General features: G+C 44.5%; 6 protein-coding genes across 8 annotated transcripts; 1 reads left to right on the top strand and 5 right to left on the bottom strand.

Moving 5' to 3' along the window:
• Positions 1–46,591: 46,591 nt before the first annotated feature.
• Positions 46,592–67,019, bottom strand: LOC306935780 (uncharacterized protein). 2 transcript variants are annotated; one of them, XM_079518980.1, is made up of 3 exons: positions 66,925–67,019; positions 65,091–65,296; positions 46,592–47,770 (listed from the first exon to the last, which is right to left on the bottom strand). In XM_079518980.1, exons 2-3 carry the CDS (start codon positions 65,230–65,232, stop codon positions 46,809–46,811), a joined length of 1,104 nt encoding a protein of 367 aa, XP_079375106.1. In that variant the 5' UTR covers positions 65,233–65,296; positions 66,925–67,019; the 3' UTR covers positions 46,592–46,808. The 2 variants fall into 2 exon arrangements, with proteins under 2 accessions (XP_079375106.1, XP_079375105.1); XM_079518979.1 differs by having other exon boundaries at positions 65,091–65,292; positions 66,925–67,000.
• Positions 67,020–68,153: 1,134 nt separating this feature from the next.
• LOC306935781 (uncharacterized protein) lies at positions 68,154–72,969 on the bottom strand. The gene is made up of 2 exons (XM_079518981.1): positions 72,571–72,969; positions 68,154–70,603 (listed from the first exon to the last, which is right to left on the bottom strand). Exons 1-2 carry the CDS (start codon positions 72,962–72,964, stop codon positions 69,831–69,833), a joined length of 1,167 nt encoding a protein of 388 aa, XP_079375107.1. The 5' UTR covers positions 72,965–72,969; the 3' UTR covers positions 68,154–69,830.
• A 5,316-nt stretch (positions 72,970–78,285) lies between these two features.
• On the bottom strand, positions 78,286–138,078 carry pex6 (peroxisomal biogenesis factor 6). The gene is made up of 24 exons (XM_079518661.1): positions 137,873–138,078; positions 132,572–132,906; positions 129,698–129,786; positions 128,670–128,790; positions 128,124–128,179; positions 127,753–127,996; positions 127,141–127,391; positions 117,750–117,908; positions 116,949–117,154; positions 111,464–111,547; positions 110,625–110,898; positions 102,626–102,759; positions 102,115–102,217; positions 101,606–101,814; positions 98,475–98,661; positions 98,194–98,261; positions 90,920–91,052; positions 89,884–90,116; positions 89,696–89,757; positions 89,322–89,430; positions 81,059–81,175; positions 80,690–80,767; positions 79,171–79,310; positions 78,286–78,573 (listed from the first exon to the last, which is right to left on the bottom strand). The coding sequence occupies exons 1-24, from the start codon at positions 138,070–138,072 to the stop codon at positions 78,437–78,439; spliced, it is 3,729 nt and encodes a 1,242-aa protein (XP_079374787.1). The 5' UTR covers positions 138,073–138,078; the 3' UTR covers positions 78,286–78,436.
• Positions 138,079–140,215: 2,137 nt separating this feature from the next.
• Positions 140,216–158,217, bottom strand: med27 (mediator complex subunit 27). 2 transcript variants are annotated; one of them, XM_079518987.1, is made up of 9 exons: positions 158,134–158,217; positions 153,709–153,920; positions 152,294–152,438; positions 151,696–151,826; positions 150,113–150,206; positions 147,236–147,343; positions 147,062–147,103; positions 143,068–143,145; positions 140,216–140,517 (listed from the first exon to the last, which is right to left on the bottom strand). In XM_079518987.1, exons 2-9 carry the CDS (start codon positions 153,909–153,911, stop codon positions 140,383–140,385), a joined length of 936 nt encoding a protein of 311 aa, XP_079375113.1. In that variant the 5' UTR covers positions 153,912–153,920; positions 158,134–158,217; the 3' UTR covers positions 140,216–140,382. The 2 variants fall into 2 exon arrangements, with proteins under 2 accessions (XP_079375113.1, XP_079375114.1); XM_079518988.1 differs by lacking the exon at positions 143,068–143,145.
• Positions 158,218–160,745: 2,528 nt separating this feature from the next.
• On the bottom strand, positions 160,746–175,164 carry wdr54 (WD repeat domain 54). The gene is made up of 10 exons (XM_079518984.1): positions 175,090–175,164; positions 170,306–170,537; positions 167,951–168,013; positions 167,535–167,601; positions 166,903–166,959; positions 166,474–166,601; positions 165,911–166,011; positions 164,495–164,657; positions 162,329–162,403; positions 160,746–161,818 (listed from the first exon to the last, which is right to left on the bottom strand). Exons 2-10 carry the CDS (start codon positions 170,528–170,530, stop codon positions 161,690–161,692), a joined length of 1,008 nt encoding a protein of 335 aa, XP_079375110.1. The 5' UTR covers positions 170,531–170,537; positions 175,090–175,164; the 3' UTR covers positions 160,746–161,689.
• A 29,851-nt stretch (positions 175,165–205,015) lies between these two features.
• Positions 205,016–244,586, top strand: LOC306935039 (uncharacterized protein). Its single transcript, XM_079517860.1, has 13 exons — positions 205,016–205,124; positions 210,984–211,319; positions 213,490–213,624; positions 214,369–214,557; positions 220,877–221,194; positions 223,137–223,226; positions 223,916–223,966; positions 224,095–225,907; positions 227,338–227,511; positions 228,126–228,299; positions 229,194–229,352; positions 239,956–240,017; positions 241,514–244,586. The coding sequence occupies exons 1-13, from the start codon at positions 205,058–205,060 to the stop codon at positions 242,101–242,103; spliced, it is 4,158 nt and encodes a 1,385-aa protein (XP_079373986.1). The 5' UTR covers positions 205,016–205,057; the 3' UTR covers positions 242,104–244,586.
• The last annotated feature ends 42,502 nt before the right edge of the window (positions 244,587–287,088 follow it).

Here is a 287,088-nt window from a genome sequence, read left to right as displayed (position 1 = left end):
TCTCTCCCGCATGCATTCTTTGGTGCTTTCTGAGTTCACCCCCCGTGCTGAACCGTTTCCAACACTGGCCACAGGCGTAGGGTTTCTCTCCCGTATGAATTATCTGATGACGTCTTAGAGTATATTGCATGCTGAACCGTTTCCCACACTGGTCACAGGCGTAGGGCTTCTCTCCTGTATGAATTATTTGATGACGTTTGAGCTCACCCCTCGTGCTGAACCGTTTCCCACACTGGTTACAGGCGTAGGGCTTCTCTCCTGTATGAATTATCTGGTGTTGTTTCAGATGACCTCTCTGGCTGAACCTAGTCCCACACTGGTCACAGGCGTAGGGCTTCTCTCCTGTGTGAATTCTCTGATGGCGTGTTAGAGTACCTTTCATGCTGAACCTAGTCCCACACTGGTCACAGTGGTAGGGCTTCTCTCCTGTGTGAATTATCTGGTGTTGGTTGAGATGTCTATTTCTGCTGTAGACGTGTTCGAGTTGGGCAGGAAAGCCATCTGGGATGAAGAATGAGGAGAGAGGAAAAAAACAAATAAAATGTTTTAAAATGACATGGAAGCTTTGTTGTATTATTACCAACTGATAATGGTCTAAATTTAGGACGGCAGCAGGAACTGCCAGACACAGATTGACCGTTGGAACAGTCTCTCACATGACTGATTGATTGATTGATTGATTGATTGATTGATTGATTGATTGATTGATTGATTGATTGATTGATTGATTGATTACTTTATTAGTCAGAAATGTAAACCGTACAGTCAAACACTTAATCTAAAAGAATATCACAGAAAAAAGTCATTGCTGTCTTTGTTTCCATTCAGGTTCTGGGTATTTAATTCATAATCGTGACATGAGAAAATTCTCATCATCACAAAAAAAGGACATGTACAGGTTGGGGGAAAGGGGAGGATGTTATAAAGAGGTGTGTGTTTGTGTGTGTGTGTGTGTGTGTGTGTGTGTGTGGGGGTGATCATTTCCTCTCCCTGGCCTGCTGAAAGGTGGACTGTCAGGCCTGTTTTAAAGGACGCCAGTGATTTGCAGAGGGCAAGGTTGCATTTACAATTTTAAACGTTAGACATCCTCAAAATGGGTTGCAAAAAGATGGGTCATCATGGACCCCAGGCAGAGAAGTAGAGAAGTAGTCGAATTAGGCCTGCCCGTTGTACCTACATGTTTGTTAGGCCTGCTCGTTGTACCTACATGTTTATTAGGCCTGCTCGTTGTACCTACATGTTTATTAGGCCTGCTCGTTGTACCTACATGTTTATTAGGCCTGCTCGTTGTACCTACATGTTTATTAGGCCTGCTCGTTGTACCTACATGTTTATTAGGCCTGCTCGTTGTACCTACATGTTTTGGGGGACAAGCGTTCGGTGTGGCCACCCTGTGTGTTCCCCACCCTGTGTGTTCCCCACCCTGTAGAACTCTCTAGAGATGTGCCTCCAACATAGCCTGGCTAATAAGCCAGACCGAATCAGCCGTTGGCAAAAAAAAAATTGCCTGCCGGCGGATTACGGTCTGGAGAGGCTCAATTGTACGCCCATTTCATACACCAGAAAACTGGTGTGGCCAATCGGGACACGGTATGCAATATGGGCGCGCTTTGGTACAGTGACGTTCAATGCTTGAGACTTTTGACTGACAGTAGCTCTGACCAATTGCGTCAAAGAGAAAATGTTTGAACCCGCCCCCCGGGAAACATGATCCATACACAGCATCTCCAGACTCAAATACCACACGACAGTGTGATTTGAGTCTGGCTTATTAGCCAGGCTACACAGCACAGCAGCACAGCAGCACAGCAGCACAGCAGCACAGCAGCTCAGCAGCTCAGCAGCTCAGCAGCTCAGCAGCACAGCAGCTCAGCAGCTCAGCAGCACAGCAGCTCAGCAGCACAGCAGCTCAGGAGCACAGCAGCTCAGCAGCTCAGCAGCACTCAACAACCACAAACAGACAGAAAGGAAAGAACAATTCAATATAACCAGTATGTTCATGATTTCAACTGCTCACTTTTCTGTTCAATAAATAACACTCAAACTGGATCAAAGACTTTACGGTTTTCTGTGTGTGTACTGCGTAGGATCACTCCCACCTGTGAAGGAATAACTGCACAGGAGACAATAGGTCCTGGCTGGAAGGTGAAAAATGGCAGTTACAGTACCAATACTGTAATTTAGAACTACTTTGCCCGATTATCAAGGCCACCTTAAGTCAGTGAGGGCTCAGCCCCGCCCCTTTATGTGTCCTTTGCCAAAGTCAGCATCGATGCTGACTTTGGCAAAGAAATGACCCACAGTTCATTATATACGTCACCACCAGGGGAATGAGAGGAGTCCTCCGAACGTCAATCATTTAAGTATGCAAATTAGTTATGAATCGTGGTTAAAATGTCAACAAACATCTGTAGTATCTGGAAACCACAATACACACATATAACACATATTATTTATATATATATATATATATATATATTATCATGTAGCCTATATTAACAGGGGTTCTCAACCCGTGGATCGCGACCCCTCAGGGGGGTCGCCAAATTGTTTTGGGGGTCCCCAAATTATAATTTTTTTAAAATGTTTTTGTTTTTGTTTTTTGGGGGTTTTTTTGCAACTGAATGGCCGGTCCCGGCCAGAAACGTTGAGAACCCCTCATGGCCTATAACATGTGACATGAGTACGATGGTAACTCCAGACAGCCTGAGCAAGGCTATATAGAGCGTCGCAGTCCCGTCCCCTTTCATGACGACGGCCCAGGAAATGATTCCCAATGCATTTTCCTCATAGACATTTCAAAAAGAGGGGCACGGTGGCACAGTTGGTAGTGCTGTCGCCTCACAGCTAGAAGGTCCTGGGTTCGATTCCCGCTCGGGACGCTGTGGGTGCTGGCGGCGTGTCTCCTCCTCCGCGTCATCAGTGCCCATACCCGAGGCGGAGTTTGCATGTTCTCCCCGGGTTACCGTCACGTCAATTTCACCGATAACCCACACCTTCAATCACTTTATATCATTCGCACCTGATTCCGCATCTCTGTAGCTGTACTGGGGAAGGTGAGCGCTTGATTACCATACAAACCCATGCCGTGCGGGCGTCTAACCACCGCCCGACTCATATGACTGTGAATGTGTGGCTCCAGACAGCCCCGTAAAGACATCAAGCGCTATTCTCCCGTCACATAGCCTACTTGCCAAGCAAAACAAGGAAGTGATGTGGCTCGCTCTGGTGGCGCAAAGCGTAGATTGATTGATTGATTGAAAATTGTATTAACAGTTTGCAGAATTACAGTACATTTCAAGCAAAACTCAATACAAAGGCTGTTAACTGTGAGTGGACGACCCAATTAAGCATTACACTTGTTTACAACAGGGTCCACCATGTTCAATTCATCAAAACATTTAGAGACGTACAAATAGACACTTCTATATAGACAAAGAACAGTACAGGAATTCATCATAATGGAGGTAAAAAGGGAAAAGAAACATATACAGTGAGGGGAAAAGGGGGGTAGCTATAGTTGTATTAGGTTAATATTGCTATATGTTTGTAACCGTTTTAGAAAAGCAATAAGCCACTCGAGGCCCCAGTTTACCGGGTATTTTACAATGGCTGGGGGGTAGAAGACCCTCCGCTGTGCGTCGGGTCTGCCTACTCCCCCAGCCATTGTAAAATACCTGGTAACCTGAGACCTCTCGTGGCTTATTGCTTAAGTAATCCTGGTCTCTAAACAAACTGCCTCCCCCTGGCCAGCCGGGGCGCCTGATGGACACACACACACACACGCATGCGCAAACACACACACACACACACACACACACGCACGCACGCACACACACACACACATACATACACACACACACACACACACACACACACACACCACACCCACACCCACACCCACACACACACACACACACACACACACACACACACACACACACCGCAGAGAGAGCCAGGGAGAATGTCTAACCGCCACCAAAGAGCACACACACCGCAACACAAGCACGGCAAAACAAGAGATACAGGTTAGCACTCGTCACTCACAATAAACTGGGAATAAGCAGATTATACTGAATCCCAAACACAGCCTACCACCCTAGCCACCTATACCACCCTAGCCGCCATTTACAACTCTAGATTTGTTTTATAATGGGGTGAATCTAGAGTTGCAATTCCCTCCATTGACATCCCATTCACCCAATTTGCGTTTGCGATCTGCTTGTATTAAACAACGTTAAACTCACCAACATTGCAGCTCTAGGCCAAACTTGAATTATCCTCTTTCAATCTGCCAAGCTTTTGGTTCATAAATCCCCCGTAGACATGTTGTTATGAGCTACTTTCTGTCAAGACATTTTGTGCAGGTGATTAGTTTTCTAAGTGTTGGAGTTTGGAAGCACTCGTTTTTATTAACGGGTCATACTGCTGCCTCCTGCATTATGTGCAAATTCGAAACATTTAATTGATACGCAGGGCCCTTCAGTGACTTCGACCGAGTGCTTCGTACCCACCTGTCAGACGACTATTTGAACCAACTGCTGTACTGGCACGGCCGGGGCCAAATGTACACGGTTCTGAAGAACTATTAATTTAAATCACTAAAACAGCTGGTTTGCACAAACAAAACAAAACATCAAATAACCAAAATAATAGTAACAAAAACAGCAGAGGCAAAACATTATTAATAAACAATACTTATTACAATTTATTACATGGCTTGGTTGAATGCTTGATTCTGATTGGTCAATCGCTTAATTCAGCGGTGAGTTATCTCATGATAATGACCGCTCCGCTGTATAATGACCGCTGCCTAATCAAACCCTCTGAGCACCACCAGCTGCGCCCCGCTTGATTTACTGCCGTTTCCAACATAACAGCCATGTAAACACACACACTAGTGACACACAATGTAATTTACAGCTAAACATTGCTCTTAAAAATGTTTTTGAAAACATTTGAGCGAGAAATAGACGAAGCAGGACCCCAAAATGGATTCTATTTGATCAACTCACTTCCTTGTTTTCTGACAGTGCTGCAGCCCTGCAGCTGGCCAGACGCAGCCAGCGCGAATTTATGGAATACTTTTTGTGTTGTGTTTTGGGTCAATGTATTCATTTATGTTAGTTAGCCATGTAATAAGCGGGATAATATCTGGCTAGGTGGTCATTGTCGGGATATAATTCACCTTCAGGGAGTGTAACCACCTCGGCTTCGCCTCGGTGGTTAAACTCCCTGTCGGTGAATTATCTCCCGACAATGACCACCTAGCCAGATATTATCCCTTACTTAAAACATACAGATACGATATAGGCAGCCCTGGCCACACTAGGCCAGGGGTTCTCAACCTTTTTGGCTGGGGACCCCCGGAAATGCTTTGGCCGTGTCTCGCGACCCTCGCCCAGGACCCCCCCCCCCCCCCCCCCCCCCCCCACATCATAAACTGACTGCAAAAATAACCTTGCAATAGAGAAAATATATCATAAATAAATACTGAAACCAGATATCATTAAGGAAAGTTTATGCATGTACTATGTGTACTATGTAAAAAAAAAAAAGCAAAAAATGTACAACCTCACAATGTGTCAATGTATGTATCTGACCACCTCTGTGGTTTTATGTGCAATGAATAAATATCCATTACATCTTTGTATGATATGAATACCTACAGTGTAGTTGCTGTAATAGGTGTGTGTGTGTGTGTGTGTGTGTGTGTGTGTGTGTGTGTGTGTGTGTGTGTGTGTGTGTGTGTGTGTGTGTGTGTGTGTGTGTGTGTGTGTGTGCGTGTGTGTGTGTGTATGATTGAGCACATCTGATTGGCTGAACACAGAATGTGCTGTATGATGATGTGTGACGTTAAGAGCGCCCCTCACTTCACACAGGTGTGATTTTAGAGTGGCGCCTAACCATTGCTATTGCGGATGAATGTGTATGTATAGCTGCACGCACGCACGCACGCACGCACGCACGCACGCACGCACGCACGCACGCACGCCAGGGAGGAGTACAGTACAGTACAGTGCAGTGCAGTGCAGTGCAGTGCAGTGCAGTACAGTACATGTTGCTTTGGGGTGACAGTATGCTCAGCTCAGCAGAACAACCCTGTACTGCATGTATCTGAACAACAACAGCAGCTGATTACAGAGACATGATTACACAGACATGATTACACAGACATGATTACACAGACATGATTACACAGACATGATTACACAGACATTTTCTCAGAGGCTGTTTTCAGCGCCGGTACGGTTGCGACATGCCGGCGTGCGGTTGTACATTAACTTTCCACTGGGCACGACCGCGCGGCCGACACTGGTTCGTCGAGTTTGTGTATTTTTGGGGCATGAAAGGAGGCTGTGAGACGCTGACACGCTCACTCTGTTCCAGAATGAAGCTCTGCTGTGTGGCTGTTCTGCTGCTGCTCTGTTGTCTGTCTGAGGCTCAGACTGGACCAGCTGGTTCCCTGGTACAACAACCTGACCTTCTGTGGGAGCTAAGAGATCTCAGGGACATGGTGGTGGGGCAGACAGTCCAGCTGAAAAACACCGAGGCCAGGCTGTCAGCCAGCGAGGAAGACTCCAAGGACCTCAGAGCCACCGTGGTGGAACAACGGGTTCATCTGACCTACATGGAGAAAGAAGTCCAGGAGCAGAGGAGCTTAGTGAGAGGTAAGGATGGTCTAAAGTTACTTAGTTTAGACTAGTCATTGGTTAGACCAGTCATTAGTCCTACAACCTATAAATCCCTCACCCTAACCCTAACCTCTCACGGGGCAGCACACCTAAACCTAACCTTAACCCTCTCCCAACCCTTAACGCACCCCTCACCAACCTTAATCCGGTCGTCTTAATGCATCCCTCACCAACCTTAATCCGGTCGTCTTAATGCATCCCTCACCAACCTTAATCCGGTCGTTTTAACGCACCCCTCACCAACCTTAATCCGGTCGTTTTAACGCACCCCTCACCAACCTTAATCCGGTCGTTTTAAAGCACCCCTCACCAACCTTAATCCGGTCGTTTTAACGCACCCCTCACCAACCTTAATCCGGTCGTTTTAAAGCACCCCTCACCAACCTTAATCCGGTCGTTTTAAAGCACCCCTCACCAACCTTAATCCGGTCGTTTTAACGCACCCCACACCAATGTCGTTTCCGGTCTGAAGATTCAGCACAATTGAGCACGCATTCAAGGACAAAACGCAGACGCCTGGCTGGAAGTAGCTTCAAAATCAACTCCGTATTTATTTTCGTCAAGTACAGAGTCAAAGAGTCGTTGCAAACAGCACAAGAAAATCCTCATGCCTTTGGTCTGGTATTATCAACACACAGCGTTCCGTTTCCAATATGATGGCCGGATCCAGCACCCTATTGTGAGCTGGGCACCTACTTAAATATGCCTAACCAGAGCTTAGACTATGGAGCTATTATTGCGCCAAAAGGTTTGATCGTTTAACAGAAACTGTTCCATCGAAAAAAATAAAATTGAAGTTGAAAAGTAAAAATGTAACCTGAAAGTCTCTTATTTTTTTTCTTGAACTTGAAAAAAACCTGAAAGTCTCTTATTTTTTTTCTTGAACTTGAAAAATACCAAGATTTATTCAAAAGTTTTTTTTTGTATTCAAAAGTTTTTTTCAGTTTAATTTTTTACTTTAATATACATTTAGATTTTTGAGTATATATATTTTTTTTCAGTTTCAGATTTTATTTTTTTCATTCAGATCTTTTTTTTTCATTCAGATCTTATTTTTACAGATTCAAATCATATTTTTTTGTTTTCAGGTGTGTTTTTTTTCGCTTCTCACTTTGCTCACTTTCAGGTGCCAAAAAGTTTCAAATTACTTTTGGCACAGATCTTGCATGGGGGTGCGGCCTCAACCCTCCTGCCCCGTGATGTCATCAACCTGCATACAGGAAATGTAGTTTAGAACAACTCTATGGTTTAGAAGCATACTGGTACCTACAGTTCAGGCAATACTAATAGTACTACTACTACTACTACTACTAGGCATAATAATAATAATAATAATAATAATAATAATAATAATTTATAATAATAAACACACCCCGTTCCACTGCGCGCGCACGCACGCATGCACGCACGCACGCACACGCACGTGCACACACACACAGGGCGCAGCAGTACAGTATGGTACAGTGCGGCACAGTATAGTACAGTGCGGTACAGTATTGTACAGCACAGTACAGTACAATCTGCTACAGCACGGTACAGTACAGTATCGTACAGTACAGTACAGCACAGCCCAGTACAGTACGGCACGGCACAGCATGGCACAGTACAGTACAGTACAGTACAGTACAGTACAGTACAGTGTTGTTTTTGGCAGCAAATTTTGATTTTAGTTTTAGTCATAGTCTCTTGAATAGTTTTAATTTTGTTTTAGTCACATTTTAGTCACCTGGAATGGTTTAGTGTTAGTCTAGTTTTAGTCGACTAAATATCATTAGATTTTAGTCGACTAAATCTACAGTTGATTTAGTCGAACAAAATGTATTTTGGCGGGCCTTGATGCCGCCGTAATGGTGAAAATAGCCGATCTACAAGCTCACAACGAGTCGCAGCGCGACACGTTGTGGGCTTGTAGATCGGCTATTTTCAGCATGCAACATGCTAACATTTTAGTTAGCACTGGGGGGGACACTGAGCACTGGGGAGACACTGGGGAGGCACTGGGGGGACACTGGGGAGACACTGGGGAGGTACTGGGGAGGCCCTGGGCAGACATTGGGGAGGTACTGTGGAGGCATTGGGGGGACACTGGGGAGGCACTGTGGGGACACTGGGGAGGCACTGGGGTGACACTGGGCACTGGGGAGACACTGGGGAGGTACTGGGGAGGAACTGGGGGACACTGGGGAGGCACTGGGGGGACACTGGGGGGACACTGGGAACTGGGGAGACACTGGGGAGGCACTGGGGAGGCTCTGTGGAGGCACTGGGGGGGGCACTGTGGAGGCACTGGGTGACACTGGGCACTGGGGAGACACTGGGGAGGCACTGGGGGGACACTGGGGAGGCACTGGGGAGTCACTAGGGAGGCCCTGGGCAGACATTGGGGGGACACTGGGGAGGCACTGGGGGGACACTGGGGAGGCACTGGGGGGACACTGGGGAGGCACTAGGGAGGCCCTGGGAAGACATTGGGGAGGTACTGGGGAGGCACTGGGGGGACACTGGGGAGGCACTGGGGGAACACTGGGCATACAGAGTTGGCCATGGGGGGGCACTGGGGTGTCACTAGGGAGGCCCTGGGCAGACATTGGGGGGACACTGGGGAGGCACTGGGGGGACACTGGGGAGGCACTGGGGGGACACTGGGGAGGCACTATAGGGAGGCCCTGGGCACAGTGGGCAGACATTGGGGAGGTACTGGGGAGGCACTGGGGGGACACTGGGGAGGCAGTACTGTATGGAACAGTACACTGGCCACCTGGATGGCATGGCGTAGCGCTAGAGTGACACAGGCTTATATGTATGCATGTGCATGTGAGTGACTGTGTGTGCGTATACGTGCATGCATGTAGGCCTACTCAACTGTACTCAATTATATGTCTTGCTGGAAATAGGGCTATGACCAGTGGTTCCTAGAGTGGGGTCTGGGGACCCCCAGGGGTCCTTGAGGGAGTTCCAGGGGGTCCCCAGCTAGTTTGGAACCAAATGGACCCTTATGGGTCTGTAATTATGAGAGTGTACAAATGGATCCATTTACTGTACTGTACTGCAGGGGTTCTCAACCCGTGGGTCGCGACCCCTCGGGGGGTCACCAAATTATTTTGGGGGGTCCCCAAATGATTTAAAAAAGAATTCTAGTTCTACTACAATATGTTCCAACTGAATGGCTGGAAAGTGGAAATGAAGAGTTTACATATAGTACACATAGTACATGCATACACCTTCCCTAATGATTATATCTGGTTTCAGTATTTATTTATTATTAAGGTTATTGTAGCAGTCAATTTATATTGGGGGTCGGGAGGGGGCGGGGGGTCCCGAGACATTGCCAAAGCATTTCCGGGGGTCCCCGGCCAAAAACGTTGAGAACCGCTGCTGTACTGTATTGTGCCATACTGTACTGTACCATACCGTACCACACTACTGTACTGTACTGTACTGTACTGTACTGTACTGTACTGTACTGTACTGTACTGTACTATACTGTACTGTACTGTACCGTGCTGTACTGTACAATATACTGTACCGTACTGTACTGTACCGTGCTGTACTGTAGCAGACTGTACTGTACTGTGCTGTACTGTGCAATACTGTACCGTACTGTACTATACTATACTGTGCCGCACTGTACCATACTGTGCTGTACTGTACTGTACTGTATTACTGCGCCCTGTGTGCATGCGTGCGTGCGTGCGTGCGTGCGTGCGTGCGTGCGTGCGTGCGTGTGTGCGCACGCGCAGTGGAACGGGTTGTGTTTATTATTATAAATTATTATTATTATTATTATTATTATTATTATTATTATTATTATTATTATTATTATTATTATTATTAGTATTATTATGCCTAGTAGTAGTAGTAGTAGTAGTACTATTAGTATTGCCTGAACTGTAGGTACCAGTATGCTTCTAAACCATAGAGTTGTTCTAAACTACATTTCCTGGATGCAGGTTGATGACATCACGGGGCAGGAGGGTTGAGGCCGCACCCCCATGCAAGATCTGTGCCAAAATTAATCTGAAACTTTTTGGCACCTGAAAGTGAGCAAAGTGAGAAGCGAAAAAAAAACACACCTGAAAACAAAAAAATATGATTTGAATCTGTAAAAATAAGATCTGAATGAAAAAAAAAGATCTGAATGAAAAAAATAAAATCTGAAACTGAAAAAATATATACTCAAAAATCTAAATGTATATTAAAGTAAAAAATTAAACTGAAAAAAACTTTTGAATACAAAAAAAAACTTTTGAATAAATCTTGGTATTTTTCAAGTTCAAGAAAAAAAATAAGAGACTTTCAGGTTACATTTTTACTTTTCAACTTCTGTTAAACGATCAAACCTTTTGGCGCAATAATAGCTCCATATTAGACCCGCCCTCTCTCAAGGCGTAGGCCTACTGCCGGTCGCTTCTACCAATCGCGGCCCACCAGCACATCCTGTCTTGAGAGGAGGAACCTAATTCTAAACGCGTCTATGAACGGCTCCGTCTTTTTGGCAAATCTAGAGTTTCCTGTTTGAGAGCTAGAAAATTTAAGACATCCGGTTGCTTTCAGAATAAAAGTGTATTTAATTAAATAATTATTACATTACATTATTAATATTATTATTACATTACAGTTATTGTGAAGACACACATTATGTTTCTGTGTAAAAATAAGTAATGAAATAACGTAAAAAAGTTATTTAAATGGATAAATGCCAAAGTGGATGCTGGACAAAAATCCCTTCTATGTATCGACTAGTGTGACATATGCACATGTCCGGGGAGACCTCCTCTACAACACTACACCGTCTGCTAAGCAGCAGAGGTGTAAAAACAAAATTGCACGCCATACAGCGAGGTCAGAGGTAAAAAAAATCCCATTTCCAGACTAAAGTGAACTAAAGTGTACACTGGACAAAAATCCCTGCTATGTATCGACTAGTGTAACATATGCACATGTCCGGGGAGACCTCCTCTACAACACTACACCATCCGCTAAGCAGCAGAGGTGTAAAAAAATAATTGGCACACCATACAGCGAGGTGAAAGGTAAAAAAATCCCATTTCCAGACTAAAGTGAACTAAAGTGTACACAGAACAAAAATCCCTGCTATGTATCGACTAGTGTAACATATGCACATGTCCGGGGAGACCTCCTCTACAACACTACACCGTCCGCTAAGCAGCAGAGGTGTAAAAAAATAATTGGCACACCATACAGCGAGGTGAAAGGTAAAACAAATCCGATTTCCAGACTAAAGTGGACACTGGACAAAAATCCCTGCTATGTATCGACTAGTGTGACATATGCACATGTCCGGGGAGACCTTCTCTACAACACTACACTGTCCGCTAAGCAGCAGAGTTGTAAAAAAAGAATTGGCACACCATACAGCGAGGTGAAAAGTAAAAATAAATCCCATTTCCAGACTAAAGTGAAATAAAGTGGACACTGGACAAAAATCCCTGCTATGTATCGACTAGTGTAACATATGCACATGTCCGGGGAGACCTCCTCTACAACACTACACCGTCTGCTAAGCAGCAGAGGTGTAAAAACAAAATTGCACGCCATACAGCGAGGTCAGAGGTAAAAAAATCCCATTTCCAGACTAAAGTGAACTAAAGTGTACACTGGACAAAAATCCCTGCTATGTATCGACTAGTGTGACATATGCACATGTCCGGGGAGACCTCCTCTACAACACTACACTGTCTGCTAAGCAGCAGAGGTGTAAAAATAAAATTGGCACACCATACAGCGAGGTGAAAGGTAAACAATATCCCATTTCCAGACTAAAGTGAACTAAAGTGGACACTGGACAAAAATCCCTGCTATGTATCGACTAGTGTGACATATGCACATGTCCGGGGAGACCTCCTCTACAACACCACACTGTCCGCTAAGCAGCAGAGGTGTCACACTAGTCGATACATAGCAGGGATTTTTGTCCAGCGTCCACTTTATAAAGACCATGCACTCCAGTGAATAGCATTTATCCATTTAGATATTGATTGATTGATTGATTGAAAAATGTATTAACAGTTTGCAGAATTACAGTACATTTCAAGCACAAACTCAATACAAAGGCTGTTAACTGTGAGTGGACGACCCAATTAAGCATTACACTTGTTTCCAATAGGGTCCACAATGTTCAATTCATCAAAATAAAAAGATAACTTTTGAATTACTTATCTTTACACAGAAACATTACTTATTACTTATTTTTACATTTTTACATAATGTGTGTCTTATAGCATCGTTTAAATGCTTAATTTATAGTTTTAAGGTGCAAATTAATCTTTTTTTCAATACTCTAGAGGGTACTCTTATTTTGAAGAGATCGTCCACTGGAAGTCTTATATTTGCTAGCTTAGATTTGCAAAAAAAACAGTGCCTCTATGGGCTAATGCATACATTTTAACTTGATGGCACAAAACAGTAATAATGTTTTTAAAGATACAATTAAGATATAGTTAAACATAACGGAAATATATGAAACTAAACAGACTCTATATTAAGAAATGAATGAACTGTTTAACCCACTGAAGAAAACTATAATCATGAAAAATACAATTTAAATCAGTACAGAATGCACTCACTCTAGTAACGTTTCTCATTAATCTATAATGACAAATAGATATTAGGACCCATTTTATTTAAGAATGTTCAATTTAGGATATTTAAATTAACCAGAATATAAACTAACCTATACTTCAGTCGAATTTGATCTTAAGTTTATCTTTGCCATCTGGTCAAAGCTGTAAAAAGAGAATAACATTTACAATACAATACTTAGCAGTTCCTGCCAGGACAATAAGAATCACCTCACAAGAGCTTCAAAGGGACGAGACAAAAGGAATTTGCAACAGACAAGAATCTGTGCTTGTGAGGTGTCGGCTAGGAACGGAATGCTGTTGACCAAAAGGTCCTAATCTTAAAACCAGCCTGGGGGAGAACAATTTAAACTCTGACTAGCTTTTAACTTTGTAGGCCTACTGACTTATATTAGTGAAAATAGCAAATCTTGGTTCATTTATAGAAATTACATGACACCAACCTTAATCCAGTCGTTTTAACGCACCCCTCACCAACCTTAATCCGGTCGTTTTAACGCACCCCTCACCAACCTTAATCCGGTCGTTTTAACGCACCCCTCACCAACCTTAATCCGGTCGTTTTAACGCACCCCTCACCAACCTTAATCTGGTCGTTTTAACGCACCCCTCACCAACCTTAATCCGGTCGTTTTAACGCACCAGATTAACACATCATGTACAGCTCATGAAAATCTAAAAATCCTATTTCAATGAATTAGAATATTTTACGAGACCACTAAAAAAATGTTTTTTTTAAACGAAAAATGTCGACCATCTGAAAAGTACATTAATGTATGCAGTCAATACTTGCTCTGGGCTACTTTTGAACAAATCATTTAATCAATGGGGCGTGGCATGGAGGTGAAGCATTTTGTAAGTGTGAAACATCAACGCTTTCGTTCTGGGCCCAGGGACGTCGTTGATTTGGTTGCCCTACACATACTGTTTGTGCTGCCACCCTCAGTGTGTTGCCCTACACATAATGTTTGTGCTGCCACCCTCAGTGTGTTGCCCTACACATAATGTTTGTGCTGCCACCCTCGGTGTGTTGCCATATGCATAATGTTTGTGCTGCCACCCTCAGTGTGTTGCCCTACACATAATGTTTGTGCTGCAACCCTCAGTGTGTTGCCCTATGCATAATGTTTGTGCTGCCACCCTCAGTGTGTTGCCCTATGCATAATGTTTGTGCTGCCACCCTCAGTGTGTTGCCATATGCATAATGTTTGTGCTGCCACCCTCAGTGTGTTGCCCTATGCATACTGTTTGTGCTGCCACCCTCAGTGTGTTGCCCTATGCATAATGTTTGTGCTGCCACCCTCAGTGTGTTGCCCTATGCATAATGTTTGTGCTGCCACCCTCAGTGTGTTGCCCTAAGCATAATGTTTGTGCTGCCACCCTCAGTGTGTTGCCCTATGCATAATGTTTGTGCTGCCACCCTCAGTGTGTTGCCCTACACATAATGTTTGTGCTGCCACCCTCAGTGTGTTGCCCTATGCATAATGTTTGTGCTGCCACCCTCAGTGTGTTGCCCTATGCATAATGTTTGTGCTGCCACCCTCAGTGTGTTGCCCTACACATAATGTTTGTGCTGCCACCCTCAGTGTGTTGCCCTATGCATAATGTTTGTGCTGCCACCCTCAGTGTGTTGCCCTATGCATAATGTTTGTGCTGCCACCCTCAGTGTGTTGCCCTATGCATAATGTTTGTGCTGCCACCCTCGGTGTGTTTCCATATGCATAATGTTTGTGCTGCCACCCTCAGTGTGTTGCCCTATGCATACTGTTTGTGCTGCCACCCTCAGTGTGTTGCCCTATGCATAATGTTTGTGCTGCCACCCTCAGTGTGTTGCCATATGCATAATGTTTGTGCTGCCACCCTCAGTGTGTTGCCCTATGCATAATGTTTGTGCTGCCACCCTCAGTGTGTTGCCCTAAGCATAATGTTTGTGCTGCCACCCTCAGTGTGTTTCCATATGCATAATGTTTGTGCTGCCACCCTCAGTGTGTTGCCATATGCATAATGTTTGTGCTGCCACCCTCAGTGTGTTGCCCTACACATACTGTTTGTGCTGCCACCCTCGGTGTGTTGCCATATGCATAATGTTTGTGCTGCCTCCCTCGGTGTGTTGCCCTATGCATAATGTTTGTGTTGCCACCCTCGGTGTGCTGCCACCCTCGGTGTGCTGCCACCCTCGGTGTGTTTCCATATGCATAATGTTTGTGCTGCCACCCTCAGTGTGTTGCCCTATGCATAATGTTTGTGCTGCCACCCTCAGTGTGTTGCCCTATGCATAATGTTTGTGCTGCCACCCTCAGTGTGTTGCCATATGCATAATGTTTGTGCTGCCACCCTCAGTGTGTTGCCATATGCATAATGTTTGTGCTGCCACCCTCAGTGTGTTGCCCTACACATAATGTTTGTGCTGCCACCCTCAGCGTGTTGCCCTATGCATAATGTTTGTGCTGCCACCCTCAGCGTGTTGCCCTATGCATAATGTTTGTGCTGCCACCCTCAGCGTGTTGCCATATGCATAATGTTTGTGCTGCCACCCTCAGTGTGTTGCCCTACACATAATGTTTGTGCTGCCTCCCTCGGTGTGTTGCCCTATGCATAATGTTTGTGTTGCCACCCTCGGTGTGCTGCCACCCTCGGTGTGTTTCCATATGCATAATGTTTGTGCTGCCACCCTCGGTGTGTTTCCATATGCATAATGTTTGTGCTGCCACCCTCAGTGTGTTGCCATATGCATAATGTTTGTGCTGCCACCCTCAGTGTGTTGCCCTATGCATAATGTTTGTGCTGCCACCCTCAGTGTGTTGCCATATGCATAATGTTTGTGCTGCCACCCTCAGTGTGTTGCCATATGCATAATGTTTGTGCTGCCACCCTCAGTGTGTTGCCATATGCATAATGTTTGTGCTGCCACCCTCAGTGTGTTGCCCTATGCATAATGTTTGTGCTGCCACCCTCAGTGTGTTGCCCTATGCATAATGTTTGTGCTGCCACCCTCAGTGTGTTGCCCTATGCATAATGTTTGTGCTGCCACCCTCAGTGTGTTGCCCTATGCATAATGTTTGTGCTGCCACCCTCAGTGTGTTGCCCTATGCATACTGTTTGTGCTGCCACCCTCAGTGTGTTGCCCTATGCATAATGTTTGTGCTGCCACCCTCGGTGTGTTTCCATATGCATACTGTTTGTGCTGCCACCCTCAGTGTGTTGCCCTATGCATACTGTTTGTGCTGCCACCCTCAGTGTGTTGCCATATGCATAATGTTTGTGCTGCCACCCTCAGTGTGTTGCCCTATGCATAATGTTTGTGCTGCCACCCTCAGTGTGTTGCCCTATGCATAATGTTTGTGCTGCAACCCTCAGTGTGTTGCCCTATGCATAATGTTTGTGCTGCCACCCTCAGTGTGTTGCCCTATGCATAATGTTTGTGCTGCCACCCTCAGTGTGTTGCCCTATGCATAATGTTTGTGCTGCCACCCTCAGTGTGTTGCCCTATGCATAATGTTTGTGCTGCCACCCTCAGTGTGTTGCCCTAAGCATAATGTTTGTGCTGCCACCCTCAGTGTGTTTCCATATGCATAATGTTTGTGCTGCCACCCTCAGTGTGTTGCCATATGCATAATGTTTGTGCTGCCACCCTCAGTGTGCTGCCACCCTCAGTGTGTTGCCCTATGCATAATGTTTGTGCTGCCACCCTCAGTGTGTTGCCCTAAGCATAATGTTTGTGCTGCCACCCTCGGTGTGTTGCCATATGCATAATGTTTGTGCTGCCTCCCTCGGTGTGTTGCCCTATGCATAATGTTTGTGTTGCCACCCTCGGTGTGCTGCCACCCTCGGTGTGCTGCCACCCTCGGTGTGTTTCCATATGCATAATGTTTGTGCTGCCACCCTCAGTGTGTTGCCCTATGCATAATGTTTGTGCTGCCACCCTCAGTGTGTTGCCCTATGCATAATGTTTGTGCTGCCACCCTCAGTGTGTTGCCATATGCATAATGTTTGTGCTGCCACCCTCAGTGTGTTGCCATATGCATAATGTTTGTGCTGCCACCCTCAGTGTGTTGCCATATGCATAATGTTTGTGCTGCCACCCTCAGTGTGTTGCCCTACACATAATGTTTGTGCTGCCACCCTCAGCGTGTTGCCCTATGCATAATGTTTGTGCTGCCACCCTCAGCGTGTTGCCCTATGCATAATGTTTGTGCTGCCACCCTCAGCGTGTTGCCATATGCATAATGTTTGTGCTGCCACCCTCAGTGTGCTGCCACCCTCAGTGTGTTGCCCTACACATACTGTTTGTGCTGCCTCCCTCGGTGTGTTGCCCTATGCATAATGTTTGTGTTGCCACCCTCGGTGTGCTGCCACCCTCGGTGTGCTGCCACCCTCGGTGTGTTTCCATATGCATAATGTTTGTGCTGCCACCCTCGGTGTGTTTCCATATGCATAATGTTTGTGCTGCCACCCTCAGTGTGTTGCCCTATGCATAATGTTTGTGCTGCCACCCTCAGTGTGTTGCCCTATGCATAATGTTTGTGCTGCCACCCTCAGTGTGTTGCCATATGCATAATGTTTGTGCTGCCACCCTCAGTGTGTTGCCATATGCATAATGTTTGTGCTGCCACCCTCAGTGTGTTGCCATATGCATAATGTTTGTGCTGCCACCCTCAGTGTGTTGCCCTATGCATAATGTTTGTGCTGCCACCCTCAGTGTGTTGCCCTATGCATAATGTTTGTGCTGCCACCCTCAGTGTGTTGCCCTATGCATAATGTTTGTGCTGCCACCCTCAGCGTGTTGCCCTATGCATAATGTTTGTGCTGCCACCCTCAGCGTGTTGCCCTATGCATAATGTTTGTGCTGCCACCCTCAGTGTGTTGCCCTATGCATAATGTTTGTGCTGCCACCCTCAGCGTGTTGCCCTATGCATAATGTTTGTGCTGCCACCCTCAGTGTGTTGCCCTATGCATACTGTTTGTGCTGCCACCCTCGCTGTGTTGCCCGACACATAATGTTTGTGCTGCCACCCTCAGCGTGTTGCCCTATGCATAATGTTTGTGCTGCCACCCTCGGTGTGTTTCCATATGCATAATGTTTGTGCTGCCACCCTCAGTGTGTTGCCCTATGCATAATGTTTGTGCTGCCACCCTCGGTGTGCTGCCACCCTTGGCGTGTTGCCCTACACTACATCTTGTGCATAGGCCTATGCGTAGCGACGGCGCTGTATGGGCCATGAATAAAGCTTGTTTTGATCAAAAAGGCATTTAGCTGCTGGAGGAATTAATGCAGACGACAAGATGACTTTAACTTTAATCTGTTGGAGGAATTAATTAATTTAACTATAACATTTAGCTGTTGGAGGAATGAATTAATTTAGCTGTTGGAGGAATGAATGCAGACGACAAGATTAATTTAACTTCCGCTTATTTCCTGCATGTTTCCTCGGTCGCCTAGCAACCGAGGGTCATTGAGACGGTGGCAACGAGCTCCATCTATCTTAATCAACAGAAATAAACAAATTACGTATTTATTGGTCAGAGGCACAGAATGAGTTTTAACATACATTTATTTCTCTGTGATATTGTTTCCAGTAATGGCTGCCAAACTGAGTGAGAGTGAGTCCCAGGTTGCATTGTTCCAGACCAGGATGAACGCCATAGAGACCAGACTGAACACTACAGAGACCATACTGGAGGCCACCGAGGTCTATGTTGAAGACCACCTGAGCAGGCTAGAAGCTACAGAGCTTCAGGTTGCAGACTTGGCGAAAGAAAGTGAAGGTAATTTATTTGGGGGTGGCAGTGGATCAGCGGCAGAGTGGCCGGTACAACAGCTGGATGGGAACCGAGAAGTTACCGGTTCGATCCCTGTGGGCTCCCCCAGAGTTAGGGCCTTGAGCAAGAATTTGCTCCCGATGTGCAGGTTGGTGCCTTGCATGGTTTCCTCCTCCATCGATCGAGTGTGTGTGTGTGTGTGTGTGTGTGTGTGTGTGTGTGTGTGTGTGTGTGTGTGTGTGTGTGTGTGTGTGTGTGTGTGTGTGTGTGTGTGTGTGTGTGTGTGTGTGTGTGTGTGTGTGTGAATGAAGCGACGATGGACGGCTTGTCTGAGTGTTCATTAATTCAGATGAGCTCAGAGAATAGATAATGTAATTTACTGTATTCATCATACAATCCACACATGAGAAAGCACATTAAACTACATTATGATTGTGATTAATTATGTAACTATTGATTGATTAATTGATTAATGGTAATCTTGTGTTGATTTCAGCTCATACTGCTCAGCTGTCCAGCCTAGAAACACACCTGAATGCTACTGACAACCAAGTACAGGATCTGAGGAGTGAGTTTATGTATTATACATTATGTTATAATGATCTGAGGAGTGAGTTTATTTATTATACATTATGTTATAATGAACTGAGGAGTGAGTTTATTTATTATACATTATGTTATAATGATCTGAGGAGTGAGTTTATTTATTATACATTATGTTATAATGATCTGAGGAGTGAGTTTATGTATTATACATTATGTTATAATGATCTGAGGAGTGAGTTTATTTATTATACATTATGTTATAATGATCTGAGGAGTGAGTTTATTTATTATACATTATGTTATAATGAACTGAGGAGTGAGTTTATTTATGATATATTATGTTATAATGATCTGAGGAGGGAGTTTATTTATTATACATTATGTTATAATGATCTGAGGAGTGAGTTTATTTATTATACATTATGTTATAATGATCTGAGGAGGGAGTTTATTTATTATACATCATGTTATAATGAACTGAGGAGTGAGTTTATTTATTATACATTATGTTATAATGATCTGAGGAGTGAGTTTATTTATTATACATTATGTTATAATGATCTGAGGAGTGAGTTTATTTATTATACATCATGTTATAATGAACTGAGGAGTGAGTTTATTTATTATACATTATGTTATAATGATCTGGGGAGGGAGTTTATTTATTATACATCATGTTATAATGATCTGAGGAGTGAGTTTATTTATTATACATTATGTTATAATGATCTGAGGAGTGAGTTTATTTATTATACATTATGTTATAATGATCTGAGGAGTGAGTTTATTTATTATACATTATGTTATAATGATCTGGGGAGGGAGTTTATTTATTATACATCATGTTATAATGAACTGAGTTCTAGGTGGTTACAATTTACAATGTAGGTGCTCTTACAACACCACGTGGTAATACATCAAATACTTAGGTTCTTAGCTTACTTATGATCCTAGATGACTAATTCTAACAGTGGAATATCTATGTAATGAAACTATGAGTATACTCTATAGAGTGCTATGTCTATATAACGCTATCTAAGTTACATAAGTTGAGACTTTGTCGTCGAGGTTACGGCAAGTTCTACAGTAAGTGCTACGGGTTAGGATGGAGTCTGAAGAGGAGAGTTTTCAGACTCCATTTTCTGTAGTACTATAGATACTATAATGTACTCTGAAGTATTGTAGAATACTACATAGATACTATAATGTACTCTGAAGTATTGTAGAATACTACATAGATACTATAATGTACTCTGAAGTATTGTAGAATACTACATAGATACTATAATGTACTCTGAAGTATTGTAGAATACTACATAGATACTATAATGTACTCTGAAGTATTGTAGAATACTACATAGATACTATAATGTACTCTGAAGTATTGTAGAATACTACATAGATACTATAATGTACTCTGAAGTATTGTAGAATACTATATACTGTAGATACTATAATGTACTCTACTGTACTGTAGTACTGTTTCATCTGAGCTGATAGTTGGATGTAAAGCTGCTGCACTGCAAGACAATACATTTAATACATTTGATTGGTGAATTATTGAAATAACAGTATGTCTATAATATGCTTTTATTTATATTAATGTCATTAACACTGTGATAATGTCTCTGTGTTGACAGACTCACCGAAGGTGGCGTTCTCTGTTGGGTTGAGTAACGATGGACAAGTTGGAACTTGGAAGTCTGACACCACTCTGATCTACCAGAGAGTCATCACCAACGTGGGCAACCGCTACGATCCATCTACAGGTTGGTTATGATTCATTACAATCCATCTACAGGTTGGTTATGATTCATTACAATCCATCTACAGGTTGGTTATGATTCATTACAATCCATCTACAGGTTGGTTATGATTCATTACAATCCATCTACAGGTTGGTTAGGATTCATTACAATCCATCTACAGGTTGGTTAGGACTCATTACGATCCATCTACAGGTTGGTTAAGATTCATTACGATCCATCTACAGGTTGGTTAGGATTCATTACAATCCATCTACAGGTTGGTTAGGATTCATTACGATCCATCTACAGGTTGGTTAGGATTCATTACATCTACAGGTTGGTTAGGATTCATTACAATCCATCTACAGGTTGGTTAGGATTCATTACAATCCATCTACAGGTTGGTTAGGATTCATTACGATCCATCTACAGGTTGGTTAGGATTCATTACAATCCATCTACAGGTTGGTTAGGATTCATTACGATCCATCTACAGGTTGGTTAGGATTAATTACGATCCATCTACAGGTTGGTTAGGATTCATTACAATCCATCTACAGGTTGGTTAGGATTCATTACATCTACAGGTTGGTTAGGATTCATTACAATCCATCTACAGGTTGGTTAGGATTCATTACAATCCATCTACAGGTTGGCTAGGATTCATTACGATCCATCTACAGGTTGGTTAGGATTCATTACAATCCATCTACATGTAACCCCTAGAGGGTAGTAGAGTCCTAAGTGAGACGTATATTTAAGAGTGTTCTGAACAGGCAGCTGACAGGACATCAGTTGTGGGTCCTCACAAACGCCGTAACGTTCATGCGTTGTGAGAGAGGTATACTCGGCTGCAGACTTGTCATTTGGTAAGCCTATATGCTCGTTTTATATGTAACTATTGATTTTGGGGTTTTTGGTATGATCTAAAATGAGAGTATTTTCATGTTGTCAGGTCTACACCACACTTGTTGCAGTGCGCTGTAGTGTAGCCTTGGATGTTCCAATGTTTGGGGTGTGGCTTCCCCAGTACTGTGTAGGCAATTAACGTGGAGGAATGTGAGTACTACCATATATATATACGATTATGCAGAGCGGAACAATGAAATGGCATGTTGGATGTTTCTTACGTTGAGGGAATCATATGCAACGTTCTGTCACATGGTCTCTAACCTGCATGTACTATGTAATTGTAACAGCTACAGGTGGAGATGCTTGCTTGTATGACACCATTGAGAGACAGTTCAGGTGTTTAGACATAAGAGCTATACCTGGTAAGGTGATACTTGTGTTGGCTTGCCTAGTATTATTATATTACTGATGTTTGTGCTTTGTATTGTGTTCATATATTATGCTACATTAAATGGTGACTGTTGGGCATTACATGGTATATAGATGTTGCCTAATTGCTATTTTAATCTGTATATTTCAACTGGCCATTGCATATGGATGTAGGCTATTATTCTCTGTGCACATCACTGACTCTGTTTGTCCTTCATAGGTTCAAGTTGAGAACAAACGGCCCTGTAAAGGACTGTTGTCCCTTTTCCCTTGATTTTAGTTTTGATGTTTTTGTGAACCACTTCTCCCCATTTTTACTCTCTCAAACACTGCTTCTTACAATTTTTGATATACAAACAATTAAAGTCTTTTGTACCTTGTTATAAATAAAACTATTGTTATGCTTGTACCATACTCCAGTATCCTGTCCAATCAATTTATTTAGCGGGGTCACATTTTGGCGTAGGTCGGCAGGACGGTACAATTAGTGTTTTGAGACCAATTAATGTGGGAGAGGGTTTATTTTTTTTAGTAAACCATTTGTAAAAGGGAAAGGGACAGCAGTCGAAGAAGACCACGCCCCGTCGCCCACAAGTTTGTCTGCTGACCATCTGGACCAGTCATGGCGGAAGAGGAACTGGCGACGCTCAGGGAGGAGCTTGAACAAATGAGATTGGAAAATGAGAGACTCAAAGAACCACCTGGCCGAGGTAATGGGGCTCAGGGTGAGAGCAGCCAACGGCGGGAGGTCATGTATATCCCCCGTGAAAGAAAATGCCCACAGTTTTCTGGTGGACCTGGGTCCTTGTCCATAGAAGACTGGATAGAAGAGGTTGAGTGTTCCACAAGGGGTCGGCATATGTCAGAAACCGATAAAGCTCTCTTTATGTATGATCACTTGGAGGGGGAGGCGAGGTCTGAGATAAAGTTTAGGCCACGTGTGGAAAGGGAAGATCCTAAAATAATTTCTGATGTGCTGACGGAACTGTATTCCTGCTCAAACTCCTATGTTTCATTACAACGTCAATTCTTTGATTGTAGACAAAAAGAAAGTGAGTCCTTACAAGAATTTTCATTATCACTGTTGTCTATCATGGACAAAATAGAAAAATCTAACTCTGATGCTATGCCCAACTTTGCTCAGGTTTTACGAGACCAGTTTGCTGAAGGGGTACGGGACCATATGCTTCGCAGAGAGTTGAAAAGGCTTGTGCGCCAGACCCCTGGGGTGTCACTCCTAGACCTGAGGAAGGAGGCCATTCGTTGGGTTGAGGAGGGGCAGCCTCAGGGGGTAAAGTACACTCGCCCAACGTCTCACTCTCATGAAACCCAGGCTATAGTAACGTGTGTGGCAGTCAATGCTAAGCAATCTGAGTATTCAGAACTGAAGGAAATTGTAATGAAACAGCAGGAGCAACTAGATATGTTGATTAAAACTCTGGGGGCACAGGGTGGGTACAACAGGGGCATGCAGAGGCCTAGACAGGCCACCCGGTATCAATGGTCTCCAGAGGGACAGCCCATCTGTTTTCGCTGCAATAACGCAGGACATATAGCTCGCTTTTGTAGAAAAAATAACCAGAATAGTCAGGCTACAGTCACTTCTGACAACGGGCAGCATGGAGAAGAGACAGAACAGCAAAAAAACTAGAACCTCCCAGCGTGCAGAGCCACATGTTGGAGGTGGGGGCATTGGGCTCAAATGTTAAACACTCAGACCGTGCTAAGGTATTTAAGAAGTTGGTTGGTACTTGTCCTGTGGTATCAATGAAACTGTGTGATGTTGACGTTCCTTCCTTGCTTGATACAGGGTCAATGGTTTCCACTGTCACAGAGAGTTTCTTTAACGAGCACTTTTCAGCGTTAGGTGAGCAGAATATTGAGGAATGCCGTTGGCTAGGCCTTAAGGCGGCAAATGGTCTCGATATTCCATATATTGGTTATGTAACAATAACTATAAATGTCTATGGAACACAGGTTCCTAACTGTGGAGTCCTAGTTGTAAAAGATCCCCCCACTCCCAGTGGCCAAGAGCAGAAAAGATGTGTTCCGGGAGTTCTGGGTATGAATATTGTAAGGGATTTTTACTATACTTTGTTTCGCCAACATGGTTCATCACTGTTTCAGACTCCTCAGGTTGAGTCAGCCCACCCAGCATGGAAACTGGCCCTACGCTATTGTGAGAAAATGGAAGCAGTTTTAAATTCTACAGAGGCTTACAAAGTGAGGGTTCAGGGCAAGACACCAGTGTATGTAGCTGCAGGCACATTAACTATGATCCCTGTCACCTGCCCACAGCTCCCATCTTCTAGTACTGTTGAGTTTTTATTGGAGCCCCTTGGCCCAGATGAAGGTACCCTCCCTGAAGGTCTGTTGATTTCACCAGCTTTAGTTAAGGCGGAGAGAGGTCTCCTTTATGCTCCAGTTACAAATGTGGGTACTAGAGATGTGTGGATTACACCACGTAGAGTAATTGGGTCTGTGCAGATAGCAAAAGCAGCTCTGAGACATTCAAGTCCTACTGTGGAACTGTCATTTGATGAATTTTCACATGAGTATATAGCCCAGATTTCCTCACAGGAGGTTCAGGATGTGATTGACCAGGGTGTTGATTTTCCCATGCCTAGTTTTACAAACCTGTCAGAAGGGGATGCAAACCAAGCTAAACAGCTACTATGTAGATATCAGTCTATCTTTTCTAAGGGGGAGGGTGATGTGGGGTGTACTAAACTCATTACTCATGAAATCCCATTATTAGATTCGGCTCCAGTCCGCCAGCCATATCGTAGGATCCCCCCAGCACAGTATGAAACTGTGCGAGCCCACATTCAGCAGTTGGTGGATAGTCAAGTTGCTAGGGAAAGTAGCAGCCCCTACTCATCACCAATTGTGGTGGTACAGAAGAAGGATGGGGGTATCCGATTGTGTGTCGACTATCGCCAACTCAATGCCAAAACCCATAAAGATGCATACCCACTACCCAGAATCGACGAGTCCCTGGATGCCCTCACGGGAGCCCGCTGGTTCTCCACCTTGGACCTAGCCAGTGGATACAATCAGGTAGAGATGGCAGAACATGACCGGAAAAAAACTGCATTCTGTACTCCTTTTGGCCTGTTTGAATTTAATAGGATGCCCTTTGGGCTATGCAATGCACCAGCAACCTTTCAAAGGCTGATGGAGCGACTGTTTGGCGACCAGCGGCACAAGTCTGTCCTATTATATTTGGATGACGTGATTGTTTTTTCCTCAACAGTTCAGCAGCACATGGAAAGACTGGAGGTGGTCTTTAAACGCCTCCAGGAGCAAAACTTAAAAGTCAAACTGTCTAAATGCCATTTCTTTCAGAAGCAGGTGTTATACTTGGGGCACGTTGTGTCCGAACAGGGGGTGGCCACTGATCCAGAGAAGGTTGCTGCTGTACGCAACTGGAGGCGGCCTACACACCTGAGAGACTTGCGTTCATTCCTGGGCTTCACATCATACTACAGAAAGTTTGTGGAGGGCTACTCCAAACTGGCTGCCCCGCTCCACTACCTGGTTGGCCAACTGAGTCCTCGAAAGGGTAAGACCCCAAATATCCCATTACTGCCTCGGTGGGATGAGAAGTGTGAACAAGCATTCCAGGCACTACGTGAGAAGCTCTGTACAACACCAGTATTGGCATTTGCAGACTTTACAAAACCTTTTATCCTTGAAGTCGATGCCAGCCACCAAGGACTGGGAGCTGTCTTATCACAGGAGCATGATGGGAAGCCCAGACCTGTTGCCTATGCAAGTCGCAGCTTGAAGAGAACGGAACGGAACATGGAAAATTACAGTTCAATGAAACTAGAGTTTTTGGCTCTCAAGTGGGCAGTCTGTGAGAAGTTCAGGGAGTACCTATTAGGAAATGCTTTTATAGTGTACACAGATAATAATCCCCTCTGTCATTTGCAGACTGCTAAACTGGGAGCAATCGAGCAACGTTGGGCATCGGAGCTGGCTTCTTTCAACTTCACGCTCAAATACCGTCCAGGACGCTCCAACTCAAATGCTGATGCCTTGTCTCGACTACCCCTGGAGGAGGCGTCCCCTGGTATGGCGGTCCCCAGGCAGCTAGCGGCAAGTATTGGTGGACCGAAGGAGTGGATGAAGGCCACGTGCAGTGAGATAACCACCCTTCCCTGCTGTATCCGACCAGACCTTGCCTCGCTACAAGCCGCAGACCCGGTTGTGGGCCCTGTCTTGACACTCTGGCGGAGAGGGCGCCCGCCTGATGGGAGGGAGAAAGAGGGGCTAAGGAAGGACAGTAAAGAGTTGATCCGGAAGTGGGATCGTTTGTTGGAGAAGGAGGGATGCCTGTACCGCCTCACCTATTCTTCAGATGGGAATAAGGAAGTCCACCAACTGCTGCTGCCACAGATGCTGCAGAAAGAAGTTTTCACCAGCCTCCATGATGCCCATGGCCACCAGGGGGTCGACCGTACTACTGACCTGGTGAGGAGCCGCTGCTTCTGGCCAGGTATGCTGAGAGATGTGGATAGATGGTGCAGAGAATGTGAGCGGTGCATTCTAGCCAAGGCCGTGAGGCCAAAAGTGAGAACCTACATGGGCACACTCCAGGCCTCCAGCCCCAATGAGATCTTGGCCATCGACTTCACCATGCTGGAGCCTGCAAGTGATGGGAGGGAGAATGTCCTGGTCCTGACTGACGTCTTCACAAAGTACACATTGGCCATCCCGACAAGAGATCAGCGTGCTAGCACGGTGGCTGATGTGTTGGTCCGAAGTTGGTTCCATCTTCTCGGCGTGCCAGGTCGTCTCCATTCAGACCAGGGAAGAAATTTTGAAAGTAACATCATTCAACAGTTATGCAAGCTCTATAACATCAAGAAAAGTCGCACCACTGCATATCATCCACAGGGCAATGGTCAATGTGAACGTTTCAATAGGACATTGCATGATCTGCTGCGCACACTGCCCCCAGATAAGAAGAAACGTTGGCCCCAATACCTCTCTCAGTTGACGTATGCCTATAACACCACAGCACACCAGACTACAGGGGTGAGTCCATACTTTTTGATGTTTGGTCGTCAACCACAGTTACCTGTTGATTTCTTGCTTGGCAGCAGCGGCGAAGAACCCAGTGGTGGATCCGTGGAGGACTGGATACAGGAGCATCAACACAACTTGAGTGAGGCCTACAGCCAAGTGAGAGAACGTCTACAGGAGCGACTGGAGCGTAGAAACCTCAAACATGATGTCGGCACACAGGACATGGGGTTCCAAGAGGGTGAGCTGGTGTACTTGAAAAACCATCAGGTTAGAGGGAGAAACAAAATTCAGGATGTTTGGAGCCCGGGTATGTACAGGGTCGTGAGATGTCCGGGGGCCCTGGGGACCGTTTACTCTGTGGTGCCTATTGACCAGGACGGCCCAGTTAAGCAGGTACATCGGTCGGAGATGAGGGCTGTCGGTGCAGGAGCAGTACCAGAGACCCTGGCCAGGATGTCTGACTCGGAAGAAGCAGATGATTCAGATTCAGAAAATGGAGAATCAATATGTGTCATTCTGGAGGACAATGATCAGGTCATTCTGGAGGACAATGATCAGGTCATTCTGGAGGACAATGATGAGGTCATTCTGGAGGACAATGATAGTATTTATGACTCTGATAATGATTATTCTATGACTGACTCTCCCACCTCAAGCAGGCCATCTTCGCCGGGTCTAGAAGAGCCAAGTTACACCATTATAGAGGTGGGCGACTCGCACTATAGGCCTCGGCGGACCACCCGAGAGACAGCAGGACAGCACTCAAACCCCAATCATCTCCCCCAGTCGGCATGGTCGGAGCAGGAAACCCAGACTGCATGGTAGAGTATGGTGGCTGCGGCTTCCCTAGCAACTTGTACTATCCCTATGTTTATGGTGAATCGTCGGGGCGACGATTCAATTATGGGGGGGTAGAATGTAACCCCTAGAGGGTAGTAGAGTCCTAAGTGAGACGTATATTTAAGAGTGTTCTGAACAGGCAGCTGACAGGACATCAGTTGTGGGTCCTCACAAACGCCGTAACGTTCATGCGTTGTGAGAGAGGTATACTCGGCTGCAGACTTGTCATTTGGTAAGCCTATATGCTCGTTTTATATGTAACTATTGATTTTGGGGTTTTTGGTATGATCTAAAATGAGAGTATTTTCATGTTGTCAGGTCTACACCACACTTGTTGCAGTGCGCTGTAGTGTAGCCTTGGATGTTCCAATGTTTGGGGTGTGGCTTCCCCAGTACTGTGTAGGCAATTAACGTGGAGGAATGTGAGTACTACCATATATATATACGATTATGCAGAGCGGAACAATGAAATGGCATGTTGGATGTTTCTTACGTTGAGGGAATCATATGCAACGTTCTGTCACATGGTCTCTAACCTGCATGTACTATGTAATTGTAACAGCTACAGGTGGAGATGCTTGCTTGTATGACACCATTGAGAGACAGTTCAGGTGTTTAGACATAAGAGCTATACCTGGTAAGGTGATACTTGTGTTGGCTTGCCTAGTATTATTATATTACTGATGTTTGTGCTTTGTATTGTGTTCATATATTATGCTACATTAAATGGTGACTGTTGGGCATTACATGGTATATAGATGTTGCCTAATTGCTATTTTAATCTGTATATTTCAACTGGCCATTGCATATGGATGTAGGCTATTATTCTCTGTGCACATCACTGACTCTGTTTGTCCTTCATAGGTTCAAGTTGAACAAACGGCCCTGTAAAGGACTGTTGTCCCTTTTCCCTTGATTTTAGTTTTGATGTTTTTGTGAACCACTTCTCCCCATTTTTACTCTCTCAAACACTGCTTCTTACAATTTTTGATATACAAACAATTAAAGTCTTTTGTACCTTGTTATAAATAAAACTATTGTTATGCTTGTACCATACTCCAGTATCCTGTCCAATCAATTTATTTAGCGGGGTCACATACAGGTTGGTTAGGATTCATTACATCTACAGGTTGGTTAGGATTCATTACAATCCATCTACAGGTTGGTTAGGATTCATTACAATCCATCTACAGGTTGGCTAGGATTCATTACAATCCATCTACAGGTTGGTTAGGATTCATTACATCTACAGGTTGGTTAGGATTCATTACAATCCATCTACAGGTTGGTTAGGATTCATTACAATCCATCTACAGGTTGGTTAGGATTCATTACAATCCATCTACAGGTTGGTTAGGATTAATTAATGTTAATTCACTTCATAGAATACATTACTTTACTATTTAAACCAATAGACAGGAAGGATGAGAGGAGAGAAGTTTAATGTCATTGGTTGTGAGCTTGTAGATCTGATATTTCTAACAGTCTACAACAGGGGTGCTCAACCCGTGGGATTATTATTTTAATTTTTTAAATGAATGAATGGCTGGAAAATAGAAATGAAGAGTTTACATAGTACACATGCATAAACCTTCCTTAATTATATCTGGTTTCAGTATTAATTTATGATATATTTTCTCTATTATTAATGTTATTTTTGCAGTCAGTTTGTATTGGGGGTTTCACAGTGGGGCGGGGCGGGGCGGGGCGGGGGTCACGAGACATGGCCACACCATTTACGGGGGTCCCGTTGAGAACCCCTGGTCTACAATATGGGATGGTTCAGTCATGTGTTTTGTGTGTGTGTGTGTGTGTGTGTGTGTGTGTGTGTGTGTGTGTGTGTGTGTGTGTGTGTGTGTGTGTGTGTGTGTGGTGTTCTCTCTCTCTCTCTCAGGTATCTTCACATCAGACGTGAAAGGGGTTTATCAGTTCAGGTTCAGTGCACATCACCACTGGTCATCAGAGTCTGTGAGCATCTACATGTATAAAAATGATCAGCGACTCATTTATAACCATGCATATGTTACTCCTACTGGTCGTCAGACATATGTGTCTAATGGAATGATCCTAGAGCTGGAGAAGGGAGACACTGTTTACATGCGTTTACCTGGTGGGTACAGGCTCTATGATACCTCAGACAACCACAATGTGTTCAGTGGTTTTCTGCTCTATGCTATGTAGCTCTGTTACTACATTACATTAACACTGTTACTGTACCATTAACACTGTTACTGTACCATTAACACTGTTACTGTACCATTACATTAACACTGTTACTGTACCATTAACACTGTTACTGTACCATTACATTAACACTGTTACTGTACCATTACATTAACACTGTTACTGTACCATTAACACTGTTACTGTACCATTAACACTGTTACTGTACCATTAACACTGTTACTGTACCATTACATTAACACTGTTACTGTACCATTAACACTGTTACTGTACCATTAACACTGTTACTGTACCATTAACACTGTTACTGTACCATTACATTAACACTGTTACTGTACCATTAACACTGTTACTGTACCATTAACACTGTTACGGTACCATTAACACTGCTACTGTACCATTAACACTGTTACTGCACCATTAACACTGTTACTGTACCATTAACACTGTTACTGTACCATTAACACTGTTACGGTACCATTAACACTGTTACTGTACCATTAACACTGTTACTGTACCATTAACACTGTTACTGTACCATTAACACTGTTACTGTACCATTAACACTGTTACTGTACCATTACATGAACACTGTTACTGTACCATTAACACTGTTACTGTACCATTAACACTGTTACTGTACCATTAACACTGTTACTGTACCATTAACACTGTTACTGTACCATTACATGAACACTGTTACTGTACCATTAACACTGTTACTGTACCATTAACACTGTTACTGTACCATTAACACTGTTACTGTACCATTAACACTGTTACGGTACCATTAACACTGTTACTGTACCATTAACACTGTTACTGTACCATTAACACTGTTACTGTACCATTACATGAACACTGTTACTGTACCATTAACACTGCTACTGTACCATTACATGAACACTGTTACTGTACCATTAACACTGCTACTGTACCATTAACACTGTTACTGCACCATTAACACTGTTACTGTACCATTAACACTGTTACTGTACCATTAACACTGTTACGGTACCATTAACACTGTTACTGTACCATTACATGAACACTGTTACTGTACCATTACATTAACACTGTTACTGTACCATTAACACTGTTACGGTACCATTAACACTGTTACTGTACCATTACATGAACACTGTTACTGTACCATTACATTAACACTGTTACTGTACCATTAACACTGTTACTGTACCATTAACACTGTACCATTAACACTGTTACTGTACCATTACATTAACACTGTTACTGTACCATTAACACTGTTACTGTACCATTAACACTGTACCATTAACACTGTTACTGTACCATGAACACTGTTACTGTACCATTACATGAACACTGTTACTGTACCATTACATTAACACTGTTACTGTACCATTAACACTGTTACTGTACCATTAACACTGTTACTGTACCATTACATGAACACTGTTACTGTACCATTACATTAACACTGTTACTGTACCATTACCACTGTTACTGTACCATTAACACTGTTACTGTACCATTAACACTGTTACTGTACCATTACATTAACACTGTTACTGTACCATTAACACTGTTACTGTACCATTAACACTGTTACTGTACCATTACATTAACACTGTTACTGTACCATTACATTAACACTGTTACTGTACCATTAACACTGTTACTGTACCATTAACACTGTTACTGTACCATTAACACTGTTACTGTACCATTACATTAACACTGTTATTGCACCATTAACACTGTTACTGTACCATTAACACTGTTACTGTACCATTAACACTGTTACTGTACCATTAACACTGTTACTGTACCATTAACACTGTTACGGTACCATTAACACTGTTACTGTACCATTACATTAACACTGTTACTGTACCATTACATTAACACTGTTACTGTACCATTAACACTGTTACTGTACCATTACATTAACACTGTTACTGTACCATTACATTAACACTGTTACTGTACCATTAACACTGTTACTGTACCATTAACACTGTTACGGTACCATTAACACTGTTACTGTACCATTAACACTGTTACTGTACCATTAACACTGTTACTGTAACATTAACACTGTTACTGTACCATTAACACTGTTACTGTACCATTACATTAACACTGTTACTGTACCATTAACACTGTTACTGTACCATTAACACTGTTACTGTACCATTAACACTGTTACTGTAACATTAACACTGTTACTGTACCATTAACACTGTTACTGTACCATTACATTAACACTGTTACTGTACCATTAACACTGTTACTGTAACATTAACACTGTTACTGTACCATTAACACTGTTACTGTACCATTACATTAACACTGTTACTGTACCATTAACACTGTTACTGTACCATTAACACTGTTACTGTAACATTAACACTGTTACTGTACCATTAACACTGTTACTGTACCATTACATTAACACTGTTACTGTAACATTAACACTGTTACTGTACCATTAACACTGTTACTGTACCATTACATTAACACTGTTACTGTACCATTACATTAACACTGTTATTGCACCATTAACACTGTTACTGTACCATTAACACTGTTACTGTACCATTAACACTGTTACTGTACCATTACATTAACACTGTTACTGTACCATTAACACTGTTACTGTACCATTAACACTGTTACTGTACCATTAACACTGTTACTGTACCATTACATTAACACTGTTACTGTACCATTAACACTGTTACTGTACCATTAACACTGTTACTGTACCATTAACACTGTTACTGTACCATTACATTAACACTGTTACTGTACCATTACATTAACACTGTTACTGTAACATTAACACTGTTACTGTACCATTAACACTGTTACTGTACCATTACATTAACACTGTTACTGTACCATTACATTAACACTGTTATTGCACCATTAACACTGTTACTGTACCATTAACACTGTTACTGTACCATTAACACTGTTACTGTACCATTAACACTGTTACTGTACCATTAACACTGTTACTGTACCATTACATTAACACTGTTACTGTACCATTAACACTGTTACTGTACCATTAACACTGTTACTGTACCATTAACACTGTTACTGTACCATTACATTAACACTGTTACTGTACCATTAACACTGTTATTGCACCATTAACACTGTTACTGTACCATTACATTAACACTGTTACTGTACCATTAACACTGTTACTGTACCATTACATTAACACTGTTACTGTACCATTAACACTGTTACTGTACCATTAACACTGTTACTGTACCATTACATTAACACTGTTACTGTACCATTACATTAACACTGTTATTGCACCATTAACACTGTTACTGTACCATTACATTAACACTGTTACTGTACCATTACATTAACACTGTTACTGTACCATTACATTAACACTGTTACTGTACCATTAACACTGTTACTGTACCATTACATTAACACTGTTACTGTACCATTAACACTGTTACTGTACCATTACATTAACACTGTTACTGTACCATTAACACTGTTACTGTACCATTAACACTGTTACTGTACCATTACATTAACACTGTTACTGTACCATTACATTAACACTGTTATTGCACCATTAACACTGTTACTGTACCATTAACACTGTTACTGTACCATTAACACTGTTACTGTACCATTACATTAACACTGTTACTGTACCATTAACACTGTTACTGTACCATTAACACTGTTACTGTACCATTAACACTGTTACTGTACCATTACATTAACACTGTTACTGTACCATTAACACTGTTACTGTACCATTAACACTGTTACTGTACCATTACCACTGTTACTGTACCATTACATTAACACTGTTACTGTACCATTACATTAACACTGTTACTGTACCATTAACACTGTTACTGTACCATTACATTAACACTGTTACTGTACCATTAACACTGTTACTGTACCATTAACACTGTTACTGTACCATTACCACTGTTACTGTACCATTACATTAACACTGTTACTGTACCATTACATTAACACTGTTACTGTACCATTAACACTGTTACTGTACCATTACATTAACACTGTTACTGTACCATTAACACTGTTACTGTACCATTAACACTGTTACTGTACCATTACCACTGTTACTGTACCATTACATTAACACTGTTACTGTACCATTAACACTGTTACTGTACCATTACCACTGTTACTGTACCATTACATTAACACTGTTACTGTACCATTAACACTGTTACTTTACCATTAACACTGTTACTGTACCATTAACACTGTTACTGTACCATTAACACTGTTACTGTACCATTACATTAACACTGTTATTGCACCATTAACACTGTTACTGTACCATTAACACTGTTACTGTACCATTAACACTGTTACTGTACCATTAACACTGTTACTGTACCATTACATGAACACTGTTACTGTACCATTAACACTGTTACTGTACCATTAACACTGTTACTGTACCATTACATTAACACTGTTACTGTACCATTAACACTGTTACTGTACCATTAACACTGTTACTGTACCATTACATTAACACTGTTACTGTACCATTAACACTGTTACTGTACCATTAACACTGTTACTGTACCATTACATTAACACTGTTATTGCACCATTAACACTGTTACTGTACCATTAACACTGTTACTGTACCATTAACACTGTTACTGTACCATTACATTAACACTGTTACTGTACCATTAACACTGTTACTGTACCATTACATTAACACTGTTACTGTACCATTAACACTGTTACTGTACCATTAACACTGTTACTGTACCATTAACACTGTTACTGTACCATTACATTCTATGTAACACTGTTTGTGGTAACGTTACATTAAAGAGACGAGTGTTTGTTGACCCAATAAATGTATTTATACATTCTGTCAATAATAAACACTTAACAAATCAGTACTGTTGTTTATAGTGTGTTTTACTGATTGTTTTAACACTATACTACATCTAGAAGACAGTGATGAAGTGTTTTTGTTCATAATTACAGTAGGGAGGAAACCACCTAACTCCATTTTAGAGGTTTTTGATTTTGTTGGCATAAATCAGTGCTATTAAACACCCTTTACGTCTGTGTGTTGTTTAGAAAATATTGAACCAATGGAAAGTAGTAAAAAGTGCTTCGAAGAAAACCTCTTAACTCCATTGGACCATCAAACTGTCTGCTAAAGCAGCTAACTCCACCACCTCTCCCCCTCTCAAACTGTCTGCTATAAAGCAGCTAACTCTATCACCTCTCCCCCTCTCAAACTGTCTGCTATAAAGCAGCTAACTCCACCACCTCTCCCTCTCTCAAACTGCCTGCTATAAAGCAGCTAACTCCACCACCTCTCGTAGAAGTAATTGACAATATATAAAGTCACAACACCAACTTTGATGAGGCAGTATTGCTTTGTTTTCAAAATACAAGGTTTTCTTCATTTCCTAAAAAATGTATATTTTTGAGGGGCGCTATCCCCTCTTATGTCCAGCTTTGAGGGTCTGTGTGAACACAAACACTGAAGACAAAAGAGAGGACGCAAATTGTGATTGGCCAGAATGAGATGATGTGCGATGATAAGAGCGCCCCTCACTTCACATTCACACGGGTGTGATTTTTCATTTTCTGATAAATGAACATCTTAGAGTTCAAAGCTTCAGAAATGTCCCACCAAACTTTACTTCTTCCACACCTAAAGTTCTTCGGTCAAACTGCGTATTGGTTTGAGTTCAGTTCTGATTTAGCTTTAATTCTCCCTAAACCTTTTTTTACAAAAGTAAGTTGATAATAATGTATATTGACCAAAAATAGCTGGAGCTGGGGCTGCTGCTGGGGGGGTCTAACACCAGCTCACGTAGACCAAGGACTGTCTAAAGAGGACGAGACGCGAAGACCGTACGGGCGACGCCATGTTGCTCCATGGTGCTCCATGGAAGGAAAGAAACATGCGCAGTTGAGACCAAGGAAGCTGAACGCGGAAGTGTTGGCTGCATATAGAAAATTGCGCATGTTTCTTTCCTTCCATGGAGCACCATGGAGCAACATGGCGTCGCCCGTACGGTCTTCGCGTCTCGTCCTCTTTAGACAGTCCTTGACGTAGACCAGGAAGAGTGCAGTGTCAACAATGCATGGAGTGTTGCTGTCACATCATCTAGAACAGATGTGAACAAAAAACAAAAACTAATTGCGAGATTGAATAGGAGTTCTAGCGTTAGACCCCTCCAGCCCCAGCTTCATCTCCAGCTGCAGCCCCAGCTCCCCTATATCTTTATTTATTTTTTAATATATATTTTTTGTCAATATACATAATTATCAACTTACTTTTGTAAAAAAAAGGTTTAGGGAGAAATTCCCCTTTAAGTGCTGGCTTGAAAAGAGTGTTTGACAAATGAGTAACAACCACAACAAACACTCTTCTAACTGCCCAAAATGGAACCCAGGCTCTTGTTCTCTTGTTATAACCCCAGTATGTTTCATTTTCTTTCAATACACATACAAGAACAGGAAATACATTATTTCACACATTGTATGTGGCAGTGTCACTAGTCTAAACCCCCAAATCCAATCCGTCTTGGGTGACAAACACTAAAACAAGCCCCTCCCCTAACCCCTCCCCCATTATCATACGACAGCAGCTGTGGGCAGCGGCTTCAGTTCAGGTGGGTGGTGCTAAGGTGAAAACCAGGCATACTTAATGAACTGGTGGGTGTGACCAAATTTTGAGGATGAAAATAGTCCTACATTTGGGGTGTGTCCTTCAGATGATCTCTTGATGGAACGTGGCAAGTGGGATGGGCTTACGGCTTAGTGGGAGGGGCTTACGGCTTAAAAAAAGAAAGAAAGAAAAAAGGAACAGGATCTTAGAATCCTGAGGTCTGAGGCGGAGACATCGGTTCTAGACTTCTGATTGGTCTATCACTCCTTGAGAGATGGACAGGTCTTCTCTGATAGGTCTATCACTCCTTGAGAGATAGACAGGTCTTCTCTGATAGGTCTATCACTCCTTGAGAGACAGACAGGTCTTCTTGAGATGTTGGTACTGTATCACACCCTGTTTTTATTGGTCCCATTTCATTTATATTTATTCACTATTTATTGTTTTATTTTATTATGTGTTGGTTTATTCAGCTGCTGTTGGTAGTCATCATGGCTGACACTTTATTTTTTCGGCCTCAGTGTTTGATATTTTTGTTAATGTATGCTAGTCATGGCTGCCAGTTCGTATTGGCTGTTGCTAGTCATGGCTGCCAGTTCGTATTGGCTGTTGCTAGTCATGGCTGCCAGTTCCCACCTGATGTTGTGTGGGAGTTCAGACTTATCCAGAACGTACTGAATAACTGCTAGCTTACATAATGTCTTGAGGCTCGGACTGAAGTCTAAGATAAACAGGTCATCACTGGATCCTCCAAAGAGGATGACACGATCTCCCACCATGCAACAGCCCTTATTAAACCTCCCTGAGCCTTCCCCTTTGGGCTCAACCTTCTTCCAGGAGAAGGTTTCTGGACTGAATTTCCACAGATCAGGTAAATACTGGTTATTGTAACCACCAAATATGTACAGCTCTCCATTGTAGGAAAAGGCTGAATGACGCCAGCGTCCTTCTGGTAAAAGCTGTGCAGAAGGTGTGTTCAGACAGTGCTTGGTCTCTGTGTCAAACACTCTGATGGTGTTGTGGTACTGACCCCTCCTCCTGCCCCCAAATACAAACATCTTTGCCCCGATGATGGTGGCAGAGTGATAATGTGAAGCAGTAGGTGGAGTTCCTCTGGTGTTAATTAAAGACCAGACCATTGTGGTGGTGTCCAACTTGTAGATGTCATTAGTGCATCTAGTCTGGGTTTCTCCTCCATGGATAAACATGACCTTACCCGAGACACAGGCTGAGTGGTATCTCCTCCCCTCTGGAACAGTCCCAGAAACCTGTGGTTTGAACCATGTGTGGGCGTCAACATCAAAGGCAGAAAGCACGTTGCAGTAACCTTGGTTAGTCCACCCTCCCCAGAGGTAGACAGTATATTCAATCAGCACAGCTGTGTGGCTCTCACGCCTGGAGTGAACCTCAAGGTGGCGTTCTCCTCTTACAGGGGTCAACTTCCTCCAAATCAAAGACACTGTGTTGAAGACGTGCACATCAATGTGGTCCTTGTCACCTATAAAGGAGTACACACAGTGTCTCACTGTCACAGCTCTCTGATTGGCTGTTCCTGGTCGTCTCGGACGCACCACCCAGCGTAACATTACTCACAGCAGTACCACAGTGGATAAATCCTATTGGTCAATGGAATCCTATTGGTCAATGGTATCCTATTGGTCAATGGAATCCTATTGGTCAATGGTATCCTATTGGTCAATGGAATCCTCTTGGTCAATGGTATCCTATTGGTCAACGGTATCCTCTTGGTCAATGGTATCCTATTGGTCAATGGTATCCTATTGGTCAATGGTATCCTATTGGTCAATGGTATCCTATTTGTCAACGGTACCCTCTTGGTCAACGGTATCCTATTGGTCAATGGTATCCTATTGGTCAATGGTATCCTATTGGTCAATGGTATCCTATTGGTCAACGGTATCCTATTGGTCAATGGTATTCTATTGGTCAACGGTATCCTATTTGTCAATGGTATTCTATTGGTCAAGTCCTGATGTGTAAATGCATGGAATATTCTGCGTCTTCACTTATATTCGTTCAGAGGCACAAACACCACGCAAAGTTTGTCCAATCCGTGAAGCCGATGGTTTGGGTTGACCAATCAAGGAAGACGAATCTCCCTATTGATCTCCCTATAATAATTGTCAAGTATTAAGCCCCGCCCAGAGAGACTCCTAGAGTAAAAACAGTGTTTTCACACTTTCTGTACACTTTAAAAAAAATCACACTCATGTGAAGTGAGGGGCGCTCTTATCATCATCAAATCATTCCCGTGGTACACACAGAGCCCAGGATCACATTCTAAAATTGACACGGGTGAAAAATGGGTTACAAAATTGTGGGATACATTTTTTTGAAAGGGTGTTCAATAGCACTGATTTATAAACCCACACAGACGTTTAAAGGGTGTTCAATAACACTGACTTATTAAAGAAAATAATAAACAGATAAATGGAGATCGCTGGTTTCTATAATCCTACATGGAATCCTTTCCTCTCACATGTCAGATGTATATAATTATAGGCTACAATCTCTGTGAGAACTCAGTGGCTAAGTTACAGAACATAAACACATAATTATGCAAGACAAGTAGTTATTTTTCTAGACACTATATGATTTATTTAGTCATTGTGGAGCATAGTCTAGCCAACCAGCATGTGGAGCATAGTCTAGCCAACCAGCATGTGGAGCATAGTCTAGCCAACCAGCATGTGGAGCATAGTCTAGCCAACCAGCATGTGAGTCAATCATGTAATGTTGCAAAACGGTTCATTACAAAGCGTGAATGAAATGAAAAATATAAATTAGTATAAAGTTACAATAACAAAAATATATATATTTTACTGCCTATGCCTAAACCTAACTTAAGCTCAATAAACTGAGCTTAAACCTAACCTTAACTTCACTAAACTGAGCTTAAACCTAACCTTAAGCTCACTAAACTGAGTTTAAACCTAATTTAAGCTCACTAAACTGAGCTTAAACCTAACCTTAACCTCACTAAACTGGGCCTAAACCTAACCTTAACCTCACTAAACTGAGCCTAAACCTAACCTTAACTTTGACTTTTAACTCTGAGTTGAAATTAAATCTACAGTTGATTCAGTCGACTGAAATGTATTTCGGCGGGCCGTGACGGCGTCTTAATGCCCGATTTATACTTAGCTGTGTGCCGAAAATATCAGATCTACAAGCTCACAGCGGCTATTTTCAGAGTGACATCTGCACACAACCAAATGTAGTGATTGGTGCAGAGCTGCGATCGAACCCCAGTCTCCCACTCGCCAGAGCAACGCACAAACTGTTGTGCGAATAGGGCTTGATTGATTGATTGATGAATTAAAAATGTCATCAGACAGTTTGTAGAATGGGTACAGACTAAGGCTGAGCTCACACCTTTAATGCAATTCTCGTGCTCGTTGGATGCATGTTGTGTAGTGTCATGGCCGCCCAATGTATTTCCAATGGAGGTCACATGGTTTGACACAACATTGTGTTGTGTGAGGGGGAGGGGCGCAGCTGAAAGCCATACAACAGACCCCTCCCCCTATGTTGTGTCAAACCATGTGACCTCCATTGGAAATACATTGGGCGGCCATGACACAACACAACATTGATCCAACGAGCACGAGAATTGCATGAAAGGTGTGAGCTCAGCCTTACAGTCCAATGAAAGTACAGGTCAATACTAAATCTGCTATGAGCATAAACCCAGAAAAGGGACTACATTTTTTTACATAAGGGTCCTCCATTTTCAATTAATTTAAATACATGCAGATATACCCTTCCAGGTGCATCCATGCGATGTATTTATAGTTATTCTATTTATAGTGACTCATAGGAATAGACTATGTGACCACCGGAGAGACGGGTGACAGCCGGAATTTAGACGGCACCCGGGTGAGCAGTATGGGTTAGCGCCCCCTTGAGGAGGTGAGCAGTATGGGTTAGCGCCCCAGCCTGTGTCCTCCGTGAGGAGGTGAGCAGTATGGGTTAGCGCCCCAGCCTGTGTCCTCCAGGGTGAGCAGTATGGGTTAGCGCCCCCTTGAGGAGGTGAGCAGTATGGGTTAGCGCCCCCTTGAGGAGGTGAGCAGTATGGGTTAGCGCCCCCTTGAGGAGGTGAGCAGTATGGGTTAGCGCCCCCTTGAGGAGGTGAGCAGTATGGGTTAGCGCCCCCTTGAGGAGGTGAGCAGTATGGGTTAGCGCCCCCTTGAGGAGGTGAGCAGTATGGGTTAGCGCCCCCTTGAGGAGGTGAGCAGTATGGGTTAGCGCCCCCTTGAGGAGGTGAGCAGTATGGGTTAGCGCCCCCTTGAGGAGGTGAGCAGTATGGGTTAGCGCCCCCTTGAGGAGGTGAGCAGTATGGGTTAGCGCCCCCTTGAGGAGGTGAGCAGTATGGGTTAGCGCCCCCTTGAGGAGGTGAGCAGTATGGGTTAGCGCCCCAGCCTGTGTCCTCCGTGAGGTGAGCAGTATGGGTTAGCGCCCCCTTGAGGAGGTGAGCAGTATGGGTTAGCGCCCCCTTGAGGAGGTGAGCAGTATGGGTTAGCGCCCCAGCCTGTGTCCTCCGTGAGGAGGTGAGCAGTATGGGTTAGCGCCCCAGCCTGTGTCCTCCGTGAGGAGGTGAGCAGTATGGGTTAGCGCCCCAGCCTGTGTCCTCCGTGAGGAGGTGAGCAGTATGGGTTAGCGCCCCAGCCTGTGTCCTCCGTGAGGAGGTGAGCAGTATGGGTTAGCGCCCCCTTGAGGAGGTGAGCAGTATGGGTTAGCGCCCCAGCCTGTGTCCTCCGTGAGGAGGTGAGCAGTATGGGTTAGCGCCCCAGCCTGTGTCCTCCGTGAGGAGGTGAGCAGTATGGGTTAGCGCCCCAGCCTGTGTCCTCCGTGAGGAGGGGAGCAGTATGGGTTAGCGCCCCAGCCTGTGTCCTCCGTGAGGAGGTGAGCAGTATGGTTTAGCGCCCCAGCCTGTGTCCTCCGTGAGGAGGTGAGCAGTATGGGTTAGCGCCCCAGCCTGTGTCCTCCGTGAGGAGGTGAGCAGTATGGGTTAGCGCCCCAGCCTGTGTCCTCCGTGAGGAGGTGAGCAGTATGGGTTAGCGCCCCAGCCTGTGTCCTCCGTGAGGAGGTGAGCAGTATGGTTTAGCGCCCCAGCCTGTGTCCTCCGTGAGGAGGTGAGCAGTATGGGTTAGCGCCCCAGCCTGTGTCCTCTGTGAGGAGGTGAGCAGTATGGGTTAGCGCCCCAGCCTGTGTCCTCCGTGAGGAGGGGAGCAGTATGGGTTAGCGCCCCAGCCTGTGTCCTCCGTGAGGAGGTGAGCAGTATGGGTTAGCGCCCCAGCCTGTGTCCTCCGTGAGGAGGTGAGCAGTATGGGTTAGCGCCCCAGCCTGTGTCCTCCGTGAGGAGGTGAGCAGTATGGGTTAGCGCCCCAGCCTGTGTCCTCCGTGAGGAGGTGAGCAGTATGGGTTAGCGCCCCAGCCTGTGTCCTCCGTGAGGAGGTGAGCAGTGTGGGTTAGCGCCCCAGCCTGTGTCCTCCGTGAGGAGGTGAGCAGTATGGGTTAGCGCCCCAGCCTGTGTCCTCCGTGAGGAGGTGAGCAGTATGGGTTAGCGCCCCAGCCTGTGTCCTCCGTGAGGAGGTGAGCAGTATGGGTTAGCGCCCCAGCCTGTGTCCTCCGTGAGGAGGTGAGCAGTATGGGTTAGCGCCCCAGCCTGTGTCCTCCGTGAGGAGGTGAGCAGTATGGGTTAGCGCCCCAGCCTGTGTCCTCCATGAGGAGGTGAGCAGTATGGGTTAGCGCCCCAGCCTGTGTCCTCCGTGAGGAGGTGAGCAGTATGGGTTAGCGCCCCAGCCTGTGTCCTCCATGAGGAGGTGAGCAGTATGGGTTAGCGCCCCAGCCTGTGTCCTCCGTGAGGAGGAAGCCCAACAAATCTCGGGCCATTATAATCCACCACTCCTGAATTAAGTGCCTGGTGCTGGGACTCTGGTGCAACGCACAGGTCCTGGGCCTGGTGGGAGCAGGAGTGGACCTGGTGAGACGTCGGAGTGGCCCGGACAGGAGTCAACCCACAGAGCCTAGTCCTTCCACGCGCCAGAATTTGGTTCTCCCAGTCCTGGCAGAGTAGTTCCGGAGCAATGGATTGTGTGGCCTTGCTCATTCCCTGATGGACTGATCGAGGGTATAGCTAAATCGGGATTTGATCAACCCCGGCTGGGTCGCCTGAGTGAGGGGTATGATGTTGGTAGACCCGAAAACCCGTTGATCACAGGAAACATCACTGAGGAAGTGAGGATACGTCCCAGGTGCATCCATGCCATGTATTTTTAGTTATGCAAAAAACAAAACAAAACAACACACTTGGGTGAAGTGAGGGGCTCTTATCATCGTACATCATCATGCCGAACACACTATGGGCTCTATTTTCGTCACCACTAAACCCCTTATCCCTAATAATGAATTGCATTTTTATAGCGCTTTTCCAAGTGCTCAAAGCGCTTTACAATGGTTCATTCATTCATACATTGGGAGGTGAAGGTTCATTCATTGATACATTGGGAGGTGAAGGTTCATTCATTGATACATTGGGAGGTGAAGCGGCGAACAGTCAACGCCAGCGTCCTCACTTCCCACATTCACACACCGACGGTGGCGAGCTCACACCGACCGACTCATTGGAGACAATGTAGGGTTCAGTGTCTTGCCCACGGACACTTTGACAAGTGGACAGGAGGAGCCGGGATTCGAACCGCCGACCCAGGGATCATTGGACGACCTGCTCTACCTCCTGAGCCACAGCCGCCCTAAACTAATTTGCCTTTATTTTACTATTTTGCAAAACATTTGCATAGTTAAAATGGCCAGTCTACAAGCTCACAGCGTGTCAATGTAGATTGGCTAGTTGAACTATTCAAAAATGTTTTTCAAAATCGTAAAAAAAAGGCAAAGAAGTTTAGGTATAAGGGGTTTAGCGGTGACGAAAATGGAGCCCTTGTCTATTAGCTCAGACACTATGATGATAAAAAAAGGAAATCATCATATATACGGTTAGGAAATGTTGTATATTTTTGTTGTATTTTTTTTTTAACCCAATCTGGACGGGAACCCCTTTTGGTGTTTTAACTAAGCATTATGTTATACTTTAGCTATTGAAAAATAGCAGATCTACAAGCTCATAGCGCGCCACCGAGTGGCGCGCTATGAACTTGTAGGTCTGCTATTTTCGTAAAAATCGTAAAAATGCGGCACAAATCTTTGAATATATATTCTTTCAGAGCGAACGTTTTTTTAATTTCGACGTCAGGCCTAAATGGGTTAATGTTGTTATGTATAGGCCTATTCACATTAGTATCTTGGAATACATTGTGATAAGGATAGGCACTAATACATTGTGATAAGGATAGGCACTAATAAGCTTCTGCCTATATCTTTAATACATTGTGATAAGGATAGGCACTAATAAGGATAGGCACTAATACATTGTGATAAGGATAGGCACTAATAAGGATAGGCACTAATAAGGATAGGCACTAATAAGCTTCTGCCTATATCTTTAATACATTGTGATAAGGATAGGCACTAATAAGCTTCTGCCTATATCTTTAATACATTGTGATAAGGATAGGCACTAATAAGCTTCTGCCTATATCTTTAATACATTGTGATAAGGATAGGCACTAATAAGCTTCTGCCTATATCTTTTCGATCACCTTTTAATTTAGTTTCATTTGTAATGTCTCTCTGAAAAAGGAGAAAGATCGAAATAAACTATTTATTCAATTCAACATGTACAGTATAGAAAAATCACACAGGGGCCAGTTTGTAATTGCAGCCGTCCGTGTGAGTGCTGTTTGAGAGTCTAGGGATTCACATTTCTTAATGGCTGTTGGTAGGGCGTTCCACATTGCAGTGGTATAGGATCGAAATGAGTTTAACCCCTTGTTTGAGCCGAATCTGGGTTGAACGTGGTTTTTGGAGCTCCCTCTGGTGTTGTGATTGTGGACGGCGTTGACATTCAGGAAGTAGTTAGTAGGTATCTTAGTGGTGTAGTGGATCTTGTAGACCAGAACCATTGGCCGGGTCATGGCTGGGAGCTACACCAACATAAAACCACTTGTCTTTTAGTTCTACTGCAGGGGTTCTCAACGTTTTTGGCCGGGGACCCCCGGAAATGCTTTGGCAATGTCTCGGGACCCCCGCCCCGCCCCCTCCCGACCCCCAATATAAATTGACTGCTACAATAACCTTAAACCATTTTGGGCGGGAACCCCTTTTGGTGTTTTAAGCATTGTTATAATTTAGCTATTGAAAAATAGCAGATCTACAAGCTCATAGCGCGCCACCGAGTGGCGCGCTACGAGCTTGTAGGTCTGCTATTTTTTTTAAATCGTGAAAAAAAAATAGAAAAAAAAAAATATATATATATTTTTTAAATAATTTGGGGACCCCCTAAAATAATTTGGCGACCCCCCGAGGGGTCGCGACCCACGGGTTGAGAACCCCTGTTCTACTGGATCTCTTCTCCACTCCTAACATTTAGTTCTACTGGATCTCTTCTCCACTAGTCCCTCCCTGACATTTAGTTCTACTGGATCTCTTCTCCACTAGTCCCTCCCTGACATTTAGTTCTACTGGATCTCTTCTCCACTAGTCCCTCCCTGACATTTAGTTCTTCTGGATCTCTTCTCCACTAGTCCCTCCCTGACATTTAGTTCTACTGGATCTCTTCTCCACTAGTCCCTCCCTGACATTTAGTTATACTGGATCTCTTCTCCACTAGTCCCTCCCTGACATTTAGTTCTACTGGATCTCGTCTCCACTAGTCCCTCCCTGACATTTAGTTCTACTGGATCTCGTCTCCACTAGTCCCTGCCTAACATTGTCCAGTCTAGTTTTTATTAGTTGACGGAATTGTTAATATATTTAGACTTTTTTCGTCAGTGAAAAAGGAGAGTCAAAGAACATTTTTCGTCATAGTCCAAAAGGTCATAGTCGACGAAATTAGCACTACTTCGGAAGCCGAGCTACAAGCTCACACAGCCGAGCTACAAGCTCACACAGCCGAGCTACAAGCTCACACAGCCGAGCTACAAGCTCACACAGCCGAGCTACAAGCTCACACATCAGCTGTTTCTTTGTAATTGATGCATATAATAAGTGTTGTCACCATCATTTTACTTAACGATTCGTTGTCACATCAATAATTGTGATAAACAAATAATAATAATTATTATTTTTATTTTTTTGCATTGAACATTGGGACATTGAAATGTAATCTAAATTTCATTCTGGTTTTCTTTTAGGCTGAAGAAGGTCAGTAGACCGAAAGCTTGCAAAATTAATACTTTGATTGTGCAGGCTAAATTTAACCAAAATCCCAATACAATTTTTAAATAATGTATCATGGCTAAAATAGACCATATTTAATAATTTACTGTATACTCAAATAGCTGATCTACAAGCTCACAACGTGTCACGAGGGAGCTTGTAGATCAGCTAAACCAGTGTTGGCTGCTCTCTGACTACATGTTCTCTGGTGTTGTTTGAGAGCACTGCTCTGGTTGAACCGTTTCCCACACTGGTCACATTGGTAGGGCTTCTCTCCTGTATGAATTCGCTGGTGGCGTTTCAGATTACTTTTGATGTTGAACCTAGCCCCACACTGGTCACATTGGTAGGGCTTCTCTCCAGTATGCATTTTCTGGTGATATCTGAGAGCACCGCTTGATCTGAACCTAGTTCCACACTGGTCACAGGCGTAGGGCTTCTCTCCTGTATGAACTCTCTGGTGTTGTTTGAGATCACTGTTCTGGCCGAACCGTTTCCCACACTGGTCGCAGTGGTGGAGGTTCTCTCCTGTGTGCATATTCTGGTGATATTTGAGAGCACTACTTGTGCTGAAGCTAGTTCCACACTCGTCACAGATGTAGGGCTTCTCTCCTGTATGAATTCTTTGGTGTTGTTTGAGATCACTGTCCCGACTGAACCGTTTCCCACACTGGTCACAGTGGTAGAAGTTCTCTCCTGTGTGCAAATTCTGGTGACGTTTGAGACCACTGCTGTGGCTGAACCTAGTCCCACACTGGTCACAGTGGTAGGGCTTTTCTCCTGTATGAGTTATCTGGTGACGTTTGAGATGACTGCTCATGCTGAACCTAGTCCCACACTGGTCACAGGCGTAGGGCTTCTCTCCTGTGTGAATTATCTGGTGACGTTTGAGATGACTGCTGCGGCTGAAGCTTGTCCCACACTGGTCACAGTGGTAGGGCTTCTCTCCTGTATGAATTCTCTGGTGCAGTTTCAGATGATGTTTCAGGCTGAACCTAGTCCCACACTGGTCACAGGCGTAGGGCTTCTCTCCTGTGTGAATTATCTGGTGTTGGTTGAGATGTCTATTTCTGCTGTAGACGTGTTCGAGTTGGGCATGAAAGCCATCTGGGATGAAGAATGAGGAGAGAGGAAAAAAACACAAATAAAATGTTTTAAAATAACAATCAAAGCGGCTGTGTTTTCATGTGTAAGTAATGTTTGCTAGCTGCCTCATATTGTGGATTCACTCCCCGAGAAGGAGCTTCAGTGAATCCACGCTATGAGGCTGACCAAGCCAGGCTAGGCTATACTGTCATACGGTGCTGCATAATAACTCTGCGTTGCTGCTGCTTCAGCATAGCTGTAGCTTCTTTGCTAGCTAAACCAGCATTCTGGTGGCGCAGCACGCGTCCTGAATGGTCTGAGTGCATCGGTTTGATAAGATAATCTAACCACAGAATCACAGAATCAAATGGGAATATCCGTGATAGTTATGTAACGCGAGCATGCGTGTATGGATTATATATTATATATTCATTCAACAAACTTTACCTACATGGAACTGGAAGCTAATTAGCTAAATAGCCTACAAGTATCGTTCGTTTACATGAATGAAATGAATATTTAGTGGAATATTCCAACAATAGTCTACGGTACTAATCAAGTCTTTTGTCAATTAGGGACATCTTTCGTCCTCTACCGGCCAGATCCAGAGGATTTCCATCTGCAACGGGACAGTACTGTGGACACTGGGCATCGGTGAAGCTTTACGACAGCAGCTGCCTGCCATTTGTTTGTTTGTTCACATTTTGATTGCATTATTAATTTGAAGCTATGCCTATAATCATTCATGATGAGCAAATTAATGTACATTTCTCTACTTGAACAGGTTTGCCTATATACATATAAATGCATATAGGAGGGGCCCGGACAGGAGTCAAGCCACAGAGCCTAGTCCTTCCACGCGCCAGAATAGTACCTCCCAGTCCCGGCAGAGGAGTTCAGGAGGAACGGATTGCGTGGTCCTGGTTTTTCCCTAATGGGACTGATCGAGGGTAGCTACTGGGACGTAAGTCGTGACTTGATCACCCCGGCTGGGTCACCTGAGTGAGGGGTATGATGTATGCAACATGGAGATGCATTGTAAGTAATAAATTAAGAATTATTTAACACGTCAATGTCAAATTAAGTAGATTTCATATGTAAAGCTTTATAACTAATATTGGAAACCTGCGTTTGATTGGATGTTTGCATCCGTGGCCCACATGGGGTGAAACTTGTGTTGAGAAATGTGTGCCAGGTCAAACATTCAGACATCGTATCGATTCATTCTAGTTTCTGCCTGGTGTTTTTTTTAACGTTGGTATGGAAAAGCTACAGTAAAACCTTTGTGTTAATTTATAATTCAGTTTCATTCACCCTAAACATGATCATCAGGTATTATTATAATATAAGGAGGAAGAACTTTTTCCAAAAAGTGTACAGTATTAAGTTTTGTAAGGACTATGCCAAAGACACAACATGTCCTAAGCCACCACCCAGCCCACCATCACGCCCAACAAAGTCAAAGACACCAGCCAGATTGTAGATTGTAGAATTTGAATAGGATGTTAACACAGCCGACGCGAATCGCGTATCAATACGTTATCAATTAATCAAACGTCGGGTGCGAATCACGTATCAATACGTTTCAATCACTTTTTTATAGCATACTTTCATTCATCTTTTTACCCACCCGGACAATGAAGAACCATCGCCCTATCATTGCTGCTTAGTCCCGCTCACGTGATCAGAAAAAACCCTCCCCTCCTGAAAACAGGAGGGCGGGCCGCTTTACGTGTAGAAGCCAGTGTAATGGATGCGCCCATGCCGATTTAGTCGGTGTGTGAAAAGAATCAAATTTCACCTAACCTCGCCTCACCAGGCTTTCCACCTCGGACATTTGATTCCCCCCTCCCCTCCTGTTTCTCCAGGAGGAGGATCTTGCGAGGGGGTACATGCTCTCCTCTGTCTCTCGGAAAAAAACATGATGAACGCTGAACGGAACGCTGCCTAGACACATATGCACCACATATGCGGTGCAACTGTTCTCTACAGTTGCACCGCGCAACTATAAAGAACAGTTGCACCGCTCACTTCACAGGGGTGTGATTTTTATTATTACAGTAGAAGTTTACAGACCAAACTGTAAATAAAAGGTTTACATGACTTTCTGCCTCAGTCCGTATATAGCGAGCTGTATTGAATAAGCAGAGAACAGAATATGGGACAGAGTTGCACCACTCACTTCACATGGGTGTGATTTTTATTATTACTACAGTAGAAGTTTTTTTCTTATGAAAGCAGAGAGTCTTCTGTTTCATACGGTATATAGTATTTATATGTCGCTATAGGCCTTATTTTGTGAATATTGAGGAGTTCACGTCCATGTCTTCTCTGAAGTTATCTGGTGGGCACAAGCTGCATTCAATAACCAATTACTGTCTAACTGTAGATGGGATCAATGTTTACTGTTTTCCTCGTAAAAGTACACATTCAGGGCTTTCATTCGGTGTATAGGATGTATAGGATATTTATTGGGTTCAATTTTATATCTGCCTGTCAATGTCTCTGACTTTAAACCATCCATAACTCTGCTCGCTGTTCAAGATAACCACTTCCAGGCAAATGCAGGTGTTGCAAAAAGGTTAATATCTCCAGAATGGAACATGGTAAAATCAAAATGTATTTTTTTAATTGAAGTGGACAAGTTCAGCTTTCTTTTGATGTATGCGTGTGATTCTCGCTATAAGAGAACATTTTGCTGTGGGCCCCCGAACAAGGCCTTTGTGCAATGTTAAACGGTAGCAACATCCAAATAGGCCTGTCGAGATCTTGTAGCAATCAAAGTGTTAATAGGATGTTATACCAGAAATTGTTTGCTGTGTTGTTTGCTGTGTGGATTGTAATGTTTGCTGTGATTTGATTTTTTATTAATTATTCCTGGTGTACTTATTGTATATATTGTGTGTATATATATATATATATATAAGGTAAATGGCCTGAGTCACGTTATGTATTTCTACCTTAAATACTAGTCTAAGTACATTACAAAAATGTTTATTTAATAAACATTAAGGCCTCTTCTTCCTTGCTTGTTTTGTTGGAACAATAGGGGTCGCTGTTTTACCGAATATTTGCCGTTGGGATTTCTCAGATTTGTTTGAGAAACGGATATTATTATTATGCTATTATGATTAACGTGAATGAAGCTTTACTTCATCAGAGTTACGCAAACTCTGTTTACTTCATGGGGCCAGACTGTCTGTTAGTCTGTCAGTCAATGGCGGCTCTTCTACATAACCTTCTTTGTCCCTATTTGAAGGCCTCAAATAGGGACAACCGGAAGTTTACGGAATGCATTGCAGTCTATGGGCTCGTGCAAGTACATGAACCACGTGACCGGGCTGTTTTCTGCCCCCTCAATATCGCAACTCTTCTATAAGATGGCTCTCCGCATCAAGTGCATAATACTTGTTTATTTGGAGTGAACATGACATTGACGAGTAAATAATATTAACACGACTCCCGTCGATAAGTTATTTAGCCTGGACATTTCCGCATTTAGCTGAAAACGGGCTTAGTACTATTCGGCTAGCGGCAGGAGATAACGGCTAACAGTCCAGGCCAGGCAGATGCAAAGATGCTGTCTACCATTCTGTCAATGTAAGCGTTTGTATAGCTGTTGCAAAAGACACAAAGCTACAGAGCTACAAAGATTAACTGGTTTCAACTTCACCTACACAGATTGTATCTTTGTTTTTGTTCCCCTCTATTGAGAACAAAGGGACGTTTAATAAAAACTGTGGTAACTGCATTATGTATTCAACTTTGACTACTATTTGAATCTACCCCAATAACATAATATAGGTGCTAAAACATTGACATTTTCCAGTTACTATAGTTACTTTGTTTTGATAATTATTATAAAACATACATTAACAACTTCAACCTTAAATTCATTAGTATGAATAGGGTAGTAGCCTAGTACTTTAACTTAAGTAAATCAATTGGGTAATTTATAGTATAGGCCTACTACTTTTTTGAATTTGACAATTTTATAAAGGCTCATTTCCTTACTATACCCTGACCCAGAATTAATAACTATAGCTTCACTCTTGTTTTCGACTCAATACTGCCCCCGCCTGGGGGGGTAGAGTACCTCATTTTAGCAATGAAGAGGAAACAGCGCCCCCAAATGCCACTGACCGTGGAACTGCATCTTTGAAGACCAAATTCTCAGATTGCTGTATCTCTGCAAGACATTACTCTATAAGCCATATCTCAAAAACTAGTGGGTCAAACTGCACAACCAATATGTCAATTTGAAGCTATGATTCCCTGCTTTCATATGACATGATAAAAACAAAAATGAAAAAAATCCAATGGCAGTCCTTCGATCAAATCTGGTCACATTTGTTAAAATCATGCTTTTATGTGGACCAGCCCACCAGTTCATTAAGTATGCCTGGTTTGCCTGTTGGGCGGTGATGGGTGGTGATCCACCTGAACTGAAGCCGCACCCACAGCTGTAGTTGAATGATAAAGGGGGAGGGGTTAGGGGAGGGGCTGATAGTGTGGTGTCACTATATTACTGTTTATTTCATTGGCCCGTTTGACTGTCGAGGTTTCAGCCTCCAGGAAGAAACCCTAAATACAAAGTTAATACACCATTGCACATAAAAACGACTCCAGGGTGTCTAATGAAGTACTGTCAGTCTGTCACCTCATAGACAGATAAAAAACTGGAAAAATCCAAAAATTGTGGCACTCCATCTTTAACTTAAAAAATGCAGAGTCAGTCGATACTTTTAAAAAGCTGCTAAAAACACACTTGTATCGTAAATATTTTGGTCTACTATAGTGATTATCTCTATTTTTTGTTGAGTCTTGTTCTGCCTGTATATATATGTCCATGTATTGTTTTATGTTGCTTTGTTTCTTATTGTTATTGCTGTTTTGCTGTCGACTGTGTTTTCTTGTTTGATTTTATTATTTTACTTTGTACAGCACCTTGTAACGATTGCTTTGAAAGGCGCTTTATAAATACAATTACCTTACCTACCATTCATGTCTACACACACACACACACACACACACACACACACACACACACACACACATCAGTCTAATCCTGGCACTGTACAGTTATCCATCCATGCTGTAGCAGCACATCAGTCTAATCCTGTCACTGTACGGTTATCCATTCATGCTGTAGCAGCACATCAGTCTAATCCTGTCACTGTACAGTTATCCATCCATGCTGTAGCAGCACATCAGTCTAATCCTGTCACTGTACAGTTATCCATCCATGCTGTAGCAGCACATCAGTCTAATCCTGTCACTGTACGGTTATCCATCCATGCTGTAGCAGCACATCAGTCTAATCCTGTCACTGTACGGTTATCCATCCATGCTGTAGCAGCACATCAGTCTAATCCTGTCACTGCAGTTATCCATCCATGCTGTAGCAGCACATCAGTCTAATCCTGTCACTGTACAGTTATCCATCCATGCTGTAGCAGCACATCAGTCTAATCCTGTCACTGTACAGTTATCCATCCATGCTGTAGCAGCACATCAGTCTAATCCTGTCACTGCACAGTTATCCAGTGCTTGGGCAAAACAACAAGAGGATGCAAGGCATTGCTTAAACAAGATTATTATTACCTCAGTACAGTACCGCGCTAGGCAGGGCCAAGCCTTTAGAGACCACACTACAGAAGCTGGAAATCTCTATCAGCTGTTAAAGCTTAGATCAGAGGATGATCCTGTTACAAAAGTGGCTGACACGTACGGTACTGTTAATTACACAAGTTGGGCTATACAGAATGAAATTCAGAAAATAAATGGGAAATTCTATCATTCAAGAGATGATTGACACAATCAAGGGCCTTCCTATTCTCCAGTTTCCTCTGATAGTAGATGGTACCCGAGAGTCTATCTGCCTGCGTTGTCGACAAACACTTGGTTCCTCATGAAGAATTCATTGGGCTTCACAGTGTCTGACACAACTAACATGATTACTGATCTAAATCTACCCATGACTGGTTGACGTGGCCAAAGTTACGATGGGGCTGCTAACATGTCTGGGAAATACAACGGCACACAGCAGGCCATATTGAAGAGGCAACAGTGCTTTATGTTCATTGTGGTGCACATTGGTAAAATGGTAAATGGTGCATTTATATAGCGCCTTTATCCAAGGCGCTTTACATAGATTGTGCATTACATTCATCCATTCACACACACATTCATACACCGATGGCAGCGGAAACCATGCAAGGCACCAACCTGCACATCGGGAGCAATTAGGGGTTCAGTGTCTTGCTCAAGGACACTTCGAGACTAACTCTGGGGGAGCCCACAGGGATCGAACTGGTAACCTTTCGGTTACCATCCAGCCACTCTACCCCTGAGCCACCACCGCCCCACATTGTGTCAACTTGATCACACAGGCTGCCTGCTCTGCCTCCCCACTGATCACACAGGATGCCTGCTCTGCCTCCCCACTGATCACACAGGATGCCTGCTCTGCCTCCCCACTGATCACACAGGATGCCTGCTCTGCCTCCCCACTGATCACACAGGCTGCCTGCTCTGCCTCCCCACTGATCAAACAGGATGCCTGCTCTGCCTCCCCACTGATCACACAGGCTGCCTGCTCTGCCTCCCCACTGATTCGGGACGCCCTTTCTTGGGTCCACCAGTTAGGCTTTCTCTTTGGCCAGTCAGGGAAGTTCAAGGCTATTTTTGAAAAAATTGCCACTTCAGAAAATAAGACCATGACACCCTCTTTGCCCAACTAGATTTACTGTACGGCATAGAGCAGGGTTCTGTACGGCATAGAGCAATCTGTACTGTACGGCATAGAGCAATCTGTTTACTGTACGGCATAGAGCAATCTGTTTACTGTACGGCATAGAGCAATCTGTTTACTGTACGGCATAGAGCAATCTGTACTGTACGGCATAGAGCAATCTGTTTACTGTACGGCATAGAGCAATCTGTTTACTGTACAGCATAGAGCAATCTGTTTACTGTACGGCATAGAGCAATCTGTACTGTACAGCATAGAGCAATCTGTTTACTGTACAGCATAGAGCAATCTGTTTACTGTACGGCATAGAGCAATCTGTTTACTGTACAGCATAGAGCAATCTGTACTGTACGGCATAGAGCAATCTGTACTGTACGGCATAGAGCAATCTGTTTACTGTACAGCATAGAGCAATCTGTTTACTGTACGGCATAGAGCAATCTGTTTACTGTACAGCATAGAGCAATCTGTTTACTGTACGGCATAGAGCAATCTGTTTACTGTACGGCATAGAGCAATCTGTTTACTGTACGGCATAGAGCAATCTGTTTACTGTACGGCATAGAGCAATCTGTTTACTGTACAGCATAGAGCAATCTGTACTGTACGGCATAGAGCAATCTGTTTACTGTACAGCATAGAGCAATCTGTTTACTGTACAGCATAGAGCAATCTGTTTACTGTACAGCATAGAGCAATCTGTTTACTGTACGGCATAGAGCAATCTGTTTACTGTACAGCATAGAGCAATCTGTTTACTGTACAGCATAGAGCAATCTGTTTACTGTACAGCATAGAGCAATCTGTTTACTGTACGGCATAGAGCAATCTGTTTACTGTACAGCATAGAGCAATCTGTTTACTGTACAGCATAGAGCAATCTGTTTACTGTACAGCATAGAGCAATCTGTTTACTGTACAGCATAGAGCAATCTGTTTACTGTACGGCATAGAGCAATCTGTACTGTACGGCATAGAGCAATCTGTTTACTGTACGGCATAGAGCAATCTGTACTGTACGGCATAGAGCAATCTGTTTACTGTACGGCATAGAGCAATCTGTTTACTGTACAGCATAGAGCAATCTGTTTACTGTACGGCATAGAGCAATCTGTACTGTACAGCATAGAGCAATCTGTTTACTGTACAGCATAGAGCAATCTGTTTACTGTACAGCATAGAGCAATCTGTTTACTGTACGGCATAGAGCAATCTGTTTACTGTACGGCATAGAGCAATCTGTACTGTACAGCATAGAGCAATCTGTTTACTGTACAGCATAGAGCAATCTGTTTACTGTACAGCATAGAGCAATCTGTACTGTACGGCATAGAGCAATCTGTTTACTGTACAGCATAGAGCAATCTGTTTACTGTACAGCATAGAGCAATCTGTTTACTGTACGGCATAGAGCAGGGTTCTGTACGGCATAGAGCAATCTGTTTACTGTACAGCATAGAGCAATCTGTTTACTGTACGGCATAGAGCAATCTGTTTACTGTACAGCATAGAGCAATCTGTTTACTGTACGGCATAGAGCAATCTGTTTACTGTACGGCATAGAGCAATCTGTTTACTGTACAGCATAGAGCAATCTGTTTACTGTACAGCATAGAGCAATCTGTTTACTGTACAGCATAGAGCAATCTGTTTACTGTACGGCATAGAGCAATCTGTTTACTGTACGGCATAGAGCAATCTGTTTACTGTACAGCATAGAGCAATCTGTTTACTGTACGGCATAGAGCAATCTGTTTACTGTACGGCATAGAGCAATCTGTTTACTGTACAGCATAGAGCAATCTGTTTACTGTACGGCATAGAGCAATCTGTTTACTGTACAGCATAGAGCAATCTGTTTACTGTACAGCATAGAGCAATCTGTTTACTGTACAGCATAGAGCAATCTGTTTACTGTACGGCATAGAGCAATCTGTTTACTGTACAGCATAGAGCAATCTGTTTACTGTACGGCATAGAGCAATCTGTTTACTGTACGGCATAGAGCAATCTGTTTACTGTACGGCATAGAGCAATCTGTTTACTGTACAGCATAGAGCAATCTGTTTACTGTACGGCATAGAGCAATCTGTTTACTGTACAGCATAGAGCAATCTGTTTACTGTACGGCATAGAGCAATCTGTTTACTGTACAGCATAGAGCAATCTGTTTACTGTACGGCATAGAGCAATCTGTTTACTGTACAGCATAGAGCAATCTGTTTACTGTACAGCATAGAGCAATCTGTTTACTGTACGGCATAGAGCAATCTGTTTACTGTACAGCATAGAGCAATCTGTTTACTGTACAGCATAGAGCAATCTGTTTACTGTACAGCATAGAGCAATCTGTTTACTGTACAGCATAGAGCAATCTGTTTACTGTACGGCATAGAGCAATCTGTTTACTGTACAGCATAGAGCAATCTGTTTACTGTACAGCATAGAGCAATCTGTTTACTGTACGGCATAGAGCAATCTGTTTACTGTACAGCATAGAGCAATCTGTTTACTGTACGGCATAGAGCAATCTGTTTACTGTACAGCATAGAGCAATCTGTTTACTGTACGGCATAGAGCAATCTGTTTACTGTACAGCATAGAGCAATCTGTTTACTGTACGGCATAGAGCAATCTGTTTACTGTACAGCATAGAGCAATCTGTTTACTGTACGGCATAGAGCAATCTGTTTACTGTACGGCATAGAGCAATCTGTTTACTGTACAGCATAGAGCAATCTGTTTACTGTACGGCATAGAGCAATCTGTTTACTGTACAGCATAGAGCAATCTGTTTACTGTACGGCATAGAGCAATCTGTTTACTGTACAGCATAGAGCAATCTGTTTACTGTACAGCATAGAGCAATCTGTTTACTGTACAGCATAGAGCAATCTGTTTACTGTACAGCATAGAGCAATCTGTTTACTGTACAGCATAGAGCAATCTGTTTACTGTACGGCATAGAGCAATCTGTTTACTGTACGGCATAGAGCAATCTGTTTACTGTACAGCATAGAGCAATCTGTTTACTGTACAGCATAGAGCAATCTGTTTACTGTACGGCATAGAGCAATCTGTTTACTGTACAGCATAGAGCAATCTGTTTACTGTACAGCATAGAGCAATCTGTTTACTGTACAGCATAGAGCAATCTGTTTACTGTACAGCATAGAGCAATCTGTTTACTGTACAGCATAGAGCAATCTGTTTACTGTACAGCATAGAGCAATCTGTTTACTGTACGGCATAGAGCAATCTGTTTACTGTACGGCATAGAGCAATCTGTTTACTGTACGGCATAGAGCAATCTGTACTGTACGGCATAGAGCAATCTGTTTACTGTACGGCATAGAGCAATCTGTTTACTGTACAGCATAGAGCAATCTGTTTACTGTACGGCATAGAGCAATCTGTACTGTACGGCATAGAGCAATCTGTTTACTGTACGGCATAGAGCAATCTGTACTGTACGGCATAGAGCAATCTGTTTACTGTACAGCATAGAGCAATCTGTTTACTGTACGGCATAGAGCAATCTGTTTACTGTACAGCATAGAGCAATCTGTTTACTGTACAGCATAGAGCAATCTGTTTACTGTACAGCATAGAGCAATCTGTTTACTGTACGGCATAGAGCAATCTGTTTACTGTACAGCATAGAGCAATCTGTTTACTGTACAGCATAGAGCAATCTGTTTACTGTACGGCATAGAGCAATCTGTTTACTGTACGGCATAGAGCAATCTGTTTACTGTACGGCATAGAGCAATCTGTTTACTGTACGGCATAGAGCAATCTGTTTACTGTACAGCATAGAGCAATCTGTTTACTGTACGGCATAGAGCAATCTGTTTACTGTACGGCATAGAGCAATCTGTTTACTGTACGGCATAGAGCAATCTGTTTACTGTACAGCATAGAGCAATCTGTTTACTGTACAGCATAGAGCAATCTGTTTACTGTACAGCATAGAGCAATCTGTTTACTGTACGGCATAGAGCAATCTGTTTACTGTACGGCATAGAGCAATCTGTTTACTGTACAGCATAGAGCAATCTGTTTACTGTACGGCATAGAGCAATCTGTTTACTGTACGGCATAGAGCAATCTGTACTGTACGGCATAGAGCAATCTGTTTACTGTACGGCATAGAGCAATCTGTTTACTGTACAGCATAGAGCAATCTGTTTACTGTACAGCATAGAGCAATCTGTACTGTACGGCATAGAGCAATCTGTTTACTGTACGGCATAGAGCAATCTGTTTACTGTACGGCATAGAGCAATCTGTTTACTGTACGGCATAGAGCAATCTGTTTACTGTACGGCATAGAGCAATCTGTTTACTGTACAGCATAGAGCAATCTGTACTGTACAGCATAGAGCAATCTGTACTGTACGGCATAGAGCAATCTGTTTACTGTACGGCATAGAGCAATCTACTGTACGGCATAGAGCAATCTACTGTACGGCATAGAGCAATCTGTTTACTGTACAGCATAGAGCAATCTGTTTACTGTACGGCATAGAGCAATCTGTTTACTGTACAGCATAGAGCAATCTGTTTACTGTACAGCATAGAGCAATCTGTTTACTGTACGGCATAGAGCAATCTGTTTACTGTACAGCATAGAGCAATCTGTTTACTGTACGGCATAGAGCAATCTGTTTACTGTACGGCATAGAGCAATCTGTTTACTGTACAGCATAGAGCAATCTGTTTACTGTACAGCATAGAGCAATCTGTTTACTGTACAGCATAGAGCAATCTGTTTACTGTACAGCATAGAGCAATCTGTTTACTGTACAGCATAGAGCAATCTGTTTACTGTACAGCATAGAGCAATCTGTTTACTGTACAGCATAGAGCAATCTGTTTACTGTACAGCATAGAGCAATCTGTTTACTGTACGGCATAGAGCAATCTGTTTACTGTACAGCATAGAGCAATCTGTTTACTGTACAGCATAGAGCAATCTGTTTACTGTACGGCATAGAGCAATCTGTTTACTGTACAGCATAGAGCAATCTGTTTACTGTACAGCATAGAGCAATCTGTTTACTGTACAGCATAGAGCAATCTGTTTACTGTACGGCATAGAGCAATCTGTTTACTGTACAGCATAGAGCAATCTGTTTACTGTACAGCATAGAGCAATCTGTTTACTGTACAGCATAGAGCAATCTGTTTACTGTACGGCATAGAGCAATCTGTTTACTGTACGGCATAGAGCAATCTGTTTACTGTACGGCATAGAGCAATCTGTTTACTGTACAGCATAGAGCAATCTGTTTACTGTACAGCATAGAGCAATCTGTTTACTGTACGGCATAGAGCAATCTGTTTACTGTACGGCATAGAGCAATCTGTTTACTGTACGGCATAGAGCAATCTGTTTACTGTACGGCATAGAGCAATCTGTTTACTGTACGGCATAGAGCAATCTGTTTACTGTACGGCATAGAGCAATCTGTTTACTGTACAGCATAGAGCAATCTGTTTACTGTACGGCATAGAGCAATCTGTTTACTGTACGGCATAGAGCAATCTGTTTACTGTACAGCATAGAGCAATCTGTTTACTGTACAGCATAGAGCAATCTGTTTACTGTACGGCATAGAGCAATCTGTTTACTGTACAGCATAGAGCAATCTGTTTACTGTACAGCATAGAGCAATCTGTTTACTGTACAGCATAGAGCAATCGAGGCTGTGCTTCATCAATATGGCAGTGTCCCCAGTAGCTTAGAGCAGGGGTTCTCAACCTGTGGGTTGCGACCCCTCGGGGGGTTGCCACATTATTTTGGGGGGTCCCCAAAGAAATAAAAAAACAAAACAAAAACTGAACGGCTGGAAAATGGAAATGAAGAGTTTACATATAGTACACATAGTAGTACATGCATACACCTTCCCTAATGATTATATCTGGTTTCAGTATTTATGTATGGTGTATTGTCTCTATTATTAAGGTTATTGTAGCAGTCAATTTATATTGGGGGTCGGGCGGGGCGGGGGTCCCGAGACGTTGCCAAAGCATTTTCGGGGGTCCCCGGCCAAAAACGTTGAGAACCCCTGGCTTAGAGGAAATGGGTACTGGTACCTCAAAGACTGCTTCAACTGCTAGTGGCTTATTTCAACACTTTAATCGGGGGGGAAACTGTGTTGGCTCTTACACTTGCTTCTGCTGTAGTAGGTGAACTGGAAGGGCTCAACACATCTCTGCTGTAGTAGGTGAACTGGAAGGGCTCAACACATCTCTGCTGTAGTAGGTGAACTGGAAGGGCTCAACACATCTCTGCTGTAGTAGGTGAACTGGAAGGGCTCAACACATCTCTGCTGTAGTAGGTGAACTGGAAGGGCTCAACACATCTCTGCTGTAGTAGGTGAACTGGAAGGGCTCAACACATCTCTGCTGTAGTAGGTGAACTGGAAGGGCTCAACACATCTCTGCTGTAGTAGGTGAACTGGAAGGGCTCAACACATCTCTGCTGTAGTAGGTGAACTGGAAGGGCTCAACACATCTCTGCTGTAGTAGGTGAACTGGAAGGGCTCAACACATCTCTGCTGTAGTAGGTGAACTGGAAGGGCTCAACACATCTCTGCTGTAGTAGGTGAACTGGAAGGGCTCAACACATCTCCGCAGAGCAGAACTGCAACTGTTTCTGGCATGCAAGATGCTGTTCGCATAGTGCGTTCTGCTTTCCAGGGCAAACGAAATGACGAACATTATAATTCCCTGTTTGAAAAGGCAACTGCAATGGTTAACTCTCTAAATGTCCAATCAATTGAGGTGCCAAACACAAGACACTTTGCTGGGGAAGCAATTGATTACTACCGTGTAGAGTTCTTCCAGGTCTTAGATAAAGTGGATGTTCAAATTGCTGACCGATTTGAACAGGACCTTGCAGCAACTGGAGACTATGCTCCTCCCTGTGGAGGTGGTAGATCAATACCCTTAGCTTGATAGGGAGGCTCTTTCTTATCAGTTGCCTTTATTTTGCAATGAATGTGAGTTCAGTTGCAGTGGGGAGGCGGCTACCGTGCTCGAGGGGCTGAAGCCGGAGTCGAGGCTCTGGTTAGGCTGTTGGTGCCAGCGTCCACATGTGAATGTGAGTTCAGTTGCAGTGGGGAGGCGGCTACCGTGCTCGAGGGGCTGAAGCCGAGGGCACGGGAACTATTTAAATGGTAAATGGTGCATTTATATAGCGCTTTTATCCAAGGCGCTTTACATAGATTGTGCATTACATTCATGCATTACATTCACCCATTCACACACACATTCATACACCGATTGCGGCGGAAGCCATGCAAGGCACCAACCAGCACATCGGGAGCAATTTGGGGTTCAGTGTCTTGCCCAAGGACACTTCGACATGTAGACAGGAGGAGCCGGGATTCGAACCCCCGACCCATGGATCATTGGACGACCTGTTCTACCTCTTGAGCCACAGTCGAGGCTTAAACAAGTCAAGTCTCTGGTTAGGCTGCTGTTGGTGGTGGTGCCACATGTGAGGCGGAGAGGACCTTCTCTGCCTTCAGAAGGCTCAACACATGGCTCAGATCCATCATGAATCAGGAAAGACTGAACAGTGTGGTTGTATGTCATGTGCATAAAGACAAACTTGACATGGTGAAAACAAGACATATTGTCCAACAATTTATTTCACACAACGAAACCCGCCTACACACATTTGGCTCATTTTGTCTACCGTCCAGACTTTCCTGGCTATACGCCATTTACTGCTATTGTCTCGGTTAGAGCATCTGAAATGCAGAATACCTGAAAGGACCTGCGGGGATCCGAGCTTTTTATATATAAATATATATTAAAACCCTTCAACTTTAAAAATTAGGTTTTGAAAATAGACATATGCGTGCGTTGTAATTATTACATTCTAAAATCTCACGCCACGGCGATTTGGAATGGAATCTTGAGGTGGTGGTGGTTGCGCACGCACGCGCGCACGCACGCACGCACACACACACACATATAATGCAATCATGGCAGCCCTCTTCTTGAGCAAAGTTAAAACGCAGTCCCAAGAAGAAAGTCAGATGTGTGGGACAGTTTGGTTGTGATCGTCGACGGCTCGGGTAAGAAAGCCGGTGCTGCTAAATGCACAAAGTGTGAAACTACTGTGCTATTGTAAGTCGCTTTGGATAAAAGCGTCTGCTAAATGACTGTAATGTAATGTAATGTAATGTAATGTAATGCTTAGTATACATTGACACGATCGTAGACAGGAACACGCAAAAACGTCACATCCGGTTTTAGCCCGGGGTAAACAAAATGGTCTTCCCCATAGAGTTAGAGTTATTTGGATCACTTTCAGAGTGATTTGTTGGATGATAGAAATATTGACAGCCAAGAAAAATCCACCAGAAGGACATCTGGAACACTCGCCCTCGGAAAGTTGACTTATTATTACGTATACGAGACGATTTAGCTTTGGTGCACATGGCGCTCGTCTGTCATGGCGGAACTTCAACCTGTTTTATGCACTTTTCCCATTTAGAATGTTAACGTCTACATACAAATATAAAGTGCTCACCCCAGAGCCACGGATGTTACAATCCTCCTCGGGTGGGTAAAAGTACCCGTGTCTTCCGCATTGTTCAATAAAAAGCGTTTTAAACCGATCGGTGGCCATTTTATCAGAGTTATAATGCACCAACCGATAGGAAGATACCGGTACTTATTCCCGCCCTAGCAGAATTGTAACATCCATGACCCTGGGGTGAGCACTTTATATTTGTAATCTGAACATTTGTGTAGGCGTAAGCCGCCGTAAGGACTGTAAATGGCCAGGGCTACCATGAGCTCACAGCGCGTTGCGACACGTTGTGAGTTTGTAGATTTTTGGTTTATGCTGGGGAACTGGGGTTCAAGTGGTTTATAGTCAGAGTATCCTTATCTCTTTATACTTTATTGCATGCGTCAAGTTGCACAAGCATAACCACCACTGAAATCGGACATCAATCTCCCTCTCCCTCCATGTTACAAAAACGAATGGTGTCGGTAGCCTACTTGGAATTCACTAAAACACTTCGTTCCTACTCTCACCTATGGTCATGAAGTGTGGGTCATCACCGAAAGAATAAGGTCGCGAATACAAGCGGCCGAAATGAGTTTTCTTCGACGGGTGGCTGGCATCTCCCTTAGAGATAGGGTGAGAAGTTCAGTCACACGAGAGAGACTCGGAGTAGAACCGCTGCTCTTTCGCCTGGAAAGGAGTCAGCTGAGGTGGTTCGGGCATCTGGTTAGGATGCCTCTCGGGCGCCTCCCTAGGGAGGTCCTCGACGCACGTCCCACTGGGAGGAGACTCCGGGGCAGACCAACGCGCAGTTGGGGCCGATTCATACTCTTATTTTAGAGCCGAATAAAAGTCGGTTCGGCTCTGTAGAGCCTACAATGTGACGTCATTTGAGGTTCGGGGGGGGGGGGGGGGGGGTACCGTCCTAAAGTCGGCTCTTCGGTGCTACTGAAAATTTCTGACGAGCCGAAATCATTTCGGCACTACAGCGCCGAAACAGCGGTAAAATAGGAGTATGAATCGGCCCTTGGAGGAAACACATCGACTCACTGGCCTTGGAACGTCTCGGAATCCCCCAGGAGGAAGTCACTAATGTTGCTCTGGAGAGGGAAGTCTGGAGCACTCTGGTGGAGCTGTTGCCCCCGTGACCCGACTACGGATAAGCGGTTGAAGATGGATGGATGGATGGATGTTCTATAAACATCATTGATGAATTAATGGCTTTTTAAAATGTATATTATGATAAGATTCAGTGATCATATCTATAGAAAAGTGTCTCTTACCAATGCGAATATATCAGGCAAGGATCTGTGCCTGTGATCTGGCAAGCCATGACTCATGACGCCTACTTTTAAATTAGTAGTATTTAAAGCATCTGCGTTTGAAAACCCAACACTCCACTGTTTATTCCAGTTGGGAGAACTCTGAACTTTCCCCCGGCTCCACCCCCCAGCTATATTGACGCCCCTGATGACAAAAGTCGGTGTGAATGTATGACCAGCCCGTCTTCACTGAAGAAACACTTCATGCAACCCCTTGTGTGTTTTGACGATATATTACAAGCAGTCTCATGTCATGGTGAAAATAAGAATACTCATCGGGCACACTACGGATCTTTCGGACCGGGTACCTATTATACCTGGGTTTATTTAGAATCGAATCCCGTTTTAATTAAATAAATGTACCGTTTCGAGGCGGGCACGGTAAATTATATTATTTATTATTATCGGGGCCGTTTGGTCTCATCTTTCTTACGCCATTCTCCCCATTACAGCATTTGTAAATAAACAATTGCAATATTTCTAAATGGTGAACATTTATTGTAAATAAAGTGGAACACCCCTGGCACATACAGCATATTTGTAAATCTGCAAAAGATAGTGTGCGGAAAATTATGGAGAGAGGTTTTCCTGGCTCCGGTCTGGAGGGGTGGGGGAGAGAGCCGTTTCTACACAGAGTAGCGACAACATTTGTGCTTTGCTTTCTGTTGAACATGAGATCAAAGTGTACAGTGACATGAAAACTATACTATATGCACTATACTACAGTACCTATTCGGTGTAGCTTTATCACAGGCTGCGTCAGCATGGCTGCCTCGTAGATCTTTCGGTCCACTCTGTCTCTGATTCTCCACATGTGAGGCCCGCTTTTACCGTCTTGTACCGTCTGGGATGTGACGTCACTCGCTGACATATTGAGGTCTTTTACCGTCTGGGATGTGACTTCACTCACATCAGTGAGCTGGATGCAATCCTACCTGGAGGGGAGAGAACAGATGGTGGAGGTGAATGGAACACTGTCCCCCCCACTCCCAGTGAGCTGTGGCGTTCCACAAGGGAGCATACTAGGGCCTTTACTGTTCCTAATATATGTTAACGACATGACTTCAGCTTGTGACTGCAACTTGTTCCTGTTCGCAGATGACTCGGCACTGCTAGTCTCGGACAGGAACAAACCGCAGGTTGAAAATGCCCTCAGCTCTGAACTCGGTAGAATCTGCACCTGGCTCGCTGATAACAAACTATCTTTACACCTGGGAAAAACTGAATCCATTCTCTTTGGCTCTAATAGTAATCTCAGAAAGGCAAATGGCTTCTTGGTTAGAGTGGGTGACAATGTTATCACACGTAAAGATGAAATGACCTACCTAGGTTCCATCCTGGAGGCTAATCTTTCCGGTGATAAAATGGCCACCAACGTAATCAAAAAGGTCAACCATAGAACAAGATTCCTTTACAGGATCTCCTCACTGGTCGACAAAAACACCTTGAAGACCTTAACAGGAGCCCTTGTACAGGGTTTCTTTGACTATGCATGCACCTCCTGGTACCACAGCACCTCAAAGGCCCTTAAAACCAGGCTCCAGACTTCCCAAAACAAACTGGTCAGGCTCCTACTTGACCTCGCCCCCCGAACCCACCTCACCCCTGCCCACTTCGACAGGCTGGAATGGCTTAGGGTCGACGACAGAGTACAGCATCTTGCAATGGGTCTGGTCCACAAGATTCGATACACCACCAAGATACCCATGTACCTGTCTAGATACTTCCTTAATGTTAACGAAGTCCACACCCACAACACCAGAGGGAGTGCAACGAACCATGTACAACCCAGATTCGGCACAAACAAGGGACTAAATTCTTTTCGCTCCTATGCCACCAAAATGTGGAACGCCCTACCAACAGTCATTAAGACATGCGAATCCCTTGACTCCTTCAAAACCGCTCTCAAAGGGCACCTACGGACGGCTGCAATTCGAAACTGGCCCCTGTAAAATCGGAATCCCTCAAACACGGACGCAAGGACAACACAAGAGACGGTCGCGGCCACACAGCCAACTCAAAGTATGGCCACTGAGCCGACTTGGGGACCCAACGCAAGGACAACACAAGAGACGGTCACGGCCACACAGCCAACTCAAGGTACGGCCACTGAGCCGACTTGGGGACCCAACACAAGGACAACACAAGAGATGGTCACGGCCACACAGCCAACTCAAGGTACGGCCACGGAGCCGACTTGGGGACCCAACGCAGCTCCTCCAAGGAAAACAAACAAATGAACGGAGCTGAACGTGAATCCCCCCCACCGCCCACCCCTTTTTTCCCTCACTGTATATGTTTCTTTTCCCTTTTTACCTCCTTTATGATGAATTCCTGTTCTGTCCTTTGTCTATATAGAAGTGTCTATTTGTATGTCTCTAAATGTTTTTGATGAATTGAACATTGTGGACCCTATTGGAAACAAGTGTAATGCTTAATTGGGTCGTCCACTCACAGTTAACAGCCTTTGTATTGAGTTTGTGCTTGAAATGTACTGTAATTCTGCAAACTGTTAATACATTTTTCAATCAATCAATCAATCAAACATGTTGAGGTCTTTTACCGTCTGGGATGTGACTTTACTCGCTGACATGTTGTGGTCTTGACTCCGTCCTCTGCTCCGCTTCCTGACTAAACTCTCCCGCATCAACACTGGACACAACCATGCAGTGTTGCCAGATTGTGAGACAGAAATAAGCGACAAGGTCTATGAAAAAAAGGCCAAAAGAGGCCAAAATAATCCATAATCAGCTATTTGGGAAATAGCATTTCTAAAAGCTACATGTCCAAATGTTCATTTTTTCAGGAAATGAAAAATATACATTCATCAGGAAATGAAGAAAACCGTATATTTTGAAAACAAAGCAATACTGCCTCAGTTGGTGTTGTGACTTTATCCCTTCATTTTCTTTCTCCACCCGTTGTATATTTGTATCTCTATAATGTGTTTTTGAGTGGTGCAAACCACTCCAACAACTGGCTTTGTACCTGTGTGCCCGTGTTTGTTCGTACCCAAAAAAATCACACCCGTGTGAACTGAGTGGTGTAAGGTTGATTCAGCTGGAGTTTTTGTCCGATGTGAGGTATTATATAAGTTAAGGTATTATATAGCCTGATCAGCTCTGATCTGACTTAATGAAATCACACCCGGATGTGATTTCACAACTGGCTTTTTTTGTGCAGAAAAAATGACCACGGTTGCTACGGTCATCCAGTTCACCCGGGTGTGATTTAATTACGTCAGAAATTATTTTGAACATAGCAACCATGCTCATTTTTTTCTGCACACAAAAGCCAGTTGTAGGAGTGGTTTACACCACTCAAAAATGAGCATGGTTACTATGGTCACTGACATTACATCAGACCACAGCTGATCAGGCTATATAAGACCTTGCACCACTCAGTTCACACGGGTGTGATTTTTTTGAGTGGTGCAAACCACTCCAACAACTGGCTTTGTACCCGTGTACCCGTGTTTGTTCGTACTCAAAAAATGAGCATTGGTTACTATGGTCACTGACATTACGTCAGACCACAGCTGATCAGGCTATATAAGACCTTGCACCACTCAGTTCACACGGGTGTGATTTTTTCTTTTTATATCTTTGACGATATTGTGCACTTTTATTTGTGTTTTTTGTTGTAAAGCACTTTGGTTGGATTTATATATTTATATATTGTCAATTACTTCCATGAACAAATTGAGGGACCAATAAAGAGGTTTTGTCCATAGCGCTTTTTAATACTTTTGAATTTGTTCAATATTTTCGAAACACAGACATAAAGGGTGTTAAATAGCACAACAGAAAACAACCAGATGGGTTCGACAAATGTCTACCGAGCAATCTTCATTCCTACTCAAACCTATGGTCAAGTGTGGGTCATGACCGAAAGAATAAGGTTGCGAACACAATCGATCGAAATGAGTTTTCTTTGACGGGTGGCTGGCATCTCCCTTAGAGATTAGGGTGAGAAGTTCAGTCACACGAGAGAGACTCGGAGTAGAGTCGCTGCTTCTTCGCCTGGAAAGGAGCCAGCTGAGGTGGTTCGGGGCATCTGGTTAGGATGCCTCTCGGGCGTCTCCCTAGGGAGGTCCTCGAGGCACGTCCCACTGGGAGGAGACCCCGGGGCAGACCAAGGCGCAGTTGAAGGAAACACATCGACTCACTGGCCTTGGAACGTCTCGGGATCCCCAACTAGTGTTGCTCTTGAGAGGGAAGTCTGGGACACTTTTGTGGAGCTGTTGCCCCCGCGACCCGATTACTGATAAGTGGTTGAAGAAGGATGGATGGATGGGTTCGACAAATACACATGGTTCTAGGACCCTGTCCCCTGGTCACATGGCCACATGTATTTGAAAATGTTTGAGAACCACTGGTTGAAACAAGCCTTAATAAGCAAATAACTACACTTTAGAAACAAGACTCAAAAAACGCACAGCCCGCAACTATCAATATTTACAAGCAACTTCACAGAAAAAACAAGCACAAAGTCGCTTATAATAAGCAGACATGGCAACGCTGCTTTGGAGCCACTGCGCATGCGCCGTGCGTGGAGGGCGAGTCACTTTCCCTTTTTTTCCCTCTCTTCTCTTTGACCAACTTTATTTGGACAATTTAGATTACACACAAATGGACATTAATACACACTGAAGACCATCAGTTATTTAAATACATCATACATTATTAGAGTGACAGGACGAAAACACACATTTAACTTTTATAGAGGCAACACGTGTTAAAAAACAAAACAAAAACAATAACGAGGTGTGAGCTTGTAGATCAGCTATTTTCACAATATCATTCTGTGGAACAGAGTCAAACTAAATGTAATGCCTCCATGTGCTTGTCAGGGTGGGGGGGGGGCGGTTCAAATATGATTATTTGGGGGGGGGGGATATGTGAATATGTAATGTGTAGTGTGTCTGTACTTAAAATACATAGGATAGGTCTCTACAAGCATGGATATAAATGACATTAACATGTAGTCCCTTAAATACATAGGTTTCTACAAGCAGGTCAGATATAAATGCAGTGGTGTGACACAGGCACAAAGGAGACGTTTGACCTCAATGCTTTCTGGCTGAGCCTAAACCTAACCTTAACCTCAGAAAACTTAACTTTAACTTTTAACTTTGAGTTGAGACTAAATTATTCAGTAGACTAAAATGTATTTAGGTGGGCCGTGATGGCGTCTTAATGCTCGATTTATACTTGGCTGTGCTGAAAATAGCTGATCTACAAGCTCACAACGTGTCACGAGGGAGCTTGTAGATCAGCTAAACCAGTGATACCTGCTCTCTGACTACATGACATCTTTAGAGAGTCCTGTATGAGTTATCTGGTGTTGTTTGAGACCACTGTCCTGGCTGAACCGTTTCACACAGTGGTCACATTGGTAGGGTTTCACTCCTGCATGCATATTCTGGTGTTGTTTTAGAGCACTGCTCGTGCTGAACCCAGTCCCACATTAGTCACAGGTGTAGGGCTTCTCTCCTGTATGAATTCTCTGGTGACGTTTGAGAGCACTGTTGTGGCTGAACCTAGTCCCACACTGGTCACAGTGGTAAGGCTTCTCTCCTGTATGAATTCTCTGGTGATCTTTGAGAGTACTGCTCCTGCTGAAGCTTATCCCACACTGGTCACAGGTGTAGGGCTTCTCTCCTGTATGAATTCTCTCATGATGTTTGAGATTAATGCTCTGGCTGAACCGTTTCCCACACTGGTCACAGTGGTAGAAGTTCTCTCCTGTGTGCATTTTCTGGTGATATTTGAGATGACTGCTCGTGCTGAACCTAGTGTCACACTGGTCACAGTGGTAGGGCTTCTCTCCTGTATGCATTTCCTGGTGACGTTTGAGATGACTTCTCGTGCTGAACCTAGACCCACACTGGTCACAGGCGTAGGGCTTCTCTCCTGTATGAATTATCTGGTGCTTTTTCAGATTACTTTTCATGCTGAACGTAGTCCCACACTGGTCACAGTGATAGGGCTTCTCTCCTGTATGAATGCTCTGGTGTTGTTTCAGAGTACTTCTCCTGTTGAACCTAGTCCCACACTGGTCACAGTGGTATGGCTTCTCTCCTGTGTGAATTCTCTGGTGAACTTTGAGAGTACTGCTCATGCTGAAGCTAGTTCCACACTGGTCACAGTGGTAGGGCTTTTCTCCTGTATGAGTTATCCGGTGATGTTTGAGGTGTCTATTTCTGCTGTTGATATGTTTGAGTTGGGCAGGGAAAGTATCTGGGATGGAGAAAAAACATGAATAAACGGTTTTAACATAACATGCAAGCTGTGTTGTATTATTACCAACTGATGATGTTCTACATTCAGGACGGCAGCTGTACACAATTTCCTGTCTGTACTTTCTGACATGGAGGGGTGAGCTGTCTGTACTTTCTGACATGGAGGGGTGAGCTGTCTGTACTTTCTGACATGGAGGGGTGAGCTGTCTGTACTTTCTGACATGGAGGGGTGAGCTGTCTGTACTTTCTGACATGGAGGGGTGAGCTGTCAGTACTTTCTGCAGGGGGGAAAACAAGGGGGGGGGGGGGGGGGAAAGGCTTGGTAAAAGTAGAAATATTCAGTAAACTTGAGCTTGTAGATCTGCCATTTTCATTTGATTTCATAGACCTGGCCACTTGTTTCTCTTGCAAAACTGGCAACACAGCAAGAGGAATTGATTGATTGATGTATTTATTAACAGTTTGCAGAATGGCTACATTTCACATGAAAGCACAACTCAATAAAGAGAATGTTACTGAGGACGACACACTGATACAGCATTACACTGGTTTACAACACAGACTGTTACTGAGGACGACACACTGATACAGCATTACACTGGTTTACAACACAGACTGTTACTGAGGACGACACACTGATACAGCATTACACTGGTTTACAACACAGACTGTTACTGAGGACGACACACTGATACAGCATTACACTGGTTTACAACACAGACTGTTACTGAGGACGACACACTGATACAGCATTACACTGGTTTACAACACAGACTGTTACTGAGGACGACACCGATACAGCATTACACTGGTTTACAACACAGACTGTTACTGAGGACGACACACTGATACAGCATTACACTGGTTTACAACACAGACTGTTACTGAGGACGACACACTGATACAGCATTACACTGGTTTACAACACAGACTGTTACTGAGGACGACACACTGATACAGCATTACACTGGTTTACAACACAGACTGTTACTGAGGACGACACACTGATACAGCATTACACTGGTTTACAACACAGACTGTTACTGAGGACGACACACTGATACAGCATTACACTGGTTTACAACACAGACTGTTACTGAGGACGACACACTGATACAGCATTACACTGGTTTACAACACAGACTGTTACTGAGGACGACATGTTCAATTCATCACAACATTTAGAGACGTAAAAATATACACTTCTATAAAAAATAATCACACCCGTGTGAAGTGAGGGGCGCTAATATATTAAAGTCTAACTCATGTTGATTAGGTGATGTAATGGTGATGTAAAACAAACGGTGAAACACAAACATTAAACACCATTAACAATAAATTGACAGCATGACGTAATGAGGGACAATATGACGTAACTTTTCCCTTCGTTGTCAATAGGAAAAGAAACATATACAGTAAGGGGGAAAGGGGACGGGGGATTCAGATTTTACGGAGGCCAGTTTCGAATAGAGCGGCGCAGTCCCGCCCCCTTTCATGACGACGCCAGGCCCAGGAAATGATTCCCAATGCATTTTTCCCATAGACATTTCAAAACGTATTTATTTAAAGACCTTATAAGCGTCGTACAAACCCAACTCGAGTCGTGACAAATCATGACAAACACAATATTTTGGACCAAACAAATAATTACAATTATAATAATTGCCATTTTCTTCTTTTTTCTAATTATTTGTTAGGCCCGGAAAAAAAATGTTTGTTGTCATGATTTGTCACGTCAAGAGTTGGCTTTGTACGAGGCTTAAAAGGTCTTTAAATAAATGTTTTTTTAAATGTCTATGAGGAAAATGAACGGAGAATCATTTCCCTGGGCCCTGGTAGGGTGCGGGACTGCGACGCTGTATTGCAGTGAGTAGTCCGGACTTTCGGGGTGAGATATCCGCACTTTTTACTCAGAGGTGGAAAAGGGGTGACTCCGTTGTCTTGTTACTGAAAACATGCACATACCTATTCTGTGTAGCTTTATCACAGGCTGCTTCAGCATGGCTGCCTGGTAGATCTGTTCCTTCTCTGACACAGACGCTGAAAAGATGTCGGACGACATCTCTCTTTCAAAAAGCCCAAGCAGTTCATCTCCTTCTTCGTTCCACTCTGACGGTCCACGTTTGAGACTCGCTTTTACCATCTGGGATGTGACTTTACTCGCCGCCATGTTGAGGTCTTTTACCGTCTGGGATGTGACTTTACTCGCCGCCATGTTGAGGTCTTTTACCGTCTGGGATGTGACTTTACTCGCCGCCATGTTGAGGTCTTTTACCGTCTGGGATGTGACTTTACTGACTGACATGTTGTGGTCTTCACTCCGTCCTCTGCTCCGCTTCCTGACTAAACTCTCCCACATCAACAATGGAGTGGACACGAACATGCAGTGTTGCCACATTGTGAGTCAGAAATAAGCGACCAGGTCTATGAAAACAAGCCAAAAAGAAGCCATTAGTCCACAATCAGATTTGGGAAATAGCAGATCTACAAACTCTACACGTACAAATGTTCATTTTTCAGGTAATTAAAAATAGGTCTAAACCTCATAGGCCTATTTAGAAAACAAAGCAATTCTGCCTCATCAAAGTTGGTGTTGTGACTTTATATAGAGGTGGTGGAGTTAGTTGCTTTAGCAGACAGTTTGAGAGGGGGGGAGGAGGTGGAGTTAGCTACTTCACAGAAAAACAACTCCGACGTCGCTTATAATAAGCAGACATGGCAACGCTGCTTTGGAGGCACTGCGCATGCGCGGTGCGTGGAGGGTGCTTCACTTTTCCTTTTTTCCCCTTTCTTCTCTTTGACCAACTTTATTTGGACACAGATTACACACAAATGGACATTAATACACACTGAAGACCATCAGTTATTTAAATACATATATGATTAGATTTAGATTGACAGGACGAAAACACACATGTTGGACAGAGCTGCATTACAGCGATAGGAAGAGTCTGTATACTGTGGACACAAGTCGGATGTATGGAGGAAATAAATAACGAGACGAGTAGGCAGCAGCGTCAGTTCACATCCACTCTCTCAGCTGTACACAACAGAACTGATGAGAGGCATTTATTCACCCAATATATAGTACACAAGCAGGGACGAATAGTTTTCATAATCCTCATGGGGCCCGTGCCGTCAGGAATAATTAAATATTGTTTCAGGCCAAGGACCAATCAGCTGAGAGAAATAACGAATCATTAATTAGTGAACTCATGCAAACCGGAAATGAAAGAACATAAATTGTGATGATAATAATAATAATAATAATAATAAAGGTGATAACAGAGTAAAATCAAATACAAGAGGGGCTGATTGTTAAGATTGATTGATAACTTTATTAACAGTTTGTATAAAACAGCACAATAAAGAACAGCTCAATACAAGGTCTGCTAAGATCACTCATCAGAACCATGAACCTCTAGTTTAAATGAATAGATTTACTGCAAACCTCTTGACTTGAGAGCTACTTTCAAAATGACCAGCTCAACAACATCTACCCACCAAAACACATTATTATCCCAATCATCCCATTGCTGACAATGGTTTAAAAATGTACCCGAGAGGGCGCTGGTGCTGGCGTTTCATATAAAACAAACGCACATGGAATGGGAAATAGAGGAAAGTGGAATTGTATAGTATTTTTATTTATTTATTGTATACATGGTAACTTTGTAATCACTGCGCAAAACGGTTATATATATTACAGGAAACTCTGGTAAACTCCCGTAATGTACCATCACACCTGTATATTACTGTAGATGCTGCTAAACTTGAGGTTTACAGGCATATCCAGTGCCCATAACTGCTCGTTAACTCCTCTTTTCACACAGTGAATGCTACTGATGTTTGTGTGCAACACTCTTTAAACCAAGTATTGCATTGTGTGGGTTTGAGTGACAGGCCCTATTTTTATGTCAATCAATCAAGTCACTTTAAACCTTGAACTACCGTTGACGGTGTTGACATAGTGAATTAATTAATCCAGACCTCCCGTTGACGGATTGACGTAATTGTTTTATTCCCTATAATCCCCCTTTGTTTTAAATTATTTAGCAACTTTTAGCATCTTTTGCTAACGGCCGATGTCGTCCACCTAAACCCGGCCTGTATGATGTACAGGTAGATAACATGTCATGTGGTCTTCCTGCACAGCCTTTATGATCTACAGGTAGAATTGTGATCTACCTTTTGGGCACAGCTGATTTACTGTATACGTGTCAAGAGGGAGCTTGTAGATCAGCTACACCAGCCTGCTCTCTGACTACATGACATCTTTAGAGAGTCCTGTATGAGTTCTCTGGTGACATTTGAGAGCACTGCTCTGCCTGAACCAAGTCCCAGACTGGCAACATTGGTAGGGCTTCTCTCCTGTATGAATTCTCTGGTGAACTTTGAGATCACCCCACGTGCTGAACCTAGACCGACACTGGTCACAGTGGTATGGCTTCTCTCCTGTATGAATTATCTGGTGAACTTTGAGATGACTGCTTGTGCTGAACCTAGTCCCACACTGGTCACAGTGGTAGGGCTTCTCTCCTGTATGAATGATCTGGTGATCTTTGTGATGACTGCTGCATCTGAACCTAGTCCCACACTGGTCACAGGCGTAGGGCTTCTCTCCAGTATGAATCCTCTGGTGATTTTTGAGACCACTGCTCGTGCTGAACCTAGACCCACACTGGTCACAGTGGTATGGCTTCTCCTTCTCTCCAGTATGAATTCTCTGGTGACTTTTTAGATGACTGCTTGTGCTGAACCTAGTCCCACGCTGGTCACAGTGGTAAGGCTTCTCTCCTGTATGAATTCTCTGGTGACTTTTGAGACCACTGCTCGTGCTGAATCTTGTCCCACACTGGTCACAGGCGTAGGGCTTCTCTCCTGTATGAATTCTCTGGTGAACTTTGAGATGACTGCTCTGGCTGAACCTAGTCCCACACTGGTCACAGGCGTAGGGCTTCTCTCCTGTATGAATTATCTGGTGAACATTGAGATCACCCCTCGTGCTGAACCTAGTCCCACACTGGTCACAGTGGTAGGGCTTCTCTCCTGTATGAATTATCTGGTGACGTTTGAGAGTACTACTCGTGCTGAACCTAGACGCACACTGGTCACAGTGGTATGGCTTCTCTCCTGTATGAATTCTCTGGTGACGTTTGAGAGTACTACTCTGGCTGAAGCTAGTTCCACACTGGTCACAGTGGTAGGGCTTTTCTTCTGTATGAGTTCTCCGGTGATTTTTGAGATGTCTATTTCTGCTGTTGATATGTTTGAGTTGAGCAGTGAAAATATCTGGGAAGGAGAAGAAAACATGAAAACATGAATAAAAGGTGTTAACATAACATGCAAGCTGTACTAATTCCCCATAGCTTCATGTATTTGCCTTATTTGTGCAGGCCTATTTTCAGACACCCTCTAGTCATTTCGTTAGGACCCACATTTCTTCCTTAGTTCAGGCTTCTGTTTGGGCACTCTCAGTGCAAGGGGACCCCAGTTGAGCTCTGTGCAACATGCAGCTGCACAGACAAACATTTACATTCTGAATGCGTTCTTGAGGAAATAGTATTCAATCACCATCCATTCATTGACTCAACATTCACCCATAATAATATCAACTTCATATAAAGACCATGAAATGCCAACACTGTCATCATTTCACCTCATGCTCTCTGCGCAGAGCCCAGTGGTGGGCATCGCATCAACCCCCTAAGTATTATAAGTCTGAGCAGAGCCCAGTGGTGGGCATCGCATCAACCCCCTAAGCGTACAGCAAGCCTGTTGCCTCCTTTATGCCAATAGGCCTGTCTCACAGCCTTTCCCCGCCCCCTTTTCTGAGCTAATGGTGTTGACGTGACGTCACTCCATAGACATTACATGTTAAAATACCTACATTCAGAAGCCATAAACAACACTTTTTCTGAAGGTAAACTTTATTCCATTTGTGTTAGCTGTCTTACCATCTTGTTTTCTTCATAATAATATTGGTCTTTTACATTTTAACAAATGGTGCAGAGAAAGCAGGTAGGGATGTAGCTCTGGTCCATGAGTAAGGCTATGGACCAGAGCTACATCCCTACCTAATAGAATAAAATAGAATAGAATAAAGTTTAGCTTCAGAAAAAGCGTTGTTTATGGCTTCTGGAATGTAGGTCTTTTAACATGTAATGAGAGGTGGGGGAGAGAGCCTGTTGTGGAGACAATGGGATCACTGTCGCACGCACGCACGCACACCACAATTTGGTGGTCAAATGCGGAAGTAGACGTTCTGAGACGGTACTTCCGGCAGTCTTCCGGGTGCTTCAAAACGCCACTGAGCAACTTCCACTGACATGAATAGCGGGGGGGGGGGGGGGGGGGGGGGGGGGGGGGGCGGAGCTTCGCGCCAGTTCAGTCTCTATCCATTTATATACTCTATGGTACCTATGGACATGGGGAGACCATGTGAGGGTACCTACCCTAGGGGACACGGGGAGGGTGGGAGGGTACCCTCACGTTTTGTCAAAAACAAGGTTGTGACCAGGCTTTTCTCTCTGTCTTAGGTTGTGACCAGGCTTTTCTCTCTGTCTTAGGTTGTGACCAGGCTTTACTCTGTCTTAGGTTGTGACCAGGCTTTTCTCTCTGTCTTAGGTTGTGACCAGGCTTTACTCTCTGTCTTAGGTTGTGACCAGGCTTTACTCTGTCTTAGGTTGTGACCAGGCTTTACTCTGTCTTAGGTTGTGACCAGGCCTTTCTCTCTGTCTTAGGTTGTGACCAGGCTTTACTCTGTCTTAGGTTGTGACCAGGCTTTACTCTCTGTCTTAGGTTGTGACCAGGCTTTTCTCTCTGTCTTAGGTTGTGACCAGGCTATACTCTGTCTTAGGTTGTGACCAGGCCTTTCTCTCTGTCTTAGGTTGTGACCAGGCTCTTCTCTCTGTCTTAGGTTGTGACCAGGCTTTTCTCTGTCTTAGGTTGTGACCACGCTTTACTCTCTGTCTTAGGTTGTGACCAGGCTTTTCTCTCTGTCTTAGGTTGTGAACAGGCCTTTCTCTCTGTCTTAGGTTGTGACCAGGCTTTTCTCTGTCTTAGGTTGTGACCAGGCCTTTCTCTCTGTCTTAGGTTGTGACCAGGCCTTTTCTCTCTGTCTTAGGTTGTGACCAGGATTTCTCTCTGCCTTAGGTTGTGACCAGGCCTTTCTCTTGGCAGATGAGTAAGGCTGGGACAGAGGCTACCGGAGAGCAGATGAGACATAAAGAAAGCCTGGGGCCGCGTCATAGAAGGACGACACATACCTGTCCACCATCCGGCTGATCAAGCAGCACCTGTGGAGCCGTGGCTAGGGTGTGACAAACAATAAAGTAAAGCACAGCTCTCTCTTTGTCTCATTAGTTCTGAATTTATTAAATTACATTTGAGGAGGACACTGTGTGCAATAAACATTATAAACATTAGGACAGATTTACACTTCATCATTTTAAGTTTTCAGTGACTTTTCAGAAGCCTCAGTGTCTTTTGTGATATAAGGCTGAACTCCTCGGACCTGGGCCCACATTATGGACAGGACTCTAGTGATTGGCCAGACTGCGGTGCAGGGCGGGGTATCTGGTCAGTGATTGGCCAGACTGCGGTGCAGGGCGTGGTATCTGGTCAGTGATTGGCCAGACTGCGGTCCAGGGCGTGGTATCTGGTCAGTGATTGGCCAGACTGCGCTGCAGGTGTTGGTTTCTCCTGGTCAGTGATTGGCCAGACTGCGGTGCAGGGCGTGGTATCTGGTCAGTGATTGGCCAGACTGTGGTCCAGGGCGTGGTATCTGGTCAGTGATTGGCCAGACTGTGGTCCAGGGCGTGGTATCTGGTCAGTGATTGGCCAGACTGCGCTGCAGGGCGTGGTATCGTAGCAGCTCGTGCTGCGTGACAGACGGTCGACACTGACGCACGGCAGCGTCAAAGTCCTCCGACGTCAACACCACGGGAGACTGCTCTGTGTCCACACCTGAGAGACAGACAGGCAGGCAGGCAGGCAGGCAGGCAGGCAGGCAGGCAGACAGGCAGGCAGACAGACAGACAGACAGACAGACAGACAGACAGACAGACAGACAGACAGACAGGCAGGCAGGCAGGCAGGCAGGCAGGCAGGCAGGCAGGCAGACAGACAGACAGACAGACAGACAGGCAGGCAGACAGACAGACAGACAGGCAGGGCTGTCACGATTACAGATTTAAAGACGAAGGTCCTCATTTATGAATGGAGTGTACATTCTTGTTTTAGTGTCTAGTTTTAGTCGACTAAATGTCATGCGATTTTAGTCGACTAAATCTACAGTCGATTTAGTCGACTAAAATGTATGTTGGCGGGCCTTGATGCCGTCGTAATGACTGTTTTTACACTTGCTGAAAATAGCCGATCTACAAGCTCGTAGATCGGCTATTTTCAGCATGCAACCAAGTGTAAAATGACTTCTACTGGATCTCGTGTCCACTAGTCCCTTCCTAACATTTTAGTCTAGTTTTTCTCTGTGGACGAAATGTGTCAATACATTTAGTCTTAGTTTTAGTCGTCAACACTGTGTGGTTGTGATGGCAACGTTACCGTGGACGATGGCGGTAATCTTCCTGTTGACGGCGGTTGCCATGGCATCAGAGCAGAGCGCGTAGAGGTCTGCCCCCGTCAGGTGGGCGGGGCAACGGCTAAGCACCTCCCCCAGGTCCACACTGGACTCACACTGGAACCTGACACACACGCAAGCACGCGCACGCACGCATGTATGCGCACGCACACACACGCACACACACACACACGCATGTACGCGCATGCACACACGTACGCACGCAGCCACGCACACACACGTACGCTCGCACACACACACACACGCACACACACACACACAAACAAACACATTAGGCATTTATATCAGCCTCTCTTAATCCAGAGTGACTCACAGTAAGCAAGAACAACACATGGTGATAAAATACATACATAGAAATAGAACAATAGAACAACACATGGTGATAAAATACATACATAGAAATAGAACAATATAACAACACATGGTGATAAAATACATACATAGAAATAGAACAATAGAACAACACATGGTGATAAAATACATACATAGAAATAGAACAACACATGGTGATAAAATACATACATAGAAATAGAACAATAGAACAACACATGGTGATAAAATACATACATAGAAATAGAACAATAGAACAACACATGGTGATAAAATACATACATAGAAATAGAACAATAGAACAACACATGGTGATAAAATACATACATAGAAATAGAACAATAGAACAACACATGGTGATAAAATACATACATAGAAATAGAACAATAGAACAACACATGGTGATAAAATACATACATAGAAATAGAACAATAGAACAACACATGGTGATAAAATACATACATAGAAATAGAACAATAGAACAACACATGGTGATAAAATACATACATAGAAATAGAACAATAGAACAACACATGGTGATAAAATACATACATAGAAATAGAACAATAGAACAACACATGGTGATAAAATACATACATATAAATAGAACAATAGAACAACACATGGTGATAAAATACATACATATAAATAGAACAATAGAACAACACATGGTGATAAAATACATACATAGAAATAGAACAATAGAACAACACATGGTGATAAAATACATACATAGAAATAGAACAATAGAACAACACATGGTGATAAAATACATACATATAAATAGAACAATAGAACAACACATGGTGATAAAATACATACATAGAAATAGAACAATAGAACAACACATGGTGATAAAATACATACATAGAAATAGAACAATAGAACAACACATGGTGATAAAATACATACATAGAAATAGAACAATAGAACAACACATGGTGATAAAATACATACATAGAAATAGAACAATAGAACAACACATGGTGATAAAATACATACATAGAAATAGAACAATAGAACAACACATGGTGAGTACATTGAAACTACTGGTATACACTATAGAACTAGTAGTATACACTGTACAATGCTGTGTGTGTGTGTGTGTGTGTGTGTGTGTGTGTGTGTGTGTGTGTGTGTGTGGATCCATACTTTCTGGCGATGGCCTTCAGGACTTGAAGCTGGGACTGCTTGTCTTCATTGATTCCAACATAGACCAGCTTATCAAACCTGATCAATACATATATTGATTATTAATAAAACATAGACCAGCTTATCAAACCTGATCAGAAACAAAATATATATACATTATTAACTCATTCAACGCCGACACCGCCATCTGGTGGCTGAATATGGTAGAACACCAGCCATTCATCTCCATGGAGAACAGTCTTAATTTGAAAGCCGTTTCTCTTGGAAACTGAGAAACAGGAAGTGAACACTCGCTACGTAAACATGAGTGATGTCTATGCGCTCCTGATCACATCTCTAATATCAGCGACGGCGGCGGTGACCTCTGACCTGCCAGGTCTGAGCAGTGATTGGTCCAGGAGGTCGGGTCGGTTGGTGGCTCCGATCACGAAAAGTCCTTCACGAGAACCGAGAGAATCCAACTCGGCCAAGAGCTGAGAAACCACCCTGGAAACACCAGAGCACAGCACACAGCAGAACATTAACCCATTTTGGTATTAGCATTATGTTATGCTTTAGCTATTGAAAAATAGCAGATCTACAAGCTCATAGCGCGCCACTCGGTGGCGCGCTATGAGCTTGTAGGTCTGCTATTTTTTTTAAATCGAAGAACGACTGACATATAAACATAGCTTTTTCAGAAAACTGTCAGGATGTAAAAGGCATTTTTAGAATCTGATCTCAGGTCAAAATGGGTTAAGATACCACCCTGGAACATCACATATCACAGCAGAACATTAGGATACCACCCTGGAACATCACATATCACAGCAGAACATTAGGATACCACCCTGGGGACATCACATATCATAGCAGAACATTAGGATACCACCCTGGGGACATCACATATCATAGCAGAACAGTTTTCTTTTTCTTTTTTTAAGTTTTCTTTTTTTTAAAGTTTTTTCTCTCTATTTTTTTTAGTTTTCTTTTTAAATTTTTTGTGTCTCTTTAAAAAAAAAGTTTTCTACTGTGTGTGTGTGCGCGCATGCGTGCGTGTTTTTTATGTGTGATACAGCTGCACCCTCTGGTGGCAAGCGGGTGGTGTCACAGACAGACAGACAGACAGACAGTTCTGCCGGACTGGAACATCACAGCCGAGCCGCTAACATTGTCGCGTTGATCAATCCAGCTCACCGCCAACAGGATTTGTCGGTCTGTCTGTCTGCTGTGTAGCTGAACACACTGTCTGTCTGTCTGTCTGCTGTGTAGCTGAACACACTGTCTGATATCACTGGTGATCAATTTATCTTTATTAGGCCATATTCTTTTGCCATATTAGGAGAACAACAGTCATCAGCTTCCTGGATTGGCTGGCCTGGCTCATGGGCCTTGCCTGATTGGTCAAAGCTTTGCGTGACATTTGCACCACTGAACCAATAAGTGACGGCGAGTGCAGCAGAAGGACTGCATTGTGTTACAGAGAGACGTGATCAATCCAACCTGATCTACGCTGTGAGAAATGTTCTGCTGGACGCTACATCTGGATGGAGCTCCAGAGCTTTACTCGAACAAGGCTGTTGCATTCGGACGCCATGTTTACTCATTCAGTGGAAACGCTAACGACAAGCAGATTCATGTGAACGTCTTCAACACAGTGTCTTTGTGCTGGAGGAAGTTCACCCCTGTGACCCCTGGAATAGGACAACCTAACCTTGAGGTTCCATCTAGGCGCTGGGACCACACAGCTGTGCTGATAGAATATACTGTCTACCTCTGGGGAGGGATGACTAGCCAAGGTTACTGCAATGTCCTTTATGCATTTGATGTCGACACCCACAAATGGTTCAAACCACAGGTTTCTGGGACCGTTCCAGAGGGGAGGAGCTACCACTCAGCCTGTGGCTGCGTTCGAATTGCTAGGGTTGTTCCCTACTCCCTACTCCCCATACGGGGACCCAGACTCAGTGGACTCAAATAGTGATTAATTCGGACAATACTCCCTGTATGGGGAGCACCGACTCTGACGTCAATATCGGTAGAGGGCACTATAGGTCCGCGGGTTCATGTACTTTTTATTTGCATTGTAATCCCCATAGGGTTTTTTCAGATCGCCTCATAAAGAACTGTATGAAAAATAAACAAATCATCCCGGCCGTTTCACTCATTTGGATATGAAAAATCAACTGACTACAAGAAACCAGTCAAAACGCTGCTGCTGAATTTTCGCTAGGAACAGACTGTATCAAATTAGTGACTGCAGGCTGTCACCTCCCTGCAAGGACAGTTTGTTAAATTATTTTTAAATTCATGGATGAATAAAGAAAAGATAGGTTAATGAAAATATGTTTGCAGCAGGCATTTAGGCCTATATGTCTATGATAAAAAGGTTATTATCAATAAATTAATATTATATCCATTATCCAGCAATATGAAAACAGTGCACCACCTTGACAATATGAAAATATCGGCAGCATGATTATGCCGTACCCGGGTACGGCAAAAATAGCCGATCTATAAGCAACGCGACGTCCGTGTTGTGAGCTTGTAGATCGGGTACTTTTGGTAAATAATTACCAAAAGTAGCCGATCTACAAGCTCTGCTCACAATACGGACGTTAACAGAAACAGCAGTCCAATAAATTACTGCCTACATAATGAAGTTTTAATGCATTTATCGCAATTCAATGAAATAATGTTAGATAACATATATTTTTTAATGGCAGGAATTAATTCATATTAATAAAACATATGTTCGGAGACACAATGAATGTGTCTCACATGCATGTACAAAATATATATTGGACTTTAGCACATAGCTTTACAACCTCACCAACCTTAATCCAAAAACTATTAAAATATATTCTACAGCAAGCAACTGATTCCTCTCCTAACGTCATGCGCTGGGCCTGGGTTATACAATAAATCAATTAGTAATACTATTGCAAATTAATTGTTTTATTATAAATAAAATAAAACAATTGCAAATAAATGCACAGATCATTTGTCTCGAGATCTGTAGCTTCGAGATCCGCCAGGGAAGAAAAGAGAGGGGAAAACGAACGTTTAAAAAGTACATTTGTGTTGATTTCTTTCGCTGGTTCAACTTCTGCCTTTTCTGAGTTGGAGCGCAATGAGCGCATGCATGCAGAAGCAGCGCACGTGCGCGCAAACGCGTGCATGTGCGCTCAAGAGCGAGCTTGCACAATGCATTATGGGACAGATTTGCTTCGCTGTGTTTTTGTAGTGACCATCGGATGGTCCCTACAATTCCCGGTGCATTGTGGGATACTTCAGTCCACTACATTAGGGTGCAAAAATGCTCACTACATATTCGGACACTATAAAAAAATGGCGGAACCCCAAAGTAGTGCACTATATGGGGCATAGGGAATTAATTCGAACGCAGCCTGTGTCTTGGGGAAGGTCATATCCATGGAGGATTAACCCAGACTGGATCCACTAATGACATCTACAAGTTGGACACCACCACAATGGTCTGGTCTTTAATTAACACCAGAGGAACTCCACCTCCTGCTTCATCATATCACTGCTACCATCATCGGGTCAAAGACGTTTGTATTTGGGGGCTGTAGGGGGTGGGGTCAGCACTACAACACCATCACCATGTCAGTGTTTGACACAGAGACCAACCAGTGGATGAACACACCTTCTACACAGCTTCTACCAGAAGGACGCTACGGTCATTCAGCCTTTACCTACAATGGAGAGCTGTACATATTTGGTGGCAGGAACTATAACCATACCTTCAATGATCTGTGGAAATTCAGTCCAGGAACCTTCTCCTGGAAGAAGGTTGAGCCCAAGGGGAAAGGACCATGTCAGATGTATACGATGTGCTGTGGCATGGTGGGAGATTGTGTCATCCTCTTTGGAGGTGACAACACCCCTGGTGACCTGTATGTCTTAGACTTCAGTCCTAGCCTCAAGACATTATGCAAGCTAGCAGTTATTCAGTACGATCTGGATCAGTCTGAACTCCCACACAACATCGGGTGGGAACTGGCAGCCATGACTGGCAACAGCAAATTAATAGAACACTCACTTCCTAAACAGTCTCTGCCTGAACTCCAATCTCTCCCGTCAAATCAAACTCAGCTTCTTCTTTGCAACAGTGGAGTCTGTTCTCCTGTACGGCAGTGAATGCTGGACCCTGAAGCCAACCCTGCAGAAGTCTCTAGACGGGTGCTACACCAGAATGCTGCGTGCAGTACTTAACATCAGCAAGAGTGTACATGTTACTAACAAGACTCTGTATGAGGGATTACCAAGGGTGAGACAGAAAATAGCAGCCAGGAGAATGAGACTAGCAGGACACTGCCAAAGACACCAGGAGAATGAGACTAGCAGGACACTGCCAGAGACACCAGGAGAATGAGACTAGCAGGACACTGCCAAAGACACCAGGAGAATGAGACTAGCAGGACACTGCCAGAGACACCAGGAGAATGAGACTAGCAGGACACTGCCAAAGTCACCAGGAGAATGAGACTAACAGGACACTGCCAGAGACACCAGGAGAATGAGACTATAGCAGGACACTGCCAAAGACACCAGGAGAATGAGACTATAGCAGGACACTGCCAAAGACACCAGGATAATGAGACTATAGCAGGACACTGCCAGAGACACCAGGAGGATGAGACTATAGCAGGACACTGCCAAAGACACCAGGAGAATGAGACTAGCAGGACACTGCCAAAGACACCAGGAGGATGAGACTAGCAGGACACTGCCAGAGACACCAGGAGAATGAGACTAGCAGGACACTGCCAGAGACACCAGGAGAATGAGACTAGCAGGACACTGCCAGAGACACCAGGAGAATGAGACTAGCAGGACACTGCCAGAGACACCAGGAGAATGAGACTAGCAGGACACTGCCAGAGACACCAGGAGAATGAGACTAGCAGGACACTGCCAGAGACACCAGGAGAATGAGACTAGCAGGACACTGCCAAAGACACCAGGAGAATGAGACTAGCAGGACACTGCCAGAGACACCAGGATAATGAGACTAGCAGGACACTGCCAGAGACACCAGGATAATGAGACTAGCAGGACACTGCCAGAGACACCAGGAGAATGAGAATAGCAGGACACTGCCAAAGACACCAGGAGAATGAGACTAGCAGGACACTGCCAGAGACACCAGGAGAATGAGACTAGCAGGACACTGCCAGAGACACCAGGAGGATGAGACTAGCAGGGCACTGCCAAAGACACCAGGAGAATGAGACTATAGCAGGACACTGCCAGAGACACCAGTAGAATGAGACTAGCAGGACACTGCCAAAGACACCAGGAGAATGAGACTAGCAGGACACTGCCAGAGACACCAGGAGAATGAGACTAGCAGGACACTGCCAGAGACACCAGGAGAATGAGACTAGCAGGACACTGCCAAAGACACCAGGAGAATGAGACTAGCAGGACACTGCCAGAGACACCAGGAGAATGAGACTATAGCAGGACACTGCCAGAGACACCAGGAGAATGAGACTATAGCAGGACACTGCCAGAGACACCAGGAGAATGAGACTAGCAGGACACTGCCAAAGACACCAGGAGAATGAGACTAGCAGGACACTGCCAGAGACACCAGGAGAATGAGACTAGCAGGACACTGCCAGAGACACCAGGAGAATGAGACTAGCAGGACACTGCCAGAGACACCAGGAGAATGAGACTAGCAGGACACTGCCAGAGACACCAGGAGAATGAGACTAGCAGGACACTGCCAGAGACACCAGGAGAATGAGACTAGCAGGACACTGCCAGAGACACCAGGAGGATGAGACTAGCAGGACACTGCCAGAGACACCAGGAGGATGAGACTAGCAGGACACTGCCAGAGACACCAGGAGGATGAGACTAGCAGGACACTGCCAGAGACACCAGGAGAATGAGACTAGCAGGACACTGCCAGAGACACCAGGAGGATGAGACTAGCAGGACACTGCCAGAGACACCAGGAGAATGAGACTAGCAGGACACTGCCAGAGACACCAGGATAATGAGACTAGCAGGACACTGCCACAGACACCAGGAGAATGAGACTAGCAGGACACTGCCAAAGACACCAGGAGAATGAGACTATAGCAGGACACTGCCAGAGACACCAGGAGAATGAGACTAGCAGGACACTGCCAGAGACACCAGGATAATGAGACTACCAGGACACTGCCAAAGACACCAGGAGAATGAGACTATAGCAGGACACTGCCAGAGACACCAGGAGAATGAGACTAGCAGGACACTGCCAACGACACCAGGAGAATGAGACTATAGCAGGACACTGCCAGAGACACCAGGAGGATGAGACTAGCAGGACACTGCCAGAGACACCAGGAGAATGAGACTAGCAGGACACTGCCAGAGACACCAGGAGAATGAGACTAGCAGGACACTGCCAGAGACACCAGGAGAATGAGACTAGCAGGACACTGCCAGAGACACCAGGAGAATGAGACTATAGCAGGACACTGCCAAAGACACCAGGAGAATGAGACTATAGCAGGACACTGCCAGAGACACCAGGAGAATGAGACTATAGCAGGACACTGCCAGAGACACCAGGAGAATGAGACTAGCAGGACACTGCCAAAGACACCAGGAGAATGAGACTAGCAGGACACTGCCAAAGACACCAGGAGAATGAGACTAGCAGGACACTGCCAACGACACCAGGAGAATGAGACTTTAGCAGGACACTGCCAAAGACACCAGGAGAATGAGACTAGCAGGACACTGCCAGAGACACCAGGATAATGAGACTAGCAGGACACTGCCAGAGACACCAGGAGAATGAGACTAGCAGGACACTGCCAGAGACACCAGGAGAATGAGACTAGCAGGACACTGCCAGAGACACCAGGGGAATGAGACTATAGCAGGACACTGCCAGAGACACCAGGAGAATGAGACTATAGCAGGACACTGCCAGAGACACCAGGAGAATGAGACTAGCAGGACACTGCCAGAGACACCAGGAGAATGAGACTAGCAGGACACTGCCAGAGACACCAGGAGAATGAGACTAGCAGGACACTGCCAGAGACACCAGGAGAATGAGACTATAGCAGGACACTGCCAGAGACACCAGGAGAATATGACTATAGCAGGACACTGCCAGAGACACCAGGAGAATGAGACTAGCAGGACACTGCCAGAGACACCAGGAGAATGAGACTAGCAGGACACTGCCAGAGACACCAGGAGAATGAGACTATAGCAGGACACTGCCAGAGACACCAGGAGAATGAGACTAGCAGGACACTGCCAGAGACACCAGGAGAATGAGACTAGCAGGACACTGCCAGAGACACCAGGAGAATGAGACTATAGCAGGACACTGCCAGAGACACCAGGAGAATGAGACTAGCAGGACACTGCCAGAGACACCAGGAGAATGAGACTATAGCAGGACACTGCCAGAGACACCAGGAGAATGAGACTAGCAGGACACTGCCAGAGACACCAGGAGAATGAGACTAGCAGGACACTGCCAGAGACACCAGGAGAATGAGACTAACAGGACACTGCCAAAGACACCAGGAGAATGAGACTAGCAGGACACTGCCAAAGGCACCAGGAGAATGAGACTAGCAGGACACTGCCAAAGACACCAGGAGAATGAGACTAACAGGACACTGCCAAAGACACCAGGAGAATGAGACTAGCAGGACACTGCCAAAGGCACCAGGAGAATGAGACTAGCAGGACACTGCCAAAGGCATCAAGAACTGCCAGCCAGCAAACTGGTGCTCTGGGAACCAACACACAGGAAGCACAGCTGCTTTTTGTCTTGCTTCTCTTTTGGTTCCTGCACCAAATCATCACCTTTTGATTGATGTTTGTGACCAATAAGGAGAGCCAGTTAGAGTGATTGATGTTTGTGACCAATAAGGAGAGCCAGTTAGAGTGATTGATGTTTGTGACCAATAAGGAGAGCCAGTTAGAGTGATTGATGTTTGTGACCAATAAGGAGAGCCAGTTAGAGTGATTGATGTTTGTGACCAATAAGGAGAGCCAGTTAGAGTGATTGATGTTTCTGACCAATCAGGAGAGCCAGTTAGAGTGATTGATGTTTGTGACCAATAAGGAGAGCCAGTTATGTTCCAATATAATAACTGTATAGAGCTCTGAAGTCTGACGTCATTTACACATCCTCCAGACATGCCCCCCCCCCTCCCCACTGGGGACCCCCAGACATGCCCCCCTCCCCACTGGGGACCCCCAGACATGCCCCCCTCCCCACTGGGGACCCCCAGACACCCCACGGGGAGCCCCAGACATGCCTCCCCCTCCCCACCACCAATACAAACTGAAGAGAAAATATATCATCAATGAATACTGAAACCAGATATAATCATTAAGGAAAGTTTATGCATGCACTACTGTGTAGGCTACTATGTAAACTCTTTTCCATTCCCAGCCATTCTGTTGCAAATGTTTATTTTTTATTTTTTTCCGTCCGTCCGTCCGTCCGCCCGCCCGTACGCCCGTCCGTCCGTACGCCCGTCCGTCCGTCCGTCCGTCCGCCCGCCCGTCCGTCCGTCCGTACGCCCGTCCGTCCGTCCGTCCGCCCGCCCGTACGCCCGTACGCCCGCCCGCCCGTCCATCAACTCACCTGTCCATCACACCTCCAGAGTCTCCAGAGCGCCCCCTGCTGGGCGCCAGAGAGTCCAACTCATCAAAGAAGACGATGCAGGGAGCGGCAGCTCTGGCCTTAGAGAACACTGTTAACATTAAAATAACATAATGACCTGTTAATGGAAATAATATAATATAATAAACGGTTGCCTACTTGGAACGATGCAAGTTGGAAATGCTTGCCCCACCCAGATACTATGCGTTAATAATAAATAATAAATAATAAACTATTTATGGTAATTTATGGTAATGTGTAATTAGTTTATGGTAATGTAATACTTTGTTTATGGTAATGCAATAATGAGTTTATGGTAATGCAATAATGAGTTTATGGTAATTTATGGTAATCACCTTCTCGGACGTTCTCCTCACTCTGACCAACATACATGTTGAGAAGTTCAGGTCCTTTTACACTGTAAAAAATAACACATGTTACACTGTAAAAAAGAAAACATTTTAAACTGTAAAATGTTTTACCCTGGAATCAAATAAAAACATTTAACACAGTGTCTGCCATTGACGAGTACAGTCTCTCTAACCTGAGGAAGGTCATGTTGGTTTCAGTGGCGACGGCCTTGGCCAGCAGGGTCTTCCCGGTGCCGGGGGGTCCGTAGAGGAGCAGGCCGGTCCTCCTGAGCCCCGGACCCCCACCGGGACCCCCCAGGCAGGAGGAGAACAGGTCCGGGCGCTCCATGGGGAGACCCACCGTGTCCAGAATCTGCTGCTTCACATCCTGGAGACCCCCGATGTCCTCCCAATGCACACTGGGAACCTGCGCGCGCGCACGCACACACACACACACACACACACACACACACACACACACACACACACACACACACACACACACACACACACACACACACACACACACACACACACACACACACACACACACACACACACACACACACACACACGACTGTGAAAAGTGTACTGGTTAAGTAATCAATTGGCAGGTGTGGGGGTTGGCATGGCAATCAATTGGCTGAGGCAGAGACTGCAAATTGCACAGGTGAGAGGGATTGGGCTCATTAGGCCCACTGGCAGAGCCTGACCAGAGCCTTTTGTGGTGTTTCTGGACAACCGTGGGTCCGACCGACTCGATGCCGGGCACTGCACTCCCTGTGGGGTTGTGGAACGCGTGTGTCGAATTTGATTCTCGAGTTACGTGCATTACAACCGTACACACACACGTGCACGCACAGAGATGTGGTGCATTTATAGTAGGATCATAAGACCCACTTGCTGCATTTCAGTCTCCAGGTTTTCTTCACAATATGTATGGCAATTATTTATTATGACACTAACGGCACATTGTAGGAGTCCAGCTAGTACTAGTGGTTCTTCATTTGAAGAGACCCCCTTAACTCTGAGACCTGTAAGGGTCCATTTGGTTCCATTTGAACCCTCTCAGAGTTACAGACCTGTTGTGGTCATTCAAGCCTATCTATTCATGTGTTTCTGGTACTATTATTGTCCACTCATGTTGTTTTGTCCGTAGCAAAAATGGAATGTTGACCAAAATGTGCACCACAAGTCAACGTGGCGACGAGCGCTGATCATCATGTTTACCTTTGGTGCTCCTACAGCGGAGGACAGCGCCCTCTGCAGGACGTCCAGAGCACTGCTGAAGTCCTCGCTGTGAACGACCACACCGCTGGACGAGAGGAGCTGTTCCTGCTCCATGCTGCCCCCTAGTGACGCACTGCACACGCACGCATGCCCGCACGCACGCCCACACGCACGCCACACACACACACACACACACACACACACACACACACACACACACACACACACACACACACACACACACACACACACACACACACACACACACACACACACACACACACACACACACACACACACACACACACACGTTATTATATTATCAGACGATGACTAACTTAAACTGTATTTTGTGTTTACAAAACTAAATTAAACTAAATTAAACAAACTGAAATTAGAGACAAAATGCATATAATATGTTTTTGTTTGTATCGATACCTTTAAGAATTCTGCACCTGACTAATAACCCAAATAAATAATTAAATCAATAAATAAATAACACTAAAACGAATGAAAACTAAGCGTTTTAAACTAATTGAAACTAAACTAAAGCTAAACTATAATTAAATAGCCAAAAATGTTCTATACTTGACACGCACACAAGTAGGTGTGTGTGTGTGTGTGTGTGTGTGTGTGTGTGTGTGTGTGTGTGTGTGTGTGTGTGTTCTATTTCATACCTACTGACCGCCAGAGGGGCGGTGTTTTCAACACCTGGATATGCATCACGCGCTCGCGCATTGGTCGAATATTAATACCAACACTGTCACTCGTGACCCCCCTGTGGGCGTGAGCCACCGATATAGGTGCCCAGTTCACAGGGTTCATCCTCTTTCATCTTTTCGCCTCGAAAAGCGCAGGTCGTTGAAACTAAACAGCTACGCTACTGTGTCTCGAAACCAACGCGGTTGGAGCCATATATATATGGTTGGAGCTACCTTGTGTCCTCCAGAGACACGCGTGGTTTGTTTTCACGACTGGGGTTCCCCCCCGTGCGTTCGATACGGACGTTCGACAATATTGTCATTGTGAGGTAAGTTTGAAGTGACAGACAGTCACAGACTGCAGCATTTAGGGTGATTTTCGCCCCGCCGCTGCTGCTGGCGTGCGTTCTGTAGCAACGGAGTGTTTCTGTGAGCCAGCTCGCACGTGAGTATACTTATTACTTTCTACTGTTGTTTGACAACGCGTGTGTTTAGAACCAGCGCCGCACGTCTGCGCGCTGTGTTTGTGCTAACGTTAGCAACGAGAGTGTTCTTCGCTTCACCGCTATCGTTGTAGCTGGATACTACTGGGTTTACTGGTGGTGATATGACAAACTGTCCCGTTTACTAAAAAGTTACGATCCTGATACGTACAGAGTGACTTGCGCTCTGTCGTTTACCACCGTATTGCAGTGTGAGGACTGCTACGGTGTGAGTATTGTATATCTGTTTGGCTAATTGCTCTCGTAGTTTGCATTAGCATAGGCATTGGCAGTGCTTTTGTTCTGCTGCCTGCCACTACCACCGTATTTCGCAGTAAGGCTGCTACAGTGTGGTTATTTTTTGGTTAATTCATTCAACGCCAAGGGCTGATTTGATTTATTCCTTATTAATTGCCCCATTGTATTGGGTGTCAATATAGACACAGAGTGCTTTACACTCTGCTGCCTCCCACCGTATTCCACCGTGAAGGCTGCTAAGGTGTGAATACTTTGTGGTACTCGGGTAAACTCATTCAATGCCAAGTGCTGAGTTAACTTATTTTTTTTGTATTAATTGCCCGTTCTATTGGGTATTAATATAGGCTTTAAGAGTGCGTTACGCTCTGCTGCCTGCCACCGTATTTCAGCGAGGGCTGCTACGGTGTGGAGATTTTTGTCTTGTGTATTCGATTACCTCATCCAACGCCAAGTGTTGATCTAACTTATTCCTTATTAATTGGCATTAATATAGGCTCTGAGAGTGCGTTACGCTCTGCTGCCTGCCACCGTATTTCAGCGACTGCTGCTACGGTGTGAATACTTTTGTGGTACTCATTCAATGCCAAGGGCTGATTTGATTTATAGACAAAGAGTGCTTTACGCTCTGCTGCCTCCCACCGTATTCCACCGTGAAGGCTGCTACGGTGTGAATACTTTGTGGTATTCGGTTAACTCACTCAAGGCCAAGTGCTGAGTTAACTTATCTCTTATTAATTGCCCTGTTCTATTGGGTATTAATATAGGCTTTGAGGGTGCTTTACGCTCTGCTGCTTGCCACCGTATTTCAGCGAGGACTGCTACGGTGTGAATATATATATATATATTTTTGTTATAAGCACTGGGAGTGTGTGTTGCTCCACTGCTTTATCTCTTGCCATCATGAACAGCATCTGTAAATGCTCGGCCTCGCTGAGTCCGAACGATGGCCATGATATGTGCCCGAGCTGTCTCGGCATCGCCCATCTGAAACAAGCGCTGACGGAGGAGGCTTGTACCAACTGTGGCAGCATGCCCTATGCGGCGAGGGTTGCAAGGTTGGCTGCAATGGAGAGTCCGCTTATCGACCTACCTTGCTCAGGAATGCCCACCCTGTTGCCTGAATGCCCGGTGAGGGATCGCCGTAAACGCAAGGTTACGGGGGCAACGGCTGCGGGCTCAAAGAAGCCCAAAGTAGCCACTGTGGTCAAAGAAGCCACTGTCACCATGGTTGACCCCATGGCTCACAAGGTGGATACGTTGGCCTCTGAGTTTGCCCAGATTAAGGCCCTCCTGCTCAACCTGCAGCCTTGTGCTCCTACCGCCGATACTCTGGCTCCAGTGCCTCGGCACCAGGGCGGAGATGACCACAATGGTCATGCCAGTGAGAACGGAGAGCGGGAGGAGGATGCCATGTCCATTGCAGCCTCGAACTCCCTCTTCACTGGCACTGATGCAGATCATGATGACCCGGAAGAGGACGAGGACGAGGCACACTCGCCCAACCGCTCAGAGACGAGCTCTCTGGGGCCGGAGGTGGATGCTCCTCAGATGCCTGGGCACGACCTCTCTGTGACCAAGCAGGCCATCCTGGTGGCCTTGTCACGACAGGGGCTTGACACCCCTGTTAATACGGCCCCAACTCAAAATGCCTTCTTTAAAGGCACTGAACGGCCTACGTCCTTCAATGTGCCGCCCTCTGCGGATTTCATAAAGGAGCTCCAGTCTTGTTGGGGGGACCCAAAGTCTAATCTCCACTTCTCACAGGACTGCAGGGCCTTGTCGGCCATGGAGGATGCGGCCACATTGGGTTTGAACCGCATGCCTCCAATTGGTGAGACCGTTGCGTCCCTGGTAGTGTCCCCGGACGAGGCCCTCAGGCCGGATGCTCGTTGTCCACGAGCGCAGTGTAGAGTTACGGACGACTACCTGACTAAGAGCTACGACACAGCAGCTCGCATGGCGCGTCTCGGCAACTCTCTTTCCCATCTTGTCCTGGCCCTATCCCAGTCCCTCCAGATGGCGGGGGCTGATGCCCAGACACAGAGCCTGAGCGACTGTTCCCTCAGGGCCTTTGCTTATATGTCCAGGGAACTTGGCAGACTGATGTCTACTCTGACCATGGCCCGTCGCCAGATATGGCTCGCCCAGGCCCCATTGTCGAGCAGATGCAGAGAGTCACTCCTCAAGCTGCCCGTTGTTCCAGGGGCGGTGTTTGGGCCCGCAGCTCAAGAGGCTCTGGAACGTGGTGTTCAGGCAAGGAAGTCCAGGAAGCAGTATTCAGACCTGCGCCAGGGGTCTGGCAGGTCTGCGTCCCGGGCTGGCAGATACTCGGGTCCTTCCTACCCAGCAGCTGGTGGTCGAGGTTCCTCGGGAGGCAGGCGTTCCTTCCCTCGGCAGGTCCAACCCCAACAGAATCCCCCGCAGCCTTTCTTTCGGGCACCCACAGGCAGGGCGCCTAGGCGTGGGGCCTCTAACAGGCGTTCCTCCGGACCATCTACGGCCCGGGGGAGTCAGGCTTGACCCCCCGGACCCAGGCCCCAGCAGGTTCACCCCACAACATCTCAGCCGCTGGGAAGCCTTAACCCCAGACCCTTGGGTGCTAGCAACGCTATCCGAGGGTTACAGGGTTCAATTCAGACGTCGGCCCCCGCCATTCAACGGGGTAAGAATGACCGTGGTCGACGACCCACTGAGGTCTCGGGCCCTCAGTCACGAAATCGCAGAGCTCCTACAGAAGGGAGCCATAGAGAGTGTACCTGGTGCAGCTCAGCTAAGAGGGTACTACTCCTTTTACTTTCTCGTTCCAAAGAAGGATGGCGGGCTTCGGCCGATCCTCGACCTCAGGCAGTTGAACCACTACCTGAAGGTGTTTCGTTTTCGGATGCTGCGCACGGTGGACGTTCTCCAGTCCGTGTCAGCCAACGATTGGTTCACCAGCATCGATCTGAAGGATGCTTATTTCCATGTGCCAGTGGCACCACATCACAGAGAGTTCCTCCGCTTTGCCTTCATGGGGCAGGCATATCAATTCCGGGTGCTCCCGTTCGGTCTCTCTCTCTCCCCCGGGTCTTCACCAGATGCGTGGCAGCGGCACTTGCCCCGCTACAAGCCAGGGGTATGCGGATCCTCCCATATCTGGACGATTGGCTTCTGTGCGCCTCGAGTCGAGAGAGGGTGCTCTGCGACACGTCTGCCCTTCTGGACCATGTTGCACAGCTGGGACTCACGGTGAATTTCACCAAGAGTTCTCTGACTCCCCGTCAGGACGTGGTGTTCATCGGCATTGCCATCAACTCAGTCTCAATGAGAGCTTGCCCCTCCCCGCGGCGGGTGGACGACATTCTGGAGCTTGTCTCCCGTGTCCAAGGGGGTACAAGGTTGACGTATGGCCTGCTCCTCCGGTTGCTAGGCATGCTGATTGCTGCATCCACACTCGTGCCCCTGGGACTCCTTTCTTTGCGCCCCCTGCAGAGGTGGACCAACGCCTTGGGCCTCGACCCCAAGAGGCACCAGAAGAGGCTTGTGAGGACATCCAGCCAGTGCCGGCGGTTGCTGGAACCTTGGAAGAAACGGCAAGACCTTTGCCGGGGTGTCGTCTTGGGCTCAATACCCTCCCGCCGGGAGGTTGTTGTGACGGATGCGTCCCTCTCAGGCTGGGGGGCCGTGTGGAATCACAGAACTGTCAGAGGGGCCTGGGGCCCTCGGCAGAGACATCAGCACATAAATGTACTGGAGCTCCATACAGTGTTTCTTGCCCTCAGGCATTTCCTTCCTGCCCTGGAAGGGAAACATGTCCTTGTCCGGACAGACAATACATCAACGGTCTACCACGTAAACCATCAGGGAGGCGTCAGATCCAAGCAATCCCTGCAGGAGGCCCAGAGACTCCTTCGGTGGGCGTTCCCTCGCTTTGCGAGTCTCAGAGCGGTGCATCTCCCAGGGCTGGACAACCAGGCTGCAGACCTGCTTTCACGTGGAGGCCCTCCTCCGGGGGAATGGAGGCTGAATCCCTCAGTAATTCGGGAGGTATGGGAGAGGTTCGGGAGAGCTGGAGTGGACCTGTTCGCTTCGAGTGCGTCGACGCACTGTCCTCAGTGGTTCTCCCAGTACGAAGCGTCCAGCCCGTTGGGGCAGGACGCACTGGCTCACCCCTGGCCTCGGGACTGTCTGCTGTATGCATTCCCTCCACTCCCACTACTCAAGCTCATACTGCACAGGATAGCCACAGACGGGCACAAGGTGCTGCTGGTGGCGCCGTACTGGCCTGGGAGGGTTTGGTTCCCCATGGTCCAGCAACTTCTCGACGGGACGCCTTGGTCTCTGCCATCGAGGCAGGATCTCCTCTCTCAGGTAGGGGGCCGCATCTGGCACCCCCGCCCGGACCAACTTCGGCTCCATGTTTGGCCCCTGAAGGGCCGGACCTCCTACTGAACTCCTGTGACCAGGCAGTTGTCCGCACCATGCTCAACGCTAGGGCGCCCTCCACTAGGGCGCTGTATGCGAACAGATGGAGGCTGTTCTGTGGCTGGTGTGAAGAACAATGTGTGGACCCAGCCACGTGCTCTGTGCCGGTGCTGCTCCGCTACCTGCAGATGCTGCTGGACAAGAGTCTTCAGCCCAATACAGTGAAGGTGTATCTGGCCGCCATTTCAGCCCGGCATGTGCCAGTCGACGGGCGTACCCTGTGGTCTCACCCATGGGTGGGTAGCTTCCTGAAAGGGGCCGTTAGGTTGCACCCCCCACACGTCACCCGAGTGCCTTCATGGGATTTACCTATGGTGCTGGAAGCCCTGTGCTCAGCACCTTTCGAGCCGCTGGAGCGGGCTGACCTCAAGTGGTTATCAGTCAAGACTGCCTTCCTCCTTGCCATCACATCCGCCAAGCGGGTGGGGGAGCTCCATGCCCTGTCTGTAGCTAACGAGTGTGTTAGGTGGGCTGCGGACGGGTCTGGGGTCACACTGTGGCCCAACCCCTCTTTTCTCCCCAAGAGGATCTCAACCTTTCACGTCAACCAGCCAGTCAGGTTGGCGGCTTTCACCCCGCAGCCGGGAGCGGAGGGGCTACTCCCTGCCCCTGGGTTGTGTCCCATCCGGGCCCTGAGGCAGTACATCGCCATGACGACAGACATTCGGAAGTCAGACGCCCTCTTCCTGTGCTATGGAGGGCACAGAAAGGGGTATGCCGTCTCCAAACAACGGCTTTCTCACTGGGTGGTGGACGCCGTTTTACAGACCTACGAGCGCCGGGGGTTGCCGGCTCCCCCTGTGAGGTGTCACTCAACTCGGAGTGTCTCCACCTCCTGGGCCGCACTGAGGGGTGTCCCGCTGGCCGATATCTGTGCTGCAGCGACGTGGGCCTCTTCGTGCACATTTGCCCGCTTCTACAGGGTGAATGTGGCCGCCCCCCATCCTGTGGCGACGGCAGTGCTGTCCGCTTCTTTGTCCTGCAACTGAGGTTCGGTGAGTGCAGGTTCCTCGTGACCATGTTGGTATGAGTCATCCAGGTGTTGAAAACACCGCCCCTCTGGCGGTCAGTAGGTATGAAATAGAACGCAAGTTATGCATATAACTATGGTTCTATGAATACCGGATGACCGCCAGAGTTCATTGTCACTCGGAATCCCGACGAAAAGATTTCATGAGGATGAACCCTGTGAACTGGGCACCTATATCGGTGGCTCACGCCCACAGGGGGGTCACGAGTGACAGTGTTGGTATTAATATTCGACCAATGCGCGAGCGCGTGATGCATATCCAGGTGTTGAAAACACCGCCCCTCTGGCGGTCATCCGGTATTCATAGAACCATAGTTATATGCATAACTTGCGTCTCACCACAGCCTCCTGTGTGCAGCTCTCCCTGCTTCAGTCAACAGAGCACAGAGATCTCCTAAAACAAGACCCTGACACACACACACACACACACACACACACACACACACACACACACACACACACACACACACACACACACACACACACACACACACACACACACACACACACACACACACACACACACACACAGATCTCCTAAAACCAGACCCTGAGATGGATGACATCATGATCATGACATAATAATAATAATAATAATAATAATAATAATAATGACTCACGGCTGTCTGCTTGGCCAGGCGTGATAGGCTCACGTCCCTGCCCAGGGGGAGGGGCTTGCTGAGGCTCTCCAACATGCCCCGCCTCTCCTCCTCGTTGGGGGCAAACAGAGACACCTGGTGGACAAACACCTGCATGACATCTGGACACACGTCCCGGGGACTGGACACCGTCGCTATGACAACCACACTGTGGGGGGAGGAGTTAATGAGGAGAGGTTTAATTACAGACCGTTTAGAAATAGATGTTATTTTGTAGAACGACAACATTCAGGGCGGGAACCCCTTTTGGTGTTTTAAACATTATGTTATAATTTAGCTATTGAAAAATAGCAGATCTACAAAGCTCATAGCGCGCCACCGAGTGGCGCGCTACGAGCTTGTAGGTCTGCTATTTTTGACAAAACGTGAAAATATTTATTTCAGAAAACTGGAGGATTTAGAAGATTTTTTTTAAATTTTGAGGTCAGGCCTGAATGGGTTAACAATTTGACACTTACTGAAAAACCCTCAATATCACCATTATAAAGAAAACCCTCAATATCACCATTATAAACCCTCAATATCACCATTATAAAACCCTCAATATCACCATTATAAAACCCTCAATATCACCATTAAAAAACCCTCAATATCACCATTATAAAACCCTCAATATCACCATTATAAAACCCTCAATATCACCATTATAAAGCCCTCAATATCACCATTATAAAACCCTCAATATCATAAAACCCTCAATATCACCATTATAAAACCCTCAATATCACCATTATAAAGAAAACCCTCAATATCACCATTATAAAACCCTCAATATCACCATTATAAAACCCTCAATATCACCATTATAAAACCCTCAATATCACCATTATAAAACCCTCAATATCACCATTATAAAGCCCTCAATATCACCATTATAAAACCCTAAATATCACCATTATAAAACCCTCAATATCACCATTATAAAGAAAACCCTCAATATCACCATTATAAAACCCTCAATATCACCATTATAAAACCCTCAATATCACCATTATAAACCCCTCAATATCACCATTATAAAGCCCTCAATATCACCATTATAAAACCCTCAATATCACCATTGTAAAACCCTCAATATCACCATTATAAAGAAAACCCTCAATATCACCATTATAAAACCCTCAATATCACCATTATAAAACCCTCAATATCACCATTATAAACCCTCAATATCACCATTATAAAACCCTCAATATCACCATTATAAAGAAAACCCTCAATATCACCATTATAAAACCCTCAATATCACCATTATAAAACCCTCAATATCACCATTATAAAACCCTCAATATCACCATTATAAAACCCTCAATATCACCATTATAAAACCCTCAATATCACCATTATAAAACCCTCAATATCACCATTATAAAACCCTCAATATCACCATTATAAAGGTTTATAAAAACCCTCAATATCACCATTATAAAACCCTCAATATCACCATTATAAAACCCTCAATATCACCATTATAAAGCCCTCAATATCACCATTATAAAGCCCTCAATATCACCATTATAAAACCCTCAATATCACCATTATAAAACCCTCAATATCACCATTATAAAACCCTCAATATCACCATTATAAAGCCCTCAATATCACCATTATAAAGCCCTCAATATCACCATTATAAAACCCTCAATATCACCATTATAAAACCCTCAATATCACCATTATAAAACCCTCAATATCACCATTATAAAACCCTCAATATCACCATTATAAAACCCTCAATATCACCATTATAAAGAACCCTAACCCTAACCCTAAAACCCTCAATATCACCATTATAAAACCCTCAATATCACCATTATAAAGGAAACCCTCAATATCACCATTATAAAACCCTCAATATCACCATTATAAAGAAAACCCTCAATATCACCATTATAAAACCCTCAATATCACCATTATAAAACCCTCAATATCACCATTATAAAACCCTCAATATCACCATTATAAAACCCTCAATATCACCATTATAAAACCCTCAATATCACCATTATAAAACCCTCAATATCACCATTATAAAACCGTCAATATCACCATTATAAAACCCTCAATATCACCATTATAAAACCCTCAATATCACCATTATAAACCCTCAATATCACCATTATAAAACCCTCAATATCACCATTATAAAACCCTCAATATCACCATTATAAAGCGTTGCCTTTATTTTGCAACCAGATCTTATTTTAATGATGTTTGGGAGACAAGAGGGACACTTCCCTGGGGGTTTTTAACGTGGGTAATTTGTGTTTTTAGATATTTCAGTATTTCAAAGTGTCCATGGGCTCCATGATGTCATGGACACTGGGCTCACTTCCTTCCTGGACTACAATTCCCATAATGCTTTGGTGCACTGCTCCTCCTTGTGGATAGGGGGAGGGCTGTCTTACTGAGACAACATGTAGTCCAGGAAGTAAGTGAACCCAGTGACCATGACATCATGGAGCCCATGGACACTTTGAAATACTAAAATATCTAAAAACACATTTTATTACCCACATAAAAACCCAGGAAAGTGTTTATTGTCTACCAAACATCATTAAAATAAGATCTGGTTGCAAAAGGGGTGAACTGGGCCTTTAACGAGCTAATAGTCTACCTGTGTGGGACGGTGCTAACGAGCTCTTAACGAGCTAATAGTTCACCTGTGTGGGACGTTGCTAATGACCTCTTAACGAGCTAATAGTTCACCTGTGTGGGACGTTGCTAACGAGCTAATAGTTCACCTGTGTGGGACGGTGCTAACGAGCTCTTAACGAGCTAATAGTTCACCTGTGTGGGACGGTGCTAACGAGCTCTTAACGAGCTAATAGTTCACCTGTGTGGGACGGTGCTAACGAGCTCTTAACGAGCTAATAGTTCACCTGTGTGGGACGGTGCTAACGAGCTAATAGTTCACCTGTGTGGGACGGTGCTAACGAGCTAATAGTTCACCTGTGTGGGACGGTGCTAACGAGCTAATAGTTCACCTGTGTGGGACGGTGCTAACGAGCTAATAGTTCACCTGTGTGGGACGGTGCTAACGAGCTAATAGTTCACCTGTGTGGGACGGTGCTAACGAGCTAATAGTTCACCTGTGTGGGACGGTGCTAACGAGCTCACAGAGCGTGCTCCAGACGCGGCTGTCCCCCGGCGGGGCGTCCTGCGGCCCCGGCGGGGCCAGGAGACGCAGGTTTCTCAGCAGCAGGACGCAGGGTTGATGGTTCGACGCCCGCTGGAACAACGCCCGCAGGCGCGCCTCGCACGACCCCGCCGTCTCCCCACACACACCAACACAGTCCGCCTGCACGCACACGCACGCACGCACGCACGCACGCACGCACGCACGCACACACACACACACGCATGCACGCACACACACACAAAATGTACAATGTAGCAGAGCAGACGCTCTTAATCCAGAGCGATTTACAGTAAGCCAGAACAAGACATGGTGATACATCACATACTGTACATACTGTACATACTGTAGTCACTAGTGGTGAAGAGATTATCTTAGATTAGTTTGGTTGCACGCACGCACGCACGCACGCACGCACGCACGCACGCGCACGCACACAGGCAGGTTTGTTTGGTTGTTTACCGTCAGCAGGTGCAGGTGGAGTCTCCTGCAGACCGCTCTGACCGCCGTGGATTTACCCCCCCCTCTGGGACCCTGGAGCAGCACCGTGCACGCACACACACACCTGTGGCGCACACACACACGCACGCATGCACACACACAGACACACACACACACAATTACACAATTACATAAATATTATTTTTTAAGAAAATACGATATTCAAAACATTTTAACTCGTGCCTCTGCCAATCAGGTTGGTTTGATGTGTTTTGTGTGTTTAGTTTTTTTTTAACACACTATTCAAAACACTAGATGGCGCTCTTACCACTAACCTACAACAGGGGTCCCTGAGGGCGTTCCAGGGGGTCCCCAGCTAAATGATAGGAACAAAATGGACACCTTATGGGTCTGTAACTCTGAGAGTGTACAAAATATGGTTTGTACACTCTCAGAGTTAATCACTGTTCTCAAAGGGAGACGTGCGTGTGTGTGTGTGTGTGTGTGTGTGCGTGTGTGTCTGTGTGTGTACCTGTGTGTGAGGTGTGGGCTGATGACATCACACAGAGAGGTCACCGTAGAGGTCAGACCAGCTGGACAGAGGTCGTTGAACAGAGACTCATCGTCCACACGTAACCATGGAGACGGGCTGTTGGTACACGCTCCCTACACACACACACGCACGCACGCACGCACGCACGCAGGCACACACGCATGCAGGCACACACGCACGCACGCACGCACGCGCACGCACGCACGCACGCACACGCATGCATGCAGGCACGCACGCACGCAAGCACACACACACACACACACACACACACACATACACACACAGTGTTGATTTCCATCTCCATAAAGCTTATCAACTAGGGGTGTAACGATATAGTAACTGCATCGAAGAATCGATTTTAATTTCAAGAATCGAAGTATATCGAAATGAAAACAGCAACGTTGACTATGTATCGTATCGTATCGTTTTGCAATGGATATAATCGATTGTATCAATACTACATTTTGGTGTGTGGTATTTAGCAATTTTTAAAAACCTGGTAGAGAGATGGCCGTGTTGACTCAGGGCTAGATAAAACCTGGTAGAGAGATGGTCGTGTTGACTCAGGACTAGATAAAACCTCCTGGTAGAGAGATGGTTGTGTTGACTCAGGACTAGATAAAACCTGGTAGAGAGATGGCCGTGTTGACTCAGGACTAGATAAAACCTGGTAGAGAGATGGCCGTGTTGACTCAGGACTAGATAAAACCTCCTGGTAGAGAGATGGCCGTGTTGACTCAGGACTAGATAAAACCTGGTAGAGAGATGGCCGTGTTGACTCAGGACTAGATAAAACCTCCTGGTAGAGAGATGGCCGTGTTGACTCAGGACTAGATAAAACCTGGTAGAGAGATGGCCGTGTTGACTCAGGACTAGATAAAACCTCCTGGTAGAGAGATGGTTGTGTTGACTCAGGACTAGATAAAACCTGGTAGAGAGATGGCCGTGTTGACTCAGGACTAGATAAAACCTGGTAGAGAGATGGCCGTGTTGACTCAGGACTAGATAAAACCTCCTGGTAGAGAGATGGCCGTGTTGACTCAGGACTAGATAAAACCTGGTAGAGAGATGGCCGTGTTGACTCAGGACTAGATAAAACCTCCTGGTAGAGAGATGGCCGTGTTGACTCAGGACTAGATAAAACCTCCTGGTAGAGAGATGGCCGTGTTGACTCAGGACTAGATAAAACCTCCTGGTAGAGAGATGGTTGTGTTGACTCAGGACTAGATAAAACCTCCTGGTAGAGAGATGGCCGTGTTGACTCAGGACTAGATAAAACCTGGTAGAGAGATGGTTGTGTTGACTCAGGACTAGATAAAACCTGGTAGAGAGATGGTTGTGTTGACTCAGGACTAGATAAAACCTGGTAGAGAGATGGCCGTGTTGACTCAGGACTAGATAAAACCTCCTGGTAGAGAGATGGCCGTGTTGACTCAGGACTAGATAAAACCTGGTAGAGAGATGGCCGTGTTGACTCAGGACTAGATAAAACCTCCTGGTAGAGAGATGGCCGTGTTGACTCAGGACTAGATAAAACCTCCTGGTAGAGAGATGGCCGTGTTGACTCAGGACTAGATAAAACCTCCTGGTAGAGAGATGGTCGTGTTGACTCAGGACTAGATAAAACCTCCTGGTAGAGAGATGGCCGTGTTGACTCAGGACTAGATAAAACCTCCTGGTAGAGAGATGGTTGTGTTGACTCAGGACTAGATAAAACCTCCTGGTAGAGAGATGGCCGTGTTGACTCAGGACTAGATAAAACCTCCTGGTAGAGAGATGGCCGTGTTGACTCAGGACTAGATAAAACCTCCTGGTAGAGAGATGGTTGTGTTGACTCAGGACTAGATAAAACCTGGTAGAGATGGTTGTGTTGACTCAGGACTAGATAAAACCTCCTGGTAGAGAGATGGTTGTGTTGACTCAGGACTAGATAAAACCTCCTGGTAGAGAGATGGCCGTGTTGACTCAGGACTAGATAAAACCTCCTGGTAGAGAGATGGTTGTGTTGACTCAGGACTAGATAAAACCTGGTAGAGAGATGGTTGTGTTGACTCAGGACTAGATAAAACCTGGTAGAGAGATGGTTGTGTTGACTCAGGACTAGATAAAACCTGGTAGAGAGATGGTTGTGTTGACTCAGGACTAGATAAAACCTGGTAGAGAGATGGCCGTGTTGACTCAGGACTAGATAAAACCTGGTAGAGAGATGGTTGTGTTGACTCAGGACTAGATAAAACCTGGTAGAGAGATGGTTGTGTTGACTCAGGACTAGATAAAACCTGGTAGAGAGATGGTTGTGTTGACTCAGGACTAGATAAAACCTCCTGGTAGAGAGATGGTTGTGTTGACTCAGGACTAGATAAAACCTGGTAGAGAGATGGCCGTGTTGACTCAGGACTAGATAAAACCTCCTGGTAGAGAGATGGCCGTGTTGACTCAGGACTAGATAAAACCTCCTGGTAGAGAGATGGTTGTGTTGACTCAGGACTAGATAAAACCTGGTAGAGAGATGGTTGTGTTGACTCAGGACTAGATAAAACCTGGTAGAGAGATGGTTGTGTTGACTCAGGACTAGATAAAACCTGGTAGAGAGATGGTTGTGTTGACTCAGGACTAGATAAAACCTGGTAGAGAGATGGCCGTGTTGACTCAGGACTAGATAAAACCTGGTAGAGAGATGGTTGTGTTGACTCAGGACTAGATAAAACCTGGTAGAGAGATGGTTGTGTTGACTCAGGACTAGATAAAACCTGGTAGAGAGATGGTTGTGTTGACTCAGGACTAGATAAAACCTGGTAGAGAGATGGCCGTGTTGACTCAGGACTAGATAAAACCTGGTAGAGAGATGGTTGTGTTGACTCAGGACTAGATAAAACCTGGTAGAGAGATGGTTGTGTTGACTCAGGACTAGATAAAACCTCCTGGTAGAGAGATGGTTGTGTTGACTCAGGACTAGATAAAACCTGGTAGAGAGATGGCCGTGTTGACTCAGGACTAGATAAAACCTGGTAGAGAGATGGTTGTGTTGACTCAGGACTAGATAAAACCTGGTAGAGAGATGGTTGTGTTGACTCAGGACTAGATAAAACCTGGTAGAGAGATGGTTGTGTTGACTCAGGACTAGATAAAACCTGGTAGAGAGATGGTTGTGTTGACTCAGGACTAGATAAAACCTCCTGGTAGAGAGATGGCCGTGTTGACTCAGGACTAGATAAAACCTGGTAGAGAGATGGTTGTGTTGACTCAGGACTAGATAAAACCTCCTGGTAGAGAGATGGTTGTGTTGACTCAGGACTAGATAAAACCTCCTGGTAGAGAGATGGCCGTGTTGACTCAGGACTAGATAAAACCTCCTGGTAGAGAGATGGTTGTGTTGACTCAGGACTAGATAAAACCTGGTAGAGTGATGGTCGTGTTGACTCAGGACTAGATAAAACCTCCTGGTAGAGAGATGGTTGTGTTGACTCAGGACTAGATAAAACCTGGTAGAGAGATGGTTGTGTTGACTCAGGACTAGATAAAACCTGGTAGAGAGATGGCCGTGTTGACTCAGGACTAGATAAAACCTCCTGGTAGAGAGATGGTTGTGTTGACTCAGGGCTAGATAAAACCTGGTAGAGAGATGGTTGTGTTGACTCAGGACTAGATAAAACCTGGTAGAGAGATGGTTGTGTTGACTCAGGACTAGATAAAACCTGGTAGAGAGATGGTTGTGTTGACTCAGGACTAGATAAAACCTCCTGGTAGAGAGATGGTCGTGTTGACTCAGGACTAGATAAAACCTGGTAGAGATGGTTGTGTTGACTCAGGACTAGATAAAACCTCCTGGTAGAGAGATGGCCGTGTTGACTCAGGACTAGATAAAACCTCCTGGTAGAGAGATGGCCGTGTTGACTCAGGACTAGATAAAACCTGGTAGAGAGATGGTTGTGTTGACTCAGGACTAGATAAAACCTGGTAGAGAGATGGTTGTGTTGACTCAGGACTAGATAAAACCTGGTAGAGAGATGGTTGTGTTGACTCAGGACTAGATAAAACCTCCTGGTAGAGAGATGGTCGTGTTGACTCAGGACTAGATAAAACCTCCTGGTAGAGAGATGGCCGTGTTGACTCAGGACTAGATAAAACCTGGTAGAGAGATGGTTGTGTTGACTCAGGACTAGATAAAACCTCCTGGTAGAGAGATGGTTGTGTTGACTCAGGACTAGATAAAACCTCCTGGTAGAGAGATGGCCGTGTTGACTCAGGACTAGATAAAACCTCCTGGTAGAGAGATGGTTGTGTTGACTCAGGACTAGATAAAACCTGGTAGAGTGATGGTCGTGTTGACTCAGGACTAGATAAAACCTCCTGGTAGAGAGATGGTTGTGTTGACTCAGGACTAGATAAAACCTGGTAGAGAGATGGTTGTGTTGACTCAGGACTAGATAAAACCTGGTAGAGAGATGGTTGTGTTGACTCAGGACTAGATAAAACCTCCTGGTAGAGAGATGGTTGTGTTGACTCAGGACTAGATAAAACCTCCTGGTAGAGAGATGGCCGTGTTGACTCAGGACTAGATAAAACCTCCTGGTAGAGAGATGGTTGTGTTGACTCAGGACTAGATAAAACCTGGTAGAGAGATGGTCGTGTTGACTCAGGACTAGATAAAACCTCCTGGTAGAGAGATGGTTGTGTTGACTCAGGACTAGATAAAACCTGGTAGAGAGATGGTCGTGTTGACTCAGGACTAGATAAAACCTCCTGGTAGAGAGATGGCCGTGTTGACTCAGGACTAGATAAAACCTCCTGGTAGAGAGATGGTTGTGTTGACTCAGGACTAGATAAAACCTCCTGGTAGAGAGATGGTCGTGTTGACTCAGGACTAGATAAAACCTGGTAGAGAGATGGTTGTGTTGACTCAGGACTAGATAAAACCTCCTGGTAGAGAGATGGTCGTGTTGACTCAGGACTAGATAAAACCTCCTGGTAGAGAGATGGCCGTGTTGACTCAGGACTAGATAAAACCTCCTGGTAGAGAGATGGCCGTGTTGACTCAGGACTAGATAAAACCTGGTAGAGAGATGGTCGTGTTGACTCAGGACTAGATAAAACCTCCTGGTAGAGAGATGGCCGTGTTGACTCAGGACTAGATAAAACCTCCTGGTAGAGAGATGGCCGTGTTGACTCAGGACTAGATAAAACCTGGTAGAGAGATGGTCGTGTTGACTCAGGACTAGATAAAACCTGGTAGAGAGATGGCCGTGTTGACTCAGGACTAGATAAAACCTGGTAGAGAGATGGTCGTGTTGACTCAGGACTAGATAAAACCTCCTGGTAGAGAGATGGCCGTGTTGACTCAGGACTAGATAAAACCTGGTAGAGAGATGGCCGTGTTGACTCAGGACTAGATAAAACCTCCTGGTAGAGAGATGGTCGTGTTGACTCAGGACTAGATAAAACCTCCTGGTAGAGAGATGGCCGTGTTGACTCAGGACTAGATAAAACCTCCTGGTAGAGAGATGGCCGTGTTGACTCAGGACTAGATAAAACCTGGTAGAGAGATGGTCGTGTTGACTCAGGACTAGATAAAACCTGGTAGAGAGATGGCCGTGTTGACTCAGGACTAGATAAAACCTCCTGGTAGAGAGATGGCCGTGTTGACTCAGGACTAGATAAAACCTGGTAGAGAGATGGCCGTGTTGACTCAGGACTAGATAAAACCTGGTAGAGAGATGGCCGTGTTGACTCAGGACTAGATAAAACCTGGTAGAGAGATGGTCGTGTTGACTCAGGACTAGATAAAACCTGGTAGAGAGATGGCCGTGTTGACTCAGGACTAGATAAAACCTGGTAGAGAGATGGCCGTGTTGACTCAGGACTAGATAAAACCTGGTAGAGAGATGCCCGTGTTGACTCAGGACTAGATAAAACCTCCTGGTAGAGAGATGGTCGTGTTGACTCAGGACTAGATAAAACCTGGTAGAGAGATGGTCGTGTTGACTCAGGACTAGATAAAACCTGGTAGAGAGATGGTCGTGTTGACTCAGGACTAGATAAAACCTGGTAGAGAGATGGTCGTGTTGACTCAGGACTAGATAAAACCTGGTAGAGAGATGGTTGTGTTGACTCAGGACTAGATAAAACCTGGTAGAGAGATGGTTGTGTTGACTCAGGACTAGATAAAACCTGGTAGAGAGATGGTTGTGTTGACTCAGGACTAGATAAAACCTGGTAGAGATGGTTGTGTTGACTCAGGACTAGATAAAACCTGGTAGAGATGGTTGTGTTGACTCAGGACTAGATAAAACCTGGTAGAGATGGTTGTGTTGACTCAGGACTAGATAAAACCTCCTGGTAGAGAGATGGTCGTGTTGACTCAGGACTAGATAAAACCTGGTAGAGAGATGGCCGTGTTGACTCAGGACTAGATAAAACCTCCTGGTAGAGAGATGGCCGTGTTGACTCAGGACTAGATAAAACCTGGTAGAGAGATGGCCGTGTTGACTCAGGACTAGATAAAACCTGGTAGAGAGATGGTTGTGTTGACTCAGGACTAGATAAAACCTGGTAGAGAGATGGTCGTGTTGACTCAGGACTAGATAAAACCTGGTAGAGAGATGGTTGTGTTGACTCAGGACTAGATAAAACCTGGTAGAGAGATGGCCGTGTTGACTCAGGACTAGATAAAACCTCCTGGTAGAGAGATGGTCGTGTTGACTCAGGACTAGATAAAACCTGGTAGAGAGATGGCCGTGTTGACTCAGGACTAGATAAAACCTGGTAGAGAGATGGTCGTGTTGACTCAGGACTAGATAAAACCTCCTGGTAGAGAGATGGCCGTGTTGACTCAGGACTAGATAAAACCTGGTAGAGAGATGGCCGTGTTGACTCAGGACTAGATAAAACCTGGTAGAGAGATGGTCGTGTTGACTCAGGACTAGATAAAACCTGGTAGAGAGATGGCCGTGTTGACTCAGGACTAGATAAAACCTGGTAGAGAGATGGTTGTGTTGACTCAGGACTAGATAAAACCTCCTGGTAGAGAGATGTTGATGGTCGTGTTGTAGATAAAACCTGGTAGAGAGATGGCCGTGTTGACTCAGGACTAGATAAAACCTGGTAGAGAGATGGCCGTGTTGACTCAGGACTAGATAAAACCTGGTAGAGAGATGGCCGTGTTGACTCAGGACTAGATAAAACCTGGTAGAGAGATGGCCGTGTTGACTCAGGACTAGATAAAACCTCCTGGTAGAGAGATGGTTGTGTTGACTCAGGACTAGATAAAACCTGGTAGAGAGATGGCCGTGTTGACTCAGGACTAGATAAAACCTCCTGGTAGAGAGATGGCCGTGTTGACTCAGGACTAGATAAAACCTCCTGGTAGAGAGATGGTTGTGTTGACTCAGGACTAGATAAAACCTGGTAGAGAGATGGCCGTGTTGACTCAGGACTAGATAAAACCTCCTGGTAGAGAGATGGTCGTGTTGACTCAGGACTAGATAAAACCTCCTGGTAGAGAGATGGCCGTGTTGACTCAGGACTAGATAAAACCTCCTGGTAGAGAGATGGTCGTGTTGACTCAGGACTAGATAAAACCTGGTAGAGAGATGGTCGTGTTGACTCAGGACTAGATAAAACCTGGTAGAGAGATGGCCGTGTTGACAACAGCAGCAGATGACATCATGGAGCAGCAGATGACATCATGGAGCAGCAGATGACATCATGGAGCAGCAGATGACATCATGGAGCAGCATATGACATCATGGAGCAGCAGATGACATCATGGAGAAGCAGATGACATCATGGAGAAGCAGATGAAATCATGGCACCTCCAATCATCAATTACTGTTGAAACTTCACACTGGACTTCAAGCTACGCTGAGCCTCTCAGTGTTCCTCCAGACACACTGTTTATTATACACTAGTGGTGAGGTGTGGTGTGGTGTATTAGTGTGGTTTGGTGTATTCTAGGTACCATATACAGTATTCTAGGTACCATATAGAGGCTGGTGTTCTCTCTGTCTGCCAGGAATGCTGCTCTGATCTCATCTTCTCCAGGTCCAACAACCTTCTGTTCTTCTCCAGGTCCAACAACCTTCTGTTCTTCTCCAGGTCCAGCAGCTTCTCCAGGTCTTCCAACAACCTTCTGTTCTTCTCCAGGTCCAACAGCTTCTCCAGGTCTTCCAACAACCTTCTGTTCTTCTCCAGGTCCAGCAGCTTCTCCAGGTCGTCCAACAACCTTCTGCACTCTGAAGTGAACCACAGAACACCTGAGAGGAGAGAGGCGATGACATTAGAGGAAAGTTTCATTGGCCGACGGTCAAATGGTTCATGGGCTATGCCTGTTCGAAGTCCCGCCAATGGTTGTGCCCCTCTTCGCACCCATTGGTTACCGTTTCTCTCCATCCACTACCATTGAAATAAGGTGTTTTTCAGTTGCTTCGTATTGATATTCTGTGAATTCAGATCTTATTTTAAACGTGGTGTCAGTAAAAAGGAACATCACAGGTGCAGCATGGTGACTGCAGGGCAACATGATGCAAAGGCAATGCAAAGTCTACATAAACAAGGCGGAACAAGGCAGAAAGAGCCTGCTGGTTGGTCAGTCAGGGACCAATCAGAAGGCTGACAAATGGTGAGTGCTATAGCGCCACCCTTTGGCCAATGGTCGTGGGATTAGAGTGTTCACCGTTTGGCATGGCCGTCCACCATGTTGCCAGGTTTCGCGAAAACCGACTGCACAGTTGAGCCAGAACTGCAATAGTTGGCGGAAGAAGAAGAAGACAAAAACACATACAAATACAATATGGGACCACAGGCCCCTAATAATAATACCTGTTTATTCCATCTGTGTTGTGATGCAGCAGGTCAGGACAGTGGAGGACAGGAACGGTCAATATGTCTCCCTCACACACCAACCTGACAGACAGACAGACAGACAGACAGACAGACAGACAGACAGACAGACAGACAGACAGACAGACAGACAGACAGACAGACAGACAGACAGACAGACAGACAGACAGACAGACAGACAGACAGACAGACATAATCATCATGTGTATTTTACCTCGGGGTACAGTTGAGAGGCAGGCCCTCATTTTCAACGTAGCCGAGACACAACGCAATAATAGGCCTGAATCTCTGGCCACGCCCATTAAAACATATATGTTAATAATGAAGTGAAACCAAATGAAAGTTCATACTGAGTGTCAGGCTGTGTTCAGGAAACACAACGATACATTCAGACTGAGTGTCAGGCTGTGTTCAGGAAACACAACGATACATTCAGACTGAGTGTCAGGCTGTGTTCAGGAAACACGACGATACATTCAGACTGAGTGTCAGGCTGTGTTCAGGAAACACAACGATCAATAGAAATGACATTCTCATACAGCAACGTCAAAAAAAGAACATTCAACAAAAATCTAAATTAGGGATGCCGCCGATTAATCGATTTTCCGATTAATCGTCGTAATCTCCGAAATCGATTTTAATATTTCTATTTGGTTTTTTTAATAGCCAAAATATAGGCTAATAAGTAAGGCTGCATGATATATCGAACATGTACCTTCATCAGAGTGGAGAATATAAGTATAAATCAAGTTGAGCAAAGCCACTCTTCTCTGCCTCTCTCTCTCTAACAGACACAGTTACGATCGCTTGTTAAGTGCCTGCCAGACAGACAATCAGATGAAATGAAGGCAGTTGTAGAGTAGAGTGTAGACTAGTGAACTGAACGTTTTCTGTTTATATCAAGTACTTCATACCAGCCCCTTATGAAACTACTTCTGCCCAAATCCAATTGGATTTCATTTTCCATCCTGAATGGCAGTAACTAGCATACAATGAGAACTGAGAAGATCTACACAAAGGTTTACTCATCAAAACTGATTATAAATCTGCAACCATCAAAGCATGCACTCAACATATAATGGTTATGTGACCATGGCATGTGCATAATATAAATCGATTATTAATTGGCAGAGCTGTCGATTATTCGATTTGGCTGATGGTCACTTTGTGGCATCCCTAATCTAATTAAGAACATTATAATGGTGAGTACAAATTAACACTGGAGGAAAATGTAATATATTGTCTTAATTGTTTTGTTTTTGTTCCATTCCTATAAGCCAATAATGCTGCTGCTCTGACGAAACTCTGTCCAATCACTAATCAGCACAACTGGTGATATTTATAATGTGATTAATCCGTTCTCAGATCTTCTATTAACGGCTAGGTGTGATGTCATGCTCATTTCAGCACGGCTGGAGAGCCTGTTTCAACCAATCGCTGGTCAGAAGAACTGCCTGTAGTAATATAGATGTAGTAATATAATATAATAATAATATAATAATATAGATGTAGTAATGTACATATTTCATTCCACTTGTGTCTTTTTTCTCCTTTTTTACATGGGTTAGTAGGTGTTCTGAGTCGACCAATAGGGACAGACATGGGTTAGTAGGTGTTCTGAGTCGACCAATAGGGACAGACATGGGTTAGTAGGTGTTCTGAGTCGACCAATAGGGACAGACATGGGTTAGTAGGTGCTCTGAGTCGACCAATAGGGACAGACATGGGTTAGTAGGTGCTCTGAGTCGACCAATAGGGACAGACATGGGTTAGTAGGTGCTCTGAGTCGACCAATAGGGACAGACATGGGTTAGTAGGTGCTCTGAGTCGACCAATAGGGACAGACATGGGTTAGTAGGTGCTCTGAGTCGACCAATAGGGACAGACATGGGTTAGTAGGTGCTCTGAGTCGACCAATAGGGACAGACATGGGTTAGTAGGTGCTCTGAGTCGACCAATAGGGACAGACATGGGTTAGTAGGTGCTCTTAGTCGACCAATAGGGACAGACATGGGTTAGTAGGTGCTCTTAGACGACCAATAGGGACAGACATGGGTTAGTAGGTGCTCTGAGTCGACCAATAGGGACAGACATGGGTTAGTAGGTGCTCCGAGTCGACCAATAGGGACAGACATGGGTTAGTAGGTGCTCTTAGTCGACCAATAGGGACAGACATGGGTTAGTAGGTGCTCTGAGTCGACCAATAGGGACAGACATGGGTTAGTAGGTGCTCTTAGACGACCAATAGGGACAGACATGGGTTAGTAGGTGCTCTGAGTCGACCAATAGGGACAGACATGGGTTAGTAGGTGCTCTTAGACGACCAATAGGGACAGACATGGGTTAGTAGGTGCTCTTAGACGACCAATAGGGACAGACATGGGTTAGTAGGTGCTCTGAGTCGACCAATAGGGACAGACATGGGTTAGTAGGTGCTCCGAGTCGACCAATAGGGACAGACATGGGTTAGTAGGTGCTCTTAGTCGACCAATAGGGACAGACATGGGTTAGTAGGTGCTCTGAGTCGACCAATAGGGACAGACATGGGTTAGTAGGTGCTCTTAGACGACCAATAGGGACAGACATGGGTTAGTAGGTGCTCTGAGTCGACCAATAGGGACAGACATGGGTTAGTAGGTGCTCTTAGACGACCAATAGGGACAGACATGGGTTAGTAGGTGCTCTTAGACGACCAATAGGGACAGACATGGGTTAGTAGGTGCTCTGAGTCGACCAATAGGGACAGACATGGGTTAGTAGGTGCTCTTAGACGACCAATAGGGACAGACATGGGTTAGTAGGTGCTCTGAGTCGACCAATAGGGACAGACATGGGTTAGTAGGTGCTCTGAGTCGACCAATAGGGACAGACATGGGTTAGTAGGTGCTCTGAGTCGACCAATAGGGACAGACATGGGTTAGTAGGTGCTCTTAGTCGACCAATAGGGACAGACATGGGTTAGTAGGTGCTCTTAGTCGACCAATAGGGACAGACATGGGTTAGTAGGTGCTCTGAGTCGACCAATAGGGACAGACATGGGTTAGTAGGTGCTCTTAGTCGACCAATAGGGACAGACATGGGTTAGTAGGTGCTCTTAGACGACCAATAGGGACAGACATGGGTTAGTAGGTGCTCTTAGACGACCAACAGGGACAGACATGGGTTAGTAGGTGCACTTAGACGACCAATAGGGACAGACATGGGTTAGTAGGTGCTCTGAGTCGACCAATAGGGACAGACATGGGTTAGTAGGTGCTCTGAGTCGACCAATAGGGACAGACATGGGTTAGTCTGTGCTCTTAGATGACCAATAGGGACAGACGTTGGTTGAGCCTCAGGGCTTTGAGACGCTTCTAATTTATGCCAGTCCACTTCCTCACAAACAGTCCGGTTTCCGGGTGTTGACTCTGTGCTTATTTCGGCATATGTCCAAATATGGAGGAATGATGTCATAGTACTGACAACACATATCAAGCTAATGGATATCATTAATTTATTTTTTTGCCAATTGGCCAATCAGATTGTGTCAAATCATTAGCTATCCTACAATATGGCGTAATCATGCAATGACCTCACAACCATATAATTGTTCTTTATAAATAATTGTCTGATACACTAAACATCAGTTAGTGATTTGCAAAAAGGAAACCTGAGCTGCCTTCATCCTAACAAGTTCATCTGTAAACTAGTTGTCAACACTCATTTACGGTGGAGCTGCTGTGTGAAATGTTTCACTGGACGATACATCTGGAAGGAGAACATAGGAAGGACCAGGCTGCTGTGGTGGTCGGACACGAGATCTACAGCTTTGGAGGAGACGGAAACCAGTGGAGAAGAGATCCCATTGAAGTACACGTCTTCAACACAGTGTCTTTATGCTGGAGGAAGGTGACCCCAGTCACCCCTGGAACAGGAGAACCTCACCTTGAGGTTTCCCCCAGGCGTGAGGGCCACACAGCTGTGCTGATAGAATATACTGTCTACCTCTGGGGAGGATGGAGTAACCCAGGTTATAATTACTGCCGTGTTCTTTATGCATTTGATGTGGACACCCACACATGGTTTAAACCACAGGTTTCTGGGACCGTTCCAGAAGGGAGGAGCTACCACTCAGCCTGTGTCTTGGGGAAGGTCATGTTTATTCATGGAGGATGGACCGGGCCTAGATTCACTAATGACATCTACAAGTTGGACACCACCACAATGGTCTGGTCTTTAATTAACACCAGAGGAACTCCACCTCCTGTTTCATACGGTCACTCTTCTACCATCATCGGGACAAAGATGTTTGTGTTTGGGGGCTGGAGGGACCAGTGGGATCAGTACCACACCATCAGAGTGTTTGACACAGAGACCAACCTCTGTATGAACACACCTTCTTCTTCCAAAAGGACGCTGGCATCATTCAGCCTTTACCTACAATGGAGAGCTGTACATATTTGGTGGCAGGAACAATAACCAATATTTAACTGATATTTGGAAATTCAGTCCAGAAACCTTCTCCTGGAAGAAGGTTGAGCCCAAAAGGAAAGGCCTGTGTTCACAGATGTTTAATGCGTGCTGTTGCATTATGGGAGATCGTATCATCCTCTTTGGAGCAGACAACAGACCAGGTACCAAGTCTTAGACTTCAGTCCTAGCCTAAAGACATTATGCAAGCTAGCAGTTATTCAGTACAGTCTGGAGCAGTCAGAACTCCCACACAACATCAGGTGGGAACTGGCAGCCATGACTAGCAACAGCCAATAGGAACTGGCAGCCATGACTAGCAACAGCCAATAGGAACTGACAGCCATGACTAGCAACAGCCAACAGGAACTGGCAGCCATGACTAGCAACAGCCAATAGGAACTGGCAGCCATGACTAGCAACAGCCAATAGGAACTGGCAGCCATGACTAGCAACAGCCAATAGGAACTGGTAGCCATGACTAGCAACAGCCAATAGGAACCGGCAACCATGACTAGCAACAGCCAATAGGAACTGGTAGCCATGACTAGCAACAGCCAATAGGAACTGGCAGCCATGACTAGCAACAGCCAGTAGGAACCGGCAACCATGACTAGCAACAGCCAATAGGAACTGGTAGCCATGACTAGCAACAGAAAATGAGAAAATAAACAAAAATAAACAAAAAGTTAACAAAAACAGTAAGCCCACTTCAATAAATAAAATGGTAAATAAAAAACGTTATAATTTAACAGATGTGTCAAGTCCACATCCTGTCTTGGCTGATTTTTTTTTAACGGAAGCTCAGAGCAATCGCTGAATAAGGTGGGTCCTTTTTTTTCCCCCCCAGCCACCTGGCAGGTGATTGGCTGATCCCGCCCGTAGCTGCCGCTGATTGGTCCGGCTCAATCAATTTGACGTGGGTAAATTGACGACTGTTCAATGCAATATCAATGACCCCTGACCTCTGTATGACACATTGATGACCTCTGAATGACCCCAGCCAATGACTTACCTGGGCATGGCGAAGTGTTTCTGGAGCAGGTCGTCATAGCAACCGGTTTGTTGTTGTTGTTTGCAGCGAGGGCAGAGGACGGGCTGGATGTGGAGCTGCGATCCGATTGGAGGACGCACACGACGGCACTCGCTGTCCGACCGCCGTGGGGCGGGGCTATCACTCTGCAGGGGGGAGGGGCCAACAGCCACGCCCGGCCTCCATCTCTGCCGTGATTGGACAGTGGACAGGAAGTGTTCATTTAGAAACACAAGACCAAATAAACAATTACACTTTAGAAACAAGACCAAATAAACAATTACACTTTAGAAACAAGACCAAATAAACAACTACACTTTAGAAACAAGACCAAAAAACAACTACACTTTAGAAACAAGACCAAATAAACAACTACACTTTAGAAACAAGACCAAATAAACAACTACACTTTAGAAACAAGAACAAATAAACAACTACACTTTAGAAACAAGACCAAATAAACAACTACACTTTAGAAACAAGACCAAATAAACAACTACACTTTAGAAACAAGACCAAATAAACACTATACTTTAGAAACAAGACCAAATAAACAACTACACTTTAGAAACAAGACCAAATAAACAACTACACTTTAGAAACAAGACCAAATAAACACTACACTTTAGAAACAAGACCAAATAAACCACTACACTTTAGAAACAAGACCAAATAAACTACAATTAAGAAACAAGACCAAATAAACAACTACACTTTAGAAACAAGACCAAATAAACAACTACACTTTAGAAACAAGACCAAATAAACAACTACAATAATCACCTTCATCTTTAACCGGGTGTTGTTGACATGAAGTGGGCTCCCATTGGTCAGGTCGTCGACAGGAAGTGGGCTCCCATTGGTCAGGTTGAACCAGAGTGTGGATGTTATGAAGGCAGTGTCTTCGGGTTGCCGTGGAAACCCCAGGTCCGCCACAAGCACCTGGCACAGCACAGCATCAGTGTTGTTTTCAAGCTAAGACGTAAAATGTTCGTCGACTACGTTTTTCCACCGACGAAAACGAAATGGAAACTAAATGAAAACTAAGCCATGATGACTAAAACTGAGACTAAATATAGACAATTTTGTCAACAAATAAAAACTGGACTAAAATGTTAGGAAGTGACTAGTGGACAAGAGATCCACTATAAGTCATTTTACACTTGGTTTGCATGCTGAAAATAGCCGATCTACAAGCTCACAACGCGTCGCAGCACGACGAGTTGTGAGCTTGTAGATCGGTCATTACGACGGCATCAAGGCCCGCCAAAATAAATTTTAGTCGACTAAATCAACTGTAGATTTAGTCGACTAAAATCTTATGATATTTAGTCGACTGAAACTAGACTAACACTAAAACATTCCAGGTGACTAAAATGTGACTAAAACTAAATGAAAACTATTCAAGAGACTACGACTAAAACTAAAATCAACATTTGCTGCCAAAAACAATACTGCGCAGTACATTTACTCACAGTAACAGTACATTTACTCACAGTAAAACAATACCTTTACTCACAGTAAAACAATACCTTTACTCACAGTAAAACAATACCTTTACTCACAGTAAAACAGTACCTTTACTCACAGTAAAACAGTACCTTTACTCACAGTAAAACAGTACCTTTACTCACAGTAAAACAGTACCTTTACTCACAGTAAAACAATACCTTTACTCACAGTAAAACAATACCTTTACTCACAGTAAAACAATACCTTTACTCACAGTAAAACAATACCTTTACTCACAGTAAAACAATACCTTTACTCACAGTAAAACAATACATTTACTCACAGTAAAACAATACCTTTACTCACAGTAAAACAATACCTTTACTCACAGTAAAACAATACCTTTACTCACAGTAAAACAATACCTTTACTCACAGTAAAACAATACCTTTACTCACAGTAAAACAATACCTTTACTCACAGTAAAACAGTACCTTTACTCACAGTAAAACAGTACCTTTACTCACAGTAAAACAATACCTTTACTCACAGTAAAACAATACCTTTACTCACAGTAAAACAATACCTTTACTCACAGTAAAACAATACATTTACTCACAGTAAAACAATACATTTACTCACAGTAAAACAATACATTTACTCACAGTAAAACAATACATTTACTCACAGTAAAACAATACCTTTACTCACAGTAAAACAATACCTTTACTCACAGTAAAACAATACCTTTACTCACAGTAAAACAATACCTTTACTCACAGTAAAACAGTACCTTTACTCACAGTAAAACAATACCTTTACTCACAGTAAAACAATACCTTTACTCACAGTAAAACAATACCTTTACTCACAGTAAAACAATACCTTTACTCACAGTAAAACAATACCTTTACTCACAGTAAAACAATACCTTTACTCACAGTAAAACAATACCTTTACTCACAGTAAAACAATACCTTTACTCACAGTAAAACAGTACCTTTACTCACAGTAAAACAATACCTTTACTCACAGTAACAGTACCTTTACTCACAGTAAAACAATACCTTTACTCACAGTAAAACAATACCTTTACTCACAGTAAAACAATACCTTTACTCACAGTAAAACAATACCTTTACTCACAGTAAAACAATACCTTTACTCACAGTAAAACAATACCTTTACTCACAGTAAAACAATACCTTTACTCACAGTAAAACAATACCTTTACTCACAGTAAAACAATACCTTTACTCACAGTAAAACAATACCTTTACTCACAGTAAAACAATACCTTTACTCACAGTAAAACAATACCTTTACTCACAGTAAAACAATACCTTTACTCACAGTAACAGTACCTTTACTCACAGTAAAACAGTACCTTTACTCACAGTAAAACAGTACCTTTACTCACAGTAAAACAGTACCTTTACTCACAGTAAAACAATACCTTTACTCACAGTAAAACAATACCTTTACTCACAGTAAAACAATACCTTTACTCACAGTAACAGTACCTTTACTCACAGTAAAACAGTACCTTTACTCACAGTAAAACAATACCTTTACTCACAGTAAAACAATACCTTTACTCACAGTAAAACAATACCTTTACTCACAGTAAAACAATACCTTTACTCACAGTAAAACAGTACCTTTACTCACAGTAAAACAATACCTTTACTCACAGTAACAGTACCTTTACTCACAGTAAAACAATACCTTTACTCACAGTAAAACAATACCTTTACTCACAGTAAAACAATACCTTTACTCACAGTAAAACAATACCTTTACTCACAGTAAAACAATACCTTTACTCACAGTAAAACAATACCTTTACTCACAGTAAAACAATACCTTTACTCACAGTAAAACAATACCTTTAATCACAGTAAAACAATACCTTTACTCACAGTAAAACAATACCTTTACTCACAGTAAAACAATACCTTTACTCACAGTAAAACAATACCTTTACTCACAGTAAAACAGTACCTTTACTCACAGTAAAACAATACCTTTACTCACAGTAAAACAGTACCTTTACTCACAGTAAAACAATACCTTTACTCACAGTAAAACAATACCTTTACTCACAGTAAAACAATACCTTTACTCACAGTAACAGTACCTTTACTCACAGTAAAACAGTACCTTTACTCACAGTAAAACAGTACCTTTACTCACAGTAAAACAGTACCTTTACTCACAGTAAAACAATACCTTTACTCACAGTAAAACAATACCTTTACTCACAGTAAAACAATACCTTTACTCACAGTAAAACAATACCTTTACTCACAGTAAAACAATACCTTTACTCACAGTAAAACAATACCTTTACTCACAGTAAAACAATACCTTTACTCACAGTAAAACAATACCTTTACTCACAGTAAAACAATACCTTTACTCACAGTAAAACAGTACCTTTACTCACAGTAAAACAATACCTTTACTCACAGTAAAACAATACCTTTACTCACAGTAACAGTACCTTTACTCACAGTAACAATACCTTTACTCACAGTAAAACAGTACCTTTACTCACAGTAAAACAATACCTTTACTCACAGTAAAACAATACCTTTACTCACAGTAAAACAGTACCTTTACTCACAGTAAAACAATACCTTTACTCACAGTAAAACAATACCTTTACTCACAGTAAAACAATACCTTTACTCACAGTAACAGTACCTTTACTCACAGTAAAACAGTACCTTTACTCACAGTAAAACAGTACCTTTACTCACAGTAAAACAGTACCTTTACTCACAGTAAAACAATACCTTTACTCACAGTAAAACAATACCTTTACTCACAGTAAAACAATACCTTTACTCACAGTAAAACAATACCTTTACTCACAGTAAAACAATACCTTTACTCACAGTAAAACAATACCTTTACTCACAGTAAAACAATACCTTTACTCACAGTAAAACAATACCTTTACTCACAGTAAAACAATACCTTTACTCACAGTAAAACAGTACCTTTACTCACAGTAAAACAATACCTTTACTCACAGTAAAACAATACCTTTACTCACAGTAAAACAATACCTTTACTCACAGTAACAGTACCTTTACTCACAGTAAAACAGTACCTTTACTCACAGTAAAACAATACCTTTACTCACAGTAAAACAATACCTTTACTCACAGTAAAACAATACCTTTACTCACAGTAAAACAATACCTTTACTCACAGTAAAACAGTACCTTTACTCACAGTAAAACAATACCTTTACTCACAGTAACAGTACCTTTACTCACAGTAAAACAATACCTTTACTCACAGTAAAACAATACCTTTACTCACAGTAAAACAATACCTTTACTCACAGTAAAACAATACCTTTACTCACAGTAAAACAATACCTTTACTCACAGTAAAACAATACCTTTAATCACAGTAAAACAATACCTTTAATCACAGTAAAACAATACCTTTACTCACAGTAAAACAATACCTTTACTCACAGTAAAACAATACCTTTACTCACAGTAAAACAATACCTTTACTCACAGTAAAACAATACCTTTACTCACAGTGAAACAGTACCTTTACTCACAGTAAAACAATACCTTTACTCACAGTAAAACAATACCTTTACTCACAGTAAAACAATACCTTTACTCACAGTAAAACAGTACCTTTACTCACAGTAAAACAATACCTTTACTCACAGTAAAACAATACCTTTACTCACAGTGAAACAGTACCTTTACTCACAGTAAAACAATACCTTTACTCACAGTAAAACAGTACATGTATCCCCCACCGGTATTACATTATTATTAGTATAATTATAGTACTTATTAATCCCACATTGGGGGCGACTGTGGCTCAGGAGGTAGAGCAGGTCGTCCAATGATCCATGGTTCGTCGGTTCGAATCCCGGCTCCTCCTGGCTACATGTCGAAGTGTCCTTGGGCAAGACACTGAACCCCAAATTGCTCCCGATGTGCTGGTTGGTACCTTGCATGGCTTCCGCCGCAATCGGTGTGTGAATGTGTGTGTGAATGGGTGAATGTAATGCACAATCTATGTAAAGGTGTGTGAATGTGTGTGTGAATGGGTGAATGTAATGCACAATCTATGTAAAGGTGTGTGAATGTGTGTGTGAATGGGTGAATGTAATGCACAATCTATGTAAAGGTGTGTGAATGTGTGTGTGAATGGGTGAATGTAATGCACAATCTATGTAAAGGTGTGTGAATGTGTGTGTGAATGGGTGAATGTAATGCACAATCTATGTAAAGGTGTGTGAATGTGTGTGTGAATGGGGGAATGTAATGCACAATCTATGTAAAGGTGTGTGAATGTGTGTGTGAATGGGTGAATGTAATGCACCATCTATGTAAAGGTGTGTGAATGTGTGTGTGAATGGGTGAATGTAATGCACCATCTATGTAAAGGTGTGTGAATGTGTGTGTGAATGGGGTAATGTAATGCACAACCTATGTAAAGGTGTGTGAATGTGTGTGTGAATGGGGGAATGTAATGCACAATCTATGTAAAGGTGTGTGAATGTGTGTGTGAATGGGTGAATGTAATGCACCATATATGTAAAGGTGTGTGAATGTGTGTGTGAATGGGTGAATGTAATGCACAATCTATGTAAAGGTGTGTGAATGTGTGTGTGAATGGGTGAATGTAATGCACCATCTATGTAAAGGTGTGTGAATGTGTGTGTGAATGGGTGAATGTAATGCACAATCTATGTAAAGGTGTGTGAATGTGTGTGTGAATGGGTGAATGTAATGCACAATCTATGTAAAGGTGTGTGAATGTGTGTGTGAATGGGTGAATGTAATGCACAATCTATGTAAAGGTGTGTGAATGTGTGTGTGAATGGGTGAATGTAATGCACAATCTATGTAAAGGTGTGTGAATGTGTGTGTGAATGGGTGAATGTAATGCACAATCTATGTAAAGGTGTATGAATGTGTGTGTGAATGGGTGAATGTAATGCACAACCTATGTAAAGGTGTGTGAATGTGTGTGTGAATGGGTGAATGTAATGCACAACCTATGTGTGAATGTGTGTGTGAATGGGTGAATGTAATGCACCATCTATGTAAAGGTGTGTGAATGTGTGTGTGAATGGGTGAATGTAATGCACAATCTATGTAAAGGTGTGTGAATGTGTGTGTGAATGGGTGAATGTGATGCACAATCTATGTAAAGGTGTGTGAATGTGTGTGTGAAAGGGTGAATGTAATGCACAATCTATGTAAAGGTGTGTGAATGTGTGTGTGAATGGGTGAATGTAATGCACAGGTGTGTGAATGTGTGTGTGAATGGGTGAATGTAATGCACCATCTATGTAAAGGTGTGTGAATGTGTGTGTGAATGGGTGAATGTAATGCACAGGTGTGTGAATGTGTGTGTGAATGGGTGAATGTAATGCACAATCTATGTAAAGGTGTGTGAATGTGTGCGTGAATGGGTGAATGTAATGCACAGGTGTGTGAATGTGTGTGTGAATGGGTGAATGTAATGCACAATCTATGTAAAGGTGTGTGAATGTGTGTGTGAATGGGTGAATGTAATGCACAATCTATGTAAAGGTGTGTGAATGTGTGTGTGAATGGGTGAATGTAATGCACAATCTATGTAAAGGTGTGTGAATGTGTGTGTGAATGGGTGAATGTAATGCACAATCTATGTAAAGGTGTGTGAATGTGTGTGTGAATGGGGGAATGTAATGCACAACCTATGTAAAGGTGTGTGAATGTGTGTGTGTGAATGGGTGAATGTAATGCACCATCTATGTAAAGGTGTGTGAATGTGTGTGTGAATGGGTGAATGTAATGCACAATCTATGTAAAGGTGTGTGAATGTGTGTGTGTGTGTGTGTGTGAATGGGTGAATGTAATGCACCATCTATGTAAAGGTGTGTGAATGTGTGTGTGGATGGGTGAATGTAATGCACAATCTATGTAAAGGTGTGTGAATGTGTGTGTGAATGGGTGAATGTAATGCACAACCTATGTAAAGGTGTATGAATGTGTGTGTGAATGGGTGAATGTAATGCACAATCTATGTAAAGGTGTGTGAATGTGTGTGTGTGAATGGGTGAATGTAATGCACCATCTATGTAAAGGTGTGTGAATGGGTGAATGTAATAAACAATCTATGTAAAGGTGTATGAATGTGTGTGTGAATGGGTGAATGTAATGCACCATCTATGTAAAGGTGTGTGAATGTGTGTGTGAATGGGTGAATGTAATGCACAATCTATGTAAAGGTGTGTGAATGTGTGTGTGAATGGGTGAATGTAATGCACAGGTGTGTGAATGTGTGTGTGAATGGGTGAATGTAATGCACCATCTATGTAAAGGTGTGTGAATGTGTGTGAATGGGTGAATGTAATGCACAATCTATGTAAAGGTGTATGAATGTGTGTGAATGGGTGAATGTAATGCACCATCTATGTAAAGGTGTGTGAATGTGTGTGTGAATGGGTGAATGTAATGCACAATCTATGTAAAGGTGTGTGAATGGGTGTGTGAATGGGTGAATGTAATGCACAGGTGTGTGAATGTGTGTGTGAATGGGTGAATGTAATGCACAACCTATGTAAAGGTGTATGAATGTGTGTGTGAATGGGTGAATGTAATGCACAACCTATGTAAAGGTGTATGAATGTGTGTGTGAATGGGTGAATGTAATGCACAACCTATGTAAAGGTGTATGAATGTGTGTGTGAATGGGTGAATGTAATGCACAATCTATGTAAAGGTGTGTGAATGTGTGTGTGAATGGGTGAATGTGATGCACAATCTATGTAAAGGTGTATGAATGTGTGTGTGAATGGGTGAATGTAATGCACCATCTATGTAAAGGTGTGTGAATGTGTGTGTGAATGGGTGAATGTAATGCACAATCTATGTAAAGGTGTGTGAATGTGTGTGTGAATGGGTGAATGTAATGCACAATCTATGTAAAGGTGTGTGAATGGGTGAATGTAATGCACCATCTATGTAAAGGTGTGTGAATGGGTGAATGTAATGCACAACCTATGTAAAGGTGTGTGAATGGGTGAATGTAATGCACAACCTATGTAAAGGTGTGTGAATGGGTGAATGTAATGCACAACCTATGTAAAGGTGTGTGAATGGGTGAATGTAATGCACCATCTATGTAAAGGTGTGTGAATGGGTGAATGTAATGCACAGGTGTGTGAATGGGTGAATGTAATGCACCATCTATGTAAAGGTGTGTGAATGGGTGAATGTAATGCACAGGTGTGTGAATGGGTGAATGTAATGTACCATCTATGTAAAGCGCCTTGGATAAAGGCACCATATAAATGCACCATTTACCATTACCTCATTGCCAAGGTTTTTTCAACCCTTATTTAGATTTGGAGATGAAGGCCATAGAAAGCTGCACACAGAACACACATGGATGCACATCTTAACCTCTGACCTGAGATCAGATTAACCTCTGACCTGACACAGAACACACATGGATGCACATCTTAACCTCTGACCTGAGATCAGAAGCTGCACACAGAACACACATGGATGCACATCTTAACCTCTGACCTGAGATCAGATTCTAAAAATGTCTTCTACATCCTGACAGTTTTCTGAAAAAGCTATGTTTCTATGTCAGTCGTTCTTCGGTTTTTCAAAAATAGCAGACCTACAAGCTCGTAGCGCGCCACTCGGTGGCGCGCTACGAGCTTGTAGATCTGCTATTTTTTCAATAGCTAAAGCATAACATAATGCTAACACCAAAAGGGGTTCCCGCCCAGAATGGGTTAAACCGATACCCGGGCCGGTCGTTGCGTCCAGCCCAGCAGAGAGATAATAAAGTATAAATAATAAAGCATAAATGTAATAAAGTATAATATAGTACCGTTGCTGTCGGGAGGAAACCTCATAACTCCATTTTTAAGGTTTGTGATTTTTTTTTTTTTGCATATGTGTTGTTTCGAAAATATTGAACCAATGGAAAGTAGTAAAAAAGTGCTTTGGACAAAACCTCTTAACTCCACTGGACCCTCAAAATGTCTGCTAAAGCAACTAACTCCACCACCTCTCCCCCTCTCTCATGGAAGTAATTGACAATATATAAAGTTACATCACCAACTTTGATGAGGCTGTATTGCTTTGTTTTAAATATAAGGTTTTCCTAAAGGACCACTTCACCACTTTTCAACATCTCTTCATATAATTGGTCCTCACTAATGTTCATGATAAAACACCACAATGTTTTCCTACTCAGTCTGTGTCTCATAGGAGGGCTTTGGGCAGTTCGGACACCCGTCCACCAGTGACAGATTTTCTTTTTTTAAACAAGATTTGATTTAAAATATATTTAGATTTGTATCATCGTGAGAACGATGGCTTCAACTTTTGCATTGCAACTTTTCAGGAAAAGAAAGCCTTCCATTTCTATTAGCTTGGATTCACCATCGATGATGTCACTGGTGGACGGGTTTCTGAACTGCCCAAAGCCCTCCTATGAGACACAGACTGAGTAGGAAAAAATGGTGGTATTTTATCATGAACATTAGTTAGGACCAATTATAGGAAGAGAAGTTGAAAAGTGGTGAAGTGGTCCTTTAAATTCCTGAAAAATGCATATTTTGGAGTTATGAGGTTTCCTCCCCGACAGCAGAGTTATGAGGAGTTATGAGGTTTCCTCCCCGACAGCAGAGATATCAGTAAAGTATGTAAATGTTTACCTGGGCCGGTCGTTGGGTTGGGCCCAGCAGGAGAACCCATTCTGTGTTGAACAGACCCAGTCTGAGAAGGAGCTGCTTGTTCACAAACACACAGCTGTCCACGTCCACGTCCAGGCCCAGGCCCAGGCCCAGGGGTCCGTCCCCGACCACCCACCCACGCTCTGGGACCACGCGTCTCGTTACCACCCGGACCTCCACCTGGTGGCACTCTGAAGGCCCCCCGGGGCCCCCCAGGAGGGCCCCCAGGAACCCTGATGAGAGAGAGAGAGAGCACGCACGCAATGCGTTAACCCATTTTGACCTGAGATCAGATTCTAAAAAATGCCTTCTACATCCTGACAGTTTTCTGAAAAAGCTGTTTCTATGTCAGTCGTTTTTCAAAAAATAGCAGACCTACAAGCTTGTAGATCTGCTATTTTTCAATAGCTAAAGCACAACATAATGCTAACACCAAAAGGGGTTCCCGCCCCAAAATGGGTTAAGCTTCCCTTCATTGTCAATGGCATTTAATGTTTGTGTTGTGGACATTTTGTGGGGACAAAAGCTAGGAGGGCCTAGCGAGTCAGCGACCCTCAATAACTAAATTGGACAGTTTTGGTGACAGATCTTCACCTGTGTCTCCGAGGCCGCTGGCCAAGTGTGCAAAGTCTGACGCCAACACCGGCGATGATGTCACTGCCCCGCCCACCCGGCCCACCGATGATGTCACCACCAGCGGTCCGGAGGAGGAGGAGAAAGGGGGAGGAGCTTCACAGACGGAGCCGTCGGTCACCACGACGACCGTGTCGGTGGTCAACGCTCCGCGTCGGACCGGACGACACTCCAACACCACGAGGTCCTCGAAGTACCGCTGGAACTGACAGGGTTAAACTGGTTTAGACCTGGAACTGACAGGGTTAAACTGGTTTAGACTGGAACTGACAGGGTTAAACTGGTTTAGACCTGGAACTGACAGGGTTAAACTGGTTTAGACTGGAACTGACAGGGTTAAACTGGTTTAGACTGGAACTGACAGGGTTAAACTGGTTTAGACCTGGAACTGACAGGGTTAAACTGGTTTAGCCCTGTAACTGACAGGGTTAAACTGGTTTAGCCCTGTAACTGACAGGGTTAAACTGGTTTAGACTGGAACTGACAGGGCGACATTGGACAAAACTCAATCGAAACTCAGCGATGGGAAATTGGGGATCGAAAATTGACGATCGGTCAATTCACAGGCAGGGCTATAAGTTTAAATGCCGACCAGGTCAGTCTGGTAACGTGCGCAGATAGGACCGATCTATGGCTGTGAATTTAGAATACAGGAAATATGTAAGATCATAGACATTCTAAACTAGGGCTATTAACTAACTTGCAAACTTAGAATATTCACCTAATATTCAAACATGTATTCACCAAGTAAAACCAACTCAAAGTTAGTTGATTTAAAATGTAGGCCTGTGTGTGTGCTCATGCTCCGGACAAGTGGCTTTTGTGTCCGGACAAGTGAATGTGCCTCAAAAAGTTGTGGTATCTGGTGGTATTGTTACCTGAGTGGTGTCTTCTCCCAGGAGGTTGTGAGGAGGGGGAGGGGGGGGGAGGGGAGGTACAGGGGAGCAGCAGAGGGTCTCCTTCTCTGGCCAGAACCCAGCGGGACGCTCCAAGCAGGACCTGCACGTTACGATAGTCGTTAATATCGTTTGTCACAGAGCTTTTCAACCATTAAAGCGTTGAGGTGACCACCGAACTACAACATGACGTCACGGAGCCGCGGTGAAGAGCAAACCCCCGCTCTCCCCAGCCCTTCTCTCTGTTTTAACTCACCACCGCTCAACGTTATCACAGCTCCGGTGGTGACCTCACCACCGGAGCGGTGGTGAGGTCACCACCGGAGCGGTGGTGACCTCACCACCGGCCTCACCACCGGAGCGGTGGTCACCTCACCACCGGAGCGGTGGTCACCTCACCACCGGAGCGGTGGTCACCTCACCACCGGAGCGGTGGTCACCTCACCACCGGAGCCAGAACCCCAGTCGGTGGTCGCCTCACCACCGGAGCGGTGGTCGCCTCACCACCGGAGCGGTGGTCACCTCACCACCGGAGCCAGAACCCCAGTCGGTGGTCGCCTCACCACCGGAGCGGTGGTCACCAAAAATCCAGACTATGAATAGGCCTTTACACGTCATTTACTGGACATTTGAGCCAATATTGTTGTTGTCGTTGGATAAGATTTTGTCCAACAATTCCATGCTGTATTGATGTTGTACCATTATGAGAGATAACATGATGTATTGATGTTGGTACCATTAGGAGAGACAACAGGCACACGTTGATCAAAATAACAGTTCTACATGTTCTAATTATTGTGTAGACTTCTTGTAAATTAAATAATGCAGATGTTTAACAATAATTTAACTCTTGAGAGCGTTAAGATGAAAACAAATGGACCCGTGCCATTTTACGTTTTAAGCACATTTTAATTATCACAATATCGTTAATCACGCTATTATTATTTCCGCCGTGTCATGTTCATATCGTCCCCCGTCCATACCTGTAGCAGTGTTCTACTGCCCCCTACCTGTAGTAGTGAAGAGAAGTGGTCGCTTGTCGCCCAGCGCAGTGTCTGTCTGCTGCTCGCTGCCAAGACCACCTTACTGAGAGGGACCACTGAGAGGCAGACAGACAGACAGACAGACAGACAGACAGACAGACAGACAGACAGACAGTTAACACCCTGAGCGACATTAACGGAGGTCTCCGTCCTATCAATTAGTAACGCTCAGCGTTCAGGACGGAGATTAATCACAGGACGGACCTTTAATGATATCATAACCGAGCGCACCGCTCCACAGGCTGGGAGCGTCTGTTGGGAAACATACAATGTCATTTCTTTGAAATTTCACTAGAGGAAGAGGATACTCCCTTTTCAAGGGGGTCCTCAGAGCAAGACATACAGCAACAAAACAATACAGATATACACAAAGCCCTCTTCCCCATCACAAACCCACTACATCAGTGTACTCGTAACCCCGGTTGGGACGTCATCCAAAGTGGTCCCCCTCCATCTTAGCCGATCAGATCGAAAATCTTAAAAACGTGAATCTAAATTATGTCAAATTCTAGCCAAAGATGATGTTTTTGACGGCCCACCGCGGTCCCGTCGCTAGTCAGTAGGGCTGACCTTCGATCACGCTTTTGATGATCGACGCTTCGAAACGAATGACGATCGATCGTCGACGCTTCGTCATCCGACGGGGGGGGGGGGGGGGGGGGGGTTTGCGCGGCGAGCAGTGACGCACAATGAATTAACGCCAGGGCTCCACCGGACGCGGTGCGTCTCCGTCGCGTGCGTCAAAAAACGCACCGGTTCAATTTTAATGCACGCGTTAATGTCACGCAACGCGGGCAGTGGAGCCACCCTTCATTGATTAAAAAGGGAACATTCCCTGGCGGTGACGGAGACGCGACGCTGACGCGCCCGGTGGAGACCCGGTGTAAAATAAATAAAACAACGATATAGCAGAGAGAAACGCATGCTTGGAATGGTCTCAATTATTTTATTTAACAATAAGCAACAATTGTTGCTTTGACCCAATAAACATCCGACCGTAACAAGTCAACATTAAATAAAACTGCCTGACACAGGCATTACCTCTCAAATAAAAAATATATAATCCAAAGCAGCACAGGACGAACAGCATTTTGCATTTATAACTGAAATAAACTCGGAGGCTTCGTGGAAACAGCACACGCAAGTGTAAAGGAAAGGCATTTTCCTGATCTTGCCGTAAAATTAACTGAAATAAAGCGTCATTTAATCGAGGCTTTATGACAGCAGCGAGACAAGTGCTTGCTGCGAGGCGCACGCAAGCTTCTCACTGACCAGCTCTTCTTAAAGTTTACTTAGCCTACTTTAATAATATTATCACAATCGCGTCGCATTCCCATCAGAGAGAGAGAGAGAGAGAGAGGAGCCGTTCCATTTCAACTAATAAAAAAATGCCGTCTGCGACTCCGTGAGGCCCTGTGCGGCCGCAACTAACAAACAAACTTCGGGAGAGAACGCACTTTTCATGGCCACGGACAATAAAACTAACGAGAGCACTCAGCACAGAGCAGCAGTCTAACTGCGGAGGGAGGAAAATGACAAAACCAAATGAGAGCTGTTTCGGTTTGTGACATGACGTGCTGCGAGCTCGCAGATCTACGCTTCATGCAACAAATGCACCGTACGTTCGTTCTATTAAAGGGTAGATCGCTACCGTTTAGGGGCTGGGAGCAGCCCCCAAACGGGAGCGGGTCTACCCTTTATAGAACGAACGTACCGATATGCTGTGAGCTTAGCCTGTTGCTAACGTGACCCCCCTCCTCTCTCTCTCTCTCTCTGCCTCTCTCTCTCTAACGCAACTCTCTAACGCGACTTTCCACCCGTTCCACCCACGGCGCAAGTTACCATGAACGTGAGCCCACCGTGGCCCAGTCAGTTTAGAGTTTATTTGTCCAGTCTAACTTCGAAGAGAGGGGGAGAAAGAAAAACAAAAAAAGATAGGGATTGCATCCCTTGTGCATGCAAATTTATGTTCGTCGCAAACTACAGCAAGCCGCCTTTGTTTTAAATTGTCCCCCATTCGCACGTCGGCAAAGCCGTTCACACCTATGGCTGGAGATGCGCGTTTTCAATACCGGCGGCCCGTCTCACCGTGCTGCGCGCATCACGTGATTAAATAAAATGTGGTATCGGATTGGTGCGGGGCGTACTTGAGTGAGGGGGGAGGGGGAGAGGGGAGTAGGCGTTGCGAGGTCTGCGAGGCGCCAGCATGCAGCATGGCTCGCGGACCAAATGGGGCCGGCTCGCGGACCAAAAGCGGCCGCTTTTTTTTTTAATGACTATTCGATTTTTTATTTCAAGATCGATTCCCGTGCATATCGATCGATCGTTTTTTTGGGTCAGCCCTAATAGTCAGAGGTTCCCACTTTGGGAACAGTGTTGTTTTTGGCACCTGGAATGTGTTAGTGTTAGTTTAGTTTTAGTCGACTAAATGTCATGAGATTTTAGTCGACTAAATCTACAGGTGATTTAGTCGACTAAAATGTATTTTGGCGGGATTGATGCCAAACATAAAGTCCTATATCTTTACGTTTACACTGCTGAAAATAGCAGATCTACAAGCTCACAACGCGCCGCAGCGCGACGCGTTGTGAGCTTGTAGATCGGCTATTTTAAGCATGCAACCAAGTGTAAAATAACTTATACTGGATCTCTTGTCCACTAGTCCCTTCCTAGTGGATCTCTTGTCCACTAGTCCCTTCCTAACATTTTAATCTAGTTTGTATTTGTTGTTGAAATTGTTGAAATTGTCAGTATGTTTAGTCATAGTTTTAGTCATCATGGCTTAGTTTTTATTTAGTTTTTATGTAGTTTTTGTCGGTGGAAAAAAGGTAGTCGACGGACCTGAAGCAGGTTCAAAGAGACACTGACCGTCAGCCATGGTCAGAGACCCGGGTGAAGGAGGACCGTCAGCCATGGTCAGAGACCCGGGTGAAGGAGGAGGCAGCGGCCTAGCGGGTCGGACCAGGCGGGCGGTGCCGCGGCTCCGGTCGGAGAGCCGGTGATGTGCGAGGAACGCCAGGCTGGCGTGGAGTCTGAGCACGCCTTCATCACCACCTCCATCACCACCACCTCCATCACCACCTCCTTCATCACCGCCTCCACCACCATCTTCCTCATCCTCATCTTCCTCATCCTCAGAGCTTTGCAGGTGAACACAGATGAAGAGGCTTCCGTTACTGCAGGACAGAGAGATCAAAGTCAAAGTCATACGATTTGTCACACACGTTACCGCAGTGAAATTTGTTCTCCGCATTTGACCCATCTCTTGGAGCGGTTGAGCCGCAGCCAAGGAGCGGTGAGCTGCAGCGTGATTAGTAGATTTGACCCCCAATCCAACCCTTTGATGCTGAGTGCCAAGCAGGGAGGCAATGGGTCCCATTTTTACAGTCTTTGGTATGACCCGGCCGGGGATCGAACCCCGACCTCCCAGTTTCAGGGCGGACACTCTAACCACAAGGCCACTGGCTGGATGGATGGAATTAACTAAACCCATTTTGACCTGAGATCAGATTCTAAAAATGTCTTCTACATCCTGACAGTTTAAAATGTCTTCTACATCCTGACAGTTTAAAATGTCTTCTACATCCTGACAGTTTAAAATGTCTTCTACATCCTGACAGTTTAAAATGTCTTCTACATCCTGACAGTTTAAAATGTCTTCTACATCCTGACAGTTTTAAATGTCTTCTACATCCTGACAGTTTGAAATGTCTTCTACATCCTGACAGTTTAAAATGTCTTCTACATCCTGACAGTTTAAAATGTCTTCTACATCCTGACAGTTTAAAATGTCTTCTACATCCTGACAGTTTAAAATGTCTTCTACATCCTGACAGTTTAAAATGTCTTCTACATCCTGACAGTTTAAAATGTCTTCTACATCCTGACAGTTTAAAATGTCTTCTACATCCTGACAGTTTCAAATGTCTTCTACATCCTGACAGTTTCAAATGTCTTCTACATCCTGACAGTTTCAAATGTATTCTACATCCTGACAGTTTAAAATGTCTTCTACATCCTGACAGTTTAAAATGTCTTCTACATCCTGACAGTTTAAAATGTCTTCTACATCCTGACAGTTTAAAATGTCTTCTACATCCTGACAGTTTAAAATCTCTTCTACATCCTGACAGTTTAAAATGTCTTCTACATCCTGACAGTTTTAAATGTCTTCTACATCCTGACAGTTTGAAATGTCTTCTACATCCTGACAGTTTAAAATGTCTTCTACATCCTGACAGTTTAAAATGTCTTCTACATCCTGACAGTTTAAAATGTCTTCTACATCCTGACAGTTTAAAATGTCTTCTACATCCTGACAGTTTAAAATGTCTTCTACATCCTGACAGTTTAAAATGTCTTCTACATCCTGACAGTTTCAAATGTCTTCTACATCCTGACAGTTTAAAATGTCTTCTACATCCTGACAGTTTCAAATGTCTTCTACATCCTGACAGTTTCAAATGTCTTCTACATCCTGACAGTTTAAAATGTCTTCTACATCCTGACAGTTTAAAATGTCTTCTACATCCTGACAGTTTTCTGAAAAAGCTATGTTTCAGTCGTTCTTCGGGTTTTTCAAAAATAGCAGACCTACAAGCTCGTAGCGTGCCACTCAGTGACACGCTATGAGCTTGTAGATCTGCTATTTTTCAATAGCGAAAGCATAACATAATGCTAACACCAAAAGGGGTTCCCGCCCAGAATGGGTTAAGGCATTAAGAAATCAAATACGAGAAACATATGGGCTCTTTGAGGATGAGGAATAAAATGTAATCTCGTCAGAGACGAGACGAGACATGGGCTGTCAATAAGATAGGACTGTTCTGATTGGCTGTATGGGCTGTCAATCAGATAGGACTTTATGTGTGGATGTATGGGCTGTCAATCAGATAGGACTTTCTGTGTGGATGTATGGGCTGTCAATCAGATAGGACTTTATGTGTGGATGTATGGGCTGTCAATCAGATAGGACTGTTCTGTGTGGATGTATGGGCTGTCAATCAGATAGGACTTTCTGTGTGGATGTATGGGCTGTCAATCAGATAGGACTTTCTGTGTGGATGTATGGGCTGTCAATCAGATAGGACTTTCTGTGTGGATGTATGGGCTGTCAATCAGATAGGACTTTCTGTGTGGATGTATGGGCTGTCAATCAGATAGGACTTTTTATTTGGATGTATGGGGCTGTCAGTAGCTGGTGTTGAAAAGTTTCAACATATTAAAAATAGAATCTAGAATCTGTAGCCTAGTATAGGCCTATTAAACTGAGTGTGAGACGTATGAATCCAGCCACTAGATGGCGCCAGATGGCAGCGAGTGAGTTAAGACAATTTACAATTTACAATTTAGGCATTTAGCAGACGCTCTTAATCCAGAGCGATTTACATTAAGCAATAACAAAAGCATGGCATACATCACATATATAAAAAGTAGTTATCATGAATCATGCGTAAACTAAGAACGTAACAGTGGAGTATCTATGTAAGGGATAATATCTGGCTAGGTGGTCATTGTCGGGAGATAATTCACCGACAGGGAGTTTAACCACCGAGGCGAAGCCGAGGTGGTTACACTCCCTGAAGGTGAATTATATCCCGACAATGACCACCTAGCCAGATATTATCCCGCTTATTACATGGCTAACTAACATAAATTAATCCATTGATCCAAAACACAACAAAAAAAGTATTCCATAACTTCGCGCTGGCTGAGTCTGCCCAGCTGCAGGGCTGAAGCACTGTCGGAAAACAAGGAAGTGAGTTGATCAAATAGAATCCATTTTCGGGTCCAGCTGCTTCGTCTATTTCTCGCTCAAATGTTTTCAAAAACATTTTTAAGAGCAATGTTTAGCTGTAAATTACATTGTGTGTCAGTAGTGTGTGTGTTTACATGGCTGTTATGTTGGAAACGGCAGTAAATCAAGCGGGCGCAGCCGCGCAGCTGGTGGTGCTCAGAGGGTTTGATTAGGCAGCGGTCATTATACAGCGGAGCGGTCATTATCATGAGATAACTCACCGCTGAATTAAGCGATTGACCAATCAGAATCAAGCATTCAACCAAGCCATGTAATAAGTAAACTATACATACTATACTATGATATATTATACATGTGTACTATAAAGTGCTATGACTACATAAAGTGCAATTCTAGAGCTGTCTACGTAACAAGCTATAAGTCTGTTTAAAATACTATCTAAGTCTACATAATGTGCTATCTAAGGGGCTAGGCTAGGGCAAGTGCTACGGGCCATGGTGGAGTCTGAAGAGGTGGGTTTTCAGACTACGGCGGAAGATTGGGAGTGAGGCTGCAGTTCTGACTGTGATGGGAAGTGCATTCCATAGTTTTGGAGCCAGAAGGGAGAAGATTTTGGGACGTGTGGAGCGTTGTCCCGCGTTGTCCCGGCGTTTTTAGTGAAGGTACCTCCAGCTTCCCTGCGTTAATCTGAGTGAGAGACCTTATGGACCTGAAAATTATACCATAATTCACTGGTTCTCAACCAGTGGTCCGGGGACCACCAGTGGTCCTTGAGGGGGTTCCATGTGGTCCCCATGCAGCTAAATGATGGAGTTGGTAACCAAACACTTTAGAAAAAGAATCACCTGCACAACATTTCTTGACAGAAAGTAGCTCATAACAACATGTCTACGGTGGATGTTTATGAAACAAACGCTTTGCAGATTGAAAAGCTTTCCCCACAGCTGCAATGTTGGTGAGTTTAACGTTGTTTAATACAATATATCAATAAATATCGGACAGATCCGTCTTGAACACATGACTATAGAGATACTGTGTAACGATTTGCGGGATTTTAGGACAGAATCTGGAGGAGTAATATAAAAAAATGTGTTTTTCAAAAGTCGGCCTCCTGGTGGCGCTATAACAGGCCGTTTTTTGGGCAGAGGTTCATCGTTCATCTAGGGAGTGTGTGTGCAAAATTTGGCATCGACCGGGTTAAGGCGCGATTCATACTCCTATTTTAGAGCCGAATAAAAGTGGGTTCGGCTCTGTAGAGCCTACAATGTGACGTCATTGTGACGTCATGTGGCTCTGTAGAGCCTACAATGTGACGTCATTTGGCTCTGTAGAGCCTACAATGTGACGTCATTGGGCTCTGTAGAGCCTACAATGTGACGTCATTGGGCTCTATAGAGCCTACAATGTGACGTCATTTGGCTCTGTAGAGACTACAATGTGACGTCATTGGGCTCTGTAGAGCCTACAATGTGACGTCTGGCTCTGTAGAGCCTACAATGTGACGTCATTTGAGGTTCGGAGGGGGCGGGTACCGTCCTAATGTCGGCCCTTCGGTGCTACTGAAAATTTCTGACGAGCCGAAATGATTTCGGCACTACAACGGTAAAATAGGAGTATGAATCGGCCCTAACGGTGCCGGAGATTAGCTGGTAACAGACGGACGGACGGAGTGCAAAACATACTCCATGCCTTCGGCCTGGTGGAGACAATAAATTCAGTTTTTCTCCTCTGGTGAAAAGCTGGAGGCTGCACGATGGCAGCCCCTCAGTCAAATCTGGTCACACATTTTCTACACTTTACTTATTGAAGTTAAGGGTAACAGGCAGGTACGGCCGCCCCTTTTCCATCTCGCCCCACTACTCTACCTAACATAAATTCATGTTGGTGATTATATAAAAGGTATTATCATATTGATTTATCATTGTTAAGTTCACTCTGTATATCCACGGGCATAATAGCATGATGATGCCATTACAAAACATGGGCTACATATGGAAGAAATGTGTTTAATAAAACGAAATTAACTGCTAAAAGGTCCTAAATTAACTGAATTAAGAAGTCACCGTATCTGTGTCATGTTATTGTTTCTTAATTTGACAGAGCATAGAGATCGACTACTATACAATCAAATACATCTGTATACAAGATAATTACAGATTTCAGAGAGGGAGGGAAATACTAAATTAACTGTTAACTACATTAAAATAACTACATGGGGCGAGTTGTTAAAGGGGCGAGTTGTTTGGTATTCGAAGGTAAACATGCGAGGAGTTTTTTTTCCCCACCACTGTTTCTGCTTGTTGACATGACAGAGGAGAAGACATGTTTACCTTCACAGCAGGAGGGGTGTGCGTGTGAGTGAGAGTGTGTGTGTGTGTGTGTACCTTCTCTCCTCCTCCAAAGAGGAGGTGAACAGCAGGAGGTGCGATGAGGATGATGATGATGATGAGGAAGAGGAGGTCCTGAACATCGCATCAAAGCGCCGCCTGTCGGCCAGCGCGTGCCACGGGCTGACGCTCAGAGGGAACTTGTCCCCCAGCGACGCCAACACACACACAGCACACACCTCCATGGGCGCCGCCATCTTGGATCATCATGACAGCACAGCACGCAGCAGAAAAACCAAAACAAACGTTACGTGTTGACGTCACGAGGTATGACGATGAAGTGGGCGGGCCATAGGGGGGACGGGCCCCAGAACCATCTAATAGAAGAGTTTCGACATTGAGGGGGCAGAAACCTTAACTGAGACAAGCTGGAGTTGGAAATACATTGTTTTGAACGAGGGCGGCGCAAATAAGAGATATTTTAATCATGTGTGCAACATGACAAATGTTTTAATTCAAGTATTGTACAGTGACAAGTATTTGTGGCAGCGGTGGCCGAACGGATTGCGGAGCGGTCTTGATACCGGAAGGTCGCCAGTTCGAATCAGCGGTCCGACACGTTAAAATTACCACCGCTGAAGTGCCCTTGAGCAAGGCATTGAACCACTACCATGAAATGTTCTATGAGCAGGGCCTGGCTGGAAAGTTCTTGAGCTTAGCCCAGATACCCTGGGTAAATATAGTAACTTTGCTTTTTGCTTTGCTTTACAACTAAAGTCTCTGTAATGTTTATGTTGTACTATTACTACAAAACAATCCAAAATAAAGGGATTTAAGATCATTAAAGCTGGGCTGTTGCCTAGCCCTTCTCAGGACCCCCGGTTTACCTCTTTTCTTTCGCTACCCCGGAGGGTCCTTTACCATCGGTCAAAATATATATGGTAATTATGGAATGCAGACGGACTTGGCCTCGCATATGTCCTTGCTGCGCTGTTTGAGTGATGGTTATGTCTCTAAAGAAGCATATCGGCAATAGCAGACAACGGAGACAACGGAAACCTCAGCGAACGGCGCAGAAGCCGTTCGCTGCCAAAACGGTCTTTGTTAGACCGTTTTGGCAGCTCTGAAATTCTCTCTTCCTCACTTCCCATGTCCCGCCTCCCACGACACAACAGCATTATAAACGGCCAATCAGAGGCAGTAACTAGGATGTGCAGCTAGCCAGCCACCGCTCGGGAGAACACCCTACCAACAGTCATTAAGACATGCGAAATGTGAATCCATTGACCGACTCCTTCAAAACCGCTCTCAAAGGGCACCTACAGACGGCTGCAATTCAAAACTGGACCCCATAAAATATGAGTCCACCCCCTTTCCTCTCACAGTATGTTTTTTGTTGGGTTTTTTCCCTTTTTACCTCCATGATGATTTCCTGTTTTTGGCTATAGGCTATATGTGTCTATTTGTACGTCTCTAAATGTTATGATGAATTGAACAAGGTGGACCCCCTTGTAAACAAGTGTAATGCTTCGTCCACTCAGTTAAGTTTTTGTACCTACTTATAAAACAAACCTGGGTAAATTGTAAATTCTCCTTCCAGTGTAGAATACGCGGACCCCGTCCCTCAAAAAATGCAATCACTGGCCTCCTTTATAACAGGCCTGAGAATCCATTTCAGCAGGGCAAAGGGAGAGGAAATGATCACTTCTCCCTAAAACTATTCAGTATTTTAGCCGTGACGTGAGCGCCCCCTCCTGAGATACTTCCGGGTCCTACTTTTGTGTCGCTTTTGTGTCCCCATAGAGTTATACTGTGTCCCTCCGTCAGACTAAATCTGAGACGAAAACAACCACGAAAATCTCATTTTACCGCTTTCCTCGCAACAACAAAGCTGCTGCTCTCCCAAATCTGGCTGTGACAGGCCGTCTGCCCCACACTGGATACTATCGCCATTTTATTGAATTGTGTCAACTAAATCCTCATTATGCAAACTAGATTCAACATACTCAAGCCTGCACACATTCTAAATATGCCCCCAAAATATTGTACTGAGCAAATGGACTGTTACCACCTTCAATAATAATAATAATAGACTTTATTGTCTCCACATCATATATTTTCTTTGTCATGGACACTTGTACAGAATATTAATAATTCTACTCGAGTTGGAAGCATTAAGACCCATTTTAACCCTCAATGGCTTCCTTTCTGAAAAATAACGTCATTGTAAAAAGATTCACGCGTTTAGATATTCTATTTACAATGAGATGCGGACGGGAGCTGGTGCCACTTGGACCCGGACGTAACGTAGGACTACAAAATGACCCGGACGTAACGTAGGACTACAACATGACGTCAGACTTAAATACAGAATTCAATCAAATAACATTCTTACCTGCCTGACATTCAAAACAAACTTTATTCATATAAAAAGAAAAGAGTGAAAAAAAACAATAAACTGAGCTAAATTCAACAGAGTCATTTGGCGATTGGTTGGATGTCCACTGTGGGCGGGCCCACACGCTGCAGGTCTCGCGGGATTGGTTGTCTCTCCGCTGTGGGCGTGTCTACATGCGGCAGGTCTCGTGGAAGGCCTCCAGGGTCCTAAAGTCCCTCCATGTGGGAGGCAGTCCGTCCTGAAGGAAACGCCCACATCGTTGACACGAGCTCTGGAACAGCTTGATGTACGACCTCAGCCACGTCTAGGAGACGCACACACACACGCACGCACGCACGCACACACACACACACACACACACACAGAGAAAACATACAATTCACAGATCATGGATACATAATATTGCAGGTTCGCTACAAGCTCATCGTCATTGATAACAGTATTGATGACAAGAGATGAAACCCGATACCCCAACAAACTCCATAACAATGTATCTAGTACCCGGTATCAATACAATTTGGGCTTATCGAGTACCCGTCCCATTATCAATAAGCTTTGGGCATATCGAGTACCCGGTATCAATAAGCATTGGGCTTTTTATAGAGTACCCGGTATCAATAAGCATTGGGCTTTTTATCGAGTACCCGGTATCAATAAGCTTTGGGCTTATCGAGTACCCGGTATCAATAAGCTTTGGGCTTATCGAGCAGCGGATTTGACCGTTATCTCTGCATTGGAACGGCGAAATCATCCGTTATCAGCACTTGAATGGTGCCAAAATGTCCATACTGGCATCCTCACCACATAGCCTGGTCAAGGTTTCCCCCTGGTGGACGTGTCATTTCCAACTATTGTCGGTGCATGTAAACTAGGGGCTACTGATATATACTATTCTCTGCCGCTGAGTCGGGTCTGGTGGCCTTCGCAACGCTCGGCACGGCGCCTCGCTCGGTGGTGCCTCACGTAGCTCATGGCCACCAGACACGGCACCCCTCCTTCAGGACATCAGTGATAATGACAATCGCTACAATCGCAGATAATGACATAATGAACAGTGAGGATGCCAGTATGGACATTTTGGCACCATTAAAACGTGCTGATAACGGATGATTTTGCCGTTCCAATGCAGAGATACGGGTCGAATGGGGTGTATCGAGTACCCGGTATCAATAAGCATTGGGCTTTTTATCGAGTACCTGGTATCAATCCGCTGTGGGCTTATCGAGTACCCGTTATCAATAAGCATTGGGCTTTTTATCGAGTACCCGGTATCAATAAGCTTTGGGCTTATCGAGTAACCGGTATCAATAAGCGTTGGGCTTATCGAGTACCCATTATCAATAAGCATTAGGCTTTTTATCGAGTACCCATTATCAATAAGCTTTGGGCTTATCGAGAACCCGGTATCAATAAGCATTGGGCTTTTTATCGAGTACCTGGTATCAATAAGCTTTGGGCTTATCGAGTACCCGTTATCAATAAGCTTTGGGCTTATCGAGTACCCGGTATCAATAAGCATTGGGCTTTTTATCGAGTACCTGGTATCAATACGCTTTGGGCTTATCGAGTACCCGGTATCAATAAGCTTTGGGCTTATCGAGTACCCGGTATCAATAAGCTAAGCTTATCGATTACCCGGTATCAATAAGCTAAGCTTATTGAGTACCCGGTATCAATTTGTCAAAACCTTTGTCATCTTCATGTCATTTCTGATGGTGGTCAGACTCAGCCACAAACTCTGTCACTCACAACTGGCCAATACATAACAGATATATGGTTCTGTTCAGAAGTTGTTCTTCGCGTCTTTACAAAATAACAGAAACAGCTTAAAAGTGTCCTCGCCCTCGATAGAAGCCTGGCGATTGGTAACTGATCAACAGTATTGGTAAGTGATCAACAGTATTGGTAAGTGATCAACAGTATTGGTAACAGTTTTGATAAGTGATCAACAGTATTGGTAACAGTATTGGTAAGTGATCAACAGTATTGGTAACAGTATTGATAAGTGATCAACAGTATTGGTAAGTGATCAACAGTATTGGTAAGTGATCAACAGTATTGGTAACAGTTTTGATAAGTGATCAACAGTATTGGTAAGTGATCAACAGTATTAGTAAGTGATCAACAGTATTGGTAACAGTATTGATAAGTGATCAACAGTATTGGTAAGTGATCAACAGTATTGGTAACAGTATTGATAAGTGATCAACAGTATTGGTAAGTGATCAACAGTATTGGTAAGTGATCAACAGTATTGGTAACAGTATTGATAAGTGATCAACAGTATTGATAAGTGATCAACAATATTGATAAGTGATCAACAGTATTGGTAAGTGATCAACAGTATTGGTAAGTGATCCACAGTATTGGCAACAGTATTGGTAAGTGATCCACAGTATTGGCAACAGTATTGGTAAGTGATCCACAGTATTGGCAACATTATTGGTAAGTGATCCACAGTATTGGCAACAGTATTGGTAAGTGATCCACAGTATTGGTAACAGTATTGGTAAGTGATCCACAGTATTGGTAACAGTATTGGTAAGTGATCCACAGTATTGGCAACAGTATTGGTAAGTGATCCACAGTATTGGCAACAGTATTGGTAAGTGATCCACAGTATTGGCAACAGTATTGGTAAGTGATCCACAGTATTGGTAACAGTATTGGTAAGTGATCCACAGTATTGGTAACAGTATTGATAAGTGATCAACAGTATTGGTAAGTGATCAACAGTATTGGTAACAGTATTGGTAAGTGATCCACAGTATTGGCCACAGTATTGGTAAGTGATCCACAGTATTGGTAAGTGATCCACAGTATTGGTAAGTGATCCACAGTATTGATAACCCACCATGAAGGATCGTACCACCACATCAGGCATCTGAGGCAGCTGGTAGTGCAGGAGAGCAGTGGTGGCGTGGTCTGTTACCTAGCAACAAGATAAACACATGGTATGTTACCTAGCAACCAGAAACACATGGTATGTTACCTAGCAACCAGAAACACATGGTATGTTACCTAGCAACAAGATAAACACATGGTATGTTACCTAGCAACAAGATAAACACATGGTATGTTACCTAGCAACAAGATAAACACATGGTATGTTACCTAGCAACAAGATAAACACATGGTATGTTACCTAGCAACAAGATAAACACATGGTATGTTACCTAGCAACCAGAAACACATGGTATGTTACCTAGCAACCAGAAACACATGGTATGTTACCTAGCAACAAGATAAACACATGGTATGTTAGCTAGCAACCAGAAACACATGGTATGTTACCTAGCAACAAGATAAACACATGGTATGTTACCTAGCAACCAGAAACACATGGTATGTTACCTAGCAACCAGAAACACACATGGTATGTTACCTAGCAACAAGATAAACACATGGTATGTTACCTAGCAACCATAAACACATGGTATGTTACCTAGCAACCATAAACACATGGTATGTTACCTAGCAACCAGAAACACATGGTATGTTACCTAGCAACCAGAAACACATGGTATGTTACCTAGCAACAAGATAAACACATGGTATGTTACCTAGCAACCAGAAACACATGGTATGTTACCTAGCAACCAGACACACATAGTATGTTACCTAGCAACCAGACACACATGGTATGTTACCTAGCAACCAGAAACACATGGTATGTTACCTAGCAACCAGAAACACATGGTATGTTACCTAGCAACCAGAAACACATGGTATGTTACCTAGCAACAAGATAAACAGATGGTATGTTACCTAGCAACAAGATAAACACATGGTATGTTACCTAGCAACAAGATAAACACATGGTATGTTACCTAGCAACAAGATAAACACATGGTATGTTACCTAGCAACAAGATAAATACATGGTATGTTACCTAGCAACAAGATAAACACATGGTATGTTACCTAGCAACAAGATAAACACATGGTATGTTACCTAGCAACCAGAAACACATGGTATGTTACCTAGCAAACAGAAACACATGGTATGTTACCTAGCAACAAGATAAACACATGGTATGTTACCTAGCAACCATAAACACATGGTATGTTACCTAGCAACAAGATAAACACATGGTATGTTACCTAGCAACAAGATAAATACATGGTATGTTACCTAGCAACAAGATAAACACATGGTATGTTACCTAGCAACAAGATAAACACATGGTATGTTACCTAGCAACAAGATAAATACATGGTATGTTACCTAGCAACCATAAACACATGGTATGTTACCTAGCAACAAGATAAACACATGGTATGTTACCTAGCAACAAGATAAATACATGGTATGTTACCTAGCAACAAGATAAACACATGGTATGTTACCTAGCAACAAGATAAATACATGGTATGTTACCTAGCAACAAGATAAACACATGGTATGTTACCTAGCAACCATAAACACATGGTATGTTACCTAGCAACCATAAACACATGGTATGTTACCTAGCAACAAGATAAACACATGGTATGTTACCTAGCAACAAGATAAACACATGGTATGTTACCTAGCAACAAGATAAACACATGGTATGTTACCTAGCAACAAGATAAATACATGGTATGTTACCTAGCAACAAGATAAACACATGGTATGTTACCTAGCAACCATAAACACATGGTATGTTACCTAGCAACCAGAAACACATGGTATGTTACCTAGCAACCAGAAACACATGGTATGTTACCTAGCAACCAGAAACACATGGTATGTTACCTAGCAACAAGATAAACACATGGTATGTTACCTAGCAACAAGATAAACACATGGTATGTTACCTAGCAACCATAAACACATGGTATGTTACCTAGCAACCAGAAACACATGGTATGTTACCTAGCAACCAGAAACACATGGTATGTTACCTAGCAACAAGATAAACACATGGTATGTTACCTAGCAACCATAAACACATGGTATGTTACCTAGCAACCAGAAACACATGGTATGTTACCTAGCAACCAGAAACACATGGTATGTTACCTAGCAACAAGATAAACACATGGTATGTTACCTAGCAACAAGATAAACACATGGTATGTTACCTAGCAACCAGAAACACATGGTATGTTACCTAGCAACCAGAAACACATGGTATGTTACCTAGCAACCAGAAACACATGGTATGTTACCTAGCAACCAGAAACACATGGTATGTTACCTAGCAACAAGATAAACACATGGTATGTTACCTAGCAACAAGATAAACACATGGTATGTTACCTAGCAACAAGCTAAACACATGGTATGTTACCTAGCAACCAGAAACACATGGTATGTTACCTAGCAACCAGAAACACATGGTATGTTACCTAGCAACCAGAAACACATGGTATGTTACCTAGCAACCAGAAGTACATGGTATGTTACCTAGCAACAAGATAAACACATGGTATGTTACCTAGCAACCAGAAACACATGGTATGTTACCTAGCAACCAGAAACACATGGTATGTTACCTAGCAACCAGAAACACATGGTGTGTTACCTAGCAACCAGAAACACATGGTATGTTACCTAGCAACAAGATAAACACATGGTATGTTACCTAGCAACAAGATCAATACATGGTATGTTACCTAGCAACAAGATAAACACATGGTATGTTACCTAGCAACAAGATAAATACATGGTATGTTACCTAGCAACAAGATAAATACATGGTATGTTACCTAGCAACCATAAACACATGGTATGTTACCTAGCAACAAGATAAACACATGGTATGTTACCTAGCAACAAGATAAATACATGGTATGTTACCTAGCAACAAGATAAACACATGATATGTTACCTAGCAACAAGATAAACACATGGTATGTTACCTAGCAACAAGATAAACACATGGTATGTTACCTAGCAACAAGATAAATACATGGTATGTTACCTAGCAACCATAAATACATGGTATGTTACCTAGCAACCAGAAACACATGGTATGTTACCTAGCAACCATAAATACATGGTATGTTACCTAGCAACCATAAATACATGGTATGTTACCTAGCAACCATAAATACATGGTATGTTACCTAGCAACCAGAAACACATGGTATGTTACCTAGCAACCATAAATACATGGTATGTTACCTAGCAACCATAAATACATGGTATGTTACCTAGCAACCATAAATACATGGTATGTTACCTAGCAACAAGATAAACACATGGTATGTTACCTAGCAACAAGATAAATACATGGTATGTTACCTAGCAACCATAAATACATGGTATGTTACCTAGCAACCAGAAACACATGGTATGTTACCTAGCAACCATAAATACATGGTATGTTACCTAGCAACCATAAATACATGGTATGTTACCTAGCAACCATAAATACATGGTATGTTACCTAGCAACCATAAATACATGGTATGTTACCTAGCAACCATAAATACATGGTATGTTACCTAGCAACCATAAATACATGGTATGTTACCTAGCAACCATAAATACATGGTATGTTACCTAGCAACCATAAATACATGGTATGTTACCTAGCAACCATAAATACATGGTATGTTACCTAGCAACCATAAATACATGGTATGTTACCTAGCAACAAGATAAACACATGGTATGTTACCTAGCAACAAGATAAACACATGGTATGTTACCTAGCAACAAGATAAATACATGGTATGTTACCTAGCAACCATAAATACATGGTATGTTACCTAGCAACCATAAATACATGGTATGTTACCTAGCAACCATAAATACATGGTATGTTACCTAGCAACCATAAATACATGGTATGTTACCTAGCAGCAACATATATATATAAATAAATATAAACAGTGGTGGGCGTGGTCTGTTACCTTCTGGAACACCTGGTGTTGAGATTTGGACCAGATGTCAAGCTGAGAGAGAGAGAGAGAGAGAGACACTCGTTACCATGGAGAACAATGCTATGGAGACAGACAGACAGACAGACAGACAGACAGACAGACAGACAGACAGACAGACAGACAGACAGACAGACAGACAGGTACCTTGCCGTCATCAGAGTAAACCGTTTCGTTGTATCCTCTGACGATGGTTCTGTCGATGAACAACGACCTCATCACGACGATGGCCTTCAGCACCTTCCCCAAAGTCACCTGGAACACAGACAGCATGTTATTAAAGTCACCTGGAACACAGACAGCCTGTTATTAAAGTCACCTGGAACACAGACAGCACCTTAATAAAGTCACCTGGAACACAGACAGCCTGTTATTAAAGTCACCTGGAACACAGACAGCCTGTTATTAAAGTCACCTGGAACACAGACAGCACCTTAATAAAGTCACCTGGAACACAGACAGCCTGTTATTAAAGTCACCTGGAACACAGACAGCCTGTTATTAAAGTCACCTGGAACACAGACAGCCTTATTAAAGTCACCTGGAACACAGACAGCCTGTTATTAAAGTCACCTGGAACACAGACAGCATGTTATTAAAGTCACCTGGAACACAGACAGCACCTTATTAAAGTCACCTGGAACACAGACAGCCTGTTATTAAAGTCACCTGGAACACAGACAGCCTGTTATTAAAGTCACCTGGAACACAGACAGCCTGTTATTAAAGTCACCTGGAACACAGACAGCATGTTATTAAAGTCACCTGGAACACAGACAGCCTTATTAAAGTCACCTGGAACACAGACAGCATGTTATTAAAGTCACCTGGAACACAGACAGCATGTTATTAAAGTCACCTGGAACACAGACAGCCTTATTAAAGTCACCTGGAACACAGACAGCATGTTATTAAAGTCACCTGGAACACAGACAGCCTGTTATTAAAGTCACCTGGAACACAGACAGCATGTTATTAAAGTCACCTGGAACACAGACAGCATGTTATTAAAGTCACCTGGAACACAGACAGCATGTTATTAAAGTCACCTGGAACACAGACAGCCTTATTAAAGTCACCTGGAACACAGACAGCCTGTTATTAAAGTCACCTGGAACACAGACAGCATGTTATTAAAGTCACCTGGAACACAGACAGCACCTTAATAAAGTCACCTGGAACACAGACAGCACCTTAATAAAGTCACCTGGAACACAGACAGCCTGTTATTAAAGTCACCTGGAACACAGACAGCCTTATTAAAGTCACCTGGAACACAGACAGCCTTATTAAAGTCACCTGGAACACAGACAGCCTTATTAAAGTCACCTGGAACACAGACAGCATGTTATTAAAGTCACCTGGAACACAGACAGCCTGTTATTAAAGTCACCTGGAACACAGACAGCATGTTATTAAAGTCACCTGGAACACAGACAGCATGTTATTAAAGTCACCTGGAACACAGACAGCACCTTAATAAAGTCACCTGGAACACAGACAGCACCTTAATAAAGTCACCTGGAACACAGACAGCACCTTATTAAAGTCACCTGGAACACAGACAGCCTGTTATTAAAGTCACCTGGAACACAGACAGCCTTATTAAAGTGACCTGGAACACAGACAGCATGTTATTAAAGTCACCTGGAACACAGACAGCCTGTTATTAAAGTCACATGTTACCAACAATACCCTGTTCTCCTGTAGGGGGCGTACATGTTACCAATAATACCCTGTTCTCCTGTAGGGGGCGTACATGTTACCAACAATACCCTGTTCTCCTGTAGGGGGCGTACATGTTACCAACAATACCCTGTTCTCCTAAATGGAGCTACATGTTACCAACAATACCCTGTTCTCCTGTAGGGGGCGTACATGTTACCAACAATACCCTGTTCTCCTGTAGGGGGCGAACATGTTACCAACAATACCCTGTTCTCCTGTAGGGGGCGTACATGTTACCAACAATACCCTGTTCTCCTGTAGGGGGCGTACATGTTACCAACAATACCCTGTTCTCCTAAATGGAGCTACATGTTACCAACAATACCCTGTTCTCCTGTAGGGGGCGTACATGTTACCAACAATACCCTGTTCTCCTGTAGGGGGCGTACATGTTACCAACAATACCCTGTTCTCCTGTAGGGGGCGTACATGTTACCAACAATACCCTGTTCTCCTGTAGGGGGCGTACATGTTACCAACAATACCCTGTTCTCCTGTAGGGGGCGTACATGTTACCAACAATACCCTGTTCTCCTGTAGGGGGCGTACATGTTACCAACAATACCCTGTTCTCCTGTAGGGGGCGTACATGTTACCAACAATACCCTGTATGAGGGAATACCATAATAATAATACTACTATAATACCATAATAATCTGTGCTCAAAGTGCAATTAAAAAGCAAACGTTTCGGTCCTAAGACCTTCGTAAGACCTTCGTCAGTGATATGTGTGTCTCTAGTTTCATTGAAAGTGTCCATGTCTCGGAGCCATAGAGTAGAATCGGCTCAACGGTCGTCCTAAATATTTTTACTTTTAACATCTTACTAAGCTGGGATGACCAGATCTTATGCATGTCATTGCAGGCTGACCAGGCCAAACCCTTCCTAGTTCGAAAGTCCTTTTGGGAAGAAGATATATATGAACCCAAATAATTGTAGTCATCAACCTGTTTTAGAGGAGTCTTGCTAAGTGTTTTTATAATGTGGTTATTGTTGGATTTGCATATATTTACGTATTACGTTTTTACGTTTTCGTCTCGTTGAGATAAAGACCAACACAGTTGGAGGCCTGCTCAAGAGACTTCTCTGGAGTCCTGCCTCAAAGCAGACCAGAGGTAAAAAACTGTCGTTCCCTGATGTCATCGCTAGGGACACATGCATCAGTAAGCAGGAACTGGGGATGGCAATGGGTGCATGTGTGTGTGTGTGTGTGTGTGTGTGCGCGCGCGCGCAAGCGCGCGCGCGTGCGCGTGCGCGTGCGCGTGCGCGTGCGTGTGCGTGTGTGTGTGTGCGTACCAGCAGTACAGCAGAGGTCCCGTTGGGTCTGAACAGCTGGATGGTCATGTCTGGAAACATCCTTCCTATACGAGAGATGACGTCATCCACATACCTACACACACACGCACACACTTTAGCAGATTCCTAGACATTAAGTCAAACTTGTCAAAGTGATGATTTGAATATAGTGTTGCACAGACACTTTTCAGACACCTGTGATCTAGATTCTAGAAAATATGATATTCCAGGAACCCCTCAGAAGCAAAGATTTGAGTTAAAATCACACCTGTGTGAACTGAGTGGTGCAACTCCCCTCTCTCTCTCTCTCTCTCTCATTAGCAGGCAACAGTGCAACACTATCTCTCTCTATCTCTCTGTTTCTAGCACAACAGCGCCACCTTTGCCCCTACTGGTACTCTAGACGGACATAGTCACAGTCACATAGGTTAGGACATAGGGACATCGCTGTTCCTTGGAGTGGTTGCACCACTCAAAAATGTTCGCTCTGAACGGGTAAAAGGGCAGTTGTTTTACAGACGGGTAAAAGGGCAGTTGTTTTACAGACGGGTAAAAGGGCAGTTGTTTTACAGACGGGTAAAAGGGCAGTTGTTTTACAGACGGGTAAAAGGGCAGTTGTTTTACAGACGGGTAAAAGGGCAGTTGTTTTACAGACGGGTAAAAGGGCAGTTGTTTTACAGATGGATAAAAGGGCAGTTGTTTTACAGACGGGTAAAAGGGCAGTTGTTTTACAGACGGGTAAAAGGGCAGTTGTTTTACAGACGGGTAAAAGGGCAGTTGTTTTACAGACGGGTAAAAGGGCAGTTGTTTTACAGACGGGTAAAAGGGGAGTTGTTTTACAGACGGGTAAAAGGGCAGTTGTTTTACAGACGGGTAAAAGGGCAGTTGTTTTACAGACGGGTAAAAGGGCAGTTGTTTTACAGACGGGTAAAAGGGCAGTTGTTTTACAGACGGGTAAAAGGGCAGTTGTTTTACAGACGGGTAAAAGGGGAGTTGTTTTACAGACGGGTAAAAGGGCAGTTGTTTTACAGACGGGTAAAAGGGCAGTTGTTTTACAGACGGGTAAAAGGGCAGGGGCTCAAGCCCCCTTTGACGTCTATGTGTGCACGTCCCTGGACTGGACTCACTGAGTACTGGACTGGACTCACTGAGTACTGGAATGGACTCACTGAGTCCTGGACTGGATTTACTGAGTACTGGAATGGACTCACTGAGTACTGGAATGGACTCACTGAGTACTGGACTGGACTCACTGAGTACTGGAATGGACTCACTGAGTACTGGACTGGACTCACTGAGTACTGGAATGGACTCACTGAGTACTGGACTGGACTCACTGAGTACTGGACTGGACTCACTGAGTACTGGAATGGACTCACTGAGTACTGGACTGGACTTACTGAGTACTGGACTGGACTTACTGAGTCCTGGACTGGAGTCACTGAGTACTGGACTGGACTCACTGAGTACTGGAATGGACTCACTGAGTCCTGGACTGGAGTCACTGAGTACTGGACTGGACTCACTGAGTACTGGACTGGACTTACTGAGGCGGCAGGACCAAAGTACTGGACTGGACTTACTGAGGCGGCAGGACCAAAGTGCTGGGCTGGACTTTGGGACGTCTCTTGGCCGACGCTCCCATCTGATTGGCCGACCGCTTGAGTGACTGCTGGTTCAGCAGACTGGAGGCGAGGCCCGCGTGATACTGGAGCTGTCAATCATCATTCAATATACTGATTTAGAACAACCTGGAGCTGTCAATCATCATTAAATATACTGATTAGAACAACCTGGAGCTGTCGATCATCATTAAATATACTGATTTAGAACAACCTGGAGCTGTCAATCATCATTAAATATACTGATTAGAACAACCTGGAGCTGTCAATCATCATCAAATATACTGATTAGAACAAACTGGAGCTGTCAATCATCATTAAATATACTGATTAGAACAAACTGGAGCTGTCAATCATCATTAAATATACTGATTAGAACAAACTGGAGCTGTCAATCATCGTCACGTAATGATTAGACCTGTCACTCATCATTATGTATTCATACAAATACTATTCAACGGGAAAGAACCCGCCACAGAGCTGCCGGTGTGTGTGTGTGTGTGTGTGTGTGTGTGTGTGTGTGTGTGTATGTGTATGTGTATGCGTGTGTGTGTAGTACCTTGTTAGACCACTTGTAGGCCTGCAGCAGCTGGCTGTACAGAGGGGTCTTGTCCTGAACCGGGTCCAGGCTGAGCAGACCAGAGTTATGGAGAGGATGAGACTCTGATGGACGTCCGACCAGACCGCTGAGACGGTCCAGCTCACTGTGGAGAACACACACACACACACACACACACACACACACACACACACACACACACACACACACACACACACACACACACACACACACACACACACACACACACACACACACACACACACACACACACACACACACACACAGTTAGAGCAGGGGTTCCCAAACTATGGTGCGAGGACACCCTCTAGGGGTGTGTGTCATGAAAAGGGTAATGTTTTATGGTGTTATTTAACAGCAAAATCCGGTAAAACACTGTTGTAAGAAAATGGTAAATGGTAAATGGTAAATGGTGCATTTATATAGCGCCTTTATCCAAGGCGCTTTACATAGATTGTGCATTACATTCACCCATTCACACACACATTCATACACCGATTGTGGCGGAAGCCATGCAAGGTACCAACCAGCACATCGGGAGCAATTTGGGGTTCAGTGTCTTGCCCAAGGACACTTCGACATGTAGCCAGGAGGAGCCGGGATTCGAACCGCCGACCCATGGATCATTGGACGACCTGCTCTACCTCTTGAGCCACAGTCGCCCTAAGAGATCTATAGAGCAGCTGCATGTGTCTCAGTGCACTGACATTCTGTGATTATTTGCCATAATCATATTAAAACATGTATCAGTTCCGGCCAAATACAACGAAACTTAGCGTTGGGTCAGTTTGGGGACCGCTGAGTTAACCCATTTAGACATGAGAACTGATTCTACAAAATGTCTTCTGAATCCTAACAGTTTTCAGAAAAAACCCATGTTTCTATGCCACCTTTTTCACGTCAAGGACCCCCAGAATTATCTGTATTTTGCTGCGGACCCCCATCTGAAAATATGTTGTTCCAGGGAGGGACCACCCCAAAGATTCAAGTTAAAAACGTTCAGTCTGAAAGAATGTATATTCAAAGATTGGGTGTGCCACATTTTCATGATTTTTCAAAAATAGCAGATCTACAAGGCCGTAGCAAGATTTTCTATAGTTTATAGGTGTGTTAATAGTTTCTATACTTACTTGAGGTCTCTGTTGACAGCCTGGTGGTTGTCTACAGATTATATAACTTACTTGAGGTCTCTGTTGACAGCCTGGTGGTTGTCTACAGATTCTATAACTTACTTGAGGGCTCTGTTGACAGCCTGGAGGTTGTCTATAGATTCTATAACTTACTTGAGGTCTCTGTTGACAGCCTGGAGGTTGTCTATAGATTCTATAACTTACTTGAGGTCTCTGTTGACAGCCTGGAGGTTGTCTATAGTTTATAGGTATTCTATAACTTACTTGAGGTCTCTGTTGACAGCCTGGAGGTGCTCCTGGAACTCTGTGATGAAGAGCTTCTCTCGTCCCTCCAGCGTCTCCTGGTTCCTCATGCCGTCCTTCAGCGAGTGGAACACCCTGCTGACGGAACACCTCAGAGCCTGGATGGAGCTGATGGCCGCCGAGAAGGCGTCCAGGTTCACCCCCACGTTCACCACGTCAGACATCTTTACGTTCTGTAAACAACAACACATTCAACACGTCAGACATCTTTACGTTCTGTAAACAACACATTCACCACGTCAGACATCTTTATGTTCTGTAAACAACAACACATTCACCACGTCAGACATCTTTATGTTCTGTAAACAACACATTCACCACGTCAGACATCTTTACGTTCTGTAAACAACAACACATTCACCACGTCAGACATCTTTATGTTCTGTAAACAACACATTCACCACGTCAGACATCTTTATGTTCTGTAAACAACACATTCACCACGTCAGACATCTTTATGTTCTGTAAACAACAACACATTCACCACGTCAGACATCTTTACGTTCTGTAAACAACACATTCACCACGTCAGACATCTTTATGTTCTGTAAACAACACATTCACCACGTCAGACATCTTTATGTTCTGTAAACAACACATTCACCACGTCAGACATCTTTATGTTCTGTAAACAACACATTCACCACGTCAGACATCTTTATGTTCTGTAAACAACAACACATTCACCACGTCAGACATCTTTATGTTCTGTAAACAACAACACATTCACCACGTCAGACATCTTTATGTTCTGTAAACAACAACACATTCACCACGTCAGACATCTTTATGTTCTGTAAACAACACATTCACCACGTCAGACATCTTTATGTTCTGTAAACAACACATTCACCACGTCAGACATCTTTATGTTCTGTAAACAACACATTCACCACGTCAGACATCTTTACGTTCTGTAAACAACACATTCACCACGTCAGACATCTTTATGTTCTGTAAACAACAACACATTCACCACGTCAGACATCTTTATGTTCTGTAAACAACACATTCACCACGTCAGACATCTTTATGTTCTGTAAACAAGACATTCACCACGTCAGACATCTTTGTTCTGTAAACAACAACACATTCACCACGTCAGACATCTTTACGTTCTGTAAACAACAACACATTCACCACGTCAGACATCTTTACGTTCTGTAAACAACAACACATTCACCACGTCAGACATCTTTATGTTCTGTAAACAACAACACATTCACCACGTCAGACATCTTTATGTTCTGTAAAAAAACAACACGTTCACCACGTCAGACATCTTTATGTTCTGTAAACAACACATTCACCACGTCAGACATCTTTATGTTCTGTAAACAACAACATTCACCACGTCAGACATCTTTATGTTCTGTAAACAACAACACGTTCACCACGTCAGACATCTTTATGTTCTGTAAACAACACATTCACCACGTCAGACATCTTTATGTTCTGTAAACAACAACATTCACCACGTCAGACATCTTTATGTTCTGTAAACAACAACATTCACCACGTCAGACATCTTTATGTTCTGTAAACAACACATTCACCACGTCAGACATCTTTATGTTCTGCAAACAACAACACATTCACCACGTCAGACATCTTTACGTTCTGTAAACAACAACACATTCACCACGTCAGACATCTTTACGTTCTGTAAACAACAACACATTCACCACGTCAGACATCTTTATGTTCTGTAAACAACAACACATTCACCACGTCAGACATCTTTATGTTCTGTAAACAACAACACGTTCACCACGTCAGACATCTTTATGTTCTGTAAACAACACATTCACCACGTCAGACATCTTTATGTTCTGTAAACAACAACATTCACCACGTCAGACATCTTTATGTTCTGTAAACAACAACACGTTCACCACGTCAGACATCTTTATGTTCTGTAAACAACACATTCACCACGTCAGACATCTTTATGTTCTGTAAACAACAACACATTCACCACGTCAGACATCTTTATGTTCTGTAAACAACACATTCACCACGTCAGACATCTTTACGTTCTGTAAACAACAACACATTCACCACGTCAGACATCTTTATGTTCTGTAAACAACACATTCACCACGTCAGACATCTTTATGTTCTGTAAACAACACATTCACCACGTCAGACATCTTTATGTTCTGTAAACAACAACACATTCACCACGTCAGACATCTTTACGTTCTGTAAACAACACATTCACCACGTCAGACATCTTTATGTTCTGTAAACAACACATTCACCACGTCAGACATCTTTATGTTCTGTAAACAACACATTCACCACGTCAGACATCTTTATGTTCTGTAAACAACAACACATTCACCACGTCAGACATCTTTATGTTCTGTAAACAACACATTCACCACGTCAGACATCTTTATGTTCTGTAAACAACAACACATTCACCACGTCAAACATCTTTACGTTCTGTAAACAACAACACCAGAGATTAAAATAGGGTGCATTTTGCATCCCAAAACGCAGTTTATAGTTAAGGGACGCAATAAAACAACAATTTACAATTTAGCCATTTAGCAGACGCTCTTAATCCAGAGCGACTTACATTAAGCAAGAGCAAAAAAGCATGGGAATACATCACAGAAAAAAGCATTTATCATGAAACATGCGTAAGCTAAGAACGTAACAGTGGAATGTCTATATAATGAAACTATACATATAAACTATACATATATACTATACTATGCACTATGACGTGCTATGACTACATACAATGCAATTATAGTGCTGTCTACATAACATGCTATAAGTCTTGATTTGGGGGGCCACATTGCATATTACTGGCGTAGCAAAAAATAGCCAATCTACAAGCTCAAAACACGTTGCAGTGTGATGTGTTTTGAGCTTGTAGATCGGCTATTTTTGCTATATTTGAATTGAAATCCTGAAATATCTTTTGCTATTTTTTAAACAACACATTCACCACGTCAGACATCTTTGTTGTTCTGTAAACAACAACATTTCATAGCCTAAATTAGGAGCGCCCCTCACTTCACACAGGTGTGATTTATTTTGTTTAGGGACTACGGATGGAAATTAGCATCCTTGCTGTCCCGTTCAAATTAACTACAGCAGTGGTTCTCAAAGTGTGGTCCGGGGACCCCCAGGGGTCCTTGAGGGAGTTCCAGGGGGTTAGGAACCAAATGGACCCTTAATATGGGTCTGTAACTCTGAGTGTACAAATGGAACCAAACGGACCATAACGGATCCATTTGGTTCCATTTGTACACTGAGTTAAATTAGGTTTTTATTGGACATTATAAATTGGGGGTCCCAGAGATAGAAAAGCCATTAAATGGGGGTCCGTATGTAGACTAATGAATGTCAAACTGGGGGTCCTTGAAATTAAACAGGTTGAGAATCACTGCCGTAAAAATCTTCTCTTATGGGGGTCCCTGGCATATCTTTTCTAATGGGGGTCCGCGGGCTAATTAGTGTCAATGTGGGGGTCCTTGACATGAAAAGGTCAGATTATTCACATGGGTAGGACTGTCACCACAACAACTTAAACTGTCACACAGATATAGTCGTGATTAACCTCAGCTACTGTAGATGAATTGGGTACAAAGAAAGAAGCCCTGAATGGAAACAAGCCGTAGTGCTTTCTTGGGTTTATCAGACCGTGTTATTGAACTGTACTTTACTGTACAGTAAACTGTTAATAAAGTATCCAATCAATCAAGACAAAAAGACATATTGACAAAATACCAACAGTACAATTAGCAATAACATGACAACATGCATTTGCAATACTGCTGTGTTGTGATTGATTGATAATAGATGTTTTTGTTTGCATAAAACAGCACAGTAAAACTACAGTTCAATACATGATTGATTGTTATTAACAGATTTACAGTTCAACTATGATGAATTGAACAAGGTGGACCATGTTATAACCAAGTGTGATGCTTTATTGGGTCGTCCACTCAGTTAACAGTCTTTGTATTTAGTTGTGCTTGAAATGTACTGTAATTCTGCAACAGCACTAGTATAAACGTTTGGTACACAGAACGTGACGATAATAAGGCTTTAAAAACAGCTCTAGTATAAACGTTTGGTACACAGAACATGACGATAATTAGGCTTTAAAAACAGCACTAGTATAAACGTTTGGTACACAGAACGTGACGATAATAAGCATTGAAAAACAGCTCTAGTATAAACGTTTGGTACACAGAACGTGACGATATAAAGCATTTAAAAACAGCTCTAGTATAAACGTTTGGTACACAGAACGTGACGATAATAAGCATTTAAAAACAGCTCTAGTATAAACGTTTGGTACACAGAACGTGACGATAATAGAGGATATGAAATAAAGAGAAGCTGAAAAAACGCCGTTACCTTTTCACAACACGGTGTCGCTCACTGATGACGTCACCTCGTTGTCGTTCAATGATGACGTTCCCCTATTGTCGCACATTGATGCCGTCAGCAAGGAGCAGCGTTGCCAGGTCTAAAGAAAACAAGTCCAAAATAAATAATAATAATAATAATACAATAATAAAACAATAATAAAACACATTTCATGACCTTTCATGCAGCGCAAATTGGTTTACAATAAAGAAAAAGCAAAAAATAAAATGTCAAATAAGTGTGCAACATTAATGATGATGATGAAATGAAATGAAATGAAATCTATATTTACCCAGGGTATCTGGGCTAAGCTCAAGAACTTGTTTCCAGCCAGGCCCTGCTCATAGAACACATTTCATCGTAGTGGTTCAATGCCTTGTTCAAGGGCACTTCAGCGGTGGTAATGATGATGATGATGATGATGATGATGATGATGACGATGATGATGATGATGATGCTTCATAACAGTTTTATATATCAACACATAAGTATCAAAAATAGCCGATCTACAAGCTCAAAACGTGTCGCTCTCTTGTAGATCGGCTATTCATTCCTATTCTTTATTGGAATCCTGAATAATTTAATAGCCTAATTTGTGTCCTTTTTTAATTGGAATCCTGAAAAGTAACATTTCTATTTATTTTCAAATGCTTTTAGTTTAGCATTGTATTAACTTTAAGAACTTATAAATAAAAATACATTGGACATAAAAAAGGCAATACAAATGTAATACCAGTCATTAAACTACTAATATACGGTAGACTAAAGTATGACATTAAGCATTAAGCATGTTTGGAATTGTAACAGCAGAAATTAATCATAGGCCTATATCAATGTTGTTTCCCAAAATAAGTGAAGGTGAAATGAAATGAAATGAAATCTATATTTACCCAGGGTATCTGGGCTAAGCTCAAGAACTTGTTTCCAGCCAGGCCCTCCTCATAGAACACATTTCATCGTAGTGGTTCAATGCCTTGTTCAAGGGCACTTCAGCGGTGGTAATTTTAACGTGTCGGACGGCTGATTCGAACTAGGAACCTTCCGGTATCAAGACCGCGCCGCTATCCGTTCGGCCACCGCTGCCATTAGGGGCCGCATAGGTAGGGGCCGCATAGCCTATGTGGCACTAAGGCTATTTGAGAATAGCCAATCTACAAGCTCACAACGCATCACCATGATCTACAAGCTCACAACGCATCACCATGATCTACAAGCTCACAACGCATCACCATGCTATGCCTTCTAAGCAACCCTAAAGCTTAAAGTGATAGAAGGCCTATTTCACTTTAAATCTTTAGGTCAGGGATTTGATCACAGGCTTGTGAACGAACCCAGTGTGAAATTACCTACCTAGGTTCCATCCTGGAGGCTAATCTTTCCGGTGATAAAATGGCCACCAACGTAATCAAAAAAGTCAACCAAAGAACAAGATTCCTTTACAGGATCTCCTCACTGGTCGACAAAAACACCTTGAAGACCTTAACAGGAGCCCTTGTACAAGGCTTCTTTGACTATGCATGCACCTCCTGGTACCACAGCACCTCAAAGGCCCTTAAAACTAGGCTCCAGACCTCCCAAAACAAACTGGTCAGGCTCCTACTTGGCCTCACCCCCCGAACCCACCTCACCCCTGCCCACTTTGACAGACTGGCATGGCTTAGGGTCGGCGACAGAGTACAGCATCTTGCAATGGGTCTGGTCCACAAGATTCGATACTCCACCAAGATACCCATGTACCTGTGTAGATACTTCCTTAATGTTAACGAAGTCCACACCCACAACACCAGAGGGAGTGCAACGAATCATGTTCAACCCAGATTCGGCACAAACAAGGGACTAAATTATTTTCGCTCCTATGCCACCAAAATGTGGAACGCCCTACCAACAGTCATTAAGACATGCGAATCCCTTGACTCCTTCAAAACCGCTCTCAAAGGGCACCTACGGATGGCTGCAATTCGAAACTGGCCCCCGTAAAATCTGAATCCCCCCCCACCGCCCCCCCTTTTTTTTTCCCTCACTGTATATGTTTCTTTTCCCTTTTTACCTCCATTATGATGAATTCCTGTACTGTTCTTTGTCTATATAGAAGTGTCTATTTGTACGTCTCTAAATGTTTTGATGAATTGAACATGGTGGACCCTGTTGTAAACAAGTGTAATGCTTAATTGGGTCGTCCACTCACAGTTAACAGCCTTTGTATTGAGTTTGTGCTTGAAATGTACTGTAATTCTGCAAACTGTTAATAAAATTTTCAATCAATCAATCAATCAAGTGTACTCTCTGCTGCCCCATCTGGCAGTCAGGTTAGTGAACGCCCTGGACAGGTTTAAAGTTGCTCAATGCAGTATTTATTTATATGAATTGTATCAGACCTTCCTATAAAAACCCATTAAGGACTTATAATACTTTAATACGTTTAAAACAAAATATCTTCCTCATTTAATTCATTTTTATTTATTAATGTTAAAGTTTCATTCAAGAGAACAGATCAAGTAGAGCGTTTGAGCTTTACTTGTACGACGTCCTACAGCCCCCCCTGCTGGCTGATCTGGTGAACACAGGCTGGAAAGATCAGAGAAGAGACCCTAGTCTACAATAAATATGTTTATTATTAAACAGACACATGTTATAGTTTACTATACATTACAAAGACATATTTATAGTACATTACAAACACAAGACAACTGTATAGTACATTACAAAGGGACACAATACATTCTGAACAATAATGGAATGTTGTTTTTTCTTTGCTTTTCCCAAACTATACATTCACTGTTCACATGTGTATGATGTATTATATGTGTATGATGTATTATATGCAAGCATGTATTTAACCCATTTTGACCTGAGAACAGATTCTACAAATGTCTTCTAAATCCTGACAGTTTTCTGATAAACCCTATGTTTCTATATCAGTCGTTCATTTTCATGTCAAGGACCCCCAAAAATGTAATTGCCCGCCGACCCCCATCTGAAAATATGTTGTTCCAGGGTCAGTCAAAGCCCCCTAACTCCACCTCATTCTAATCAATGGTCAAAAACCAACCAACTCCAATTGAGCTGTATTTGGGTAAAGTGATGATAATAATATGTGACCGTTTCTGACCGAGGATAAGTCATTGTGAAAGCAGGGAATCATAGCTTCAAATTGACATAATATGAACTGAACAACCAATATTATAGAGGGTATGCGTGTGACATCATCATCAAACCCGGAAGTTATGCAGGAATGCCTACTGACTGGCAAAAAACTGCTTTCTGGCCTTGACAACCCATGCATCCAAACAGAAAGGTCCTATCTGATTGCATTAAACAACGTTAAACAATGTTAAACTCACTTTGCATGTTCCTTTGCCACTCGATTTGCCACTCGATGTGCCATTCACTTGAAGCATGCGCATACTCTCTATTGGTTGTTCAGTTTGACCCACCAGTTTTGGAGATATGGCTTATAGAGTAATGTCTGGCAGAGAAACAGTGAGAAAACAGGCTTGAAAGGTTCACTTCTGTGTGTGCGTGCGTGCGTGCGTGCGTGCGTGTGCTACTGTGCGTAGCGTACGATCTCGCTCAGGTCGTATCCCGTCACGGCGAACGCAGAGCCGTCGGCGTCGCAGAACTTAGCGCCGCAGATCTGAGTGTCTGTGATGCACTCGTTGTACATGTGACTGACCTGCAGGGGGAGACAACACACACACACACACACACACACACACACACACACACACACACACACACACACACACACACACACACACACACACACACACACACACACACACACACACACACACACACACACACACACACACACACACACACACACACACACACACACACACACACACACACACACACACAATAAATAAATAATGGGCCTTGAAAACAACTGCTTCAGTGGAACAGAATAAACCAGGTTTTGTCAAACCTGGATTTGTCTTAAATCCTGGATTATTTATTTCATCTTTGTAACAATATAGAGTAACATAGTCTCTGATTGGTTAGTGGTGGCTCCATGTAACAATGTGATTGGTTAGTGGTGGTCACATGTAACAATGTGATTGGTTAGTGGCGGTCACATGTAACAATGTGATTGGTTAGTGGCGGTCACATGTAACAATGTGATTGGTTAGTGGCGGTCACATGTAACAATGTGATTGGTTAGTGGCGGTCACATGGTTACCTCCACACTGTTGGTCTCTGGTAGGAGAGAGAGGTGCCACACCCGGACGAACGAGTCTTCAGCTGCAGACAGAAGCTGCACGCACGCACACACACGCACGCACGCACGCACACGCACACGCACACGCACACACACACTCTTAGTCATCATAGCTTAGTTTCCATTTAGTTTTCGTCAGTGAAAAAAAGGTAGTCGACGAACATTTTTCGTCTTAGTTTTAGTCGAGGAAATCGACACTGCTCACCAGTCCAGAGAAGGGTTAAATCGACACTGCTCACCAGTCCAGAGAAGGGTTAAATCGACACTGCTCACCAGTCCAGAGAAGGGTTAAATCGACACTGCTCACCAGTCCAGAGAAGGGTTAAATCGACACTGCTCACCAGTCCAGAGAAGGGTTAAATCGACACTGCTCACCAGTCCAGAGAAGGGTTAAATCGACACTGCTCACCAGTCCAGAGAAGGGTTAAATCGACACTGCTCACCAGTCCAGAGAAGGGTTAAATCGACACTGCTCACCAGTCCAGAGAAGGGTTAAATCGACACTGCTCACCAGTCCAGAGAAGGGTTAAATCGACACTGCTCACCAGTCCAGAGAAGGGTTAAATCGACACTGCTCACCAGTCCAGAGAAGGGTTAAATCGACACTGCTCACCAGTCCAGAGAAGGGTTAAATCGACACTGCTCACCAGTCCAGAGAAGGGTTAAATCGACACTGCTCACCAGTCCAGAGAAGGGTTAAATCGACACTGCTCACCAGTCCAGAGAAGGGTTAAATCGACACTGCTCACCAGTCCAGAGAAGGGTTAAATCGACACTGCTCACCAGTCCAGAGAAGGGTTAAATCGACACTGCTCACCAGTCCAGAGAAGGGTTAAATCGACACTGCTCACCAGTCCAGAGAAGGGTTAAATCGACACTGCTCACCAGTCCAGAGAAGGGTTAAATCGACACTGCTCACCAGTCCAGAGAAGGGTTAAATCGACACTGCTCACCAGTCCAGAGAAGGGTTAAATCGACACTGCTCACCAGTCCAGAGAAGGGTTAAATCGACACTGCTCACCAGTCCAGAGAAGGGTTAAATCGACACTGCTCACCAGTCCAGAGAAGGGTTAAATCGACACTGCTCACCAGTCCAGAGAAGGGTTAAATCGACACTGCTCACCAGTCCAGAGAAGGGTTAAATCGACACTGCTCACCAGTCCAGAGAAGGGTTAAATCGACACTGCTCACCAGTCCAGAGAAGGGTTAAATCGACACTGCTCACCAGTCCAGAGAAGGGTTAAATCGACACTGCTCACCAGTCCAGAGAAGGGTTAAATCGACACTGCTCACCAGTCCAGAGAAGGGTTAAATCGACACTGCTCACCAGTCCAGAGAAGGGTTAAATCGACACTGCTCACCAGTCCAGAGAAGGGTTAAATCGACACTGCTCACCAGTCCAGAGAAGGGTTAAATCGACACTGCTCACCAGTCCAGAGAAGGGTTAAATCGACACTGCTCACCAGTCCAGAGAAGGGTTAAATCGACACTGCTCACCAGTCCAGAGAAGGGTTAAATCGACACTGCTCACCAGTCCAGAGAAGGGTTAAATCGACACTGCTCACCAGTCCAGAGAAGGGTTAAATCGACACTGCTCACCAGTCCAGAGAAGGGTTAAATCGACACTGCTCACCAGTCCAGAGAAGGGTTAAATCGACACTGCTCACCAGTCCAGAGAAGGGTTAAATCGACACTGCTCACCAGCCCAGAGAAGGGTTAAATCGACACTGCTCACCAGTCCAGAGAAGGGTTAAATCGACACTGCTCACCAGTCCAGAGAAGGGTTAAATCGACACTGCTCACCAGCCCAGAGAAGGGTTAAATCGACACTGCTCACCAGTCCAGAGAAGGGTTAAATCGACACTGCTCACCAGTCCAGAGAAGGGTTAAATCGACACTGCTCACCAGTCCAGAGAAGGGTTAAATCGACACTGCTCACCAGCCCAGAGAAGGGTTAAATCGACACTGCTCACCAGTCCAGAGAAGGGTTAAATCGACACTGCTCACCAGTCCAGAGAAGGGTTAAATCGACACTGCTCACCAGCCCAGAGAAGGGTTAAATCGACACTGCTCACCAGTCCAGAGAAGGGTTAGGGTTAGGGTTAGGGTTAAATCGACACTGCTCACCAGTCCAGAGAAGGGCGCCATGTCCAGGGAGTAGATCCAGCGGGCGTGGCCGTTGACCTCAGCGTGCAGGATGCCCGTCAGCGCCTCGTAGAGACGGATCTGACCGCTGCCGTAGCCTGCGATGACCACGCCCTTATATAGACACACCGATGACACCGTCATACTGGGGGAGAGAGAGAGACATCTAGTTAACATGGAGAGAGAGAGAGAGAGAGAGAGAGAGAGAGAGAGAGAGAGAGAGAGAGAGAGAGAGAGAGAGAGAGAGAGAGAGACAGAGAGAGAGACATCTAGTTAACATGGAGAGGGAGAGAGAGAGAGAGAGAGAGAGAGAGAGAGAGAGAGAGAGAGAGAGAGAGAGAGAGAGAGAGAGAGAGAGAGAGAGAGAGAGAGAGAACTCGAGCCAGAGTTGTCGTGTTGAACGTTGGGAAGTTGAGGTTCCCAACCACTGGTACTAGGACCACTGGTGGTAAGTGAGCACCCTCTGGTGGTACACAGAGGAATCACCCAAAAAAAGGAGAAAAAAAAGGACAAAATAGAGCATCGCAGTCCCGCCCCCTACCCTGGACCAGGAAATGAAACCCAATGCATTTTTCCCATAGACATTTCTTAAAGTATTTATTTAAAGACGGTTACGCCGCGGACAAAGCCAACTCGAGTCGTGACAACTCATGACAACACAAACAATATTTTGGACCAAACAAATAATTACAAAGAAGAAAAACAACAAAAAAAGTGTTGTAACCTGACGTTTTTTTCTTCTTTCTAATTATTTGTTTGGTCCAAAATATTGTTTGTGTTGTCATGAGTTGTCACGACTCGAGTTGTCTTTGTCCGCGGCGTAACCGTCTTTAAATAAATACTTTAAGAAATGTCTATGAGGAAAATGCATTGGGTTTCATTTCCTGGTCCAGGGTAGGGGGCGGGACTGCGACGCTCTATTGGAATGAAATATTTATATTACTACAGGCAGTTCTTCTGACCAAGTGATTGGTTGAAACAGGCTCTCCAGCCGTGCTGAAATGAGCATGACATCACACCTAGCCGTTAATAGAAGATCTGAGAACGGATTAATCACATTAGAAATATCACCAGTTGTGCTGATTAGTGATTGGACAGAGTTTAGTCAGAGCAGCAGCATTATTGGCTTATAGGAATGGAACACAAAAGGGCAGGTCTACGCTGCTGTATTTTAACATCAGTTGTTATGGTGGTACTTGAGAGCTAAATATTTTCTGAGGTGGTACTTCAGTATAAAAAGGTTGGGAACCACAGCTTAGTCGACTCAGGGCCGTTGGAGTTGGAGTTGCGACCCGATAGACAGAGAATAGTAAGTCATGTTCTGGTGCAACACGCCATGAGCGTTTCCATGGCTGCGATTTAAATGTGACTAAAACTAAACGAGAGATTGCAACTCACTCCAATCCAGGGATCTTATTGAGCAGCGTGAACTCCTCCCCAGATCTCCACACACACACACAGCCTGAGTCGTCTGCACTCACCAGGTCTGCTACGCACTCCTGTGGGACACGCACGCACGCACGCACGCACATACAGGGGATACATATCACTGTCAACCTCAAGATTTAGATTAAAAAAAGTCACAATTGTGCGTGCGTGCGTGCGTGCGTGCGTGCGTGCGTGCGTGCGTGCGTGCGTGCGTGCGTGCGACATGTCACATGTGGTACATGTGTGCGTGTTAACTTGCTTTGGCTAGTCCTGATGACATCATCACCTAATGGCAATCATTTCCATGTTGAAAAATGTCCATAATTATTTTAAAAAATTGCAGAAATTGTTGATCTACAACATGTCGCTTGGTGTTGTTTTGCTATTATTGAAATTAATTGAATAACTATCGACTATAAATTAACCATTTTATTGTTGAATTGTAGGCCTACTACTGAAAAGTGATGAATTTAAATACACATGTTTTATTGTTGACGAGTGAAACTATAAAACGATGGAAGTGTCGCCCCCACCTGGCCTCCAGAGCACTCTGCGGCCATGTCAGTGATGGCCTCGCGATGCTCCTCCAGGACCTCCGAAAGAGTGATGTTACTGCCCTTAGACGGGACGTCAAACACCAGGATGACCCCCGAGCTGACCCCTAAACACACACACACACAGTGATGTTACTGCCTTTAGGCGGGACGTCAAACACCAGGATGACCCCCGAGCTGACCCCTACACGCACGCACGCACGCACGCACGCGCGCGCACACACACACACACACACACACACACACACACACACACACACACACACACACACACACACACACACACACACACACACACACACACACACACACACACACACACACACACACACACACACACACACACACACACACACACACACACACACACACAGTGATAAATGATGATATAATTAATGAATTACTCACCCACACAGATATATTTGTCCTGTACGGCTGCTATTCCTCTGGAGAACACAGCCTGGGCTGAAAAAATACAAAAAAGCAATTACAAGTTATGCATTTATCAGACGCTCTTAATGTTTCGGCTCTGGAGCGGATGTGCTCAAGGGAGGTTAAGGCTCTGGAGCGGATGTGCTCAAGGGAGGTTAAGGCTCTGGAGCGGATGTGCTCAAGGGAGGTTAAGGCTCTGGAGCGGATGTGCTCAAGGGAGGGCCAAACATTCCCGAGATTCCTTGCGAAGCCTCGCGGAAGGAAGCATGAGCGTGCGTCACAGAGCGCATGTTCAGGGTCTGATAAGTCCCGGAAAAGATGCGCTGTGATTGGCCAGTAGTCACTTGAGTGGCAGCGTGACGTAGTGTGCCGTCCACTCTTCCGGTACCAGTGTAAATTCTTCCACCCTCCCGTCAACACACACGGCTCCAACCAACTGCAGCAGCCAATGACGCATCTATTTTTTAAATGTCTATGGTTATGGGTATTGGGTTAAATTTTGCACCTGTGGGTTATTGGTGATGGGTTATGGGTAATGGGTAATGGATTGCACCTGTGGGTTATGGGTAATGGGTATTGGGTAATGGGTATTGGGTAATGGGTTGTACCTGTGGGCGTGTCGGGACAGTCCAGAGCATGCCAGTACACCATGATAGAACCGTCTGACTCATACATCTGAAACAAAAGAAAAAAACAAATGATTATTCTGGTTTGGGGTTCCATTATTTGTTTTGGTCCCGCCTGTTTGTTCTCAGTCTGGCCAGTCAGCGCTACGACTTGGAATAGAAGATATATATACCAGACAAACTACATACAATATAAATGCTTCCGTCATAGAGTCTGGAGCAACGGAAGCTCTGATCATGAGTAAAATATAAATGCTTCCATCGTACAGTCTGGAGCAACGGAAGCTCTGATCATGAGTCAAATATAAATGCTTCCGTCGTACAGTCTGGAGCAACGGAAGCTCTGATCATGAGTCAAATATAAACTAACCTGCACACACACACACACAGTCTCTCACCTGGATGCCTTTCTGTGAGGTCAACACCAGGAGGTCGCGAGACGGCAGCACGCACCAGGACGCCTGTGAAGAACACACACACTTTGTGAACAGCTGCTTAATAAATGAACAAAACGCAGTACACTGGAGAAGTGAGTTATTGGCATGCAGCGCGTCTGGCAGTACATTTCCCCGCTTTTAGCCTCTCGGTGGCTTAATAAGTTTGTCGCCATACACACTTTATGTTTAGTTACTACTAGGGCCTACGGGGGCGACTGTGGCTCAATAGGTAGAGCAGGTCGTCCAATGATCCATGGGTCGGCGGTTCGAATCCCGGCTCCTCCTGGCTACATGTCGAAGTGTCCTTGGGCAAGACACTGAACCCCAAATTGCTCCCGATGTGCTGGTTGGTAAGGCTTGCATGGCATGATGGCTTCCGCCGCAATCGGTGTATGTGTGTGAATGGGTGAATGTAAAGCGCCTTGGATAAAGGCGCTATATAAATGCACCATTTACCATTTACCATTCCAATCCAATCCAATCCACTTTATTTATAAAGCACATTTTTATACAACAAGGTTGAAACAAAGTGCTGTACACAAAGAAATACTAAAAATATCAGGGAAGAAAAAAAAAGCAAAAAAAAAAAAGCAACAACAACAACAGTACATAAACAGGGCAACATAAGGACAATGCAGTGGAAGCAGCAACTCTTAATCGGTATGTTCAAATGCCAAGGAGTACAAGTGAGTTTTCAGACGTGATTTAAACACAGACAAGGATTGCGAAGCTCTGACATGAGGTGGAAGTTCATTCCACAGTGTGGGTGCTACAACAGAAAATGACCTATCCTATCCCCCCGGGATTTCAGCCGGGGGGCCGTAACGATACGACACACATCACCATACATAACAGACAGAACTGTTAATGTGTACCGTCACTTTAAAAGCGCAATTTATACGTCATTGTACGACGGTGTCACGCATAAAAAATAGCCAATCTACAAGCTCACACTGCGTCTGGTTGCACCGCGTTGTGAGCTTGTAGATCTGCCTTGCGATAGACTGAGAAGTCGGCAAAGTCGCACATTTAATTATTATTAGAACTCTATATGGCAGGGAGGGAGATTTGAGTTTCCCAAACGTATTATGAATTGGATTATAAATGATGGCAACGGAGTCTTGCTGCAAGTTGCTCGACAGCATGTCTTGGTTGGAAAAGGACGGTCATTCCGTTGCAGCAGCTGAGGCTCCCGAGTTGTTTCGACTCTGTGCAGACATGCAAAGGTATCGCATTTGGGTACACAATGCAATGCATTATTGACAGATGCATTGTCGAAATGTTCCCTTTCGTGCATTTACTAATTAAGTTAACAACTGTGCTACATAATTGCATTTAGCGCTCCCCTCTTGTCTTTTTAATGTAACCAAAACTTTTTCACCCGTTCCACCATACTTCCACGGCGCAACCATAACGCAACCACGGCCACGTCTCGCGTCTCGCACCCCCCCCCCCCCCCTTTCCACTGTGGCTCAGTCAGTTTAGAGAGCTTGCCCAGTTTCGAAGAGAGGGGGCGAAAAATAAGAAAAACAACAAAAGATAGCCTAGTTTGGCAGCCCTTGTGCTGTGCATGCAAAGTTAGTAGCAAACTACAGCAGGTTAGCCGCCTTTGTTTTAAATTTTCCCCCATTCGCACGTCGGCAAAACCGTTCACAGTTCACACCTATTGGTCCTCCATGCGCCACCACCCCCATGTCAATCATGTAATCCACGCTATGCCCGATAACAGGCTCGACAAGCCAAAAGCTTATTGATACTCGGGTCTCGATAAATGCCGAACCGGGTTTGAAATGGACCCAATTTCCGGGCTCCATCTCTAGCTCTAACTAACTAACCTGCATGATTAGCGAGGTGCTAGCCCTAGCGTTGTGCACTAACTTGCATGATTAGCGAGGTGCTAGCCGTAGCGTTGGGATAAAACCTGCATGATTAGCGAGGTGCTAGCCGTAGCGTTGGGATAAAACCTGCATGATTAGCGAGGTGCTAGCCGTAGCGTTGGGCTCTAACCTGCATGATTAGCGAGGTGCTAGCCGTAGCATTGGTATCTAACCTGCATGATTAGCGAGGTGCTAGCCGTAGCGTTGGGATAAAACCTGCATGATTAGCGAGGTGCTAGCCGTAGCGTTGTGCTCTAACCTGCATGATTAGCGAGGTGCTAGCCGTAGCGTTGGGCTCTAACCTGCATGATTAGCGAGGTGCTAGCCGTAGCGTTGTGCTCTAACCTGCATGATTAGCGAGGTGCTAGCCGTAGCGTTGTGCTCTAACCTGCATGATTAGCGAGGTGCTAGCCGTAGCGTTGGGCTCTAACTAACCAACCTGCATGATTAGCGAGGTGCTAGCCGTAGCGTTGGGCTCCTTGCTCTGCAGCTGGCGGTGGGACACGTTCAGGCCGTCCCAGGAGGCGGAGACCATGTTGACCAGGTTGGCGTGGACGACGGTGTAGTGCGTGAGGCCGCGAGGCGCGGCGCGCAGCACGCTGAGGTTGTTGTAGAGCGCCGACGCGCTGCTCTTCATCTGGATGCTCTTCTCCCGGTGGTACATGGCGGTACTGCAGGGGAAAGAGAAACAAAGCAACGGGTCCATGAAAACAACTTAGCCCAAAAGGAAGCCTGACTACATCATAGGCTGTTTGAAAACAGCAGATCTACAAGCTCACAATGCGTCGCAACGCATGATAAAAACAAAACGACATTAGTGCAGCAGATAACTGAAACAAAGATTGGGATTGGGAAGCATGGGATTTGGCACAAATACTCTCTAAAGCCCACTCTTTTGGAAAAACACGGTATCCACCCAAAATTTCAAGAGGACGGATATTTTTCAAGATGGCCACCACATTGACATTTAAATGATGTTCAAATTAAGGAGGTCATAGTGTTGATTCTCATGTGTTAGACCATGCAGGATCCAGTCAACCAGAAATTCCAACATGGTGAACATGTGTGGTTGCCTCTGGCAGGTGAAATGTGTGTTCAGTGGAGTGCATATCTCCACCAGGCCGGGTGGAACATCATATTTGGACAAGTCTGATGTCATCCACATGACATCGTTACTCCGTACCAATATATAAGTGGTGAGTGTGAGCAATGTGACTGCATTCTGTTACAGAGAAGTTGAGATTAACCAGGGTTAGGGTTATCTTTCTGTGTAAAATGTTGAGGTGGACTGTGAATCTGAACGGACCAGAAGGATATTATGCAGCAGTGACCGTCGGACACAAGGTGTACGCGTGCAACAGTAAGGTGAACAGTGACCAGGTTGAAGTTCACGTCTTCAACACAGTGTCTTTGCGCTGGAGGAAGTTGCCTCCGATGACACCTGGAAGAGAAACTCACCTTGAGGTTCCCTGCAGGCGATTTTGCCACACAGCTGTGCTGATTGAATATACTGTCTACCTCTGGGGAGGGTGGACTAACCCAGGTTACTGCAACGTTCTTTATGCCTTTGATGTCGACACCCACACGTGGTTCAAACCACAGGTTTCTGGGACCATTCCAGAGGGGAGGAGCAACCACTCAGCCTGTGTCTTGGGGAAGGTCATGTTTATTCATGGAGGAGAAACCCAGACTGGACTCACTAATGACATCTACAAGTTGGACACCACCACAATGGTCTGGTCTTTAATTAACACCAGAGGAACTCCACCTCCTGCTTCATACTGTCACTCTGCTACCATCATCGGGACAAAGATGTTTGTATTTGGGGGCTGGGGGAACCAGTGGGTTCAGTACCACAAGTGTTTGACACAGAGTCCAACCTCTAGCTGAACACACCTTCTACACAGCTTCTTCCAGAAGGCCGCTCTGATCATTCAGCCTTTACCTACAATAGAGAGCTGTACATATTTGGTGGCAGGAACTTCATGGAACGTCATGGAACTTCATGGAAGTACTTCAATGATCTGTGGAAATTCAGTCCAGGAACCTTCTCCTGGAAGAAAGTTGAGCCCAAGGGGAAAGGACCGCCTCTGATGTCTAGGATGTGCTGTTGCACGGTGGGAGATCGTATCATCCTCTTTGAAGCAGAGAACAGACCAGGTGACCTGTATGTCTTAGATTTCAGTCCTAGCCTCAAGACATTATGTAAGCTAGCAGTTATTTAGTACGGTCTGGAGAAGTCTGAACTCACACACGACATCAGGTGGGAACTGGCAACCATGACTAGCAACAGCAACAACTGGAACCAATAATGTGAGTGTTCTCACTGGATGCTGAAGATCTTCATATACTGGCAACCCATGAGCAGCCATAGCTGAATGGGTAGAGAGGCCACTTGGGAAAACCAGGGTTCCATTCCTGACCCCCGCTATGTGTCAAGGTGTCCCTGAGCAAGACACTTAGCCCCTAAATGCACCTGGTCATAACTATCGCTTTCAGTTGAGATGTAATCATATTCATAAATTACATTACATTAATTTAATAATATTCCAAAAATAGTTTTTCTAAGTTGTATAGATCACACAATATGAGTGAACTAGTTTTATGGCAGCCATCTTGGACACCATAATGTCAATAATATGTCAAATTGTGACAAAAACAACACTTATGATAATGAAATGTGAGACCCATAAACAGTTTAGACCAAAATGTGCTTAATTTAGGATAAATAGGCTAAATGCAAATAGCCCATAGGGTATACTGGTCCAACAGATGGCGGGCGGCAGCCATCTTGGAAAATGGCCACCATGTTGGAATTTCTGGTTGACTGAATCCTGCATGGTCTAACACATGAGAAACAAAACCAAAAAACCATTAATCTAAAAACTCCATCCATTTCTATGAGAACATTGAATTTAAATGTTAATGTGGCGGACATCTTGAAAAACGGGTATCCTCTTGAAACTGTGGGTGGATACCGTGCTTTTTCAAAAGAATGGACCTTAAAGAGTATTTGTGCCAATTTTCATGATTGTACACCAATCTGAATGATTCTCGTGAAATATGCAATTATCTGCTGCACTAAATGTGACAAAAGTGTGGAATATTATTTTAAACAGTTGTGACCAGATTTGACTGAGAGACAAATTGACTGAGAGGCAAATTCCAGCTTTTCACCAGAGGAGGAAACTTTTTTTTTTTTTTTTCGAAATGGGTTAATAGCACAGGCAGACTCTTCACATACTAGAGCAGGGGTGGGCAAATGGCGGCCCGGGGACCACATGCGGCCCCCACCTTCACTTAATGTGGCCCTCAGGTTAATGTCAGAATACTGATAGTGTTGGTTTCAGCTGGTACAATTCCACAACATGCAAACATGGCCCACTGTAATTACTTCAGTCTAAATTAGTAGCTCATTGCTCAACACAAGTATAATTACAGGCATTTGAAATTACATAAAAAAGGTTAATTTTCAGGATTCCAATTCAAAAATAGCAAAACATAATTCAAGATTTCAATTCAAATATAGCAAAAATAGCCGATCTACAAGCGTTTCTACAAAACGCGTCGCAGTTGGCCCTCTCCATCGTCAAAGTTGCCCACCCCTGTACTAGAGCATGTCTGAAATAAGTGTCAGAGCTGAAATCGACATGTAAATATGAAGTAAATGCTTAAACATATATGTAGCTAGGTGTAATGTTAGAGTCCACAGAAGTGAACCTTTCAAGCCTGTTCTCGCAACTCGCTGTTTTCTGCAAGACATTGCTCTATAAGCCATATCTCCAAAACTGGTGGGTCAAACTGAACAACCAAACCAATATGTCAATTTGAAGCTATGATTCCCCGCTTTCATATGACATGAAAAATGAAAATTCTAAAAAAAATCCAATGGGAGTCCCTCAGTCAAATTTAGTCACATTTTAACAACACAAATCTTGTAGGTAGATTGTTTGATTGAAGAATTTATTAACAGTTTACAATTTAGGCCACTGGTTCCCAAACTTTTTCATGTCAAGGACCCCCACATTGACACTAATTAGCCCCACGGACCCCCATTTGAAGAGATATGCCAGGGACTCCTCCATAAAAAGATTGTTACAGCTCTAGCAGTGATTCTCAACCAGTTTCATTTCAAGGACCCCACATTTAAGGGCATTTCTATCTCTGGGACCCCCAATTGATATTGTGCTTCCAAACTGCAACACTTAGAAAAAGAATCACCTGCAGAGGATGTCTTGACAGAAAGTAGCTCATAACATGTCTACGGGGGATTTTTATGAAAAACAAGCTCGGCAGATTGAAAGAGGATAATTCAAGCTTGGACTACAGCTGCAATGTTGGTGAGTTTAACGTTGTTTAAGACAAGCAGATCACAAACCAAATTGGATGAGTGGGGAGTCAATGGAGGGTATTTCAACTCTAGATTCATCCCATTATAAAAAAATCTAGAGTTGCAAATTGCGGCTAAGAAATAGTCATCTGATCTAGGACTAGGATCATAAGTAACATCTGTCTAACAGTAATATCTGTGGAGGGTACACTATACAGTGCTGCGTCTACATAAAATGCTAAATTATAAATCTAATAAAATACTAAATTATTAGTCAGTCGTTCTCAAACATTTTCATGTCAAGGACCCCCAAGATTATATGTATTTGTCCGCCGACCCCCATCTGAAAATATGTTGTTCCAGGGACGCCCCCCCCCAGAAGCAAAGATTTTAGTTTAAAACTTTGGCTCTGAAGACCCCCTGTGGACCCCCTGAGAACCACCTGTGGAACCCTAGCTGTAGTTACTCTGTGGACCCCCTGAGGACCCCCTAGTTACTCTGTGAGGACCCCCTAGTTACTCCCCCGAGGACCCCCTAGTTACTCCCCCCTGAGGACCCCCTAGTTACTCTGTGGACCCCCTGAGGACCCCCTGGTCCAGACAGTACAACTGCACTAAAACACTAACAGGGCTAAAATGAGCTAATGCTACATGTTGCTAACTGCTAAAATGAGCTAAGCTCTATATACTCTAAGGCTAAGCTACATGTTGCTAACTGCTAAACTAATAACACAAGGTTTTGTTTGTCCCTATAGTACCACGTCATCTGTTCTACGTCATACAAAAACAGTTCCCCATGCAGTTATTGGTCAAATGGTTATAAACGCCATTCTCCGTCTTATTAAAGTCTACTGTATTCATTAATAACGTCAGAGCTGATCAGATTAAAAATACCTTATGTGGCGTCCTCTGCAGCCATAGAGACCAGGGTTGCCACATTGTGTGAGAGAAACAAGCAACCGGGTCCGTGAAAACAACTTAGCCCAAAGGAAGCCTGACTACATCATAGGCTATTTGAAAACAGCAGATCTACAAGCTCACAACGTGTCGCATTTGCGACGCGTTGTGAGCTTGTAGATCTGCTGTTTTCAAAACAATCATGATAAAAACAAACGACAATGCGACAAAAGTGTGGAATATTCTTTGAAACATTTTAACAACACAAATCTTGTAGGCCTATGTAAGATTGATTGATTGAAGTATTTATTAACAGTTTTACAGAATTACACTACATTTCAAGTACAACTCAATACAAATTATGTTTAGATGTATGTAGGGTCTTTAGTTGTGACAAATACATTTATCTGGGGGTCCTTGACATGAAAATATGTGAGAATCACTGGTTTAAACGACATAGGAAACAAGCCCAAATACACAAGTACACTTTAGAAACAAGACCAAATAAACAACTACACTTTAGAAAAGCCCAAATAAACAACTACACTTTAGAAACAAGACCAAATAAACAACTACACTTTAGAAAAGACCAAATAAACAACTACACTTTAGAAACAAGCCCAAATAAACAACTACACTTTAGAAACAAGCCCAAATAAACAACTACACTTTAGAAACAAGCCCAAATAAACAACTACACTTTAGAAACAAGACCAAATAAACAACTACACTTTAGAAACAAGACCAAATAAACAACTACACTTTAGAAACAAGACCAAATAAACAACTACACTTTAGAAACAAGACCAAATAAACAACTACACTTTAGCAACAAGACCAAATAAACAACTACACTTTAGAAACAAGACCAAATAAACAACTACACTTTAGAAACAAGACCAAATAAACACTACACTTTAGAAACAAGACCAAACAACTACACTTTAGCAACAAGACCAAATAAACAACTACACTTTAGAAACAAGACCAAATAATCAACTACACTTTAGAAACAAGACCAAATAAACACTACACTTTAGAAACAAGACCAAATAAACAACTACACTTTATAAACAAGACCAAATAAAACTACACTTTATAAACAAGACCAAATAAACACTACACTTTATAAACAAGACCAAATAAACAACTACACTTTAGAAACAAGACCAAATAAACAACTACACTTTAGAAACAAGACCAAATAAACAACTACACTTTAGAAACAAGACCAAATAAACACTACACTTTAGAACAGCCATGTCAAACATGCAGCCCACTTGTAGAGCATAAATGTATGAGTCTGTAAAAAAAAAGTAAGTCTCTAGCACATTCCTGTCAAAAGTGATTTTTTAAAGAAATATAAACCAAAATGCTCAATCCCAGTTCTGAGCTGCCCTTCCTAACTAGTCTGATTGCTGTCAGCTGTGCTCAATTGAATGGCCTTGACGCAAGACCAAATAAAAAACTACACTTTAGAAATAAGGCCAAATAAACACCTACACTTTTGAAACAAGACCAAATAAACAACTACACTTTAGAAACAAGACCAAATAAACAACTACACTTTAGAAACAAGACCAAATAAACAACTACACTTTAGAAACAAGACCAAATAAACAACTACACTTTAGAAACAAGCCCCACAAAACCGCAGATACAAATATTATTTAGAAGCAACTTCACAGAAACTTAATGCCCAAAGCCGACATGGCAACACTAGATAATAGAGACTTCCGCATCTGTGTGACGTCACTTTGACAAATCGTGAAAATGTGGTGCAAATCTTTGAATATATATTATTTTAGAGCAAACGTTTTTAACTCAAATCTTTGCTTCCTGTGGAGGTCACTGAAACACCATATTTTGAGATGGGGGTCAGCTATGGGCCTAAGAATGCCCATAGGTGTCATCACAAATGTGATGAGGTCAGCACATTTGGGCACATTTGGGCAAGTGGCTAATGGCTGAATTTAGCCCAAGGAGTGTTTTTCGTGCAAAACTAATGCTTGGAATGAATTCAGCATCATGAAAAACCCCTAGTTTGACATGTCACATGCTACTTAAAGTATAATGAAATTTGGAATTCTTTGCCTTATAATGGTTGATAATGGTACCCCAACTTTCAGCAGCTGTCACAAAGTGTCCCAAGGGAGTTGGGTTGGAACATTTTTTTCTGTGATAGTAGACACCTTTATGAACACATCTGTGAAGAAAGCTAGTGGCAAGCATTTCTTTTGCAGATTTGCCACAACTTAAGCTAACTTTACCTAACTTTTACTCATGAGACCTCTTCCGTTGCTCCAGACTGTATGATGGAGCGTTTGGAAATGGCGGAGGCATCAGTCTGGTAACGCCAGACTATCCACACAGTAACATTAAGGTGCTTTTTAGTTCCTGTTAAACTAAAACGTATGCTAGCAACAAGAAACGTGATTTACATCATTATTCCATGATGCACTTAATGTCCTTGATAGAAAATCTTTATTCAAAACATTTTACATCACACCGAAAAGAACAATAGACATAGCTTGTAATGATTAATAATGCATATTTAGTACATGCATGAAAAAAAAAGCATTTAAAATAGAAGGAAAACGTTGTAAAGACACGCACGCACGCGCACACACACACACACACACACACACACACACACACACACACACACACACACACACACACGGTTTGTTGAAGGGTGATTGATTGATTGATTGATTGAAGTATTACAATGTTCCTGCCTTCTTTACATTCTCACATCACATCTAACAATGAAAACAATGATGATATTTGACACATTGTTACATCTAACATTGTAACAATGATGATATTTGACACATTGTTACATCTAACAATGTAACAATGATGATATTTGACACATTGTTACATCTAACAATGTAACAATGATGATATTTGACACATTAGGACAAAAATGACATAAAAATAATGAATGAAAACAGTAAATGACAAAAACACGGCCCCTCACGTATTAGGAGGACAGTATCAGTCACCAGTAAAAAGGACGGTGTTTTCATGAATCTATCATCATGGTTAAAGGACGGTGTTTTCATGAATCTATCATCATGGTTAATCGACGGTGCTTTCATTGATCTATCATCATGGTTAAAGGACGGTGTTTTCATGAATCTATCATCATGGTTAAAGGACGGTGTTTTCATGAATCTATCATCATGGTTAAAGGACGGTGTTTTCATGAATCTATCATCATGGTTAAAGGACGGTGTTTTCATGAATCTATCATCATGGTTAAAGGACGGTGTTTTCATTGATCTATCATCATGGTTAAAGGACGGTGCTTTCATTGATCTATCATCATGGTTAAAGGACGGTGTTTTCATGAATCTATCATCATGGTTAAAGGACGGTGCTTTCATTGATCTATCATCATGGTTAAAGGACGGTGTTTTCATGAATCTATCATCATGGTTAAAGGACGGTGCTTTCATTGATCTATCATCATGGTTAAAGGACGGTGCTTTCATTGATCTATCATCATGGTTAAAGGACGGTGCTTTCATTGATCTATCATCATGGTTAAAGGACGGTGCTTTCATTGATCTATCATCATGGTTAAAGGACGGTGCTTTCATTGATCTATCATCATGGTTAAAGGACGGTGCTTTCATTGATCTATCATCATGGTTAAAGGACGGTGTTTTCATGAATCTATCATCATGGTTAAAGGACGGTGCTTTCATTGATCTATCATCATGGTTAAAGGACGGTGCTTTCATTGATCTATCATCATGGTTAAAGGACGGTGCTTTCATTGATCTATCATCATGGTTAAAGGACGGTGCTTTCATTGATCTATCATCATGGTTAAAGGACGGTGTTTTCATGAATCTATCATCATGGTTAAAGGACGGTGCTTTCATGAATCTATCATCATGGTTAAAGGACGGTGCTTTCATTGATCTATCATCATGGTTAAAGGACGGTGCTTTCATTGATCTATCATCATGGTTAAAGGACGGTGCTTTCATGAATCTATCATCATGGTTAAAGGACGGTGTTTTCATGAATCTATCATCATGGTTAAAGGACGGTGCTTTCATGAATCTATCATCATGGTTAAAGGACGGTGCTTTCATTGATCTATCATCATGGTTAAAGGACGGTGCTTTCATTGATCTATCATCATGGTTAAAGGACGGTGCTTTCATGAATCTATCATCATGGTTAAAGGACGGTGTTTTCATGAATCTATCATCATGGTTAAAGGACGGTGCTTTCATGAATCTATCATCATGGTTAAAGGACGGTGCTTTCATGAATCTATCATCATGGTTAAAGGACGGTGTTTTCATGAATCTATCATCATGGTTAAAGGACGGTGTTTTCATGAATCTATCATCATGGTTAAAGGACGGTGCTTTCATTGATCTATCATCATGGTTAAAGGACGGTGCTTTCATTGATCTATCATCATGGTTAAAGGACGGTGCTTTCATTGATCTATCATCATGGTTAAAGGACGGTGTTTTCATGAATCTATCATCATGGTTAAAGGACGGTGCTTTCATGAATCTATCATCATGGTTAAAGGACGGTGCTTTCATTGATCTATCATCATGGTTAAAGGACGGTGCTTTCATTGATCTATCATCATGGTTAAAGGACGGTGCTTTCATGAATCTATCATCATGGTTAAAGGACGGTGTTTTCATGAATCTATCATCATGGTTAAAGGACGGTGCTTTCATGAATCTATCATCATGGTTAAAGGACGGTGTTTTCATGAATCTATCATCATGGTTAAAGGACGGTGCTTTCATGAATCTATCATCATGGTTAAAGGACGGTGCTTTCATGAATCTATCATCATGGTTAAAGGACGGTGTTTTCATGAATCTATCATCATGGTTAAAGGACGGTGCTTTCATGAATCTATCATCATGGTTAAACGACGGTGCTTTCATGAATCTATCATCATGGTTAAAGGACGGTGCTTTCATTGATCTATCATCATGGTTAAAGGACGGTGTTTTCATTGATCTATCATCATGGTTAAAGGACGGTGCTTTCATGAATCTATCATCATGGTTAAAGGACGGTGTTTTCATGAATCTATCATCATGGTTAAAGGACGGTGCTTTCATTGATCTATCATCATGGTTAAAGGACGGTGTTTTCATGAATCTATCATCATGGTTAAAGGACGGTGTTTTCATGAATCTATCATCATGGTTAAAGGACGGTGCTTTCATGAATCTATCATCATGGTTAAAGGACGGTGTTTTCATGAATCTATCATCATGGTTAAAGGACGGTGCTTTCATCGATCTATCATCATGGTTAAAGGACGGTGTTTTCATTGATCTATCATCATGGTTAAAGGACGGTGCTTTCATTGATCTATCATCATGGTTAAAGGACGGTGCTTTCATTGATCTATCATCATGGTTAAAGGACGGTGTTTTCATGAATCTATCATCATGGTTAAAGGACGGTGCTTTCATTGATCTATCATCATGGTTAAAGGACGGTGTTTTCATGAATCTATCATCATGGTTAAAGGACGGTGTTTTCATGAATCTATCATCATGGTTAAAGGACGGTGCTTTCATTGATCTATCATCATGGTTAAAGGACGGTGTTTTCATGAATCTATCATCATGGTTAAAGGACGGTGCTTTCATTGATCTATCATCATGGTTAAAGGACGGTGCTTTCATTGATCTATCATCATGGTTAAAGGACGGTGCTTTCATTGATCTATCATCATGGTTAAAGGACGGTGTTTTCATGAATCTATCATCATGGTTAAAGGACGGTGTTTTCATGAATCTATCATCATGGTTAAAGGACGGTGCTTTCATTGATCTATCATCATGGTTAAAGTGGAGTAAGGGCCGATTCATACTCCTATTTTAGAGCCGAATTAAAGTGGGTTCGGCTCTGTAGAGCCTACAATGTGACGTCATTTGAGGTTCGGGGGGGCGGGTACCGTCCTAAAGTCGGCTCTTCGGTGATACTGAAAATTTCTGACGAGCCAAAATCATTTCGGCACTACATCGCCGAAACAGCGGTAAAATAGGAGTATGAATCGGCCCTTAGAAGTTACAATGGGTTTGTATAGGAAGGGGGCGGGGCAGATAAAATGTATATAAAATATCTAAACACTGAATGGAGCAACTTAAAAACTGTCTGGGGTCACATGACCTGAGTAGACGATCACATGACCAAACGACATTTTGTCATTTTGTGAAATATCCATTTCAGCCCAACTCCTACAACAAAACAGTTTTAAGGACATGTCACACCAATGCAACTCCTTGTAACAAAACAGTTGTATTATTTTTATTTTATATGTTTTGTATTATAATCCCCATAGGGGGATCTTAGATTGCCTCATATAAGAACTGTGTTTTTGTATTATAATCCCCATAGGGGGATCTTAGATTGCCTCATATAAGAACTGGGTTTTTGTATTATAATCCCCATAGGGGGATCTTAGATTGCCTCATATAAGAACTGGGTTTTTGTATTATAATCCCCATAGGGGGATCTTAGATTGCCTCATATAAGAACTGGGTTTTTGTATTATAATCCCCATAGGGGGATCTTAGATTGCCTTATATAAGAACTGTGTTTTTGTATTATAATCCCCATAGGGGGATCTTAGATTGCCTCATATAAGAACTGGGTTTTTGTATTATAATCCCCATAGGGGGATCTTAGATCGCCTCATATAAGAACTGTGATTGAAAAATAAACATGTCATCCCGGCCGTTTCACTCATATGGATATGAAGAATCAACTGACTGAGAGAAAACGCTAATATTACCTCAGGAGTTTAGAACCAGGATGAGCGAGTGACGTCAGGACTTTAGAACCAGGGGATGAGCGAGTGACATCAGGACTTTAGAACCAGGGGATGAGCGAGTGATGTCAGGACTTTAGAACCAGGGGATGGGCTAGTGACGTCAGGACTTTAGAACCAGGGGATGGGCGAGTGACGTCAGGACTTTAGAACCAGGGGATGGGCGAGTGACGTCAGGACTTTAGAACCAGGGGATGGGCGAGTGACGTCAGGACTTTAGAACCAGGGGATGGGCGAGTGACGTCAGGACTTTAGAACCAGGGGATGAGCGAGTGACGTCAGGACTTTAGAACCAGGGGATGGGCGAGTGACGTCAGGACTTTAGAACCAGGGGATGAGCGAGTGACGTCAGGACTTTAGAACCAGGGGATGAGCGAGTGACGTCAGGACTTCGGCGCTCTATTGATGGTTTGCATAGATTGGATCAGCTGCAGGTGTAGGTCTGGGTGATACTGTGAGTGAAAAACACGAGTTGAAAGTCAATAAGAAGCTTTGCAGGATTTGAACAACAAAACTCTGGCAACCGACTGGAAGGTGAACACAGCGATGTGTTAAATCATTTTGGACTGAGGTCGATTAAAAAAAAGGATTCTAAATCCTAAAAAAAAATCTGAAAAACCTATGTTTTTATGTCAGCATGTTGCTCAACCTTTTTCATGTGAAGGAGTCCCAGAATTATCTCTCTTGGGCCACGGACCTAACCTGACTCCGCCAGATGGGGCAGCAGAGAGTACACCCAGTGTACTCTCTGCTGCCCCATCTGGCGGAGTCAGGTTAGCTTCCTGTTGGATCCTATCAAAAATGTTCGCTCTGAAATATGTATTCAATGATTTGCGCCACATTTTAACGATTTAAAAAAAATATCAGACCTACAAGCTCGTAGTGCGCCACTCGGTGGCGCGCTATGAGCTTGTAGATCTGCTATTTTTCAATAGCTAAACTATAAGAATGCTTAAAACACCAACAGGGGTTCCCGCCCAGAATGGGTTAAATCATGTAGATATTCTGCTTACTTAGTTACTTTGGAGATTTTTATTTTGATTTGATTACATACATTAACCACTTCAACCCTATATACATTTCGGGCATTTGAAAATAGCTGATCTACAAGCTCACAATGCGTCGTGATGTGACACATTGTGAGCTTGTAGATCGGCTATTTTGTACACATTTTGAACTTGTGAAATGGGACATTCTGCAATATGAATACTTTTACTTTTAGTACTTTAAGTAGGCCTACATTTTGATGCCGATACTTTTGTACTTTTACTTGAGCACATGTGGACTTCTACTTGTAACAGAGTACATCTACATAGCAGTATTTATACTTTTACTTAAGTAAAACCTTGGAGTACTTCTTCCCCCATTGACCAGACCCATGCATTGCTGCAGAGACATTCAAGTACACATTACTATCGCTTATTGTGATGTCATGGTCAAAGTACTCAATACTGCAATGTAGAAACTCTAGCTGTTACAAGTTCTGGTAAATTAATTTGTAATAATTATCAATATCTACAAAGTAACTAGTAAAGTTACTGTGACCAACAAGGTAATATTAGTAAGTAATACATATCTGAAATTTAATTAAAATTCTCCTCAATAAAACCAAATGAGCTGTAATTAAAATCAATGGATTGTGATGTTTAAAAGGTGCATATATATATACTGTACCATTTTCATAGTCATCAGAATGCCTGATCACACCATAGACACTTGTGGTGCCTAAAAAAAGATGGAAAAAAAGACGCATTAATATGGTACTTAACTTTGTTATTTCAAACATAGTTTAACACTTAGACTGCGTTGATTAAACTGCCGTGTTTCAAAGTGACCTTTGAACAGCCACTGCACCGACCGCTGAGTTGCTTGTCATGAAAATCCACTTTAAAACGGTGTAATCGCTTGTTGTGTAGAAAAGTATTCCATAGCGGCGGTCACAACAACAGACGGTACAGCGCACGGCTTCCTGCAACGGTAGCGTCTCTATTGTAAACAATAGGGACTCAATTTCCCATAAGCCTTTGCACGCCAGCACGACAGACCTTTTTGTGATGACGTCATCAAAACGCGTCTCATATCCCATTCTGTCCGGTGGATTGCCCGTATGACTTAAAACGTGGATTAAACAATGAAAACATAACTCGGGCAACTCGTTAATCGCAGTGAAGCTGTTCTACAATTAAGTAGAACAGTCGTGTTTAGAAGTCAAAGTGTTAATTCAGTTATCAGGATTATGCAGTCCAGGTAGGGAATGAGGCATTACCCCAGTTGAAGGAGTTTAGTATCTGTAGAATGAGGCATTACCCCAGGTGAAGGAGTTTAGTATCTGTAGAATGAGGCATTACCCCAGTTGAAGGAGTTTAGTATCTGTAGAATGAGGCATTACCCCAGGTGAAGGAGTTTAGTATCTGTAGAATGAGGCATTACCCCAGGTGAAGGAGTTCAAGTATCTAGGGGTCTTGTTCACAAGTGAGGGGAGGACGGAGAAGGAGATCAGCCGGAGAATCGGAGCGGCAGTGGCGGTATTGCAGTCGCTGTACCGCTCACTGTTGTGACGAAAAGAGAGTTGAGCCAGAAGGCAAAGCTCTCTGTCTACCGAGCAATCTTCCTTCCTACTCTATACTGTATATGGTCATGAAGTGTTCCTACTCTATATATGGTCATGAAGTGTTCCTACTCTATATATGGTCATGAAGTGTTCATACTCTCACCTATGGTCATGAAGTGTGGGTCATGACCGAAAGAATAAGGTCGCGAATACAATCGGCCGAAATTAGTTTTCTTGGACGGGTGGCTGGCATCTCCCTTAGAGATATTGTGAGAAGTTCAGTCACACGAGAGAGACTCTGAGTAGAGCCGCTGCTCCTTCGCCTGGAAAGGAGCCAGCTTAGGTGGTTCGGGCATCTGGTTAGGATGCCTCGCGGGCGTCTCCCTAGGGAGGTCCTCGACGCACGTCCCACTGGGAGGAGACCCCGGGGGAGACCAAGGACCAGATGGATTATATCTCCACTGGGAGGAGACCCCGGGGCAGACCAAGGACCAGATGGAGGGGATTATATATCTCCAAACTGCCCTGGGAACGACTCAGGATCCCCCAGGAGGAAGTTGCTGAGGGAATTCCGGATAAGCGGTTGAAGATTTTGGCGAGGCAGAAAATGGATTTGGACCAGCGGACGCCTGTACTTGCCTTATTGTAGATACGCCACTGCCAAGAAGAATGCAGGCAGTAGCATATTAAGTTATGTAATAACTAAAACATTATAGTTTTAGAACCAGTTTTGATAAGTGGCCTAAACCACCACGATGGGTTCAAACCATTTAGACCTGGGACCAGATTATACAACATGTATAATAAAATGTCTGTATCAGTGTTTCTATATCAGTGTTTCTGTATCAGTGGTTCTGTATCAGTGTTTCTGTATCAGTGTTTCTGTATCAGTGTTTCTGTATCAGTGTTTCTGTATCAGTGTTTCTGTTTCTATATCAGTGTTTCTGTATCAGTGTTTCTGTATCAGTGTTTCTGTTTCTATATCAGTGTTTCTGTATCAGTGTTTCTGTATCAGTGTTTCTGTATCAGTGTTTCTGTATCAGTGTTTCTGTATCAGTGTTTCTATATCAGTGTTTCTGTATCAGTGTTTCTGTATCAGTGTTTCTGTATCAGTGTTTCTGTATCAGTGTTTCTGTATCAGTGTTTCTGTATCAGTGTTTCTGTATCAGTGTTTCTATATCAGTGTTTCTGTATCAGTGTTTCTGTATCAGTGGTTCTGTATCAGTGGTTCTATATCAGTGTTTCTGTATCAGTGTTTCTCTATCAGTGGTTCTATATCAGTGGTTCTATATCAGTGGTTCTATATCAGTGTTTCTGTATCAGTGTTTCTGTATCAGTGGTTCTGTATCAGTGGTTCTATATCAGTGTTTCTGTATCAGTGTTTCTCTATCAGTGGTTCTGTATCAGTGGTTCTATATCAGTGGTTCTATATCAGTGTTTCTGTATCAGTGTTTCTGTATCAGTGTTTCTGTATCAGTGTTTCTGTATCAGTGTTTCTGTATCAGTGTTTCTGTATCAGTGTTTCTATATCAGTGTTTCTGTATCAGTGTTTCTGTATCAGTGGTTCTATATCAGTGGTTCTATATCAGTGTTTCTGTTTCTATATCAGTGTTTCTATATCAGTGTTTCAGTGTTTCTGTATCAGTGTTTCTGTATCAGTGTTTCTATATCAGTGTTTCTGTATCAGTGTTTCTATATCAGTGTTTCTGTTTCTATATCAGTGTTTCTATATCAGTGTTTCTGTATCAGTGGTTCTGTATCAGTGTTTCTGTATCAGTGTTTCTATATCAGTGTTTCTGTTTCTATATCAGTGTTTCTATATCAGTGTTTCTGTATCAGTGTTTCTGTATCAGTGTTTCTGTATCAGTGTTTCTATATCAGTGTTTCTGTATCAGTGTTTCTATATCAGTGTTTCTGTATCAGTGTTTCTGTATCAGTGTTTCTGTATCAGTGTTTCTGTATCAGTGTTTCTCTATCAGTGTTTCTATATCAGTGTTTCTGTATCAGTGTTTCTGTATCAGTGTTTCTGTATCAGTGTTTCTCTATCAGTGTTTCTATATCAGTGGTTCTGTATCAGTGTTTCTGTATCAGTGTTTCTGTATCAGTGGTTCTGTATCAGTGTTTCTGTATCAGTGTTTCTGTATCAGTGGTTCTGTATCAGTGTTTCTCTATCAGTGGTTCTGTATCAGTGGTTCTCTATCAGTGTTTCTGTATCAGTGGTTCTATATCAGTGTTTCTGTATCAGTGTTTCTATATCAGTGTTTCTATATCAGTGTTTCTGTATCAGTGTTTCTATATCAGTGTTTCTATATCAGTGTTTCTCTATCAGTGTTTCTCTATCAGTGTTTCTATATCAGTGTTTCTGTATCAGTGTTTCTGTATCAGTGTTTCTCTATCAGTGTTTCTGTATCAGTGTTTCTGTATCAGTGTTTCTCTATCAGTGTTTCTGTATCAGTGTTTCTGTATCAGTGTTTCTGTATCAGTGGTTCTGTATCAGTGTTTCTATATCAGTGTTTCTGTATCAGTGTTTCTCTATCAGTGTTTCTATATCAGTGTTTCTGTATCAGTGTTTCTGTATCAGTGTTTCTATATCAGTGTTTCTGTATCAGTGGTTCTGTATCAGTGTTTCTGTATCAGTGTTTCTGTATCAGTGGTTCTGTATCAGTGTTTCTCTATCAGTGGTTCTATATCAGTGTTTCTGTATCAGTGGTTCTGTATCAGTGGTTCTGTATCAGTGTTTCTGTATCAGTGTTTCTGTATCAGTGTTTCTGTATCAGTGGTTCTATATCAGTGTTTCTGTATCAGTGTTTCTGTATCAGTGGTTCTATATCAGTGTTTCTGTATCAGTGTTTCTATATCAGTGTTTCTGTATCAGTGTTTCTGTATCAGTGTTTCTGTATCAGTGTTTCTGTATCAGTGGTTCTATATCAGTGGTTCTATATCAGTGGTTCTATATCAGTGTTTCTGTATCAGTGGTTCTATATCAGTGGTTCTATATCAGTGGTTCTATATCAGTGTTTCTATATCAGTGTTTCTGTATCAGTGTTTCTATATCAGTGTTTCTATATCAGTGTTTCTGTATCAGTGTTTCTGTATCAGTGGTTCTGTATCAGTGTTTCTCTATCAGTGGTTCTGTATCAGTGGTTCTATATCAGTGGTTCTATATCAGTGGTTCTGTATCAGTGGTTCTGTATCAGTGTTTCTCTATCAGTGGTTCTGTATCAGTGGTTCTATATCAGTGGTTCTGTATCAGTGGTTCTGTATCAGTGTTTCTCTATCAGTGGTTCTGTATCAGTGGTTCTATATCAGTGGTTCTGTATCAGTGGTTCTGTATCAGTGGTTCTGTATCAGTGGTTCTATATCAGTGGTTCTGTATCAGTGGTTCTGTATCAGTGTTTCTGTATCAGTGTTTCTGTATCAGTGTTTCTGTATCAGTGTTTCTGTATCAGTGTTTCTGTATCAGTGTTTCTGTATCAGTGTTTCTGTATCAGTGTTTCTGTATCAGTGGTTCTGTATCAGTGTTTCTCTATCAGTGGTTCTATATCAGTGGTTCTGTATCAGTGGTTCTGTATCAGTGTTTCTCTATCAGTGGTTCTGTATCAGTGGTTCTATATCAGTGGTTCTATATCAGTGGTTCTGTATCAGTGGTTCTGTATCAGTGTTTCTCTATCAGTGGTTCTGTATCAGTGGTTCTATATCAGTGGTTCTGTATCAGTGGTTCTGTATCAGTGTTTCTCTATCAGTGGTTCTGTATCAGTGGTTCTATATCAGTGGTTCTGTATCAGTGGTTCTGTATCAGTGGTTCTGTATCAGTGGTTCTATATCAGTGGTTCTGTATCAGTGGTTCTGTATCAGTGTTTCTGTATCAGTGTTTCTGTATCAGTGTTTCTGTATCAGTGGTTCTGTATCAGTGGTTCTATATCAGTGGTTCTGTATCAGTGGTTCTATATCAGTGGTTCTGTATCAGTGGTTCTGTATCAGTGTTTCTGTATCAGTGTTTCTGTATCAGTGGTTCTGTATCAGTGTTTCTGTATCAGTGTTTCTGTATCAGTGGTTCTGTATCAGTGTTTCTGTATCAGTGTTTCTGTATCAGTGGTTCTGTATCAGTGTTTCTGTATCAGTGTTTCTGTATCAGTGGTTCTCTATCAGTGTTTCTATATCAGTGTTTCTATAAACATTCGCTCTGAAAGAATATATATTCAAAGATTTGCAACATATTTTCACGATAAGAAAAATATCAGATCTACAAGCTATATACGCTATTTCTCAATAGCTAAAGTAATGCTTAAAACACCAAAAGGGGTTTTAAGCATGATTGGTTGAAATACTGACGGTGCTGCAGTGGGAGGTACACATCATCAGGAGCCGCACATTGATTGGTCCTCTGGTTCCTAGCTGAGCCCTGATTGGTCCTCTGGTTCCTAGCTGAGCCCTGATTGGATCTGAAATTGAAATGAATATATTTAACAGAAATGAAGTAGAAATCCAGATGTAATCTACTGCTGTGTCATGTTGGTGAATGGACTGCACTCACCTAATGCAACAACATGGATCTGTAAATTAAAAACAAAAGAATAAATCTTTAGTTCATGAGAATTAAATAGTATTTCAGTGGAATCAGAAGAATATGATCAGTTGTGGACCATCAATAGTATTTTGGAAGTGCCCCCCCCCCCCCAACACCCCACCATTGTTAACCCATGGCCCTTCGATTTTCGATTTTTCAAAAATAGCAGACCTACAAGCTCGTAGCGCGCCACTCGGTGGCGCGCTATGAGCTTGTAGGTCTAGCCCGAGCTTGTAGGTCGAGCCCGCGGCACACTGCGACTGGATTACCAGTCGGGTGCCCAGACGGTTACGCCACCGCCTGGGCCCCAAAATGGGTTTTAATGGCATTTAATGTTTGTGTTAGGGATCGACAAGATACATTTTGTATGTAAATATTTGTGTCCTTGTACTGTATCTATGGATAGGCCCTATGGAGGTAGGGCCCGCACACCATTCTTTTGGTAAATAATTACTTTATTGAATAAATAAACGACAACGTACTGTATCTCTTATGTGTGTGTGTGTGTGTGTGTGTGTGTGTGTGTGTGTGTGTGTGCGTGTGTGTGTGTGCGTGCGTGCGTGCGTGCGTGCGGTGTACCTGTGTAATTCCTCCACAGACACAGAGCCAGGACCAGCAGTAGGATGCAGACTCCAGTCCCCACCAGAGGGTAGACGAATGGAGACACAGAGGAGGGAACCAGAGGGTAGACGAATGGAGGCACAGAGGAGGGAGAATCTGAACGCACAGTGAGCACAACACATTATTAGATTTTTTTTAAATCGCATTTCAATGAATTCTCATATTGACATTTACACGTTCACATTTTGAACAGTAGGACTTCAGATTGGGTGAGACTGTTGGAATCTGAGGACAGACAATGTGGACCAGATGGTATTTTATTTGGTCGCTAGCCTAGATTTGATGTAGCGCTGCAGCTAGTGGGGCTTTTAAACTCTTAAAGGGATCTATTTTCATCCATGCTAAACCCCTTATTCCTAAACTACTTTGCCTCTTTTTTTTCTTTCTTTCTTTTTTTACTATTTTCAAAAACATTTTTGAATAGTTCAAATAGCCGATCTACAAGCTCACAACGTGTTTCAGCTAGGTGTTAGTTACAGCTAGGTGTTAGTTACAGCTAGGTGTTAGTTACAACTCTCCTACAACTTAAACAAATCACTACACATCATCTATGTAGTCATGTGATCAAGATGGATATACAAATCAGCTTTTTCCACATTCCATTTCGATTAGCTACGACAGGATTCAAACTTCAAAGTGTTGTGAACCATGGGTAGGCAACCCGACCTGGCTGGCAACCAGCCCTCCAGACCTGTGCTCTGAGGAGGACATGTTTGTAGTTCAGTTCACTTCACTAGAGCCAAATTCCAATACCGCAACTTTCACACTCGCTCACTCCCCTCGCGTCCTCCACTCGCTCCTCGGCTCCGCCCCCAGCGAGGAGGAGTGGAGGAGGAGAGGATTCGATGCGAGGACAGAGTGGTGGAGTGGATTTGCCTCTAGAATCGGAATGTACTCCGCTGTCATTTCAAAGCGACGGCACATTCCGCGATCACTTATGACGTGAATCAATTCAATTCAATTCAAAGGGCTTTATTGGCATGGGAAAACATACGTTTACATTGCCAAAGCAAAAGTGGTGGAACAATACAGTGTCACACAGCTGGATTACTGGAACTCTGAACCCAGAGCCGTACAGTCTACAGAATAGACAATTCATTTTTGTGCATGTAACCGAGGCCAATGTGTATGTATTGGTAACATGTGCAACAAGGCTATTTATTCCTGAAATAGTGAATAAGCGCCAGGATGCGCACACTTTTATATTATATGATTGTGAATGTGAAGGGAATTCCTGACCTGCCCGCAGCCCGCGTTCCTTTTTGCTCGTATAAATAACCCCACCCCCTCCTCGGACAGTCCCTCCTCCGACGGTCTTTGCAAATAACGGACACTATAACAGGAATTATAGGTAGTCTCTCTGACTTACATATTCAGTTCAGTCCACATATAAATAAATACATATTTGTCACCGTCATTCATAGCAGTCTGTGCATTCAGGCATGCACAGAGAGAAATTAACTATAGCTTTTGAGGTGCGCACAATATAGCCTACTTTTATTATGCTTATATCACACAACGCAATAAAGCCAGTGGCTTGTTGTGGTCCTTTCACTTTCACATAGGCTATAGGCTACTGTATCATTCTGAAGCTCTGCTCTATTAATTCAGCGAAAATGTGTCTCTTCAACAAACAGCAAAGCTTTTTAGTTTAATGTGTGTGCGTGCATGTGTGTGTTGGGTCAGCGACAGCGTCTCATCAGCCGCAACGGCCGGCAGCTAGTGGATGGGGGGGGGGTGCATAGTATCGGGTTTCAAGCAGTGTTTTCTGTGCCACATGTGGAGGAGGCGGACTTATGTCACTGGAGAAGGAAAAAAACATGTACACGTGATGCGGAAATCCGCAGCGAGGAGACAACATACCCCACCGAGCCTGCACCTGATGTACACTCGCTCTATGCGGTCTCGGAGAGCCCACTCGGCTCCTCCACTCGACTCCACTCTCCTCCTCGATGGAGCACTTTAACAATCGGAGCGTTAACCATTTCCGGGTCAAGCTGGAATGACCCCGAGTGATCGAGTGGGAGTGAGCGAGTGGCCGAGATTTTGGGTATTGGAATTTGGCTTATAACTCACCATCCATCTGAGGAGGACATGTTTGTAGTTCAGTTCATTACTTTCACTATATCTCACCATCCATTCTGAGGAGGACATGTTTGTAGTTCAGTTCATTACTTCACTATATATCTCACCTGTCACCTCCATCCAGCTCTCTGGTGACTCTCCGAGGCCAGCGATGGAGCACTTGTAGAGTCCTCCGTCAGACTTGTTGACGCGGAGGATGGTCATCTGTCCTGCAGACTCAGCCCTGATGAAGGATCTGTTTTGGTAGAAGTCAGCCGGACGGTCGAAGGACGCTTTCTTTGTTGTCTGGTGTTTGTAGAGGCAGCGGAACATGACATCACTTCCCTCTGGCACAGGAAGTACAGGACTCTGTAGGATCACATCTCCATCTAGAAGATTGAGTTATGAACATCTCATCAATGTTGGAATGGTGACTTTATACATTGTCTATTATCATCACTTAACCCAAATTAATACAGCTCAATGTATTCTTATATCGGACGCGTTCGGAAATACCGCACCGGAGCGCCTATTAAATACCGCACCGGAGCGCCTATTAAATACGGCACCGGAGCGCCTATTAAATACCGCACCGGAGCGCCTATTAAATACCGCACCGGAGCGCCTATTAAATACCGCACCGGAGCGCCTATTAAATACCGCACCGGAGCGCCTATTAAATACCGCACCGGAGCGCCTATTAAATACCTCACCGGAGCGCCTATTAAATACCGCACCGGAGCGCCTATTAAATACCTCACCGGAGCGCCTATTAAATACGGCACCGGAGCGCCTATTAAATACGGCACCGGAGCGCCTATTAAATACGGCACCGGAGCGCCTATTAAATACCGCACCGGAGCGCCTATTAAATACCGCACCGGAGCGCCTATTAAATACCGCACCGGAGCGCCTATTAAATACGGCACCGGAGCGCCTATTAAATACCGCACCGGAGCGCCTATTAAATACCGCACCGGAGCGCCTATTAAATACCGCACCGGCACCGGAGCGCCTATTAAATACCGCACCGGAGCGCCTATTAAATACCGCACCGGAGCGCCTATTAAATACCGCACCGGAGCGCCTATTAAATACCGCACCGGAGCGCCTATTAAATACGGCACCGGAGCGCCTATTAAATACGGCACCGGAGCGCCTATTAAATACCGCACCGGAGCGCCTATTAAATACCTCACCGGAGTGCCTATTAAATACCTCACCGGAGCGCCTATTAAATACCGCACCGGAGCGCCTATTAAATACGGCACCGGAGCGCCTATTAAATACCGCACCGGAGCGCCTATTAAATACCGCACCGGAGCGCCTATTAAATACCGCACCGGAGCGCCTATTAAATACCGCACCGGAGCGCCTATTAAATACGGCACCGGAGCGCCTATTAAATACGGCACCGGAGCGCCTATTAAATACCGCACCGGAGCGCCTATTAAATACCGCACCGGAGCGCCTATTAAATACCGCACCGGAGCGCCTATTAAATACCGCACCGGAGCGCCTATTAAATACCGCACCGGAGCGCCTATTAAATACCGCACCGGAGCGCCTATTAAATACCGCACCGGAGCGCCTATTAAATACCGCACCGGAGCGCCTATTAAATACCGCACCGGAGCGCCTATTAAATACCGCACCGGAGCGCCTATTAAATACCGCACCGGAGCGCCTATTAAATACCTCACCGGAGCGCCTATTAAATACCGCACCGGAGCGCCTATTAAATACCGCACCGGAGCGCCTATTAAATACCTCACCGGAGCGCCTATTAAATACCGCACCGGAGCGCCTATTAAATACCGCACCGGAGCGCCTATTAAATACCGCACCGGAGCGCCTATTAAATACCGCACCGGAGCGCCTATTAAATACCGCACCGGAGCGCCTATTAAATACCGCACCGGAGCGCCTATTAAATACCGCACCGGAGCGCCTATTAAATACCGCACCGGAGCGCCTATTAAATACCGCACCGGAGCGCCTATTAAATACCGCACCGGAGCGCCTATTAAATACCGCACCGGAGCGCCTATTAAATACCGCACCGGAGCGCCTATTAAATACCGCACCGGAGCGCCTATTAAATACCGCACCGGAGCGCCTATTAAATACCGCACCGGAGCGCCTATTAAATACCTCACCGGAGCGCCTATTAAATACCGCACCGGAGCGCCTATTAAATACCGCACCGGAGCGCCTATTAAATACCGCACCGGAGCGCCTATTAAATACCGCACCGGAGCGCCTATTAAATACCGCACCGGAGCGCCTATTAAATACCGCACCGGAGCGCCTATTAAATACCGCACCGGAGCGCCTATTAAATACCGCACCGGAGCGCCTATTAAATACCGCACCGGAGCGCCTATTAAATACCGCACCGGAGCGCCTATTAAATACCGCACCGGAGCGCCTATTAAATACCGCACCGGAGCGCCTATTAAATACCGCACCGGAGCGCACTCGCCTATTAGTTTGCATTGCACAGTGCGCTCAGTGTGTCCCAAATACAGCTCAATGTGTTCTTATATGAATGTCAAGTTTACCCAAATACAGCTCAATGTGTTCTTATATGAATGTCAAGTTTACCCAAATACAGCTCAATGTGTTCTTATATGAATGTCAAGTTTACCCAAATACAGCTTAAGTGGAGGTTTTTCACTTTGTGAATAAATAAGTAAATAATGATTGTCTCTCATATCATCCATCTCTGAGATTAGATAACCTGAGAGAGATAATCATGGCTGATCATTTGTTTCAAATTGAAAAACGTTTATATGTTTATCAAGTTAACCCCTATAATAAATGTAAATGAACCATCTGTGGTATGGAATGATATAATATGAACCATGTCTGTAGCCACTACAACATATTGATTGACTATATAGTAGTAATTATATATAAATAGTAATGCTAATGGTTGTACCAGAGATGGTCAGGCTGACGGAGCGGCTGTGTTCTCCTGATGTGGTCTCACAGCAGTAACGTCCGCTGTCCCAGGTGTTGGAGGTCACAGTACAGGACTCTCCTAAACAGAAACACAATGAAAGGTAAGAGGGAATTTACTTGAAAGTATCCATCGCACGCACGCACGCACGCACGCACGCACGCACGCACGCACGCACATACTGTGCATATGTGAGCCGGTAGAAATCTAGATTTTAGTTTATGTGATTTCCATGATTTGCTGTGTTTTATAATTTTGCATGTTGTAGAGTGAGATTATTGTCAAGTGATTTTACTTTATTGTTTTGCTTATTTGTGTTTGAGTGTTGCATGATTTTGTAAAACCTTATTTCTTTCCCACTGGCACAACCTAGACTGAGCTAATGACCTGCACCTGGGTTGGGTGTGGCCCACCAATCAGTAGCCCTATAGAGCGTCGCAGTCCCACCCCTTACCATGGACCAGGAAATGATTCTCCGTTCATTTTCCTCATAGACATTTCAGAAAGTATTTATTTAAAGACGTTTACGCCGCGGACAAAGACAACTCGAGTCGTGACAAAAAATAATTAGAAAGAAGAAAAAAAAGGCAGGTTACAACACTTTTTTTGTTGTTTTTCTTCTTTGTAATTATTTGTTTGGTCCAAAATATTGTTTGTGTTGTCATGAGTTGTCACGACTCGAGTTGGCTTTGTCCGTGGCGTAACCGTCTTTAAATAAATACTTTATGAAATGTCTATGGGAAAAATGCATTTCCTGGTCCATGGTAGGGGGCGGGACTGCGACGCTCTATATAGCAGAGACAGTGTGTTTGGACAGGAGGACAGTTTTCAGACGTGGAGAAGGGAGAGAAGGTTCTGTGGAGAACAAGGGGCAGCTAACCACGGCTGAGGGCCAGGAAGCAGCCGGGGGCCAGGACGCAGCCGGGGGCCAGTGGTAGCCATGTTGTCGATGCCAGAAGGGCTGTAAGCGCCACGACCCCCATGGGGGGGCCAGTGGTAGCCATGTCCTCGACGCTATAAGCGCCACGACCACGACCCGCATGGGGGGGCCAGTGGTAGCCAGGTCCTCGACGCTATAAGCGCCACGACCACGACCCCCATGGGGGGGCCAGTGGTAGCCAGGTCCTCGACGCTGTAAGCGCCACGACCACGACCCCCAGAGGTGCGCCCTTGCCGTGGGGGGGGGGGGGGGGGGGGGCTGCCCAGAGATGAGACGAAATGGAGAGAGGACAGCAGCGGTTGCAATACTACATGCCGATGATAAACGGGCCCAGGTGTTATACCTGGGTGGCCTGTAAGTATCCTGATAAGTAGTATTGCCAACGTGTAGACCGACCTGTATACTCCATCAATATTAGAGTACGACATTGAGAAACGGATGAACTGTGCCCAGGCTTTGTATGTGTTTCAGTGACCAGAAATATAGAAAGAACGGACCAACTGATTGAACCTTTGACTGTCCCCAGATTTGCACAGTATTGCAGATTTGCACATTGTGAGAACTGGTATTTTAAAGTTGTTTTGTTTATTTTGGTTAAGTGTTTTTTTTTAGAATTTAGTTTAGTTAGTTAGGATTGGATAGGGATTTTAGGCTTAGGGTGATTTTAATATAACTGTATTTTTCTATGGCCATTTTAGAGTGCCCTCTGTATTAGCCCAATAAAGTTCTTGCCCTTTTGTAACCCCCCAACATCCTGTTTCAGTATTTATTCAGTCCTTCCCTGAGTTTTAAGCTATTTTATGCTCTTTTACCTGGTTTTAATCTCAAACCTGTGTTGACCTGGAATGACAAGTGTCAGAGTTCCCTTTACTCTGTTGTTTAATCAAAGGGTGGCGTAGTTGGCTACATTTTAAATGAGTATCACAGTACAAATGCACTTTGAAACAGTGCACTTTATATATGTCTGTGTTCTTAAAGAGTTATAAGTATAATAATTTCTTGTGACTGAGTCCCACATACACACCTTTGACTTCTCCCCAGCCAGTGCCACAGGCTCCATTCTTCGTTTGGCCTCCTCGTCTGGTCACAGTCCAGCGCTCTACAGAGTCCATCTGGTCCTCACAGCTCAGTGAGATGGGTTCATACTGGAAGAACTGACATCTGTCAGGACGCACTCTGATGGACACTGGGGGGGGGGGGGGGGGGTTGTAAGATTGTAAACAGATTCAATCAGTTCATCAGATGTATGGGAGTGTGTAGGCCTATGGTCTTAATAATGTGATCCTTTGATTCAAAACGTCAGAGTGCCTGTTACAGCGCCACCACCAGGCCCATTAGGACGTTACAGCGCCACCACCAGGCCCATTAGGACAGTATAAGTGCCTGTTACAGCGCCACCACCAGGCCCATTAGGACAGTATAAGCGCCTGTTACAGCGCCACCACCAGGCCCATTAGGACAGTATAAGTGCCTGTTACAGCGCCACCACCAGGCCCATTAGGACAGTATAAGTGCCTGTTACAGCGCCACCACCAGGCCCATTAAGACGTTACAGCGCCACCACCAGGCCCATTAGGACGTTACAGCGCCACCACCAGGCCCATTAGGACGTTACAGCGCCACCACCAGGCCCATTAGGACGTTACAGCGCCACCACCAGGCCCATTAGGACAGTATAAGTGCCTGTTACAGCGCCACCACCAGGCCCATTAGGACGTTACAGCGCCACCACCAGGCCCATTAGGACAGTATAAGTGCCTGTTACAGCGCCACCACCAGGCCCATTAGGACGTTACAGCGCCACCACCAGGCCCATTAGGACGTTACAGCGCCACCACCAGGCCCATTAGGACGTTACAGCGCCACCACCAGGCCCATTAGGACAGTATAAGTGCCTGTTACAGCGCCACCACCAGGCCCATTAGGACGTTACAGCGCCACCACCAGGCCCATTAGGACGTTACAGCGCCACCACCAGGCCCATTAGGACGTTACAGCGCCACCACCAGGCCCATTAGGACAGTATAAGTGCCTGTTACAGCGCCACCACCAGGCCCATTAGGACATTACAGCGCCACCACCAGGCCCATTAGGACGTTACAGCGCCACCACCAGGCCCATTAGGACGTTACAGCGCCACCACCAGGCCCATTAGGACAGTATAAGTGCCTGTTACAGCGCCACCACCAGGCCCATTAGGACGTTACAGCGCCACCACCAGGCCCATTAGGACGTTACAGCGCCACCACCAGGCCCATTAGGACAGTATAAGTGCCTGTTACAGCGCCACCACCAGGCCCATTAGGACGTTACAGCACCACCACCAGGCCCATTAGGACAGTATAAGTGCCTGTTACAGCGCCACCACCAGGCCCATTAGGATAATATATGATTGCATCTCTTCCTTGGCCTCAGGGCCGGTTCTAGGCATAAGCGGTATAAGCGGTCGCTTAGGGCCACAACCACTGAGGGGGCCACATCACAGGGAGAAGATTTTATTTATTTTTTTAATGTATCCCATACATGGGATACTGGCGGCCTGAGGGCCACATGTGGCCCCCACCTTCACTTAATGCAGCCCGCAGGTTAATATCAACTGGCGGCCTGGGGGCCACATGTGGCCCCCAGCCTACAGTTGAGGGATGTTTATACCATCCCTCTACACTGGGGGCGCTGTTTATACCATCCCTCTACACTGGGGGCGCTGTTTATACCATCCCTCCCCACTGGGGACGCTGTTTATACCATCCCTCTACACTGGGGGCGCTGTTTATACCATCCCTCTACACTGGGGGTGCTGTTTATACCATCCCTCTACACTGGGGGCGCTGTTTATACCATCCCTCTACACTGGGGGCGCTGTTTATACCAGTCAGTCTGTCATACCATCCCTCCCCACTGGGGACGCTGTTTATACCAGTCAGTCTGTCATACCATCCCTCCCCACTGGGGACGCTGTTTATACCAGTCAGTCTGTCATACCATCCCTCTACACTGGGGGCGCTGTTTATACCAGTCAGTCTGTCAGACCATCCCTCCCCACTGGGGACGCTGTTTATACCAGTCAGTCTGTCATACCATACCTCCCCACTGGGGGCGCTGTTTATACCAGTCTGTCATACCATCCCTCTACACTGGGGGCGCTGTTTATACCAGTCAGTCTGTCATACCATCCCTCCACACTGGGCCCCCACATGTGGCCCCCACCTTCACCTAATGCGGCCCGCAGGGCGAAATCCATTTCACCCGACCGCCCGGTCAGTCGGTCGTCCGACGTGGCGGTCGGTAAGTCCGACGGTCAAATGGATTTCACCCTTACTGCCAGCACTCCCACCCCCAACAGTTTCTTTCTCTGCAATCAGAGAGATCACCTGGTCTTGTATCAACCCTACATAGCACTACCCAACTACACTACCCATAATGCAATGCAATGAAGTTGTCTCACCTTCTGGTTGAACAGGACCACAACAGATGAGGAAATACACCACTGTGGGAGAGAGACATAGAGAGAGAGAGCGAGAGAGAGAGAGGGAGAGAGACATAGAGAGAGAGACATAGAGAGAGAGAGAGAGACAGACAGAGAGACAGACAGACAGACAGACAGACAGACAGACAGACAGACAGACAGACAGACAGACAGACAGACAGACAGACAGACAGACAGACAGACAGACAGACAGACAGACAGACAGACAATGAGAGATATGTGGTGTGAGTAAACACAAACTTTGTCCTAACATAAACATTAAGTCCCATTGACAATGAATGGTCAGTTTTGAGCGTCCGTGTAAACACAAACATTGAAGACGAAGGTGAGGACGCAAATTCGGAAAGAGATGATGTACGATGGTAAGAGCACCCCTCACTTCACACTTCACACATGTTGTTCATCCTGGATTATACATTAGCCATGAATTATAGTTACATACTTGATACAGTAGTAACAGGGGTGGGCACCTTTAACGATGGAGAGGGCCAATATATTTACACCCTCACTCCAGAGGGGCCACAGTACATATTACTGTCGTAGCAAAAATAGCCGATCTACAAGCTCAAAACGCGTCGCAATGCTTCGCGTTTTGAGCTTGTAGATCAGCTATTTTTGCTATATTTGAATGGAAAACCTGAATAATTTGTTGCTATTTTTGAATTGGAATCCTGAAAAGTAACCTGTATTGAATTTCAAATGCATTTAGTTATAGTTATGTTAACTTTATGAACTGTTAACATAATTACATTGGACACAAAAAGACAATAACATTTTAATTCTAGTCATTAAGTAATTAAAGCGGGTTTGGAATTGTAAACAGCTGAAATCAATAGGCCTACTATATCAGTATTCTGATATTAACATGCGGGCCGCATCAAGTGAAGGTGGGGGCCGCATGTGGCCCCCGGGCCGCCAGATGCCCCCCCCTACAGTAGTATCTGTACATCGTCTGTCTCAGGGTTCAGTTTGTGATCAGAGGGTTGTTAAAATGTTTCACAATTATTCTACAATGTTCAAGAGTTTTCCACATATATTCTTTTGTAATGTTTGCATAAATATTTGACGTTTTTCAGAAAACTTAATTTTTAGGCCAGGATTTAAAGGTGTTTTTGGAATGGGCCTCAGTCCTAAATGGAGTGAACTGAAATGAAGTAGGCTACATACAGTACATGATATGATTCTTTATTCTTTATATATGACGATTATATGATGTAGGTTTCATGTTGTATAGTATATTTATATATTGTATAAATGAAGTACTATGATGTAGGTTTCATGTTGTATAGTATATTTATATATTGTATAAATAAAGTACTCACATGCTGTGATGTAGGTCGGTGCAGGTTTCATGTTGTCAAACTGACAGACTGACACTGACTGAGAACAGAGCTGTGTTTGGTTTCTCTCTCTGTCTCACTCACACACACACACACACACACACACACACACACACACACACACACACACACACACACACACACACACACACACACACACACAGACCCTCTGCTGCTGCTGGGTGGGTGAAGAGACCATTTCCTTGTTGGTAAGATGCTCTGACGCACGCACGCACGCACGCACGCACGCACAGTCGCACACTGTCTGACAGCAGAGCTGTGTGTGTGGTTTCACACACCATTTTCAATAGCTAAAGTATAACATAATGCTTTAAAACACCAAAAGGGGTTAACGCCCAAAATGGGTTAACTAGTCTCTAGCATTTACAAATACAATTAATTATATGTTCTCAAGTCTAAGGAAACTTCCTTCAGTTTTCATGTATATATATTTATTCCATATATTATATGTATATATATTTATCTGCCAGGTTTCCTTCATGTTTTTGAGACCAGCGCCTGCAGCTAACCCCGGACAGGACAATTGATTGATTGATTGATTGAAATATTTATTAACAGTTTGCAGAATTACAGCAACATTTCAAGCACAAACTCAAAACTTTTTCCACCACCGGAATGGTTTCATAGTAAAATGCGATTACGGATATTTGGCTCTTCAAAGTAAGTGTCATGCGCGATAAAACCTTGGCAGGACGCGGCGGAGGGATTAAATAATGGTAGCGGTCAAACGGTTAATACACTGACACCGTAGACAACTTAACCCCCCACCTTCCACTTAATGTTACTTAAGGACACAAACACCCCAGCCCCCCCCCCCCCCTGTCCCCCCCGTCCCCCCCCCCCACCCCGTCTCTTAAACTAAAGGCCGACCGCAGAACAACTCAGCTTCTTGTCGCTCTGTGCTAACAGGAAGTGGTTTCAGCCAATCGGCTCGTCGACGCTTTGTGCAAAGAGGAAGTGGTTTGAATATGGGAAAAAAAACCCTCTCTGTGTGTCTGTCACGCTCCGACCGTTTGATGTGTGGAAGTGTCACACACACAGGACAGCTTTAACCCCTTCTGGACTGAGGTCCATTAAAAAAAAAAGGCTTCTAAATCCTAAAATTTTTCTGAAAAACCCTCATGTTTCTAAGTCAGTGGTGCTCAACCTTTTTCATGTCAAAGACCCCCAGAATTATTGGGGGTCCCTATTGGGCCACGGACCCCCATCTGATAATATGTAGTTCCAGGCTACAGACTGTGGTTTCCAGGGGCTACAGACTGTGGTTTCCAGGCTACAGACTGTGGTTTCCAGGCTACAGACTGTGCTTTCCAGGCTACAGACTGTGGTTTCCAGGCTACAGACTGTGGTTTCCAGGCTACAGACTGTGCTTTCCATCGCGTTATTCTTTCTGAAATTAATCTAAATTAATCAGTTGTTAGAGTGTGTCAGAAACCTGTTTCTTAATACACTGACACCGTAGACAACTTAACCCCCCCCCCAACCCCCCACCTCTTAATACACTGACACCGTAGACAACTTAACCCCCCCCCCCAACCCCCCACCTCTTAATACACTGACACCGTAGACAACTTAACCCCCCCCCCAACCCCCCACCTCTTAATACACTGACACCGTAGACAACTTAACCCCCCCCCCCCAACCCCCCACCTCTTAATACACTGACACCGTAGACAACTTAACCCCCCCCCCCAACCCCCCACCTCTTAATACACTGACACCGTAGACAACTTAACCCCCCCCCCCCAACCCCCCACCTCTTAATACACTGACACCGTAGACAACTTAACCCCCCCCCCCCCAACCCCCCACCTCTTAATACACTGACACCGTAGACAACTTAACCCCCCCCCAACCCCCCACCTCTTAATACACTGACACCGTAGACAACTTAACCCCCCCCCCACCCCCCACCTCTTAATACACTGACACCGTAGACAACTTAACCCCCCCCCCCCCCAACCCCCCACCTCTTAATACACTGACACCGTAGACAACTTAACCCCCCCCCCCCCCAAACCCCCCCACCTCTTAATACACTGACACCGTAGACAACTTAACCCCCCCCCCCCCCCAAACCCCCCCACCTCTTAATACACTGACACCGTAGACAACTTAACCCCCCCCCCCCAACCCCCCACCTCTTAATACACTGACACCGTAGACAACTTAACCCCCCCCCCAACCCCCCACCTCTTAATACACTGACACCGTAGACAACTTAACCCCCCCCCCCAACCCCCCACCTCTTAATACACTGACACCGTAGACAACTTAACCCCCCCCCCCCCAACCCCCCACCTCTTAATACACTGACACCGTAGACAACTTAACCCCCCCCCCCCCCACCTCTTAATACACTGACACCGTAGACAACTTAACCCCCCCCCCCCAACCCCCCACCTCTTAATACACTGACACCGTAGACAACTTAACCCCCCCCCCCAACCCCCCACCTCTTAATACACTGACACCGTAGACAACTTAACCCCCCCCCCCAACCCCCCACCTCTTAATACACTGACACCGTAGACAACTTAACCCCCCCCCCCAACCCCCCACCTCTTAATACACTGACACCGTAGACAACTTAACCCCCCCCCCCAACCCCCCACCTCTTAATACACTGACACCGTAGACAACTTAACCCCCCCCCCCCAACCCCCCACCTCTTAATACACTGACACCGTAGACAACTTAACCCCCCCCCCCACCTCTTAATACACTGACACCGTAGACAACTTAACCCCCCCCCCCACCTCTTAATACACTGACACCGTAGACAACTTAACCCCCCCCCCCCAACCCCCCACCTCTTAATACACTGACACCGTAGACAACTTAACCCCCCCCCCCCCCACCTCTTAATACACTGACACCGTAGACAACTTAACCCCCCCCCCACCCCCCACCTCTTAATACACTGACACCGTAGACAACTTAACCCCCCCCCCCCAACCCCCCACCTCTTAATACACTGACACCGTAGACAACTTAACCCCCCCCCCCACCTCTTAATACACTGACACCGTAGACAACTTAACCCCCCCCCCCAGCCCCCACCTCTTAATACACTGACACCGTAGACAAGTAATGTATTATATTCACAAGTAATGAAAAGTAATGTATTATATTATTCTTCATGAAGCTCCTAATTCCCGTGAAATTGCAATATATTGGCTATATAAATAAATAGCCCATATATTGTAATATGTATTAAAACTGTAATAAATAAGATAGATTCTAATTGATATTTTATTATCTATAAACCTGGAGAATCCACTAGATAGTTGACAATATCTGGATATGTCACTCCTGGCCATTTAGTCGGGTCATTTTCCCAACTACTTTTAGGCAAATCATATGGACAAATTGATAATCCAACAAGTTTTATTTTTTCTTTGTACCGTCGGAGCTCCGCGGCAGGTAAAGAATTCATATACGCCTGCATGTTCACACCATGCACCACAAATACGGATAATGTATCTTCAAACTCGGCGGCGCTTGGAACGTCACTTATAAGCGACAGGTAATCAGTCTGTCAACTCAGCTCTGCTCCGTTAACATTATGGGTAACTCATTCAAGTGGTAAATTAAATGTGAAACAAGTCATCTATTGAGAAAACAAAAAAATATGTTGACAAAGACACTTCATACATTTGGAAACATATTTTTATTCAAATCAATATAGTCTTCAGTTCATGTTGTATTATTTTAAAAGTAGGCTAACTACAGTGGAATTTCAATTGACTTCTATGGGCTGGCATGCAGTACACTGGTCTAACGGACCAGAAGTGGGGCCGCTGTCTCATTTGGGGGCGTGAAATTTGTAGTCCCCGTGTGTCTCTATATGACGGTGTGTGACGTGTGTGTGGACATTCTTCTTCTTCTTCCTTGTTTTGGGTGGGGGTCGGGAGCATAGATATATATAAACACTAGATGGCTCAAGGCGGAGTTTCTGACGTCGTTCACCCGGCAGCCATCTTAGTTCGGGGATACAGTACAGTATGTTCAATGGCAGCTCAAACAGAAACAGTCATAACTCGCTCAAATCTTGACGGATTTACAAACGGGTTGGTTTATTACAAACGTTGTCAACGTGGCTATGATTCAGGACGCTTATCTGCTTAATTTATGTTTTTTATATGAACGTCGTATAAAAGCATATAAGTATGCGGACGTCTCTGACGTTTATAACAAACCAAACCGTTTGAAAATCGGTTGAAAATTGAGCAGGTTATGGTCATTTAAGAGTACATGCCCCATAGACACAATGTTGTGTGTCCCGAGGTAAGATGGCCGCCACGTAACGACGTCGCTCTCCATTGGCCAACAGCGCGGGTGAGCTATCTAGTGTTTATATATATCTATGGTCGGGAGTAGCCTGGCTCCAGCCCCTGAATCGCTAGCCACGCCCATTAAAAAAATATATTCAGGTGAAACGAAATGAAAATTCAGGCTGAGTGTCACTGTCAGGCTAGGTCGGGAGTGTAGTGATGGCGTCTCTCTCTCTGTCGGTCACACTAGAGACGGTTCGGTGTTGTTGTGTAAAACCATGGACGTGGATGTATTTCTACATGTTGGTGATGCTGTGGAGCAGACCCAGCGGTTACTACACATCACCTGTGAGAGGTAACGATACTTTATACAACTTTATTTACACTCGACTCACTGTGTTGAGGTCTAGGGATTTCCCCGGCATGCTACTAGGCTAACACTAGCCTGTTGATTTAGATGTGTTTACATCGATTTTGCCTTTTTTCCTCCTTTTATTATTATTATTTTACACGTTGTTATTGTTCAGTGTATTGGTCCGTACTTGTTTCCAATAAAGAAGTGTTTTAACTTTTATTTTAATCCAGTTCTGTGGTCGTTTTCTGTCGGAACTTGCCCAACGACTGCCACACTCCTCCCGACCGATAGGGGCGCGTAGTTGAAAGCCAATGGCAAAAAAACTGCTCGGATAAAAATGCTTTTTATTAAACAACGCGGGATGCAGCAATGCTAATCGCTGTACCAACAAATCTCCAACAACCGTGGGACAAATTGTGAGTACTTTATATTTGAAAACGGAATGTTTATATACACGTTTGGACTGTAAATGTAGCGATCGCGTAAAACAGGCTGCAATAAGCCTATCTCACAGAATTTCCCCGCCCCCCTTAATACGCCCCCTTTCGGGGTTAGTGGTGATAGCGTGACGTCACTCCATAGACGCTTCATGTTAACAGAGGTAATTTAAGAAGTCTACAACTTTTGTTTTCTCAAGGTAAGGTTTGTTCTATCTGTTCGAGCTGAGTTACCATATTGTTTGCTTCATAATAATATTGGTCTGTCACATTTTTACATTAGAAAATGTACTTAGATTCTCCAGAGAAAAAAACCTGTAAATGCCCATGTTAAAGTCACCACTATTTACCGGAAGTGGGCGTGAAAAACGGGCTGTGAGATAGGCCTGTTGCGTCATGACTGTCATGATGATTATCATGGCAGTCATGTTTCAGGGCTAGCCGGCTAGGAGACGCCCGACCATAGGCATGGTAACGCCCTGCCTGCCTGTGATTGGCCTCACATATTTACGATTTATTTAAGATATTCATAGTAAAATGGCTTCTTTTAGCGAGACAAATCAGGAGCAAATCTACTTTGTTAATGACATTTCTTTATCCCAGCAACAAACTCTTGCGAGATTTGAGATGAGTCCGGAAGCCTCTCTCTGTCCATCTGCAATTTCACGGACAACACATAGGGGGCTCTGACCCCATATTTAAGATGAGAATATGTGAATATGTGAATATTATAATGTGAAATGAATGGACATATTTAAAACGATTAGAAACGATCCTTATGTGCCCAAATTAGAGCTGGCATACTTGGTCTGCATATTGAGACAGGCAGATATGTAGGCACGGTTGAGGAGGATAGATTATGTAGTCTGTGTGATCTAAAGGAAATTGAAAATGAAATGCCATTCTACAACTCTATTAGGGAGAGACTTTTTAATTAGATAGATCCAAATCATGAATTTATAAATACAATACATACATATATGGTTGGAGGACTTCGAGAAACTGAAAGGCCTATTTCAAAAGTACACCTTTTCATTTGCCTCATTACTTGAAAAGGCCTGGTCAATGAGGAGGAGGGCCATTTGCATGTAAAATTGCCTTGTTTATTTGTTTTAATTTTTGTTCAAATACTGTACAAATATATCTTCTTCGGGTTTCATGGCCGTTGGCAAACCTAAATGGTGCATTGCCGCCACCTACTAGAGTGTGGAAACAGTGTTGTTGTCAGGGGGGGGTGGGTGGAGGTCGGGGAGAAGCAAACCACGCCTACTATATTTAGGAGACCATTTGTAGGCTTTGTGTACCATTTCGCGTCTAGTGGCTCCAATGAAGTTGGCCCATCTTCATACATAAACCATCTTTGGCCAGGCCCAGGAAATAATTCCCAATGCATTTTCCCCATAGACATTTAAAAAAGTATTTATTTAAAGACCTTCTAAGCGTCGTACGAAGCCAACTCGAGTCGTGACAAATCATGACAACAAACACAATATTTTGGACCAAACAAATAATTACAAAGAAGAAAAACAACATAAAAAGTGTTGTAACCTGCCGTTTTTTTCTACTTTCTAATTCTTTGTTTGGCCTGAAACATTGTGTTTGTTGTCATGATTTGTCACGACAAGAGTTGTCTTTGTCCGCGGCGTAAACGTCTTTAAATAAATACTTTCTGAAAAGTCTATGAGGAAAATTAATGGGGATTTATTTTCCGGGTCTCTCGAGGGGGCGGGGCTGCGACGCTCTATAATGCTGGATAGTCAGATGCGAGGTTACTCTGTGGTGGGAAATACGGTATGATGCAAGAGAACTGTAACTTGTAACTTTTATTTTTGTAGAAGAGGCAAACTAATATTGTTTATAGGCCTACCGTTTGCTTTGATGGAATAATTAAACTAATATTGTTTATAGGCCTACCGTTTGCTTTGATGGAATAATTAAACTAATATTGTTTATAGGCCTACCGTTTGCTTTGATGGAATAATTAAACTAATATTGTTTATAGGCCTACGGTAACACAGTGTTTTGTAACATGGAGGAGAGGGTGATGCCGAGGCATATCTCCGATTTCGGTGGTGGTTATGGTTGTGCAACTTGACTCATGCAATAAAGTATAAAGAGATAAGGATACTCTGACTATAAACCACTTGAACCCCAGGTCCCCAGACCCCAGCATAAACCACTTGAACCCCAGGTCCCCAGACCCCAGCATATTGAACCCCAGGTCCCCAGACCCCAGCATAAACCACTTGAACCCCAGGTCCCCAGACCCCAGCATATTGAACCCCAGGTCCCCAGACCCCAGCATAAACCACTTGAACCCCAGACCCCAGCATATTGAACCCCAGGTCCCAGACCCCAGCATAAACCACTTGAACCCCAGGTCTCAGACCCCAGCATAAACCACTTGAACCCCAGGTCCCAGACCCCAGCATAAACCACTTGAACCCCAGACCCCAGCATAAACCACTTGAACCCCAGGTCCCAGACCCCAGCATTAACCACTTGAACCCCAGGTCCCAGACCCCAGCATATTGAACCCCAGGTCCCAGACCCCAGCATATTGAACCCCAGGTCCCCAGACCCCAGCATATTGAACCCCAGGTCCCAGATCCCAGCATATTGAACCCCAGGTCCCAGACCCCAGCATATTGAACCCCAGGTCCCAGACCCCAGCATATTGAACCCCAGGTCCCCAGACCCCAGCATATTGAACCCCAGGTCCCCAGACCCCAGCATATTGAACCCCAGGTCCCAGACCCCAGCATATTGAACCCCAGGTCCCCAGACCCCAGCATATTGAACCCCAGGTCCCCAGACCCCAGCATATTGAACCCCAGGTCCCCAGACCCCAGCATATTGAACCCCAGGTCCCAGACCCCAGCATATTGAACCCCAGGTCCCCAGACCCCAGCATATTGAACCCCAGGTCCCAGACCCCAGCATATTGAACCCCAGGTCCCAGACCCCAGCATATTGAACCCCAGGTCCCCAGACCCCAGCATATTGAACCCCAGGTCCCCAGACCCCAGCATATTGAACCCCAGGTCCCCAGACCCCAGCATATTGAACCCCAGGTCCCCAGCATATTGAACCCCAGGACCCCAGCATATTGAACCCCAGGTCCAAGACCCCAGCATATTGAACCCCAGGTCCCAGACCCCAGCATATTGAACCCCAGGTCCCCAGACCCCAGCATATTGAACCCCAGGTCCCAGACCCCAGCATATTGAACCCCAGGTCCCAGACCCCAGCATATTGAACCCCAGGTCCCAGACCCCAGCATATTGAACCCCAGGTCCCCAGACCCCAGCATATTGAACCCCAGGTCCCAGACCCCAGCAGAAACCAAAAATCTACAAACTCACAACGCGTCGCAACGCTCTGTGAGCTCATGGTAGCCCTAGACCAGGGCTGGGCAACTTAGACGATGGAGAGGAGCCACTATATTTCCAGACTCACTCCCTAGGACCATATATTACTGTCGTAGCAAAAATAGCCGATTTACAAGCTCAAAACGCGTCGCGCTGCGACACGTTTTGAGCTTGTAGATCGGCTATTTTTGCTATATTCGAATTGAAATCTTGAATACTTTTTTGCTATTTTTTAAGTGGAATCCTGAAAATTAACATTTTTATGTAATTTCAAATGCCTTTAATCATACGTGTGTTGAGCATTGAGCTACTAATTGAGACTGCAGTAATTAAAGCGGGTCATGTTTGCATGTTGTGGAATTGTAAACAGCTGAAACCAATATTATAATCAGTATTCTGACATTAACCTGAGGGCCACATTAAGTGAAGGTGGGGGCCGGATGTGGCCCCCGGGCCACCAGTTGCAGAAGTGTTTTACGCACATTATCCATTTACAGTCCTTACGGCGGCTTACGCCTACACAAATGTTCAGATTACAAGTGCTCACCCCAGGGCCATGGATGTTACAATTCTGCTAGGGCGGGTGTAAGTACCGGTATCTTCCGTATTGTTCAATAAAAAGAAAATCCTTGGCCATGCGCTTTCAACTATGCGCCCCTATAAAGGTCCACAGAATGAGAGGTCTGCTCTGGTCATTAAGGTGAATGAGAGGCCTGCTCTGGTCATTAAGGTCCACAGAATAAGAGGTCTGCTCTGGTCATTAAGGTGAACGAGAGGTCTGCTCTGGTCATTAAGGTCCACAGAATAAGAGGTCTGCTCTGGTCATTAAGGTGAATGAGAGGTCTGCTCTGGTCATTAAGGTGAACGAGAGGTCTGCTCTGGTCATTAAGGTGAACGAGAGGTCTGCTCTGGTCATTAAGGTCCACAGAATGAGAGGTCTGCTCTGGTCATTAAGGTCCACAGAATGAGAGGTCTGCTCTGGTCATTAAGGTCACATTTAAACTGCTATAATTATGTTTAATTTAAGTTGCATATAGGCTTGCTTAGTCAAATTGATGATCTTGAATTGAATATTGTGGATAATATGAGTTAAAACAACCTGTTTATTTGAATTACTGAAGTGACTAGTGATTCAGTGCTGTAGGTTACATTAGTAACCCTGGTAATATAAGCGAAATGAGTGAATTTCAGTTATTCTGTTTGATTATGAATGACCTTACATAGTTAATGACAGCTTGTATTTTGTTTTTGTCTTTTTCTCTGTTTAAGGTTTTCAACCTACTATACCTATACCTATACCTACTGTGCCACAACTTATTTCAAATTAAACAAAAGAGGAAAGAAGTTGCCTTATTGAGTTGACCACAGTTCCCCCTGTCGGCTAAGCCGTTTTTCAAGTTTGGGCAAAAAGGTTTCTGAAAAAATCCCGAATAACTTGACAGTACTCCACCAGGTCAACGGGTCCTCTCAACCTGTGTTGTGTTTTTAAGACTCCACCAGGTCAACGGGTCCTCTCAACCTGTGTTGTGTTTTTAGGACTCCACCAGGTCAACGGGTCCTCTAAACCTGTGTTGTGTTTTAGGACTCCACCAGGTCAACGGGTCCTCTCAACCTGTGTTGTGTTTTTAGGACTCCACCAGGTCAACGGGTCCTCTCAACCTGTGTTGTGTTTTAGGACTCCACCAGGTCAACGGGTCCTCTCAACCTGTGTTGTGTTTTTAGGACTCCACCAGGTCAACGGGTCCTCTCAACCTGTGTTGTGTTTTTAGGACTCCACCAGGTCAACGGGTCCTCTCAACCTGTGTTGTGTTTTTAGGACTCCACCAGGTCAACGGGTCCTCTCAACCTGTGTTGTGTTTTTAGGACTCCACCAGGTCAACGGGTCCTCTCAACCTGTGTTGTGTTTTTAGGACTCCACCAGGTGATCGGGTCCTCTCAACCTGTGTTGTGTTTTTAGGACTCCACCAGGTCAACGGGTCCTCTCAACCTGTGTTGTGTTTTTAGGACTCCACCAGGTGATCGGGTCCTCTCAACCTGTGTTGTGTTTTTAGGACTCCACCAGGTCAACGGGTCCTCTCAACCTGTGCTGGCCAGACTGAGAGGCGAGGTGATCTTTCCGTGTGACGTCTATCCGGTCAACATGGAGAGTAGTTCAGTGTTTTGGACCAGAGCTGACCTGGTGCCACCATACGTTTGCGTTCTCCAAGACCGACATCCCTTGAGTGAACCCGTGCACCCGTCGTACAAACAGAGGACGTCCCTGTTCCAGGACAAGCTGTCTCGTGGTGACTTCCAAATGAGGCTGACCGCGGTGAGCTTCTCTGACGAAGGGACCTACCGCTGTCTTGTTCCAAACGTGGGCAGCACTACGATCCAGCTCCTTGTTGGTAAGATTGAATGTTCATAATCATGACCAGTGTTGGGCTCGTCATTAACCCATTTTGGGCGGGAACCCCTTTTGGTGTTTTAGGCATTATGTTATACTTTAGCTATTGAAAAATAGCAGATCTACAAGCTCGTAGCGCGGCACTTGGTGCCGCGCTACGAGCTTGTAGGTCTGCTATTTTAGAAAAATCGTGAAAATGTGGCCCAATTGTTTGAATAAAAAAAAGTCTAACTCATGTCGATTAGGGGATGTAATGGTGATGTAAAACAAACGTTGCAAACACAAACATTAAACGCCATTAACGATATGACGTAATGAGTTACATTATGACGTACATTGTCCCTTCATTCTCAATGGCGTTTACAAAACAAACATTGAACTAAAGACAAACATTAAACCTGTATAGGAGGGGCTGGCGCTAGTGTTGCGCGGGCCGACCTGTAACCCGCGGGTTAACCGCGGGGCGGGCTGGGCCGAGTCATGACATTTTCACTTTATTTGCGGGCCAGGTTGAGGCGGGTCAAATAATGTATACTGTGATTTTTACAAATGATTATTGTCGCCACGAGTCCTGGGATGAAATTTGCGCAGCCTACCAGATTGTTGTGTTGCTGTGCTGGTTGATATCTCCTCTCTCCAATTATTAATAACTATTAATCGCCAAACAGCGCACAGCCGCACGTGCTCCCAACGCGCGTGCATGAGCACACCCCGCAGGCACGTAGCGGTAGAGCGGCCGCCGCCACACAATTATCATTGTCAACTTTTCTCACCACAACGGACATCCTGTTAAACCTTTTATTACCTTTTCCCTGTGCGTCCTTGAACAGTGGAAAAGAGTTGTGTTTCATGTCGACTTAAGTCATCAGTTAATGGTTGGACTCCATCTTGCCTCTTGTGTTCTGACTGAGTCTTAAGTTCTGACTCACTCCAGAGCGAGTGAAATATTTTATAACCACCAGCAGTCCCTTCCTTCAGCGTGCGTGTGTGTGTGTGCGTGTGCGTGTGTGTGTGTGTGTGTGTGTGTTTGTGTTTTAGTTTGTGCGCACGTGTGTGGAGTTTATAAGTGCAAGGAGGACAAGTTAGACAACACAAACGTTTTCAAATAGTTTTTCTTAGGTCTTTAGTGGCGTTTTCTTTCAGCGTCTGTGCAGTGACAGTCCTGTTGTTATACTGTAGGCTATGTCTGCGACGCACGGGTGAGTCTTTCTTCTCTCCCTTCAACCTCTCTGTCTCCTCTCAATCTGCCATGTCGCTACGTGTGTGACAAATGAATGTCATCGATGCGTTGCGGTGGTCGGAACACCCGTGACTATGCATGCTTGCCAGTGATATTATTAGCCTTTAAGACAATCTCGGATTTAGCCAGCCCCACTCAGGTGGGCAGACAGAATTGTAAGGGGGGGGCGACTCCGCCGGCGCGGGTGGGGTGTCAAACCCACATTGGGTGGGCAGGACGCATGTTTGGGTGGGCTATGCCCACCCCTGCCCCCCCCCCCCCCCCCCCCCAGAACCGGCCCTGATTAGAAGCACCTTTTTTGACAAATAAAAGCCGCGTTCAAAGACATATTTGACGTGCATTTAATGGTTGCGGGCCAGGTCGAGTTGTGAAAATTGATGTGGTGCTGCGGGGCGGGGCGGGGCGGGCTGAGCCGAGTCAGATTATTATCACATGCGTGACCTGCTGAGCCGAGTCAGATTATTATCACATGCGTGACCTGCTGAGCCGAGTCAGATTATTATCACATGCGTGACCTGCTGAGCCGAGTCAGATTATTATCACATGCGTGACCTGCTGAGCCGAGTCAGATTATTATCACATGCGTGACCTGCTGAGCCGAGTCAGATTATTATCACATGCGTGACCTGCTGAGCCGAGTCAGATTATTATCACATGCGTGACCTGCTGAGCCGAGTCAGATTATTATCACATGCGTGACCTGCGGGTCATCGTGACCTGCGGGTCATCGTGACCTGCGGGTCATGAACCCTGACCCGCGCAACACTAGCTGGCGCCCCTTCAAAAAACAAGTGATATTTGAATGAAGTGGAACCTGAATATAACTTGAACTGTTCAACTTGACTGACCTACGTGTCTCTCCACAGACCAAGAGAACCACTGAATATAACTTGAACTGTTCAACTTGACTGACCTACGTGTCTCTCCACAGACCAAGAGGTGACCTACCTTCCACCACGAGGCAGAGGCATCCGTGTGGAACTGCAACCAGACATCCGCTCTGTTCCTGACGCTGTCACCGTCATCATGTGGACACACGCACCCGATGTAACCGCACCCTGGCTTGGTATGTGGACTGATGATGAGACAGTAGAGCTTCAAACTGATGCCTGATGGATAGAGAGAGGTAGTAGATAGATAGATAGATAGATACGTAGATAGATACGTAGGTAGATACGTAGGTAGATACGTAGGTAGATACGTAGGTAGATAGATAGATAGATAGATAGATAGATAGATAGATAGATACGTAGATAGATACGTAGGTAGATATAAGATAGATCATCATTTTTCGACCGCGGTCGAGATCATGGATTTCACAATGCCACGCCAGACTTTCCGGTCCTTCATTGCCATCCCCAGTTCCTGCTTACTGATGCATGTGTCCCTAGCGATGACATCAGGGAACGACAGTTTTCTACCTCTGGTCTGCTTCGAGGCAGGACTCCAGAGAAGAAGGGAAGATATAACCTCATTGTCAGCTCTGTACTCTGTAGCAGTGGCTGGCAGACTGTGTTCTTCTGGATCAGACTAGTGAAGAAACGCAGAGAAGGTTGGCATATATTAGATTTAGTCGATGGGTGGCTCTTCCAAGACAGATTTTGCGCTCTCATTAGAAGGCGGGTGTACAGTAAGTGCCATCCAACCGTTTCTCTAATTTTTTTGTCCATGTCTCGGAACCATAGAGTAGAATCGGCTCAACGGTCGTCCTAAGCCATGAGAATAACTTTTAACATTTTACTAAGCTGGGATGACCAGATAGAAACTGTAGGCAGGTATCAATAACCTTTGATTTGTGGTCATTTAACAGCCAACAAAGTAGCAGAACGGGAACCGGATTTTAGTCTGGATTACTACGGGACGTTTAAAAACCGCACAACACTGGACACACACACTGGACGGCTGGTCATCGACAACATGACCGTAGAAGACATGGGGGTGTATTCTGTGGAGATCAACTACAGACCTCACCACAAGGTTTACGTGCTTAAAGAGATGAGTAAGTATGACTCGTCGTTATGGATCTATTATTGTCTGTCCTTTATGATTTGTTTTGGTATTTTATTTTATTGAAACATTTATTAGAGCATGTTTGGGATCAGCCGGTCCTCCATGTGATGGATCAGTCCAGGGAAGGGGGAGGGGCATAATGGAGACACAAACTGATGGCGCTAAACTAAATCTCTACTATACTAAACACTAAACTGCTACTAATACTACCATAACCGACTACCAACTATATCTATTACTGACCTGAAATACAACTAAACTACTAGCCTACTAGTAAACGGACGGAACTACTAAAACTAAACTCTATACTATGAATACTACTATAATAAATACTACTACTATACTGCTACTATATGCACTGCTCAATCTGAACTAAATACTACTATAATAAATACTACTACTGCTACTATATGCTCTGCTCAATCTGAACTAAATACTACTATAATAAATACTACTACTGCTACTATATGCACTGCTCAATCTGAACTAAATACTACTAAAATAAATACTACTACTGCTACTATATGCACTGCTCAATCTGAACTAAATACTACTATAATAAATACTACTACTGCTACTATATGCACTGCTCAATCTGAACTAAATACTACTATAATAAATACTACTACTGCTACTATATGCACTGCTAAATCTGAACTAAATACTACTATAATAAATACTACTACTGCTACTATATGCTCTGCTCAATCTGAACTAAATACTACTATAATAAATACTACTACTGCTACTATATGCACTGCTCAATCTGAACTAAATACTACTATAATAAATGCTACTACTGCTACTATATGCACTGCTCAATCTGAACTAAATACTACTATAATAAATACTACTACTGCTACTATATGCACTGCTAAATCTGAACTAAATACTACTATAATAAATACTACTACTGCTACTATATGCACTGCTCAATCTGTACTAAATACTACTATAATAAATACTACTACTGCTACTATATGCACTGCTCAATCTGAACTAAATACTACTATAATAAATACTACTGCTGCTACTATATGCACTGCTCAATCTGAACTAAATACTACTATAATAAATACTACTGCTACTATATGCACTGCTAAATCTGAACTAAATACTACTATAATAAATACTACTACTGCTACTATATGCACTGCTCAATCTGAACTAAATACTACTATAATAAATACTAATACTGCTACTATATGTACTGCTAAATCTGAACTAAATACTACTATAATAAATACTACTACTGCTACTATATGCACTGCTCAATCTGTACTAAATACTACTATAATAAATACTACTACTGCTACTATATGCACTGCTCAATCTGAACTAAATACTACTATAATAAATACTACTGCTGCTACTATATGCACTGCTCAATCTGAACTAAATACTACTATAATAAATACTACTACTGCTACTATATGCACTGCTCAATCTGAACTAAATACTACTATAATAAATACTACTACTGCTACTATATGCACTGCTCAATCTGAACTAAATACTACTATAATAAATACTACTACTGCTACTATATGCCCTGCTCAATCTGAACTAAATACTACTATAATAAATACTACTACTGCTACTATATGCCCTGCTCAATCTGAACTAAATACTACTATAATAAATACTGCTACTATATGCACTGCTCAATCTGAACTAAATACTACTATAATAAATACTACTACTGCTACTATATGCACTGCTCAATCTGAACTAAATACTACTATAATAAATACTACTACTGCTACTATATGCACTGCTCAATCTGAACTAAATACTACTATAATAAATACTACTACTGCTACTATATGCACTGCTCAATCTGAACTAAATACTACTATAATAAATACTACTACTGCTACTATATGCACTGCTCAATCTGAACTAAATACTACTATAATAAATACTACTACTGCTACTATATGCACTGCTCAATCTGAACTAAATACTACTATAATAAATACTACATTACATTACATTACATTACATTACAGTCATTTAGCAGACGCTTTTATCCAAAGCGACTTACAATAAGTGTATTCAACATAGGTAGGGAACAAAAACTACTAATCACCAGAAGTCTTTAGTGCATTTTCTGCAAAAACAAGCAACCAAGAGTATACCTAGCGCTAAGGTAAAAGTGCAATATATCAGCTACCTATTTCCTTAACCGGATGAGACAAAATAGCTAAATCAAATGAGCATGAGCTAAAACAATTAAGTGTATCGACTAAACAAGATCCAATAAACAATACAACAATAGAAAACAAACGTTCGTACAACTAGTTAACAACAAGTAGGTCAGGCAGAGAGGAAGGGTAGTGTTTCCTGAAGAGGTGGGTTTTCAACCTGCGGCGAAATATGGGCAGTGACTCTGCTGTCCTAACATCAGTGGGGAGTTCATTCCACCACTGTGGGGCCAGGACAGAAAAGAGTCGTGACCGTGTGGATCACTACTACTACTACTACTGCTACTATATGCACTGCTCAATCTGAACTAAATACTACTATAATAAATACTACTACTGCTACTATATGCACTGCTCAATCTGAACTAAATACTACTATAATAAATACTACTACTGCTACTATATGCACTGCTCAATCTGAACGAAATACTACTATAATAAATACTACTACTGCTACTATATGCACTGCTCAATCTGAACTAAATACTACTATAATAAATACTACTACTGCTACTATATGCACTGCTCAATCTGAACTAAATACTACTATAATAAATACTACTACTGTTACTATATGCACTGCTCAATCTGAATGAAATACTACTATAATAAATACTACTACTACTGCTACTATATGCACTGCTCAATCTGAACTAAATACTACTATAATAAATACTACTGCTGCTACTATATGCACTGCTCAATCTGAACTAAATACTACTATAATAAATACTGCTGCTATATGCACTGCTCAATCTGAACTAAATACTACTATAATAAATACTACTACTGCTACTATATGCACTGCTCAATCTGAATGAAATACTACTATAATAAATACTACTACTACTGCTACAATATGCACTGCTCAATCTGAATGAAATACTACTGTAATAAATACTACTACTACTGCTACTATATGCACTGCTCAATCTGAACTAAATACTACTATAATAAATACTACTGCTGCTACTATATGCACTGCTCAATCTGAACTAAATACTACTATAATAAATACTACTGCTGCTGCTATATGCACTGCTCAATCTGAACTAAATACTACTATAATAAATACTACTACTGCTACTATATGCACTGCTCAATCTGAACTAAATACTACTATAATAAATACTACTACTGCTGCTATATGCACTGCTCAATCTGAACTAAATACTACTATAATAAATACTACTACTGCTACTATATGCACTGCTCAATCTGAACTAAATACTACTATAATAAATACTACTACTGCTACTATATGCACTGCTCAATCTGAACTAAATACTACTATAATAAATACTACTACTGCTACTATATGCACTGCTCAATCTGAACTAAATACTACTATAATAAATACTACTACTGCTGCTATATGCACTGCTCAATCTGAACTAAATACTACTATAATAAATACTACTACTGCTACTATATGCACTGCTCAATCTGAACTAAATACTACTATAATAAATACTCCTACTGCTACTATATGCACTGCTCAATCTGAACTAAATACTACTATAATAAATACTACTACTGCTACTATATGCACTGCTCAATCTGAACTAAATACTACTATAATAAATACTACTACTGCTACTACTATATGCACTGCTCAATCTGAACTAAATACTACTATAATAAATACTACTACTGCTACTATATGCACTGCTCAATCTGAACTAAATACTACTATAATAAATACTACTACTGCTACTATATGCACTGCTCAATCTGAACTAAATACTACTATAATAAATACTACTACTGCTGCTATATGCACTGCTCAATCTGAACTAAATACTACTATAATAAATACTACTACTGCTGCTATATGCACTGCTCAATCTGAACTAAATACTACTATAATAAATACTACTACTGCTACTACTATATGCACTGCTCAATCTGAACTAAATACTACTATAATAAATACTACTACTGCTACTATATGCACTGCTCAATCTGAACTAAATACTACTATAATAAATACTACTACTGCTACTATATGCACTGCTCAATCTGAACTAAATACTACTATAATAAATACTACTACTGCTACTATATGCACTGCTCAATCTGAACTAAATACTACTATAATAAATACTACTACTGCTACTATATGCACTGCTCAATCTGAACTAAATACTACTATAATAAATACTACTACTGCTACTATATGCACTGCTCAATCTGAACTAAATACTACTATAATAAATACTACTACTGCTGCTATATGCACTGCTCAATCTGAACTAAATACTACTATAATAAATACTACTACTATATGCACTGCTCAATCTGAACTAAATACTACTATAATAAATACTACTACTACTGCTACTATATGCACTGCTAAATCTGAACTAAATACTACTATAATAAATACTACTACTGCTACTATATGCACTGCTCAATCTGAACTAAATACTACTATAATAAATACTACTACTGCTACTATATGCACTGCTCAATCTGAACTAAATACTACTATAATAAATACTACTACTGCTACTATATGCACTGCTCAATCTGAACTAAATACTACTATTATAAATACTACTACTGCTACTATATGCACTGCTCAATCTGAACTAAATACTACTATAATAAATACTACTACTGCTACTATATGCACTGCTCAATCTGAACTAAATACTACTATAATAAATACTACTACTGCTACTATATGCACTGCTCAATCTGAACTAAATCGCTCTCAAAACTCAACTCTCAAACAACTGACTTCTCTCTCTCTCAATAACGTACAGTCTACTCTCCTGCCACACCGCAGCGATACAGGGCTTCAGGTCCCTGAACATGAGAACCACTGGTTCATACAACATTGAGAAACAAGACCAAATAAGCAACTACAATTTAGAAACAAGACCAAATAAGCAACTACACTTTAGAAACAATACCAAATAAACAACTACACTTTAGAAACAATACCAAATAAACAACTACACTTTAGAAACAAGACCAAATAAACAATTACACTTTAGAAACAAGACCAAATAAACAACTACACTTTAGAAACAAGACCAAATAAACAACTACACTTTAGAAACAAGACCAAATAAACAACTACACTAGAAACAAGACCAAATAAACAACTACACTTTAGAAACAAGCCCCCTAAAAAAAGAAACTACGAATATGTCCAAAGTCACTTATAACAAGCAGACATGGCAACACTGTTGTTGAAATGTTGAAGAAAGGGGCGTCGATTCCCTCCAGGGGGGAGGGGGGTAGTGCGAGGGGATACTTTATTTCAATTGGATATTTTGATGTGGTGCAGTATCGGGCTGGGCTAAAGATGTAATCGAAATCCCTCTGGCCAGCCGGGGCGCCCGATGGAGGGGAAAGGAATAACTGCTTGGAATAACGTGTTCGCGTTCCTTCCACTGGGGAAACTCCCTCTCCTGTCGGGTGAAAAGATGGGGCTTGGACTCCTCATGCATAGAAGGAAGCATGAGGTCAGTTCAGGGTCAGCAGGAGGCATGTTAACATCTCGTCGTGTGTGTGTGTGTGTGTGTGTGTGTGCGTGTGCGCGTGTTCATAATAGATGTGTGGTGCATTAACCCATTTTGACCTGAGATCAGATTCTAAAAATGTTCTTCTACATCCTGACAGTTTTCTGAAAAAGCTATGCTTCTATGTCAGTCGTTCTTTGATTTTTTTAAAATAGCAGACCTACAAGCTTGTAGATCTGCTATTTTTCAATAGCTAAATTATAACATTTTTTGGTGTTTAAAACACCAAAAGGGGTTCCCGCCCAGAATGTGTTCATTATGGGTCCTCAACAGAGAAAGTCCCACATCCAGAGCTATTCATCAGAATGGGTTAATTCTTCATGTGTTCATTCTGTGTCCTCAACAGAGAAAGTCCCACATCCAGAGCTATCCATCAGAATGGGTTAATTCTTCATGTGTTCATTCTGTGTCCTCAACAGAGAAAGTCCCACATCCAGAGCTATCCATCAGAATGGGTTAATTCTTCATGTGTTCATTCTGTGTCCTCAACAGAGAAAGTCCCACATCCAGAGCTATCCATCAGAATGGGTTAATTCTTCATGTGTTCATTCTGTGTCCTCAACAGAGAAAGTCCCACATCCAGAGCTATCCATCGTGGCTCCATGTGACTCCAGCTCCAGCAGCTGCACGCTGCACTGCTTCGGAGACGTCACAGAGTCGGGCGTGGTCGTCTATCGATGGAGGTTCCACGATGAGAAATGGACTCGACCCAAACCCAACGAGACCAGGATCTACAACGATGAGGAATGGAGCGAACCCGACTCCCGGGCGGTGACGATCAGCAACGACGAGGAAGGGAGAAAAGTTAAAAGAATATCCTGTGCGATAAAGAACTGGTTCAGTGTGGAGCAGAGCGAGGCTGTAGACAACCCGCTTTACAGAGGTACGTAGTTTACTGATATTGTGTGTGTGTGTGTGTGTGTGTACACACACACACACACACACACACACACACACACACACACACACACACACACACACACACACACACACACACACACACACACACACACACACACACACACACACACACACACACACACACACTGCCCAGGGGTTTCCATCCATGTTGTTAAATGACGGGACACAGCTAGTAGTACAACACTTGTTTACTAGTCCCCGGAAGTCTGATACATGCAAAGCATGCTGGGCCTTGTAGTCTATCGCATACATAGCCCTACTGCCACACATGTCTCCTCCCATTTGCCAGCCTTGCCAGTAGTTATCAAAGTGCGGTCCGGGGACCCCCAGGGGTCCTTGAGGGGTTGCTAGGGGGACTATGATTATTGAATCCTATTGGCTGGGCTTTAAACAGCCATAACTCCAGTTTACAGCATGCTAAAGGTCCCAAACCTCATGGGTGGTCCAAACCTCATGGGTGGTCTTACAGCATGCTAAAGGTCCCAAACCTCATGGGTGGTCCAAACCTCATGGGTGGTCTTATAGCATGCTAAAGGTCCCGAACCTCATGGGTGGTCCAAACCTCATGGGTGGTCTTACAGCATGCTAAAGGTCCCGAACCTCATGGGTGGTCCAAACATCATGGGTGGTCTTACAGCATGCTAAAGGTCCCAAACCTCATGGGTGGTCTTACAGCATGCTAAAGTTCCCAAACCTCATGGGTGGTCCAAACCTCATGGGTGGTCTTACAGCATGCTAAAGGTCCCAAACCTCATGGGTGGTCTTACAGCATGCTAAAGGTCCCAAACCTCATGGGTGGTCCAAACCTCATGGGTGGTCTTACAGCATGCTAAAGGTCCCAAACCTCATGGGTGGTCTTACAGCATGCTAAAGGTCCCAAACCTCATGGGTGGTCCAAACCTCATGGGTGGTCTTACAGCATGCTAAAGGTCCCGAACCTCATGGGTGGTCCAAACATCATGGGTGGTCTTACAGCATGCTAAAGGTCCCAAACCTCATGGGTGGTCCAAACCTCATGGGTGGTCTTACAGCATGCTAAAGGTCCCAAACCTCATGGGTGGTCTAACAGCATGCTAAAGGTCCCAAACCTCATGGGTGGTCCAAACCTCATGGGTGGTCTAACAGCATGCTAAAGGTCCCAAACCTCATGGGTGGTCTTATAGCATGCTAAAGGTCCCAAACCTCATGGGTGGTCCAAACCTCATGGGTGGTCTAACAGCATGCTAAAGGTCCCAAACCTCATGGGTGGTCCAAACCTCATGGGTGGTCCAAACCTCATGGGTGGTCTAACAGCATGCTAAAGGTCCCAAACCTCATGGGTGGTCTAACAGCATGCTAAAGGTCCCAAACCTCATGGGTGGTCTAACAGCATGCTAAAGGTCCCAAACCTCATGGGTGGTCTAACAGCATGCTAAAGGTCCCAAACCTCATGGGTGGTCTAACAGCATGCTAAAGGTCCCAAACCTCATGGGTGGTCTAACAGCATGCTAAAGGTCCCAAACCTCATGGGTGGTCTAACAGCATGCTAAAGGTCCCAAACCTCATGGGTGGTCTAACAGCATGCTAAAGGTCCCAAACCTCATGGGTGGTCTAACAGCATGCTAAAGGTCCCAAACCTCATGGGTGGTCTAACAGCATGCTAAAGGTCCCAAACCTCATGGGTGGTCTAACAGCATGCTAAAGGTCCCAAACCTCATGGGTGGTCTAACAGCATGCTAAAGGTCCCAAACCTCATGGGTGGTCTAACAGCATGCTAAAGGTCCCAAACCTCATGGGTGGTCTAACAGCATGCTAAAGGTCCCAAACCTCATGGGTGGTCTAACAGCATGCTAAAGGTCGCAGAGGAATCGAAAAGGTGAAGTCATTTTCTTTTCTAGTTTTGTTTTTATATTTCTGTCTTTCAGCTCCTAAAGAACCACCAGGCAGAGGAAGACCGGGGCTTATTGTTACTGTCGTCATGTACGCAGCAGCACTGGCAGCTCTATACGGGAACAGTAAGTATTTAGCCCATTTTGACCTGAGGACGATTCTACAAATGCCTTCTAATTCCTGACAGTTTTCTGAAAACCCTATGTTTCTATGTCAGTCGTTCTCAAACTATTTCATGTCAAGGACCCCCAGAATTATATGTATTTGGCCGCCGACCCTCATCAGAAAATATGTTGTTCCAGGGACCCCCCCCCCCCCCCCCCCCCGGAAGCAAAGATTTGAGTTAAAAACGTTAGATTTTAAAAAAAAATACGAAAAATAGCAGATCTACAAGTTCATAGCGCGGCACTCGGTGCCGCGCCTGCTATTTTTCGTAATGCTTAAAACACCAAAAGGGGTTCCCGCCCAAAATGGGTTAACACGATCTCTGTCACAGCACACGCGAGGTCTCGGGATTCGTACCCGCACGCGCCTTTGCCAACGCGATATCTCACTGACCAATCACTGTCTCACATCTCACTGACCAATCACTGTCTCTCATCTCACTGACCAATCACTGTCTCTCATCTCACTGACCAATCACTGTCTCTCATCTCACTGACCAATCACTGTCTCTCATCTCACTGACCAATCACTGTCTCTCATCTCACTGACCAATCACTGTCTCTCATCTCACTGACCAATCACTGTCTCTCATCTCACTGACCAATCACTGTCTCTCATCTCACTGACCAATCACTGTCTCTCATCTCAGCTTTGACAGAAGCAGAGAAGGAAAGACGAGACAGAGCTGCCAAACTGAGAGGTAAGGTGTGTGTGTGTGTGTGTGTGTGTGCGCGTGTGTGCGTGTGTGCGTGTGTGCGTGCGTGCGTGCGTGCGTTTGTGCGCTTTCGCGCGTGTGTAAGTAACATGTAAATGCTTTGTTCGCTACAGGTCTGTTGGAGAGAACACCAGGATATCGTCACATCACTTACTATGAAGAGCAGCTTCAACGCAACATGAACAGTTCATATCTGAATGTAAAACTGGGCACACAGTCTGAGGTCGTGTTTAAAAACGTCTTCACCCAGCTCTACAATGTAGACATCGAAAGAACAGACATCCACAGCCATCATGAGGTCAGACAGATGGAGATGAAGAAGGCAGGACAGGGAACAGAAATCCAACTGGGTCAGATGTTCAAAGACCTTTCTGGACTGATCATAAGAACAGTGCTGACCGTTGGCTGGGCAGGGATTGGCAAAACGTTCCTCGTACACAAATTTGTGTCTGACTGGGCCAAGAAGGGTTTCCCCCAAGACCCACACCTCGTGTTCCCGCTCAAGTTCCGCCATTTAAATCTGCTCAAGGGAAAAAAGTTTACTTTGGCACAGCTAATTCACTACTGCATCGCGGAAACCAAATTTATTAAGGAAGACATTCTTAATCTTATCTTCACTGAATTGCAGACGGCAAGAGACTACAACGACCTCCCCTTCAAAGTTATGTTTGTTATGGATGGTTATGATGAAAATAATTTTGATTTCAAGTTTGATTTCAGCACAGGCCTCATGAATGTCAACGACTCTTACCCAGTGGAAGATCTCCTTGTAAACCTAATCAAGGGAGAGCTCCTCCCCTCTGCTCGCATCTGGATAACCTCGCGACCTGTAGCAGCCAATCAGATCCCTAAGGAGTTTGTAAACAGGATGACAGAAGTACGAGGGTTCATCAGAGATGACCAGAAGACGGAGTTCTTCCAGAAGACGTTCAGTGATGAGACCCAGGCCAGATCAATCTTCTCACAGATCAAAGAATCAAAGATGCTCCTCACCATGTGTGAACGCCCAGTCTTCTGTTGGATCCTTGCTACCGTTGTGAAGAACATGGGGAAGAACATGGGGACGACATTCAGGCTGCCCAAAACCCTGGTTGAGCTGTTCTGCCACTTCCTGATGGGTGAGATACAGCGGGAGAATCCTGAACAAGGCAATGCAGACAAAAGGAAGCTCATAAAGTATGCAGGAGAAGTTCTTCTGAAGCTGGGCAAGCTGGCGTTTCACCAACTGAAAAAAGGCAACATCATTTTCTATGAGGAGGACCTGAAAGCGTGTGGTCTTGATGTAATCAAGGACTTGAAGAACTTGGGCTTTTGCACAACCTTCTTCAAAGAAGAAGATGTGTTCTTCCTCCAAACGGTCTACTGCTTTGTTCATCTGAGCATCCAGGAGTTTCTGGCTGCAGTCTACCTGTCCCACTGTTTCACTCAGAAGAACACGGAGGTCCTGAATACATTCCTGGAAGATGATAGTTACAACAGTGACAGTTCCCTGTCTGACTTCCTGGAGGCTGCTATGAAGAAAACCCTGCAGAGTGAGAGTGGTCGCCTGGACCTCTTTATCCGTTTCCTTCATGGTCTCTCACTCAACCAGAGTCTGTTAGGAGGTCTGCTGGGTCAGAACAGTCCAGAGGAGATCCAGAGAGCCATCAGCAACCTGAAGAAGATGGATCCCTGCAGTGCCTCTCCTGACAGATCTATCAACATATTCCACTGTCTGATGGAGATGAACGAACCCTCAGTAAGTCAGGGGATCCAACAGTACCTGGAGTCAGGAAAGAAACTCTCTGAGCCCCAGTGTTCAGCTCTGGCCTCCATGCTGCAGATGTCAGAGGAGGTTCTGGAGGAGTTGGACCTGCAGAAATGCAACACATCACAGGGGGGGCGACGGAAACTGGTCCCAGCTGTGAGGAACTGCAAAACGGCCAGGTTAGTAGTCATAAGAATATAATCATGTTAGAGCAGCTTTCACTCATATACTTCATTCATTCATTCAAAATAAAAATTAACACATGTACACATTGTCATTGTGACAAATGATAACATTATTTCAGTTAAAACTACATCAATTCAGTTCAGTGAGACTCACTTCATATCTATGAATGAATGGTTCAAAGTGTGTGTGTGTGTGTGTGTGTGTGTGTGTGTGCGTGTGCGTGTGCGCGTGCGTTATTCTACAATGAAAACAGACTATACCAAATGAGAAATGGACCGTACCATTAGTGAAGGGGTGTACAGAGGATGGTCTTTTAAACAATAAGCTTGGTCATTACGTTTACACGTTACTTAATACATTTAAATGTAAGTTCCATGCTTTCCATCTGTCTTCCACTTCTCTGTTCTCTGTTCTTACTGACATCCTGCTAATGTCTGAAGAACTAGATAGAAGATCTTTTAGGTGCCTTTCACACCTAAAGTTTGCTTACAAGGTCTGGTTCAAGGACCAAATGTTTACGTTGTTGCATTTTGCATTAGTTCTGCTTAGCGTTCACAGAGGACTTTGTTAAGCAAACCAAAATATTAAACAAATGTCATGCGGTCGTACAGGCTGTTCATCTGACAGAACATTTCTTCACTTCACTGTCAGATGTGTAGATTGGAGAAACATCAGCAAGTTGTTATTTTCATTATTTAATGTTTGTATTCCAATCAAATGAAAACAGTGGAAAGTTATGAGAACATTTAAATTCAATATGCCTCTTATTTGCTTAGCCAGAAAAGTATCCAAACACACACATTTCAGACAGCACCACAGAGAACCTCCTTGACAGTGAACGTGGTCTGTTCTGTTTTGATCATCTGTACTGTGGCAGAGCGGAAATCACTACAGAAGGTGGTGAAAACTGCACAGCGCATTATAGGTTCCTCATTACCATCAATTGAGTCCATCCACAAACAACGCTGCCAGTCTAAAGCCCTCAGCATCATCAAGGATGCCTCCCACCCCAACAACAGACTGTTCCACCCCTCCCATTCACAGAGGAGAAAAGGCTACAGATGCCTCAAGACTTCAACCACCCGATCCAGAAACAGCTTCTTCCCCTCAGTCATTGTCCTCTTGAACTCTCTGACCAAGAGATAGAGTCGTCGTCTCTCCCCCCCCCCCCCCCCCCCTCCCGGTCCAAAAACATGAACACTTCACTGACTGTACATACACTGGTTTTCTTTTTTTCTTACTGCTTTTTATTATTGGTACCTACTGGGTGCTACTACTAACACATATGATTACTTTTGTACTGCTTTGGAGTGATGTCAACAAATCAATTTCGTTGTACATGTGTGTAAACAATGTTCAATGACAAAATAAAATCCATCCATCCATCCATCCATCTGATTTTACATTTAATCTGTAATTACAGACTTGCTGACTGTAACCTCGGAGAGGAACACATTGAAGTTGTGGCTTCAGCTCTCAGCTCCAATCCGTCCCATTTGAGAGAACTGGACTTGAGTGGAAACGTCTTGAAGGATTCCGGAGTGGATCTCATCTGTGCTGCACTGAAGAGCCCAAACTGTTGTCTGGAGATTCTCAGGTCAGATTCAATTAACATTTTTATTTTGATTTGTTTATGTTCTGTTATAGTAAGTGATTATAATGCAGTTATTATGGAGGTGGTACTTTATTTGCAGTGTGGATAAGGTTAGATATCATGGTAACTCACACTGACCTTAATATTGATAAGATACAGTGACTAATGTATGTAGTCTTTATGCTGAGATACTACATTTAAAACACTAAACACCTCTGATGACACTATGAGTGGTTGAATGTGTTCTGTCAGAGTGTCATCCCCTAGTTTTGAATGATATTTATATTAATGTTAATTCTTAATTGGTGTTGAGTATCAGGGGCGTAACTAGATGTCAGTAAGCCCCCGCGCAGGCTGGTCAGCCCCCGACAGTTTGATCAAAATGCACAAAACGTTCTAAACATGAACTGTGGATCAATATCTAAAAACCCAGTGGGAGAGACGGTTTTATGTGGAAAACGTATGCTGCATGAGCCAACGGAAATTCTATGGCAGGAATATGTATTTTATTTGTCTTAAAATCTCTCTCTCTCTCTCTCTCTCTCTCTCTCTCTCTCTCTCTCTCTCTCTCTCTCTCTCTTCTCTCTCTCTCTCATCTGGTTGTATTCTTCATTTAGTCTGAAGAACTGCTGGTTGTCGGAGAGAAGCTGTGAAGTTCTGGCCTCGGCTCTCGCCTCCAATCCTTCCCATTTGAGAGAATTAGACCTGACTTTGAACAACCTGCAGGACTCCGGAATTGAGCTTCTATGTGCCGGAGTGAAGAGTCCACATTGTCACCTGGAGACCCTGAGGTAAATAGAGTTTTATTCTGTGTGGATCTGTACTGCAGACTCTGAGGTAAATAGAGTTTTATTCTGTGTGGATCTGTACTGCAGACTCTGAGGTAAATAGAGTTTTATTCTGTGTGGATCTGTACTGCAGACTCTGAGGTAAATAGAGTTTTATTCTGTGTGGATCTGTACTGCAGACTCTGAGGTAAATAGAGTTTTATTCTGTGTGGATCTGTACTGCAGACTCTGAGGTAAATAGAGTTTTATTCTGTGTGGATCTGTACTGCAGACTCTGAGGTAAATAGAGTTTTATTCTGTGTGGATCTGTACTGCAGACTCTGAGGTAAATAGAGTTTTATTCTGTGTGGATCTGTACTGCAGACTCTGAGGTAAATAGAGTTTTATTCGGTGTGGATCTGTACTGCAGACTCTGAGGTAAATAGAGTTTTATTCGGTGTGGATCTGTACTGCAGACTCTGAGGTAAATAGAGTTTTATTCTGTGTGGATCTGTACTGCAGACTCTGAGGTAAATAGAGTTTTATTCTGTGTGGATCTGTACTGCAGACTCTGAGGTAAATAGAGTTTTATTCTGTGTGGATCTGTACTGCAGACTCTGAGGTAAATAGAGTTTTATTCTGTGTGGATCTGTACTGCAGACTCTGAGGTAAATAGAGTTTTATTCGGTGTGGATCTGTACTGCAGACTCTGAGGTAAATAGAGTTTTATTCGGTGTGGATCTGTACTGCAGACTCTGAGGTAAATAGAGTTTTATTCTGTGTGGATCTGTACTGCAGACTCTGAGGTAAATAGAGTTTTATTCTGTGTGGATCTGTACTGCAGACTCTGAGGTAAATAGAGTTTTCTCTGTACTGAAGCATCAACAGCAGTTTGTTAAAGTGTGGATTTCTCTGCAGGTTGTCAGGCTGTGCGATCACAGAGAAAGGCTGTTCTTCTCTGGCTTCAGCTGTAACCCTCAACCCCTCCTCCCATCTGAAGCATGTGGACCTCAGCTGTAACCACCCAGGAGGAGATGCTAAGCAGAAGCTGCTCTCTGCTGGACTGGAGACTGTCAAGTGAGTCAACTTGGACTGTGTCCATTCATATTTTTTCCAAGGCTGTCAAAGTTAACATTGTTAACATTGACTCACATTAACGTTAATCGTGCGTCAACACAAATTCCTTTTAACGGCGTTAATTTAATTAACGTGAGATTTACGCAATGCACGGTGAGGTTTGAAAGAGTGGTTGAGAGTCTGAGACACATGCATGCATGTTGCTGTTTTCCACTGGCCAAGTAGCCCCGCCTCCACTGGCCAAGTAGCCCCGCCTTTGAATCCACTCTGCTCCGATCATTCAGTCAGCAGCACTACAGCTAAAGCAGTCGGTGCAACCAGCACTAAAGCAGTCGGTGCAACCAGCACTAAAGCAGTCGGTGCAACCAGCACTAAAGCAGTCGGTGCAACCAGCACTAAAGCAGTCGGTGCAACCAGCACTAAAGCAGTCGGTGCAACCAGCACTAAAGCAGTCGGTGCAACCAGCACTAAAGCAGTCGGTGCAACCAGCACTAAAGCAGTCGGTGCAACAAGCACTAAAGCAGTCGGTGCAACCAGCACTAAAGCAGTCGGTGCAACAAGCACTAAAGCAGTCTGTGCAACCAGCACTAAAGCAGTCGGTGCAACCAGCACTAAAGCAGTCGGTGCAACAAGCACTAAAGCAGTCGGTGCAACAAGCACTAAAGCAGTCGGTGCAACCAGCACTAAAGCAGTCAGTTTAAGCAGTCGGTGCAACAAGCTCTAAAGCAGTCGGTGCAACAAGCTCTAAAGCAGTCAGTTTAAGCAGTCGGTGCAACAAGCACTAAAGCAGTCGGTGCAACCAGCACTAAAGCAGTCAGTGCAACAAGCTCTAAAGCAGTCGGTGCAACCAGCACTAAAGCAGTCAGTGCAACAAGCTCTAAAGCAGTCAGTGCAACCAGCACTAAAGCAGTCGGTGCAACCAGCACTAAAGCAGTCAGTGCAACAAGCTCTAAAGCAGTCGGTGCAACCAGCACTAAAGCAGTCGGTGCAACCAGCACTAAAGCAGTCGGTGCAACCAGCACTAAAGCAGTCGGTGCAACAAGCACTAAAGCAGTCGTTGCAACAAGCTCTAAAGCAGTCGGTGCAACAAGCACTAAAGCAGTCGGTGCAACCAGCACTAAAGCAGTCAGTTTAAGCAGTCGGTGCAACAAGCTCTAAAGCAGTCAGTTTAAGCAGTCGGTGCAACCAGCACTAAAGCAGTCAGTTTAAGCAGTCGGTGCAACCAGCACTAAAGCAGTCAGTTTAAGCAGTCGGTGCAACAAGCACTAAAGCAGTCGGTGCAACAAGCACTAAAGCAGTCAGTTTAAGCAGTCGGTGCAACAAGCTCTAAAGCAGTCGGTGCAACCAGCACTAAAGCAGTCAGTTTAAGCAGTCGGTGCAACAAGCACTAAAGCAGTCGGTGCAACCAGCACTAAAGCAGTCGGTGCAACAAGCACTAAAGCAGTCGGTGCAACAAGCTCTAAAGCAGTCAGTTTAAGCAGTCGGTGCAACAAGCACTAAAGCAGTCGGTGCAACCAGCACTAAAGCAGTCAGTGCAACAAGCTCTAAAGCAGTCGGTGCAACCAGCACTAAAGCAGTCGGTGCAACCAGCACTAAAGCAGTCGGTGCAACAAGCACTAAAGCAGTCGTTGCAACAAGCTCTAAAGCAGTCGGTGCAACCAGCACTAAAGCAGTCGGTGCAACAAGCACTAAAGCAGTCGTTGCAACAAGCACTAAAGCAGTCGGTGCAACAAGCACTAAAGCAGTCGTTGCAACAAGCTCTAAAGCAGTCGGTGCAACCAGCACTAAAGCAGTCGGTGCAACCAGCACTAAAGCAGTCGTTGCAACCAGCACTAAAGCAGTCGGTGCAACAAGCACTAAAGCAGTCGGTGCAACCAGCACTAAAGCAGTCGGTGCAACCAGCGCTAAAGCAGTCGGTGCAACAAGCTCTAAAGCAGTCGGTGCAACCAGCACTAAAGCAGTCGGTGCAACCAGCACTAAAGCAGTCGTTGCAACAAGCTCTAAAGCAGTCGGTGCAACCAGCACTAAAGCAGTCGGTACAACCAGCACTAAAGCAGTCGGTGCAACCAGCACTAAAGCAGTCGGTGCAACAAGCACTAAAGCAGTCAGTGCAACCAGCACTAAAGCAGTCGGTGCAACAAGCTCTAAAGCAGTCGGTGCAACAAGCACTCTACCAGACAGACAGACAGACAGACAGACAACTGCAGTGTTTTTATGTGTTTCCTTAATGTGCTCATCTGACCATATTTTCGGTCTCCTCATTCGATCACGTCTATTCACGGTAACCGAACATCTCGCTGCGTAAAATATCCCTTCTCCATCTCCAACTTTACTCCTCATTCATCCGCCACATTGTCTGCTTAATTTCCTTTATTTAATGCGATTGCATTCCCACCTGCACCGAATCGAAATCAAGTGCAATTGGAAGCGAAGCGAAACCCCCGTTTTTTTTATTAGGATTCGAATGAGGCTTCACACCTGCCAAACGAAGCACACTTTCCGACAATGCATCAGGATTCGTTGTAATCGCAGTAAAGCTTTCTGGTGTGAAGGAGACCTTAGATTGACTCAGCAGTTTTGGGTGTACATATTTTAGTATGTCGGATGCAAACCTATCTCTGTATTTCTTTTTTCTGCAATAAATCATAGCGCGGCAGTCAGTGCCGCGCTATGAGCTTGTAGATCTGCTATTTTTGAAAAATCATTAGAATGTGGTGCAAATCTTTGAATATATATATATATATATATATTCTTTCAGAGTGAACATTTTCACTCAAATCATTGCTTCTGTGGTATCCCTAAAACAACATATTTTCAGATGGGGGTCCGCAGCCAAATACAGATCATTCTGGGGGTTCTTGACATAAAAAAGGTTGAGCAAAACTGACCATATAGAAGGTTATTCAGAAAACTATCAGGATTTAGAAGACATTTAAATTTTCGACGTCAGGCTTAAATGGGTTAAAAGACACTTCTGACCAAACCTCCTAACCTTCGTTTTTCTCCATCTGACTTGGTCATTCTAATCAACTGTATTTGGGTAAAGTGGTGATAATATAAGAACAGTATTTGACAATAAAGTCACAACACCAACTTTCATGAGACAGTATATTGTGTTAAAAATAAGTTATTCTTTTCTTTTTTTTCATTTCCAGAGAAGTTAATATTTTGGACATAGTTGGTTACAGCAGAGTTGTATGTTTTTAAACACAACACTTTCTCATCAAAGTTGTTACGGTGACTTTATATATCATCAGATACTGTCAGATATGTTGTCAGACTCGTACTCACTACATGTGACATATTATAACTTTATATATCATCAGATACTGTCGGATATGTTGTTAGACTCATACTCACTACATGTGACATATTATAACTTTATATATCATCAGATACTGTCATATGTTGTCAGACTCATACTCACTACATGTGACATATTATAACTTTATATATCATCAGATACTGTCAGATATGTTGTCAGACTCATACTCACTACATGTGACATATTATAACTTTATATATCATCAGATACTGTCATATGTTAGACTCATACTCACTACATGTGACATAACGTTTTAGACACCATTTATTTCATTCGGATTAGCAGTGACATTTTCTGTGGAGCTAAAAAAAAGAAAAATGTTTTTTTTCTTTTTGCCTCCTTTTTTTCAGGGGCCCCTGGTTCCCAAGGGCCCCTGGGCACGTGCCCAAAGTGCCCATATGGTAGATCCGGCCCTTACAGAAGTATTAAACCAACAAACAAAATACATTTTACTGTCAGGTACTTTACCAACTCAGGAGAACAAAAGGAGAACAAAGGAGACCTGGAGAATGAGGGGGGGTCCAGGTCACCCCCTATAGGGACGTCGAAGCTGTTTCCCCCCCTCCCCTAACTTAAAACCAACTAACTACTAATAACAAAAACTATGACTGCCAGCCATCTCCAGGCCAAACTGAACTAAATTAAGTTTAACTGAAAAGTATTGACATGGTATTGGGACTGACCAGTTGTTGCTGGGTCTGTGTCTGCCATGACACTGAGCTGGCTGGCTTTTATAGCAGAGGACAATTAGGGGAATCTGCTGCAGGTGTGCCAGCCCGGGTGTGTCGGTCTGAGTGGGGAGGAGAGACAGGATTAGGCACAGACAATGATTGAATGACTGAGTGCGTGTGTGTGTGAGTGATGTCATGGCCACACGCAACAACATGTGACATATTATAACTTTATATATCATCAGATACTGTCAGATATGTTGTTAGACTCATACTCACTACATGTGACATATTATAATCACTTTACCCAAATCCAGCTCAAGTGGACATTGAAAGTTATGTTGTTTTAATGTCTATCTTATGCCATACTAAATGCATACTAAATGCATACTAAATACTAAATGCATACTGAATGCATACTAAATACTAAATGCATACTAAATACTAAATGCATACTGAATGCATACTAAATACTAAATGCATACTAAATGCATACTAAATGCATACTAAATGCATACTGAATGCATACTGAATGCATACTAAATACTAAATGCATACTAAATGCATACTAAATACTAAATGCATCCAAATACTAAATGCATACTAAATACTAAATGCATACTAAATACTAAATGCATACTAAATGCTAAATGCATACTAAATACTAAATGCATACTAAATCCTCTCAGACCCATTTGAGCCACGGAACCACCATTTGATGACATTTAGGCCCTCATTTATCAACCGTGCGTACGCCAAAATATGGGTGCACGCCGAAATTACCGCAATTTTCGGCATTTACCATGTCCGCCAAAGCTTGAAAATGATCTTGTGCCAAGACAAAGATCACGTCTGGTCGGGAGCTGTCGTACGCTTTGTCCTCACTTGTTTTTCTGTCGTAGAACAGTGGAGCAGCATTGTTTGACCAGCTGAGAGGCTGTCACAGGCATCGAAACATATGTATTCACTCCTAAAATGTTTATATAAAACTGGTATGGGCTACATATAAAAAAAGAAGAAAAAGGTAAAGGAATACATCAACGATGTGTCTTTGTGTCATATGACTTTGGTAGGAGATTTCCAACTTTACAAGCAATTAAAAACAATGTTGCAAGTTAGATGCGTAAGCCATTTAAACAGTGTTTTGCATGATGAGCGCATACATGCGAGGATTTGGGCTGTCTGTGCTGAAATATTTCCATGACGGGACGTTGGAGAGTAGGCTATAGTGCAGTGCTGCAGCGCGGAGAGTCCCAACATGGGTAGCCTACTGTAGCCTAATCTACAGCAGGCCGATGTCTTTCTGGAGTTACAGTATGTGCAATCTCCTCCTCGTTTAATAAACCCGACGCGTCGCTCAAATGCCAAATGTGCCGTGCCAGCGCAAGTGGGAACGCATCGGAGATAGTATAGGCTAACCCAGCCTGCAGACCACCACCACCACCACCACTGTCCAGTGGCACATGAGGCAGTTGACATCTGTCGAACTGTCGAACGTGCATGGTCAGTTGGTCACGGTGTCACGGAAGGACCACATGAGTGACAGGAGAGGACAGGAGATGCACCTTGCAAAACAGCAGCATGTGTGCGCGCCTATTTGTTATTTAATTCATGGTTCACAGGTTCAGGTTTTCGTTCACTAATATATCTTGTTGTATATTAAATGAATAAAGACCAGTGCTTAATTTCAGCCGTAGAGGCAGTAGAGGCAGCTCCGGTAGCTGTAGAGGGCGCTCCGCCACCCCAAATGCACATTACACTATACGATACGTCTCTATTATTATTTTAGTTTCATTTTCAAGTCAACTAGGCTTCTTCCTCGTCATAGTTACTTCTATTTCCAGTACGATTCCAAAATAAAACATGGCTTAAATGATCGCATTGCAAGTACAAACAAAAAAACTCTTATTTTGAAATGTGTGCCCGTTGTGAGAAGAAATAGGTGGCTATGGAACCCCGGCTTGACGCCTCACTGTTGACGGTGTCGGATCCTCCTTTTAATACTCTGTGTCGGATGCGTAAATAAAAACTCGTCTCGACTTTTGCAATTTGCATCTGTTGTCGTTCGTTGCATATGGAATATGGAACTTTCATACTTTTATGGAGCAATAGATTAACTGCTACTTGGAGTTTAGCCTTGGGGACAGCATGCATGCGTTTTGTTTTCAATACAACATGCCATGGTGAGTTCTTATGAACAGAACTGATTGCATTGCCAAATCTCGCAAAGACACCCGGCTTTACAACATGGGTCGATCAGTATCGAATATCATAACGCTTGCTTTGGTGGAGGCGGAGGAGGAACTTGGATAAGGACAACAACAAAACGCGCATGCAGGTATTTACATTGCGTACTGTTCTGATGATGGGCCACCCTAACTTGTTATATAACTTATAGCCTATAGGACTACTGTATTTTATACAGTATGTAATATAACGTTGAGCCGCTGTGCCAACTGAACTGCAAATGCCTACTGTAGTTGTGTATTGTGAGCCGGCGGACCCCTGTGTGAACTGCTGCTGCAAATGTTATCGAAAAAGACTTGTTACTTCAGGGTCCTCCATTTTCAATTCATCAGAACATTTAAAGACATATATAAAAAAAAACGTCTATATGCCTACTCTATTGTGTTCTAATAATAATAATAATACATACGATTTATATAGCGCTTTTCTGGGTACCCAAAGTCGCTTTACAGACATTTTAATACAGACATTTTTATTAGAAGAATTGTGTCAAACTAGTTAAAAAGTTTAAAAGGTTAAAAACTAGAAATCAAAATCAAAAAAGGACAAACAAGAATGGTGTGTGTGTGTGTGGGGGGGGGGGGGGGGTTATGTAGGGAAAGCCAGTTTGAAAAGGTGGGTTTTGAGTGTGCTTTTGAACATTTCGAAGGTGGGGGCAGATCTGATGTGTGTTGGGAGTGAGTTCCAAAGAGAAGGGGCGGCCACTGCGAAGGCCCTGTCTCCCCAAGTGCGTTTGTTGGACTTGTGGGGTTCCAGTTGGTTGGCAGTGCTTGACCTGAGGGAGCGAGAGGGGACATGACGGTGGATGAGTTCAGAGAGGTAGAGGGGGGCCTGGTTGTTGAGGGTTTTGTAGGTGATGGTGAGTATTTTTAAATCAATTCTGGACTTGACTGGGAGCCAGTGGAGTTCACGGAGGACGGGTGTGATGTGGTCCCTGGTTCTGGTGAGCAGGCGGGTGGCGGAGTTTTGAACATATTGTAGTTTTCTGAGAACCTTGGTGGTGACACCATAGAGGAGGCTATTGCAGTAGTCGAGTCTGGATGTAATGAAGGAATGAATGAGTGTCTCAGCGGCAGTGTGGGATAGCATGGACGAAGGCGGGCAATGTTACGGAGGTGGAAAAAGGCGGTTTTGGTGATCTGGTTGACATGGGGCTGGAAGGAGAGGGTGGGGTCAAGGATGACACCAAGATTGCAGACTCGGGTGGAGGGGGTGACAGTGGAGCCATCAATGGTGAGGGAGAAGTCATGAGAGGAGCGGGTGAGGGAGTCGGGGCCAATGATGAGGATTTCAGATTTATTGCAGTTGAGTTTCAGAAAGTTTGTTTGCATCCATGTCTTGATATCAGTCAGGCAGGAGGTGAGGGTGGAGTGGGTGATGGTGGTGATGGTTTTGGAGAGGAGATACAGTTGTGTGTCGTCGGCATAACAGTGGAAGCGGAGACCTTGAGTGCGGAGTATCTGACCAAGGGGGAGCATGTACAGGATGAAGAGGAGGGGACCAAGTACTGAACCTTGGGGGACGCCGTGGGTGACAGGTGACGTGAGTGATTGGCAGTTGTTGATGGAAATAAAGTGCTGTCTGTCAGTGAGATATGATTGGAACCAGGAGAGGGCAGTGTCAGTGATTCCAAGGGTGGTTTTGAGGCGTGAGATGAGTATGGAGTGGTGAATGGTATCGAAGGTGGCACTGAGGTCAAGGAGGATGAGGATGTTGAGTGAACCGGTGTCAGCAGATAGCAGGAGATCGTTAGTGACTCTGAGGAGGGCAGTTTCAGTGCTGTGTTTGGTGCGGAAGCCGGATTGAAATTGTTCGTAGAGGTTGTTTGTTTCCAGATATGTAGTGATTTGGTTTGCAACGACTCGTTCCAGAATTTTTGACAGACAAAGCGTTCTGATGGGTGGGCTGGCCGTTGGTTGTGTTAAAAAAAGGCCAAAACAAATTTTGCACGTGCATGTGCGTGCACGTGCATGCGCGCGTGCATGTGCATGCACGTGTGCATGTGCGTGCACGCGTGCACATGCACACACCCGAGCTCCGGCACCTAACAACACACAGCAGGCGCGTAGCATGGATCAAATGATTGACTGGGCAAATTAGCATTGTGTGTGTGTGTGTGTGTGTGTGTGTGTGTGTGTGTGTGTGTGTGTGTGTGTGTGTGTGTGTGTGTGTGTGTGTGTGTGTGTGTGTGTGTGTGTGTGTGTGTGTGTGTGTGTGTGTGTGTGTGTGTGTGTGTGTGTGTGTGTGTGTGTGTGTGTGTGTGTGTGTGTGTGTGTGTGTGTGTGTGTGTGTGTGTGTGTGTTTTAACAGCGATGTATTATTTAATGCATGTTTTAATATGATCGTATTAAAAGCTACCGTTCGTTAGCTTCGTTATGCTTCTGAGCCAATGGGCGCGGCCATTTTGAAGATGCACGTGCATCCACTTACATTGCCTGCTCTGTTTTTAGACTGCTTTATCTCCAGAAGCGACATTGCAGGGGTCGCTTTGTCCCAGACAAGCGTTTTCAACGGCCTGTAGCAGGCGCTGTGATACTCGCGGTCCACTTTTTCCACCACCGACCGAGAGAACAAGCACCAGCTTCGTCAACACACACGGAATGGTTTCATAGTAAAATGCGATTACGGATATTTGGCTCTTCAAAGTAAGTGTCACGCGCGATAAAACCCTGGCAGGACGCGACGGAGGGATTAAATAATGGTAGCGGTCAAACGGTTAAAACAAAGGCGGCTTGCATGCTGTGGTTTAAACCAGACATTTGCATGCACAAGGGCTGCCAATTTTGTATTGTTTTGTGAGGCAAGGTAAGCGAGGCGAGAGGAGAAAAAACAGACAGGGTAGGCCTTCAGCTTTATTTAATTAATGCAGGTGTTCGTTCTTTCTTTCTTTATACAACACACCAGTTGGGCTTGCAAGTTGCGTGTGCGTGCGTGCGTCTGTGTGTGTATGAGAGGGGGGGGTGAGGCGGGCAGCAAGGCAATGTAACTATGGTTTCCAGGTCGTACTGCAGTTGTTCATGTCGCAAAAACGAGGGCGAGGCTTGATTTCATAGAGCGTGCCAGATTGATTTCAGCCGTCACATTTATTACTGCTAGGAATGAAATTAGGAAGGATCAGCTGTTTGCGATCACTTTATAAATGCCGACGCGACGTCGGTGTACTACGAAACCTACACTCGAATTTGGGGCAGAATTTTTTTTTACACAATTTACATTTAAATGAGGGCCTCTCAGACCCATTTGAGCCACGGACCACCATTTGATGACATTTAGCCTCTCAGACCCATTTGAGTCACGGACCACCATTTGATGACATTTAGCCTCTCAGACCCATTTGAGTCACGGACCACCATTTGATGACATTTAGCCTCTCAGACCCATTTGAGTCACGGACCACCATTTGATGACATTTAGCCTCTCAGACCCATTTGAGTCACGGACCACCATTTGATGACATTTAGCCTCTCAGACCCATTTGAGCCACGGACCACCATTTGATGACATTTAGCCTCTCAGACCCATTTGAGTCACGGACCACCATTTGATGACATTTAGCCTCTCAGACCCATTTGAGCCACGGACCACCATTTGATGACATTTAGCCTCTCAGACCCATTTGAGTCACGGACCACCATTTGATGACATTTAGCCTCTCAGACCTAAAACATTAAATATTTTGTTGTAGAGAAACAGGCAAACGTTGATCAAAATAACTTCTTCTACATTCTCTAATTGTGGAGACTTATTTTAAATTAATTAATGCAGATGTTTAACAGTAACTTAACTCTTGAGAGCGTAAAATGAAACCAAATGCACCCGGGAGGGTCCATTTGGTTTCATTTTACACTCTCAAGAGTTAAAGATCTCTAAGGGTCACTTTGTTACCATGGGGACCACCTGGAGCCCCCTCAACCCATTTAGGCCTGACGTTGAAATTAATAAAATGTCTTCTAAATCATGACAGTTTTCTGAAATGTCTACAGTATATCAGTGGTGCTCAAACTATTTATTTAATTAAAAATTAAATATGAAATTGGACACTGACCGCCATCTGAAAATATGTTGTTTCAGGGACCCCCCAATATATATTAAAAGATTTGAAAAATAGAAGATCTACAAGCTCGTAGATCTGCTATTTTTCAATAGCTAAAACATAATGCTTAAAACACCAAAAGGGGTTCCCGTCCAGAATGGGTTAAGGACCACTCGTGGTCCCCGGACCACTGGTTGAGAACCACTGCTTTATTCAATAAATGTTTAATGGTGAATGTGAGCTGAAGAGTCTTAATGAAGTGATGCATGTTCATACTCTCTGTATCATTCAATGGTAATAGAAATGTTTTATCATTTCTTCCTACAGTGTGAATCATGGAGGAGAACACTGGATAGATCACTGGATTAATCCTCGACTCCTTTCAAGATGTGAGTGTCTGTCTGTCTGTCTGTCTGCCTGCCTGCCTGTCTGCCTGCCTGCCTGCCGCGCTACGAGTCTCTGAACTGGGGACCCCCCACAATAATCATATCTTAACTGTGGACCCCCCACAATAATCATATCTTAACTGTGGACCCCCCACAATAATCATATCTGAACTGGGGACCCCCCACAATAATCATATCTTAACTGTGGACCCCCCACAATAATCATATCTGAACTGGGGACCCCCCACAATAATCATAACTGAACTGGGGACCCCCCATAATAATCATAACAGAACTGGGGACCCCCCATAATAATCATATCTGAACTGGGGATCCCCCACAATAATCATAACTGAACTGGGGACCCCCCACAATAATAACAATATTATTATGGGGACCCCCATAATAATATTGGGGTCCCAAACCACAGGTTGAGAACCAGTGGTACAGAGCCCTGAGAGACACCGGTCGATGAAGGGTTAGTGTGTGTGTGTGTGTGTGTGTGTGTGTGTGTGTGTGTGTGTGTGTGTGTGTGTGTGTGTGTGTGTGTGTGTGTGTGTGTGTGTGTGTGTGTGTGTGTGTGTGTGTGTGTGTGTGTGTGTGTGTGTGTGTGTGTGTGTGTGTGTGTGTGTGTGTGTGTGTGTGTGTGTGTGTACGTGCGTGTGTCTGTGCACATCTTCATGTGTGTGTACGTGCGTGCACATCTTCATGTGCGTGTGTGTGTACATCTTCATGTGTTTGTGTGTGTGTGTGCACATCTTCATGTGTGTGTGTGTGTGTGCACATCTTCATGTGTTTGTGTGTGTGTGTGCACATCTTCATGTGGTTGTGTGTGTGTGTGTGCACATCTTCATGTGTTTGTGTGTGGGTGTGCACATCTTCATGTGTTTGTGTGTGTGTGTGCACATCTTCATGTGTGTGTGTGCACATCTTCATGTGTGTGTGTGTGTACGTGCGTGTACTACTTGTGCACATCTTCGTGTGTGTACGTGCATATGTGTGTGTACATGCCCGTGCACATCTTTGTATGTGTGTGTGTGTATGTACGTGCATGTGTCCGTGCACATCTTTGCGTGTGTCTGTACGTGCATGTACGTGCGTGTGTCTGTGCACATCTTCATGTGTGTGTGTGTGTGTGTACGTGCGTGTGCCCGTGCACATCTTCGTGTGTCTGTGTGTGTGTGTAAGTGCGTGTGTGTGTGTGTGTGTGTGTGTGTGTGTGTGTGTGTGTGTGTGTGTGTGTGTGTGTGTGTGTGTGTGTGTGTGTGTGTGTGTGTGTGTGTGTGTGTGTGTGTGTGTGTGTGTGTGTGTGTGTGTGTGTGTGTGTGTGTGTGTGTGTGTGTGTGTGTGCACATCTGTACATCTTCGTGTGTGTGTGTGTGTGTACGTGCATGTACGTGCGTGTGCCTGTGCACATCTTCATGTGTGTGTGTGTGTGTGCGTTTGTGTGTCACTCAGTGAATAATGTTTTTCATGGTTACTGTGTGTTTTCTCATCAGATTCCCAGCGTCTCACACTGGACACAAACACAGCAAACTGTGACCTCACTCTGTCTGAGGACAACAGGAAGGTCACACGGGTGGAAGGACAGGATCATCAGTATCCTGATCATGCAGAACGGTTTGCTGTCCTGCCTCAGGTTCTGTGTGCAGAGCGTGTGAGCGAACGCTGCTACTCTGAGGTAGAGTGCAGTGGAGACGTTGATATAGCAGGGACTGACAGAGCAATCAGCAGGAAAGGAGGTGGTGATGACGGGCTTGGATACAATGTAAATTCATGGAGTATGCAGTGTTATCGTAACCGTTACTCTGTCAGACACAATGGGAAGGAGACTGCCCTCCCTGTCCGTCCCTCTAGACGCTCCAACAGAGCAGCAGTGGATGCTGACCGTGAGGACCGTGAGGACGGGGTCTACAGAGTAGCAGTGTACGTGGACCATCCCGCTGGGACTCTGTCCTTCTATGACGTGTCCTCAGAGGACACTCTGACCCACCTGTACACCTTCCAGAACCCGTCCACTGAACCCCTCTGCCTTGGGTTCGGGTTGTGGGGGAGTGGCTCCTCAGTGTTTCTGTGTGAGCAGAGATAGAGTCTCGATGCGAGCGAGGGTCACATCAGGTCGCCATGGTTACTCCACACGTCTGAGTGAGTCCAGGTTGTCATGGTTACTATCGTCGCCAGTACGCCTGACATCATGGACTCCATATTTGGAGTCCATGATGTGACTCATCATGACATCATGGTGACATCACACTGATGATGTATATAAGAAGCACAGTGACAATCTGTCAATCAAACCTTGATGTGCTAAAGACCCCAAGATAGGGTTTGACCTCTGACCTCCATTGACATCGATAATCAGACTCTGGAATGTGTTAACACCTTCACGTTCCTCGGATCTGCAATCTCCAGCGACCTTTCACTTGACACAGAACTAAATACCCGTCTTGCAAGAGCCGCCACAGTGATGGCCTGGCTGTCACAAAGCGTATGGTCAAACAACCACCGATCTACGCGCACAAAACTCCAGGTCTACCAAGCCTGCGTCGTCAGCACCCTGATGTATGACAAAACTCTAGGTCTACCAAGCCTGCGTCGTCAGCACGCTGATGTATGACAAAACTCCAGGTCTACCAAGCCTGCGTCGTCAGCACCCTGATGTATGACAGAACTCCAGGTCTACCAAGCCTGCGTCGTCAGCACCCTGATGTATGACAGAACTCCAGGTCTACCAAGCCTGCGTCGTCAGCACCCTGATGTATGACAGAACTCCAGGTCTACCAAGCCTGCGTCGTCAGCACCCTGATGTATGACAGAACTCCAGGTCTACCAAGCCTGCGTCGTCAGCACCCTGATGTATGACAGAACTCCAGGTCTACCAAGCCTGCGTCGTCAGCACCCTGATGTATGACAGAACTCCAGGTCTACCAAGCCTGCGTCGTCAGCACCCTGATGTATGACAGAACTCCAGGTCTACCAAGCCTGCGTCGTCAGCACCCTGATGTATGACAGAACTCCAGGTCTACCAAGCCTGCGTCGTCAGCACCCTGATGTATGACAGAACTCCAGGTCTACCAAGCCTGCGTCGTCAGCACCCTGATGTATGACAGAACTCCAGGTCTACCAAGCCTGCGTCGTCAGCACCCTGATGTATGACAGAACTCCAGGTCTACCAAGCCTGCGTCGTCAGCACCCTGATGTATGACAGAACTCCAGGTCTACCAAGCCTGCGTCGTCAGCACCCTGATGTATGACAGAACTCCAGGTCTACCAAGCCTGCGTCGTCAGCACCCTGATGTATGACAGAACTCCAGGTCTACCAAGCCTGCGTCGTCAGCACCCTGATGTATGACAGAACTCCAGGTCTACCAAGCCTGCGTCGTCAGCACCCTGATGTATGACAGAACTCCAGGTCTACCAAGCCTGCGTCGTCAGCACCCTGATGTATGGCAGCGAGGCCTGGACCACAAACACCAGACATGAGAAACGGCTTCCACCAGCGTTGTCTACGTCCTGGTGGTGGTCCTGGTGGTTGTCTACGTCGCATCCTGGGAATCTCTTGGCAGGACAAAGTTCCCAACACAGAAGTCCTGGAACGTGCTCACTCCACCAGCATGTTCACAATGCTGAGCCAGCGCCGCCTCAGGTGGCTTGGCCATGTCCACAGGATGGACCCCAGCCGGCTCCCCAGGGCCGTCCTGTATGGAGAGCTGGCAACAGGCTCCAGACCTCTTGGTCGCCCACGCCTGCGCTTCAAGGACGTTTGCAAACGTGATATGAAGCAGGCAGGCATTGACCACAACAACTGGGAGAAAGCTGCAAAGGACCGTGGCGTCTGTCGCTGCAGGAACCGGCCGTGCCGAGGAGAGACATCTCCTTGTTGCAGGCGAAGAGACAGAAGAGGAAACTGCGTGAAGCAGCCCCCACTCCTGTGCCAGTCCCCTCTCGTTTTGTCTGCGCCAACTGCACTAAAGACTGCCACTCCGGAGCAGGGCTGTCCAGCCACAGCCGCCGCTGCAAAAAAACATGACCACTCAGGCGCAACCCATCGTCAACACTGACGGACGGATGCCTATGATAGACCTCATCTCAGGTGTATTTGTGAATTTTGAGATTTTTGTCTTAGTTTTTCTTCATCTCCTTCCAATGTGTTTCAAAATAGCAGATCAACAAACTCACAACCGTCTCAACCAATCTAGTAGCACAGCCTGCCTGGTTACTGCTTCTAGTTATCACTAGTTAACACTAGTTAACTAGACCCTCTGTGTTTGAACCAGTCATCACCACAGGGAGCTTTACAGATTAGGTTAGATTAGATTAGGTTAGAGTAGACAGATCTCCACACATTTACGTTTCATGAATGCCTTTCCATCAAGACTGATGATGGTGTTTTTTGTTTTGTTACTGATACTTGATTCTTGTATTCGATGTTTTTTCATGTTCTCTTTTTGATGACATGTGTAACAGATGTTCCGGTTACAGGCTGGGCCAATGGTGGATTTTACTGTATGGTGGATTTTACTGTATGGTGGATTTTATTTTAAAGTCACCGTACCAACTTTGTGGTGTTCTGAAAACATGTTACTGTAAATGGCTGTGGATTCATTGCTAAGTCACTTAGCAATGAATCCACAGCCATTTACAGTAACATGTTTTATCATTTAGGCACTTAAAGTGCCTAAATGATAAAACATGTTACTGTAAATGGCTCTGTGGATTCATTGCTCAGTGCCTAAATGATAAACTGTAATTGTTTTAATTTAATAAACGGATTGTTGAAAAGTCTGTCGTGGTTCTGTTGTCGTGTATTAATTATTCATAGTCTTGTCACATGACAGTTTGTCCACAGCTAATTGGTCAGGGTTTGACATTAAGATGTAAAACTATGAAATGACGAAACAAGTGAGACTTAAACACCGCAGCCCAGATTTGGCTCAAACAAGGGGTTGAGTTCGTTCTCCCATGCCACGAAAATTCACATTCCTTTACGACTGTTGGTAGGGAGCTACCAACAGTTGTTAAAGAAATGTGAATCCCTAGACTCCTTCAAAACCGCTCTCAAAGAGCCCTTACAGGTGGCTGCAGTTCAAAACTTGCCCGGTGAAAAAGTCAATTTAGCCGGGGGAACTACCTCAAGGACCCCTGGGTACCCCCTGGAACTCTCTCAAGGACCCCTGGGGGTCCCCGGACCCCCTGGAACTGCCTCAAGGACCCCTGGGTACCCCCTGGAACTCCCTCAAGGACGCCTGGGGGTCCCCGGACCCCCTGGAACTCCCTCAAGGACCCCTGGAACTCCCTCAAGGACCCCTGGGGGTCCCCGGACCCCACTTTGGGAACCACTGTTTTTAGAAGGCTGATTCTCTGTTTCAGACACTATTTGGGTTTATTTACAGGCTAAACACGGTGTTTCTCTGGGTTTATTTACAGGCTAAACACGGTGTTTCTCTGGGTTTATTTACAGGCTAAACACGGTGTTTCTCTGGGTTTATTTACAGGCTAAACACGGTGTTTCTCTGGGTTTATTTACAGGCTAAACACGGTGTTTCTCTGGGTTTATTTACAGGCTAAACACGGTGTTTCTCTGGGTTTATTTACAGGCTAAACACGGTGTTTCTCTGGGTTTATTTACAGGCTAAACACGGTGTTTCTCTGGGTTTATTTACAGGCTAAACACGGTGTTTCTCTGGGTTTATTTACAGGCTAAACACGGTGTTTCTCTGGGTTTATTTACAGGCTAAACACGGTGTTTCTCTGGTAAACACAGACATTATATTTGAACACATGATAGAAGAACATCTTGACATGAACACAGAGAGAATACACACATTTATTTATAGACCAAGTGTAACCATATGGAACGGAAAAGTACCGGTAATTTAATCAGATTGATTGAATACTTTAACACTTTGTAGAGAAAAGAAAAGCACAGTAAAGTCCAGTTCGATACAAGGTCTGTTAAGAGGATTTATAAATAAAGCCCGATGGCTTGTTTCCATTGTGGTCCATCATAATATTCAATTCATCAGAACATTTTAATGCCATACAAATGTACATTGCTAGTATTTGGATGCACTTCTCGTTGTGTCCAGCAGATGGTGTCAGTGAGTTGGGAACAGTTATAATATTGTTCTGTGGTTCAGGAGACTTAATTTAGACCAAACATCTGAACTACAACAATATCAATTAAACGTTATTTGTGTTGACTACTACAAGACTAAAATACTTTGAGTCAATACTATGTGTGTTTTTTTTTTTGCTTTCTCATGATATAATTGTCTATAAAGGAGTATATCATTTATAGAGGGTGATGTATGACAACGTTCCGATTCAACGCAATCTTTTCTAACATAACTTGTGACTATCTTTTGAACTCGAATAACCCAACTTATAATTGTATTTATTTTATTTGGGTTTTATTTTGTTATTTATATTGTTTTTGTCATCTGTGCTTGAATTATTGTTTTTGTCATCTGTGCTTAAATTATTTTTTTGTGTCCTACTGTTTACACTTGGTCAAATATGTATGGTTGTTTGATTGGACTGGATTTATTAATTAATTTTTTTCTTGTTATTGTTGTTTTTGTACTCAATTATTATTGTTTTTCTTTATATTGTTTTAATAATGACGATAACTGGGGGGAGGGATGGGGTGAGGGAGAAAATGGAAAAAAATGGTTTGTTCAAACTACACTTAAATTGTTGAAACCTGCTACCAATAAACATATATTAAAACAATATTTTTTGATATTTAGTCACCTTAGACTAGACTAAGACTAAACAATTTCAGAAGACGACTATAAGACTAAATGGTTTGTTATTAAAAAGACTAAAACTAAATCTGAACAAAAATCTGCAGAAAAAATCACACCCATGTGAAGTGAGGGGCGCTCTTATGATCTTACAACATTGAGGAGGGAATTCGGTATAGCTTGGTATGATGTAATGATGATGATGTAAAACAAACGGTGTCAAAACAAACATTAAATTATCTTTATTGTCAATTGACTAAAAACCAACATTAAACCTGTATATATAAATGTAACACTGGATCTGATAAGATGATTGAGTTTTGATTGATTGATTTAAATATGTATTAACAGTTTGCAGAATTACAGTACATTTCAAGCACAACTCAATACAAAGGCTGTTAACTGTGAGTGGCTTACTTACTTAGGCCCGTCGCTCCCAGTGGAGCATAGGCCATCTACGACTCTTCTCCATCCTTACTTAGGCCCGTCGCTCCCAGTGGAGCATAGGCCATCTACGACTCTTCTCCATCCTTACTTAGGCCCGTCGCTCCCAGTGGAGCATAGGCCATCTACGACTCTTCTCCATCCAACACGGTTTTGGGCTATCCTTTCTGCCTCCCACCAGCTGATTCCCTGTCTCTATCCTTTCTGCCTCCCACCAGCTGATTCCCTGTCTCTATCCTTTCTGCCTCCCACCAGCTGATTCCCTGTCTCTATCCTTTCTGCCTCCCACCAGCTGATTCCCTGTCTCTATCCTTTCTGCCTCCCACCAGCTGATTCCCTGTCTCTATCCTTTCTGCCTCCCACCAGCTGATTCCCTGTCTCTATCCTTTCTGCCTCCCACCAGCTGATTCCCTGTCTCTATCCTTTCTGCCTCCCACCAGCTGATTCCCTGTCTCTATCCTTTCTGCCTCCCACCAGCTGATTCCCTGTCTCTATCCTTTCTGCCTCCCACCAGCTGATTCCCTGTCTCTATCCTTTCTGCCTCCCACCAGCTGATTCCCTGTCTCTATCCTTTCTGCCTCCCACCAGCTGATTCCCTGTCTCTATCCTTTCTGCCTCCCGCCAGCTGATTCCCTGTCTCTATCCTTTCTGCCTCCCACCAGCTGATTCCCTGTCTCTTCAGCTCCGCCTCAGTGTCCCGCCTCCAGGTGTTTTTGGGTCGCCCTCTCTTCCGCTTCCCCTGGGGATTCCACGTCAGGGCCTGGCGAGTGGTGCTGGTTGTTGGTTTCCTCAGTATGTGTCCTATCCAACCCCACTTGGTTTCCTCAGCTACAACATGACGTCACGAGCCGCGGTGAAGAGCAAACCATCGCCACCGCTCCAGCCCTTCTCTCTGTTTTTACTCACCACCGATCAACGTTATTTCAGCTCCAGTGGTCATCTCACCACCGGAGCGGTGGTCACCTCACCACCGAAAATCCAGACTATGAATAGGCCTTTAACTGCCTGCAATGTTGTTACCAGCGGTATTTGAAATGTAATATGTGACAAAACAGAAGCTCCACCTGATATAACCACTTACTTGCAATGCCATATTATTACCAGCAGATGGTACTGTGGTACATCTTTTGTCCCATTTAGAGCATCATAGTATAATTAAAGGTAGGGTAAGTGATATTCTTTTGTTGTTGTTAAAGGACAACTTTAGTTTTTTTCAACCAAGGTTCATGTTTTAGGATGTTATTAGAGAAAGTAATTTTTTATCATTTTTTTTTCCATTTGCTGCTTTCTTTCGTTTTAGGGATTGTAGCTGTTTTTGACAGGGGGGTGGGGGCATTCGAGCATGGGGCTAAATATGTATGTATGTAAATCACAGGATCTACTGAATGTGAAGGAGGCCTACTGGGGGGAAGCCACACTGTGTGTCATAGGCTCAATGTCAGTTTGACACATTCAGTAGATCTTGTGATGTTTTGTGGCCAGATATAATTTCCTGGGGTTTATTTATAGGACTATAGTAAATAATTAAAAAATAAATCGCTATAAAATGTTGTAAAAAAATACATATTTAGCCCCATGCTCGAATGCCCCCGCCCCCTGTCAAAAACAGCTAAAATCCCTAAAACGAAAGAAAGCAGCAAATGAAAAAAAAATGACACTCATCTTTTAGTTTCTCTAATAACATCCTAAAACATGAACCTTGGTTGAAAAAAACTAAAGTTGTCCTTTAAATAAGTATATATTCTGATATTATTTGTTGCATTCAGGTCAATGTACTGTATGCTAAAAAAAAATCACACCTGTGTGAAATATATATGGAAGATCACGAGACGTGTGAGGACAAAAGCAGTTTATAGAAGAATTGAAAATGTTAATTGTATGAAAAAAGAGACGTTTATCTCTGTCAAGTTGCAGGAATGATAACACATCTTTCCAAGAACGTTGATTGTTTAAGACAGGGGTTCTCAACCCGTGGGTCGCGACCCCTCGGGGGTCGCCAAATTATTTTAGGGGGTCCCCAAATTATTTAAAAAAAATAAATACAAAAAAAAGTTTTTTTTTAAAAATTTTATTTTCACGATTTTTCAAAAATAGCAGACCTACAAGCTCGTAGCGCGCCACTCGGTGGCGCGCTATGAGCTTGTAGATCTGCTATTTTTCAATAGCTAAATTATAACAATGCTTAAAACACCAAAAGGGGTTCCCGCCCAAAATGGTTTAAGGTTATTGTAGCAGTCAATTTATATTGGGGGTCGGGAGGGGGCGGGGCGGGGGTCCCGAGACATTGCCAAAGCATTTCCGGGGGTCCCCGGCCAAAAACGTTGAGAACCCCTGGTTTAGATAGCATGTCATGTAAAATAGCAGATCTACAAGCTCACAACGCGTCGCATTTGCTAAGTGTAAAATCAGTCATTACGGTACGGCATCAAGGCCCGACAAAAAAACCCACTTTAGTCGACTAAATCTACAGTTGATTTAGTCGACTAAAATGTTTTTTTTTGTGTTTAAAATCTTATGACATTTAGTCGACTAAAACTAGACTAACACTAAAACATTCCTGGTGACTAAAACTAAACAAAGTTTAATTCCAAAGACTATATGACTAAACTAAAATATAAATTTGCTGCCAAAAACAGATTACAACTGATTCCAATAGTCAAGAAGACAATAAATGAAATGGAAAGCAAGACAAGTAAATATTTAAATAATGACTATATGGATCTCATCATAGTGACGTAGGCCCTGTGGCCCCGCCCACCCAGGCCTGTAGCGGTGTGTCCTCCAGTCAGAGAACAGAGAGAAGGAGACCATGTTCTCTAGACGACATGAAGGACTAGGTTTATACCGTCTTTATTCACCACAACAGCAGAGCATTCTGGACTCGTAATAAACGCTACGGACGAGCTGTAAAGGTACGTGTAGAGGCTGTTGATGTTTTCATATATAGATTTATATAAACGGATCGTAAATAGATCCCCGGCCTGCCTGCCTGCTATCAGGAGGAGATCAGCATCGTCCGTTGGAAGAAAACGGTGCGTTCACCGTCTCCTCAATGTAACGGCTTTAAGACGCAGTCGTATTAATTAAACACACAATCATCATCACGGACAATTAGTATTATTATTGTTGTACATTTAACGATTTTAGCTGCTGTTGTCATCGAAACAATCCATGATCTGAGATGCCAGTATTGTTGTTGTTGTTATAGACTGACCCCGGGTGGGTGACAGATACATCAATAATATACATTCTAACCTAATGATAATATATCGTAGCGGGACAATAATAAACGTGTGGCCTGTGGGTGGACTCGGTGGCAGGACAGTAACAACAACAACCACGACACGTACTGTTATTGTTCATTGTTGTGTGTGTGGATGGATGGGTGGATTATGAATATGATTTATTAATAGACTGTAACACGGCAGGACGGGCTGTCAGATCATCACAGTTACAGTATGACACAGAGGAGTGTTGCTGCTGGTGCTGCTGGTACAGTAACATCATTATGTGTCAGGCCTGCCTTGTGTGTGTGTGTCTGTGTGTGTGTGTGTGTCTGTGTGTGTGTGTGTGTGTGTGTGTGTGAACAGCCTGTTCTAGTGGTGTGCACTGAGGAGACAGGCAGACTCCTCCATATGATGCTGCATCTTTCTCTGTATGCCACATTGGGAACTGTCTGGGTGGGAAGGGCTGCTATAATATACAGCAGTGGTTCCCAAAGTGGGGTTCGGGGACCCCCAGGGGTTCCAGGGGGTCCCCAGCTAAATGATAGTTAGGAACCAAATGGACCAAATGGGTCTGTAACTCTTGTCAGTGTACAAATGTGACCCCACGCGATGTACAGAGTCTACAGACTGCCATCGCGGGGGTGGCAACTGTTGAGGACAGCTGAAAAACTATTTTCTTTGTCCTTTTTAATTTTTCTGTCTAAAATAATCTGAAGCTATATTATTATTCATGTCACAAATGGTCCATTTGGGTCCATTTGTACACTCTAAGAGTTAAATGAACAGATTTTACAATATAAATTGGGGGTCCCAGAGATAGAAATGCCATTAAATGGAGGGTCTGTAAACGAATATACATGAAAAACTGGGGGTCCTTGAAATTAAACAGGTTGAGAATCACTGCTAGAGCCCAAATGGGGGTCCGCGGGGCAAATTATTGTCAATTCGGGGGTCCTTGACATGGAAAAGTTTGGGAACCTCTGGTGTATTCCATGGGACCTGGGAAGGGCTGCTATATTAACCCATTTTGGGCGGGAACCCCTTTTGGTGTTAGCATTATGTTATACTTTAGCTATTGAAAAATAGCAGATCTACAAGCTCATAGCGCGCCACCGAGTGGCGCGCTACGAGCTTGTAGGTCTGCTATTTTTGAAAAAACGAAGAACGACTGACATATAAACATAGCTTTTTCAGAAAACTGTCAGGATGTAGAAGACATTTATAGAATCTGATCTCAGGTCAAATTAATGAATGTGACGATGCATACGTTTCTAAACACCGACCGAACCAAGTCATTCTCATTTGTACGTTTGTCGCTCTCAGACCTCCAGTGTGGATTTGGTTTGTTATGCTTTGTGTACAGAGTTGAATGAACACAGAGCATACTGCTTTGTATAGCCTATGGTGAGCCTATCGAGTGATGCAACTAGGCCTGCATCCTGCATCCTATGAAGCCCAAAACACAAGGGGCGGGATAGAAAAGTCACCCTCCTGAGGGCCTGGGATACTGTACTGTACTGTACTGTACTGTAGTCTAGTCTTAACGTTGTTGAAGTAGGACTCATACAACATATTTTATTGGGTCCCAGGGATGTTGACAACATCCCCAGGGAGGGAGAGAGGGAGGGAGAGGGAGGGAGGGAGAGGGAGAGGGAGGGAGAGAGAGAGAGAGAGAGAGAGAGAGAGGAGAGAGAGAGAGAGAGAGAGAGAGAGAGAGAGAGAGAGAGAGAGAGAGAGAGGCATATTTGTCTGTCCAGCTAAAGAAACAGTGAGTGTGATTAGTTCCTGGACTGAAGCAGACGTTGTGTCATCGATTCCACGCCATGACAGTTTGCCAACCTAAATAGGCCTGCATGCACTTCTCCCTGATATTATGAGCCATCAGGCTGGATTTAACTTGAAGTAATTCCGGACTGGGAGAGGCCGGAGTAGACAGACTGCAGCTCTATAGTAAGAAAAGGGGTAAGGTTTACAAAGTGACATGTCATGCACACTGGACACTGGACACATCGTGCAACCGCACAAACCCCACACAGCAGCCTCCCTATTCTGAAGCGAACACATCACTTGAAAATAGCCTTTCTACGAGCTCTCAAAGCATCACATTATATAGTGTTATTATATAGAGCTCTCAAAGCATCACATTATATAGTGTTATTATATAGAGCTCTCAAAGCATCACATTATGTAGTGTTATTATATAGAGCTCTCAAAGCATCACATTATATAGTGTTATTATATAGAGCTCTCAAAGCATCACATTATGTAGTGTTATTATATAGAGCTCTCAAAGCATCACATTATATAGTGTTATTATATAGAGCTCTCAAAGCATCACATTATGTAGTGTTATTATATAGAGCTCTCAAAGCATCACATTATGTAGTGTTATTATATAGAGCTCTCAAAGCATCACATTATGTAGTGTTATTATATAGAGCTCTCAAAGCATCACATTATGTAGTGTTATTATATAGAGCTCTCAAAGCATCACATTATGTAGTGTTATTATATAGAGCTCTCAAAGCATCACATTATGTAGTGTTATTATATAGAGCTCTCAAAGCATCACATTATGTAGTGTTATTATATAGAGCTCTCAAAGCATCACATTATGTAGTGTTATTATATAGAGCTCTCAAAGCATCACATTATGTAGTGTTATTATATAGAGCTCTCAAAGCATCACATTATGTAGTGTTATTATATAGAGCTCTCAAAGCATCACATTATGTAGTGTTATTATATAGAGCTCTCAAAGCATCACATTATATAGTGTTATTATATAGAGCTCTCAAAGCATCACATATAGTGTGAGGGACCCCCCCCCCCCCCCAGAAGATTTGAGTTAAAAACGTTCGCTCTGAAAGAATATATATTCAAAGCTTTGCGCCACATTGTTACAATTTTTCAAAAATAGCAGATCTACAAGCTCGTAGCGGTGCGGCGCTATGAGCTTGTAGGTTTGCTATTTTTTTCAATAGCTAAAGTATGACATAATTAATGCTTTGAACACCAAAAGGGGTTCCCGTACAGAATGAGTTAAAAACAACAGCCGTCGGTCGACCCAGTGTGTGCTTTCCATTCAACCATGACCAGCAACAACATGGTCTTTCCATTCAACCATGACCAGCAACAACATGGTCTTTCCATTCAACCATGACCAGCAACAACATGGTCTTTCCATTCAACCATGACCAGCAACAACATGGTCTTTCCATTCAACCATGACCAGCAACAACATGGTCTTTCCATTCAACCATGACCAGCAACAACATGGTCTTTCCATTCAACCATGACCAGCAACAACATGGTCTTTCCATTCAACCATGACCAGCAACAATATGGTCTTTCCATTCAACCATGACCAGCAACAACATGGTCTTTCCATTCAACCATGACCAGCAACAATATGGTCTTTCCATTCAACCATGACCAGCAACAACATGGTCTTTCCATTCAACCATGACCAGCAACAACATGGTCTTTCCATTCAACCATGACCAGCAACAATATGGTCTTTCCATTCAACCATGACCAGCAACAATATGGTCTTTCCATTCAACCATGACCAGCAACAACATGGTCTTTCCATTCAACCATGACCAGAAACAACATGGTCTTTCCATTCAACCATGACCAGCAACAACATGGTCTTTCCATTCAACCATGACCAGCAACAACATGGTCTTTCCATTCAACCATGACCAGCAACAACATGGTCTTTCCATTCAACCATGACCAGCAACAACATGGTCTTTCCATTCAACCATGACCAGCAACAACATGGTCTTTCCATTCAACCATGACCAGCAACAACATGGTCTTTCCATTCAACCATGACCAGCAACAACATGGTCTTTCCATTCAACCATGACCAGCAACAACATGGTCTTTCCATTCAACCATGACCAGCAACAACATGGTCTTTCCATTCAACCATGACCAGCAACAACATGGTCTTTCCATTCAACCATGACCAGCAACAACATGGTCTTTCCATTCAACCATGACCAGCAACAATATGGTCTTTCCATTCAACCATGACCAGCAACAATATGGTCTTTCCATTCAACCATGACCAGCAACAACATGGTCTTTCCATTCAACCATGACCAGCAACAACATGGTCTTTCCATTCAACCATGACCAGCAACAACATGGTCTTTCCATTCAACCATGACCAGCAACAACATGGTCTTTCCATTCAACCATGACCAGCAACAATATGGTCTTTCCATTCAACCATGACCAGCAACAACATGGTCTTTCCATTCAACCATGACCAGCAACAACATGGTCTTTCCATTCAACCATGACCAGCAACAACATGGTCTTTCCATTCAACCATGACCAGCAACAACATGGTCTTTCCATTCAACCATGACCAGCAACAACATGGTCTTTCCATTCAACCATGACCAGCAACAATATGGTCAAATAACACAAGTAACACACGGTTAACACCCTGAGCGGCAAGGACGGAGTTCTCCATTCAATCAATTAGTAACGCCCAGCGCTCAATTAGTAACGCCCAGCGCTCAATTAGTAACGCCCAGCGCTCAATTAGTAACGCCCAGCGCTCAATTAGTAACGCCCAGCGCTCAATTAGTAACGCCCAGCGCTCAATTAGTAACGCCCAGCGCTCAATTAGTAACGCCCAGCGCTCAGGACGGAGATTAATAAAAGGACAGAGATCACATCGCTCCACAGGCTGTTGCGCAACATTCAATGTTATTTTCCGAAAATGTTCCCCCTCCATTTTAGCCGACGAGATGGAAAATCTTAAAACGTGAATAACTCTTGATCTAAATCATTCCGTCCAATTCTAAGAAAAGATCCTGAGATAGACGGCCCACCGCGGTCCCGTCGCTAGTAACGTTAGAATCATCATACCGTCCGTTGTTGGCGATCCCTGTCTGCTAGCATTCTGCTTCCCAAGTCTAACATCTATATGCAGCAGCTCAATCTAAGAGCTTGCAGTGCAAAGCATAGTGAACGTGTAGATCAGCTATCTTTGATGCATGACACCGGCACACCACTACATTCTAATACAAAAAAATCCAACTCTAACCCCTCTCTTTATTTGATGAGTCCACAATGAGGACTCATGTCAGTGTGCACACTGATGCTGCACAGTTCGCACTGATGCTGCTGTTGTCTCTGGAATGCGTCTCCTGGCCTTATGTAACCCCTAGTCTTCCAGGCGGTGGGTGTTGTTACTGTATGTAACCCATAGTCTTCCAGGCGGTGGCTGGGTGTTGTTACTGTATGTAACCCATAGTCTTCCAGGCGGTGGCTGGGTGTTGTTACTGTATGTAACCCCTAGTCGTCCAGGCGGTGGCTGGGTGTTGTTACTGTATGTAACCCCTAGTCTTCCAGGCGGTGGCTGGGTGTTGTTACTGTATGTAACCCATAGTCGTCCAGGCGGTGGCTGGGTGTTGTTACTGTATGTAACCCATAGTCTTCCAGGCGGTGGCTGGGTGTTGTTACTGTATGTAACCCCTAGTCTTCCAGGCGGTGGCTGGGTGTTGTTACTGTATGTAACCCCTAGTCTTCCAGGCGGTGGCTGGGTGTTGTTACTGTATGTAACCCATAGTCTTCCAGGCGGTGGCTGGGTGTTGTTACTGTATGTAACCCATAGTCTTCCAGGCGGTGGCTGGGTGTTGTTACTGTATGTAACCCATAGTCTTCCAGGCGGTGGCTGGGTGTTGTTACTGTATGTAACCCCTAGTCTTCCAGGCGGTGGCTGGGTGTTGTTACTGTATGTAACCCATAGTCTTCCAGGCGGTGGCTGGGTGTTGTTACTGTATGTAACCCCTAGTCTTCCAGGCGGTGGCTGGGTGTTGTTACTGTATGTAACCCCTAGTCTTCCAGGCGGTGGCTGGGTGTTGTTACTGTATGTAACCCATAGTCTTCCAGGCGGTTGCTGGGTGTTGTTACTGTATGTAACCCATAGTCTTCCAGGCGGTGGCTGGGTGTTGTTACTGTATGTAACCCATAGTCTTCCAGGCGGTGGCTGGGTGTTGTTACTGTATGTAACCCATAGTCTTCCAGGCGGTGGCTGGGTGTTGTTACTGTATGTAACCCATAGTCTTCCAGGCGGTGGCTGGGTGTTGTTACTGTATGTAACCCCTAGTCTTCCAGGCGGTGGCTGGGTGTTGTTACTGTATGTAACCCATAGTCTTCCAGGCGGTGGCTGGGTGTTGTTACTGTATGTAACCCATAGTCTTCCAGGCGGTGGCTGGGTGTTGTTACTGTATGTAACCCATAGTCTTCCAGGCAGTGGCTGGGTGTTGTTACTGTATGTAACCCATAGTCTTCCAGGCGGTGGCTGGGTGTTGTTACTGTATGTAACCCATAGTCTTCCAGGCGGTGGCTGGGTGTTGTTACTGTATGTAACCCATAGTCTTCCAGGCGGTGGCTGGGTGTTGTTACTGTATGTAACCCATAGTCTTCCAGGCGGTGGCTGGGTGTTGTTACTGTATGTAACCCATAGTCTTCCAGGCGGTGGCTGGGTGTTGTTACTGTATGTAACCCATAGTCTTCCAGGCGGTGGCTGGGTGTTGTTACTGTATGTAACCCCTAGTCTTCCAGGCGGTGGCTGGGTGTTGTTACTGTATGTAACCCCTAGTCTTCCAGGCGGTGGCTGGGTGTTGTTACTGTATGTAACCCATAGTCTTCCAGGCGGTGGCTGGGTGTTGTTACTGTATGTAACCCATAGTCTTCCAGGCGGTGGCTGGGTGTTGTTACTGTATGTAACCCATAGTCTTCCAGGCGGTGGCTGGGTGTTGTTACTGTATGTAACCCCTAGTCTTCCAGGCGGTGGCTGGGTGTTGTTACTGTATGTAACCCCTAGTCTTCCAGGCGGTGGCTGGGTGTTGTTACTGTATGTAACCCCTAGTCTTCCAGGCGGTGGCTGGGTGTTGTTTACTGTATGTAACCCCTAGTCTTCCAGGCGGTGGCTGGGTGTTGTTTTACTGTATGTAACCCATAGTCATCCAGGCGGTGGCTGGGTGTTGTTACTGTATGTAACCCATAGTCTTCCAGGCGGTGGCTGGGTGTTGTTACTGTATGTAACCCATAGTCTTCCAGGCGGTGGCTGGGTGTTGTTACTGTATGTAACCCATAGTCTTCCAGGCGGTGGCTGGGTGTTGTTACTGTATGTAACCCATAGTCTTCCAGGCGGTGGCTGGGTGTTGTTACTGTATGTAACCCATAGTCTTCCAGGCGGTGGCTGGGTGTTGTTACTGTATGTAACCCATAGTCTTCCAGGCGGTTGCTGGGTGTTGTTACTGTATGTAACCCATAGTCTTCCAGGCGGTGGCTGGGTGTTGTTACTGTATGTAACCCATAGTCTTCCAGGCGGTGGCTGGGTGTTGTTACTGTATGTAACCCATAGTCGTCCGGGCGGTTGCTGGGTGTTGTTACTGTATGTAACCCATAGTCTTCCAGGCGGTGGCTGGGTGTTGTTTACTGTATGTAACCCATAGTCTTCCAGGCGGTGGCTGGGTGTTGTTTACTGTATGTAACCCATAGTCTTCCAGGCGGTGGCTGGGTGTTGTTTACTGTATGTAACCCATAGTCTTCCAGGCGGTGGCTGGGTGTTGTTTACTGTATGTAACCCATAGTCTTCCAGGCGGTGGCTGGGTGTTGTTTACTGTATGTAACCCATAGTCTTCCAGGCGGTTGCTGGGTGTTGTTACTGTATGTAACCCATAGTCTTCCAGGCGGTGGCTGGGTGTTGTTACTGTATGTAACCCCTAGTCTTCCAGGCGGTGGCTGGGTGTTGTTTACTGTATGTAACCCATAGTCTTCCAGGCGGTTGCTGGGTGTTGTTACTGTATGTAACCCATAGTCTTCCAGGCGGTGGCTGGGTGTTGTTTTACTGTATGTAACCCATAGTCTTCCAGGCGGTGGCTGGGTGTTGTTACTGTATGTAACCCATAGTCGTCCGGGCGGTTGCTGGGTGTTGTTACTGTATGTAACCCATAGTCTTCCAGGCGGTGGCTGGGTGTTGTTACTGTATGTAACCCATAGTCTTCCAGGCGGTGGCTGGGTGTTGTTACTGTATGTAACCCCTAGTCTTCCAGGCGGTGGCTGGGTGTTGTTACTGTATGTAACCCATAGTCTTCCAGGCGGTGGCTGGGTGTTGTTACTGTATGTAACCCCTAGTCTTCCAGGCGGTGGCTGGGTGTTGTTACTGTATGTAACCCATAGTCTTCCAGGCGGTGGCTGGGTGTTGTTACTGTATGTAACCCATAGTCTTCCAGGCGGTGGCTGGGTGTTGTTACTGTATGTAACCCCTAGTCTTCCAGGCGGTGGCTGGGTGTTGTTACTGTATGTAACCCCTAGTCTTCCAGGCGGTGGCTGGGTGTTGTTACTGTATGTAACCCCTAGTCTTCCAGGCGGTGGCTGGGTGTTGTTTACTGTATGTAACCCCTAGTCTTCCAGGCGGTGGCTGGGTGTTGTTTTACTGTATGTAACCCATAGTCTTCCAGGCGGTTGCTGGGTGTTGTTACTGTATGTAACCCCTAGTCTTCCAGGCGGTGGCTGGGTGTTGTTACTGTATGTAACCCATAGTCTTCCAGGCGGTGGCTGGGTGTTGTTACTGTATGTAACCCATAGTCTTCCAGGCGGTGGCTGGGTGTTGTTTACTGTATGTAACCCATAGTCTTCCAGGCGGTTGCTGGGTGTTGTTACTGTATGTAACCCATAGTCTTCCAGGCGGTGGCTGGGTGTTGTTACTGTATGTAACCCCTAGTCTTCCAGGCGGTGGCTGGGTGTTGTTTACTGTATGTAACCCATAGTCTTCCAGGCGGTTGCTGGGTGTTGTTACTGTATGTAACCCATAGTCTTCCAGGCGGTGGCTGGGTGTTGTTTTACTGTATGTAACCCATAGTCTTCCAGGCGGTGGCTGGGTGTTGTTACTGTATGTAACCCATAGTCGTCCGGGCGGTTGCTGGGTGTTGTTACTGTATGTAACCCATAGTCTTCCAGGCGGTGGCTGGGTGTTGTTACTGTATGTAACCCATAGTCTTCCAGGCGGTGGCTGGGTGTTGTTACTGTATGTAACCCATAGTCTTCCAGTGGCTGGGTGTTGTTACTGTATGTAACCCATAGTCTTCCAGTGGCTGGGTGTTGTTACTGTATGTAACCCATAGTCTTCCAGTGGCTGGGTGTTGTTACTGTATGTAACCCCTAGTCTTCCAGGCGGTGGCTGGGTGTTGTTACTGTATGTAACCCATAGTCGTCCAGGCGGTGGCTGGGTGTTGTTACTGTATGTAACCCATAGTCTTCCAGGCGGTGGCTGGGTGTTGTTACTGTATGTAACCCCTAGTCTTCCAGGCGGTGGCTGGGTGTTGTTACTGTATGTAACCCATAGTCTTCCAGTGGCTGGGTGTTGTTACTGTATGTAACCCATAGTCTTCCAGTGGCTGGGTGTTGTTACTGTATGTAACCCATAGTCTTCCAGTGGCTGGGTGTTGTTACTGTATGTAACCCCTAGTCTTCCAGGCGGTGGCTGGGTGTTGTTACTGTATGTAACCCATAGTCGTCCAGGCGGTGGCTGGGTGTTGTTACTGTATGTAACCCATAGTCTTCCAGGCGGTTGCTGGGTGTTGTTACTGTATGTAACCCATAGTCTTCCAGGCGGTGGCTGGGTGTTGTTACTGTATGTAACCCATAGTCTTCCAGGCGGTGGCTGGGTGTTGTTACTGTATGTAACCCATAGTCTTCCAGGCGGTGGCTGGGTGTTGTTACTGTATGTAACCCATAGTCTTCCAGGCGGTGGCTGGGTGTTGTTACTGTATGTAACCCATAGTCTTCCAGGCGGTGGCTGGGTGTTGTTACTGTATGTAACCCCTAGTCTTCCAGGCGGTGGCTGGGTGTTGTTACTGTATGTAACCCATAGTCTTCCAGGCGGTGGCTGGGTGTTGTTACTGTATGTAACCCCTAGTCTTCCAGGCGGTGGCTGGGTGTTGTTACTGTATGTAACCCATAGTCTTCCAGTGGCTGGGTGTTGTTACTGTATGTAACCCATAGTCTTCCAGTGGCTGGGTGTTGTTACTGTATGTAACCCATAGTCTTCCAGGCGGTGGCTGGGTGTTGTTACTGTATGTAACCCATAGTCGTCCAGGCGGTGGCTGGGTGTTGTTACTGTATGTAACCCATAGTCTTCCAGTGGCTGGGTGTTGTTACTGTATGCAACCCATAGTCTTCCAGGCGGTGGCTGGGTGTTGTTACTGTATGTAACCCATAGTCTTCCAGGCGGTGGCTGGGTGTTGTTACTGTATGCAACCCATAGTCTTCCAGGCGGTGGCTGGGTGTTGTTACTGTATGTAACCCATAGTCTTCCAGTGGCTGGGTGTTGTTACTGTATGCAACCCATAGTCTTCCAGGCGGTGGCTGGGTGTTGTTACTGTATGTAACCCATAGTCTTCCAGGCGGTGGCTGGGTGTTGTTACTGTATGTAACCCATAGTCGTCCAGGCGGTGGCTGGGTGTTGTTACTGTATGTAACCCATAGTCTTCCAGGCGGTGGCTGGGTGTTGTTACTGTATGTAACCCATAGTCTTCCAGGCGGTGGCTGGGTGTTGTTACTGTATGTAACCCATAGTCTTCCAGGCGGTGGCTGGGTGTTGTTACTGTATGTAACCCATAGTCTTCCAGGCAGTGGCTGGGTGTTGTTACTGTATGTAACCCATAGTCTTCCAGTGGCTGGGTGTTGTTACTGTATGTAACCCATAGTCTTCCAGGCGGTGGCTGGGTGTTGTTACTGTATGTAACCCATAGTCTTCCAGGCGGTGGCTGGGTGTTGTTACTGTATGTAACCCCTAGTCTTCCAGGCGGTGGCTGGGTGTTGTTACTGTATGTAACCCCTAGTCTTCCAGGCGGTGGCTGTGTGTTGTTTACTGTATGTAACCCATAGTCTTCCAGGCGGTTGCTGGGTGTTGTTACTGTATGTAACCCATAGTCTTCCAGGCGGTGGCTGGGTGTTGTTTTACTGTATGTAACCCATAGTCTTCCAGGCGGTGGCTGGGTGTTGTTACTGTATGTAACCCCTAGTCTTCCAGGCGGTGGCTGGGTGTTGTTACTGTATGTAACCCATAGTCGTCCAGGCGGTGGCTGGGTGTTGTTACTGTATGTAACCCCTAGTCGTCCAGGCGGTGGCTGGGTGTTGTTACTGTATGTAACCCATAGTCTTCCAGGCGGTGGCTGGGTGTTGTTACTGTATGTAACCCATAGTCTTCCAGGCGGTGGCTGGGTGTTGTTACTGTATGTAACCCATAGTCTTCCAGGCGGTGGCTGGGTGTTGTTACTGTATGTAACCCATAGTCTTCCAGGCGGTGGCTGGGTGTTGTTACTGTATGTAACCCCTAGTCTTCCAGGCGGTGGCTGGGTGTTGTTACTGTATGTAACCCATAGTCTTCCAGGCGGTGGCTGGGTGTTGTTACTGTATGTAACCCATAGTCTTCCAGGCGGTGGCTGGGTGTTGTTACTGTATGTAACCCATAGTCTTCCAGGCGGTGGCTGGGTGTTGTTACTGTATGTAACCCATAGTCTTCCAGGCGGTGGCTGGGTGTTGTTTTACTGTATGTAACCCATAGTCTTCCAGGCGGTTGCTGGGTGTTGTTACTGTATGTAACCCATAGTCTTCCAGGCGGTGGCTGGGTGTTGTTACTGTATGTAACCCATAGTCTTCCAGTGGCTGGGTGTTGTTACTGTATGTAACCCCTAGTCTTCCAGGCGGTGGCTGGGTGTTGTTACTGTATGTAACCCATAGTCTTCCAGGCGGTTGCTGGGTGTTGTTACTGTATGTAACCCATAGTCTTCCAGGCGGTTGCTGGGTGTTGTTACTGTATGTAACCCATAGTCTTCCAGGCGGTTGCTGGGTGTTGTTACTGTATGTAACCCATAGTCTTCCAGGCGGTGGCTGGGTGTTGTTACTGTATGTAACCCATAGTCTTCCAGGCGGTGGCTTGGTGTTGTTACTGTATGTAACCCATAGTCTTCCAGGCGGTGGCTGGGTGTTGTTTTACTGTATGTAACCCATAGTCTTCCAGGCGGTTGCTGGGTGTTGTTACTGTATGTAACCCATAGTCTTCCAGGCGGTGGCTGGGTGTTGTTTTACTGTATGTAACCCATAGTCTTCCAGGCGGTTGCTGGGTGTTGTTACTGTATGTAACCCATAGTCGTCCAGGCGGTGGCTTGGTGTTGTTACTGTATGTAACCCATAGTCTTCCAGTGGCTGGGTGTTGTTACTGTATGTAACCCATAGTCGTCCAGGCGGTGGCTGGGTGTTGTTACTGTATGTAACCCATAGTCGTCCAGGCGGTGGCTGGGTGTTGTTACTGTATGTAACCCATAGTCGTCCAGGCGGTGGCTGGGTGTTGTTACTGTATGTAACCCATAGTCGTCCAGGCGGTGGCTGGGTGTTGTTACTGTATGTAACCCATAGTCGTCCAGGCGGTGGCTGGGTGTTGTTACTGTATGTAACCCATAGTCTTCCAGGCGGTGGCTGGGTGTTGTTACTGTATGTAACCCATAGTCTTCCAGGCGGTGGCTGGGTGTTGTTACTGTATGTAACCCATAGTCTTCCAGGCGGTTGCTGGGTGTTGTTACTGTATGTAACCCATAGTCTTCCAGGCGGTGGCTGGGTGTTGTTACTGTATGTAACCCATAGTCTTCCAGGTGGTGGCTGGGTGTTGTTACTGTATGTAACCCATAGTCTTCCAGTGGCTGGGTGTTGTTACTGTATGTAACCCCTAGTCGTCCAGGCGGTGGCTGGGTGTTGTTACTGTATGTAACCCATAGTCTTCCAGGCGGTGGCTGGGTGTTGTTACTGTATGTAACCCCTAGTCGTCCAGGCGGTGGCTGGGTGTTGTTACTGTATGTAACCCATAGTCTTCCAGGCGGTGGCTGGGTGTTGTTACTGTATGTAACCCATAGTCGTCCAGGCGGTGGCTGGGTGTTGTTACTGTATGTAACCCATAGTCTTCCAGGCGGTGGCTGGGTGTTGTTACTGTATGTAACCCATAGTCTTCCAGGCGGTGGCTGGGTGTTGTTACTGTATGTAACCCATAGTCTTCCAGGCGGTGGCTTGGTGTTGTTACTGTATGTAACCCATAGTCTTCCAGGCGGTTGCTGGGTGTTGTTACTGTATGTAACCCATAGTCTTCCAGGCGGTTGCTGGGTGTTGTTACTGTATGTAACCCCTAGTCTTCCAGGCGGTGGCTGGGTGTTGTTACTGTATGTAACCCATAGTCTTCCAGGCGGTGGCTGGGTGTTGTTACTGTATGTAACCCATAGTCTTCCAGGCGGTGGCTGGGTGTTGTTACTGTATGTAACCCATAGTCTTCCAGGCGGTGGCTGGGTGTTGTTACTGTATGTAACCCATAGTCTTCCAGACGGTGGCTGGGTGTTGTTACTGTATGTAACCCATAGTCTTCCAGGCGGTGGCTGGGTGTTGTTACTGTATGTAACCCATAGTCTTCCAGGCGGTGGCTGGGTGTTGTTACTGTATGTAACCCATAGTCTTCCAGTGGCTGGGTGTTGTTACTGTATGTAACCCATAGTCTTCCAGTGGCTGGGTGTTGTTACTGTATGTAACCCATAGTCTTCCAGGCGGTGGCTGGGTGTTGTTACTGTATGTAACCCATAGTCTTCCAGGCGGTTGCTGGGTGTTGTTACTGTATGTAACCCCTAGTCTTCCAGGCGGTGGCTGGGTGTTGTTACTGTATGTAACCCATAGTCGTCCAGGCGGTGGCTGGGTGTTGTTACTGTATGTAACCCATAGTCTTCCAGGCGGTGGCTGGGTGTTGTTACTGTATGTAACCCATAGTCTTCCAGGCGGTGGCTGGGTGTTGTTACTGTATGTAACCCATAGTCTTCCAGGCGGTGGCTGGGTGTTGTTACTGTATGTAACCCATAGTCTTCCAGGCGGTGGCTGGGTGTTGTTACTGTATGTAACCCATAGTCTTCCAGGCGGTGGCTGGGTGTTGTTTCACTGTATGTAACCCATAGTCTTCCAGGCGGTGGCTGGGTGTTGTTTCACTGTATGTAACCCATAGTCTTCCAGGCGGTGGCTGGGTGTTGTTACTGTATGTAACCCATAGTCGTCCAGGCGGTGGCTGGGTGTTGTTACTGTATGTAACCCCTAGTCTTCCAGGCGGTGGCTGGGTGTTGTTACTGTATGTAACCCATAGTCTTCCAGGCGGTTGCTGGGTGTTGTTACTGTATGTAACCCATAGTCTTCCAGGCGGTTGCTGGGTGTTGTTACTGTATGTAACCCATAGTCTTCCAGGCGGTTGCTGGGTGTTGTTACTGTATGTAACCCCTAGTCTTCCAGACGGTGGCTGGGTGTTGTTACTGTATGTAACCCATAGTCTTCCAGACGGTGGCTGGGTGTTGTTACTGTATGTAACCCCTAGTCTTCCAGGCAGTGGCTGGGTGTTGTTACTGTATGTAACCCATAGTCTTCCAGGCGGTGGCTGGGTGTTGTTACTGTATGTAACCCATAGTCTTCCAGGCGGTGGCTGGGTGTTGTTTTACTGTATGTAACCCATAGTCTTCCAGGCGGTTGCTGGGTGTTGTTACTGTATGTAACCCATAGTCGTCCAGGCGGTGGCTGGGTGTTGTTACTGTATGTAACCCCTAGTCTTCCAGGCGGTGGCTGGGTGTTGTTACTGTATGTAACCCATAGTCTTCCAGGCGGTGGCTGGGTGTTGTTACTGTATGTAACCCCTAGTCTTCCAGGCGGTGGCTGGGTGTTGTTACTGTATGTAACCCATAGTCTTCCAGGCGGTGGCTGGGTGTTGTTTTACTGTATGTAACCCATAGTCTTCCAAGCGGTGGCTGGGTGTTGTTACTGTATGTAACCCATAGTCGTCCAGGCGGTGGCTGGGTGTTGTTACTGTATGTAACCCATAGTCTTCCAGGCGGTGGCTGGGTGTTGTTTTACTGTATGTAACCCATAGTCTTCCAAGCGGTGGCTGGGTGTTGTTACTGTATGTAACCCATAGTCTTCCAGGCGGTGGCTGGGTGTTGTTACTGTATGTAACCCCTAGTCTTCCAGGCGGTTGCTGGGTGTTGTTACTGTATGTAACCCATAGTCTTCCAGGCGGTGGCTGGGTGTTGTTTTACTGTATGTAACCCATAGTCTTCCAAGCGGTGGCTGGGTGTTGTTACTGTATGTAACCCATAGTCGTCCAGGCGGTGGCTGGGTGTTGTTACTGTATGTAACCCCTAGTCTTCCAGGCGGTGGCTGGGTGTTGTTACTGTATGTAACCCCTAGTCTTCCAGGCGGTGGCTGGGTGTTGTTACTGTATGTAACCCATAGTCGTCCAGGCGGTGGCTGGGTGTTGTTACTGTATGTAACCCATAGTCTTCCAGGTGGTGGCTGGGTGTTGTTACTGTATGTAACCCATAGTCTTCCAGGCGGTGGCTGGGTGTTGTTACTGTATGTAACCCATAGTCTTCCAGGCGGTGGCTGGGTGTTGTTACTGTATGTAACCCCTAGTCTTCCAGTGGCTGGGTGTTGTTACTGTATGTAACCCATAGTCTTCCAGGCGGTGGCTGGGTGTTGTTACTGTATGTAACCCATAGTCTTCCAGGCGGTGGCTGGGTGTTGTTACTGTATGTAACCCATAGTCTTCCAGGCGGTGGCTGGGTGTTGTTACTGTATGTAACCCATAGTCTTCCAGGCGGTGGCTGGGTGTTGTTACTGTATGTAACCCCTAGTCTTCCAGTGGCTGGGTGTTGTTACTGTATGTAACCCATAGTCTTCCAGGCGGTGGCTGGGTGTTGTTACTGTATGTAACCCATAGTCTTCCAGGCGGTGGCTGGGTGTTGTTACTGTATGTAACCCATAGTCTTCCAGGCGGTGGCTGGGTGTTGTTACTGTATGTAACCCCTAGTCTTCCAGGCGGTGGCTGGGTGTTGTTACTGTATGTAACCCATAGTCTTCCAGGCGGTGGCTGGGTGTTGTTACTGTATGTAACCCATAGTCTTCCAGGCGGTGGCTGGGTGTTGTTACTGTATGTAACCCATAGTCTTCCAGGCGGTGGCTGGGTGTTGTTACTGTATGTAACCCATAGTCTTCCAGGCGGTGGCTGGGGGTTGTTACTGTATGTAACCCCTAGTCTTCCAGGCGGTGGCTGGGTGTTGTTACTGTATGTAACCCATAGTCTTCCAGGCGGTGGCTGGGTGTTGTTACTGTATGTAACCCCTAGTCTTCCAGGCGGTGGCTGGGTGTTGTTACTGTATGTAACCCCTAGTCTTCCAGGCGGTGGCTGGGTGTTGTTACTGTATGTAACCCATAGTCGTCCAGGCGGTGGCTGGGTGTTGTTACTGTATGTAACCCATAGTCTTCCAGGCGGTGGCTGGGTGTTGTTACTGTATGTAACCCCTAGTCTTCCAGTGGCTGGGTGTTGTTACTGTATGTAACCCATAGTCTTCCAGGCGGTGGCTGGGTGTTGTTACTGTATGTAACCCATAGTCTTCCAGGCGGTGGCTGGGTGTTGTTACTGTATGTAACCCCTAGTCTTCCAGGCGGTGGCTGGGTGTTGTTACTGTATGTAACCCATAGTCTTCCAGGCGGTTGCTGGGTGTTGTTACTGTATGTAACCCATAGTCTTCCAGTGGCTGGGTGTTGTTACTGTATGTAACCCCTAGTCTTCCAGGCGGTGGCTGGGTGTTGTTACTGTATGTAACCCCTAGTCTTCCAGTGGCTGGGTGTTGTTACTGTATGTAACCCATAGTCTTCCAGGCGGTGGCTGGGTGTTGTTACTGTATGTAACCCATAGTCTTCCAGGCGGTGGCTGGGTGTTGTTACTGTATGTAACCCATAGTCTTCCAGTGGCTGGGTGTTGTTACTGTATGTAACCCCTAGTCTTCCAGGCGGTGGCTGGGTGTTGTTACTGTATGTAACCCATAGTCTTCCAGGCGGTGGCTGGGTGTTGTTACTGTATGTAACCCATAGTCTTCCAGGCGGTGGCTGGGTGTTGTTTACTGTATGTAACCCCTAGTCTTCCAGGCGGTGGCTGGGTGTTGTTACTGTATGTAACCCATAGTCTTCCAGGCGGTGGCTGGGTGTTGTTACTGTATGTAACCCATAGTCTTCCAGGCGGTGGCTGGGTGTTGTTACTGTATGTAACCCATAGTCTTCCAGGCGGTGGCTGGGTGTTGTTTACTGTATGTAACCCCTAGTCTTCCAGGCGGTGGCTGGGTGTTGTTACTGTATGTAACCCCTAGTCTTCCAGGCGGTGGCTGGGTGTTGTTACTGTATGTAACCCATAGTCTTCCAGGCGGTGGCTGGGTGTTGTTACTGTATGTAACCCATAGTCTTCCAGGCGGTGGCTGGGTGTTGTTACTGTATGTAACCCATAGTCTTCCAGTGGCTGGGTGTTGTTACTGTATGTAACCCATAGTCTTCCAGTGGCTGGGTGTTGTTACTGTATGTAACCCATAGTCTTCCAGTGGCTGGGTGTTGTTACTGTATGTAACCCATAGTCTTCCAGGCGGTGGCTGGGTGTTGTTACTGTATGTAACCCATAGTCTTCCAGTGGCTGGGTGTTGTTACTGTATGTAACCCATAGTCTTCCAGTGGCTGGGTGTTGTTACTGTATGTAACCCATAGTCTTCCAGTGGCTGGGTGTTGTTACTGTATGTAACCCATAGTCTTCCAGGCGGTGGCTGGGTGTTGTTACTGTATGTAACCCCTAGTCTTCCAGGCGGTGGCTGGGTGTTGTTACTGTATGTAACCCCTAGTCTTCCAGTGGCTGGGTGTTGTTACTGTATGTAACCCATAGTCTTCCAGGCGGTGGCTGGGTGTTGTTACTGTATGTAACCCATAGTCTTCCAGTGGCTGGGTGTTGTTACTGTATGTAACCCCTAGTCTTCCAGGCGGTGGCTGGGTGTTGTTACTGTATGTAACCCATAGTCTTCCAGGCGGTGGCTGGGTGTTGTTACTGTATGTAACCCATAGTCTTCCAGGCGGTGGCTGGGTGTTGTTTACTGTATGTAACCCCTAGTCTTCCAGGCGGTGGCTGGGTGTTGTTACTGTATGTAACCCATAGTCTTCCAGGCGGTGGCTGGGTGTTGTTACTGTATGTAACCCATAGTCTTCCAGGCGGTGGCTGGGTGTTGTTACTGTATGTAACCCATAGTCTTCCAGGCGGTGGCTGGGTGTTGTTACTGTATGTAACCCATAGTCTTCCAGTGGCTGGGTGTTGTTACTGTATGTAACCCCTAGTCTTCCAGGCGGTGGCTGGGTGTTGTTACTGTATGTAACCCATAGTCTTCCAGGCGGTGGCTGGGTGTTGTTTTACTGTATGTAACCCATAGTCTTCCAGGTGGTTGCTGGGTGTTGTTACTGTATGTAACCCATAGTCTTCCAGGTGGTTGCTGGGTGTTGTTACTGTATGTAACCCATAGTCTTCCAGACGGTGGCTGGGTGTTGTTACTGTATGTAACCCCTAGTCTTCCAGGCGGTGGCTGGGTGTTGTTACTGTATGTAACCCCTAGTCTTCCAGGCGGTGGCTGGGTGTTGTTACTGTATGTAACCCATAGTCTTCCAGGCGGTGGCTGGGTGTTGTTACTGTATGTAACCCATAGTCTTCCAGGCGGTGGCTGGGTGTTGTTACTGTATGTAACCCATAGTCTTCCAGGCGGTGGCTGGGTGTTGTTACTGTATGTAACCCATAGTCGTCCAGTGGCTGGGTGTTGTTACTGTATGTAACCCCTAGTCTTCCAGTGGCTGGGTGTTGTTACTGTATGTAACCCCTAGTCTTCCAGTGGCTGGGTGTTGTTACTGTATGTAACCCGTAGTCTTCCAGGCGGTGGCTGGGTGTTGTTACTGTATGTAACCCATAGTCTTCCAGACGGTGGCTGGGTGTTGTTACTGTATGTAACCCATAGTCTTCCAGGCGGTGGCTGGGTGTTGTTACTGTATGTAACCCATAGTCTTCCAGACGGTGGCTGGGTGTTGTTACTGTATGTAACCCATAGTCTTCCAGGTGGTGGCTGGGTGTTGTTACTGTATGTAACCCATAGTCTTCCAGGCGGTGGCTGGGTGTTGTTACTGTATGTAACCCATAGTCTTCCAGGCGGTGGCTGGGTGTTGTTACTGTATGTAACCCATAGTCTTCCAGACGGTGGCTGGGTGTTGTTACTGTATGTAACCCCTAGTCTTCCAGGCGGTGGCTGGGTGTTGTTACTGTATGTAACCCCTAGTCTTCCAGGCGGTGGCTGGGTGTTGTTACTGTATGTAACCCCTAGTCTTCCAGGCGGTGGCTGGGTGTTGTTACTGTATGTAACCCCTAGTCTTCCAGGCGGTGGCTGGGTGTTGTTACTGTATGTAACCCATAGTCTTCCAGACGGTGGCTGGGTGTTGTTACTGTATGTAACCCATAGTCTTCCAGGTGGTGGCTGGGTGTTGTTACTGTATGTAACCCATAGTCTTCCAGGCGGTGGCTGGGTGTTGTTACTGTATGTAACCCATAGTCTTCCAGGCGGTGGCTGGGTGTTGTTACTGTATGTAACCCATAGTCTTCCAGACGGTGGCTGGGTGTTGTTACTGTATGTAACCCCTAGTCTTCCAGGCGGTGGCTGGGTGTTGTTACTGTATGTAACCCCTAGTCTTCCAGGCGGTGGCTGGGTGTTGTTACTGTATGTAACCCCTAGTCTTCCAGGCGGTGGCTGGGTGTTGTTACTGTATGTAACCCCTAGTCTTCCAGGCGGTGGCTGGGTGTTGTTACTGTATGTAACCCATAGTCTTCCAGACGGTGGCTGGGTGTTGTTACTGTATGTAACCCCTAGTCTTCCAGACGGTGGCTGGGTGTTGTTACTGTATGTAACCCCTAGTCTTCCAGGCGGTGGCTGGGTGTTGTTACTGTATGTAACCCATAGTCTTCCAGGCGGTGGCTGGGTGTTGTTACTGTATGTAACCCATAGTCTTCCAGGCGGTTGCTGGGTGTTGTTACTGTATGTAACCCATAGTCTTCCAGGCGGTGGCTGGGTGTTGTTACTGTATGTAACCCATAGTCTTCCAGGCGGTTGCTGGGTGTTGTTACTGTATGTAACCCATAGTCGTCCAGGCGGTGGCTGGGTGTTGTTACTGTATGTAACCCATAGTCTTCCAGGCGGTGGCTGGGTGTTGTTACTGTATGTAACCCATAGTCTTCCAGACGGTGGCTGGGTGTTGTTACTGTATGTAACCCCTAGTCTTCCAGGCGGTGGCTGGGTGTTGTTACTGTATGTAACCCATAGTCTTCCAGGCGGTGGCTGGGTGTTGTTACTGTATGTAACCCATAGTCTTCCAGGCGGTTGCTGGGTGTTGTTACTGTATGTAACCCATAGTCTTCCAGGCGGTGGCTGGGTGTTGTTACTGTATGTAACCCATAGTCTTCCAGGCGGTTGCTGGGTGTTGTTACTGTATGTAACCCATAGTCTTCCAGGCGGTGGCTGGGTGTTGTTACTGTATGTAACCCATAGTCTTCCAGGCGGTGGCTGGGTGTTGTTACTGTATGTAACCCATAGTCTTCCAGGCGGTGGCTGGGTGTTGTTACTGTATGTAACCCCTAGTCTTCCAGGCGGTGGCTGGGTGTTGTTACTGTATGTAACCCCTAGTCTTCCAGGCGGTGGCTGGGTGTTGTTACTGTATGTAACCCCTAGTCTTCCAGGCGGTGGCTGGGTGTTGTTACTGTATGTAACCCATAGTCTTCCAGGCGGTTGCTGGGTGTTGTTACTGTATGTAACCCATAGTCTTCCAGGCGGTGGCTGGGTGTTGTTACTGTATGTAACCCATAGTCTTCCAGGCGGTGGCTGGGTGTTGTTACTGTATGTAACCCATAGTCTTCCAGGCGGTGGCTGGGTGTTGTTACTGTATGTAACCCCTAGTCTTCCAGGCGGTGGCTGGGTGTTGTTACTGTATGTAACCCATAGTCTTCCAGGCGGTGGCTGGGTGTTGTTACTGTATGTAACCCATAGTCTTCCAGGCGGTGGCTGGGTGTTGTTACTGTATGTAACCCCTAGTCTTCCAGGCGGTGGCTGGGTGTTGTTACTGTATGTAACCCATAGTCTTCCAGGCGGTGGCTGGGTGTTGTTTTACTGTATGTAACCCATAGTCTTCCAGGTGGTGGCTGGGTGTTGTTACTGTATGTAACCCATAGTCTTCCAGTGGCTGGGTGTTGTTACTGTATGTAACCCATAGTCTTCCAGTGGCTGGGTGTTGTTACTGTATGTAACCCATAGTCTTCCAGTGGCTGGGTGTTGTTACTGTATGTAACCCCTAGTCGTCCAGGCGGTTGCTGGGTGTTGTTACTGTATGTAACCCATAGTCTTCCAGGCGGTGGCTGGGTGTTGTTACTGTATGTAACCCATAGTCTTCCAGGCGGTGGCTGGGTGTTGTTTTACTGTATGTAACCCATAGTCTTCCAGGCGGTTGCTGGGTGTTGTTACTGTATGTAACCCATAGTCGTCCAGGCGGTGGCTGGGTGTTGTTACTGTATGTAACCCATAGTCTTCCAGGCGGTGGCTGGGTGTTGTTTTACTGTATGTAACCCATAGTCTTCCAGGCGGTGGCTGGGTGTTGTTACTGTATGTAACCCATAGTCTTCCAGGCGGTGGCTGGGTGTTGTTTTACTGTATGTAACCCATAGTCTTCCAGGCGGTGGCTGGGTGTTGTTACTGTATGTAACCCCTAGTCGTCCAGGCGGTGGCTGGGTGTTGTTACTGTATGTAACCCCTAGTCTTCCAGGCGGTGGCTGGGTGTTGTTACTGTATGTAACCCCTAGTCTTCCAGGCGGTGGCTGGGTGTTGTTACTGTATGTAACCCCTAGTCGTCCAGGCGGTGGCTGGGTGTTGTTACTGTATGTAACCCATAGTCTTCCAGGCGGTGGCTGGGTGTTGTTACTGTATGTAACCCATAGTCTTCCAGTGGCTGGGTGTTGTTACTGTATGTAACCCATAGTCTTCCAGTGGCTGGGTGTTGTTTTTGTGTGTTAATATAATGTGCTGGTTGTTTGTGTGTGATTTGTAATGTTTTCCATGTAGTTGAAAACGCCTTGGATTAAACACATAAAACAAATAGCACGTTTAGCGTATTAAGCAGAGTCGATCGGTTGATTAAACAATTTAAAGCCCTCAAAGTGTTAACAAGTTAAAGGATTGAATGTGACTGACTAGTTAATATGCTTTCAGGGGAGGCTGAGTTCACATCCAGCTACTACTACAAAGTATAAAATGGGGCCTAAGTGGTTAATGACTGAAGCTGCAATAACAATGTGTCTTCATTACATGAACACACTGGAAACAGGCTGGGCTCTGACATACATCTAATGCTCTGTAACACACGCACGCACACGCACGCACGCACGCACGCACAGACACACACACACACACACACACACACACACACACACACACACACACACACACACACACACACACACACACACACACACACACACACACACACACAACGCACCATAATGGCTCTCTGTCTTCTCATCATCACAGTAGAATGTGGGAGTTCTAAGTTACACCCCTCTCTTCCCAGCAGGGAGGACAGAGGAAGGAGCAGGGAGGACAGAGGAAGGAGCAGGGAGGAGGAGGGAGCAGGGAGGGAGCAGGGAGGACAGAGGAAGGAGCAGGGAGCAGGGAGCAGGGAGGACAGAGCAGGGAGCAGGGAGGACAGAGGAAGGAGCAGGGAGCAGGGAGCAGGGAGGACAGAGCAGGGAGCAGGGAGGACAGAGGAAGGAGCAGGGAGCAGGGAGCAGGGAGGACAGAGGAGGGAGCAGGGAGGACAGAGGAAGGAGCAGGGAGCAGGGAGCAGGGAGGACAGAGGAGGGAGCAGGGAGGACAGAGGAAGGAGCAGGGAGCAGGGAGCAGGGAGGACAGAGGAGGGAGCAGGGAGCAGGGAGGACAGAGCAGGGAGCAGGGAGGACAGAGGAAGGAGCAGGGAGCAGGGAGCAGGGAGGACAGAGGAGGGAGCAGGGAGCAGGGAGGACAGAGCAGGGAGCAGGGAGGACAGAGGAAGGAGCAGGGCGCAGGGAGCAGGGAGGACAGAGGAAGGAGCAGGGAGCAGGGAGCAGGGAGGACAGAGGAAGGAGCAGGGCTGGGAGGACAGGGAGGACAGAGGAAGGAGCAGGGAGCAGGGAGGACAGAGGAAGGAGCAGGGAGCAGGGAGGAAGGAGCAGGGAGCAGGGAGGACAGAGGAAGGAGCAGGGAGCAGGGAGGACAGAGGAAGGAGCAGGGCTTTAGATTCATGGTTTAATTGTGGTTTTTGGCGTCAGAACATAACTTACATTTCTGTTTGCCTTTTAGTTGCCATTAACATAAAGGGCTAGATATGACAAGTAACATAACTATACAAAGCATATACAAAGAAATGAGGCCGTATATTTCTGAAATAATATCTCTGCAAATCTATGTGGTCAGGAGATTATGTAATACAATTGTGACAGGCATTGCTGAGAGGGAGAAAAGGGGGTGAATGAGCAGGGAGGGGGGGAGGGAGGGAGGGAGGGGAGGGAGGGAGGGAGGGAGGGAGGGAGGGAGGGAGGGGGGGGGGGGGGAGGGAGGGAGGGAGGGGGGGAGGGGGGGGGGGACAAGGACAACTGTAGCTGGAAGGACAGGAGTCAGGACATGACAGGAGGACGGCAGTGGCTCAGCGGTAGAGTGGCTGGAGGGGAACCACAAGGTTGCTAGTTCGAACCCTGTGGGCTCCCCCAGAGTTAGTGTCGAAGTGTCCTTGAGCAAGACTCTGAACCCCTAATTGCTCCTGATGTGCAGGTTGGTGCCTTGCATGGTTTCTGCCGCCAATGGTGAATGAATGTGTGTGTGAATGGGTGAATGTAATGCACATAATGCACAATCTATGTAAAGCGCCTTGGATAAAGATGCTATATATATAAATGCACCATTTACCATTTAGAGAAAGAGAGAGAATGCGTGGGCAATATAGTGTATAAATAATATCGATATTGTGATAAGAGATTATTAATCATCTGGAAGTTTGGAATTGTATTATGCCATAAGGATTATCACTTCCTGGTTTTAGAAGTTGCAGTACAGTAAAGTACAGTAAGTACAGTACAGTACAGTACAGCAGGGGTTCTCAACCCGTGGGTCGCGACCCCTCGGAGGGTCGCCAAATTATTTTAGGGGGTCCCCAAATTATTTTCAAAAAAAAAAAAAAAAAAAAAAAGATTTAAAAAAAAAAAAGAATTTTCACGATTTTTCAAAAATAGCAGACCTACAAGCTCGTAGCGCGCCACTCGGCGTGGTTGTTCTTACTACTGTGTGTGTGTGTGGTTGTTCTTACTACTGGGTGTGTGTGGTTGTTCTTACTACTGGGTGTGTGTGGTTGTTCTTACTACTGTGTGTGTGTGTGTGGTTGTTCTTACTACTGTGTGTGTGTGGTTGTTCTTACTACTGGGTGTGTGTGGTTGTTCTTACTACTGTGTGTGTGTGGTTGTTCTTACTACTGTGTGTGTGTGGTTGTTCTTACTACTGTGTGTGTGTGGTTGTTCTTACTACTGTGTGTGTGTGGTTGTTCTTACTACTGTGTGTGTGTGGTTGTTGTGTCATATACTGTAGGTGTAGCCTCTGGTCCACCAGTGCACTCATGGTGTCATTGCATTCTAACTAAGGCTGGTGGTGCATTATATCAGAGGATGACATCACCGACGCCATCTTGCTTTGAGGTGGCAGGGTTGGTCATCATCACGCAAACCGTTTTTGAGGGCCGCTACGCTAGCCCCTCCCCTATGCACAGCTTTGTGTGTCTGTGTATGAGCACGGGATTACCGTAACTCTTCTATTAGATGGCTCTGGGTTTCTGCCCCTCATTACCGTAACTCTTCTATTAGATTGCTCTGGGTTTCTGCCCCTCATTTCCGTAACTGTTCTATTAGATGGCTCTGGGTTTCTGCCCCTCATTACCGTAACTCTTCTATTAGATGGCTCTGGGTTTCTGCCCCTCATTACCGTAACTCTTCTATTAGATGGCTCTGGGTTTCTGCCCCCTCAATGTCCTAACTCTTCTATTAGATGGCTCTGGGTTTCTGCCCCCTCTGGGTTTCTGCCCCCTCAATGTCCTAACTCTTCTATTAGATGGCTCTGGGTTTCTGCCCCCTCAATGTCCTAACTCTTCTATTAGATGGCTCTGGGTTTCTGCCCCTCATTACCGTAACTCTTCTATTAGATGGCTCTGGGTTTCTGCCCCTCATTACCGTAACTCTTCTATTAGATGGCTCTGGGTTTCTGCCCCTCATTACCGTAACTCTTCTATTGGATGGCTCTGGGTTTCTGCCCCTCATTACCGTAACTCTTCTATTAGATGGCTCTGGGTTTCTGCCCCTCATTACCGTAACTCTTCTATTAGATGGCTCTGGGTTTCTGCCCCTCATTACCGTAACTCTTCTAGTAGATGGATCTGGGTTTCTGCCCCTCATTACCGTAACTCTTCTATTGGATGGCTCTGGGTTTCTGCCCCTCATTACCGTAACTCTTCTATTAGATGGCTCTGGGTTTCTGACCCTCATTACCGTAACTCTTCTATTAGATGGCTCTGGGTTTCTTTCCCTCATTACCGTAACTCTTCTATTAGATGGCTCTGGGTTTCTGCCCCTCATTACCGTAACTCTTCTATTAGATGGCTCTGGGTTTCTGGCTGCCCCCTCATTACCGTAACTCTTCTATTAGATGGCTCTGGGTTTCTGCCCCTCATTACCGTAACTCTTCTATTAGATGGCTCTGGGTTTCTGCCCCCTCAATGTCCTAACTCTTCTATTAGATGGCTCTGGGTTTCTGCCCCTCATTACCGTGACTCTTCTATTAGATGGCTCTGGGTTTCTGCCCCTCATTACCGTAACTCTTCTATTAGATGGCTCTGGGTTTCTGTCCCTCATTACCGTAACTCTTCTATTAGATGGCTCTGGGTTTCTGCCCCTCATTACCGTAACTCTTCTATTAGATGGCTCTGGGTTTCTGCCCCTCATTACCGTAACTCTTCTATTAGATGGCTCTGGGTTTCTGCCCCTCATTACCGTAACTCTTCTATTAGATGCTCTAGGCTAGGTGTTCCTGACGGCACCACTATTGCACTGTAACTGTTACGCAATCGTCTTACAGGTACTTATATTAGACTCTGATGAAGGAAGGAGAGGATTAGAGGTCAGGCTGCTCTGGGGCCGTGTGTGTGTGTGTGTGTGTGTGTGTGTGTGTGTGTGTGTGTGTGTGTGTGTGTGTGTGTGTGTGTGTGTGTGTGTGTGTGTGTGTGTGTGTGTGTGTGTGTGTGTGTGTGTGTGTGTGTGTGTGTGTGTGGGGGGTGTGCTGCAGACTAGTAGCATCAGGGGTTCACAAATCTTTCCATGTCTGTCAAGGACCCCCACATAGCTACGAATACTCAAGCTTGTAGATCTGCTATTTCTGCTCTTATTAAAGTGGTGAAACTGACTGAGAATGTGTGTCATTCTGTAGGAACTAGGAAGCTTGTCTCTGTCGATCAGTGAGTGATGACCATGTCTAGGGTTAGGGTTAGGGTTAGGGTCAGTGAGTGATGACCATGTCTAGGGTTAGGGTCAGTGAGTGATGACCATGTCTAGGGTTAGGGTCAGTGAGTGATGACCATGTCTAGGGTTAGGGTTAGGGTTAGGGTCAGTGATGACCATGTCTAGGGTTAGGGTTAGGGTTAGGGTCAGTGATGACCATGTCTAGGGTTAGGGTTAGGGTTAGGGTCAGTGATGACCATGTCTAGGGTTAGGGTTAGGGTCAGTGATGACCATGTCTAGGGTTAGGGTTAGGGTCAGTGAGTGATGACCATGTCTAGGGTTAGGGTCAGTGAGTGATGACCATGTCTAGGGTTAGGGTTAGGGTCAGTGAGTGATGACCATGTCTAGGGTTAGGGTTAGGGTCAGTGAGTGATGACCATGTCTAGGGTTAGGGTTAGGGTCAGTGAGTGATGACCATGTCTAGGGTTAGGGTTAGGGTCAGTGAGTGATGACCATGTCTAGGGTTAGGGTCAGTGAGTGATGACCATGTCTAGGGTTAGGGTCAGTGATGACCATGTCTAGGGTTAGGGTTAGGGTCAGTGAGTGATGACCATGTCTAGGGTTAGGGTTAGGGTTAGGGTCAGTGAGTGATGACCATGTCTAGGGTTAGGGTTAGGGTTAGGGTCAGTGAGTGATGACCATGTCTAGGGTTAGGGTTAGGGTTAGGGTTAGGGTCAGTGATGACCATGTCTAGGGTTAGGGTTAGGGTCAGTGAGTGATGACCATGTCTAGGGTTAGGGTTAGGGTCAGTGATGACCATGTCTAGGGTTAGGGTTAGGGTCAGTGATGACCATGTCTAGGGTTAGGGTTAGGGTCAGTGATGACCATGTCTAGGGTTAGGGTTAGGGTCAGTGATGACCATGTCTAGGGTTAGGGTTAGGGTCAGTGATGACCATGTCTAGGGTTAGGGTTAGGGTCAGTGATGACCATGTCTAGGGTTAGGGTTAGGGTCAGTGATGACCATGTCTAGGGTTAGGGTTAGGGTCAGTGATGACCATGTCTAGGGTTAGGGTTAGGGTCAGTGATGACCATGTCTAGGGTTAGGGTCAGTGAGTGATGACCATGTCTAGGGTTAGGGTTAGGGTCAGTGAGTGATGACCATGTCTAGGGTCAGGGTTAGGGTCAGTGAGTGATGACCATGTCTAGGGTTAGGGTTAGGGTCAGTGAGTGATGACCATGTCTAGGGTTAGGGTTAGGGTCAGTGAGTGATGACCATGTCTAGGGTTAGGGTTAGGGTCAGTGAGTGATGACCATGTCTAGGGTTAGGGTTAGGGTCAGTGAGTGATGACCATGTCTATTGTCTCAGAGGCGCCACGGAGACTGGCCAGACACACACACACACACACACACACACACACACACACACACACACACACACACACACACAGGCGGATGTCTATAACATGTCGCTTAATGCCATATATGGTGATTAACTCCGTATCTGGAGAAGGCCTTTCACGTGCGTTATACAATGAATGTATCGTTCTGCAGACATCCATTATTTATTTACAGATGATTCTATTGGTTTGACTGATTGGATTATTGAGAAGCACATTTTATACAGTTTCAGCATAAAATGTGTCATTTGGTTCAGGTTTAGCTACTTTGGGGTCATTGAGAGTTCACACAGAAGACCACATAATGGGCTGTGGTACCATATATATATATATATATATATATATATATATATATATATATTAGGGATGCCAAAACGACTCATATTTGGCCAATCGACGTGTCGAGGACAAAAATCGACGTGTCGATCGATTTTTTTCCTATTTTTTCCCCCATTATTTTTTATTTTATTTTTGTTGTTGCTGCGCAGCAGTTGAGGAGAACGCAACTATGCATTCCTTTAAGAAACACAACGTCTGCAGCTGCATCCATATGTTTAGAATTTGCATCAATGATCAAAGCCCAATAATACAAAATAAACGTTATTTTGTAAACAACGACACTGAAGGAGCAGCGGTGCTATCGGCTGCTATGCTATCGGCTAGTCCCAACTCTCAAGTGTCTGCAGCAGCCTGTCACGAGTCCCGTAATGAACTGATACGGGACGCATGTTGTTCCCTATTTTAATGGAATAAATACAGTATGAATGACGGCGGGATTTATTTGACAACGCTGTCCTGCTTTCTTCACAAGAAGAGAAGAGCGCTCACAGCTCAGAACAGAGCGGACCTGTGGCAGTCAGTTCACTTTATGGCATGAGTGAGAGTTGCCAATTTGTGAGAGAAATAAGCATTCAGGTCTATGAAAACAAACCAAAAAGATGCAACTAATGGGCTATTTGAAAATAGCCAATCTACAAGCTCACAACGCGTTGCGTTGATCTGCTGTTTTCAAAACAATCATGGGATTATTATATTATTATTATTATTATTATTTTCTTTTATAAAATGTGGAATATTCTTTGAAACATTTAACACAAATCTTGTATGGGGGTTCCTGGTACAAAATATGTCTAGATCTAGGTTGTAGTTGGACAAATACATTAATCTGGAGGTCCTTAAAAACAAGCCCCCAAAAAAACGCAACCTGCAAGTTGTAGTTCCAGGCTGCAACTACAATTTTTTACAAACAACCTTACAGAAAAACAATCCCAAAGTCGCTTATAATAAAACGGCATTGCAACACTGTCTTTGAGTGTGAGCAATGCGATGCGAACCTGGGGTCTGGGAGGCTCAGAGCTGCAGCCATTGGCTCATGATACGAGCACACGACCAATGGGACAGAGCATTCAGTGTTGCTAAGATACCCTCCCCTTCACCCCACACCCTTGGACGATGGGGTCTAGCCACAGCGCTCTAACTAACGGCAGCCAGGGCATGCATGTGAGGAGCGGCGCTGACAGGCGCAGCACAGCAGTGTCACACAGACAAACACGTACCTCTCCCATTTGGAAAACATTTGAAACAGTAAAGTTTATAACGTTTTATAATAAGCCATTACAAAATACAAAAATAAAAAATAAAAACGATTTTTCGACTCATATGTTTTTGAGTCGCGGAAGGCATGAGTCGAAAATCAAGTCGATTTTCAACTTTTTTCAACATCCCTAATATATATATATATATATACCTTTACTTATATTTGAGAGCACTTTAACACATTTAACCTGAGGATGATTCTAAAAAAAATACTTCTAAATCATGACAGTTTTCTGATCAGCCTAATGTTTCTATGTCAGTTGTGCTCAACCTTTTTCATGTCAAGGACCCCCAGAATTATATGTATTTCGCCGCCGACCCCCATCTGAAAATATGTTGGAACATGTTGTTCCAGGGACCCCCCTGGAACATGTTGTTCCAGGGACCCCCCTGGAACAAGAGTTCCAGGGGGGTCCCTGGAACATGTTGTTCCCCCCTGGAACATGTTGTTCCAGGGACCCCCTGGAACAAGAGTTCCAGGGGTGGACCCGAACATTTGGCATTTCAAGCAGAGAACAAGCTTGAATGCAAACAAGAGGGGCTGATTTGTAGGCTGAACATATTTTCACATGGGGGTTGGCGGCCAATTACATATATTTTTTGGGGGGTCCTTGATATGAAAATGTTTGAGAACGGCTGCCATAGAAACATAGAAACGTCCCCTGCATGTTTCTCTGCCAGCCGTAATGTTAGTCCTGAAACAGAGAAACGTCCCCTGCATGTTTCTCTGCCAGCCGTAATGTTAGTCCTGAAACAGAGAAACGTCCCCTGCATGTTTCTCTGCCAGCCGTAATGTTAGTCCTGAAACATAGAAACGTCCCCTGTATGTTTCTCTGCCAGCCGTAATGTTAGTCCTGAAACAGAGAAACGTCCCCTGCATGTTTCTCTGCCAGCCGTAATGTTAGTCCTGAAACATAGAAACGTCCCCTGTATGTTTCTCTGCCAGCCGTAATGATAGTCCTGAAACATAGAAACTTCCCCTGTATGTTTCTCTGCCAGCCGTAATGTTAGTCCTGAAACATAGAAACATAGAAACGTCCCCTGTATGTTTCTCTGCCAGCCGTAATGTTAGTCCTGAAACAGAGAAACGTCCCCTGCATGTTTCTCTGCCAGCCGTAATGTTAGTCCTGAAACATAGAAACGTCCCCTGTATGTTTCTCTGCCGTAATGTTAGTCCTGTGAAACAACGACGATGTAGGAAGAAGAAACGCTCAGGTTTCTGTTCAGAAACTTTACTTTATTCACTCAATTCATTCAGTCTCTGATTCTCTGCTGAATGACAACAAAGGCTCATTCAGTTACCCAGCCACGCACACACATGCACGCACATGCACGCACGCACGCACGCACGCACGCACGCAACACGCATGCTTATTTTGGAGACAAATGTTACAAAGTGCTTTAAAGCATAAAAAGTGAACACAATATGAACAACAGTAAAAGCAAATAACTAAAATAATAATAATGAAAAAGAAGAAGAAAACATGTTTTAATCAGAGATTTAAAAGATGTCGTTGAACTAGTCTGATCTGAGACTGACACAGTGAAGGCTTTGTCACCCCATGGTCTTTAGCACGCACGCACGCACGCACGCACGCACGCACGCACGCACGCACGCACGCACGCACGCACGCACGCACGCACGCACGCACGCACGCATGCACGCACATACACACACACACACACTGCGAGCAATATGAGAGAGAGAGAGAGAGAGCAGGGGACAATGGGTTTGTGGTGACGGGGCAGTTTGTTCTGGATGACGGAGACAGACATGACACCATCATCATCATCATAACGTTATGTAAGGTCGTATGAGATCAACACGCTTGACTAGGATGTTGTTACTGTTTTGTTACTGTTGTTGAGACCTAAGACACGTCTCCACACCTGGACAATAACCCATTTTGACCTGAGATCAGATTCTAAAAATTAGACCGGACCGTCTTTGTCCTTCACTTTGTCACCCAGTTATTTGATCCTCCATAATCTGCTTATCTGGAGAAATAAAAGAGAAATGGTCGTATCACATTTTCAACGTGTTCTCTGTCTCTCTGGCAGGACCGGCTGGTTATAAAACCAGTCTTGTTCACATGGGTAGCCTAGTATAAATCTATCTACCCTCAGTTTTGAGGTATGTGTGTCTTATTTCAACAAACATACTGAGTGGAATCTACGCCTCCTAGACAACAGTAAACCAGCCTAATGCCTACAAGGCAACAACGTAGGAACCCAGGACATCTTACCCTGACCTGACCCCAACAACGTAGGAACCCAGGACATCCTACCCTGACCTGACCTGACCCCAACAACGTAGGAACCCAGGACATCCTACCCTGACCTGACCTGACCCCAACAACGTAGGAACCCAGGACATCCTACCCTGACCTGACCTGACCTGACCTGACCCCAACAACGTAGGAACCCAGGACATCCTACCCTGACCTGACCTGACCTGACCCCAACAACGTAGGAACCCAGGTCATCCTACCCTGACCTGACCCCAACCACGTTTAATCTCTTAAAGACATTTAGTTTCTGATAACCCTCGCTGCGTTAACCCTCGCTGCGTTAACCCTCGCTGCGTTGCATATGCTCTCTTTGAGACTGGGAGCTGTCAGGCTGCTTAAGCCAATGGGAGTCTGTCTGAGCCTACTCCAGAAACGCCGCCAGCCAATCGCGTAGTAGTGTGATTGTCTGCCTCCTAAGCTGTCATGGCACAGTTGGCACAGGCACCACGGAAGGGCTGGTCTCCCCGCACCGCAGCCAGCCAGCCAGCCAGCCACCCCCCCACCCCCCCAGCCAGCCAGCCAGCCAGCCACCCCCCCACCCCCCCAGCCAGCCACCCACCCCCCCAGCCAGCCAGGCAGCCACTCTACGACCACAGCTCCAAGCGACAACAGCTGCTAATGTTATGAGCTAAACTGGATGGACAGACAGCAGGGAAGACACAACAAGACACAGTCATTGAACCAGATCTGGAGATCTAAGGGTGGGGGGGGGGGGGGGGTGTACAGGCCTTCGGTCGCAATTAGTCGACTATATCAACACTGACTGCCTGGGTGAATGGGTGAATGGGTGAATGTGTGTGAATGTGTGAATGGGGGTGAATGTGTGTGAATGTGTGAATGGGGGTGAATGTGTGTGAATGGGGGTGAATGGGTGAATATGGGTGTAGGTGAGTCAATTTAGGAAGAAATATCCCTTAACCCCAAAATAATTGATACACAAGGTTTTTCAATGGATTCTGGTAGTATTGGGCATGCTAAATAACATACTAAAAGTCTACCAAAATCTACTCTCCAGAAAGCCGTAATTTTCAAGATTGCGTCCCAGACAGAGTTTAAAATGGCCATATATCAAATGGGAAAACATTTTCAAAGTATTTTTCAACTTATTCTAGTACGTCTGGACATGCTTAAATACATACTACAAATTTAGGAAAATATACCTTTGGGAAAGGCGTCATTTCCAAGATGACGTTAAAAATGGCAGGCTTATAAAGCTTATAAACAGCTATACTGTATATCTCAATTGAAAATAAATATACAAAAGGTTTTTCACTTGATTCTTGTACCTGTGGACATGCTTATGAACATACAAAAGATTTAGGAAAATACACCTTCCGGAAAGGCTTCATTTTCAAGATGCCGTTCAAAATGGAAGCCGGCACCGCTATACTGTACTCAATAGAAAACATTGATACAAAAGATTTTTCACTTGATTCTGGTAGTATTGGCCATGCTAAACAACATACTAGACGTCTTGATTCTGGTAGTATTGGCCATGCTAAACAACATACTAGAAGGCTACCAACATATACCTTCAGGAATGTTCTTAAGCATGTCCAGAGGTACTAGAATAAGTTGAAAAATACTTTGAAAATGTTTTCCCATTTGATATATGGCCATTTTAAACTCTGTCTGGGACGCAATCTTGAAAATGACGGCTTTCTGGAGAGTAGATTTTGGTAGACTTTTAGTATGTTATTTAGCATTCCCAATACTACCAGAATCCATTGAAAAACCTTGTGTATCCATTTTTTTGGGGTTAAACCTTATATTGATTCACCTAGTGAATGGGGGTGAATGTGTGAATGGGGGTGAATGGGTGAATGGGGGTGAATGGGTGAATGCGGTGCACATTGTAACGCTATAGAAATGTGTTCCACCTCAGTCCAGTCAGTCCAGTCAGTCTGTCAGTCCAGTCAGTCTGTCAGTTCAGTCAGTCCAGTCAGTCCAGTCAGTCTGTCAGTCCAGTCAGTCCAGTCAGTCCAGTCAGTCTGTCAGTCCAGTCAGTCTGTCAGTTCTGGCTTATAAAGCTTATAAACAGCTATACTGTATATCTCAATTGAAAATAAATATACAAAAGGTTTTTCACTTGATTCTTGTACCTGTGGACATGCTTATGAACATACAAAAGATTTAGGAAAATACACCTTCCGGAAAGGCTTCATTTTCAAGATGCCGTTCAAAATGGAAGCCGGCACCGCTATACTGTACTCAATAGAAAACATTGATACAAAAGATTTTTCACTTGATTCTGGTAGTATTGGCCATGCTAAACAACATACTAGACGTCTTGATTCTGGTAGTATTGGCCATGCTAAACAACATACTAGAAGGCTACCAACATATACCTTCAGGAATGTTCTTAAGCATGTCCAGAGGTACTAGAATAAGTTGAAAAATACTTTGAAAATGTTTTCCCATTTGATATATGGCCATTTTAAACTCTGTCTGGGACGCAATCTTGAAAATGACGGCTTTCTGGAGAGTAGATTTTGGTAGACTTTTAGTATGTTATTTAGCATTCCCAATACTACCAGAATCCATTGAAAAACCTTGTGTATCCATTTTTTTGGGGTTAAACCTTATATTGATTCACCTAGTGAATGGGGGTGAATGTGTGAATGGGGGTGAATGGGTGAATGGGGGTGAATGGGTGAATGCGGTGCACATTGTAACGCTATAGAAATGTGTTCCACCTCAGTCCAGTCAGTCCAGTCAGTCTGTCAGTCCAGTCAGTCTGTCAGTTCAGTCAGTCCAGTCAGTCCAGTCAGTCTGTCAGTCCAGTCAGTCCAGTCAGTCCAGTCAGTCTGTCAGTCCAGTCAGTCTGTCAGTTCTGTCAGTTCAGTCAGTCCAGTCAGTCTGTCAGTCCAGTCAGTCCAGTCAGTCTGTCAGTCCAGTCAGTCCTGTCAGTCCAGTCAGTCCTGTCAGTCCAGTCAGTCTGTCAGTCCAGTCAGTCTGTCAGTCAGTCAGTCAGTCAGTCAGTCCAGTCAGTCTGTCAGTCCAGTCAGTCTGTCAGTCCAGTCAGTCCAGTCAGTCAGTCCAGTCAGTCCAGTCAGTCTGTCAGTCCAGTCAGTCCTGTCAGTCCAGTCAGTCCAGTCAGTCCAGTCAGTCAGTCCAGTCAGTCCAGTCAGTATGTCAGTCCAGTCTGTCCAGTAAGTCTGTCAGTCCAGTCAGTCTGTCAGTCCAGTCAGTCCAGTCAGTCTGTCAGTCTGTCAGTCCAGTCAGTCTGTCAGTCCAGTCAGTCCAGTCAGTCCAGTCAGTATGTCAGTCCAGTCAGTCTGTCAGTCCAGTCAGTCCAGTCAGTCTGTCAGTCCAGTCAGTCCAGTCAGTCCAGTCAGTCAGTCAGTCCAGTCAGTCCAGTCAGTCTGTCAGTCCAGTCAGTATGTCAGTCCAGTCAGTCTGTCAGTCAGTCCAGTCAGTCTGTCAGTCCAGTCAGTCCAGTCAGTATGTCAGTCCAGTCAGTCTGTCAGTCCAGTCAGTATGTCAGTCCAGTCAGTCCAGTCAGTCCAGTCAGTCTGTCAGTCCAGTCAGTATGTCAGTCCAGTCAGTCTGTCAGTCAGTCCAGTCAGTCTGTCAGTCCAGTCAGTCCAGTCAGTCTGTCAGTCCAGTCAGTCCAGTCAGTCTGTCAGTCCAGTCAGTCTGTCAGTCAGTCCAGTCAGTCTGTCAGTCCAGTCAGTCTGTCAGTCCAGTCAGTCTGTCAGTCCAGTCAGTCCAGTCAGTCTGTCAGTCCAGTCAGTCTGTCAGTCAGTCCAGTCAGTCTGTCAGTCCAGTCAGTCTGTCAGTCCAGTCAGTCTGTCAGTCAGTCCAGTCAGTCTGTCAGTCCAGTCAGTCCAGTCAGTCCAGTCAGTCTGTCAGTCCAGTCAGTCTGTCAGTCCAGTCAGTCTGTCAGTCAGTCCAGTCAGTCCAGTCAGTCCAGTCAGTCCAGTCAGTCTGTCAGTCCAGTCAGTCAGTCAGTCAGTCCAGTCAGTCTGTCAGTCCAGTCAGTCCAGTCAGTCCAGTCAGTCTGTCAGTCCAGTCAGTCCAGTCAGTCTGTCAGTCCAGTCAGTCCAGTCAGTCCAGTCAGTCCAGTCAGTCTGTCAGTCCAGTCAGTCTGTCAGTCCAGTCAGTCCAGTCAGTCTGTCAGTCCAGTCAGTCCAGTCAGTCTGTCAGTCCAGTCAGTCTGTCAGTCCAGTCAGTCCAGTCAGTATGTCAGTCCAGTCAGTCTGTCAGTCCAGTCAGTCCAGTCAGTCCAGTCAGTCAGTCAGTCCAGTCAGTCTGTCAGTCCAGTCAGTCAGTCAGTCTGTCAGTCCAGTCAGTCCAGTCAGTCTGTCAGTCCAGTCAGTCCAGTCAGTCTGTCAGTCCAGTCAGTCTGTCAGTCCAGTCAGTCCAGTCAGTCTGTCAGTCCAGTCAGTCAGTCAGTCTGTCAGTCCAGTCAGTCCAGTCAGTCTGTCAGTCCAGTCAGTCCAGTCAGTCTGTCAGTCCAGTCAGTCTGTCAGTCCAGTCAGTCCAGTCAGTCTGTCAGTCCAGTCAGTCCAGTCAGTCTTTCAGTCCAGTCAGTCCAGTCAGTCTGTCAGTCCAGTCAGTCCAGTCAGTCTTTCAGTCCAGTCAGTCCAGTCAGTCTTTCAATCCAGTCAGTCCAGTCAGTCTTTCAGTCCAGTCAGTCCAGTCAGTCCAGTCAGTCTTTCAGTCCAGTCAGTCCAGTCAGTCTGTCAGTCCAGTCACGCACCGTCTGTCAGGGTTGAGACAATAAATGGGTCCCGACCCAGTGTGTTGGAACGAATACTGGACAACTCACCCCGGTGCTTGCCCGTTTTTCCTCCCGGAATTTTCCCCAGTGAGGGGAATAACTTTGTAATATGCTATTGGCTGTTTGTATTCTTTTTGGAAAAATATAAAA

Source organism: Electrona antarctica (genome assembly GCF_951216825.1).
Source record: "Electrona antarctica genome assembly, chromosome: 13".
Lineage (NCBI taxonomy): Eukaryota > Metazoa > Chordata > Actinopteri > Myctophiformes > Myctophidae > Electrona > Electrona antarctica.
The sequence above is the reverse complement of the archived record's forward strand: the minus strand, read 5'-3'. Positions and strand labels throughout refer to the sequence as shown.

What these genes read in the sequence shown, in the direction of transcription:
- LOC306935039 (XM_079517860.1), top strand. Translation starts at nt 205,058, where the DNA reads ATGTATTTCTACATGTTGGTGATGCTGTGGAGCAGACCCAGCGGTTAC. An exon ending in TACGATCCAGCTCCTTGTTG is followed by an intron (nt 211,320 to 213,489) that starts GTAAGATTGAAT and finishes GTCTCTCCACAG; the next exon opens with ACCAAGAGGTGACCTACCTT. An exon ending in TGTCACCTGGAGACCCTGAG is followed by an intron (nt 228,300 to 229,193) that starts GTAAATAGAGTT and finishes ATTTCTCTGCAG; the next exon opens with GTTGTCAGGCTGTGCGATCA.
- LOC306935780 (XM_079518979.1), bottom strand. Translation starts at nt 66,954, where the DNA reads ATGTCAGCGAGTAAAGTCACATCCCAGACG. An exon ending in GTAAAGTCACATCCCAGACG is followed by an intron (nt 65,293 to 66,924) that starts GTAAAAGACCTC and finishes CCCTCCAGGTAG; the next exon opens with GATTGCATCCAGCTCACTGA. An exon ending in GATAAAGCTACACCGAATAG is followed by an intron (nt 47,771 to 65,090) that starts GTACTGTAGTAT and finishes TCTTCATCCCAG; the next exon opens with ATGGCTTTCATGCCCAACTC.
- pex6 (XM_079518661.1), bottom strand. Translation starts at nt 138,072, where the DNA reads ATGGCGGCGCCCATGGAGGTGTGTGCTGTGTGTGTGTTGGCGTCGCTG. An exon ending in GTCTAAACCAGTTTAACCCT is followed by an intron (nt 127,997 to 128,123) that starts GTCAGTTCCAGT and finishes TAACCCTGTCAG; the next exon opens with TTCCAGCGGTACTTCGAGGA. An exon ending in TGAGGAGAACGTCCGAGAAG is followed by an intron (nt 89,431 to 89,695) that starts GTGATTACCATA and finishes TAATGTTAACAG; the next exon opens with TGTTCTCTAAGGCCAGAGCT.
- LOC306935781 (XM_079518981.1), bottom strand. Translation starts at nt 72,964, where the DNA reads ATGTGGGAGAGTTTAGTCAGGAAGCGGAGCAGAGGACGGAGTGAAGAC. An exon ending in GATAAAGCTACACAGAATAG is followed by an intron (nt 70,604 to 72,570) that starts GTATGTGCATGT and finishes TCTCCATCCCAG; the next exon opens with ATACTTTCCCTGCCCAACTC.
- med27 (XM_079518987.1), bottom strand. Translation starts at nt 153,911, where the DNA reads ATGTCTGACGTGGTGAACGTGGGGGTGAACCTGGACGCCTTCTCGGCG. An exon ending in GCTGTCAACAGAGACCTCAA is followed by an intron (nt 152,439 to 153,708) that starts GTAAGTTATAGA and finishes TGTTCTCCACAG; the next exon opens with TGAGCTGGACCGTCTCAGCG. An exon ending in TGGTGGTACGATCCTTCATG is followed by an intron (nt 140,518 to 143,067) that starts GTGGGTTATCAA and finishes TGCGTCTCCTAG; the next exon opens with ACGTGGCTGAGGTCGTACAT.
- wdr54 (XM_079518984.1), bottom strand. Translation starts at nt 170,530, where the DNA reads ATGTACCACCGGGAGAAGAGCATCCAGATGAAGAGCAGCGCGTCGGCG. An exon ending in CCTCACAGAAAGGCATCCAG is followed by an intron (nt 167,602 to 167,950) that starts GTGAGAGACTGT and finishes CTTTTGTTTCAG; the next exon opens with ATGTATGAGTCAGACGGTTC. An exon ending in AATAAGATCCCTGGATTGGA is followed by an intron (nt 164,658 to 165,910) that starts GTGAGTTGCAAT and finishes TCTCTCCCCCAG; the next exon opens with TATGACGGTGTCATCGGTGT.